Genomic DNA, 220,692 nt, shown 5'->3' with positions numbered 1-220,692 from the left:
TTAGAAGTTGAGTTTCAGTCTGTATGATAAATGAACAGTTGTACATAAAGTGGTAACATGCTATGACATGTTATTTAGACTAAAGGGGAGACACCAACCTTAATAATTTGAATAGCTAATTTCCGTCTTTTGTCCCTGGGCATATACAGTGCACTAAAATAATATAAAAATGATAATTCCACATAATACTAATAGGGTCACCTAGGACATGCCAGTGCATAGGCCTACTTCTTTTTTTAATTAAAACTGACTTAAACTAATACACTAATAATAGTAGGGATCGCGTTCCACTCTTTTGAATAAGGAGTGTTTGAGCTAAACCATAAACAATAAAATTAAAGCTCAATAAGTTTTATTTTTCAATATAATTAGAAGAATAGTTGTAACATTGTGAGGTTTTCTTGTAAAAATACAAAGTGGTTATATTGTTGTGGTTTTTATTTCTAGCTGTTATTTTGGAGCCCTGCAGGTAGCCTCTGTGCTGGGGGTGTTGCACAAAACCAGCAAGAACGCATCGTCTCAAGCTGTTAACAGCGTTTTCTGTGCTTGTGAACGTTCATTCTTCCAAGAACAACCAGCAAGAACGTTCTCCCCAAGAACACAAGTCCGTTCTTTGCATTCTTGAGATTAAGAAACAGCCACTGACTGACAGACTGGCATTGCATTCTTCAGATCCATGCAGCTTGCGTAGCTAAAACAGCGTACCATCTATGGTGATAACTCACATGGCACTTAATGCAATAAAGCAGCAAAAGGTCACTGTAGCTCTAGTAAGCTTCAACCTGTATTAAAGCACAAATCACAAATTACTGTGCTAATGTGCATATGCACAGTACTTATCAGATTCTTTTGTTTTATGAACATTGTTGTGCAGGTGCCTTAAGCAAAGAAAGCCATCTGTTATTAATTGCAAATTTATAAGGAACCCCCATAAATTTAGCACTTACATTGTAGTAGTTGATTTTTGAGAGTAACACACACCATTTAATCATTAACCCATTTAAAACTCTAACTTCAGCAGCAACAGTTTAGTAACTATGCATATATGCTAAACCCAACAGAATCAAAACTGAGAGCCATTATCTTAAATAAAAGACTTATATGTCTTTTGTCTGGGCGTTCAGTTGGATGAGAGGATTACTAATGCCATTGAAAATACAAGCCTCTCAATGTGAAGGGACAAGTCATCTCCGTCCAAGTGTCATTACTTAATTATTTCTCTTTGAAATACGTTCACATGGCTCCACCATCACTTTTATAACAAACCACTTTGGGCAAAAGAGCTCACTAACATGGCCATGTGATGCACACATATTTCTATACCCATTTGGGGTTTGGAAAGCCATTCTGGAATATTTGTCTCTTAGTTTCCCATGGCCAACTTCAGGCCTCAGTTACACCTCTTCTTACATGAAAACGATGAAGGAACTGACCACACCTACTTCCCACACCGCCCACTCAATCTCACTGGGAGGTAAACTCAAAACAAGGGCCAGATTCTGTAATTTCGTAATTAGGAACGAATCCCTTTAAATTATCTAGTTGACTACTTATCTTCTGAAGACCTACTGTAGTTTGCATTTCGGGAAAATGCAACTGATGGTCTTGATAACTCAAAGGCATACCTACTTTTTTATACAAGCTTACTGCAAATGTCTATTCTGCAAAAAAGTAGTTGCAGTTTCTTTGGCTCCCGCTCATCCCCACAAAGATGCAGGGACTGAATGTCTTTCCAACACTTAACTGTTACTGTGTCTTGCTTCTGGTGTATCACATCTCCCTCTTGTCCTGCCAAGTGCGGCCACACAGCCCGCACCCCCCCCCCCCCCCCCCCCCCCGCCACCGGTGCTTCTCTGACTCACCAATCCAAACTGAACAATGCTCACCATTGAAATCTCAATGGGTGTCTTTAATTGACAGCTGGAATCTATTAATTCCGTAGCCAGTAGCCATGGCTACTCCACAATAAATTACATACGTACATGTTCATGAATGAGAATACATTTTCAGAAGGATTTAAGATGGAAACATGGTTGGACTCTGTCTCATAGTCCTTAGTTGTCCTGAAAAAGGCCCTTCAGAGTTGCAGATGTTTAGGGGCTGACTCACTACACAGTTGCCTTTTCCACCCTGGTCCATGAGTCGTATTTACCTTGAGAAGTTATAATTTCCATGATTTGGATAAATGAGTTGGCTTGCTTGACATCTGGGAATAATTTATGCTCATCAGGCTAACAGTTTTGTTCTCCCTCCTCTCTTAATGTCAATTACTCTGCTTTCACACTATGGAGGGGGGATTAGACAACCAGATTGTGTTTGCGGACATGTGTAAAATGTAGAGTTATGAAATCCGAAGCATTTCACACTTTAAACCTCCATTTGATTTTGTTCATGTGCAAAATCTGCAGTGTTTTCGACTGTTGGTTTAAATCAAACTAAAGTAAAGCAACATGGATACTGAACCAGCTGTTTGCAACTGGACAAAGTTTTCAGCCAAACATGACTCTAGTTAAGTCAGTCGAGTTGGATATTTTAAAAATAGAAAAATAAAAAAACATCCAACTTACTGTCATGACACAAAAGGTATCTTACAGTCTGTACCATGGGTAATCATGAAAAGCTTTAACTATGTTAACTATGTTTAACTATGCGGGGTGCACAGTGTGGTAGATGCAGCCAAGTGTCTGACAGAGCGGAAAAATGTTTAAGACTTTGAATGTACTGCTTTACAAGTTCTCTTGGGGGGAGCAGATGTTACGTAATCACAGAGGCACGACAAACGCTTCAACATGGGAGTAAAGCAAACACCACTTAGAAAAGATGTATTACAATATTCCAGACCTAGTTGCCTTTAAACCCTGTGCTGTATTTGACAAAGAACAGGCACTTCAGTTTGGTGGTTTGCTTGTTCGCTTCAGGTCAAAGGGTTACTATCCAATTTGGATAACTGTAGTTCAGTAAAAAAACCTTGGCTACTCTATGTCATGTAAATGATTTACCCTAATTGTGGCAGTTCCGTGTGTCACTGCACAACAATTAGACAGTCAATCTTTGAGTGCATTCTGTTTGTCTTCTCTACTTCATGCGTCCTCTCCTCCCTTATTCCAGATGTGTTCTGTGACTATTAAACTGTGTCTTTATTTAATTTTTGTCATCCTCCTCTGACTGTACTGCCATTTTTCCAGCTGGCCCAAGGTCTCCTTAAAGGTCCAATGTGTAGGAATTATTTCTCCCATCTAGCGTTGAGATCGTATATCACAATCAACTCTCTCGCACCACGCAGTTCAAAGTACGTATTACAGCTACAGTAGCCTTCACGCTCCAAAAAGCCGCTCTCTTGATCTTTTTAATCTCCTTTTTCTTTTTCTGGGCGAAGAAGAAGAAGACTCCTGCTCCTGAAATTTGGATTTTGAATACGTGTGGTCCTCCATGTTTCCTTCTTCAAACTTGCCGGTGCCGGGAAGCTACGATACCCATTAGCAGCATTAGCAGCTCCTGGGAGTTTATCATGTGACAGCGAAAACGCGAAAGGCGGAGCAGTATGTCCTGTATGTCCCTTACCGGCTAACGTATTTCAAGATGGCGCATGAACATGAAGCGTCTACCCCAGTTCATGCAAATGCAAATGTAAAATTTCAATCCAAAAGGAATACTTGGAATTGATGGTGGTGGTTTGTGAACCGGCAACACAGATTTTGATAATGAACAACTAAACACATTACACACTGGACCTTTAAGAAAACTGTGCATTTTCTAATACCTAACCCATTAACACTTAAACACATGAAAGCCACTTCCCCCATAATTTAAAGCTGCATTAGGCAGTACAACAAATGGCCTTTGGTTGAGCACTGGGTCTGATAATCCTGACTACCCCAGTGAGAATCAACATCCTACTTAACAGCTTCCGTTGGTTCCAGCAACTTTCAGCTCGTCCTTTTTTAGCTATCTGAGTGAGGAGACAGAGATATTTTACTGAAGAGATGGCAGACCATTAATATTGGACTTCAAAGGGATACTCATGTTTCTGTGTCTGCACAAGTATCTGGCTGTTTGCTGACTCGCTAGCAAACTCATAACTGATTAATAAAGAGCAGGGGCAGAGCCAGATGTTTGGGGCTCAGCCAAAACCTAGAGGGGTCCAGGTAGCATGTTCTCTTGGGGAGATTTTGTTTTCCCATTTACAGCAGCTACAGTATATTAACAATTTTTTCAGGCAATTTGATAATATAATGCCTAAAAATCTGTACATCCTTTTGGAAAATCATGATAGTTGCCAAGGGTGAAACAATCATTCTGTAGCGCCTACATCTTATTCTACATCTAATTGTTCATCATTGTAAAAGCAGAACACAACAATTGGTCAGTCCCTCCAGAAAAACGCATTTATGCGATTGCATAATTCAATGCATAATCAGCCAAAGTCCGCATATTTATGCGGGGGCCGCATTTTTTCAAATACACCGCACTTTCGTCGCATAAATTGCTGATGTCTGCGCAAAATATGTGGGGCTTGCATGATTTCATAATCCCCGCATTTTCGTTGCAAAAAAGTCACATATATTTTAGTAGAAAGTTGAAAAATGTTGCGTTTACGTCACACAAGAGCAGCTATTTTCCCCTGCGGCCATGGGAACGTTATGAAGTGACGTAATTACGCGACGTGAACATCATCAAAAAGCAGGGGTTGGGGGAATCATTTGTTTTTCTCTTTTTCATCAAACTGCAGTTTTTGCAAGTTCCCGCAATTTTTGCAAGTTCCCGCAATTTTATCGCATTAAATTGCATAAATATCCCACATATTCCATTGCATTTTTTAAGAAAACGTGCTGCATAATGAAGGATTTTTGCCCGCAACAATCATAAAAAAATTCCGCATTTTCTGGAAGGATTGATTGGTAAGGAGAGCAGAAGAAGGTGACAAATGCAGATGAGGGCAGGCAGAATGGGGCAGTTCAATGATTTAAAATGTGAGAGGGAAGGAAACAGGAAAGACTCAGACAAGGGGCAGAGTGTATAAAAGCGGGTGGAGAGCTTAGCTGGGCCTTTCTTCCTGCACCGAGACACACCTGAGAGAGCAGCTGAGGCCAGCCTTTGTTTGGTGTTTAATTTGGTAGGCCCTTTTCCCAAACTAAAATGTGCCTAAACTGTTTTATTAGGAAGTTGTTGTTTTTTTTAAACTGCATTAAATGTTTCTTATTAAATGGTAAAACATGTTCTTTGTTATATTTCCCATATCATGTTTGGTGAAGGACAAACAATTGTAGTGATTTCTTAAGCACATCAGCCAATAATTAAGGTATGCTCATGCTGAATGTAACTTTTTAATTGTTTTTTTTTAGTATATTTTATGATATCAACATTGTTTTTTTTTATAAACGTAGATTCCAGTCACCTGCATGTCTCTGGATAGGAAAAATTGACTGTTCTAGGCTCGAAAGGTATATTTATTTTATTGCATATCCCTTACAAATGTATTTTTTTTTTGGGGGGTGTTTCTGCTGTGTTAGAGTGGGGCGGCGACTAGTAGGAGCCATTCTGCATGCGTGTTTCATGTGTGGCTCAGGCTAACCTAGCATGCTGTGAATAAGCAATATAATACAGCCTCTCTCTGATACTAATAAACTCTATACTTTTAGCGTAGCAGTCTCTGGGCCCCGTTAACTCTGGGACTGTGCGTTTGATATCTCTTGGTTACACATAAAAAGGATTACAGGGAGTCCAAAGGCAGGTATGTAGCAGGCACCAAAACTCCAAAGAGCAATGCAACAACGCTGCATGGAGTGGCTGATGAGGGAATATGAGATGCAGGTGATGTGGTGGGTGGGGAAGGCCAGGCAGAGCTGATTAGTGAAGTGGGAACAGGTGTGTATGGATGGGTGTGGCAGTCAGGTGACGTGGAAGTCCAGGGCATGTAGTTGATGTAGTTTAAGGAATGGGCCATGTGGTTGGAGATGAGGGACAGAGAGCCAGGCTGTGACTGACTCATTGCTGAGAGGTTGGTTTTGAGTCTTCCTGCCCATTAGAGGACAGGAAAAAGCTTAATGTGGCTTTTAAGGTAAATATCCACACGAATCAGCAACAACCGCAGATGTAATTCACTTTTTACTATTTACTTGCTTTAATTCAAAGCTCACTAATTGCACAACTTAATTGCAGTATTTTCTTAATAATTTAGCCTGCTAGTCCTACAACTAGCACTATTATTTACCTGAACCCTCAAAAGCCCTTTTTAAAGGATAATTCCAGTCTATGACTGCTTAGATCTCATTTAAAGGACAATTCCAGCGCAAAACGGACCTAGGGGTTATTAACAGATGTGTACCCATTCGATCGCTCTCTGGGATATGTTTTCATGCTAATCAAATGTTTGGAGCTTGAAAGAAGCTAGCACGGAACGCTGATTAGCTTACAACACTAGTATTCGGGGGACAGTGAAGGGAAAAACAAATCACTATTTATACCACTAAAAAGGCTCTAAATATCACCAAACTTGAACTGTAGCATAATGGGGGTCCCTAAATGTTAACAGAGGCATTGAGAACATTGTAAGTGTACAGACAGTTTATTGAACGAAGAGCTGCGGGAGCTCCGTGAAAGGACTACGAGAGAGAGCGAGAGCTACCGGTAGTCAGTGTGGCAACACAGCCTCATACTTGGGGAAACTGGTGGTGTACCTGCGGACATTGTGAAGCTATGGCCCCCCAACAGGAGAGTCTGTGTTGCACGGAGTGGGACCTGTTGTGTCACGACACCCAAGAGACGCTGTGTTTTGTACAGTCTGAAGATTTCCCCTATCTGATAAACAGGGCTGTACTTGAAACTTGTTTTCCATGTCCCGAAAATAAATTGGAGCTGCAGAGACTCAGACCGGAGGGACCAGACGGACCGTTATCGACTGAGTAAGTAACTACACAATTGCTTTTGATTTTAATTTGCTGTGTGGTGGTCTTTCTGTATAGTTTTAACCTGTACTAATGTCTTGCTGTTTCTTGTTGCTCTGGTCTAAAATGATCTGGCCAAAGGACTACAGTTGAAAATTAGCCGGCTGGCTAACACTGGCACATTTACAGAAATGTCTACTTACGCCACCCTTCAATGGTTGCTTGCTAAGTTTGGAAATAAGTTTAACAATACACGCAGCCTGATCACTGCAAGAGATCTCATGGCTTGACCCTTTTGCCAGACAACTTGGAAGGAACGCAATGATGCACACAGCTGTTGCCCCCGGTAACCTTTTGGAGAAAGCATTGTGGGAACAGATGACTCTCAATGATACAGAGTTTGGAAGGGATTTTTTTTTCTTTTAGTATTTTTCCAATTAAAATGCATTCCCAGAATCTCTCTATCCCACACAATGTCAGTTTTAACACAAATCCAGTATAATGCAGTGTTATATCTGACTATTTTGATATGTACAGAAGCTTGTGTGGTTAGCGTCTTGTTCAAGCTGAAGGTGGATCTTTGGACATCATGATGCATTGGTGCAGCATTTCCAATTTGCAGATGTTTTTCATATCTGCAGATGGCTAGGGATGTAATCAACTGAATGGGATGGGTTTCACAAAGTCTAAGCAGTTATGTCTGGTAGGAATCCCCTATTACTCTTTATTTCAGTACGAACTGCCTTTTACTGCCATTTGCCTTTTTCAGTCTTCAAGCTAAGCTAACCAACTTCTAGCCTCATATAGTGCACTGACACTCCCACAGGTCAGTGAAAAAGCTATGATTACTTGACAGTGTTAAAGAGCGTCACTTATAAGCTTTCACATTGTTTGAGTCAGTGCGGTCAACTGTAGAAGTCTAAGCAGGATACTTATAACCTAGCTGTACTTTTTTAGTACTTATGCAACAAGTTGTCTAAACTAAACGTCAAACGGGCCCCCAGAATGTGCCGGGCTTTGAAGCAAATTAAACAAAGTGGCCAAACAGTGGAACTCCTGGCCCATCACGTGATACCCTGTGACCCAAAAAGACTTTTTCATATAGACTTACTTAAGGAAAGAGACATCTGTAAATCAGTGGATATGTTTTTTTTTTGTTTTTTTTTGTTTTTTTTTAGCATCACAACCCCCGCAAAAGGACTCGTTTCAGTATTAGAACTTGATCAATTCTGTCAGATAACATTTGGAAACTTTAGAAGATCTGTAAGATAACAACCACCAATAATTGTATATGCAGTTTTGGCTCCATGATGGCTTGATGTTCCACTCAGCAACTCTTATTGCTTACTCTCCAGCTCAAACACTGTATCCTTTTCTTAGAAAGCACCCATGATCTCAAAGGCCCGCGTTTTTGCTCCAGACAGACGCAGATTCATAATTCCTGCAGCCACCAGAGGGCTTTGTATATATGCTCTTATTTTTCTTGTCTCTTCATTTGCTGTAATGACTGATGCCGTTGTTGGACTGATGCCTCAGACCAATTTGAGGCTGAAGAGAATTCCCACTTCCTCTGTCTGTTTTTTTTTCTTTCACACTCAGAATGTTGTACAAGAAAGAGGAAAAAGTCTGACAGTTTTCCCTCTATTGTAGGGAACGTGTGACACCGTAAAATAAGCTGTCTTTACAATGAGCCTTTGTCATTTGGTGCTCACAGCTTTCACTTAGAAAAAATGCATTGATGGCAGCAGTGCCCAGCTGAATGTGTGAATGGAAACTTAACCAGCATAAAGCCTCTTACTTTTTTTTAAATGGGGGATTCCCATGAAACTGGCTCTATAATCTCCATTAGAGGACACACAAAAAATCTTTGACTATAACATTGATATCCCCGTTCCTTTCTGCAGACTTACTTCACTTTTAAGTATGATGAACGATTCAAAAAAGTCAGTGACCACAACCACCAATTAATAATGAAACCAGTCTCCACCTACCATGTAGTGCATAATGCACCTTGGAAATGACCAGTTTTTTTTTTTTTTTTTTTTTTTTTCAAAACTTAAACTACAACAATTTCAGGCACTCAATAATTAAAATAAATAAAAATAAAAAGTATAACTGCTTAAAGAATAAACGTGTATCATGGTTTGGCTCTTTTGTTCCTGTTTTTGGAGTTGGGGAGGGTGTTTTCCTGCTGTTATGGCTCCATTTACAGCCATTGTAAATGGGCCTTCTTCCTGCTTTGCAATGATTACAGGGGAGGAGGGCCAAAACTCAAATGATAAACTAGGAGGAAATAATCAGCAAGTTCATTTCAAAGTAAACTCTTGTATTAAAAGGGCCTAATCTCACAAAAAGGGGGAGGGAGGGCGTCAGGCTCCAAAACTACATAATAAAAAGAGAAGCACATTTTTATTTTATTTTTTTTTAAACATGTTTTTTTTTGGAGAAAATGAGAATTGGTCACAGATATTCAACATACATAATTTTTCTTATTTTCTTTCCCCCTACCCATCCCCAAAAGAGAAGCAGTTTTGATAGAATTTGTGCTTGAGTTAAATTCTGTCCTCTGTTCTTGCCAATTGTTTGGTTTCACATTTGTATTAGAGATCTCATAGTTTAAACCAGGAAAATATTGTATTCCTGAGCTCCTGGGACGTAACCCATCCGTTATATCTGACAGAAGCACCACAGGTTCAAATCCTGTGTGGCTTACTAATGCTTTCTTGGCTAATGTTAATAGGAGCAGTACATTTACAGTTCTGCTACCATAATCATAGCATCAGCGATTCAACCCCAACTGCAGCCCTAGTCTGAGCATTAAAAATTCTTATCCACAGCTTCAACCAGCACAGCCAGGCAGAGCATCTGCAGCCGTGCTGTATACTGTCAGGGTTCTGCCTTTTTAAAAGGAGAAATGAGCAATAAATGCATAGTGTAAAGTGTCACATGATGTCTCCTTTCTGTAGTATATGCAACAATTGCAAGGGAACGCAAAACTTGCTGTGAGGTAATGCAAAAGTTATTGTTGGTGTTGCTTTTCTTGTGTATCCATGCAAGCGCCATGGCTCTATGTATGGCAATGTCTGTCGTACAGTGGGTCACCACAACCACATGACATTTTGTCGTGGTCCCCAGACAATGTATGCTGAAGACTTTGGTGAACTGATGTATCCTCTAGCACCACTATTAGGTTGACTTTTGTGATTTTTGAGTAAAATGTCTCTGGAATTATTTAATGGACTGCCATGATCCCTTAACTTTTCATCTAGTGCCATCATCAGGAAAATGATACAACAAACCGGTTTCTTAATACTTTGCTTAAATGACTGAATACCTGGAAACTAATGACAAATCCAATGTTACGCAATGTTGCTTTAACTCCAATTCTGACTTTGTTGCAAAATGAAACCTCCATGATTGAGACATGTCACCTGTAGTCTTTCAAAATAACTACTGCTTTTTATTTTCTAAAATAACTTTGTAAAATTGTTATTTATTTTACATTGACAGTACACTCTGATATATTGCATGTGGCACATCCCGTCAGTCTCAAATTGCCTTAAATAGCCTTGCTGGGCATTCTGCAGGCCAGCACAGGGAGAGTGAAAATCCTACATACAAACCTGTTGATCATGTGCTGTTTGGGCTTTTTAGACACCCTAGCTTGTTTGCATTGGGTGCTGTCCAAGATAAAATGAGAGGAAGTTAATTCTAGCACACACTGGACGATAACTGCAGGAGCTGACTGTGCTGAAGCCAAACCTTTTGTTGCAGTTTTTTTCTCATGGAATTCAAAGACTGTTTGAAGTTCTTGTTGTTAAAGGGGGATGTCCACTCATCTGGCAATTTACATCATGACCTGCAGTCTTAAAATGTCATATGTAAATCTGTACAATTGCTGTCATACAACCAGTTTGGTTTTCCATGTTTGATAGCCTATAGTGGCTGGTTTATGCAAGATCATGTGCGGGCATTTGTTGATTCAACACATATTTTAAAACTTAATAATTCAATAAAATGATTAGGTGTTATTAAGAGTATTAAGTTATTGCGCATTTATTCTGAACAGTTCAGCATGTATGACACATTCATGTACCTTATAAATTGCATGAGTTACACATAATTGCCCTCAAAAATTGAGTGGATTGTTTTCATAGGTTTATAATTTATTGCAAATATTACACATATAATAAATTAATGTAAATGCACCTCCGTAACACTGAACTGAAAAAACGTTTTGTTTACTCGCTTCTTTGTGCTTCACTACCTTTTTTTAAAGCATTGCCTTGTGAAAGCATTGCTCTATAACACTACTAGTAGTCAAAATCTCTACAGGGCACCAAGTTAGGTGTAATGTGCCGTACCGAACAGACAAAACTGGGTTTATTTTTTATTTTTTCCTCGCACTGCCTATTAAAAATGCCAACTGTTACTTCTGTAAACAGGATAGTGCCCTGAATACCAGCGCAGCCTTATTGTGGCTGAATTTAAAAATAACTACTGTACAGATTCACTCACCAGAATGTAATTAACTTACAAAAAATGTAAAGTGTAAAAAAGAACTCTGTGTGACCAAGCACTTCCAAAGACTGTGTTCATGTTTATATACTCACCAGAAAGATGGTAGGGCCTGGTGATTGAGCAAACAAGAAAATTGGACTGCTGGAAGGGTCACATGGCTCAAATCAACATTTTGTAGGGTGGTAGGAAATGGGAGCAAATCCTTTTAATATAAATTAACAGAGACATGCTTTCTAAATTCAGCCCATTTTGATTTCCACATTCAATTGGATTCTTTCAAATGTGCCCTAATCAGATTCCGGGAGAGCATTTCTGTCACAATCCTTTCTTGTTCCAACTTTTTCACATCACATTAGAGTAATTGTAATGACATAAAAATAATTGCAACTTTGTCTTCCAAGTCATAATGCCATGTGTAAATGTTTGACTTCATCTATGGAACCTGATTCCTCCGTGAGAAAGAACTTTGACCCACCCACTGTGCAAATAACAGTCTCATAACTATATTAAACCAACCTTGCTTCGATTATTAACGGAGATAAAAATGCATTCCTATGCTGTGGCTGTAACATTACACGTTAGAGGACCTCCCACTGTTTTTTGCTACAGGACATGAATGTCAGTATTATTAAAGAGGTGTCACTTGATAGTTAATTGCACTGATGTCATGCCTCCCTGTAACATAGGATCCATGACATGTGACTGGGGATTTAAGCCCAACTCGCCTCTGCATAACCTCATGATCAGTGCACACTTGAATACTGTCAAAGCTATCACATGCCCAAATTAATTGGGTAATTGCTTCCAAAACCAATTGATTGATAAGCCCTTTCCCAACATCAATGCAAACCAATAGCAGTCATGTATTTCACACCACTATCAATGAAGCCAAGGGGGGCAAAGCACATAGCCAAACCCTTTGAAGTAAAGTCAAGGAAGGCGGAGAGGAGGCTTGTCTCCCTGCCTTTCTTCATCCTGGTTAACTAGACATGTGATTAGCATTGCTGTCTGCTACTTAGTTTGCCCTGCAGTCAGCCTGGTCTGCCTTCAGAGGATATACTGTCTGCATACTACTCTGTCACCCCCTAAGGTACGTTATATTTACATACATCTCCTTTGTGATGTTAAGAGAAAGGAAAAATGATGTCAATGCCTACGCGTGTTGGTATGTTAGAGGTTAATTTTAATCCTGTTGTTGCTTCTTTCTTGAGATTTGTGCTACTTAAACTGTCGGTGTGTGACAGTGGGCTCATTACATATTGGGCCAGAACCATGTTCGAAAGTATTCCAACTTATTAGAAACCTAATTCATGTATTTAGTCAAACACCAACAGTGACAACTTTCTTAAATCTACTAAAATGGTAGCCAAGGTTGCTGCATTTAAAACTCCATATAAGAGCATGCGGTGGTTTGGATGGGAAACATTTTTTTTTTGTTTTTTTTAAAAAGCTTTATCTTTACTGTTTTAGTTGGTTAAAATTATTCCAGGTTTGTGTCTCCTCACACCTGTTATCAAGCAGAACCTTCCTTTTGCAAACAAGGAGTTCTTCAGTGTGCACCTGTTGAGTTGTGTGCATCAACAGGTCCTTTTAATACAAGAAATCCTTTGTAGAGAATGCTATACAATTAAGATTGCATTAGCTAAGGTGTAAATCCTTAATACTCCATAAGGAATATTCATTAAAATGAAATAATACAATTGTAAAGTGCATGTTTTTGTAATGTCCCCATAATAGAGTAAGATACCAAGCTACTCACACCCTCTAAGCAAATGCAAATAAAGCTATTGTATACTGCTTGGGTTTTCAAAGGTAAATATTTGAATGTGGGAAAGTTGTAAGCACTATTTTATATAGTTGTAGGAGTACAATGTTTTACTCAGATTGTTCCATTTAGAAGTGACCTGTTTCTCATGTTTGCATGCTTGTTTTTACAATTACTGCCCAATCGCATGAGCATAAATGAGATTAGGCTACCCAGACGTTTGAGACTTTTTTTACATGGCCTCTGGTAAACAAGACAATTATGGGATGTTCCTGAGCATTCCTTTACTGATTATGTGAGAGGGCTTAAGTGCAATTTGGTGGTATTAGTTGTGTGTGAGGAGACACTGTATGTGTGTACATGTGTGCACCGCTCTTTCAGCTTGAGTGGCGTCCCATCATCCTCTAAAACCGAGGCATTATGAAGCTGGACCATGTGAAATAATTTGTCCAGGCTCTATTTAACAGAGACTTGATTAAAATCTCTCAGCAATGTGATGGTTGAACTGTGCCAAACCTTCCCAGATCACAGGACGGATGCATGTGCCACAGAGGTTTTAAGCAACCTAATCTAAACCAGTGCTTCAAATAACTGACCTATGATCAATTTTTATTATTCTGGGCCGATTTGTTTGGAGAAAACAGCAGCCTAAAAGACAGACCGCAGTTTTCTCAAAAATGTAAGGTTTAGGCATTGGCTCATGACTAGTCTCACAATGCCAGACCTTCCTCCACAGCGCTGCGTAGGAGGGTCTGGCTAGTCCACACGGCATTCCGGGATGGGAGTAAAATGTGCTCTGGTTCATTGGCATTTCTTTAAACCAATCACAATTTGTCTTGGGCAGCGCTAAGCCTTGGATGCAATGATGGTGCCTCTGCAAAATAGCCCCAGGAAGGAACTTGTTTTGGTGGAACATGTGTACATTCAAAAGTTGTCTGTCATTCAACTGAAAACTCCAATTGGACAGATAGTCTAGCTAGCTGTCTGGATTTACCCTGCAGAGATCTGAGGAGCAGTTAACCATAATTCTCAAAAATCCACCGGAGTTTAGAATTACAACGCAAAGAAAGCGTAAGGAAACTGACATCAGGCTGACTGACCAGCCTGATCTCAGACAAATTACATGAAATGACCTCGACCGCGACCTCCCTACGCGACCTCCGCGTAGGGAGGAGGTTAATATACATACTTATTTACGCAAACATGATCTTTTCCTAAACCTACTCAAGTTGGTTTGTTTCCAAAACCTGAATTGTTATCATGGCGCTTAAGCTTAAGAATGACTTGCATTTCATACAGACAGTAATGAAAGGTACACTGTATACGTAAATACACTGTCCCCACCAAATAACGACCACATGGGCCCTTTATTTAAATGCTATATATTACTTATATTTCAGTTATTTTGCTGACGAGCAACTACCTGCAATTTACTTTTTTGACCAAGACCATGGATTATGTCCCCCATCTCTCACAGTGGATTCGCATTAGGAAAAGGTCTCTTTCAACTGACATACTATTATGATAGAAAAAAATCTGAACCTATCCTAATTTGACAGTGTTATTTTTGCAACAAAATGGGTTAAGCAAAGGGTGTAAATGGGGCCTTCCTTTTGACTGTTAGCATTTGACTAGGTGTTGGCAAATTGTCTTTCTGCAATGTTGAAGAGTTCAAAGGGCAGTGAAACATATTGGCTCAGAAAGCTGTGTATGAAATTCAAGACCCCACTGACGAGTTCAGGGACATTCACATGCAAACGTACAGAAAATCTATTTCCAACCTTTGGTCACACAGCCTTGTACCGTGAACATGACATGACTTTTCCTGACCAACTGATTAACACTCATGGCAAGTTGTGAATTTCAGCACCTAATGCTGCGTAGAATGGTTGGCAGTGCAACACTGATCGATTTATTTTTTTTGGGGGGTAATGCAAGTGACCTCATTTTAAGTTTGTAGTGTTTTCACAGCAGTTCATTTCAAATATAAGCATTCATGTAAACTCTATTAATGCTGACTAATGGCTTGCAAACAACTTACTGTATTTTTATTATTATCCAAATGTAGCACAGCAAGAGACAGCCTGCCAGCTCACGGGCATCAAACAATAAAATCATGCCTGGCACCACAACAGGCAAGAAGCTGGATCTCTCCAAGCTCACAGACGAGGAGGCCAAGCATGTCTGGGAAGTCGTCCAGCGAGATTTCGACCTGAGGAAAAAGGAGGAGGACCGACTTGGGTATGTTAAAAAGATCCCATGACTCTCAGCGATCCCACAGAAGCCAACTTTTTGATGCTTGTGGCTTCAGGATTAGCCTCACTATGGATTCCCTTAAGTGTATAGGGTTTGGAATTTATAAAACGCTAGTAATGAATCATATATTTCTTAAAATTGTCTATAGCCTATGTTTTTTAAATCCAGATTTTGTTCCATTACTGAGTTTTAACAAACCATTAATCCTACTATATTACACTTCATGTTAAATGTAAAATCATAAATCTTTTACATCCTATATTTCAGCTGTAACTCGTGTGTAGTGCAGTATTTCCCTCTGTAATTAGTTTTAATATTTTGTAACCATTGGGGCTTTGTCAGCTTAGATATGTCTAAATGCTGCTCCTTTAATCACTCTTTCTGTGAATTCAGGATTATAAATAAAAGATTAGTATGCTCTTTTTCAGAAGTCAAAATATGTATACAGTGTCCTCCAAATTAGCATGTTGACATGCAAAACTAAGTTGGTGACCCTGTTAAACATGACCTGCTACACAGCATGGAAACATGCCAAATAAATGCATGATTGCATTCTAGCGTTAGCATTTAGTTTAAAGCTGTGCCTATATGAACAGCCTCACAGAGTGGCTACCATGGCTGTAGCTCACCTTGCTGCAGCAATGTACAAATGTACTCCAGGACCTTATGATATTTACTGTTGGGTGTGGTTACAGACAACAAAGCACACCTCAGCTTAAAACCTTCAACCAGAGAGGACAGTGTGCACTTTTACTTTAGCTGAGCAAGTATGGGAGGTAGGCATAAAAAGGTTGGGGCCGATCCCTCCCACCCCAGGCATGAAATTGCGAATCCTAGGATGGTGACAATAGACGGTTAAAGAAGTGGACATGTGATGCCGTTGTTTTCTATGGAGACCAGTGAAGTCTATTAGAAGTCCCTTTTCCGCTGATGGCTGAGCGTTACTGAGCAGCCTCCAACTGAGCTTGACGATGTAGATGTGACGTGAGCAACGTGTCTGAAAGTTGGAAGTCTTCTGGCTGTGCCAAGAGAAATCTCAATCATTCCCAATCTTGCAGAGATGGAGAGTGTAGGTATATGTAAGGAGATAACAACATAGGCACAGGCTAATTATTGCTAACTAACATGCTAGTTAACATTAGTAATTCAACTTAAACAGCTAATGTAAGTCCAAACTGTGAGCTTCTCCTGTACTGTATGGTAATTCCTCTACTATGCAACAGTAAGTTGCGTGGTTATGACACAATCGTTAGCCTTATTTTACAGAAAAGTCTGCTACGGAGCCATAAGATGAGATACAAGGTAATGGAGCCTTTTATACATTGTTGTGTTTCTTTAGAAATAAACAACGGACAAATAGTCTTTAAACGCTTCAGATGTAAAGTTATTCACTGTCAAAGTGGCGCCAAAATGAATGTCAGTCAATGGGATGCTAACAGCGGGTGATGGCTTGATGGCATCAAAATGGCTCCATTTGATGGCGACAGAAGTTTTTGCCCGAACCAAGAGCAACTAATTTCATTGGTTGTACTTCTTCTTTCTATCTTTTATCTTCTTTCGCGAAGATGAAGATCCTGCTAAAACTCCTTTCGCGAGGCAAATAAATCCATCGCCATCATAGGATTCGCAAATTCTCTTCCTATCACTTTGACTGCTGGATGTGTAGGCACAAAGTCATCTTGAATCAAAAAGTAAAACTTAACAACTTACTTCAATATCCTCACGAAAGGAGCTTTAGTAGGATCTTCTTCCTTGCGAAAGAAGTTTCAGCGGGATCTTGGATTAGGATGTCACAGTAGGCTGCCATTAAAGAAGCAGTTGGGACGACCAATAAAAATAGTTGGGGGTGCTGTAAAGCCAAAACATTCTGTCGCCATCCTAGGTTTGCAAATTTGCACCCCGGACACACACCGGCAGGAGGCTGCGGTCCATCAGGACCAAAACCTCACGCTACAACAACAGTTTCTTCCCGACTGCAGAAGGCCTCATCAACAAGGCCTCAGACCCCCACTGACTCTTGACCCCCCACCCACAGTCACTACATGTCACATTATCACACACCCTTGACTATTATCCCTGGCCATTGTACATATATTATATGCTGGGAACTTTTGCACATCCCCTGATCAATGTTTTTGCACACTCTGCACATCCTTCTTTTCCTTCCTAAAACTGTTATATTGCAAATATTTGTTATAGCGTCTTTTTACATGCTTTTTATTGTAATATATCTGTTTTGTATTTACGTTCTTGACTGTAGCATTACTTTGCTTTATTGTTTATTCCCTTTTCAGCATGTTTATTGTTCACTGTAGGGACCTTATACATCAAGGCAAAGTCCTTGCAAGTGCAAACTTACTTGCCAATAAATCTGATTCAGGTATGGAATTATGGCTACCATTAGCCACTGGTCAAAATAGCCAAAAGCTGTAGAAGAAAACCCCCTGAGTGCACTGAATTGATCAGTGGTGTGTTGTATTGCTTATGAAGTCAGCATTTCTAAAAAGAATTAGTGATTTCTTCATGTCAATTCTTCAAGTCAAAAAGCTGACTTGAATGGAAACCCTGTCCCGTATTTGTTCCATATGATGGTTCACTGCACTGTATGTGATCATATTATCATGTCGGCCTAAAAAAAGACGGGGCACTCACATTTCACGGTGAGCCAGTAATCACATGTCACATGTCTTCAAAGCCTGTAATGCTAGATAATTGGTTTTCTCCTGGATTTTTTAGAGAGGAAAAGGCTGACCTTATTTGATTTCAATTGTATAACTGAGTGGAAATACTCTACTCCTGGAGGCTGAACTAACTCTGTTGAGCTGTACTTCTCCAACAGACGATTCAGTCATTTGCTCCTGACTCACTGAGCTACTGCTCACATGTCTCCTTGGCAATAGTGACTGATGGAGGGTTAAGATATCAGGCTGTTGGAGGAAGACGTTGAGAGGGGATTTCCTCCCATGCTTGGATGTGGGATGACCTCTCCGCAGCAGCAGTCCTCTAGTGTAGTAAGGGTAGTCCACAAAATGTAGAAGATGTTCAGTGGTTACACCTGCTATGTATCTCTAATTTGTCCTTCTTTGTATGCTAACTTTATACACAGATTTTATTTATTTTTTACAATTAACTGAAACTTGCAATCAGGACATAATTGACCAATTACAAGACCCTGAGGTACAAATGAGCTGTGTGGCTATTAATAGACTTGTTCGAAATGAGCCAGGCATGTGTAGAATCGATCGCCGCCCAATTCATGCCGGTTAGATTCATGTGCGACTTGCTCTGACGTCATGCACACGTGGGCCACCATAACCTCACGGGATCCAGGCGGCCGCAGTTTTTAGAGCCAGGCGACGCAGTTGCTTTCCACCGACTGCAAGACCCAGGGCATGATGGGAAAGGCCTGGCTCTCACCTGATCTAACACTATGATGTTTATTTAAACTTTTAATTTTTGTTGAATTGGAGAGATTTTGAGCTGATGGTGATGTTTAGTCGTCGGAGAGACTAACTGCTCCATTTTAACAATCTAAGCACACGCCGTGAAGAGCCTGGCGCAGGTGCGTTTAGGGCGTGTCCAAATCCACTTTTGCTAGTTTGATGGCGGAAAAAAGAGTCCGTGCCCCGGGCACATGGTTCAAAAGGGCTGTTCTTAGTGTCTTCATTAATTCATAGGTGTGTTTTGGGCGTAACATGCAATAAACCATCGGAGATCATCTCCCATTCCCTTTAAAAGCCAGGCGTGTTTGGACCTTGGCGCATTGCTGTTATGATGGCGCATTTGTACCGTAATATTTTTATTTGTAATCTTGTGTGTGTTTGTGTAACAAGCAGAGTGTGTGCGCGCTGTGCACGAGCCTAGGAGCATTGTACTAATTTGCTGTTAAAAGAACAATGAAATGCTGCGTTATTGACTTTAGACCAGGTTTTTGTTGGTCAATGGCGCGATCACTTCCAGCTGCCTCAAGATGGCAATACGCCCTGAATGCACCTGAACACACCTCCCTGTAAGACCAGCACGCCCATAGGTACAAAGATGGGTGCAGGTGCATTTTCTATTTAAACGACGTGGGCGCTGGACGGGAAATTGACAACTGAAATTAGCAAAGACACTTGCATCGGGCTTTGCGCTGCACTGGGTGCAAGATAGGACCCATTATCCGTTCAGATTACAGATCATCCACAGTCTGTTGTATATTAACATCAGCAACATATTGCCTGCAGAACATTTTTACAGGCTACACTGTCTGTCATAAGCAAATGGGTCTGATAACATTTTATTAAATTGTACCTAACAGGATGTGAGTGTTTCTGTGACTTCCGGTTCAGACCGAAGGCTGCTGGAAACGGCCGCAAACTGTCCGACTTGAGCGCAGCTTTTTGTCACCGCCCCGCTGCTGCTGCTGCCTGCACCCGCCCATTTTACGAGACTATTGACTCCACTCGCATAAAACTTCCCCCCCCCCAGGGGATACACATTGCAGCTGCATTGCCTGGAAAACCTGAAATACCTGCCCACGTTTGCTGACTTGTTCAGAAATAGGCACCACATAAGTATTGTATAAACTGGAATAATTAAGGTATTAACCCAGGGCTCCTATACAAGACATGTCAAATTTCCATAATAACGCAGGAACCATTTTAAAAAAAAAAAAAAAAAAGAAACCCTTCTCCTTTCAGTATAGGTTGCCTGAACCCATAGTGTACACACACACACACACACACACACACACACACACACACACACACAGGTGTTGTGACTGTGTGGGTGTGTGTCTGTTCTGGATTGAAATCTCCTTAGTGGTACAGTACATATAAATTGGTTACATCCCACAATTTCCAAATAGCCCCACCCTGCTTCCACCTGGCTGGAAGTGTAATCCACCAGAGTGATTGAAAACACCTGTTGGTGTGCAGGGCCTTCAATAAATCAGGTACAAATTAAATGATCTTGATATAACAAATCTTTTATTGTGACTCAAACATAATTATTATTATAATTTGTATTGCTCATAAGACATGTTTCTAAGTTAGCTATCTAAGGCAAATAGATTTCCTGCTTATTCATTGAGTAGCCTGATCTCCAGAAATAAAATGCTTGATGTCACACTTCTTAGTGCTGTTTCTGGGCCGCATATTTCAGATGTTCCAGACAGTGAGCCACTTTTTGATTTCTGAAGATTTCCTGTAGTAGTTCAAATTTTGTTTCCATACTCTTCTAAAATGGACCTTCCAAGAACCTTCTTGTGTCCATCCTGCATTTCCTAAAGTAGAAAGGATGGACAGAGTCGGTCTTTGCTTGTAAAGACGAGCTTTTCTTTTTTCCAATGTGAATTTTCATGCACTCCAGAGGCTAGCAAAGGAGTTGGCATTTTTCTGTATAAGTCCATGCAGGTTTGTCCCTGTTTGTGAGTTTCAGGATAACACTGTCCCTCTTCAATTTCAAAAACTTTAACCTGCCAAGGTTTTTCTTTTAGCTATTTGTTTTCCATTCGAAGGAGCCACTGTTTGCTGCTTGGGTAACTGTTGTTTTCATCCAGGGCCTCTGCAGTCTATAAATAGGTACAGATCTTCATGTGGTTTACATATAAAACTGTCATGCCTAAATCTTGTAAAAACCACATGGGATTATAGAATGAAATAGTTTATTTTGGCAATAATTATGACTTTGTTTTTGCTTAACCAAGTACACCTAAATTACAGACGGTGCATAACAGAAGTGTTATATTTTTATTGTTAAGTGTGTTTTCTCAACATTTACATTAACCAATACTTTGATTTATTATAATTCTTAGTTTGTGTCAAACTAAGAATTGTTTTTTTCTGCAAGGTTTTACAAATCCTCACATGATTTCAAGTAAAGCAAATTTATTGCAGTAGGCATTGCAGAAGTGTCAACCTGAAGTCTATGGTGCATTAATAGCAAAATACTTTTAAAAAATACTTCCTATTGTGGGTGAAGCTGCAATTCAATACACATCAATATTTTAATATTAACCAGAGACCATCTTTGACCTCAACTACACACCTAAGGTTTAGTGACTGCATATTTTACAGTTGTGATGCTATTGCGGTGACAACATATGTCCACAGACAGAAATATAAACATCTAGCAAAATGATGTACCTTTTTTAAAACCTACCTTGTTGAGAGATCTAAGAGTGCCTAGACATAAGGGAAGCAACGTCACAGCACCCCGTTTTACTATCATTTTTTAGGGGTCTCACCTGTTACAGGCGGATGCATGTTACTAAGCCCTTGTTTACGTTGCAAGTGTGACTGTTGGTTACGTGTGGCCTCAGTTTTGTGTTCATGTATTATGAAATAGTAGCCGTACAACTGGGCTTTTTGTCAACACATTAAAGGAATACGCCACCGTTTGTTGAAATCGGGCTTATCACTGTCTCCCCTAGCTGTAGATAGGTGGGCCAATGCATTTTTTGCGCATGCATTGTTTTAGTCTGGTGCAACACGGGCAGCGCTCCCCCTAGTTAGCTTAGCGTAGTGAATGGAATCCTATGTTGCCGGTTAGCATGTTGTGAGTAAAAGTGAGCCGACAAAAAAACAACCTAATTACTTGCACTGAGACAAAAAATGAGTTGGCCCACCTCTCTACAGCCAGGGTAGACCGTGATAAGTCCTATTTCAACAAACGGTGGCGTATTCCTTTAACTATGTCAACTTAAAAAGTGATATGTCAGTGTTTTTACAGCATGTTGACCCCAAATGACTCTCTCTTCCTGCACTGTGTGTGGGTGTGTGTGTGTCAGCTCTCCCGGGGGGGTTCTGTTCATTCACCAGACAGGAAGCTATTAAAGCAGTCCAAAAAAATCATGCCAATCAAAATGAGTGACATCACAGTGAGAGGTGAGGCATTGCATTACACCACACAGTATGTCACAAACAAACCGAAAGGTAGCCAGGTTGTGACTGCTGCCAGACCTTTCTGCAGTGTGTAACAAAGTTAATTTGCACTAGAGAGGATTTGGTTTGTGTAGACGGGCATAGCGAGAAGATCACCATGTATGGGAACACTCCGTTCCTTTGGTCTTTGGTCTTCATAGCTGTCTGTGTCTAAGTGAACGTCTGGCTGCCGCACCCGGATTCCTCAGCTTTGCCAGTTAAGCACAAACTCTGCAGTAGCTGCTTTTAATCAAATACTGAGCAAAAAGGAGGATTCTGAAGACAAACTGAAGTGTGTTAATTGGTAAAACTGCTTAGAAAATGTACATATTCATGTCTCACTTTTTAATAATGTAAAGCTTTTTCATGACTTTACAGCATGAAAGACAAGGAGAAAGAAAAAGCAATCAAATTTATGAAAAATTGTTATATTGCAGTTACTTCTGAGTGCTGTTGTGCAGTTTCTAACTACCCATAACCTTTATATGTAAATAAGTGTAGGTTCTTACCTTAAAGTTTTCTTATAAACAAACAAAGGTTGTGTTTACATATAATGTTGCACACCAAAACACATTGCATGTAGCCTTGAGGTCTAATAACCCTGTTGAATCAATTTCCTTCAGACACACACACATACACACACACACACACCTCTTTAGTCCAGGCACTGCGTCCTAAATTCCTCTGTACCTGATAGAGCCTGCCTTTGACAGTGTTGCATGTCCTTGTGAAACAGGACGTGCAACCAGAATGTGTTATTGTGAATCCATTTCATTCCTCAAAAACATTTTTTACTTCTTAAAAGGGGACCTATTATGCTTTTCCTTATTTTCTGTCATATATATTGTTACAATGCTGGTGTTTATATTGAGTTCTTTATATGGTCATCTGCTCCAGGCATGCCACTGCAGTCTTTCCATACACTGCTACATGTAGCTACATGCTAACATAAGGAAACCTGTGATCTTTGTGATGTTGTTCATTTCCCCCAGTTTCGGATCAAATTCCTGCTGGAATATGTCATGTTATGTAGTTTGGGGTTTAGAAGCCTACAGAGACAGCGAGAATTATTAGCACTTACTGGAAGTAATACAAAACTTTCAGTCACATCTTGATCAACATCTTGATCCCCCTTCCCCCCCAAAAAAGATAATCTTGCCGCTCATTCCATCAATTATAAAGTGCTGACAAACCCTGCAGAGGGCCTCACTATCACTGACGGACTCCCATTGCACTTGTCTTTGATATTTGACCATGCCAGCCATGTATCTGTGCTTGGAAGGGTTGGACGTTGCCTGCAGCATATCTATTGAGTCATTCTATACCCGACCTGTGGGATTTGATGTTTCAGAGGAGGGCAGATTTTACAGATATTACTTTTAAATCACGTCGCTAATGGCCAGCAGCTCTCCGCAAAAGTTTATGGGATTCTTACAAAGTAGCCAATAAATCCCGATGATTTGGACTATAATTTAAAAAGCATGGCCTAAAAAGAGCTTTAATAAACAATAAGCATCCTCTCATCCTCGGTGGCTGTTTTGCCAGATTCCACAAACGCTGTGTGACATTTGGGATTTGTTATCAGAGTTTTTCCTCTCCACTGCCGTCAGCATCTCTCGGCACTGAGTCAGTCCATAACTTTTTATCGGAATTTTTCCTCTCCACTATTATAAGTATTAGCTGAAATTATCTAGCGCAACGTAAGACATTGCTAAAAAAAAATGAGAGTGAGAACATTTCAAGTTAGTTTATTATATGATCCAGGGTGTTAAGCACAGCTACTGTACTGGGGTCCAAGAGAAAGAACATGACTTTTCTGCTATTTCTCCTCCACTCAACTCATTGTGGCTACAAGAACAAAGTCTTGATTTTATATGGACGAAAACAAATTGATAGATGATTTTATGTAATTGTAATATAATTACTTAACAATGAACATGTTCCTGAAATACTTAAAAGGCGGCTGTAAAGTGTGTTAATAAATATCTCATTGCAACTCATTATTTAGAACTCGAGCAAACTCATCTACCACCAAACGGCCATTGCGATCAGGGCGTTTTTTTTCGTATATAATATGATGCGTAAAAAATACATTACCCTTTTTGAAGTTTGAATTATGCAACTTACCCTGACGCACCGGAACAAACGGAGGTATAGTCACTCAACCGGTAGGGTGAAACCAAATGACAGAAATAGTTCTATACTGTAGATGGATACATAAACAGGCGACATTAATGTACACATATAGATACATACTCTAGGTTTAGTATATTGGGTATATAAATAAACATTCGAACACATCCATGTCCCTCGGAAGGACAACATTTTTTAGTCAAACGTTTTGCGTATTTACAGTATTATGAATGTTTCAGCAGTTAATATCTAATCTATCCTGATGAAACTTTTCTTATTTCTACTATAACTAAATGTTCCTGGAGAAGCGCTGCAGTTTTTTCTCCCTCTACCGACATTTCCCGTGTAACAAGGCTGACATGAGGTTTACATAAACATGCCAAAGTGAAGCCACCCGTGTGCTGACAACCATCCCTTCACTCATAATTGCCAGCCAGCATTCTGACGTCCTAAAATCTCTGTATAATGAAATGGTATACGGTCAGTTTTTTTTAGCTGTAAAAACAAAGTACTAAGTTTGAAATGTACCTTCAAATGTATTCAGCTCAACAGTTACTAGTTAAACATTTTGGGGAAATGTGCCTGTTGGCTTTGTTTCTGAGAGTGAGATGAGCAGTGTAGGATATGGGTAGCTTAGCATAAATACTTGAGTCAGGGGGAAACAGCTAGCCTGGCTCCAGCCAAAGTTGAAAAATACACATACTGAATCCGTCTTATTAATGTGCACAAACCTAAACATAAATGTCAAAATTTCCGTTTTAGGAGGAGGTGCGTGGTACTATTTCTTGGCAAACGGCAGTTTACCCATCTGCTCAGTATTTCTGTGTGGCCTCTTCAGTTATAGTGCTGGTTGCCAGATAAAGTAACCTCAAGTTTTGGTTTTGGTCTTCGTGCAGGCATGACGATACCAAATGTGGCTGAGTTTAACCATGAACAGTGTGCAAACCTCGTTTCAAGCCAGTCCCAACTTGAAATACAATTTTGCAAAACAATTTCTTTTCCCAAAATGTCCATTCAAAAAATGTAGTGCTTATTTCTGCAGCCAAATTGGAGGTACAATTCACTGTACAACTATACAGTATACCAGATATTAGTTAGCAGTATAACTGCAGTAATTAACCCTGCTTTAATGTCAAATACAGACCTTGTTCAAAGGCCATTTGCAAACGGTTATCAGTGTTTGTTTTAACCTGCCGAGCATACCAGAAGTCATGTAATTGCAACAAGGTACAGTACAGAGCTCAACAGTGTGGTTCTGGAAGTAAAAATCCCATTCATTTTCCAAGGGTTTTGATTATCAGCCATAATGTCTAAACCATCCGAGTTTAGACATTATGGCTGATAATCGAGTCAATAAACACAGGTTTAAAGTTCCAAACTTGGATTTATTTTCGCAAAACAAAGCTTCAACAAAACAAATGAAGGCTTAAGAGTTATAGGGCCATTAAAAGAGGTCAACGAAACATAACTCTCCTCGAAAATAAGGCCAACAAAACCAAAATGTTTCCGAGGTCAAAGTCGGAAACGCCCCCTGACGACCTCAGAATACCCCCAGCTCAAAATCCAACATGAATGCCCCGTGCATCAATAGTTTAGACAATTAACAACAACAATTAGCTCTTCTGTCATATTTGTGTCTCACTAAATCAGTCGTACACCCAGTGCTGTCCAATTTCTATCTGTGGACAGACTACGGTGTTTGTATGCACAAAAAACAGCATAATGCATTGTTTGCTACTGGTATTGCTAACAATGGCTAATGTCATTCCCGGCTTCCGAGTTCCGAGGTAAATGGAATTATGCCGCATTCTATTTACCTCGGAACTCGGATTTTCCGAGGTCAAAGTCTGAAACGCGCTCCCTGACCTCAGATTTCCGAGCTCGGAACTCGGACAACCTCGCAGTAGCCAGAGTTCAAAATCCAACATGGCTGCTTCCTGTATCAACAGTTGTGAAAGCTGCAGTAACATAAAGTTATAAGCACTTCTGTCTTATTTGTGTCACTAAATCGGTCGGTCACACAGGCATGTTCAACTTCTATCTGTGGACATGTTGTTACGCTGTTTGTATGCACAAAAAACGGTGTAATGCGTTATAAACTGGTATTGCTAACAATAGCTAATCGGGCCCCCCTGCTGTCAGATGTCTTGGTATGGTCCAAGGCTGGGGCCTCTGCATTACGCCAGGCTTGTTGTTGTTGTGGTGTTCTCATCCATGGGCTCCACCCTCTGCCCCATGTTTAGTTCAACCAGTTAGAGAACTTCGCAGCCAGGTAACTCAATGAGAAAGAGAAATGAAAATAAAATAAAAATTAAAGAATAAAATTAAACTTACTAGCAGCATGACAAACAATGTAAAGTGTGTGCCAGAACAGTGCATTGTGTTAGTGCTAATTAAGCAATTCTAAACCAAACAAATTATTGTGTTTTTGCACTATAATGTGACTGCAAATTAAAATAACCAAATGTGGTAATGATGTGGGTGAGCATGTGCAACCTTAAGCATTCAAATGTGTGGCTGTGGCCATTACAACCCTTAATTTAAATGTTGTTTTCTCATGCTTCTTCATATTGATTAACCTGTAACTCAGGTCATTTTTCTTCAAGAAATACACTCCTCAAGCTGGTCTCAGACTAGTTGTAATGATAGCCAGACAGATTATTTTAAGAGAATGGAAGAATGAAGGGGTGCCGTCAATCCAGGAGTGGGCCTGTGAGATGGCTAGGGTGGCGACGTTTGAAATAAATGTCATGTCAACGGTTTACCAGGTTGGATGTCTAGAAACTAGAAAATGGAGAAAGTACCTGAACTTTCTGGAGGGCTCCTAAGAAGCTTTGTGCTGGAGAGAGACATGTATGATGGGTTTATGGTGTTATACATAGGTTTATTTGGTTTATGGTTTATTGCCTAATTGTTACTATTTTGTTGAATGGTCCAGAATATTGCATTTACTGTCATCTTTTCTTGATTTTTGTCGGGGTGGGGGTGTTCATGTTGCAAATTGTATGTTTGTATGTTGTTTAAAAAAAATTACAACTGTTAATCACAAAGAAAAGAAACACACTCATCTCTTTCACTGTATGGAGTGAACAGCTGGTTCTGTCTTTTGTTAGGGAGCTAAAGACCAAGATTGAGAAAGAAGACACCAAGAGAGAGTTGTTGGGTAACCAGACCAGCCTGACTGAGTCGTACTGTATTCGATGTCTCCAGCCGTTTAAGTTCCTGGTCAACAGCAAGCGTCAGTGTCTGGACTGCGAGCTCTATATCTGCAAGTCCTGCAGTCTCTACAACAAGAAGGAGCATGGCTGGGTGTGTAATCCCTGTCATATGGCCAGGTAGGAAATGAGAAAAATGAAACCTGTAGTAATTTAAAAGCGAGGCCAGCACCCTGTTACCTTCTACGGCAGCTGGATTCTCACGGATATCGTGAGAACATGTGAAAACTCATCTTGTCAGGCTTCGACCAGAGACAGTTTAGAAACGAGACGGCAGAACTTAGTCACTTTCCGTATATCTGTGTAAAGTGGGGTTCACCATCGCCCCACACCTTAGAAGACTAATGTAAGGTCCTGAGTGTTTTGATTTCAATAGGAGAAGTGAATGTGAACACATAATATGACCGATTCTTTTGCCCCACAGTCACCAAAGTAAATACTGGACCCATTTTTTTCTCTGAGCATTTTCTCTAAAATGGCATTTTTCAGATGGCCAAATCGGGAGAAAATTAACTTTGTTTTCCAGACCTGTTTCTGTCCCAGGAAAAAAACTCTCACAAGATCTGGCAAAACAGATATGCAGCCCTTCCTCACCCAGACGAACCGCATGGGTCGATTATGCAAGCAGCGCATTACGACCGGCAGTTACGTTTCTTATTAGGCGGCGACCTCTCGTGGCCGTAGTAATTATCGTGAGAGCAAACGAGGAAGTGAGGTGACAAAGTATAGGAGCGTCAACTTCCACTTAAATGGAAGGGTGGTGGATCGGTCAAACAGACCCAGGACTTTAACTCAGGAGACCAGGGTTTGTGTTTTAACTGAGTTTTACCAACCGTTTTCCATATTATACTAATGGAATTTAAGGGGTTTACTGGCTTAGCACTTCTGTATTAAAGAGATGCACAGCTACAGTTTGGCCTTGTTCCCCTGTATTTTCTAAAACAAAAGTTCCTATTTTACTGTATTAAAACATTTTAGTTATTTTAAACCTCTCCAAAAACCTCTTCCAATTCCATATGTAACCATTGTACTATAGTGGCTGACCACTGAAAAATCATTTGACTGAACTCAGCCAATGTCAGGAGAATATCATGCTAACTTATGCATCTCATGCCTAAATCTGCACTCACCGTAGCACTCAATAATGTCCTGCTCCTGCTTTGTGTGACAAGAGCCATTTTCAGCCCCTGGTGTTGGAATGTTTGTATTCCATTAAGGGTTTTCTGTAACTACTGGTGATTTGAGTATAAAGTCATCAGTACCTATTTAGTCTCCTCCATTTCCTTGAACAGGGTCCTCAAGATCGGGACTTTGGAGTGGTACCACGAAAACGTCCGGGCTCGCTTCAAGCGCTTCGGCAGTGCCAAGGTGATGCGATCGCTCTTCAAGAGGTTGAGCGGGGAACGCAGTTGCTCTCAGAATGATCTTGAAGGTGAGTTTTTACATAAGATGCCTTCGTGGGTGGTTTTCTGTACAGAAAATAAATGTGAGGATTTGTAATGGGTTTCCCAGCATAATGCCTGCTGTGAAAAGTTAATACCAGTAATTGTGCCTGGAATCTTTTAATCCTTGATCCATGAAAATTGGTACGTGGTAAGTCAATGATTAACTCCACGATACTGTCACCTTTCAGCAGAGAGATTAACCCTGGCTGACTGAAGCTGCTCAGCTGTCAAAAACTGTAGATTATTCTGGGCAGCTGGCAAGTAGGAATGTCTGTATGAATGTGAAGCAATGTGAATCAATGGTTACAAATGTGGTGGAATGTCAGGTCTCAGGTCGAGGTTACTTTGAAGGGGCAACTTAAAGTGCTTGTATTATGCTCATTTTCAGGTTCATAATTGTATTTAGAAGTTATATCAGAATAGGTTTACATGGTTTAATTTTCAAAAAACTCCATATATTTGTTGTACTGCACATTGCTGCAGCTCCTCTTTTCACCCTGTGTGTTGAGCTCTCGGTTTTAGCTACAGAGTGAGGCATCACACTTCTGTTCCTTCTTTGATGGGAATTGCACATGCACATTACCTAGGTAAGGACTACTAGCCAGTCAGAAGCAGAGTATGAAGGCGTTACCTGACAGTACCTAGGTAAGGACTACTAGCCAGTCAGAAGCAGAGTATGCGGGTGTGCTACGCTAGCAGCTAGGTGAGCATTATAACGTGTGTTACAAAGTGACCACGTTTGTCTCTGAAGTAAAGGCTGGACTGAGCTAGAGCTGTTTGGAGCAGTTTGTGAACAGTGTTTTCTGTTGGAGATGGTAAGTCCCTTTGGGGTGGACTTTGGGCTTTTTCACTTTGTAAACCTATTACATGCACAAAAAGATAAATAACACAATAAAGGAATGGGGGGAAAAGCCAAAAAGCATAATATGAGCACTTTTTCCATCTGTTGCACTCATTTCTTTACAAGCCCTGTGGAGGTGCTGCAGGTCAGGAGTTGGGTCACACAGCATTGCTGGAAGTCAGCTTGAGCTTATCATGAGAAATCCCCAATAAATGAAAGGCTTCAAGGGTCTTCAACAGCTGCATGCTGAACTGTAACTGCATTGAGAATGTGTATTAGCCTGGTGAATCGCACTCCGGCATCTGAAAATTGGTAAAACATCACCATGACTACTGCATCACATGTGTGGCTTGGGTCAAGTTCAAGAATTCTTTAAGTGAAGCTCATAAGAGCTCCAGTGAACAACGCAATGCAGGTTATTCAAGGTAATGCAAGAAGCACATTGTAGATTATCACTGAAGGCATCAAAACTATGAATGAACACATATGGAATTATGTACTTAAAATAAAAAATATATATATATATACATATACACACAGTAATAATTTTTATTTTAGTTTTGACTTTTGGATTTGAGTTTTTAGAGTGTTTGCTAGTTTCAGTTGTTCAGAAAGGTTTAGTTTTTTCATATTTAGTTTTGCAGTATGTTTTGTTCTTGTTAGGGCCAAGTATAAAGTCTCAGAAGTACAGGTATGTAGCTACATATTAGGAGTGTAAAGATTCACCGATATGAATCGGTATCCGGTTGTATTATCACAGATACAACTACATCGATACGCTGACCCCTGGATCGATCTAAATGGACCAAGATTTGGCTTTACGAATCTGTTGACTTGCAATTCCATTGATAAGAGGCGGCTCTGTGTTTTTGTGTGACAGAGACCAAATTCTCGCCATTTGTGTGATGAAGCACTTTGGTCGGGGGTGGCAAGGATTAGCCAATCAGTGCCTTCGTTTGGGTTTGCAGAAAAAACGTGCTGACCGCAAGGTTTGGTGTACTCGCGTAATGTATAGGATTAGGTCACAATGGCTGTGTAACGTGGACCCATGTTTGAGTTACTGTCTCTAAGATTACAGCAGCAAGGAGGCTGTTTCATTTGGTTATAAGGGGCCAGCTAATTAAGTTGAAGTTATACTATTAGCATGTCCTAGCTTTACTATTCCATGGTCCCTTATATATATATATATATATATATATATATATATATATATATATATATATATATATATATATATATATATATATATATTTTTTTTTTTTTTTTTTTTTTTTTACATTAAACGAATATTAAACTATATCTATCGGATTGAATCGTATCTGATTGAATCGCACCGAATCGTTTCAACATTGAATAAAACTGATCGTTCCATATTAAAATGTAGCGTCCCTAACCTGTATCGTAGCCCATGTATCTAGATATTGCTTCACACACTTGGAGAATCTATATTGAGCGGCCTTGAAGCTGTTCTGGCAGCTCCTAGTGGCCCCTAAGACTTAATGTTGCTGTATTTCTGTCAGCCACCTGTCTGAGACCCTTCATTTTTGGGACACTGAGTCACAAGAATTAAGTTTCCTCTCTCTTTTTCAGATAGTAAGCCATCATTAACAGGCTGCCAAGTCTGTCACAGGGATTTAATCTCTTCCATCTTTCCTGTTTTTTCCGGTTCTGACTCCTCACAGCTGTGCCGAGTGCTGTCACAGACTCTGTCTCAGCTCAGGCCAGGCCCTCCGATGTCAGCTTTTTGTCCTAAACTGACCAGTGCGCTTAGAAGCACAGCCTTGTGGGAAATTTACACTCTCTGCTGGGACATTATTTCCAGACATACTAATGTGGTTAAGTGTCCTGTTTATGTTTGCTGCTCATGTTTAAAGTCTGATGCTGTGACGGTATGAGGCTTCATCAAAACCTTTCCGCTACTTTTTTGAAGTTGCTCACACAGCATTTCCAATATCCTCTTGCCAAACCCAGAGCATATAAAGCAAGTGCCCTTGAAGCACTGTGTATATCAGCTTTAAGCATTATTGTACGCGGCAGGTCTCCAAGTGAGATCATAGCATCAGGAGATCAATGAATTATGAGGAGACAGCCGGGACTCCTGGTACTGCTTATGCCGAGTCACCCTTGGGGCGGCATACAGAACGAGTTGGTTTGCTGTTTAGCCCAGCGGGCTTTGTGATCCTCCAGTCACATGTCTCCCATTCTGTGCCTGCAATGGAAGGATTCAGTCCTGCAGAGCTCCACCGAACCAGAAGCAGAGAGGGGCAGAGAGAGACAGAAAGAGGGAGGGAGGACAAAACTCTTGTTTGTCGTGTATTCACGTGGAGTCCAGCTTGCTGCGTGTGCACGGATGCATGCTGTAGTTATGATACACAGCCGTAATATGCATGTCAACAGATGTGTTATGTTCAACATGCTCTGCGACTCATCACATGTAGACATTCATGGATTAAATTCAACATGCATGACTGTACGCTCAAACACACACACACACACACACACATACATTCTTTTGCTGTCTTTTTACTGTATGCTTTGTGCTGTGGTCCGCTGGGCCCCCAAAGCTCGGAGGGTGTCATCCTGTGTACAGTATCTTTGTGCACATGGGGATGTAACTCTGATGCTTACAACAGAGTCTTTGTTCACATACGCACATCGGCTGAATTTGGCTTCTCTGTTTTAATGGTGCTACTGCTGCTTCTGATTATAACTTTATGTGGAAAGTAAGAACTACCTGAATTATCCCAGTTTGCTAAGCTATTTATCATAGTTACTGAATGGCAAAATTGCAAACCTAACCACATTCATTTTCATTTCAAATGTAACTGAACACAACTAAGTCTTGTCTTCTTTCAACTTTTCTGTTTTCCAGAGCCTCGTGAGTACGACACACAGAGCGTACCTGAGATCCACAGTGAGTAGACTAAACTAAATCATAAGAAAAGGTCCGAAATTGTTGACAGATACATTTTTGATTTTCTCTTTTCATCATTCTCTTCCTTGATTTAACAGCAATTGTTACCCCAAGTACCCTTAAACAAGACTATGGGCCCTATTTTAACGATCTAAGCGCAAGTGAAGTGAAGTGAAGAGAAGTGAAGAGCCAGGCACAGGTGCGTTTAGGGCGTGTCCAGATCCACGTTTTCATTCAACGGTCTGCTGCCAATAGCCTACTACTAGCAAAGCCAGCGACTACCTTACTGAAGGCCCTAAATCATGTGTTAGTTGTTTTGTTGCAATTTGGTTTATTACAGATTTGTTTGGAAATATGCATTCAACTTGAAGGTGGGTCATTGATTCTTATCTGACTCGCTGTCGGGATACATTTGCCTTTCATCAACTTACCACAAACGGGTCAATTTGAGCCCTCACATTTTTTTCCACGGGGCCCCTTCAAGCCTTAATCCAGCCATGTGTGTGTGTGGTCTTCCTTTTAGATCCATTCTGGAATCACATGAATGTTTAATAACTAGTTTGCTGCCTAATTCACTAAAGAAATACCTAATAAACAGAACAGAATGGAAAAACTGAAGGATACTGTAAAATAGGGTCATTTGAAATGTAGTCTCACTATTGAATATTTTCATTAGACTATTAAAGTGATCCATTTAAACCTTGCAGTTTTGAATGTCTCATACAGCAGGTACAGAGAACAGACCAAAAGGTTCTGGTTAGGCTGGCGCTAGTCTATATCCACAGCGTTCCACTTTCGGGATTGCTCTGTTGCCGCCGGGACTTCCACCGATCACTCTTTTCGGCCAGATGTCCGTTACTTTCCTCTTCCTTTGTGTTGTAATTCTAACCTCCGGTGGATTTGTGAGGACTATGGTTAACTGATCCTCAGATCTCTGCAGGGTAAATCCAGACAGCTAGCTAGACTATCTATCCAATCTGAGTTTTCTGTTGCACAACAAACTACTTTTGAACGTACACATGTTCCACCAAAAGTTCCTATTTTGCAGCAGCACCGGGGCTCTGTCCGGCGCTTAGCGCCGCCCAAGACAATTGTGATTGGTTTAAAGAAATGCCAATAAACCAGAGCACGTTTTTCTCCCATCCCAGAATGCTGTGTGGACTAGCCAGACCCTCTTCCGCAGCGCTGTGAAGGAAGGTCTGGCAATGCGAGAGTAGGCTGGCGCGGTCTGGGCTCGCCTGGCTTTTATTCACATTGGCATATCAAGAGTAGAAGAGCAGAGCCAGGGAAGCTTTAGTCAGGGAGAGGCAACATGGTTTAAAACGATAGTTGTTCATGGAAAGTATTCCTATTATTTTATCATTAGAGGCCTCTGGTAGTATTAATGGTTGTAATAATGGTGCTTTTAGTGTGTTTTGTTTCCATTTGTGCATTTTTTCTGCCGATTATTTCTGAGTGATGTAAGTCTGATTCATGTTAGAAATGAAAAACTGTTCACAGGTCTCTAATGTAATGTGCACGAGCCTAATCTGTAATGTTGTTTTTCTGCATAATCTTTCCACTTTATCTGCTTTCCACTTTAAATTGCTTTTGCCATCTTGTGCTGTATTTGCTCTGATCTGCCAGATGGACATTAAAAGTGTTTGATTTGCTGCACGACGCACAGTTTGCATCTTGCTATGAAGACAAAAGTCATCTGTTAGAGTTGCATACCTCGTTTGAAAATGTGTAATTCTTTACTCAGGATGGACGACTTAGTCTGCATGATGCGACTCTTAGGTTGGCTCACAAATCCACGTGCATAGAGAAATGTAAGGCTGTCCTCCTATTAAAGAAATCCTTAGTCGACTAACACTCGTGAGTTTGTCGACTTATTGATTAGTTGCTTTAATCCACAGATCTGTGAAACTGAGTTCCTCTACACAGAATCATGCAAAAGCACTACTTTAATCTTGTTTGCCAGAGATGTGTTCATAAGTTCCTACAAAAATAAGTCATTCAGCTTGAAAAGCATGAAAAAATGACTCGCCAACTAAGAAGAGGGAGCCCTAGACAAATACCAGATGATTTTATATGTGCACTGCATTCCTTTTTAGAAATCATACATACGTTATTGTACATTGTCATTCAGTTGTTCTAAAAAGCTTTTCATGTCTGCCTTCTTTATCAGCAAATGGATACAAGGAGCACAGTATGGACGCGACAGATTCACAACACTACAAGGGGGTACGACAACTCACTTTTTAATTATTCACTACACTAGTACATGGGTTTCATTTCCATGTGCTTCCGTTTGGACGGTCTAATCTTTTTTTGCTTGTTGAGAACATTAAATAAATGGGCATCTTGCAGCTGTTTTGTACGTACTTAAGTTTTAGTGAGTTTGTGGCCAGCAGAAAGCATTCCAGTGATATGCATCGTGAAACAAGAAGCAGATATCAATTTGTACTCAGAGAGCAGAATATTAGTAGTTCTGGTGTTTTGTCTACGCCTCGACGCGTGGACACCCACAAAACAATACCTGATTCCCTTCAGCTCCGTCAATTTGTTTCCTGTTTCTTAATTGAAATATGTTTTAGTGAGGGGAACCATATCTCATCTGCAAAACGAACAACTGAATTCAAGTTGAAATCAGCATTTTGCATGCACATGTTTTTTGAAACAAGTCAGTTTGCGAATGTCTGCTGATGCTTCCTCTGTTAAAAAGCAGAGGTGTGTGTGATCTAGGCCAGCCGTCATGAACAACTGGAACGTCTCGACAGCTTGAGTCCACTAAGGTTAGGCACGGTAGACTTTTAGTAGTGGAGTGCATTGGCAGCGGTGTATTGTGGGTAAATACCAGGCTGTCACACATAATCGCACACATTAAAGAGTCGGCCTAGGGTTGAAAGAGTCTCTGGTTTAAGTCCTGAGATTGTTAAAAAAAAAAAGGGGCACGGAGTCCACTGGAATTCCTCATAAACCCAAGACTGTAATGTTTATACCACCGTCTCTGTGTAATGAAGGAGCTAAGCATTGTTTATTTTCAATCACTGCAGCGGCCGCTGAGAAGAAAACAATGTTGCTGGGTCTCCGGACGCGTTGTCTTTGTTTCCAATGTGGCTACCGATTTAAGGTTTTGTTTTTTATATATATATATGTATATCTGAAATGATTGGACTTTTGATGGATGTTACAAAAAGACTAAGTAGTAGAAGGCCAGGGGATTCCTTCATCCCTTGTTTGATTTTCACTTAGACAGAGTGCCCTCTACGGTCCCAAATAGGGTACTGCCTTTTGAAACACCTCTTGAGCTCTGTATGGAAATGTTCCTGACATTTTTCACCCACTCAGGGAGGTTACAATGCAACTACAGGGTTTTTTTTTTGGAGCCTGTAGGGATTCAGTGTCTTGGTCAATGAATATTGGGCAGAATAGATCCTCTGTCAACAACACCTGGGTCTTAAAAGAAGTCCATGTCTTTCTCGGCCACATGGCCAGATTGCAAAGCAGATGGTTCTATGCCTAGTTTGTGCCGGTTTAATGTTATACCATTGCATTTAAGTGACAGTGCTAAGCATCTGTTCTCCCCCCCCTCCAAAAAAAAAAGATCTATATATTCCCAGCAACCCAGGTTATTTAACAACACTTTACACTGGTCTGAAAGACTCTTTTAATCATCTGGATAAAAAAATATTTTGTGTGCAACATATGTTTTAAAAAAAAAGATTTTAAACAAGCTGTGACACTTTTCCCTAATCCAAAACAGAGAAGGGAGCCGCCGACAAGGACTTATGTTCATGCTTAATTTGTACAGTGTGACTCAAAATGAATGCAGTTAGGTATGTGTGTGGATGGATGGATAGATAGATAGATAGATAGATAGATGGATGGATAGATAGATAGATAGATAGATAGATAGATAGATAGATAGATATTGATTGATTTAATCGACAATCCTGTAAATCTGAGTCTCCGCAAAGAGTTGTTGAGAGAGATGTGCTCATACGTTTCATGGAAATAAGTCATTCAGCATGAAAAATGTATTATTGCTATGTATGTATTTTGAGAGAAACAAACTGGGGCTAATGTTTTCCATAATATATGATTAGTAAGTTGGTTACATTGTGCCTTATTTTCCCAATGTGATAAGTGTTTTGCAGTGGTGAGGATTTCTGAATCCTTCCTCTCCTCTGGTCTAAACTTTTACCTTTTCACTTCACTCATCTTTCTTACCTCTCTCCTCTGTTGGTGGTGGTGTTTCCCTTTCTGCTCTCCAAAGATGAAAAAGGCCAAAAGGCGGTTAACTGTTGATCCCTTTGATTTCGAACTGGGCTGTGACTACTCCATCGAATCAAGAGGACAGCCAAACCAGGTAGAAGCAGGACAACCCCAAAAACGGCTTTTACCCAAGCCAAACTAATCTGCATGTCTTCATACAAGGGGCCCATTGTCTGTTTCCTCTTTAGCCTGTTTGTTTTCTTTCTTTGCCAAACTTGGTCTGGTTTGTCAAGAATATTTATTTAGTGTTGAGCACTGTCATTTTTCATTCTCACATCTGGCCACAATGTGTATCCAAATGTGCATGCTTGTGTTTGCACAGACAATGAGACATTATGTCAGCTCATTAACACAATGCTCTGACAATACACCATTTTACCAAATGTCAAGAGACTCAAGTGGCATGAAACAAATCACAATGTCTGTGTTTTAGAGAGCGCAATGGCAATAGACTTTCCAATCATCAGGGTTAATATCCTAAAAATAAATGTGATGAACTGCGAAAGGAAAGTTATTGCATTATTGGCCTTGATTAACGTGACAAAACACAGACACACCAAATTAAGGCCAGTAAAACAATAAATGAAGGGGTCGGTCACCACAGTTGTAACTTTATAAATATAGATGCATTTGGTCATAACATTTATCAAAATTGTAGGAGTGCTGTGCCACCGATTGAACCAGCTCTACTTATTATTTAATTGTAGCACATTGTGCTTTATCTTTGTTTAACTAAATTATGTCTATTATTAATTGAATTTAATTAATTTAATTTTTTTGCTTGCAGAGTATGAATAAGAATGTGTGCCATTAATGATTTCACTGTAGCTGGTAACTAAATCTACCTAATGCAATTACAAATTTTAGGGGTTCTCTTAAAATCTGAAACGAGTTTATGATGCCACAGTACTTTGTGGAATTTCCCTTGTTATTGGTAATATTTCTAACTCTCCCTGTGACAACCCCAATGTCTTCACCCACCTTCTTTTTCTGATGCTAAGTGTCTAGCATCATTAGCTCCTCAGTAATGAATGAATGAAACAGTTTGTCAGAATAGCACTCACCACTCTCCGTCCTCATTCCTAGGCCTCAGTCTCCTGTGACATCATGGACATGGATGTAGGTGAGAGGGAGTCGATGCTTGCTGAGGCTGACATGGCCTCTGTTTTTCACCAGATTTTGGAGGAGCAATGCAAAGTTCTGGACCTGGGAATGGTTCCACAGCAAGGTAAAAAAAGGAGAAAGTAGCTCAGGGCACATAAATGGTTTCAACAAACATTTACTAAAGTACATGAAAACAAATGGATGAAAACAGCAAATGCATATGTACAGCATGTACTGTACACCACATGCATACAAGAGCCAAAACAGGAAGATGTTAAGGATACTGTAGTGTTAGTAACAATATTAACTTACTTGCCAATGAGGGAAAATACAAAGAGCTAAAAGGGCCAACTAGCTATAGAACCATAACTCTGGAAAAAATGGTCAAACAGCGCCTCAAATCTCTAAACATGACATATGGCCATGTTTTTTTTTTTTCATTGTAGGCCTATGTATTTTATGTTTCTATTTTACGTTTCTATTTATTTAGCTGACATTACTCCCATTTTTGTCAAGTGGATAAAATGGGAGTAATGTGTTTTGTAAGCGACTTGGTTTACAAAATTAGCTAGTTAGATAGCTAGCTAATATCAAACATCTGTTGATTAAGGTTAACAGACTCCGCTATTCTAAGCTTCAAGACAATTTCCTGTGCTACATAAACATTAGTATGGTAACACTCAATATTACCATCACACCACATACTCTCACAATATTGTCTCTTTGTTAACGCTGTACAGCCAGTTAATGGTGCCATGGTATGTGTGCACTCATGAGCTACATGGCTAATGTGCAGGTATACTGTATTTCCTCCATCCGTATCTGGGACATTTTGGCTTCACTTTTGTACAGTGGAAGGAAGTGGAGACACGTCGTCCATCATTTTACACAGTCCATGGTCAATATAGCATGCACGGAGGAATTTACCATCAACACTGATTGGACATCCACATAAAAAGTGCCAAATTTCTCTTAAAGGAAAAATCTGGCACAAAATGAACCTAGGGGTTAATAATAGAGATGGTCTGATACCAGTATTGGTATCGGCTCCGATACTGCCTAAAATGCTGGTATCGGGACGATCTGGAGTTTATGCACTGATCCGATACCACGTAATAAAGCCCTAAAGAAAATCTACGTTAAAGTAGATATTTGTTCTTTTTCCATTATAACTGACTGTCAAACTGGATAATAAAAGAAAGTTCTGTGGCATTCATTGTTTGTGTTTGTTCATGTTTCACAAAGAGTTTAACCTGAGCCAGACAGACAACAAAGATAGAAATCATATCACATCCATACAGGGATAGTAGTATACAGTTGTTAAAACATAATAAAGAGTCGACCGTTCTCTGGATATGTTTTCATGCTAATCTAATGTGACCAGTTTTAGCGCAAACCGCTAATTAGCTTATAACGCCAGTCGTCGGGGCACGGATAAAGTAAAAAGAAATCGCTATTTCTATACCACTAACAAGGCTAGAAATAGCACCACACTTCCACGGTAGCATAATGAGGGTCCCTACATGTAAACACAAGCATTGAGAACTTTGTAAGTGTACAGACAGTTTATTAAAAAGATATATTATAAAGACAGTACCGTTCTCGTATACAGGCGGGCGCCAACTTGGGAAAACAGTCATGACCAGTCAAACGACGAACACTGTGCTTGAGTTCAGCCTTTAACTGCTGAAGAGAATGGTGGACTCAGTATTGTTTCCTGTATTTATTTCCTGATTTACCCTTGTATTCTTTTTAGATGACCTTGCGTACCCAGACAACCAAACTATTCCATCTCGCTCCATGTCCCGGCTCAGCTACTCGTCATGTGGCAGTGGCAGTGCTTGGGGCCCCCCGAGCAGCAGCAGCTATCTGCCTGGCCCCGATGACTCCGAGGAGGAGGACCACCACCAGCTCTTCCCTCTCTACCAATCTCATCTGGGCCTCTGCAGCCACACCTCCCAGGAGAGCCTGAACTCAGCCAACCCTCCACCACAGGTCTTTAATAGGATTCACAATATCTTTTAATCATCACATGAAATCCTATTTACATTACACTGATTTGGCAGATGGCTTCAAGACACACAAATCCAGTGTTGTTTTTCCTGAAGTTACCTGAAGTAGACTAATAAAGGAACACGCAGACTTAATGAGATTTTAGCTTATTCACCGTATCCCCCAGAGTTAGATAAGTCCATACATACTTTTCTCATCTCCGTGCGTGTGGTAACTCTGTCTGATGCACCCACCGTTAGCCTAGCTTAGCACAGATTCTGGAGGTAACTGGCTCCAACTAGCCTACTGCTCCCAATAAGTGAGAAGTGCTAAGCTAGGTTAGCGGTGGGTGCGTCAGTTACGACACGCACAGAGATGAGAAGGGTATGTATGGACTTATCTAACTCTGGGGGATACGGGGAATAAGCTAAGGTCTCAATAAGTCGGCGTGTTCCTTTAAAGGGTTGGTAATGTTGAAAAGCTAGCAAGATTTGAAAGTAGCATCTCCTCCATCTAACACCTCTCCCTGCCACACACAGGCGTGCACGAGCACTGCTGCATCGCTGCCATAAAAAGTATCAACAGCAGTGATTCTGGCCCCTAGTATTACACAGTATTACTTACTATTACTACCTGGCATTACACTTAAAACACGTTTTGTGGTATCACCCACAACTATTCCGCACCTGATAACACATGCACACATAGGAGTAAGAAATGTGACATTGATAGTTCACAATGTTCCTTACACAGTCAATTCCCATCTCTGCACAGATATTCTGTCTGATATCATTTAACTTTACTGATGTGTATACAACCCATATGGCTTTTATTTGATGGGTTGTAAAAGTTTTCTTCCTTGTCACAGTGTGAGTCTGTAAAAAAGCATTTGTTAGAGACTCACACTGTGTATAATAGTCTTGAGGCATTTTTAAATACCCCAGCATTGGAGTCAAATAAACAAAAAAGCTTCACTTGGCTATCTATGTGATTTTTTTTTTTTCTTTTTTACTAGACTTTTGCTTTTACAGATAGTATATTCAGCATTGGAAGGTTTTTGTTTCACTAAAATGGACTATAAAGGGCAAGGTAAGATACATAAACAAAATGTTAAACTTAATTTTGCTCTGTTTAGGCTATAAGAAAGGGAAAACTTGATCTTCACAATAATTAATTGTGGTTTAGAGTCACATTTCTGACAGCTAACCAACTATCTTTTTGATATTTCAGGTCTTTATAGCAGCACATGTTGGAACTCTCACACACACACACACACACACACACACACACACACACACACACACACACACGTTCATCAGACTGACACGTTGAGTGATGAGGGGGAGACAGCTGCTAGATCAGAGAGAAGTTACATACATTACATCAGTGTCTATTTATGTGATAGCATACTCAGTCCCTGGAAAGGATCACGACAACTGTTGCTGTTCTGTTTATGGGGAGCAGATAAATAACAGACTTTGTTTGCCATTAGTTTGGCAGACTTTGAGTGGGCTGCTTTTCTTACTGCTGTCAGAAACCAGTGAGTCTACATGGGTCCTCGTGTGCTCAACAGTCGGGTGCACTGAGTTGATTCCCGACCCGCTGTGGAACTTCATGTTTAATAATTGAGGTAAAGCTCGGACTATCCGAGTCAAATGGTGATGTTCTTTGTAGTTATTTAAGATAAGGAATATGAAAAAAAAAGCTCTGTGGTGGAATGCAGCCATGAAAATAAAAGGGCAGGTGTTATCAGTCCCACCTGGCCCTGTGCTTATTTCCACCTTTGATATCTGGTGTCATGGCAAATCCATCTCACAGCTGGGCAACACGCTGGGAGACACAATCAGGATGCTGCAGAAAACAAGCAGCCCAAACATGTGCCTGTCAGACATCAAATACAGCCGTGATATTTGTCTTTGGCGGCGAGGTCCAAGCTCATCAGACACCAGTTACTCATCCTGCATGGGAGTGTCACCTACCACCCGTTTGATTGTGATTTGGAAAGCATTCAAGCCGCCGAGCGAGGCTGAAAGTCAAGTGACTCATTCAATTTGATTACCCTTGTGGAACAAGACATGGGGATGAGTCAAGAAGTGCAGGCTCTGTAAAGGCACGGGGCACATGTGGGGCATGTTTATATGTTTAATATACAGACAAATTAAAGGTCCCATGACATGGTGCTCTTTGGATGCTTTTATATAGACCTTAGTGGTCCCCTAATACTGTATCTGAAGTCTCTTTTATATAGGCCTTAGTGGTCCCCTATTACTGTATCTGAAGTCTCTTTTATATAGGCCTTAGTGGTCCCCTAATACTGTATCTGAAGTCTCTTTTATATAGATCTTAGTGGCCCCCTAATACTGTATCTGAAGTCTCTTTTATATAGACCTTAGTGGTCCCCTAATACTGTATCTGAAGTCTCTTTTATATAGACCTTAGTGGTCCCCTAATACTGTATCTGAAGTCTCTTTTATATAGGCCTTAGTGGTCCCCTAATACTGTATCTGAAGTCTCTTTTATATAGGCCTTAGTGGTCCCCTAATACTGTATCTGAAGTCGCTTTCCCAAAATTCAGCCTTGGTGCAGAATTCCAGCCACTAGAGCCAGTCCCACAATGAGCTTTACTTAGGATGTGCCATTTCTGTGTCTGTAGCTATTAAGGAGGAGAGAGGGTGGGGGCAAGGTGGAGGGTGGGGGTGTGGTCTTGACCAACTGCCACTTTGCTCGTTTGAAAGCCATGATGTCTCTCTCTCTCTCTCTCTCATGGGTGGGCCAAATTCTCTGGGTGGGCAAAGCAGAGAAAGGGGAGGTAACCTTCCTCCTTATGACCTCATAAGGAGAAGATTCCAGATCGGCCCATCTGAGCTTTCATTTTCTCAAAGGCAGGGCAGGATACCCAGGTCTCTGTTTACACCTATCACCATTTCTAACCACTGGGGGACCATAGGCAGGCTGGGGGAACTCATATTAATGTTAAAAAAAACTCATGAAGGGAAATTTTCATGCCATGGAACCTTTTAAAGGATACGCATACCAGAAACGTAACAAATGTGGAGGCTTCCCTACAAGGCACGAGGGCTCACTGAATGGTTTGATGTCCAGATCTCAATCCAACTGAAGACTTACAGGAGTAGACTGACGTACAATGCCACGTCAACACAGGAGGCCTTTTTTTTGGAACAGCTATGCCTCTACAATAGAGCTGTCCACACAGGGTGCCCCCAGTACGGTCTACCAAATGAATCATTGTGATTAGGTTATAGGTGGATGTATAATAAAACCTGCCTTCTGTCTGATGACTGTTTGCTTGACTTCCTGATTCAAAAAGGACTCTTCCTGTACCCAGAGACCCCATGGGAAAAGTATTGTTGCATTTTCAATTGACCCATTATCGAAGGCAACCTTTATTTTATTTCACTAGTATAGCTTTTAGTCGATTTTTGTCCAGATTTACTCTCTCTTCATCTGGACTGTTGTGGCTCTCAATTACAGTGGAATCCCATTTGGGGATGAGGTGATTTGGCTCATCCATCAGACTCTGATGATGTGGTTTGATTTGTTCAGCCTGAGTGAAATTGATACCATATGACATTCTGTTACTTAAGAGTGTGATTTCAACAGCATCATTTAAACGGTACTGCACATCTTGTTAAGAAACTAATAATACATTTGTGGTAACTTGTTCCTTAAAGGTCCAGTAGGTAACTTTTTATGAAATTAACTTTTTGTCATATTTGCTCAAACTGTCACTATATCCTGACAGTAGCACATGAGACAGATACTCTGTGAAAAAAATCACTTTTCTCTGCCTGCTCCTGGTGCTCCTAATGGCATTTTCAAGTTTCCACCACGCCCGAATAGCGATCAAGCTATCAAACTAGGCAGCGCTGATCAAATATGAATCAAGATTCTGTTATTGCATTGCCTATTTCTCTCCTCAAATGTTTTCAGACATGTGTTTTAGTGTACTGTTTGGCTGTAAAAGGAAAATGCTTTTGACGAAGTTGAGCCAAAAGCAAGCAACGCTCACCATCTGGAGCAATTTTTCTCATTTTACAGCCAAACGGTACACTAAAATATGTTGCTGAAAACATTTGAGGAGAGAAATAGGCAATGCAATGACAGAATCTTGATTCATATTTGACAGTTTGATTGCAGTTCACAAGCTCTTATTGACACTGCGTCAAGGGACTCCTCGGACTGTTTATGCCTTAGGAGTACTAGGAGAAGGCAGAGGTTTTTTATATGAAAAACCTTTTTTTAAAGTTACCAACAGTTGCCAGTAGCCAAGGAGGACACGGAGGATTAAAAAATCATGTACTCTTCAGAAGAGGTCATTATCCGGACGCCAAAATCTTCTGAACACCGCCATACTGAGAAATAGAGAGAAATGCGTGGAGCTGAAAGTCTTAATTAGCTTTGTAGCAACTCATTTGAGGAATGGCTTGAATTTAACAGACGTTCATTAATATCAAAAAGTTACGCACTAAAGCTTTAATCGGCCTACCATAAATGTTCTTTATGGCTCTGAAATCCTACCATCTTCTCTTTGCTAACATCTCTTTCTTCATTCTATCCTGTCTTCATGATGTGACTATAGCCTCCCTGACTCTTCCTGTCTTCCCCCAGATCACTGACCTGAACAGACGCATGTCAGCCATTGAGAGCCTCCTCAACCACTTGGAGCATAAGGTCACCTCGACATACGACGAGGTAAATCCATTAAATATCACACTGGAGTTGCCAAATAATGATCACAATCATCATTTATCAAACCTCAGGCCAGCTGTTGCAGAAAGAGGCTTTGGGAATTACATGAGGATAATGAAAGTTTAAACCAAAAACATAAAAAAAAGTTGGCAAGAACATGTTTACATAACCATGGCAACAGGGACTGTGGTTAGTCCCTTGTTTCCAGCCGGTCTCATTACATATGACATAAAGTAGAAAGACTCATACTAACAATAGAGTGATCAAACATTCAGTTTTCTTAAATTACACATGAAATATGAACCTTGCATTTTACTGGCCACGGACATGCATGTTCCTGAGCAACATATGATGTCACAAAGTCCTGTCCCATTCCTCAGACAGCACCCTTATGCATTCACACGGTTTTGTTGCGCACACAGCTGATGTTAATTAAAGTCTGTGAGGATTGACATGGATATATTGGGATTTAGCCTCCTCTTATCTGACTATACTGGGATGACCCCTGAGTGGCTGCCACGTTTCCATACGTGTGCAGAGGCTTTGGCCGGAGCTTTACCTGCTGTAGAGACGTGCGAGGGAAGCATGTGATGTGGGACGGTCTGCTCAGTACTTTGTATTTCTTTGCACTTGTTCCTGCTGGTTCCACGTTTTGGAAGAGTGAACAGTGAGATTTCTTTGTATAGTTGTAAGCAAGATTAGATCGTTATTGGTTCTGGTCTTTTTAAAGTAATAATAAAAGTTTCATTGAAATAAATGCCCGTTACTATCTATTGCTGAATGATAAAAGCCCTTGGCTGGTCCAGTGGTTGGTTCAGAGACGGTCAGCGGAGTTAACGCAATAGTCTAACTCTTCAACTCCCTTGTGTGTGTGAAAAAATATTGAATCAACTTAGCTGAGCAAATTCATCAAACATGTATTGCATTTCACGCATCGCTCGTGACGCTTGCGCCTACTTGCGTCCGCTGTTTAGACTATGAAAGGGAGCACGTTGCTCGCGTTGCTTGTTTGCGTTGCTCGCGTTGACTCTGTAACGGCCCTTATGCAGCTCATTGTTCAAGCATTCTGATGATGAAGAGGACACCCAGTTGCTCCTAGTCATCCTCCACTCATCAACAGCCACGTCTCATTTGGGTTTGGTGTCTGTTTCTAATTGGGTCGAAATTGAAATCCACACCAGTTATCATCAGAGAATGAGTCAACCCATAAAAACAGCAAACCATAAACCAACCCCGAATTTAAGCCCGTCTGGTAATTAGTGGCTATCCTGCTTCAAGTGAGAACAATAATAGATAGACTCTGTTGTGGCAAAGCACAGCTTAAATCAATCTGCATATAGCACATGTTCCACTGGTTTTGTCAGAGCAGAGTCTGCACGCAACACATCTGTGTTAATGTCCATAGTAACCGGAAAGTTCTCACACACACACACACACACACACACACACACACACACACACACACACACACACACACACACAACATGCATCCATCTACTGATCCAAATATTTGTCTTCTAGACCTGCTAGTTCCTGTTTCAGATCCCAGGTGTGCCAGTGGCAAGGTGGGGGTGATATGGCGTTGTGCAGAATGCAGCTGGACAAGTCAACAGTTTATCACGTTCGGTCACATAAAGGATATTGACAGTTCGCTAAGGACCGCCCCACTCAGTGGCTGTTTCTACGTCTGTTCTCAAACTGCACACGTGCAGTTTACAGCGATGACCGTGGCACATTTACCAATTCCAAAACCGTAGCAATTGTTGGAACAATGAGCCTTTGAATTCACACAGAAGTAAACAAAAGCAGACTTTTTTTGTTTTAGCCAATGACCATCGATTTCATTGGCTGAAGTGAACTGTTGCTAACATATTCTATCAGCTGTAGCTACCTAGCTACAGTAATTAACGATAACTCTGTGGTTTGTCTTTGTGTGTTTTCCTAAAAATGGTAAAACTCTCTACAGATGACATTTAATGTTTTCTGCTGACTTGTTTTAAACAAGAAATAAAAGTGATAAGTGTCATAAATATGCACATGACGGCTACATACATGATATCATGCTCATAGACTGAGGCTAAAACTATACACCCCAGTCAAAAAGTCAGCATCCTCTCCAGCTGATGATCCTTAAAAAAGACCCGTAGCTTAAATATAGCAGCTTTATTGTTCTTGTATTGCAGGGTGAAGCCAGTAAGCATAGTATTATAGTACAGTATAATAAATAACAATGTAATTACAATGTTTTTGTAGTGCTAAACCACTGAGGTGCTGTGCCACTGCTTTCACCCAAGCAATGCATTTTAAACCAAGCTAAGACACGAAATATAAAGTTTGAATAAAGGATATTCTCTGCTGTGTTCCCACAGAGCAGCCAGGCTCCTCCGACCCCAAACAGCACGTCTCCTCTTCCTCAGCGTGAGGAAGTGGACTTAGAGGAGCAGCAACTGAGACAGAAGCTGCACGAGATGACGGACAACATCAGTGACCACGGCCTAACCTCTGATGAGGACGAGATCCCAGCATGGAGGAGCCCAGAGGGGGATGCCAAGCCCAGCAGGATACCCACCACCAGACCCACATCCAGAACAAGCATCCTTCTCTGCAGACTGGAGGAGGAGCAGCCTCAGCTGACTGACGCTCAGAAGGTACACACATCTGTGGCAGAATTCAGTGTTTCCCCTATAGGTTGACTTCTTTACCCTGGCAGGTTGGGTCGGCTGGGAGGGTTACAGTTAGTCCCGTTATAGACTCGCATTGCCAGACCTTCTGGCTAGTCCACACAGCATTCTGGGATGGGAGAAAAACGTGCTCTGGTTTATTGGCATTTCTTTAAACCAATCACAATCGACTTGGGCGAAGCTAAGCACCGGACAGAGCAACGGTGCCTCTGCAAAATAGCCTCGGGAAGGAACTTGTTTTGGTGGAACATGTGTACATCCAAAAGTTAATTTTATTTCAGACCCAGAGGGGGATGCATATCACAATAAAAAAAAACACACAATGTAAAACATAAGAATACAAAGCTACAAGGCCTTCCACAATGTTCACTGTCTAACATAGACGTGTTGGCCAGTGGTTCCACAGTCTGGAAGAAAATCTGACAGTACTGCATACAGGCTTAGCCAAAACAGCGATGAAGTCATTTTCTGACTCAGACACCCTACACGTACATCTATACATCAGGTTAGGTAAAACAGCAGAGCAGGTAGGTAGCCTGACACTGGCAAACATATGGCGCGCACTGGAGATCCATGGAGCTCTCAGCAGCAGCCTCATGCTGTCATTAGAAGCCACTAGGAGTTCTCTAATGCTGCCTTGCTTGTAACGACACCACAGGTAGGCAGTATAGTAAGGTGTACAATACACTCTAAAGAGTGAGATCTTCACAGGTACAGAGCACATGCTGAACTTAGGATAGTGCGTCGCTGCAGTTCATGGCGCTGCGCCATTGTAGAAAGGAAACACAATGTATATCTGGCGTTATTTTTGGCATTAAAGAAACTTCTGGGGGGTTCCCAGGCCTGTACAATTATAAGAGAAACACCATTGATCAAATGAGCAGAAAATCAGCAGAGGAAAAACAAATGATTCACACTGTTACGACCCCTCCCTTTTCTGCCTGCGGTTGGCTTCTCTGGCTTTCCTGGCTGAGCTGGCAGTATGGGAGGGGTTGTTAGTTAATTGGTGGACACCTGGGTAGGCCTCAACCAAGACTATTTGTACAAGTCCTGTGTCATTGTTCTGTCTCTGCCTTCTCCCTCTCCTAGGCTCACACATCTTTTTGGTTTGGGTTGGTTTGATTTCTTTCGTTACAGATGTCATTTATCCACACATCTTTCACTCACACACACACACCGCACACACTACTGATAACAATCACTACGTTTACATGCAGCCAATAACCCGTTCAAAACCGGAATATTAGCAATAACCCGGTCGCGCACGGCCATGTAAACACCGGCAAAAACCAGAATATGCTCATATTCCGGTTTTTAAAAACTCGAATATGCTACCTGGGTTACCCCCTTTTCTAACCCAAAATTTTGGTCATGTAAACGCGTATCGGCATATCCCCATCAAAAGGAACATTGATTTGTGTTCTGCGCATGTTCTATTCGCAAGGAATCTTGGTCTTTTGAGTAGAGGAACTTCTTGTATGCGCCAGAATAGTTATAATAATAATTATATACTATAATAATATAGGTATGTATGTATGTATGTATGTATGTATGTATGTATGTATGTATGTATGTATGTATGTATGTATGTATGTATGTATGTATGTATGTATGTATGTATGTATGTATGTATGTATGTATGTATGTATGTATGTATGTATGACCTGCGCGCAGTATACCGGAAGTAAACAAGTAGAGGTAAACATGGCGAGACACAGCACCACAATTTTGGAGCGAGGAGGAAACCAGTTTCTTTATTAGTGTGGTGAAAACCATGAAGATAATGTCTTTTGTTGACGGCAGAAAGTACCGAGATAGTGAGATTTATGAGAAGGTGACCGAAAAGTTATTGCGTCTTAATGTTGTCCGTAAGTTCAGACGCTAACCGTGCATCGCTGTTTACATCGGGATATTGCCAATTGATTACAAATTCCACGTATACAGGAGTAACTCTCTCTGCTCACTCATGTAAACGGGTTATTTCGAATGTTTCAGAAACCCGAATAGTGACCTTAACCCGACCATAACCCGAAAATTGACAGCTTGTAAACGTAGTCATTGATTCCACACCTGTTTTGATTCTTTTGTTAATAGTAGTTTGTTTACTTTACAATAAACATTTTATTGGCATTTTAACCTGTTTGGTCTCCCCTCTTTGTGTGTTGAGCCGGTTTGTGACAAGAATTTGATGCCAGAAAGTTCATCAGAAACATGACATTCTGTACTGCACATCTGGTTGTTGCACACTCCGTACTTTAAGCAGCCACTAACAGCCTGGCTCATGAAATTCCATACCACCTCTGCAGCAACCCACTTGGAGCACATACTGTAGTCATAAATCAAGTCACTCAGCCTTAGCATTTATTGTTCCTTTGCAACCATCGCTCCCAGATTTTCTGAAACACCGAATTGACTAGAAAAATAACTCCTTCTTGTAGTTGCTTTACGGCCTGAACTGTTTTCACTGGCACTTCGTTCCCTATACAGGTAACAAAGCTGTTGATGTTTTTTACATCGCTTTACTATAGGCCTGTCCAAACTGCTCTTTCTTAAGGATTTAAAGTATCACATAACACTAGCTTTTACAAGCAGCAACACACTCCTCTGAAGTTATAACCTGATTAGGCCCAAACTTTTGAAGTTGGGTTTTCTTTCCCTGTCTTATTTCCAGAATGACTGAAGGGGTCAAAGGTCAACAGCCCATCTGTTCTGCTTATTGTCAAACCAAATAGCTTCTTCTGCTTATTAAGTATAGTAAAATGTGAATGACAACTACACACTTTATGGAAGAGTGACTCTTGCTATTCAGAAACAAAATACTAAAACTTCCATTGTGTTAATTCCAGTTGTGCTGCTGCTGGGTTGATATAGTTTATATTATGATACAGCTGATTTGGACTATTCATCCTTTCGGTTAAGGTTGCTTTGCACTTTTCATCCAACAAGTCCTCCAACCTAATTAACAAAATAGGTTATATGTCACCTCTTTCCAAAACAAGTCAGGAGTGCATTTTCTGATCTGACACTTCCAAAGAACCAATGCTAAATAAACATTTTCCCAAAACACATTTTAAAAAATGTGTTTTTGCATATATATATATATATATATATATATATATATATATATATATATATATATATATATATATATATATATATATATATATATATATATATATATATATATATATATATATATATATAGGGCAATACATCATTATCTCCCAATATTCTTTTTTTGCGTGAACAAATCATTTCAAAATTCAATAACTTGAAGTAAATTAGATCATGTATTGAGCGGGACCTTTCACACTTGAATAACACACTTGTCGGCACTCAAAATGACTTCAGACACACCTTTGGTTGTTTTGTTTTCTTGCTGATGTTTCGTGTTACTCTTCAACTAAAATGTACCCTGATACCAATCAATTTAATTATCTAACATTGGTTGATATACTGGCCGTGAATAGTTTTAACATAGGACACAAGCAAATTGTTACAATTTTGCCTGCTAATGAAGGTTACAAAAATCCAGAGTTGCTTAAAAAGTTTATCATGTCAGTGTTCCACTGTTGTAAAGTTTTCAAGGTGTTGTAGGGACTTTTCAGTCATTTACACTTGTTAAAACATGTTAGAGTTGTTAACTTGTTAAAGTGCTCATATTATGCTCATTTTCAGGTTTATAATTGTATTTAGAGGTTATATCAGAATAGGTTTATGTGGTTTAATTTTCAGAAAACATTTTTGTTGTACTCCACATTGCTGCAGCTCCTCTTTTCACCCTGTGTTGAGCTCTCTGTTTTAGCTACAGAGTGAGGCATCTCACTTCTGTACCATCTTTGTTGGGCGTCACACATGTGCAGTAAGCACTGCTAGCCAGTCAGAAGCAGAGTATGAGGGCGTGCCCTGACAGTAACTAGGTAAGGACTACTAGCCAGTCAGAAGCAGAGGATGACGGCGTGCCCTGACAGTAACTAGGTAAGGACTACTAACCAGTCAGAAGCAGAGTATGAGGGCGTGCCATGCTAGCAGCTAGGTGAGCATTATAACGTGTGTTCCAAAGTGACCACGTTGGTCTCTGAAGTAAAGGCTGGACTACAATAGAGCTGTTTGGAGCAGTTGGTGAACAGTGTTTTCTGTTGGAGATGGTAAGTCCCTTTGGGGGGGACTTTGGGCTTTTTCACTTTGTAAATCTATAATGTGCACAAAAAGATATAACACAATAAAGGAAGGGGTGAAAGGGTTAGGGTTATAATATAATATGAGCACTTTAAAAATGACTGTATGTTTTATGTTCAAACAGGAGTTTTCTCAGTGTTCCCTGGTGACCGAGGCGTTAAAGCACAGACCCTGGACATCCCCAGCTGTGGAGTCCATCGGGAATCTTTTGTCGTCATTCCTCATCTTTTTCTCCTCTGATTTCCTGTCATCTCTCAACTGTTGATTCTTTAATAAAGGCATACAATAGAGTCATTTCCTTTTTTAAGTGAAAAACTAAGTCACATTTTTGTTATTTCCATCACTTCTCTTGTAGACAAGCCAGTCAACAGAGAGCCTGGAGAGAAAGTGGCCCCCGCTAGAGGAGGGGTCAAAGGCCAGCTTCAAAGGCTCCACAGCCTTACTGGTTGAGCTGGAGGGCCAGGTAGCTCAGGCAGCTGCCAATGTCCAGAACGCCCAGAGTGAGGTAAGGAGAAACCTGAAGCTGAGTTAAGGCGTATTAGATTTTTTTTGAAGAGACAGAAAAGTGTGCAGTCTCCTTTTCTTTTTTTTTTTTTTTTTTTTTTTATCCCAAGGTCTCTTACATAGAGAACAGGATTGCTGCCCTGAATGCTGCCGGCATGCCAGTGGATAAAAGAAGAAGGGTAAAGACATTGATTTTATTTGAAACCAGTGTCCGAGTCAGAGCTGTTTAAAATAATTATTAAAAATGTTTCCGTGTATAAAATACTTTTCATATTGTATAAAATGCAATGTAGTTACTGGAGTTGTTTTTGAAAGCAGAGCAGCTTTAATACTATACTGGTCTTAAAAGTTATGTGGCTCCGCCCCTCTTAAATTCAAATCAACCAATAAGTAATAACCATTTCTATCTCCTCAGCACGTCTGTCTCTGATAAATGTTTCTACCTTCCAAGGTGCCAAAATAACTGATGGGCCATATATTTCTCACATTCTTACTTTGGTTTTCTGTTTGTTTCCCCGCTTTGTTGTCTTCTAGTCTGCGATCCCGATCCAAGCAAGGAGACTGTCCCACAACTTTCCCACAAGTAAGAACTGACATTGCTGCCCTTGAGCATGATCCCCAGGGCCTTCCGCCTGACTCAAAACATCTTAACCTTGTTAAACTCCGAGAACATGATGATCTATTTTGTGAGCTGGTAAACACTGTGTCCTATTGTACTACAGCTGTAATTTTCCCAGCTGTACGTTGGATACTTAAACTCTGCAGGATTCACAAAGGTGTGTTGTTGTGTGTTGTGAGGCAGAATAGTGGGTATTCAAAACATCGGTTTTGTTTGCCACTGAGGTGGGGCAATCCCTATTCAGACAAAAACAAAGTGATCAGGCGATTTTCTGCAGAGTGGTGCAGTGGGGGGGAGGTGGGAGTGTCAATGAAACGGCCCATTCGGGTGATGTCCTTTTGTGTTCTTATACACCCCTGTTCACCCCTGTCCACCCCCCTCCCCCAACAAAGTACAAGTAGACTTTCTTTTTTCCGTCAGATCGTTTATAGATTTTGACGTGTCCGACTGCACTTGAAGGCAGTTTATTTCACAAAATGAATGGAACGAGCTGCGTTTTTGCCAGACCGTCGGACTGCTGATGCAGGCAGTCTGAACGCGGCCTTAGTAGTGGTTGCAACAAGTTGTCCAAACCACATGAGGATATATGGTACCAGTCAAAAGTTTGGACACACTTTCTCATTTTTGTGAATGGGAAAGTGTGTCCAAACTTTTGACTGGTAGTGTACGTTGTTTATTCCAACCTTATAACAGGACCCACAGGAGTGTTTTCTATCCTCATATCCAATAGAATGAAGGTTGAGTTTTGAAGGTAAAGATTGCAGGTTTTAAACACGTCGTTAAAGGACAATTCCAGCGCAAAATGAACCTAGGGGTTAATAAAATGTGTACAGAGTCGACCGTTCTTTGGGATAGGTTTTCATGCTAATCGAATGTGACCAGTTTTATCGCAAACCACTAATTAGCTTATAGCGCTAGTCGTCGGGGCACAGGTAAAGTAAAAAGAAATCACTATTTCTACATCACTGACAAGGCTCAAAATAGCACCACACTTCCACGGTAGCATAATGAGGGTCCCTAAATGTAAACACAAGCATTGAGAACTTTGTAAGTGGACAGACTGTTTATTAAAAAGTTTAGAAAGGCCGTACCGTTCACGTATACAGGCAGGCGCCATCTTGGTAAAACAGTCACGATCAGTCGAACAACGAACGCCGTGCAACCAGTAACATAGCTCAAGCACAGCGTTCGTCGTTCGACTGGTACACGTGTTATTAACTCCTAGGTTCATTTTGCGACGGATTTGTCCTTTAACGTTGTAAGATGGTCGCAGTTCGGTTAGGTTTAGGCACCAAAACTATTTTAGTTGAGTTTGTAAAACCATCATGATTTTGGTGCAAATCGGACGTTATTTCACTTCCGGTTACACATGTGACACTGAACATAGTTGTTAGAGAGGACCGAATGCTTCTAATTCACTTTCCCAGCAATGCTTTTCCAATAAAGTTATTAGTAGTCTTCCTCATCTGTCATTTTACAATTTTAGGTTAGTAACAAATTTACAAAGCAAATCACAGTCAGACTTTATAACTGTACCTAGTTTGAAAAAAAAAAAGAGCCAGTAGAACATGGATGTACAATGTAGTTGCTGTATGTTTCCAGGCCAGGTGGCCAGGTTTGAGAGGAACTCCTTCTACAGGGGCTCCCTGACCCAGAGGAACCCAGTGGCTAAGCCTGAGACCAGGGCTACCTGTGCGGTATGACCCCGCTATACGCTGCTGCGTGCACTCAAGAGTTCAGTTCCAATAGTAGCTACCATTTGGGGAACAAAACTCATCTACACTGACACTGTAAAAAAAAAAAAAAAAATAGGATAGTCTGTCTTAAAGTTATTGAATGTTGAATTTAATGCAATAGTCTTACATTTTGAGAAATACGCTTACTTACGTTCTCAGAGGTAGATTAGAAAATTGATAGCACTGTCATGTCTGCACATTAACTTACACTGACATTGTACCATGCACAAAAAAATTGAAAAGATCGATTGAGTAGAGAGCTAGAGAAAGGACGTTTAGCTTAGCATAAAGACTGAAGACACCGGGAAACAGCTTGGTGTCAGCTCTTGGTGTCAGGCCACACACACACACACACACACACACACACACACACACACACACACACACGGACATTGCATTACTATTTTTAAAATACTTTGGTCACTACGTGTTAACTAGTGAGCTTTAGAGGTGCTGGTAAGCAGATTTTGTTACATTTGGAACAAGCCAGGCTAGCTGTTTCCAGTCTTGATGCTAAGCTAAGCTAACTAGCTGTTAGCTGTAGCCTTATATTTAACAGACGGAGTGGTATTGATCTTCTCTTCACTTGGCTAGAAAGCAAATAAGTGTATTTCCGAAAATGTCCCACCATTCTTTAAGAATTTAGTTGTTGTTGTTTTCCCAAATGGTTCTATTGCTGGAAACAAACTCTTCATTTACTTGTTGCACTGGGCTTGACTTCTACGGGTGGATGGTGGTTGGTTTCCAATCAGGCTTTGTGGTGATTTTAAATAACTGTATTTTCTTTTCTTTTTGCTTCTACTGTTTCAATCAAATAAACTATTGACTGTTAATATTAATGGACAACGCATCCGGTTCGGCAAAGTGCCTTAAACCTGCATTCTATCTGAATTCCAGCTGGAGGAGACTCCTTAAACCTGCATTCTATCTGAATTCCAGCAGGGGGCGACACATGCGGTTGCAAAAGGAGGTCGGTTTTTGTAGAGGACTATGAGAAAGTGACCCACTTCTCACTTGATTTATTACCTCAGTAAACATTTTCATAATTAGTTTATGGTCTCAATCGCTAGTTTTAAGTCTTCTGCAATACAGAATGATGTGATTATATTATTTGAATTATGGCTCGTTGATTTTAAAATCTGCAATAAAGCAGGGGGTGTTTTAAGGCGTGGCTATGATGTGATTGCCAGTGAAAGTGTGTAACATAACGTAGAGTGTAAGGGCTTCTCCCTCTCGTCTAAAATCGTCACATCCACAACCAGGATGGCTGCACCCATAACGGCAAACTCAATGACTCATAGCAGATCTCCACAAACCAATGGGTGACGTCACACATGCTCTGTCCATTAATATTAACGGTCTATGAAATAAACAAATTCTTGCATTATTGAGAATGTATGATCAATGTCTTTCAGTTAAGATGTTTCATTTTGTATAATTCTTTACACTAGATGATGGACAAATCTGTTTCTGAGTACTTGTATAAATTATTCTTTTCTACTTTTACTCACACCTTTTTGTTTTGCCTAAATTAAAATAAGCAGTGCATGGATCCTGCCAAAAGAACTGAGAACTATTACAGGTTGAATTAGAGAGAAACTGAGTGAAAAGTACATGGCTGTTTACTGTGATGTGTTTTCTAGTTATGTGAATTTAAAACACACTTTGTATCAGATCTGTCTAGGGGTGTCCCTGTTTGGACTGGCAAGGTTTATTAAAAGTACTCAGAGTTAATGATAAAGATTTGAAAGACAGCTATGCAATATACTTCCCAGGTAAAAAAAAATTCACAATACTTTTATTGGCCAAATGCAACAAGAGTTTTTTTGTCTTGGAGCCATGCTGTGGTCCAGTCTCCAGCGGTCCAGGATAAAGCCACAGCTTTAGTTCACTGTTAATGAGAGCTTTCATTTTCCTTTTATTATCACTATTTCAGTCAGACAACTTGCGTTAAAATTGTTGACAATAACAGCATAACATTGTGTTTGGCTCCCAGACTCTGACCTCAGATACGTTTGCATGCGATTTTGGGGAGTGATGACTAACTAGCTTGGAATATGTTGTCCATTTCCTGTTAGTTTGTTTTCTTCAGTAATCATTCGCAAACCTCACAGGTCAAACCATGATTCATAAGTCCTCATCGTGTTTCTAAAGGTTAACACCGACATTATAGAACTGTAGTTTCTGCTAGATTTAAGTTTGTTTCTCAGTTCCTATGAATGATTTCATGGCTAACGGTGAATCCATTAACCCAATCAAAGCATGACATGATTGATTATTTAACTGTTGAACAGCCAATGATCATGTGTTTCTGTCTGTCTCTCTGTTTGCAGAAACCAGTAATGACGCAGGGCTCATGAGGAGGAGGCTGAGCATTATGTGACCGCATTACAGTTTGTAATCAACTGAAATTCCGCTGGAATGAAAGAGATTCCTATTTAAATTTCAGACTGTCAACTGGGATGGGGGTGTTTACATTTATATTTAAAACCGTTTCCTTGTGATATTGTTGTATTATTTTACTGGTATAGATCCAAACCAAGTATATGTTGGAGTTGAACATTATGTGCACTAACTGCTAGACTGGCATCTTAAGGCCCTGACACACCAACCCAATAATCGGCCGTCGGACAGTCTGGCGAGGTCAGTGACGTCCGTCGAGTCTGTTCAATGGTGATTGTTCGGAAATGCGCCGGGACGTCCGTCTTTTAAACTGACCTTTGTCGATCTGAAATGGGCAGTCGGACTCAATGGCCAATCTGATTGGTGGAGTGAGACTATAGCCCGAAATGGCGAAGCGGGACAAACGCTTTCGCTGTGTTCCGAGGCACTTTTTTGACAAAATCTGAGATTGAAAAATCTTTTTAAACTGACCTTTGTCGATCTGAAATGTAGCCTTTATTCAGCAACTGTATGCTATTTTATTAAAACCTACAGTGGTGTGAAAAATGTATTCAGAAACACAATTTAAACAATAGTGAACTATTTTAAATGAAGGTGTTTATCATTAAAGGAGAAAAAAAAATATGAGACTATATTTCTGAACAACTGCAACCAAGCGCGTTTGCCACGTGCAATGAGGCTTTTATGGCCGGCTTTGGAGAAGTCCTAATTCAGACCCATGACGGCCTTTTTGACCATCTCAATAGGATTCAGGTCATTTCTGGTTTTCATTTTTTTCGCCATTCGGTGGTGGACCTGCTGTTATGGAGATGTATTCAGGATCTCTTGGTAGACAGCAGAATTCATAGTTCCTTTTATCACGGCAAGTCTGCAGAATGTATGTTCTTTTTTTATGAAATCAAGTTGGACACACACCTTCCAAAGAGTTCCACTTTTGTCTCATCGGTCCACAGAATGTTGTCCCAAAAAGTCTTGGGGATCATGTTGTTCGAGGCACTTTTTTGACCAACTGCAGGCCATTTTTGCCCAGTCTTTTCCTGATGGTGGAGGGAGATTGATCAGTCCGACTGGCTTTTCTGCCAATGGTTCCTGGGAAGGTTCACCACTGTTCCGCCATTTGTGGATAATGGTTGGTGTGTCAAAGATGGCCTTTCCAGGGTGTATTGGCCTCCTTGCAAGTTAATGTATTCACTATTTTATTGTGTGAAAAAAAAGCATTCTAATTTGCTATTTTAATCTAAAAACCTAGTTATTTATTCAAATATTCACACAGTTGTCCTTGACTTTTGTTTAAATTGGTTTGATGTTCCGAAACACTTAAGTGTGACACACATGCAAAGGAACAGGAAATGAGGAAGGGGGCAAACACTTTTTCACACCACTTGTAGTTATTTATTCAAATATTCACACAGTGCAAATGGAAACATGAAACGCAATGTAAAATATTTCCAGAGCAAAGCAGCATTTTAAATGAGGCTATTTATAGCCAGTTGAAAAACTGTGGAAGAACAAACCAAACAACATTTTTACATTTTCCCTTTTTTTTATTTTGGTTAAGTTTAGTTTATTTCTGCAAAATCTTCACATTCCTTTGGTGTATTATGACACAATTTCTAAAAGGCATTCATAGTAAACTTGTGAATTTTTCAAATGTTTTCCTTTTTGTTTATGCTAATAAGAGTTTTAAAGGTTCTAAGTGTAATTTAAGAAAACCCTTGTAATTAAGGAAACCAGTGTGAACCAATCTCAGCCTCCTGTTCGCATTCCGTAGGCTCGAGCGACCATCGGCCAAAACAGTTATGTGATATACACCAGGCCGAGACAGACTGGCAATATGTTTAGAATGCTGGAAAATAAATTGCAATCGTATTTAGAATAACTCTAGCTTGCCCTTTCCGAATCACTCCTTCAGCCAACGCCACACAGCAACAAACATCAGATCCGTGCCGCACAGCCAAGCCACAGTCAGCTGGCTAATCTTATCTTAAGATATGGTTAGCTAGTGAACCTTGCATCGCTCTTGGCTAGTAGAAAGCAATCAGTTAAACAGCTTTGCTTTGTATCGTTTCATCATTTATTCTTGGCTTAAACACCTTTTGTCATAATACATACAAGTTAGTGTCATGGATCACGTTAGGGAAGTAATTTTGCAAGTATTTAGCTTGCAATAATGTTAGTGACCAAGCACGCTAAGGTTAGCCAGCTAGCTGGAATTTAGCTACGCTGCATAGATCTGGTGTTTGTGTCGTAATATTAGCTGATAAAGTAATTTGCATACAGCAAACTAGCCAATTTACCAGCCAGATCAGCCCTGGGAGTCTGGATGAATTAGCTGACATTATTCACTCAAGACTGTATTTTGCTATGTTAGCTAGCTAGCATTTTGTCAAGCAAATGCAACGCTAATGTTGCTGCCATTACACAGGTAAGGACCAGCGCCAGCGGCTGCAGTAACTCGAATACTGGGTCTAACGGCAGCAACAGAAAGTTTGCTAATCCGGGAAGGCGGTCCAGGGCTCAGGACCCGCAGCACTGGGTCCTGTGTTTCCTGAACCCAAGCTGCCACAGCCACCAACCAAAGGTCCATCTCAGAGCCGAGCTGAGGAGAGGCAATGGACTCTGGACAGCGCATTATGTCATAACCTTCGGATTTTTCCAATCCATCACATTGAAATCAGCCAACAGGCTGGTTATAGGCAAGGTCTCATATTTTGAGTTACGTTACAATCGGTTCGCCCATTGAAAAAAAAAAAAAAAAATTACATATGTAGAAATTACACATAGAACCTTTTTTAAGGATTTTTTTTTTTACTATTTTTACATAATCATTAGTTTTATATTAACTTGCATCCTGTTTATGAGGCGGTACAGCTGTACACTCAAATTGCATTTGAAAAGGCCCCTAAAAATCTCTTTGCACAATGCAAAGAGAAACAATTTATTTTCCTATTTTCTAACAGGAACTTTTTGAGAGTAAGTTATGCACAATTCTAAATGTTTCATCAATTCTGTTCTAGTAGATGATAAAGGAATAGCAATATTTTTAAATTGAAGATGGTTTCATGATAATAATTCTATTAACTGTTTGCACATACAGACGGGTGACACACCAAAGGACAAACCTACTCTGAAAATGCAGATGTTTCCATGCAGGTTACAAAGGTTCACTGAATGGCGATGATATGAATCCTATGGCCTTTGCAGTCACAGATTGTCCTTGAATTAGTCACCCATCTGTAGATTTTCAAAATCCTGTTCTGCTTTATTTTAAGTTGAAGCCCTTACTTAAATTATCTGTAATTCTAATTATGCTGTAACAATGTTTGTCTCATTAGTCGTATTAAATTATTTACAAACTAAACATTGTCATTTCATCTTTTCTTTTTAACCCCGAAGTAGTTTGTGACCTTTGGGACCATAAATGTGACATCAAACAGCATTTTATACAGCAGTATCCTGCTACTTCTGTTTTGTCTTTGCTGGCTCTTGCTGTAACAGAACTGCATTATCTCTCTCAAATCATGCTTTTATTGTTGACACAGCATTGGCAGCTTCCCATAGCATTCAATCTGCCTGTTCACACATTCCTCTTCTTATATGGCCTAAATATTTAAATATCTTTGAAAAATGACATTCCAGAGAGGCTATTTTACAATACACAAAAAGTTGTGTAAAAAAAAAAAAACTGAACTGACCCACCGTTTATCATTTAGTTCAGTGGTTCCCAACCTGGGGTCCGGGCACCCCCAGGGGGGGCGGCAAAGATCACAGGGGGGGCGCGAGTCTTTATCTGGTTTGAGGTTGAGGTAAAAAAAATGTTAAACAAATTATGATAATACACTAGAATATCTAATGTATACAAAAGTCAGTATGAAAACTATATATTTTGTTGTATCCTCATTTTTCCTGCCGCCACTGCATCACTATTTTATGAATGAAACATGGCGGAGAAACAGTGCTGATAACTGCTCTGTATCAAAAAAGAAAGTAAGGCTCTCGAGAGTTACCTCAACTTCGGTTTCGGGCGGGGGGGGGGGCTCAGCTTTTCTTAGACATGAGTAGGGGGGGCCAAGGAAAAAGGTTGGGAACCACTGATTTAGTTTATAACTTTAGGTTTATGAAAACCTTTGCTTCTCTGAAAATCCTTTCTGCTGGTTGGAACGGAATGGAAATTGATTTATTTGAAACGGGGACAATGCACAAATAAACATTAAACTTATTATAGAATATGTCTTGGGCCAGGTTATAGCAACAATTGCTAATTTCCACCTGTAGTCCCTGGGCAGGTATGACAAATTAAAAAAAATAAATAAATAATTAATTTTAAATAGAAATATCACAGGACTATAAATGACATGGTGTCCATAGTAATTCAAAACAAACCGTTTAGTAAAAACAGGGGGCGCCATCAGCCCACTCACTCTCTCTCTCTCCCCCCTCCCAGCACACACACTTAAACAGTTCAGCAGCAGCAAGTTGACATTCTCAGGCAGACACTAATTAAAGTATTTGAAATTTGCAGCAACAACTGATGGTGTGGAATAAACAGAAGAAAGAACTAAGTAGTTATAGCATAATCAACGATGGTTGCCATTACTGAACGAAGAAAAGCGCACCACCGCTTACAGAAATGTAAAATGCCTCAACATGCAACTCACTGGAAAAGATCTTCTTACCACAGATCGTCTTTGAAAAGCTTAACGATGTTGCCATAGTTATGAAAATATCACAATGTAACACTTTAAAGTTTGACTTTGTGATGCAACAGCACCCCAAATCCAAAAATACTTTCCCAGTTCATTGGGGAACTTCTTGGATTTGGTGGTGTCATTGGTGCACAATTGCTCCTTTCCAGTGAAAGCCAGGTCTCTCACACACACACACACATTGGGCAGCTCCATAAGGATATATTATATTGTGTATCGTTCTTGAGAGTAGGGTAACATCAGCATATTAACATATGCCTGCCCCACCTGCTGGAATATAAAGAGATGATGGAAGAACTGATAAACGGAGATACCATCCGCCTCAGAGCAGGTCACTCCGAGACAACACATTCCTTTGTCGTTCACTCTCACTACAGTAATTGCTTGTGTCCAGTGATTGAGATTTACATTAATGTGACCATTCACACCTAGACTGAGAGAAGGATTTGCTCCGGTTCAGTTATCATTCCTGCACCTGTTCAGCTCCTGTGGTCCGACGGTAAGTCTTCATTTTTGTCCAATATTCCTGTAAATTCTGTACAATATTGTTTGGATCAGACCTGATGCCAGATATGAGCCAGAATGTCGATTCAAATGTTTTTTTGAATTTAAGGGGGGAAAAAACTCCTTGAGATATTGGTGCTAATGCATCAAAAGTGATTTTTTTATTATTTTTTTTAAGTGATCCAGAGTGCAGACTACATGCATGTGATGGGCAACATTATCAGTGGAGAGCCCGGATCAATCCAGTCATTGTATTTCCTACATGTTCCACCTCTGATGGTCGTCCTTATCAGCTACAAACTGATATTTGACACTATGTTCTGTGTTCAGATGTGACTGATTTTGTGTTTGGGGTTCGGCTCCAGGTCGAGCTGCGATGAGGGTGTGTGCAGTGTTCTGTGCTGTCCTGCTGCTGCTGAGTCAAGCTCTGAGTGGATCTCATCGAGACCGCTCCATGATTATCAGAAGTAAGTGATCCCTTAACTAATGACCCAAATATATGGAGACCCAAAGTGTTCAAAATCAACATGAATACGACATTTTAAAAAACAATACTAAAATGAATAAATACAGACAAACTATACAATATAACCATTCAATTTTAACATAATTGATTATTTTTTTCTAAACTCTGCTTCTTTTCTAATGTACTTTTTCCAAAGTCTTTTTGTATTGCTGTTTTAATTTATAATACCAATACCAATACAGTCTTTGATTGGCTGTCGGATAACCAATCGCATAACTTTGCCCATTTTACAATTACAGATTAATTTATGAAGTAAAACAACAAAATGGCATTTCTTAAGAAGAAACGCTGGATTTACATACAAATGGCCTAGAGTGAATACATTATTGTGAAATGAAATATCACTGCCTTATAATATGCCAGGTTTCTTTCAGAATTTTGTCTATATTATACATTTTGTTTGTATTTGTTTAAATTTAAATTTTATAATGTACTTTTTATTGTTTAACGTTAAACACTTTAGGTTTCCATACATTTAATGCTTTAAAGACCAGGGATAGCTCTACCTATGTGTTTTCAATGGTGTGAGCGCCACAAACACATTTGCATAGATACCACAAGGGTGAAGCATGACAATATATTTGATTTTTCTTTTGTTTCATTCTTTTTTTTTTCTTTTGTAACTTAAGTGAACTGAACCCTTAAACTAATTTCTCTGTAAATGTACAGTAACTAATCCTCTTCCTATAGTCTTAATATCCTTCTTGCATACTAGAAGTGGGCCAACTTGTATGGCAATTTTTTTATTACTTATAGCACATAATGAAGGATACAGTATTGTTATATGATGTTTTAGGGGATATGTTGTTATTTTGGTCCTAGCCGGGACTACCATGGTTGGCTGCTATAACACAGCCATTTAATGAGACTTATACGTGATGAAATCTGGGATTTGTCTCTTCTTTACATGTCCCTTCATCGTCTGTGTTGTCCAGATCCAGACATCGATGCTTCCTGGTATACAGGCAGAGGGATCAGACCCGTGGGGAGGTTCGGCCGAAAAGTTGCAAGGAGAAATAAGCATCTGGCTTTCATCACAGCGAACGTTTATAGACCAACAACTCACGGTGACGGCAATGTTTGGATTACACACTAAAAGGATGATTAAGTAGTGTGTTCTTATTTTTTTATGGTCACATTGGTTTTGTTTATTTACTTTTCAAACATATTGCACAAGTAATTTTCTGTAAACATAATGTAAAGGAATTACTTTTTTCTAAATATAATATCATGATCAGTTTTAAGATTGCAAGTATTTTCAAGAAGGTAAAAATGAAGCAAAATTTTCTTTTTAAAATGTGTTTCTAAAAATCCATGAAAACGTGTTGTAATTTAGTAAGTCCTGGAGAGGGCTTTATATGCTAATTAAAATGAACTAAATGGAATCCCTGAGTTTTATCCCTGATGTAGCAGCGTTGCATCACTATGTGAAGCAGAAAGAGAAATGTATTTGGTTTCAAGATGGCATTTCTTTATTGTCAAGTTAAGAACTTGATGCATACTGTACGTCATAACCGTTCTTCAGGCTTTTGTAATTTTGGACCCGTAGCTGCCCCTTTCACACCGCCTGTTCAGTAGTATATATGTATAGCTGAATGTCTGTATAAGAGTAGTCTTCGCTTTGCCAGACCTTCCTCCACAGCGCTGCGGAGGATGGTCTGGCTAGTCCACACAGCATTCCTGGATGGGAGAAAAACGTGCTCTGGTTTATTGGCATTTCTTTAAACCAATCACAATCGTCTTGGGTGACGCTGAGCGGCGGACAGAGCCACGGTGCCTCTGCAAAATAGCCTCTGGAAGGAACTTGTTTTGGTGGAACGTTTACGTTCAAAAGTAGTTTTAGTCGTGCAACAGAAAACTCAGATTGGACAGATAGTGTAGCTAGCTGTCTGGATTTACCCTGCAGAGATCTGAGGAGCAGTTAACCATAGTCCACAGAAATCCACCGGAGGTTAGAACGCCAACACAAAGGAAGTGACGGACATCCGGCTGGAGAGAGGGACATCCGGCGGAATTTCCACTGGCAACTGAGCAATCCCGGAAGTGGAAGGTCGTGGATATAGACTATAAAAGAGTCCATCTCTGGCTGAACTGGCTGACTCCTCTTAACACATTAATAGCACAAAATATATAGAATATATGAATATAGGCCTACTGATTTGAGTTATTATTGAACATAATAGCCCAAACTGTGATAGTACAGAAAGTCATCTCTGAATGTGTATGACACAAATTGATTTGCAGCTGAATGGTCGTGTATGGGAAAAAAATCTCTGTGGTGCATCATGTAACCTACAGTTCCAACCATGGCCTCTATACACAATATGGAGACACCAGACACATGCTTTGTTAGCCCTTCTAGCTTGGCTACTTCTATTGAAAAACTTGTACTGTAAAAGACCCATGTAGTCAGAGGAAAAGTGCAAAACAGAATTGTCATTCAAAGTTGGAAATGTTATCATATTTATGTATACATAACTATTAAATTAGATTTTCCAAACCACATAAGGAAGCCTTCAATTCTCAATTAAGCTACTTATTGTGTCACCTCAATGCAGCATATCGTAACTTTAAGTTAAAAAAAAACAACTTTAAATTGAATCAAGAATGAAGCATTAGTTTACTTCTGTACTTCATTCTCCAGATCTTTATCACTGATTTAACCTCACTTTGGTTGTATTTACAGTTTGAGAGTTTTAAATGAATTAAAGCTGGTCTGAGATCACTGAAGGAGTTTGCACAACATCTGCAAAATCTGAAACAGCAGTGCTGAATGTTTTTATTCACAAGATTTATACACTTATGCACCAAATAATTTCACTGCATTTCATCCAGTCAGGGTGAGGTGTTGCTTTTTTTTTTTTTCTGTGAGGCATCCAAACCAAACAAGGACCAGTGGCCCTTCGGGCTTTACAGGAGCTTGGTTTCAATCAGCACGATAAAGCCCTGTTTCAGTGAAGATTATCATCAAAGATCTCAGCAATGTCTTAAATCACTAAGCAGTAAAAAGTCCACATTTGGAGCCATTCTGCAGAGAAAAACTTGTGTGTGCGTGTGTGGTAATGAGAGAAATGTGTTCATAGAGCAGGACTGCAGGGAAGAGAAGTCACTCTGTATGGAAGCTTCCGCTGGCCAAATGCAAACAGAAATACCATTTTACCTATTGTCAGCAGAGTCTTTAAAATCCTGGTGTTATTAAAGCAAAGGGACAATATTTGTGTTATGTATGACTGTGATTGTCATGTATAGCGATTTTAATCCAAAGAAGATTATTTTGCATTACACATTTATAAAGCATTATGCCAGAAAAAAAACGTGCAACACTAAACACTTCCTGGTCTATGGAACACATACAGATATACGGTAGAGGTCGACCGATAGTGGATTTTACCGATACCGATAGCTAGGTTGGGCCATATTTGCCGATAACCGATTAATCGACCAATAGTATTTAGAATTGATACTGGATAAAACAGTTGACAAAATACATAAATTTTTTCAAAAAAAGTCCAGACACTTTTGCCAATAATCAAAATAATAATGTCATATTTATTGATATCACTCAATAAATGTATTGATATTACTAAAACAGTTCTCCTACATATTTGGAGTCATCCAGTGCAAATGTATGCCAAATCTCAAAACAGTGACGCCATTCTTCTCTGTAGAACGGTTTAGAATGTTTAGAACTAGCCTGACGTGGTCCTACTCAGATTCTAGTCAGAATGTGAGTCTGAAACCGGGCTGTGATTATGGGGCGTGTTCAAATCGAACCAGGAAAAAAAAATGCCTCTGCATTCATTGGATAGACCCTTATATACTGTCTATGGATAGACCTACAACCGATCAGAGCAATGGAACTCAACACTGTGTATCGTCTCCATAGCAACCACTCTTTGCACAATGCATTGGTTCTAACTTCCGACTTTTAGACTTTTTTGAAGCGGGATATATCATTTGTTGCGCGTAAATATAAACGTGGATAACGTTAGTGATGGTGACATGCTCGCTACAGTCGCATTTCTAGAGATGAATCGGTGAAAACACGTTTTATTTCAATGAGTCACGGCTTTGTTCTGACAGCGCTGGGCGCTCCCTCTCTTCACTCTCTCTCTATCTCGCTCCACCATATAACGCTACCGTGCTTTCGGGCAGTTGTTGATGCTCCTCCGCTGAGGATTTTAAAATGAATGCGCTGTCGATTCTACACATCTCAATTCTCCAGCGGCAGCCACTAGACGGATCGTGGACGATTTGGGTCGGACTTGCGTTCATTTTTGTCAGTGTTTAACCGCTTGAGGTTAGTTAGCCTACTGCTAATGTTTAGCGTCATCTCAGCCTCGAAAGCAAACAAACATACCGTTGTGCTGTTCTTTCTCTACTAATGCAGCATCTATTCAACAAATTAATGACTTTATAATGATATGACAAAATGTACTGTACATACCTTTTTGCTGTCGATGCTTTAAACGTGCATCTGATGTCACCCTTCTCCGCACAGCATGTGTTCTCCGTGCAACGCGCAGTAACACGTGTCGAAAATAAACAACACAAGGCATCAGTGATAGTTTTTGTTTTGCCTCTAGAGGAGCTATTGTAATGCATGATGCCAGCAGAGCCTTCTCAGCTCTGTGTACTGTGTAATGAATGACAGCATGCGCTTCTCAGCCGCTCCAGCAACGGCATGGATTTTTGCCGATAACGATAGTTCTACCAATCAACTATCGGTGCCAATTAATCGGCAAAACCAATGAATCGGTCGACGTCTAATATACAGTATATCAATCTAATGTTGGTGTGTCAAGTATGGAGCTGGAATTGTAATGTTTAGCCTGGTTTAGCATAAATCAGAACAGATATCTTTCTTTCTTTTTTAACATTTCGCACAAGCAATTTTTGAATGGGACACCAATAGTACAGCCAAAATTGTACCGGAATAGGATATGTGTACACAGAGGAAAGTTTTTTTACAATTTTTTTCCTAATCTTAACTAATCATATTGGTGTCTAAACTTAAAGGAGAATTCCGGCCAATTTTTACGTTAATCTTGATCGCTATAGCTACGTGAGTACCCCGACCCAAATCAGTGCAGGTAACACGGAGAAGCTGCAGCTACATACTACAAGCGTCCCCTGAGCTAAAACGGCAGTGCTCGGGGCAAGTTTTAGAGTGCCTTTGTGCCTCTTAACAGACACAAAATGCAATTAATATGTCTGTGCCACATGAACAGGGCCCTTACGTGTCAACAAGATGCGTTTTCAACTCAGACATTGTTTAAATTCACCTACCCTGGTCCCTGTCTCGATCCTGCCAGTAGCTAGCTTGCCCTGCTAGCTGATAGCCGTTAGCTGCTAGCTGCCGTTTGGTGAGTGTATTCAGACAGGTTTCTGTGATAATCATCCCAAAAAAAAAGGCTTGCACAGTAATAGCGTTACTGAAGCCTAGCTGTTGCATCGCGCAGTCTCCTGGGAATTCAGTTGTAGCAGAAAAAGGTAAACAGTAATTTGCAGATTGGAGCGTAGTGTGTGTGAAGAGTGAAAAGCGGAGTTGTTTATAAGGGAAGAAGCTTGGAGTATGAAGAATATAGCAGATATGCAACACACGGAAGAGCCTTTTGAGTTTGATGGTCATCCTTATTTATTCGAACCCGAGTATACAGACGAAGAATTAGCCTCAAGAGTTGGAAAGAACGAGACTGACAGACAGAGGGGAAACAGGCAGATGAACTCGCTGCTCCAAGCACAAGCTAAAGGTAGCCTTCAGTAACTGGGGGACATAGCCACACCACCGGAAGCTCCGTGGATTTTTATTGGGATGATTAGCACAGATGCCTGGCTGAATACACTCACCGGACGGCAGCTAGCAGCTAACGGCTAACAGCTATCTGGCTGTACACACTCACCGGAGGGCAGCTAGCAGCTAACAGCTACTACCGCACTACTGTTTTTTTTTAGGGGGGAATACACTTCAAGACGTGACATGACCTGTCCTCTGGAGGACATAGCCACACCACCACCGCTCCGTGGATTGTTATTGGGATGATTATCACAGAAGCCTGTCTGAATACACTCACCAAACGGCAGCTAGCAGCTAACAGCTATCAGCTAGCAGGCCAAGCTAGCTACCGGCAGGATCGAGACAGGGACCAGGGTAGGTGAATTTAAACAATGTCTGAGTTGAAAACGCATCTTGTTGACACGTAAGGGCCCTGTTCATGTGGCACAGACATATTAATGGCATTTTGTGTCTGTTGAGAGGCACAAAGGCACTCTAAAACTTGCCCCGAGCAATGCCGTTTCAGCTCAGGGGACGCTTGTAGTACGTAGCTGCAGCTTCTCAGTGTTACCTGCACTGATTTGGGTCGGGGTTTTTTCTATCGAAAGTACTCGCGTAGCTATAGCGATTAAGATTAACGTAAAAATTGGCCGGAATTCTCCTTTAACTGTCGTCACCACATCATGGTCACCTTTTGGACCAAACCACTGTGAGATGAAAATGTTTCCAAACTTAAAATGCATTTTCCATTTCCAAGATTGTATATATCCATTTAATATTTACAACAGCGTGGTTTTTAATAACCGTTTTAGGGGGGACAGCCCACCCTCCGCATGATTTCCACCTATTCTTACAATCGAACTAAATTGCTATTCCGTTTTACTAACTTCATTTGGTTGAATAGTTACCAAATCAGAGATGAGGGCAGTGACTCATGTAGAACCAGGCTCGCTAAACGTATCCTGACTCCAGCTGCATATTCAATTGTTTACTTTATTGTTTCATTACTTGTAGTAATAAAACTTATATTACATATAAGTCTCACTCTCGGACAGAAACCATCAAATAAGCCTATTTTGCAAAATGTTAAAACTATTTATTTATAATCTGGTTCAGTTAACCATAAGGTGGCAGAACTAAAGAGACAACACTAAAACAAAGAGTGACACCCAGTAAAAATGGTCAATATTTTTTGACATTTTGGAGTTCTTTATTTACCATTAAAGTTATACAAATTAGGCAAATGTATCTATCACTTACCACTGTCTCCCCCACCAGGGTACAAATTAAATCATTTCCATTTCCAGACCAGCAAATTATGGAAATACTTTCAAAGTTTGGACTGTTCGAATAAAGTTTTAAAAAAATATATATTATTAGGTTATGCTGGACAGGGTGTATATTGTAAAGAAGGGAATTTAGAGAACCACACTCAACGGAACTGTGCTCAGGGGATCTCCGCTCAGATGAATCACAGGCAGGAGACACTGAATGAAGGTAATTGGTATCAGTTCAACATCTGGCATATAGACACACACTGAGGGCATTGACCCTAGTCCTAAACCCACCGAGGAAAATCAGTAAAACAGATTAAACTCTTGTGGATAGATCGCTAGTACAACTGTAACACAAAAGCCAAGGACTTATACTGCATTAAAAATATTGAGAAGCTTTTAGCCTCAAGTAAAACAACATGGAAATGCATTCCTTGTTTACATTTCCACCACAATGCAAATTGCAGGATAAATGCAGTGTTTTGTCAGTGCACTGGTTAGTAGAATTAAACAGGCAGAGAACCACAGATTCAGAATCTAACAGCATTTGTTTTTTTCCTTCGGAGATGTTTTTTTTTTTTTTTTTTGTATATTGGCTGTGTTACCCAGTGCAGCTTTTAAATGATGAAGACAGAGAAACAAACACAAGAAGCAATTCATTTGACAGTGCCAGAGGTTAGGGTCCAACTTTGCAGCAGGATCCAAAAGGATTGAATGTGTCTCCACGATGCAGATCCACATGTGCCGTCTCCTTCCACTCTGACAGCCCTCCCTGCTGCGCTCCAATACACTCGTACACTCTGTGGGCTGAAATCAGACCTCGGTTACTGAAGGCATCATCACGCTCATCATCTTAGAGGCCAACTGGCACCTCAGACCTACACTTAGACAATGTCTCTAATACTACAAAGAAACAATTGCAGAAAACAGCAACAGAAAAAGAACAAGAAAGTTAACAGATGAGTTCTGTTGTGTATGTGCCTTTTTGACTATGATGTTTTACAAATATCAAATACTTTGCACATTAATTCTTTTTACTAACAATGGAAACAGGATAAAAAAAAAAACATGTATGCAACATCTAATACAGTCAGCAAGAAAGAGTGAAGAGCAAAAAGAGAAGGTGTATGAGTAGAGATGAGGAGGCTATTAATCTAGGGGTGTTCAACGTTTTTTAAGCCAAGGACCCCTTAATTGAAAGAGAGACGGATCAGGGACCCCCTACTACATATATTGTATCAAATGAAGTTGCATATTAATCTGGTCCTACAATAACTTTTAGGGCAGCCTAAAGAATTTATAGATACCTGTTCTTGCATACAATATTAAGCTATTCAAATAGCCTTAAAATTGTTGGCATGACTTTATAAATCATGTTTTAATGTTAAACACACATGTGGAACAGTCAATCCTTTGGGATGAACTGTATCTGCGGATGGCTACCTTAGTGACTACATTATTGGCCAGTAAGCCTATCATCAGTGGGGATTTATATTTGCTAATTATATGTTGGAATCATGTTAAGATGTTTACATTTTGAAAAAACTTTCAAAAATTAACAATAATTTGGAGGCCCCCCTGCAGTGACTCTGAGGACCCCGTAGGGGTCCCGGACCCCCTGTTGAAGATCCCTGATCTAGGGTGTTTGCATCCAATTTGTTTGCATAATAGTCTAGGAAAGGGTACCAAGATTTTTTATCTTTTTAATGAGCACTGAACTGTGCATCTGATTTTGTTTCTTTCTATTCTGACAACTGACATTACCTGACTAACCAAGCGTGAGTGTGACAATATATCGTACTTTTCATACTGCCAATAATTGTGTGGAAATTATAGATGAAGTGTGTTTGTATCTACTGCTCTCTAGTGGAAGATATGTGATCTTGTATCTTGGTTCCCAGAGATTAGTCTGTCAGGTAGACACTCCGTGACTGTATATGAATCCAGTTTCCTCTATTAAGATTAGGACACTCTAACAGCAACCTTAACCCTCATAGTCTTCTAGGATATTTCCAAGCATCTGATTGGCAGGATTTTATTGGGCAAAGCCAACCTAGGAGCCAACCTGGGAGGCTGCGTTCAGGCAGTAAAAGTCTCAAATAACTTCTTTATTGCAGTTCCTTTAACACCCTTTACTTACCTACAGCTAGCAGCAGCTGGCAGATTTGATCCCCTGACAGGGCTGATGTCTCTGTAAAAAATAAGCCCCTGTCATTGGCCAGACTCTGTCCTTCCTGCATGATGACGTAAACAAACCATATATTGCATGTCACAGATTGAAACAAACAGTAGATTTGACTCTGCATGTTGAATAGGGATTGATTGAGATTAAGGAAGGTGATCCTCTGTGTGTGTACTGTACCTGCACTGAGACTTGTCGATCCTGTGCCAGATCTCCCTTGTTGCCCACCAGCCATATGACCGTAGATCCGGGGATGTACTGTTTCTCAAGCTCTTTGAGCCACACTTGAGCTCTGATGAAGGTTTCCTATAGTGGCACAAACATACACAGGGATACATGACGGCATAAGCACCAAGATATGAGTCAAGATAAGACGAGATAAGTCATTTCCACGGTCAGGCGTCTGTTCCGTTTACCCTTTTGCTAATATCGTAGACCAGCAGTGCAGCATGGGCTCCTCTGTAGTAAAGTGGGGTGACGCTGTGGTATTTTTCCTGCCCTGCCGTGTCCCATATCTCAAAGCGAAGAGTGACGTCGCTCAGATGCACCACTCGGGTCAGGTAGGCACCTGAAGGGGCAGACAGCACAATGATACCTGGGCGCATTCATGGCTTGGTTCTTTAGAGATTGGTCCTGGCTGGACAACCCTGTCTCCTATGTTCACATGACCCGAAACTGCATTCTCAATTACGTTTCAAGGGAAACCCATCCTCCTACCAGTGACAGGCGCACATTTGAAACAGTAGCTGTTTAAAACACGTGGTTTACGTTGTAAATTGAAACAAAACTACTCTGTTAGGTTAAGGAAAAGATCGTGGTTGGGGTTCAAATAAATAGCCTTTGTTTATGTAGGCTACGTGACTTAAGTTAGGTATGTTACTTAAGTCAAATAAGCACAGCGGGCTTCCTGGGCAAACGCTGTCTTCCAACGCGGATTTTGAACACAGACTTTGATTAGAAACGTATTTGTGATAGGTCAAAAACGAACGTAATCAGGGACAAAATACGTGATTTAGACCTATGGAGCTATACAGCCATGAGACGTTAGCCTAGCTTAGCATAAAGACTGGAAACTATAGGGAACAGCTAGCCTGGCGCGTTCCAAAGTTAAAAAATATGCCTGCAAGCACCAATAATGCTTAACACGTTATATCTCGTTTGTTGAATCTGTACAAAAACTGAGCTTTAAAAACACAGTTTTGGTTTCTCCAGGAATTCACTGCTCCCCGCCAAGAAATAGACCACAACTTCTGTTTTTTACATTGTACATAGATTTAGTTAATGAGTAAAAATGTAAAAATTCTTCCGACAGAGCCATGCTATCTGTTTCCACTTTCTAGTCTTTCTGCTATGCTAAGCTAACCATCTCCTGACTGTAGCTTCATATTGACCTTACAGACATGAGAGTGGTATAGATCTTCTGATGTAACTCTCAGCGAGACAGCAAATAAGCGATTTTCACACCATTTAAAAACTATTTATTTGACTACTTTTCAGTATTAACCCATTTCAGTCTATGTGTAACAACTGCTATCTCAAGCTCCGATCATGAACTCACAGCCTACAGTAGGTGATGTAGTCCTGAACTCATCTTTGCCAAATCGCAGTGCCAGGCTGGACTTCCCCACGCCAGAGCTTCCCAGAAGGACCATCTTAACCCTGAGCGTCTGCACAGGTCTACTCAAAGTCTCCCTGCGGTGCTGAGCTCCTCCTGGCACCCTGGGGAGCTTTTCCCCCATCAAAAAGTTCACTTTACTCCAAAAGACTGATAAAATACAAATGGACAAGACAGGAAAAAGTCCAAGGATGTCCTCCAGCCCTGATTCCGTAGTCAGCCTTTATTCCAGTTAAAAAGCAACAGCTATACTCCGAAATGTATATGTCGTCTCTGTTGTGAGAGTCTGACACTGTGCCAGCTGACCTTTTTTTTTCTCCACAGGAAATAAAAGTAAAACCAAAGTCCAGTCCTAACTTGTAAAAGGCCAACAACATAATTTCACTTCCTTGTTTACACCCTCTAGTCAGCCATAAAACTTTCCAGGCCAGTCTTAGTTAGACATCACATGCATTCTCCACTATTTGTGGTCATTAGACCTCACACAGCATGACTATAGGTGTTAAATCAATGGTCAGGTTTACTGTGAATTACACTTGGGGATTCTTTTAAGGTATGCAAACAGAATAGGAAATGTTGGTCTTTTTCAAAAGTTTGGTGTTATTTCCCTTCTACTCAGCTATGTTCATTCAACTGCTACATGTCAGATACAAACAGAAGCTGTGTTCGGTTTATTCATAATGCACTTATGTATTCATACAGTTTGATAGATTTGATTTTTTTTTTTTTTTTTATTTCTGTCGAACAATCAACATACTGGTGAAGAAAGGCAAAACAAACTCAGATAAAAACATTAAGATATCACCCAAACATAGACAAATCAATATTTCCTCCTGCCCCTGCTTTACAATATCACATTAGTGTAGAGGAAACAAAAACAATATATACTGCATACAAAAAATGCAGGTCATGCAACATACACCGATAACATGATACAACAATACACTTTGACTACATTCCCTCCTTTATGTATTGGTCAAATATTGTTTCCGAACTGTATAATATTATGACTTTGTTTGATTTCATTGTTTAGTCCATTCCACAAGGTTACCCCACACAATGAAATACACATGAGTTTAACAAGCACATATCATTGATACTTAGCATGCTTTTTTTAATATGAATTCCTCATCACAACGTGTATTGCAAAGTATGTTGTATGGTAAAAATAGCTGGTGTATGTAATTAGAAATCCGACACAGAAATGTCCCTTTCTTTGTGCTCGTTTATTAAAGGTTCCACGGGCTTCTGCACAGACTGCAGCAAGCCTGTTGTCTCCTGTGTGTCTCCTTGCATGACACTGTATCAACACAGGAGGGCGGCCTTGCACCATTACCTACTTTAGTTGTTTCAGGATCGCAGTCTATGAGCATGTATCATATATATATATATATATATGTATCATATATATATATATATGTCATATGTTTTGATATTTTGTGAACTATTGCCACATTTTATTTAGAGTTTTAAACAAAAATTATTCAGAAAGGTTCTTTGCTGAAAATTACAACTGTCCCAATTAGCACCACAAATACAAACTGCGATTATCGTTGACTAATACAAACTACCAGCATGTGATTGTATACCCATACTCATGATATAGCCCAAGTCTGTCTCTGTCAATCATAATCAATAACATATTAAAATGAATCAAATAAGTTGGTTGATGAAATACTTTCAAGGCACACGAAGGCTACTGTTTATCCTACCTCTCAGTTTCTCCAGTAAGAGAAATAGGACAATGTGGGTGGAACAGCTCTGCATCAGGACTCTTTCACTGCTCACTAAGTTGTGAATCTGGACAAACTCTATTGCCCATTAGGCAATGTAATGATGGACAGGATTGTTTTAAGAACCATGTGTTCGGCCTTATATGAATTAAAAGTAAAAAGTGCTTTAGTAGTCAAAAAAAAATGAAAGTGTTCATATAAGATTGCAAAACAAAGTACTTTATATATGAATTATGAATAAATAACACATCAAAATGTGACAGGAAGTGTAAAAACTATCACAAAGGTTTCTCTATATAAAAAGAAGATCCAAATGATACAACAGTGATGCCACAAGTATTTCAACTCACCACTGTCTATTCCAAACCAACTATACTGCGCCATTACACATACAGGAGTAGGCCTATGGGATCTACTACAGTGTGCCCATTCGAGCTGATGTACTTTCTATCTCTTTAAGAAACTCTAGACTGTTTTTAGAGTTCGCTGGTCATCATTAAAAATAGCACTGGGGGTGTGAGAGAGTGCGATAGCCCATGCAGGAGCTGTAGTTTCTGGCTGTAATTTAACCCCTGGACATGTAGTCCCCGTCCAGAGGTTAATGCTGCATTCAGGTGCGCAGCGTAAATTCCGGACACTGAAAACTCACTCATTAAGTGCTTTGATTTGGGCCTGGTGTCATAGCATTTCTTTTTGTGGTTGTGATTTTAGTCAAGAAATTAACATAATTAAAGATGTATTCTTTAAGTCACTGTAATTCACTGTTCTTTTTTCCCACTGTAAAGTGTACACAACAAGTAGCCTAGAGAAGCTTGTAGGCCTATTATTTTGAAGCTTAGGCTTGGAATAATAGGCTGACTATCTTGGGTTTCAATTATGTAGGCTACATTCTAGATTCCCTTCTGTACAAATCACCCAAACAAACAAACAGTCCTCTGTATCAACTCATTTCATGATAATTCATAATTTAAAGATAAGGATATCCGAGTTATCCAAGAAAAGTGTTGAAATCTATAGAAAGTGTAATCAAGTGTGCAATTGCCTAATTGTTTTAGTAGTGTTGATTAAGGTTATTGGGGTACCATATGAACGTTGAATTGCCGCTTTACCAGTGTTCATAATTGCGAAAATAACCATCATTTCTATTATAACCCATATATCCGACGTCACGTGAAGGCAGCTTGATTGAGCACAGGCTTTGAAGTTGGTTGGTGTCAGATTCGAGTCTCTTGCTGCTGTGAATCCGTCAGGTGGTGGAGTCGTACCGCTGCTAGCTAGATAAACACGAGACTATTTAAACAAAAACAGCAACATTGTAATAATGGTGGTTTAGCGGCAATTAGTGTTTCTTTTTTAAAATGTCAGTGTTTGTTTGTGTATCCACAGAATGACAGACAGGTAACGGGCATTGTGTAAATTGACAGCGAGAAAGCTATACAGTGAACGGTTCTCGTTGATTTTGCTAATAAGCGCACGTGGGGGCCGATGGTGCCAGTCGCTGACACGGTTTGAACCCGAGTTGCTGCGCCGTTCACACAAAACACAGGAAGGAGTGTTAAAAACGGATGTATGACAATGACCCATGCTGTGAACGCGACCAGCCACGGGTTGTTTCATCTCCTCGCCTTTCATTTGACATTTTAGCGACACATGAGACCCGCTAGCTAAGCTACCGTTTGGATTATTCGGTGCGCCTTTTTGGACCACAAAGTGCGACTGTTGTCTACACAGTGAGTGGATAACGTATATTTGAGAAAGCATGGGGACTCAGGGCACAGGACGGAAGAGATCTACCAAGAAGGAGAGGTCGACGGCAGAGGACGATGCCCTTAATCTCATAGCGAGAGAGGTGAGTGGAGACACCGTTAAATCCATAAATCCTTCCCGTCATGTCTGAAAACGAGTGACAAAACAGTTGAAAGTCCACGGACTGGTCTTCCTCCTCAGCCCCCCCCCCATAGAGCCGAATCTTACGTCCCTATTTAAGATGGGTTACCCCAACACCTAACGTTACATACTGGCATAATTGTTCAATTAGGCTACTGTTTGTCTTGATATATTTGTCGTTAGAGAGACTGACAGTCGATACCAGGTTTCTTTCACTTCCATGTCCAAATTAATAATGTATCCACTAAAAACACCCAGTCTCCACTACCACATGTACGCATTTCAACTCTTAAATTTCACCACTGCTTTTAATTGTCCATACAGTTGAAGACTTTATAAGGCAAAATATTACATTTACAATAATTTCTGTCTGTATGTCCTAAGCTTTTACATTTGATATCTACTTTCCTTTTCCTTTTACACTATGGAAATGCACTTGTAAAGACTTTGAAACATGCTTGATTACAGTAGGTAAAACCAGCTATTGTTGCCTGGTAACAAAGTTGTAAGTAGGGTGTGTTTTTAAAACCCTTCTTTGGTTGGTCCGTTCAGTCCAAGATCTGAGAGTTGTAGAAGAGAGATGTAGAAAAGCATTTCATTCACAAGCTGAGGAAGAAAGTTTCCCCTGTGCATCCATGCACTTCCACGGGACAGTGACACAACTTACATCAATGAAAAAGATAACTGTCGGGCAAGCAAGTAGGCTATGCATATGCTAAAATGTGCAAAATCAACTATATGGACATTTTAAATAAAGGGGTATCCAATATACATAAACCATTAAATTGATGAGTCATAAATGGTGCAAAGAAAATGACATTTAACTGCAGGTTTTATAGTTGCAAGGATGATCACCCTCAGTGTGATTGACTCAGCTGGACTCTGCACTGTGTCAAGACAGGGCTGTTATTGGATAATGTAATCAAAAATGGATTTATTGTTCAACCAAACGATATAGTAAAGTTGTCAAAACATTGAATTCTGGTTATAGTAATCATTACAGAAAGATGTTATCTGTGCTCTAGACTGCATGGGATACAGCGCTGTGGCAGCTCTCTTTGTTTTGACCCACAGCAGATTCAAATTGGGTTTACTGTATTGTACAAAATAAGCCTTTCATGTGCCTGCAGGAATTGTTAGGCTACCCCTTAATAATGCAAGGCGGTAGTTGGCGGCAGGTGCTGAAGTCATGTTGTGACAGGTTTACAGCCTTTCGAGGTTTCTAATCTCTTTATTTTGATGAGTCTAGTGTAGGATAAATGGGTGTTTTGTGGTAGGAATAATGCCTAGTGTGTCTTCAGGGCTTAACGTCCGCCCATTTGAAGTGTGATACCTACCAACTTGTGCCCTTGAGGTGTGAAACAATCAATATTTGGGTTTAATATCTAAGCTAAATGCCAACCAGCTACAGAAAACAAAGAACAGCCTGACAGTTCACTGTTCTAAAGCTACATTGGGCATATATCTTTGAGGAAAAATCAACATAGGGTGTCCCATTTCCTTCCCTCATTCACAAATAAATCAACAGGGATGCTGCTGCCTCTTACCCAGCAACATTTGAGTTTTTTTATAGTTAGGTGGTGAGCATGCTTGAACTCCGCAATTATAGCCATCACCCTGATTCAGGGCAGCGTTGACAAGCTTTTTTCAGTTGGGAGGAAGTTGGGTCTGTGCTAACCCAACCCGGATGTTTCAGCAAATTTGCGTGTCACTCTTAACTGACATGTATTGTCATCTCTTCATAGCTGTGACTGTCTGTGGTAACGGGGCCGAGGCCTTACCAAGGTTTGGCTGTTTGAATGTTATCTTCTCTTAGCTGCTTAGCTGACTGTTTACACTGCAGTAGTGTATCTGAGGTTGCACATTCCCGTAGCTGGCGATCACTTCTCGTTGCAGTGTATTCGCAGGGGCAGGAGTGTTACCCGGCTGAGGTGTGTGGAGATGAGTTTGCGCACAGTTATTCAGCGGCAGCAGATGCACAATATCCACACAGGAGACTCCCTTTGAACGTACATCTTCGTCCTCATCAACTCCCAACAACGAAAGGGTAATTGTGGCACAGCATTCTCTCACATCTGTGCCGCTAAGAGAGTCTGTGCCTTTAAGAAGCAGACGGGTCAAGTCCCTCACTGGCAGTCCTCTTGACAGGCTGGTATGTTAGCCCTGATGAGTTGGCCCATTCTGCAAAAGAGTTCTAAAAAAAGACACTCCTGAGAGATCAGCTGTTGCTGCACCCCCGTTTTTAGATTAGGTCTGTGGGTGGGTGGGTGGGTGGGGGATGGGGATGGAGGAGGAGGAGGAGGAGGAGGAGGGATGTGGCTCACCACCTGGCCATCCCACCAGCATGGAAACAGCAGTGGCTGTGTGGAATTGTGAGGCACTTTTGCAGAGAGTTGGTAGTTAAGCTGCTGTTTTAGGTTGTGGCAGTATTATGTTGCTATACATTTTCCTACTCCCCCTGTGACGGGGTTCCGAGAAACTGGTAAACCTGACTTGGCGTTAAAGACTGTCAGCACAGAATACCAGAGCGCTAGTACTGCTGTACTTTAGGGAGTTGGTTCCCTCCCTACCCTTGTCAAAACAGTTGTAAACATTAATTAGTAGCGTCATGTTCTTAAACTGTACCTGACGGTTTGTAATGTGAAAATGTTGGGTAGGGCTTTGACTGTATTTTGCCTGCAATGACATTACTCTGAATCATCATAGAATACCCATGAATATTTGTCTCAGAAGTCATTTAAACAAAAGAAAAGTCAAGCCTATTCACAACCACTGAAACATTTTTATCAAGGCTGCCACCATGAGGTTGACATTTGTGATTTTTCAGGAAATGTCTCAACTACTACAGCTTGAATTTTTCTAATATAAGAAATACAAGAAGCAATAGGCTCCTCTACATACGTGCATACTCAGCATGCTTTTCTAACAGGCAATCACTTCCTTTGCTTGTTTGCTTGTCTTTTGGTATGAGGAAAACCGTCTCCTCATGCTGTACCCAGTCAGCTGTGGATTTTCCCTCATGAGCAGGCCAACAACTACAGCTTTTGGGTTTGTTGATTTACCAACCAGTTCATCACAGAGCTCTGAGGACAAGAGGACAATTTCATCGAAAGGATTAATCAAATCCGAGCCACATGTATTTCCAATGTTCTACACATAACAACCAAAACATCCATACTAGTTAGATAATAACGATCTTGAAAGCCGTTTCATACGTATTGCAGATTTTTGTCCGAAAACATTGCATGAAAATGTACAAAATCTGATTTTGTGGGTTCTTATGAATGCTTGCACACCTCTAACATTAGTGTTGTGGAAAAACTGTGTCTCCTCGTCAGCATGATGTTCAATTTAAATCGACAGCACCCTGGATGAATATTCACTAGTAAGCTATTTTAGGAGTTATGTTCCTAAATTATTTGTTTTGCCATTTATCTCTCTGTTGATAATGTTCTGAAAAATGGTAGATTACAGTCAAGGTTATTAACTCCTCGCACACACTCCCTTTTTACATAGAAATACCTCCCATTCTTGCTTTGAATACTGCCAATAGCACTGCAATATAAGGCATACATACAGCGTATGTTAGACATCTACAGTTAGGTTATGTTACTAATGAAGCAGCTTTAGATTATAAACAGTGAAGTCACCATCTTAAACCCGACCTGGCCCACATGTGGGTCATTACTGCACAGCCATGTTGCATGGCCAAGCGTGGTTGAGACACAGGCAACTTTTATTTAAAATAACAAAACCTAAAAGAGAAAACAGCAGCCAGCAATTTCAATTAGGGCTGGGCGATATAAGAGAAAATCAAATATCACGATATTTTTGACCAAATACCTCTATCGATACCACAACGATATTGTAATGTTGACTATTGGTGCTTTCACAAAATACACAATGAGATTTTTGATAAATAATCATCAGTAATGTGGATATAATAACTAAGTGGGTAAAGGCAAATAACAGAACAGCTAGAACATTCGGATAAGTTCAGAGAATGACATCACTTTACTCTAATGCAGCCCGTAAAAGACAACACTTATGTCATATTACGATATCTAAAATCTAAGACGATATCTAGTCTCATATCACGATATTGATATATTATCGATATATTGCCCAGCTCTAGTTTCAATTAAATGTCCGTGGGGGTCAGTAAAACTTGGGGTCCTATTGGATGTGCGCGACCACCAGTGCAAAGCGGTAGGTCTTGGGTACACGGACTATGTCGGCTTCTACCGGTGCACCTTGCTGGCTGTCTTGGTTCATGTATGTACAACAGTGCAAAGTGGAATGAATGCCAGGGAACTTTCTTTTATTATCTAATTTGACAGTCAGTCATAACTAGGGTTGGGCATCGCTTTGATTTGAACAATTCTGATTCCAATCCCGATTCTGCCTTTTCGATTTTGGTTCTTATCGATTCCGATTCTTTGAGGGGTGGAGTTGAAACGGGTTACATGCTTATTTCACAGATAAGAGGAACATTTTATTTTTGATTCAGTGGTGGTTTACAATTTAGCCAGGTTTTTTTTCCAACATAAAATAAAGCCACACTTCAGGGCTCCTCTTACCGTGCTCCATGGCTGCAACACAACAGGGCATACTGGAAGTACGGTGGTGGTCGCCACAGAAACCAAAACTTGCGCATGTATGTTAAATTTGGAACCGATTCCAATAAAAAAACAATTCCAAGTTGGAATTGGTTCTCGATGCCCAATCCTAGTCATAACGGTAAGTATTAACTACTTTTAGAGTAGTTTTTTTTTTTTTTTTTTTTTTTTTTCTTTTCAGGGCTAAATTACATGGTATCAGATGAGTACATAGACCAAACTCATTAATACCATCCGCTGTATTCGGAAGTGTCCCATGTGTTTCCCACAGGTTTTCGTGAGACTATGGGGGCTGGACCTCCAACCCTCTGGGGGCATGCTACATTTAAAGTTAAATGCATCAATCTGGTGCACTTTGAGAGCAACATTAAGAAGTTAGAATCTGTACTCTTGTAAACAATGTTGTTGTGAGAAATTTAATTACAAACACATTGTTTACAAGGATATGAATGGTGACGACGTTGGAAAAACAGGCCCACCCACAAAGCATGGTAAACGAGACAGGGTTTAGTTCACAAATGGTCAAAACGCAAAATCGACTAGAGCATACATTTGACCGGTGTCAATGGATGATAATCTCCTCCTGAAGGGAAAGCCTTCTATTCTCACTTAGACAGCAAAGGATAGGTGATTTGCAGCTTTAAGTCAAACGCATCATTTAAACACAAACGTCCATTAGATATAATTTAGCCACGAAATCAGCGGAATTATTGGATTACGGTCAATCGTAGCAAACCCATAATTCTCCGTTATGCTCCGTCTAGCAACAACTCTCCAGGTTTCTGTTGATAAGTCTTGTTTTTGTCTGCGTGAGTTTGAGGAGTCGGTCTAAACGGGGGATTAAGTCGCCAGGTTGGCGCTGGGTGGTTTTTAGAAGCTCAGTGACGCGTTGAAGAGAATTGAGTTTTCAAGGGTGGATTAGCCTGGGGCGTCCTGGGGAAGGGGAAGCCCACCACACAATCCCCAATTCATGCTTACGGTCATCTGCCAGAACGCCACAGTCCCTCGTGCAGCCGAGTTGTTTAATGGTGGAGACAAGCAACACATATTTACACAATGACAGCCAACAGTCAAAATCCACACTGAATAGTGACGTTTTGTAACCGTGTCCTTGTCTAATGTAAGCACACAATTCCATTAAGATGTTTAAATGTGCGTCACTTCTTAACACGGCACTCAAACCGCTGTGCCCCCCAGAATATAAGGTGGAGCAGATTGACACCCATTATGCCATGGTCTACTTAAACGGACATTATTGGTCCAAACAATCACTTGTGTATTTCCTGATATATACAAAAAAAAACTGCCTTCAGTTCAGCTTGGCTTGCCTGACTCATGTCTCCTTAAAAGGAAGTGGAGGCTCTGCATGTGTTGGCTTCCTCTTGATGACATCATCACATGCACAGTCCCTGCAGATTGTTATCACAAACTCCTTCCTGTTTATTCACCATGGCTGAGTTTCTTTCCAAAAGCTTAGGGAACAGTGACGGGTGGGGCTTGGTGGGGGTTGAGTGCAGGTATTACAGTTGAGCAAATCAGGTACACTGAGGGTGGGGGATGCACTTATATACAATTTGACCAATAGGACCAAGTAGGACAAATGGTCAACACACAGTTTCTGACCGTAAGGTGTTTACTATGTGACCAAAGCAGCAGTGGAAAACACTAATACCAGCCAGTGCCACACAGTCGTCATTCACCAAGTTAATCTTTTATCAGCGTTTTTTAACAGCAACAGCAAAAGTTTTGAGGATTGGACACCCTCAAATGTTGAATTTATTAATGCCGGCGTAAACATGCTTTCTGAAGTTTTGAATTTAAGTGTAATCTCTTTCAACTTGGCCACATTAACCTTGCTGCTATGTTGTTTAAACCAACACTTATTAGCCGGATGGGTTTAACTGGATTGTGTAATGTTTGTTTTTCTGTAATATCAGTTACTCTTCATTTCACTTCCCCTGACTCTTAGGTCTCATGACCTCTCAGCTTGGGGATAGTAACAATGCATGATAGATGGATGGATGGATGGATAGATCTGATAAGCCTCTTAAATGTTTGTCTATAATTACATGCCATAAGACATACATCACACACAAACAGAATGGTACCAATCCTCCCTTTAATAACAAGGTCCTTTACATTACATAACATTCATTTGGTTGCTTTTGTCCAAGCATCTTCAAAGACTACATTCAAACACAATAGGAAGGAGAGCTAGATCATCTCAAAGCTAGATTGTCTCAAAGAAATGCCTCTAAACCACTTAAATATGCAACTCAACTGTATAGCACTAACTTACAGTGTACTTCTACTTCAGGGGAAAGCATTCTACTACTACATTTACCCGGCAGAGAGGTTACTGGTTACATTGCAGAGACGGATTTTACTCATGAAATGCAACAATTAAAATATGTTGCATCATCATTAATAAACTATCCAGCATTACATTAAAGTTGAAAGCTCCATCTTGAACAGACGTTTAGTAAATGTAAGGACATGTTGACAATGCCTCTCTTTCACGCTTCACTTAAGTAAACATTTGAATGCAGGACTCGTGGGGGGAAAGGCATGCCTGGGACTCAAGTTGAGCAGTCATATTTTTTGGTTTTTGTTTCAGTCCGAGTGACTTGATGTGTTGAGAGTTGCTTTTATGGTAAAAGGTTAGCGTTATGCACTGCCATTTTCAATATGGGAGTTAATAAAAGGGTGTTGGCAGCCTTGGTTTGCGCTGGTTCAGAATACCGAATCTCCATGTTTTATATTGTTGACCTTGGTTACACCAGTTAGCACACATTAGCTTAGAGTGCTCACTTGGCTTGTTTAAGTGCGCATCTTTGACATCCTTTAATGTCCCACCTAACCCCTTCAATAATCTGTCTGTCTGTTTTGATACTGATATGAAAAAAAAAAAAACTTAACTCCCATATTGACAAAGACAGCGCATAACTCTAACCTTTTTCCATAAAAGCAACTCTCAACATGTCAAGTCACTCGGACTAAAACAAAAGTGTGTGTGTGTGTGTGTGTGTGTGTGTGTGTGTGTGTGTGTGTGTGTGTGTGTGTGTGTGTGTGTGTGTGTGTGTGTGTGTGTGTGTGTGTGTGTGTGTGTGTGTGTGTGTGTGTGTGTGTGTGTGTGTGTGTGTGTGTGTGTGTGTGTTTTAAGTTAAATATTTGGTATATCCAGCAGCAAAACTGAACTGCTGTTTATTTACACAAAGGCATGTTAAACGCTGTGCTGCGTGTTATGTCTTCATTTCCTTTGTGCATGCAGGTCCAACAGACAGCCGGACTGCTGCGTGTGATGTATTTCATGCAGGTGAACACATTAACGAGACAGACAGCCACAGAAAGAGATTCCTGCCTTTTATTAATTAGATGTTCAGAGAGTTACAGGACAGGTTGCTTGAGGCGTTTACTTATAAAAAATGAGATGGAAGTGCTAGCATGGGGTGAAGTCTGATAAGTTGAGTTGTCACCCTGCACTGAGAGTTGGCCAGTGACTCTGCTGTCCAGACTTCAGCGGGGAGTTCATTCCATGACTTCCGGGCTGGAACAGAAAAGAGCCGCGGCTGTGATGAGCACCCACAAAGTCGTCGTTCCTTTCACTGCTCTGTGGGCCAGCTCCAGAGTCTTGGACTGGATGCATGTGCCAGTGTCGGGAACAGAGAAGAGGAGTGGTGTGGGAGATAAGATCTTTTTCCATTACGATTTAGTAATCTCTGGAGTACTCCCCGTGATGAGTAAAATAAACCTAGTGTCTGAAATCGGTGCATCCCTGAAGTCGCAGCCTGTCCCAGGCTCCCTTACCTAAATCTCATCAGTGTGCCCGTGAGTTAGGCATGTAACTTCTCCTACCTGCGTGTCACTGCCCAGAGGCAAGGGGTTAACGCTATTTGTTTGAAAGTAGGGCTGGGCAATATATATATATATATATATATATATATATATATATATATATATATATATCAATATTATATCAATATCGTGATATGAGACTAGATATCGTCTTAGATTTTGGATATCGTAATATGGCATCAGTGTCTTTTCCTGGTTGAAAAGGCTGCATTAAAGTAAAGTGATTGTTGTAACTGTTCTATTATTTACCTTTACCCACTTAGACATTATATCCACATTACTGATGATTATTTATCTAAAATCTCATTGTGTAAATATTTAGTGAAAGCACCAATAGTCAACACTACAATATCGTTGTGGTATCGATATCGAGGTATTTGGTCAAAAATGTCGTGATATTTGATTTTCTCCATATCGCCCAGTCCTATTTGAAAGCGTGTGACCCTGTGAATGTAGCATGAAGAAATAAATCATCATTTGGAAATAAACATGTCACAGAAATTCCTTTCTGCAACTGATCTCCAGTAATTCACTGCGCTCACAGTGCTGCGTTGTGTAACTTCCTGCGAGGTATTGCTTACTCCCATCATGCTTTAGTAGCAGTGAGTGTTGCAACATAAACTATTGCTGCCTGAAGCATCTGTTTCAAGCTACAAGAAGCTTCCTATTGCTCCCACAAGGAAAACCTAGGAGGGCCCCACAGTGTGTAACCAATTGGAAACATGTGGGTAACATCAACTAAAAGGTCTCAAAGGATGGTCAGGTTCACCATGTTGTTGTAGAAAGACCCATCGCTTCTTGAGATGGAATGTTAGAGGATTTTCTAGTTTCCATAATCCACTGTCTTGATTGGGAATGGTATTAATGTGCTGGGCATGAACCACTTTGTTTCCATGTTTGAATCTCAGGAAATTCTCAAACTATGGGGGGAAACTGTTTCCTTGTCCCTGTAATGTAGTTTTGATGGTTTCATCGCATTCTCTCACGGTTTAAACCAGCTGCCTCCCTCCATATCTATTTTTAGAAATCTCTAAAGCATACTATTTGTTTTATTCTTGACATGATGTAGCCCGCACAGCTAACCACTGTGTTTGCAGTGCTCAGGGTGCCAGAGCATGTGTTTGTGGTGCAGCCGGAGGTCTTGGTCATGGCTGTGTGAGTGGAGGCAGACAGAAGTTTTTCCTTGAGTAACTAGCAGTTAAAGGTGTTTTATGAACGTGCAGGCGGATAAGCCTGTATTCTAGAAACTTCGCTGCCTATATGCAGTACAGTGCATCTTATAATTTATACAAAATGTGAGGAAAGGGCTGGGTTCTCAAATATTAGGTGCAATTAAACCCATTTGTTGTGAAAGGCACATTGCCATACGCAACGCATACAAAATAATCCAATAACTTCCCCTGAATGAACTAATGCAAAAAACATTTTAAGGATGGGCAAGGGCTAGTGCTTGACGCACAGGGGTCAGCGCTAACTTTTTTAAGTGGTTGCCGACTTGGCAACCAGGCATCCGCTTTTGGTTGACGAAATTGACAATTAAGTTGCCATGTCCTCACCTGCCTATATTTGGAGCAATTCATTTCTTATGTAACTATACTACACATTTTAATAATGAAACAATGAGATAATGGCTTGCAATATAATTTCCCATCCCTCTCAAAGAGGGGTACAAAGGATCACAAAACTAACAGTTCGGATCACGGTTTTGAGTCACTGATCGGATCAATTTTCGGATCAGCACAAAAAGGGGGTAATTTAAATGATTATTAAAAAAGCAATAACTTAACAATAATTACTTCTTTCACCAGTAAATTGCTGTCAAAAGACAAAAACAGATGAGAAAAGGGTATTTTACAATAACTTTGAATGCACAAGGTTTACCAGTTTCAAGTTAAAGTGATGGCTCAGAGTAATTTCATCCTAGGGTCCTTTGCACCATGACCTCGAGCCAAACCCCCCACCCAGAAGCTTTTTTCAGCTGGGTCGAACATTGGGAGAGTTAGCGTAGAGTAGCGTTATCAGCTGAATAGCTTAGCGCAGGGGCTAATGGACCCACGTTTGTATCTCGTAAGTTACTCAACTAATAATGTCCGAAATGATACCAAACGTCTACAGTAGTACAAATAGGTTATGCACTCATAAAAAATGGATTGGAAATTTTGTAAGTACACCAGAAGTTTATGAACACTTGCTTGCTCTCTTCTGCTAGCTGCTGCTGCTACCTGCAGTAAGACAAGTGCTTAGGGCTGTCTACAAATTACTACACCGAAAAGATACAACAAAAATATTTATTAATTTAATGATTAAATAAGGTAATGTCTCCAAACTTACCTCAATTATTACTTTTCTCCTGCTAGTTATACTACAGCACTTACTTAAAAAAAAAAAGTTAAATTAAAAAATATTTTTGTTGCATTTCTTTTCGGTGTGGTAATTTGTAGACGGCCCTAAGCACTCGTCTTACTGCAGCAACAACAGCAGAGAGAAGAAGCCAGCAGGCAAGTGTTATTTACTGTACATACAGTTCTGGTGTACTTACAAACTTTCCAATCCATTTTATGAGTGCATAATCTATTTGTACTAGTGTAGACGTTTGGTATCCTTTTTTTTTCCTTTTGGTATCAGGGCACTGCAGGGCGTAGCAGGACGTAGCAGGGCATAGCAGGACGTAGCGGGGCATAGCAGGACGTAGCGTGGCGTAGCAGGGCACTGCAGGACGTAGCGGGGCATAGCAGGACGTAGCGGGGCATAGCAGGACGTAGCGGGGCATAGCAGGACGTAGCAGGACACTGCAGAGCGTAGCAGAGCGTAGCAGGGCATAGCAGGGCGCGGAGCAGGACCACGGTGACAGCTGCAACCATGATTTAGGTTCCACCCTAATCCAAGGAAAACTGCTGGGCGAAAAAACATAAGGACTCCGGGGAATAAGCTCCTCAGAGCTAAGTTAGTAACCAGCATTTCTGGGACATGGATGCACACAGATGGAAAGAGAGAGAAGAGAAGAGCTCAGTGTGTCAAAGGAAGTCCCCCGGCAGTCTAAAACGTTCCGCATAATTAAGAGCTGGTCCAAGGCAAACCTGAGCCAGATCTATAAGGGTTGGTAGATGAATCTGATGACTATGAAGAGAAGCAGAGAAGAAGACTAGAAAACCTAACCACGCTGAAAGTAGACTGTAAACCCTTAAACTTTGTGTAGATATTAGGGATGCACGATTAATCTAATTGCAATTGCGATGGCACTCTGTGCGAGTACATAACTGCAAAATTGTGCGATTTGAGTTAACAAAAAATGTGTGCTGTGTGCGTGACCGTCTGTTTGCACTCCGCGTCTCCACGTTGTAACACCCTTCACTTTACCGACGGTATTAACAACAAATGAAGCTACCGTGAAGCTTGGTGTTTACCGTTAGCTCACTTTACACTTTTATGCTTTTTTAGTAAAAGTATGTAAGTATCATTGTTGCAAAAGAATCCTCACATTATAGAAACGATCCAAACTGTTCTGTCAGTCAACTAAGTGTTGAATGGTCTAATCATTTCTTCTGGACTTGTAGTCCGTTTTATTGTTGGGTAGTTTAATTTATATTAAAACTAGTTTATAAACTACATGTGTTTTGTGTGCAAACAAATCTTAATTTGTAAAGTAACTTGTAACTAAAGCTGTCTAAAAAGTACAATATATAGCTCTGAAATGTAGTGGAGTACAAGTAGAAAGTGAAAAAACAGGCTCAAGTAACCTCAAATTTGTACTTAAGTACAGTACTTGATTAAATGTTCCTAGTTACATTCCCCCACTGCTCGCAGATGGATGCGGTGGAGACAATTGAAAAAATGAAAAAATGTTTAATAACTTCCCTCGAATCATTTCTGGCAAGAGTTTGTAAGGGTTTGAACACAGAGGCTTAATTTATCCATTTCTGCTTTTTGTGAGAAAAAGATGTCCGTTCAGCTGACTCATGTCTGTGGCTATATTGTGAGCGGAGCGTTTTTAGCAGCCACTCCCTTTTAGGCAACATCTTGGGAGGTTTTTAAGGTTTTACAAAGAGGAAACAAGTGGGGTTTTTTTCTTCCAGTTAGTCATTATAACCTTCAACTAGATAACAGGCAAACTGTGTGAATCCACTTAATGGCCCAACCTCATTTTAAACGCAGTCAAACCTCTAGCTGGTCAGAAATCAGTTATTTCTGTGTGCTCTCTTTGTCCAGCCTGTCAGCGCTCATGATCATTAAAATACCCCTCCATTTTGGTTGCTGAAGGCTTGCATTCAGGGCGTGGGAATTCAGCGCGCTGCAGACAGAGTCCCAGCACCAGGCTGGCATTTAGCTCTGGTGGCACTTGAAGACAGGATGCCATTTAGATTATCAGTAGACACAAGGGATCAGGTTGACCGAAGCCAGGCCAATAGGTCTGTCCTTTGCAGTAAGCTCAGATAAGCCATTTTCTCATATGAACTCAAACACAAATCACGTCTGGACATTGTACCTAGTTGTCAGACATTACAGCAGGGTAAAGTCATACAATGTATAAAAATATGGACATGATCTCCATGACGTCACCAATAGGTTTCTGAAAGCCAAAATGACATCGGTCAACTCCCGGCTAATCCAAAAATGGGCAATGAGGTGGAGCGTGGATGGAGCTGAGGCAGGCCGACTGAAGCCTACAGTCAATGTTCGCCTCCTGGGACGGCAGCCACCTGTCACTCTTAGCAACACCCCGTAATCATATAGAACTTGAAGCCTTAATGTGATTTTAAACGGGTTAGTTTTAACTAAAGTCACCCCCCTGTACAGTTGTCATGAAGGTGGAAATTAGTTATAGAGAGCAAAATAATTTTTTGTACCAGGCTGCTGCTGGAAAGTTAAGCATTTTAACATGGGGTCGGGGCACAGGGCAGCTCACCTGGTAGAGCATGCACTCTATATACTGAAGGCTGAGCCCCCCTGCAGAAAATTGTAATATTTCACATTCTTCACTTAGTAACTTTAAGCAAGAATGACACTATATATTATATCATATGTTTTAAAATCGCATCAATGAATTGTTAGCCATATTCATTTGTGGTTCATATTTTATTGACAGGCCAGCTGATGACATGAAAGGGGAGAGAGAGGGGGGAATGACATGCAGCAAAGGGCCGCAGGTCGGAGTCGAACCTGCGGCCCGCTGCGTCGAGGCGTAAACCTCTATATATGGGCGCCCGCTCTACCAACTGACCTATCCGGGCGCCCCAAATTGACCATCTTAAAGTAAAACGCTACTTAAACAATTTTTAAATTAAAAAAATAATATGTGACCTGTCATTTTGGCTTCATAGCATAGCTCTTGTTTGATAAAACTGAAAGTCAGGAATAGGAGGAAGGAGAACATGCACTGTGTTACACTATCATCACACAATATGTTTGAAATTAGCCTTCCCATGAACTGTTATCTTTTGTCTGCATTTAAACCACTGCAAAGGATACATCCAGTCTTGTTAGAGCCTCCCATTTTGCTATGAACTAGCTCATTTGCTCTCAGGAGGACAGTCACCCTGTTGAAATTGTGCTGAATAAGAACAGTTTTTTGATAGAACCAGAGACCATGTAGGTCAATATAAATAGCTTTAAAGGAGGCGTAAAAGATGCAGGATTCTGTCTTTTGACCTATTTAGATGCATCGTTCTGACTAGAGGCAGCTACCACGTACACTCGTAGGTACAACATGCGTGGACACTCGGCTGATCCAGGATTTCACTCACTTCCATTTTCTGACATCATGGCGTATTTTGACTTCAACTGACAAACTGCAAGAAGGTACTTTATTGAAAGAATGAATTGTATTATAAAAAGTAAATGAGTAGTTTTTGAAGTAACATAATGTTAGGACAGTATTTGTCTCAGCGTTTGTTTGAAGTTGTCTAGTAAACCAGGTAGCTGGAGTTTGACGCGTCAAAGGCAACTCGCCGGCGACAGCGACGGGGGTTTTCCATACGTCCGTCCGTAGGTACGTCGGTGCATCCGCTCGTCCCGTTCTTGAAAACATGGTATCTCAGGACCCCCTAGAGGGAATTTCTTCAGAAATTGGCACAAACGTTCACTTTGACTCAAGGATAACTGATTAAGGTCACAGTGACCTTAATCAGTTATCCTTGAGTCGAAGTGAACGTTTGCCTCACAAAATGTTTTTGATCATAACTCAAGAATTCCAACGCTTATTTTGACATTTCACACACATATCTAATAGGATAAAATTATGAAGTGATGACATTTTATATTCAAAAGGTCATCTTCACTCTGACATCATTATGTTTTGCAAAAAAGCTTATCTGGCCGTTATTCAACACCATAACTCAGGAACAGAAGGGGAGACGTTGGTCGGTTACTGAATTGGTGACACTAATCTTGGATCAGTAATGATTGTATAGATCCTCCGTGTGAAATACACCTAATACCTTTTTTAATAAATCCCTTCAAAGTCTTCACTACATATATCATGTGAGTCTGGGCAGACATGGATGTAAACTGAGGCGGTCATTCTAGTTGGCTTCTCAAATAATATACAACACAAACTGCTCAAAATGACTGTTAAAGCTAATTTTGCACATGATTAATAATAGCATTGCTCCTCAGCTGTACATAATACTATTGTCTACTTGAAATGGCCTATACAGAATAGCCTATACAGTTTCCTTGAAAAAGAAGTCCCTGATTGTACAAGTCTTGTTGTTTTGATAGATTTCTAGTAAGCCTGTTTTTTTAAATGGTCAGAACTATGGCAGGCACAGAGTGTGTGTTGACACATACACAGCACTCCCACCACAGTAATGTTTAAACATCATTCACACCTTTGTTTAAACTTTGGCAAGGCTGCTACACTCATTTACACTACATTCAGTACTGAAATGAGCAATATTATATTATAACAAAAAAAGTTTTAATTTGGTATTAAAAAAATAATATACTTTGTAGGCTACATGATGTATAGGAGGCAGGAAAGTAGGCCTATTAGGTTAAAGTAATTCACTGGCTTAACATGTTATTTTGCACCAGTCATGCTGGACTTCTTGATTCCGGTTTCTGGTCATTGGCCAACAAGGTCAAGTATTATATACTGTATAATGTGTTGTCCATCCTGAAACATAATGTGTGTGTTGGGACATATTTAAAAGTAAGATAAATCACTCAGTCTCATTAAATCTTTTTCCTCCCCAACCTGACTCGACCTTCTCTCAATTAGACAATACAATAGAGCTGCAAAGATAAGTCGATTAGTTGTCAACTATTAAAATGATCGACCAACTATATTGAAAATTGATTAATAGCTTTGAGTACATTTTAAGATAGAAACCAAAAATTCTCAGCTTCCAAAATGCGAATATTGTTCTAGTATTTTCACTCCTCTGACAGTAGACTGAATATCTTCAGACATTCGAGGACGTCATATTTGGCATTTAATATTGATTAATCGAGAAAATAATCAACAAATTAATCGACAATAAAAATAATCGTTAATTGCAGCCATACAATACTGTCTGTTGTGTAGTCTGTGCCAGTGTCTGTAACAGTCAAGAGTATAAGAAGACATATTTGATATAACTTAACCTGGTCTAAAAAAGTTGACTGCATTTAAGAACCTTACACAAGCTATTGTGCTGTATTAGTGCAGCCTACATGTCTACACAAAGTTGCTTTAAAGTAATGCACTGTGGGTTTGGACAAACTGTTTGCTTTGTCTTCTGAATATTTTCTTAGCCATATTGTAAGTCATGTTGCAGTTTTAAAGGTCCTGTATTGTACAAGTTGAGATTTCCGTGTGCGTTTTTATTTATTTTTTTATTCAAGCAGGTCAGGGTGCGATTTAAATACTGTAAAAGTGTCCAAACGCTCAAACCACAGAGAAATGTACACTGCCGATATTCAGAAACTGCGCCTTTTGAAACAAGCCCTCAGAACTTCTGTGCGGTTATAGATATAGATAATAATAATATCTTAAACAATAAGAAATAAAAATGTATAAGACAGAAACTAAACCTACACTATCATTTGATAACACACTATAAAATAACAAAATATACACAAGTCAAGGGCAGACACAGAGACAGGACAGCTCCATCAGTGCAGTCATAGGGCATTCCTTACATTCATGTTGAACACATTTTTAAGCCCGGTACATCAACATGCTATCGTCACATAACCTCTCTTTCATCTTCTATGGACACATCTAGAGTCCATACAAGAATATTCCATAAAAAGACACATAATGAGTAGAGTAATCTATTTCTTACAGATAACCAACCTAAACATTAGTGCAGTGGTTCTCAACCTTTTTTGTGCCAGCGCCCCCCTATCCATTATCCAGGTCCCTAATGCCCCCCATCAAATATTATGTAGGCTAATTGCCCCGAATATTAATGATTACGCCCTGATATAGGCCTATTATTGTTGTTACTATTGTTATCAAAAATAATAAAAAAATCAAATAATTGAATGACAAACGCATGTATTAGTTTCCCAGGTATCAAAAAAGCCATGTAAATAGAAATTTTATATATTTACAGTTTTTTTTTTTTTTTTTTTTTTAAATGCAACCATTTGACATTCAAATTAAAAACCAGCAGCCAATCAGAACGACTAGATATGTAACATTCAAACTATAATTAGGTATTATCAAAAGACCTGCTGCATGTCCCTGGTGTGAACCTCAGCACCTTTAGAAGATGACTAGAATTTGAATGTCCTTTTTTGTTTGTGAAGTGACCTTGGGTGTCATGAAAGGCACTTTAATTTAAATATATTATTATTATTATTATTATTATTATTATTATTATTATTACAAACACTAACATTAGCCAATCCGAAACAGCTTAGCAATTTAACATTCAAATCTATTTTTCATTCAAATCTAAATGTTCCAACGGAAAACAAGCTGGCAGTTATCAAGGGGTAAAAGCAGAAGAATAACACACACACACACACACACACACACACACACACACACACACACACACACACACACACACACACACACACACACAGGGGGGGGGTGTAAAGAATAGAACAGGACGTCGCGGCGATTGCTTTTTATTTTTTTTATCTGAACGCAGCTTCACGTGGTACAGAGCTCATTTAAGATGATGCTCTGATGTCCCGTTTCCATGAAGGCAGCACGGAGCTGCGCCAAACAAAGCTTGTGGTTGTATTTTCATACGCTTCGTGGATCTGATTGGTTGATTTGGCCCGTCTATCACCAACATAGGTGATAGACAGATGGTTCATCCAATCAGCTAACCAGTATTTCCGCCCCTTCCCAAAAGTTCTCCAACGGAAAGTTCCCAGATGGATATGCCGAGCAAATGCGAAGCAATCCATCTGGCGGAGTCAGGTTACCTCAACGCCCCCCTTTCCAAAATATTGCTCCAACGCCCCCGATCATCTTCTGAACGCCCCCTGGGGGGCGGTACCGCCCCCGTTGAGAAACACTGCATTAGTGCATTGTAACAACATTTGTTCTATATCCACACCTGAGTGCTATACATGTGGCTCTATTTTGCTCTCCATAGCACAACAATACTGCCCTACAAAGGCGAAACGCCGTAACATCATGTTTGGGCAAAAATGAGTTTTGGGGTATTTGAGACCTCCTTTATCATGTGAATAAATATCGTGAGTCAAATTAATTGTTTTAACGAGGAAAATAGCCGTAACATCCAAAACCATACGAGAAACCACAGCAGAACGCCGTAACAGCTGTTACGGCTCTTTGCCTTTGTTCCGGCACGCTGAAGTTGAGTTAAGGTTTCCTGACTTTGTTTAGCCAGGCATCAAGAGAGATGTTAGTGTGCCACCATGATGTTACTGTACTCTGGCTTTGTCATACTTTGTCAAAGTTTGCCGCTTTTAATTGTCACCAAACCACGTAACATACACACGACACATCTTTGAAATAAAGTGGCGATGGTTCAGATCTGTCAGTGACAGCCCGGAGCTAGCTAAATGGAATCTTTCATGTAGCGCTAACGTTGATGCTCACACACCTCCTCATTTGGCGGAGCCTCACATCAGACGCCGAAAACCAATTATTAAATACACGGGCATCCTACCTTTCCATGCAATCCGATATAATCCATAGCAATGCACGTCATCTGCTGTATCCACAACAATCCATACGTGTTTGAGCCATATTTCCTTCTTGCCTGTGTTCATGTCAAATCTTACACAAATCCATAATGGCACTAAGCTAGTTATTGCTAACGTCCGTACAAAGTAGGCTAAGCTAATTGTTATCTCAGAATTAAAAAGTATTAATCAAAGTCGAGTTCGTTGACTGTGCATCTTGAGCAGTTTGGTGGCCCTTAACCAGGGGCGATTCTAGGCTCAGACCTTTAGGGGGGCTCAGCCCCTAATGAGAATATGACACGGATACAGTGCCTTGCAAAAGTGTTAAACATAATATATTTATTGTTAAACAATATACCTTTTGTATTCAATTATAATTAAATTCTTTTTTGAGAAAATATTTCTTGTATTTACTCATACTATATACTGTACTGCAAAGTTACTTATCTGTCATAGTGTTCAACTGTTAGTGTTGCCACACTATCCTGATCATTATAGCACTAAATAGGAACATCCAAAGGCCTTCTATATAATTTAAAACAAATACCACGATGACTAGACCTTGGTTGATCATATAATGGATATAAATATGGTGAACAGCAAGCAAATATTGATTATATGTCCGTTACTGCCTGGCCAATCGGAGCAGACTGGGCTTTCTCGGGAGAGGGGCTTAAAGACAGGCGCTAAAACGGAGCATTGCAGACAGAGGGTGAATACAGGTGTATTTAGACAGACAATATATGTTTTTTTGAACATTAAAGTATATAAAATGTTCTAGTAAACCTAAAATACAAGTATGAACCTGAAAATTAGCATAATGTGGGACCTCTAACAGAGGATGGCATACTGTAGTTTGACAAACCACCAAGTGTGCTACATTAGTAATAGATTTGCAGTTGTTGGGTGGGGTTTACTGCATCCGGACAATTCAGAGTGTCAAGTAAGTTGTCATTCACAGGAAAGTCTAACTCAATATGATATGATTGTCTGCATGTCCTGGCACTTATTGTGTTGTGTTGCATTGTATGTAGTACTGGAGTTCCCACCCATGTGACATCTAAATTAAATTTTTTTTTTGAAAAATATGTGCTTTACACCCCAAACTGATTGATATTGACTGAAATGTCTGAGATGTCTATTTTTTTCTTTTGGGGTTTCATTTGAATGAATTCAACAGAAAGTATTGTATGAATAAATCTGATCTAGTGACATAAGAAAAAAAAAAAAAAAAAAAGAGTAAAAGCTCATGAACCCCTGAGCTTGTTTGATGGAGTAAGTGAGAATCGGTGCTCCGGGCTCCTCAGAGCAAACTGGCCTTGTTAGTGGAGGTTTTCAAGAGCTGTGTTTCTGCTGCTGCAGGTCAAAAGTCTGATGTCATGTTACTCATCTGACACTGCAACTTTATTACCTCAAGGGTGTTTAAAGAGAGAGACCCTGTACACCTACACTTCGGTGTAGATGCGTCGGTACAGGTTTTGGGTGTGTCTAGGCACAAATGTTAAAGGTCCCATGACGTGTAGTGGTCCCCTAATACTGTATCTGAAGTCTCTTTTATATAGACCTTAGTGGTCCCCTAATACTGTATCTGAAGTCTCTTTTTATATAGACCTTAGTGGTCCCCTAATACTGTATCTGAAGTCTCTTTTATATAGACCTTAGTGGTCCCCTAATACTGTATCTGAAGTCTCTTTTATATATACCTTAGTGGTCCCCTAATACTGTATCTGAAGTCTCTTTTATATAGACCTTAGTGGTCCCCTAATACTGTATCTGAAGTCTCTTTTATATAGACCTTAGTGGTCCCCTAATACTGTATCTGAAGTCTCTTTTTATATAGACCTTAGTGGTCCCCTAATACTGTATCTGAAGTCTCTTTTATATAGACCTTAGTGGTCCCCTAATACTGTATCTGAAGTCTCTTTTTTATATAGACCTTAGTGGTCCCCTAATACTGTATCTGAAGTCTCTTTTTATATAGACCTTAGTGGTCCCCTAATACTGTATCTGAAGTCTCTTTTATATAGACCTTAGTGGTCCCCTAATACTGTATCTGAAGTCTCTTTTATATAGACCTTAGTGGTCCCCTAATACTGTATCTGAAGTCTCTTTTTTATAGACCTTAGTGGTCCCCCTGTATCTGAAGTCTCTTTTATATAGGCCTTAGTGGTCCCCTAATACTGTATCTGAAGTCTCTTTTATATAGGCCTTAGTGGTCCCCTAATACTGTATCTGAAGTCTCTTTTTATATAGACCTTAGTGGTCCCCTAATACTGTATCTGAAGTCTCTTTTATATAGACCTTAGTGGTCCCCTAATACTGTATCTGAAGTCTCTTTTATATAGGCCTTAGTGGTCCCCTAGGACCATTAAGGTCCTAGGTCATTACTGAGTTTAAACTACATTATCGGTTATGTTTGCACTGAATAACGCGTTCAATAAACAGAAACACAACTCTTGCAGCGCACATGAACAGATGCGCAATATTAGCTAACACATAAAATAGCACCCTCGTAAATCAGCCTACTGTTGCTAACGTAGCTACATTCATAAATCCTGCATAACATCGTCCCGTACCTACAGGACCTCAGACTTAATTTATTGATGCACGCACAGAGTAGTGTCGACAAACAAAAATCCAATGAGGGGAGAAAGGAAAGTGTGATAGCGTTCCACGTTAACGCTTTTTTCTCTCTCACTCGAGACCGCTGTGTCCAACGTTACTAGAAGGTAGAGCGAGCTACAACCGACGGAGAGAGAGAAAATGTATCACTATAGCCAATCCAGTCTGCTCAAAGCATGGTCTTTTTCACAAATGGGTTGCGTAAAGGGGGAAAAAGTAGCTTCCACTTAAGGAGCCCTATGTCCTGTCTTTGTGTCTTTGCCATTGACATATTTGCTAGTTTAAGACCGACGCACTTGTCAATTTCCCGTCCAGCGCCCGCTACTAGAATTAGTGTGTTTGACGGGGGGGTGGGCATCACGATGGTCGATGATATCGTCCATTGGCACAACCCTAGATGTGGCCTTGACCAACTGCCACTTTGCTTGTTTGCAAGCCATGATGTCTCTCTCTCTTTCATGGGTGGGCCAAATTCTCTGGGTGGGCAAAGCAGAGAAAGGGGAGGTAACCTTGCTCCTTATGACCTCATAAGGGGAAGATTCCAGATCGGCCCATCTGAGCTTTAATTTTCTCAAAGGCAGAGCAGGATACCCAGGGCTCCGTTTACACCTATTGCCATTTCTAGCCACTGGGGGACCGTAGGCAGGCTGGGGGAACTCACATTAATGTTAAAAAAACCTCATAAAGTGAAATTTTCATGCCATGGGACCTTTTTAAGAAACCCAAGGACAATTAGAAATCTTAGAGGAAATGCCATTTTAAGGAGTCAGGGAGTGAGCCACGGGGAGAACAGCAATCAGTAAAGGCTATTTCTGGAATATCTCCTTCATCGCTCAGATGACTGTTTTTGAAGAGCAATTACTTGCACTGGCTTTTGTGAATGTACTGGTACACATTCACACACATCCACGAGCAGGTGGTGCTTAGTACGCACACAGCTTGCTGCAGGGTAAAAAGCATCTCTACTGATGCAGCATCAGGCCTGCTGTTCTAAGGACCCATTCCTCCAGACAAGATGGACATTACGCAAGTCTTGCTGCAGACTTCAGCGCTTTGTAATTTAAATCCTGCATCTATAACTTAAAGAGCATCTACTCACTCAATTAGTAGAGAAAAAGCATTGCTCCACTGGCCTCTATACGGTAGGTTGAAAGGCTCACGTCTGGGGTGGGAACCACCAGAGGCCTCGCGATACGACATTATCACGATACTTATGTCACGAAACAATATTATTGCGATTTTAATGATATTGCAATTACCTTTTTTCTGACTCCAAATTTTTTCCAACTTCAAATTATGTCCCCAAAGAAAAACATCTGTTTTATCTAAAAAGATACATTTCTGTTTGTTCATCTCACTTCTATTTTATTGCTGCAAAATGGGATTGTCAAGCAGACACACTGACCAACCCATATGACAAAATATCAGGATACTATGCTGTAACGATTTTTATTTTTATTTTTTTTCCACCCCTATTGCTCACCACAACCATCATCACAATTGAGTGTGGTCAGGTGTGGTGTTGCATTGTGAAGTGCTGAACCGCACAGGGTGTGGACCGGAACAAGCAGCACCGTGCAGTGCAGCTGCTATGTGATAAAACCTGGCCTAGGTCACAGCATGATATTAACACTATTGGTGTTTTTTGTGTGACGATTACCTACAGCAGCAGCACATAGTTGAAAGTGAATATAACACTGAGGAGCCTTTAGCAGAGACACGACATTGCACAGGCCACATAACACCGTCATCAACTAACTACAGTGATCATCAGACAAGATACACCTGGAGCTGCCTGATTGGGCTAAGGTGACAATGATTGGTCAGTGACGGTGTCAGTACGTATGCTCTGTGGTCATGAATCAGGGCAGTATGTCACACTGTAACTACACAAGCAGAGGAGAGCAGACCCTTAATCAAAAATCACACACAACCGACTCACAACATCCCGCTTCGATTTACCTTTTTGATTCAATAACAATTAGTTAGATACATTTTAGTTACAATACCAACTTAATGTTTACATTAAGAATTGATGCCCAAAATGTTTTTGTTTTTTTTAAAGTACTTTTTACTAAACCAGATTAACATGACATTCATTGACAAACTACAGCACCTGTACCTTATACATCCATGGTATTAAAAAGGCACATATTAAAGGTCCAATATGTAATATTTATACTGTAATAAATCCAAAAATGACACCAATGCCTCATCAGATATTAAGGAAACATGTTAAACTGAAATACTATCTTTTCTGACAACAATGCTAATGTCAGTATTTTTTCTTTTTGAAATTTACATTCCGTGATGGAATTTATGTTTATGTTTTGATCTGTGTGTTGTTATCAACGGCCCAGTTTGACAGGCAGGCCAGGTTGCCAGATATACCTGTAAAAACATAAACCCAGCGCGCTACAGCTGTAACGGTAGTACAGCCATGAAAGCAGCAAACAAACAAACAGGATCAACGGAGATAGATTCTACATGACATAAAAAAAAGAAAACAGCATGTTTCTAACAGTTGCGTGACCAGAGACGTAACAACCCCTGGTAAATATTGGAGATGTATTTGAAAGATGGAGACAGCTTAGAGCCCAAAAGGACGCAGAGTTGGCTTATTTTCTCCTGAACAGGTAAACATTAGCTTCAGGCTAATTTATCACAGCTACTAGGGATGGGCATTTTTTGTCATTTCAACATTTGTGTACTCACATTGAATTATATAGCTAGAGTACCCGAGTTGGTTACCTTAAAAACAATTGAGACATAGCCAGTAAAGTGATCCCGACTGGTCCTGGCTAACGCCGCCATGCTAACCCTGCTAACTGTTGTCATGGCTGTTTACAGCGTGTAGCCTCTTCAGCGGCTGGAGCCGACAACGGTGAGTTATTTTAAACCACGAGAGGGGGGCTGTAAATCGGAAAGAGAGGACTGTGAGTTTGCAGTGGGTTTAGCGATTGTTGCCGTAATTCTAAGCCAATGAAGTGTGTCTGCAAGGTAGTGGTATTTTTAGGGGGCGGGGGAAACGACTCTCCAGTATTTTGAATTGGTAGTGCAGTAACTATTTTAACCGCTAGCTGCCAGTATTACACACAATATTACATATTGCACCTTTAAGTCATATTATAAATCAATTTCAGGATTTTATTATCATTATCAGATCATTTGAACAAAGATCAACATTAATTGGAGAATTATTTTAAATCACCCCTTATACAGACTTATAATAAAATGTTAAACGTAACACTTATAATACCATAATTTAATATATTTTGTGATTATAACATTGCCACTGTACTTATGCTGAATTTATTAAATGCATTTCAAGTGTTCCATGGATCAATGTCTGGTAACAATTTTAACCTGGGTGTAGTTACCGTTTAAGTGTAAGATGAAAACGTGGACTAACTGACAAGCAGATCTATAATTTGGTGTGTACTGTACTCGAATAGAGGACATGCAGCCAAATTGCTACTGCAGACGGCACACATTTGAAGTTTGAAGTACAAATTGCAGAAAAAGAGTTGAATGTTTATTCTTCTGGTTTGTGTCCTGGAGATAGAGAAGATACCTTTAGTCACTAGACATTGTTTTAGTTTTTGTCTTGCCTGGCGAGGCTATCTAGTGAGAAATAACTTAAATGTGTAGGAAAAGGACTAACTGAGTCATGACTAAAAGGTGTGTGTGTGTGTGTGTGTGTGTGTGTGTGTGTGTGTGTGTGTGTGTGTGTGTGTGTGTGTGTGTGTGTGTGTGTGTGTGTGTGTGTGTGTGTGTGTGTGTGTGTGTGTGTGTGTGTGTGTGTGTGTGTGTGTGTGTGTGTGTGTGTGTGTGTGTGTGTGTGCCTCTGAAACTAACGGTTTTCTTTGTGTGTGTCTTCCTGTTACTTCATGTCATGGTGACATTAGGGAAATGCATTAGTGCGATGGTAGGAGGGATTACAGTGACCCCGCCTAGAGGCGAACAGACTGCAACCACATAGCGTCTACCACAAAGCTAGAGGAAGGAAATGCCTACACACACACAGTCTGTAGCACACACTCATACAGTACGTGCTCTGAGAGAGGTCCTTTTAAGGGAAAGGCCGTGCTCTTGCCCGAGTTCTGAGTGGAGCAAAGGGAATGTCTGCAAATACAGAAATCTAAATGCATACACACATTTAGCCTACACATTTTTGCAACAGCATGTCTACACGGGGCTTAAGATTTTTTTTACAAGATTGCATTCTTCTAAATACTGTCCATGACATCTATTCAGAGTTTAAAGGACACTTGATATTCTGTGTTTATAACACTGGTAATCCAGTCCACTGTGTTTTTTTTCTGCTTGTTTTACTGATTTAACATGCTATAGTTTTAGAAGCACCACTTCAGTGCAACTGTAAAACCCTGCACCTTTGGTTTATGGGTCACTTTTTTTTTTCAGGATTTGAAAGTTGCTGACATGTATTGTGCACTTGCTTCCCAGCCATTAACCGCAGAGTTCACACGTCTATTAAGAACTTTGTCAAGGAACTGGACCTCTGGTCACACACACATACGTATTCAGCATTTCTAAATGTGTGCCACGTTATCCCGGCTTAATTGGCAGCTGTCTCACTTCTCTTTTTTTCTATTTTCTCTCTCTCTTCCAATTTCTTTCTTTATCTGCCCCCCCAGGCTGAGGCCAGGCTGGCAGCGAAGAGGGCAGCCAGGGCAGAGGCCAGAGAGATCCGCATGAAGGAACTGGAGAGACAGCAGAAAGAGGTATAAGTCCAGATACACTCTCACATTTAAAACTGTGATACAAGACACACCTTATGACTAACTGCCCACCGTATGACCTAGTGGCATAGGTTGGTTTGAGTTTCATCCATATATCACTTCATGTCTGAAAGAGTTTCCTATCTGTTGGGTACTTAATATCACCCCTAAACACAAACAGCTTAACATTGCGGTAGGTCAGCATATTTATATAGCGTTATTACATTCACTTTGTCACACTAGTTGCTGTTGTATGTATGCCGCATAGCTTGATAACGCATTACCCTAAATAACGGGAGGATTCCAGCAGTCTTGTTGGGACTTTGTTGTACCTAAAGCATTTCCTCTCTTAAGCTGGGACTCTTAAATCCCAGGGTCAGAGGTCACAGGTGTTAGCAGGCTGCTGTAACTGCAGCACCAAGGAGAACTGCTCGGGATTTTTCTAGCAGTCTTTTGTTGTTCACAGAAAGTGCAGAAAATATTTAAAATAGATAAAAGTCCTCAAAGAGGCTCATTTAATACTCTTTCAAGAAGGGTTTGAACCTTTTCCAGTTTCTTTGGCCAAATGAGAGAAATATTTCAAGACTTTTAATGGAAAGTGGATCTGTTCTTGAAATGACGAGGTTTTTTGCTACTCTATGCTGTTTAACTCTGTATATTTTACCCAGTTGTTCTTAACCAAACTACAACAGCTATTTACATTCTGGTATCTGTAATATTAGCTTTTGGAAGGACCGTTTTGAGTTTGGACAAATCTCCCCTATACAGTTGTTTTTATGGGCATGTATCGATATTATCGATTTCATGATATGAGACTAGATATCGTCTTATATTTTGGACATCATAATATCGTTATATTGTAAGTGTTGTGTTTTTTTGGTTTTAAATGCTGCATTACAGTAAAGTGATGTCATTTTCTGAACTTACCAGACTGTTCTAGCTGTTCTGTTATCTGCCTTTAATCCCCACATTACTTTACATTACATTACTGATGATTATTTATCTCAAGTCTAATAGTGAAAATATTTTGTCAAAGCCCAAATTGTCAAACCTACAATATCGTCGCAATATCAACATTGAGGTATTTGGTCAAGAATATCGTGATATCTGATTTTCTTCATATCACCCAGCCCTACGTAGTTAAAACTGTAGTTGAGACCTGGAGGCCTCGTGAGTGGGTGATTCCCTTCAGAAATTACTAGGCTTTCATCAGAAGGGCATGCTGTGGAAAATTAAATGTATGGTACTTTTTTTTATTTCAAATAACTAAAAGATTCAGTCGTTCCTTACCAATATTTAGTGCAAAAGTTACACATCGTAGATTATACAAAGACCAAAGAGGCCCTAAAGCTCTGGTTTGCACCCTATGCGACCAGCACCTTCAGTGCCAGTGTTGGCACCGGCAGTACATTCTGATTGTGTTGAAACAGGTGCCGAGCAGAAAAGTGTGGTTGGACTGCAGGTCACTGGTGTGTTGCTAGAGTTCTGATTTAGCACGTCTGATCTGTACCACAGGGAGCTGTGCTTTTCCTAGCTCACTTTTCTTAGTCTGGAGTAATCCCATGCACATAAACCGACTTCTGCCTCTCACCTGTCCAAATGGAACTCTAAAAGGTTGCTTATTGCTGTGTGAAACTGGAATTACATGTAACCCTGGTGGCCTTGGACTTAAATACCCCTCAACTCAGCCCTTCTTTGTAACCTAAAGGTGTTTCTTGTTGGAGAAAAGATCATAACTCTGCTAGGGGTTGGCAATATGGATAATCATAGAATGTAAAGTTTGAATATATTGAATGAAAGTCTGAATAAATTGACTGAATGTCTGAATATATTGAACGAATGGCTGAATATAGTGAATGAACCTTGTATGTGTGTGTGTGTATATATATATATATATATATATATATATATATATATATATATATATATATATATATATATATATATATATTATATCAAAATATATAGTTATGAGTCCCAACAAGGTATATGTGCGATAATCCATAAACCAGCAGCACTGGATTAAGGGTCATTGTTATTCAGCTGGTCAGGGTGTGTGTGTGTTGTGTGTGTGTGTGTGTCTACATGTGTGTGTGTGTGTGTGTGTGTGTGTGTGTGTGTGTGGATGTGTGTGTGTGGTGTGTGTGTGTGTGTGTGTCTGTGTGTGTGTGTGTGTGTGTGTGTGTGTGTGTGTGTGTGTGTGTGTGTGTGTGTGTGCATGTTTGTGCATGTTTGTGCATGTTTGCGTCCCTTAAACCCTTTAGCCGAGTTCTAAAGTAGCTTAGTGGGTTGCGTTCCTTGGTCCAGCCTACAGTTGGAGCAGTGGTTTGTTGTTACCGTGTTGACATGAGCAATGGGTCGCTGCACTCTCAACCGCCGCCAAAACTTTTGGATGTTTTCTCACACACTGAAGACAGGACTTAAGGGTGGATTATCGTCTGTATAGCAGCAAACAGGAACCGTGTGGTTGCCTTCGTTGTTCTGATCTCAAATCCCAGTGCTCCATCGCGCCGTAATCCTGCCTACATGACCAGCCGTAGTCTTACCTACTGACTGCTGAAGGATGCAACCTGTCCTGGTCCCCTGAGGGCAGCAGGACGGCTGGGCGTCGGGTGGCAGGGAGGGGGCTAAGGGCTGCCCTCACCGGGCGCCCAAGAACCCCTCCGATCAAGAAGGGGAACTCGGTGAGTTGAATAGAAAGCATGTGAGCTGATTGTGTAACTTTTTGCCTTGCTCACCTGCTAATTGGGTGTCCAGACTTGTAATTGGAGATAAGTAAGCAGACCCAGATCCCTCCAGTCGGTTGGTGATCTGATCTGCACTATACTTTGATCTTTTTTTGCATCATTATGGTCTTGCACGTCTCAATTCTCACATATTATGATTGTCAGTAAAAGTGGAAAACGACATGTCTATATTTTGTTTTTTAAATTGGTGGCATCTTTTGTGACTAGATGTCGAAGGTCAAGACTGAGGGAAAAGTCCAAGCTCATGTAGCTCAGAAAGTTGCTATGGATTCATTTTGGATAGCTATTGTACTAATAATGCAGGAATAATGTGAAATTGGTACATTACATTGTTCTTGTACTTTTGACACCGTAATGCATCACCCCACCATTCATGGTAAGATTTTACAAATAAGTCAGACCTCTACATCTCAATGTCACCTGCTTGGACGTGTGGATGACTTTGTTTTCATGACTAGACAAGGTGCAGCAAATGGCAGAGCTATGCAGAGCTAGCCAGTGTGGGGACATGAACTTTCATCTCGACTGAACCTGAAAATAGAGAGGGCAAGTGGCCATACTCCCATTGATTATCTGACAGTGCTGTTGTTCCTGAAGTGATGCACTGGACAAAAAGGTCAGCTATGAGTCGTCATCATCTGAAAGCCAGAATTACAAAGCAGCCAATCCACGTATTGGGCAAGCATACAGGGGAGACAGTGGTTGAGTGGTAGGAAATCTGGATTAAAGTGCTGAACCGTTGGGATGGAAAGTGCAGCAGTAAGGGGCAGTCAGTTCAACTAGTTGTGACATTACAGTTAAAGGGCAGATGTCGTCACTGTATGAAGCTGATTGTGGTCGTGGCCGTTGTTCTTGTAAACAATGTGTCCGTGTCTGTCACCAGTCACATTGGTAAAAAGAACAAAGCACGAGACGGCTACAGAATTACTGAAACACAGTAGTCTCATTTCGACCCCACGTTCTAGGGTCTTCTTAATCAACTAAAAGCCTATTGTTGTCTTTGTTTACACCGCGGTCTAAAAAAACGTGAAAATTAGGTAAATTAGTGCGCTTATGTACAGTAACGTGTAACATGACGGGATGAGGGCTGCTGGTAGTCGCAGGAGTAAACAACCCTGTAGTTTACTGTGCCCGCCCGTTTCAGTGTTTTAGACCGTTAGCTCTGAGAAACCATAAAAAATGGTTTTATTTCTCTCATTTACAGCATCTCTCTCTCTCTCTCTCTCTCTCTCTCTCTCTCTCTCTCTTTCTTTCTTTCTTTCTTTCTTTCTTTCTTTCTTTCTTTCTCTCTCTCTCTCTCTCTCTCTCTCTCTCTCTCTCTCTCTCTCTCTCTCTCTCTCTCATGGTGATGAATTAATACTAGAGTAGCCTACTTCCTTGTTTACTGCTGCACAGGTATGAATGAAATCCAAAGGAGAAGAATCAAACTAAAAAGCATCTCCACAGAATCATCTGAGCATTTGATGGTTATTTATTTGTGCTTTAAAATGCAACCGCTGTGAAAACACTCCATCAGTCGAGTAGGAAAGCCTACAGCAAAGCCCAAATTCACTTTTAATGTTATCAAACAAAGAGAAATGTTCTCCCCTTATCCTAAAATGGTCACAAAGCGATAGGAGTATTTCCTTATTTTATAAATGAAACAGCTGTGCTGTGTTTGTTTGATCAGTCAGCGACGGTAATCCCTGCATATCCCCACCCCAAGGTTCCTGTACTTTTTTAGGACTTTTGGGGGGTTAAAAAGTAGAGTTGTTCCGATAGCAGTGTGGGTATCGGCGAGTCTAGCACCTATCCGATACCAAATTGTCTTATGATTTATCAGCTCATTTACGCTTTACAGGAACAACAACACGTGTCACTTGGTCACAGAGATGACAAAGAATTGAGATGGCTCACTCGTTATCTTATTTCATCATCGGCTCTGGGATAAAAGGAACCCAGTGTCCTAATTCCATGATGAAAGTAGCCAACGAAGCAATATTTTACACTGTAATATCCCACCAGTAAAAATGTAAGACCAGGCATAGCAAAGGGGAATACAAAGGAGGATGAACTGCAGCGGCAAACTTTGGAATCCGCATTCCATCAATGGGATAAATTCTACAAAGACAACCCAAAAGCGCCAAAGATAACTGACAAACAAAGTCAAATTCATTATTCAGGAAGACCAACCACTGTCGTTTGTTGAAAACGTGGGATTTTGCCACCTAATGGAGCATTTGGAGCCATGGTACAGTTTGCCAGATCGCAAATATATCTCCGAAACTGCCCTCTCCAAAGTATACGATTTAATGTAAGCTACAAGGTATGCAGGCTTCTGTTTCACACGGTCATTGTAATTATTTTTGAAGGTTTAGTTTTTGAGTTGCTGTTGCACTACACTTTTATACGGTTACTGTTCTATTTAAAACGTCTTATTTATTTACTGTATTGTGGCTGTACTGCATTTTCTTTAAATAATTTTTTAAAGGAATCGTTTATTCCTAGATTATTTATCTAAAGTTCTTTTTTCAGTTATGACGGACTCTCAAGAAATAGTTTGGCACATAACCCCCCGTAAAACCACCACATGCAATTTTTACACTTAGGTTTTTGTAGCGATTAAATAAACAAAATACAACATGTTAGTAGGGCTGCCACCTCTTAGTCGATTAGTCGACTAATCGGTCGTTTTGGTCTTAGTCGACTAAGATTTCTTTAGTCAATTAGTCATTTTTTATGCTTATTCATGCTTAATTACTTATTTCCAAGAAACTTCTGAGCACATTTATGGTAAACACAAGATTTAAAATGGTGCTTTTGCAGGATTAATTGTGGAGAAATTCAGTTTTACAGATGGTTAATTAACTACATTTATATTGTGCTTTTCTAGTCTTAACCACCTCTCAAAGCGCATAGCTCTGTCAATTAAATCAACTAATCGATTAGTCGACTAAATCGTATAAGTGTTAGTCGACTAAGAATTTCTTTAGTCGAGGACAGCCCTACATGTTAGAGGATAGTTTCACAATTATTCTAGTCAGTCTTAAAACAACAGTGAAGTGGCCATATCAACATTTTTACGTGTTTAGTTTTTTGCCTACTGTAATTATTCCTTCTGCCTATACTGGAGGACCTTGGATTTTGTCCCCCATCAGGGATCTTTTATTTGGTAATGGTAATTAAAAGATATTGTTCATATGGGCACCTGTAGTAAGACTTAAAAATGTAAACCTTTTCTTGACCCAGTGAGCTTTAGAGGTGCTGGTAGGCTGATTTACGTTTGGACTATGTTTATGCTAAGCTAACTGGCTGCTGGCTGTAGCTTCATAATTCACAGACATAAGAGTGTTATCAATTTTCCCATTTGAACTTTCTGTAAAAAAAAAAAAAAGAGAACGAGTATTTCCCAAAATGTCAAGCTGTTACTTTAATGGACAACATAATAAGAGTATTTAGGTTCTGGTGGTTAATAATCACGTTCTTTGAATGTGATCACAGCTTAGCAGGCTCCTTTGTTGGATATTTTCTGGCACAGCTTTCTGCCACTGATACCAACCTAAAGGAACCATGGGAAAATGCCTGGTAACCCAGTCTCATAGGACCTCCGCCAATCTCCAGTGAACTCTGTGTGTTCTTGAGTCAGTTACTATCGGTCCTGATGTGCAGCAGAGTACTTCACATTCCTGAGCACCCCTCATTAGCAGAAACCTGCCTCGTGTCTTTATCTGTTTATTTTTTCTCCCTCTTTCATGTTTGATATCCTCCAATCTGTCTCCCCTACCTCTCATCGGTGTTGGTGTGTAGATCTTTCAGGTGCAGAAGGTAGGCCTCCTCTTGCTCATTTCCACCTCGGACATCATTTGATATAAGCATGCTTTTGCAATTATTCAAGGCGTATGCTTCAAATTGTAACCAAAAAAAAAAGAATGGGCGTCTGTTACCTATGTTCTGTTTTCTGAACTGTTTTTTTTCTTGCCCTGATTTCCTGTCTCTTCTTAGAAATATTATGGCTTGAACACCAAAATAGATGACCGAGCGGACAGCAAATGGGGAGATATTGAACAATGGATGGTACAGTTTCTGTGCTGTGATGACTACCACTAAAAATATACATCCCTTTTATACTAAATACTACGCATGCGTCTCTCTGCCCCCTGTACATACTTTGAAGCTTTTTTTCCTGTTGTTTAGTCTGTTGGAAGCTTTTGCAGAGTGCCGAGTCTGCCTTTGAATTCCAGATTATTTCTGTTAAGCCTTTTTTTACAAAATAACGGATTACAAAGAATCAAAGCTTGGCCATTAATGATAATCCACTTATTCAAAGGAGCAGGGTGCCCGTTTGGCTTTGAGTCAGCCTGACCATCTGCCCCATTGGTGTGAGACTGCATGGGATTTACTGTGTTGATTTGACCACTTTAGTCACTTGGTTTGAATTGTCCCAGACCATCAGGAGTTTGTAACACAGCATGAGGATACTTATAGTGTATGTGTGACTTGTAACTTGACTAACTGTGGTGTTTTTTGTTTTTGTTTACTAAAGTAATTAATTTTAAGTAAATCACATAACTGTATGTTGCAATTTGAGGTGACAGTGTTTGTGCAACATGGGTGTCTCAGTTCAGTAGTTAGTTGGTTGGATTACTGGCTCAGAGTGATGGTTTGAAGAACATGCATGCTTGATTCTGTAAACAAGTGTGCACTTCTCTATCAAGTAAAACCTGATCTGGATTTGTTTAATTCAGGCATTGTACAAATGTGTTGAAATGAACCAAAAACCAGCCAATGTATCCTCTTTGTTTGCTTACATTGTGGTGTCCAATTTTGTCTGCATGTCTTCATTGCTACCAAATATTATCATATCACCCGATTGAATGTATGACTATCCTGGCCCAAATGACCACAGTATACCACAAATATCATGATCCTAAAATTAAAACCTGTTTTGAGTGAGTTTCAAACAATCGTTTTGGCTGGAATGAAAACATGCAGTTTGTTCTTGGAGTGGACACCACAGTGAAGACTGAAGTCATTTTGTAGCTCCCTCATCCATCTGTCTCGTTGATCTTTGACATCTCTCTCCGTCTTCTTCACCCTTCACCTCCTCTCTTCTCCATCTGCACCCCTCCCCTCGCCCTGCCTCATCCAGGAGGACAGTGAGAGATACTCACGTTCTTCACGGATACAAACGGTTTGTAGCTCTCGCGCTGTTTCCATCTCCTCATGCCTTTCCTCTGCAATCGTGTCCTCCACCACTCATAAAATATTACATGAAATACATGAAAATGTCTTGGGAGACCACAGGGAGCAGGCTATTATGTGGGGTTAGCCTCAGGTCCATAGATCCATGGCAAAACTTTGTCCATCGTTATCTCTAGTCTTGATAAATTCAGAGTTATGTACATTTCCACAACACTAATTCCATAAGTGCAAAGTTTTTAATGTTGCAAACAAAACCCTGCACACTGTCTGACTTGCATAGAAACATTTATTAGCAATGTTTCAGTAATAGACCTTCATGAGGCAAATGAGAATGCACTAATAGCATTCTCCACATGCAGTAAAGCATTCATAGGCCTGTCCAAACATCAATTTACTATACATGGAGATGGAAAACATACAACACTATATAGTAGCAATCATAAAAGTGCCCCAAAAAGCATAGATGGATTTCTATATTATGAATGCTTAAAACCTAAAGGCTAAACTGCAGTCATCAATAGATATATTCCCAAATACTGCAGGTTACGTTTGCATCAATACATAAATGGAAAACTCCGTAATACACACAACAAGAAAGCCTCACAAAAATCCAAAAGGCAAACACTTAATCGCTGTATATGTTAAAGAGCAATAATTATATTAACCATTAGCCATAGATTACTCGTCCCTCTCCTACGCACCTGTCTCATAAAATGGATGTTTGACGTTTTTCTGTTCAAAGGTTTTAATGTTAAAGTTTAGCTGCAAGTGATGAGTTTCATTTGACATTGATTTAAAAAAAAAAAAAAAAAAAAAAAAAGGGCAAGTAGAAGTGACTGGAGTTAGTGTTGTTAACAACAGTATTTGAGTTAAAAAGAGAACCTATGCTGAGTAAAAGAAAAAAGAGATCACTATTCTGGATTTACTATGTACAGGACAGGCACATTATTCTATATGGTACAGGCAATTCCACCCTTAACCTTAAATAATGAATTGATTTTTTATTTTTTATTTTACCTGTCCTTTAGTAGCTACTAGCCTTAGCTAGCTACGCTAACAGACTCTGTGTGTACCATATCTGCTGTAATATAAAGCCCTGAAGTAAATCAGTAATTTTGAGATGTGATGTTTCATGATTTCTTTGCCATTGCTTTTTTTTTCTTCTTTTTTTCCTTTGGTTTTCCACAAGAGAATTTCTGTAAATGGCTTTTATTTTTTCTCATCTCAATAAAAACAAAGCCCACCTTAAACACCTGTCAGATCTTTATCGTTGTCAGGAGGAAATGCTGTTCATTGAACCACGTTGCAGCAGGACACGTCCTGTCACGGTCCACTGACTGTTCACTCTCATTGTTGACGTTTAAATCTCACACACACACACACACACACACACACACACACTGACCATTTTCCAAACCCTAACCATCCATTTCCATCTGTCCACTCTCTCACACAGCTCTCAGACGATGATGAGCGGATGTCAGTGGGAAGCCGGGGCAGCGTCCGGGTCAGTATCACTCAAACAGCACATGCATTCACTATCCAAAGGCTTTCTTTAAATCTGTGTTTTCCCTTTTTAAATATTATCAAATACCTTGTTGCGTTTTGATTCACCAAGATGTACCTGTCCTCTTGAACCTTTTGGTTACGTGGAGGCAGTGTGTCTGTCTACTGTAACCTAACAAGGTGCTGTTGGTGTGGTGGCACATGTTGATGATGATGATGATGTGTCTTTTGCACAGTCGGATCTTGATGCAGTTGGGGCTTATGGTGGAGGGGTAAGGGTTGTATTCTTGGAAGATGCCCTGTGCATGAGTCTTTAACCCCGCTACCTGAACATGTGTTGTGTGAATGAGTTGTCGTTTGACTAACAGCTGGTTCAGAGAGCTCAAAGCATGGAGTAAATCTAGGAAGTCTTATCCTTGTGATGAAATTACTGTAGACATGGGGTTTCCATAGAAGGAATCCGAGATCCGAATCCTCTGCATATCTCTTTTTTTATAATTTAATTTTTCTTAATTGAGTTTTATATTCTGTTCATTGAATGCACGTGTGAAAGTGTGTCAAAGTCTTATAATTGTATAGGTTGTAACTATAGAGGGACATTTATGATACATGTACTGTGGCACTATGTAGGAATCAATACACGAAAGTGGACTAACTTGAGTTGTTTCATGTGATCCTATCAAGTTGTCATGTTCGGCCATGTACTTGTTTTTGCCGTTGTGAAGGAACATTGACTGCCTTGGAGTCGGTTAGGTTTAAATTTTCACAAAAAGAACACTGTGTTATAGAGCTTTCATGCTCCAACCAAAACACAGCCCGCACTATTTTAGGCTCTGTTATGTTTCCAAATGTTAAGTGCCATTTCTTCTGTGCTCTGTAATGTGGAAAAAATTCTTGATACTAGTCATTCTCATGGCCGTACGAGATCCAGGATAGGTTTATTAGCGGAATCGGTTGGTTTTGTCAAATAACTTCATGTTAACACACTTTTTGTATGCTCTTTACCAGTCTGGTCAGTGTGTTGCTCGTTATTTTTTTTCTATTAACAGTAACAGTAATGATAATGTTGTTACTGTAGAGAAGTGAGAAGAGAATTGTCCAGATAGAGTGCTTTCACTGTTCTGCCTCTCTTTCTCTCACTCTAAGGACTCCTCGCCACATAAGAAGTCAAAGAAAAAGAAGAAACATAAGCACAAAGATGTATGTAAAAGCTCAACCTGTAAATGCACGAGTGGCCCACACAGAAATGGCCTCCCGTGTTTCTCACAGTTTGTGTTCTTTATTCGCAGAGGAACGGCTGTGATGATGAGTACAGTGTAATATCCAGCAGGGTTAGTAGCTGTGTGCTGTGAACTGATTGTACAGACGTTTGCACTTGGTCTGTTGTGGAATGTACGCTGGCAAATGTCTAGACGACCTGTCACTCATGAGCCCACTCTTTTTTCTCATGCTGTCAGAGCTCCCGACTCAGTGATGAAAGCAGAGTGTCTCGCTCCTCCAGGCTTGACCTAATGGTGCGTGTTGTTGCCCCCTCTCAACCTTGTACTGTAGCTGTCCAAAGCATTATATAGCTTAACTTTCACTTTGCTGAACCAGATACAACTGCATTGTGTTGAGGGCAAACCGTTCTTTTGACACTATAGTGCAGAGTGTAACTTTGCTTTGATGTTGGAGGCAGAAATCTCGTTTATTTAGAGGCAAACTGCAGTAGGTGAAGCCAAAAAAAAAACATCCGTATATCACAGTATATTCTTGTGCACTGGTTTGTGCACAAGAATTCAATCTCCAGGGGCAAATGAACAGGACTTGCCTATGGAAGGCAGCAATATGCCATAGATAGAAGCCTGCTTGAATTAAAACAAGATGAGCAACTGGCAGCATTAAATGACGGAGGGGGGGCTGCTTATAAGTCCATATAAATAAAGCTCCCTTGCCTTGCTTAAACATAGAGTATAAAATAATAAATGGCTGAGACATTTTCATTACATTTCAATTTCATTTCATTTGTGTAGAAGGAAGAACCGAAACTGCTCAACACAAATGATGTAACGTTTTATTTAAAAAGCCTCTGGAGGCTTGTGCTAATCTTACATGGCTCGATAACCTGGTTCTTCTATTTGACCTAATTATTTCTTATATATATATATAGGACATGGCAAACCATGTCCTATATATATAGCAAGGTGTGTGTGTGTGTGTGTGTACACACACACACACACACACACACACACACACACATACATACAACACACACACACACACACACACACACACACACACACACACACACACAGTATAATATAGTGTACCAGCATGTGATGTGTCAATAAGTTGAAGCTGGGTGATGCTGAACCAGAGCTGTGTGCTGTCAGATGGATGTGTTGAGACATTGAGTGTTTGAGGGCTTGGTGTTTGATGGTGTCCCCTGTGCTCCCCATCCCTCAGAGCTCCAGACTAAGTGATGACACCCGGGTGTCCCGGGCCTCCAGATTAGACCTGCAGCCGGTGGGTGGCACTGCACCGAAGACTGTGTTTTTTTTTTTCTTCTCATGCCACTAACGGCCTTTGGTGGACACGTCCCTTACTGTCTAAAGTTGTGTTCATTAACAAAATGTGTTGTAATGTCCGCTTGCTTACGCCCTGTAAAAGTTTTGTTTATTTTTATTGAAATATCATTTTTCTTAAGGCGTGTAGTGTGCTGCTAAACATTTTTTAATCAAGATTCCTGTGTTATACTAAAGAATATATGGAGGTGCATGTTTTGTGTCTTTTCTACAAGACTTCCTCATTGTTGTCGAGTCTTTGTGCTGTATATTCCCAGAGATGTCTAGTCACAGTGGAGACAGTACTGTGGCTTGTTTTAGAAAATCATTTTGCATTGAGGTGTGGGTCGCAACAATCTTCGCTATGTCAGTTCAGCCATTTGGCAAGCATGCTGATTGCCTATGTGTTCTGTGTATTAAAAACAAGCTACAGTCATGACTTCCAGAGATGAAGGACAGGTGTAGGGCTGTACCCAATAGTTCAAAGCTTTATTTATAACGTTGACATTCAAATTCTAAATCAAGATTTGAATGCTGTCATGCCATTCTGTTTAAACCCGGTATTTCACCACAGTTTCAGATAAAGATTAGGCTACATTAATATTGATATGGTAGAAATAAAATCCACTGGTTGCTTAGGATAGTTTCTGACTTGTGATCCAAACATTTCCAATAATTCCAGAGCATTAAGTCTAAAAAGACATTTTATTAAAAAAAGATGGATGTAATCACTTCCAAAATTCACAACGTTACCCCATGCACCTGTATTAACAGAGGTGTCTAGCAGCAATCTAGCAGCACTGCAAATTCTCTTTATATCCATTCACGAATTGAGTTTTTCTTATTTTATTTTTATTTATTTTTTGGGGTGATGTTGTATGAAGTATGACGACAGACATTAAACGCTTCATTCGAAAACCTCCATAGAAGCTCAGAATGTACAAAAATGCCATTCGGTACAGCCCTGGTCAGGTGCAAGTTACACTTTGGGTCAAGAGTTGGGCGACTATTTCAAAAATGTTCTGAACTTTCTATCCTTTTTCCTCAATCCCATCTCCCTCCTCCTCTTGGCTTGTTTTCTCTCGCTTTTTTCTTCCTCTTATCTCATTCCAGGCGTCTTATGCTTCCTCTGACTTGTACGGCTTCAATGGTCTGTCCACTTCCAGAAAACCAGGTTCAGCTTTCAATGGTTACCAGGTCTGTACACAGACAAATGCCCGACAGACACATATGTGTGTGATGTAAACGCTTGCAGGGAAAAGAAACCTGCATACAATGTTGTTGCTGCTCTGTAGCTGCTAGACCTCCCACCTCTCTGTGGAGAGGCACAAGACAAAAGAGAATGTCTCCACGAGAACAATTCAAGTTCAATTATCGTTCATTCTCGTGTTCTCACAACCTGCTCCAAGCTGCTGCCTTCTAAACCTCATCCGTACTCCCGACTTCATCCTCTGTTACAGTTCAGCAGGCCACTCAGTCAGATCACCCAGCAGTTCTATCGTAGGGTCTGTTCCATTGATTTCCAGCTTACCTTTTACCCACCATAACTTCCACGCAGTGTTAAATAACACCGCTATTTATCCTTCACTTACAGCAGCGTTCTTAAAAACATCTGAAGCTGAGCTTGTCTGTCTTTAGAGGAAATCATTTGACCATTAAGTTCGAGGGCTTTCAGTGAAATGCCTCATCACTTTTTAAATTCACTTTGCATTGATGTCAGTCACTGTGCACTTCAATTCTGAATGGAGCCACATATCAGGCACTAAAGGCAGGGTGTGTTTTTTGTCATTGAGTAGTAAAGCATGTCATTGTGTGTTAACAAGGCTGAAGCATGAGCATACGGCTTACCCTGTATGTGTTTGTGTGACGCGTCACATGTGCAGAGCGCCTTGTATGAAGACTGCAGTGGGTCCCCGCGAGTCTCCAGCTCTCATGTAAGACTTCCTTTGAGTCGTGGCCTTGTTGGTTGGTTTGACGCACCAGAGAGTGACCTGGTCCGTGTGGAAAGTGGTTTCTGTTCCTGTCTTGATCATATTGACCGTTATAGCAAGAGTGCATATAAGTTCAGTGTGAACTTGAGTCTAGTGTGAGAAAATGGAATGTGCCGTGTGTGAAGTTTGCTTTAGTTTTGCTCTCGCATGAGCAACGCCTTCACCGAACTTCACCTTGAGTGTTTTTTTTTTTTGCTGCTGCTGCATGGGAGTTGTTTTGGAATTAAATGTAATTTGATTTTAATTTCTGTGAGCTGTTAAAAATGGGATTCAGATGTACATTTTACATTAAGTAGATTTTGATTAAGGCATCAGTCCCGTTGAGCATGCAGCTGCTACTAGTACTATGAGCGTGAGTATGTGCATGCTTAGGTTTGTGTTGGTCCCCAGGTGCAGACAGAAACATAACGCTGTGTTTTCTCTACAGCCTCTAGAGTACACTAGTTATCGCAGCTCCGGCTCCAGAGTTTCCTCCAGGGCCGGTTCGGCCCGCGCCAGCCCAGTGGTGAGCCATTGCCCCCCCCAACCGCCAGACACCCTGCTAATAACCCCGGGTTTAAATCCTACATGATGATCTGTGATAGGGCTGCACTATATGAGGAAAATATGCGATAACGTTGTTGAATATTGCGATAACATCACATTTTAAATAAATAAAACCGATATTAAAGTTTACTCAGTTCTGCCTTTCTGCTGCTTTCAGTATTCTGCTTAAATACATCAAACTACTTGTTAAACAATAAACAAAAAAATTTAAAATAATAAAAATGTATTGTGCAGCCCTACTTTGTAACCACAAGTCTATGACTGCACTTACTGAACTAACTTATGAAAGACATAACAGCCATCATGCACTTACACTACAGCATTTGGTTTATGATTTACGGTTTGATTTCGAGACATCATTAGACTGTGTTCATTCTGGATGTTATGGTGACTCAGACTTGGCATGGTTTGAAGAATTTGGAAACGTTTGAAACATTGTGCACTGTGTGCGCAGTACAAGCAGGTATTTCCTGGTGGACCTGTATGGTGCAGTCGTTACAGGATGTTAATGTTTTGTTGATGTTAATATTAATGTTTTAGTCAGTGAGCCATGAATTGAAGCTCAGAAAAGCATTGAACTCCCTGCAAGTTACTCATGTTAAGACACTCCCATTAATGCCTGAAAAATTACCATGGAATGCAAGTCTGCGGAGTGTGTATTCATCAATCCAGCTTCCAGTTTTAGACAGAAGTTTTAAAATGTTTGTTTGTTTTTGGGATTTAGATATCCAACTTCTTCATATGCTTTTCTTAACATGAATTCCTCAAAGTGTTGACCTGCTCTGTTTGGCTTCTTTGTTGTTGTGTTCTGCCCTCTGGTGGCCGATGCAGGACAACTGCAGCTCTGTTGCCAGTTTTTTGAGGAGTGCGGCCAATAGCAGTGGCCTCCACCGAGACCTGGACGATGTTACTATTCCTGACTTTTCTGATGTGAGTCGCCTTGCACCCGCACGAGGCCGAGCCTGTGATGTGAGCAGAGTTCTGCTTGGTTGCTCTTTTTTTTTTGCCACCAGTCCTTCTTTTTTGTGCACTTCACCCCACAAGGAGGGCTGATTGTGCGCTGTGTTTGTATCAGAGATCAATGTGTGTGTTGACTGTGTGTGTGTGGAAACCGAAGATGGCCTCTAGTTTGAAGTGTATTTTTTAACACATGATCTGTTATGGGTTACAATGTCAGACTGGTGTTATGTTTTGGTCATTGTAACTTCTGCTGGAGTTTTGACGCCTCCCCTACTAACTGTTTGCACGGTGTTGTATATCAAAACAAACTTGTGCCTTTTCTCAATATGTTCATTCAGCGGCTGTAGTGAGGTTTTTGGAACTTCCTTCCTTTCCTCCTCAGTTGATCTTCTCGGCCCTGTGGCCTCCACATCACCCTCGGTTTGACCTGACTCTTTATTTCATTTGTCTCAACAGGTGGAGGACAGAGATTATCTGGAGAAGGTGAGTGGCTCACGTCACCAGATGCTGTGTATTTTGTAACTCAAGATGCATCAGTTAATAAAGAAAAAGAAGTGGAAGTGTTGGTATGTATTTAGTTTGTGTGCTAAAGAATACTAAAAATGGATGTTCTTCTTCCTCAGGGATCTCGAGCAGCTTCTGCTTTAACAGCAGCAACCCTCACCTCCTTAGGCGGGACGTCCTCGCGGAGAGGAAGCGGCGAGACGGCTATAACTCTAGATGCAGAGACGTCTATACAAGAAATCAAGGTAAAGCTCAAGACGTCTAGCGTCCTACAAACAGAAGGGACATTTCCTTGTGGATTGTGGTTTTCGTTGGGTATCATACAGGGTTATGGGATCATAAAATCATCACAAAAACAAGACTTTATTTGCACAATAATGCAGACAATAAAGAACGTGAGCCAGGTTATGCTTACAAATGTACATCTCAGACATATGATGTGTGTATTATATGGACAATTAACTTACACATGTAACATTGTAACCAATTGTCAGTCATATAGTTAACATCACATTTTCAGCTTCAACTAGAAGTATTCAGTGTAGAAAAAAGTAATAGTCATTTTTCTACCCAGACCTGCTTCATTAAGCCACAAGACATGATGGAGCACGAGTCTCCCATTGTAGAAAAACTAGATCTTACTCTTGTACTCTAAGACGTTACACTAAACATGGAAGTGAGTACATGCCACAGACAGACTAAGGGGACTTTTCTTTGATCTAAGGAATGTTCTCCTATGAAGTTCCTTGCCATCCGTGCCATTTTCCTTCTTTCCACAAACACTTGTTGTTGTTCTCCTTGGCCGGTTACCAAACTTTGTCCGTCCCGTACTCTGACGCTGTCCCTCTGCGCTTCTCTGCTCACTGCTGCTACACTCTTCACCAGGAGATTCATGAACTGAAGGATCAGATTCTAGATGTGGAAACCAAGTACACGCAGAACCTAAAAGAAGTCAAGGTATAAGCCCGAGACCCTCCCAACTCCAGGCTCACTATTAACTAATAAGTTTGGTGTCTAACTTTCTCTGGTTATTTTGGAGTTGTTACTCCTACAGTGGGTTAAATATGCAGTAATATATGCAACCAACTCACTGTTATATTACCCAAAGGGCACAGTGCATACAGTAGTTGTGGATTCTGTGTTCTAAGACTCTAGATCCTCTAAAGATCAACAAACCAACTGACAATGTGATAACTGAAGGCTTTTAAATGGAGACTGAAACAGAGAAACACCCATTCAAATTGACAGAATAATGTGATGCCCAAATGCCGTGCCAGCATTATTTCTCATTGCTCTTCCACTGGGCAGATGTTTTCTTACTTTAACTGTTGATCTAACTGGCATAGTTGCACCTGCATGCTGTGTGTGTGTGTGCGCGCGCCTTTTCATTCAGGTGTGTGTGTGTTGTATTTATTGACTTACATTTCCACTTACAATGTTTTACAGTTGTGAGATACATAATAGTATACTGACTTCTATATACCTCCTTCCTCCTTGCATTGCCTGATTCTTTGCCAGCTGCATCCATCTCTTACTCCAGTCATATAGACCGAATCACTGTGATGTTGCGCTAACACAAAAATCCCTTCATCCCGTCATTTTCTTTAGTCTGTGGCCCAAAAGGTACATTATCTCTCCAAGCTAACGTTAGTCAGTGTTTAGATATGAAAGCATCAAACATTCATTTTAGATGAATGAGATGTGAGTATATCCAGCTGTTCCTTTTCCCCGTTTGCTCAGCGCCGGGGTTTTCTACCCGGAAATTATTGTAAACAAAGTACGGAAGGAGGAGGAAAGCATGACTCTGCAGTACTGTTTAAGAACATGCTATATCTGAGCCAGCACCTGTTGTATTCTTCTATTCCCTATATGTCATGACATTAGGATGTATTGGTAGAAGTGGAGGAGAAGTATCGTAAGGCCATGGTGTCCAACGCCCAGTTGGACAACGAGAAGAACAACCTGATGTACCAGGTGGACACGCTCAAAGACTCGCTCATGGAGCTGGAGGAACTGCTGTCTGAGTCGCGCCGTGGATATGAGGAGAAAGTCAAGGTACAGCAGGCTAACACGCAGTCAAGAGACTTTCAAACGGAGAGTGTTATAGAACTAAGGCATATATGGTTTGTTTTACAGTAGAAAGTAAATCTAGAAATTGTAGGATACCTCTCCTTCTTCAATGCCAGTACAGTTTAAAACAATGCTGGCACCCTGGAAGTAACACACCTCACAGGAGCTCCTTGCTAGTGTGAAGTTTTGCAGTTATTAATTTACGTAAGCTGGTTTTCACAACATCTCAGCTGTCTTTATGGAGCACCCCTCCATTCTGCAGAGGCCTCTAACATTCAAAGTATATGGAATTTGGTTTAAAGGGTGTATTGTGGAAGGAGGAAAGAAGAGAGACTTTTCTTTGATAATCTGCCGTCCACAAAGCCATTACAAAAAAAAAAAAAAAAAAATGCAGAGACTTTAAACTTGTATGCAGAGAACTTGTAGTTTATAAAGCTTTAACGTCCTAAATTCAAAGGATAATTTGAATGTGGTCACACAGGCACTACAACAGTTTCTATTTGGCAGTTAGATTTGAAGTCCTTCATGTTAAGAGTTTCCTACAACCCTTAAATGCATCAAGTGTTTTGACAAGGTCTCAAAACACTTTTCTTATAGAAGACATGAGAGGATAAATGATCAACTGTAAGGTGAAGCTGGACAAAATAGAGCTCACATTACACCAAAGTAGAGCTCACGTTACACCAAAGTAGAGCTCACGTTACACCAAAGTAGAGCTCGCATTTTAGTTAAATCAGTTAATATTGTTAATCCAACACACAGTTAATGCTCAGTTTGACTCTACAACTTCACAAATGCAATAAAACATTATATTGATAAATAAGGACATGCAATAGATGTGCAATATATCTGCCAAATGGTGACTTCAACGCACAAAACTCAGTTCTCAGACTGACAGCTGTTCTGTTCTGACAGGATCAGGTTAAGACATTGCACTTGACAGCGATGGACTAAGCTTTCCTGTAATATTTTTTATGTGTATGAGATAGATGTTCATAATGAAAACAAAGGGGTTATTGGTTGTCAAGCTGTCTCTTGTTCCTCACAGGAATACGAGCGAGAGAAACATGCCCACTCTGTGCTTCAGTTCCAGTTCAATGAAATGAAAGAGACGCTAAAACAAAGTGAAGAGCTGCTCAACGTGAGTATTTGTCCTCCAGTGTGAATGTGTGTCACTAAGACTGGGAGGTGCGGAAATGGAGCCTCCCATTGGTTTAAAAGACAGAAATTAAGAAGAGAGACTGGCAGCCTTTTACGCAATTTGTCCCTTAGTAAGGCAGCATATCCCCCACATGCATTTCACAGCTTTCTTTTTTTCACAAACTGTATATATGCATGCACTGTTTTTGCTTTCTCTCTCTACATCTCAGACTTGATTTCCTTTTCCTGCTGTTTAGGACATCCGTCAGCTGCGTATGAAACAGGAAGGTTTTGTTAGAGAAATATCTGACCTGCAGGAAACGGTGGAGTGGAAGGATAAAAAGATTGGGGTACGGCCTGGGAGCCCTGGTCCAGCAGTTTTGTGTTTCATTAACTTTATCACATTCAGCATTTGCTTTTGCTTAATTCAGTATCTCTTTTGCATGAAACTGAATGCCAGCTTTTTACTTTCACTTCTTTTCACCTCTTGTACACTTTCCCCTTTCTTTCTTACTCTGCCACTTGGGGGCTCTGCTCAGGCCTTAGAGCGACAGAAAGAATACACAGATGCAATCCGAATTGAGCGAGATGAGCTCAGAGAAGAGGTGGTGCAGCTGAGAGACATTTTGAAGGTACTCAGTCTAGGGCTGCACGATTATGGCCAAAATAATAATCATGATTATTTTGATCAATATTGAGATCACGATTATTTGTTGATTTTAACCAGAACAAATTTTATTGTCACATAGGCTAATTATAACTGCTTTCACATCCATATTGTGCTACATTCCTGCTAATACATCCATATTGTGCTATATTCCTGCTATTACATCCATATTGTGCTATATTCCTGCTATTACATCCATATTGTGCTATATTCCTGCTATTACATCCATATTGTGCTACATTCCTCCTTTTGTTGAAGAATACTATGAAGGAGTATGCCATTTCAGCTGTTGTGCGACCGCTTTCCACACATGCGCGTTTGCCGTGAAAGGATACAGGCGATGCAATTTTCTGTTCACGTTAACGACGTATGTTAAAATCCCGGTATCTACCGGACAAAATAGCAACTCTGTTTTTGGTGCCTCATTACGGTGCCACTTAAATGTCTGTGTTGCACTCTGATGCTCCAAAACAGACGTTGGAGGCAACAGAAACATCGCTGCATGTCACGCTAGTAAACCCTAATAACAAGTTACACAGCAGCCTCTAACCTAGCCTACCGTTAGCTACAGCAGTAACTGGATTAAACACGGTTTGATTAATTATGCAGCCCTAACTCAGTCAGTGTAAGAATGCTTATTTCAGCCTGATGTGTCAAGTTGTGAGTAGCAAATGTAAAACTCTAAAGTGTGAAAATAAAGTTTTGAATATTGTTGTCGCAGTAATTAAAGCTTAAAAAGTAATCGGATCCTGGTTTATTGAAGGTAGAGAGTAATAACCAGTGTTTTTGGATTTAAAAATGACCGTTATAGATGGATAGATGGATAGATGGGTAGATAGATAGATAGATAGATAGATAGATAGATAGATAGATATCTATCTATCTATCTATCTATCTATATCTCATTTTCATTGGAACTTATTTTCAAGGTGTGTAATCTATGGAGCTAATGTTTGACTTTTTATTCTTCTAGAAACATGGAATAGTATTGGGACCTGATCTAAACGTCAATGGAGAGGTTGGTGAGGCAGAAGTGGACGGGTCCCCCAGTGCAGACGCTGCTTCCCAATCGGCTCAGGATTCACACGCTTCCCCAGCGGAGGGGAACAGCATGCTGGGTAAAATAAAAAGTTCTCTCTGTATGGCTTGGCATAAAACTGTCTGAAGACCTTCATTCCAAAATGTTTTGAGTAGTAATAGAACAGAAAGAGCATCTACAAAAACTGAGTAACGAGATTACATATATAAAAGTAATTATTTTTTTTCACAATTGATATCTGAATTTTGGAATGCTTAATGCTAATTTTGGAATGAATTCTTCCGCTCCCAGTTTTTGTGCTCCTGGAATGTCAAGTGGTACTAAACTCTGATTTGCAAATGCCTGAAAGGATAAGTCTGGTTATATTCTATATTTTTCTTGAGACTGAGAGTGGATTCTTGAGCGTGGAAGCAGATAATGACAAAATCTCACCGCAAGTTCAAAACTTGTTAGCTGTGCTGGAGCTTTCAATCTTAACTTTTAAGCAAACATTTACGAAAAGTCCTTTTTCAAAGTGCTCAAAACTATGAAGATTTGAACATCTACAATACCAACCTGTGGACAAACTCTATGTGCTGAGGAATATTGTGTTACTACTAAATGGACCTTGTTGTTTTGTCAACTATTTATTTTTATTGTTAACAAATTCCTATGACTTAATCCTGCCAACAAGTATTGTGTATCAGCCTGATCCATCGTATTCCTCTCTGCTTTAAAAGTCTATTGTTGTCCAAAAACTATTTAAAGCTATTAGAAATCAGTGAGCCACTGATATACTCCATAGAGCACCAAATGCTTTTTTTAATTAATCTGCAGCTGAAAATAGTCCCCAAGAAATGCACAACTTGGTACTGTTTGAGTAACATTTGTAAAAAAAAAAACTTGGCTTCAGTGATCAGCTGTTTTAGGAAATTGCTGAGCTTTTAAAAAAAAAAAAAGTATTTGTGACCAATTTTTAAACATGTATGCCCGTAGAAGTAACCGATGGGCTTGCGCTACACATAGGTTAGGAAAGTAGTGAGCAACGGACTGAAGCTTTATTTAGTTATTTTTAATCTTTTTATGGAATTTTTTGAAAACAAGAAAAATATAGAGAAATGCCTGCCTTATCCTTTAAGCAACATGTATCCGCCATCTTGCTTTCCTATAAGAACTAAGGTTCCACTTACAATCTCAGCAACACCTCGCTTTGTCTTCATTACAAAGTTTTTGGCTTTTAATTTGTTTCTATTGCACCTTTTTCCATCATTTCATGCAGCTAATGCATAGACATTCTGAATCACTAACTTTGTTAATGCAGGTTGTGTAGGTGTGTGAATGCTACCAGGTCTCTACAGGGTAGATGGTACGAGGCATTTGAGAGTTCTTTGTGCATGCACTCGTTGCACTGTAATGTGTACCTTATGAGCAAGCCCGGTTCCAGAACAAAATTACTTGCTTTAGTGTGCATCTGAAATTAGTTGGGGTGCACCAGTAGCTACACCGCCTGCCGGCAATAGCAATGAAAAACAGTGTAGGTGTTATGGGTCCTGAGTGTGGTCCCATATGAACAGATCATGCTGAAACAGTAGGAGAAAGTTGGAAACAATAGTAACAGAATACAGCGTGTTTTTTCTTGTTCTTCCTTTTCAGTAACCGTTTATTTGCAATGGTTCCTTAACAACATATTTCATATTTCTTACAATTACATTCCAGCATATATCCAGTGTCCTTTCTCTCACAAAAAATGGTTAAAATCTGCTCCGAGTCAATTCAGCTTGAACGATATCACACATGAAGAATGCCAGATACATAACACATTTTGCAATGTCCATCTCAGATCACATTTTCACTCACTATGACTACTTCTTTATTAAACCACATTATAGCCTACAAGCATTCCTTCTGGCTTTAATAGCGTTATTTATAGGCTATTAGTTTGCTTTTGTTGACAGACATTTTAGCATACATGTGAACGTGCATAAGCAACCACCAGTCTGACACATGAGAAGACATGAGCAGGTGAGTCCATATTCTAAACATTCAACACACTTTGAAACTTAGAAACAAACATAACAAGCTAGTGGTATCAAGTTAACTCAGTCTTTGCTTTTTCTTGGCCAAAGTTAGGTTAGGATAACCATAAACCTTAGCTTTACAAGCCTAACCTGGAACAAGGTGAACTGTATCACTCCATGTATTATTAACAAAGAAAATCTGGCTAGGTCGATTCACACTTACTGAACATTGTGCCGTAATATGAACAGTAGTGTTGCAGTCAGTGAGCTTATTTGTTAACTATTTTATTTGTATAATTATTTGTTATTATATGATATATATGATGCAAAATATTACACTGAAGGTGCAATGCATGCTTTGGCACCCTCGTAGAACCGGGCCTGCCTTTAAGCTGCCGGCTTTAGACTTCTTTTGTTGTCGCATTGTTGTGCTGGGGATCAATAATTTAATTTCGGTGTTCCTCGTGCCTTCCTTCCTCTTGATCTTCTGTGCTTCTCTTGGTCATCTTGGCTCTGTGCTTTTCTTCCTGGCCACTGAATCAATCAGGTGTTTTGCCTTACCTTGACTTCTGCTGATGCACTTCCTCATGAAGATTACATTTTGAAAATCATGTCTTAAGTCAACATTTTCTGTCCCTCTATCACGTATATTCTCCATGATCTCTCAGGCAACACAGAGGAGAGTCAGTTGAGAAGTAGCAGAGAGGAGGAGGTGGATCCAGAGCGGCATCAAGAAATGTTTGAAGAAACCAAAGAGAATCTGAATACTGATAATCTCTGTAATGTTGCTGGTGTTTCCACCCTGGAAACATCTAGCGAAGAACAGCCAACAGAAGAACAGACATGCTTAGAAGAAGACAAGAAAACTGCCACAGAAGAAGACACTGTTGAAGAACGTGGCCTCAGCAAGAACTCAGATGTTGACATTAATGACCAATCAATCACAGAGGCCAAAGATATAATCATTTGCAGCCCTGGGTTTCAAGGGATTGTAACAAGTTCTGAGAAAAATGTTCTAGAGAAAGAAAGGCCTGCAGGGGGAGATTTAGGGGAGACAGAAACCAAAAGCAGTAGTGTTGACACCAAGAGTGATGACATTAGAGAGTCATCTAACAATCTTTTTGAAGAGGGAGAAAATAAACAGGAAGATGTTGAGGAAAGTCATTTGAGAAATACAGAACCATGTCCTCAGCAAAGAATTGTTATGACGGAAAGTTTACCGGATGAGTGCGTCCAAGCTGTGGAAAACACCGAACCTCAACCAAAGCCTGATAATGCAGAAGATGCAGAGAACGACGAGGCAGGGGAAATATCAAGTAAAACTCAGCCTCAGTGCGCTGCTGCTTCAGGGAAAAAGAAGAAAAGGAAGAGGAAAAGCAAAAAGAAAGGAGGAACTCACGAGGATACGAACCAACAAAAAGATGTAACCGATAAAGAAAATGACAAAACCGAAATAGACATTGAATCGGCTACAAGAGAGAAAGGGCCAACAGCAGAACTTAAAGTTGATGGTTCTGTTACTGAAACCCTTAGGGGATCAAGGGTGGATCAAGTGAAGAATGAGCAGCACATGCAAGAAACTGAGGTGGTAGATAGAGTAAAAGCAGTGAAACCCACTGAAACCTTTTCTTCCAATGAAACTCTCAAAGAATCAAGAATGGATGATTTTACAGATGAGCACGACAAGGAACAAACTTTGGGAACTGAGAACGTAGGAGAAGCTGAAGCTGTGGCGACTACTGAAACCTTTTCGCCCAATGAAACTCTCAAAGAATCAAGAATGGATGATGTTACAGATGGGCAGAACAAGGAACCAGGTCTGGAAACTGAAACAGTGGAGGCAGTGGCACCCATTGAAACCTTTTCTCACGTTGAAACTCTCAAGGAAACCACAGCAGATCTCAGAAAGGATAAGCAAGACAAGAAACAAACTTTAGAATTAGAGAAAGTAGAAGTGGGGTCTATAACAGAGATGGACCTTAGTACTTCTGATCTTATTGACAACTCCAAGCGTGCAGAGAGCTCTGATGATCATGACAAAGAGTGCGCTTTCAGTAAAGATAACTCTAAAAGTGAAACCAACATCTCAACTAATGACGATGTCATCCATACTGAATTAGAAAATATTAATAGTGCAGAGGATAAAGTTGGACCTATTGACGAGATGAAATCTGAATGCTCAACTAATAACCCCAAAAACGCCTTTGAAACAAGCGGTAATGTTTCAAGCAATGGTGACTTTGCTACGGAGAAATCTGAATCCACCAGCATTGCTGAGAGTAAGGAGAACATGTCTGTGTCCCTGTCTTCTACTGATGGCTTCACCGACGCTCTCATAAGCTTGTCTGGCTCAGACCAGTCTGCAGCCGTGAACTCAGGCAGCGATGGCACTCCCATCAAGGTTTCTGAGGGAGGTCCCAAGGAGACAACTGAGACAGCCAAAGACGACGATGAGTCAGGAACAGAGAACGAACAAGAATCCTTTTCGCCCAGTGTCATTTCTTCAGCGCTAAAAGCAGAACAAACTGAAAAGGAGGAGCCAAATGAAGGCTTGACGGGAGCTGAAGGTTTAATCGAGCCAGACCGCTCACATGACGTAAAAAGTGACCGTTGTGACAGTGCATCTTTAACAAAAAAAACTGAAGCATTTGACACTGTCAAGAGTCCGTTGCAGACTGTAGCGCAGGCCGAACTATTGGATGATGTAGAAAGCCAGACATTACAGTGTGAGGGTCAGGTTGATGAATCAAATGTTGAAGTGGCATCTGAGTCAGAAGAGATCAATACCATTGACATGTTAAATACACCATCCTCTCCAAAAGAATCTACTGAAATTGGATCCTCTCCCGAGCAGAACCACAGTACTGAAGAATCAGCTGTTGCGGAATATCCTGAACATGAAAACAGTCAAAATGATGAGCAGAGTGAGACACAGCGACTGCCTGAACCCAGCAAAGACAACTCTGAGGATAATGATTCATCTCAACCCACTCTGCAGGGGAGCGATGAAGACAACTGTGAAGATGACGAAGGCCTGTCTTTTGATTTTGATGACATGGATGTTGAGGCGGCTGTAGCGACAAGTCTCTCTAAAAATCCGGAACAGGAAGAAGTCGAGGAGGGAGTTGAAGTCATGTCGGATGAAAGCAGCAATGGAATTTCAGTCCAAAGTAAAACTGAGTCAAATGAAAAATCACAAGAAGAGCCAGTTGAAAGAAATAACGAGACGTGTACAGTTGATGGCGGCAACGAGGTAGATAAACCAGATACTATGCATCGAGACAACCAAAACTCTTTGGCTCATGAGGGCAACACGTCTGAAAAGGGGGAACATGTGGAAAATGTGTGTGAAAAGCAGAAACCCATGCCTGGGGAAGAAGCAGGTGTAGCAGATGAGCCCAGGCACATTATAGAGGAAGGAAAGGTTTTGGATGTTGGAGAGTTGGGTGTGGTTGCAGAGGACATTAACCAGGCGATGTCTCTACCCATAGAGGAAGGGTTAGATGCCATTAAGCATGAGTTGCAGGGTGAAAATTTGGAATTACCAAAGCATGTAGAACAAGTGGCCAGCAACAAAGAGCCACAGCAGACAGGGAAAGATGTGAAGAAAAACAGCAAGAAAGGTAAAGGCAAGGGCAAGGAGGAGTGCAAGATGTCTTAGCTTATCGATGGTATATAGTATAGATATATATTATTAGATCTGCTCTCTACTAGTCTTTACTTAGCTTAGTTTTCAAAGTGGTCAAATAAATATGTGCAGAACCTCACAGCACTTTGATTCTTTCCCAAATTAATATTGGTGTAAGTTTGTATATTATTTTAATTAAATCCATCCAACAGTCTTAGGTCCAAACATTAATTTTCATTGAGGTCATATGTGTAAAAAATAGTTTGTGGAGAGATGAGGATGTAAACTGCTTAGTAGATTTTTTTTCTTTTCTTTTCTATTGGAAAATACTGCACTTGCTATATCAGGTAACATTATTTTGTTATTGATGCACATTGATCATGCTGCTTGTTATGTCTCATGGGTAATATTGCTCTGCACCTGTATCACACATTTTTTATCATGCTACAATTCCAGGATCTCATTGATTAATTGCATAGGTTCAAAATAAAAAAACGATGTTAATTTGTAATTCTCATTAAGGCCCAGTCCACACGAATACAGGTATCCCGTCCACACTAGCACTTTAAAAGAAGAAAAAAAAAAGATTTCTGTCCAAATGAAAATGCAAAAACAGTTGAAGTGCTGTCAAGAGCATGCCAACCAACAGGCGGCAATATGACCCTAACCCTAAAGCCATGTCAACCAATCAGAGGCTTCAAAAAAGCTATTACTGTAAGGCTGCACCAACACCTCTGTTTCTAGTGGAATAGTAACAGGACTTTTTACATGCTTACACATAAATGTACAGTTAGCAAGGTAAGAACAGGATTATTTTGGCCATGTCTGCCATTGCGCGAAATGTTGCCTCATTTGTGACACCACAGAAAGAAGCTTATGATGCACACTGATGTTTGAGTTTTTCAAAAGCTCTGTTTTCAGTGACCTAAAATGCAGAAAGCGTGTGGACGAAAGGCCAAAACGAATAGAAAAGGCTATGCTTAAAAGAAAATACCTGTGTACATGTGGACAAGGCCTAAGACCAGCGAACTGTTGTTACATGTTCTAGCTGTAATGTTGATGGTTAAAATGAAAAATGTTTGGAGACCCTGTTCTATTGTCTGGGATTAATACAGCTGTCGTTTGACTTAAACAAATCCATTTCCATCTACAAGAATGAAATAAATGTATGTTTGCATTTTGTTGCACCTAATGGAAAAGATGAATGTGGTGTGGTGTCCACACTGAAATGCCAATAAATACCCTGCTGTGACCAATTTAAAATGTTGATCGAAATGCGTTTTTTAGGGAATATCCTTAAATGACATAATGAAAATCGATGTGTCAGCGCTTGGCAGGAAGTTTTACTACCATAATTTTCACTCAGAAAATTTACAGATATCTTATTATACCTTATTGTGTGGATGTAGCCCAGCCGGCTGTGTGCTCTTGCATTGACCCTCTTCTCCACAGCACTGTGTGCATGCTAACATTTCCCCTCACACTCGCTCCATCACTCCCCTATGGATGCCTGCTCTGTTGCATGCATCAACCTCCCACCCTGACCCAGCCCCTCTCCCACCATCTCCTTGGCTCCTCCTACTTCTGGTATGTTAACTTGTTGTTATTTTGAAGATGGACAGTAGCACTTATGATTGTTTCCTGTAATGGCGTTGTATTATGGCTTTGTGATGCATGCCGTTCCATTTGAATGAATGAATATGTGACCAAGACCCAAGTCAAATGTCTTCTCAAACGTGTGTTTTTATCTTGTAGAGATTCGCCTGAGGAAACTGGTGGATGAGCGTGAAAAAATGATCGAGCAGGTGGGTCCGTGATCTGACACAGTGATGTGACGGTTGGTAATGGTAACTCCTGAATAAACTGTAGTCTCTCAGGGAACATTTAAATTGGAAGCAAAATAGCAAGTCAAAGGAGAGCTCACATACAAAAAGAATTGTTACTTACTAGCAACAGACTACAGTATATTACAGTCATAACAGGCTGTTGTGATGATGGGTTTGTCCCATTACTAGTACAAAATGGAGGTGCCTACAGGTGTTAAGTCTGAAAGTTGCAAATTTCTTTTAAAGGAGTTTAAGAGAAACAGCAGTACATGTTCTTATAACAAATCTCATGAAAAGACCCAACACCAACAATGAATTGATCCTACTAACTATTTTCTGTGCATCTCTTCTTCCTCTGTGCTATAGAGCTCCATTGTTGTCCCATAAACAACTTAAACACATTAGTGAGTCACACTGTAGTACTGGCTGACATGTTCCTTCATCACCATGAAAACACACACTGTAGTTTATTTAGACTCAATCCCACACACACCGTCCTGCTGCTGGAAATACTCACTACAACACCAAATGTGTATTAATCCACAGCTGAAGATAGTCCCCAACAAATGCGCTATTTATTCCAGTTTGAGCAACGTTTGCTAAAAACTACAGTGACCAACTGCTTTAGGAAAAGACTGAGACTTTTTTAAAGAAACTATATATTTGTGCGCTGTTTTATAAATATGAATGTCTTCAGTAGGAACCAAGGTGCTTGGGGTTGTTCACAGGCAGGTACATACACAGAAAGTATCAAGAGATGGTATTTTCATTGGATTAGTTAACAATAAGAAAAATGTAGAATAATGCCTTTTCCCTTTTTTAAAAGACCATTGCAATATATTCTATCATGACATCATGTTATATACGTTCAGTGACCTACAGAAATGGGGGGAAATGACCAACATTACAGTTTAACATGCACACAAAAAAATCTGTAACACTTGAAGGTATCTTATGTATTACTCTTATGTATACATACGTATTACATATGTATGTATTACTCTTATGTATTACCAAAAATTCTTAACCGAGAACTTGTGAATGTGAGCTGTCATATGTTCCTCATGGAGACTAAGATGTGCGTTGAAAGTTGTAGCTGAGCATGCCGTTCCTCAGCTGATGTCTTATGTGTTATGGCTCCAATTCCAGGTAAAGAAGCTAAAGTCCCAGCTGGATCAGAAGACACAGAAGAACGGCACAGAGAACAGTTCAGGCCCAGATGGTGAAATACTTGAAAACGGCAATGATCCAAACATTCTAGAACTGCAGAGTATGTAAACGTGTGCATGAAAACCGACCAGTAGTTGCAGTTTGCTATTTCCGTGTGTCCGACAACTCAAGAATGTTTGCTTTTGCTAAATCTTTCCAGGAGATGCAAACAGGCAAATAAGTGACTTTAAGTTCAAACTTGTGAAGGCCGAGCAAGAGGTCACCGCTTTGGAACAAAATGTAAGTGGAGAAGAATTCTGAATTCATAGCATACCTTTTTTAAAAACATGAATATTCTCACCTAAGAAGTTTTATATGTTTTTGGTTTCCAGGTGACCAGACTTGAGGGTCAGGTGACACGCTACAAGTCTGCAGCAGAGAACGCAGAGAAAGTGGAGGACGAGCTGAAGGCAGAGAAACGCAAACTACAGAGAGAGGTAGAAGTGCCGTTCTCCTCACACCACGCTGCTTACTAGCTAGCCCATGGAACCGCCTCTGTTTTAATTGCAATATATTCTCTCTCTTTCCATTTGACTCCATAGTTGCGCTCAGCACTGGACAAGGTCGATGAACTCGAGTCAAACAACAGCCACCTATCGAAAAGACTGGATAAGATGAAGACTAGTCGTGGCATGGTGCAGACTCCATAGGAACGGTCCCCACACATCAACTCCACCTTCTCTGTGTCCAAAACTGGCTCATCTCTTGGAAGAAAAAAAAAAAGATTTTGGGTTTCTCTTTTATCTGCCTGATAGCAACCTTTTAAGAAAAAAAAGAACACCAAAAAAAACGACAAACAAGAATCTTAGTTATCATATCCACAGAGTAGAGAACACCAACAAGCAATGTGCCATTTCTTTGTTTTGTTTTCTGTCTGATGAGAATTCTTCGTAGCGTTACGCACACACCCAGAAAGTACGTCAAGTGGGGAGCGGGATGTTTGTGCACCTCGTGACGTTGGTTGAACCTCTGCACTGCTCTGCTAAAGGGGGGAACGGGCCACGCGGAGAGTCCCGGGACGGAACGTCACTCTCCGTTGTCCTGTGTAGCGAGACTTCTTCTGCCGCCTCTCGCCAAGATTCAAGATATTTCCTTGTCTTGCTCACACGGAGTCCAGAGAACTTCAAGAAAAGGCCGATCCAAGTGCAGGGAACAGTACCAAGACCATCAACCTGCGGAGAAGACAGGAGTGCTTTCTGTGTGTGGGTGTGTGTGGGTGTGTATGTGTGTATCGTGAATGAACGAGCAAAATGAAGTGGATTTTCCTCCTTTGCATCCAAAGCCAAACTATTTTTAAAAATGTAAATGTTTGAGTGTTTGTCACTTGTGGTAAAATATAACTGAACAAGACCGGTGTGCAGAGAAAAAGGGTTGCTCTGGGTTATTTTTTACGGAGCAGCCACAAACACAATATAATCATCACAGTCAAAATGTCACCAGCTTTCAATAGTAGGCCCTTTATGTAGCCAGCAGCCTGATGCAGGTTATTGACTGTCAAACAGCTCGACTCACAGCGTGTAACCGCCCTTCCGCTACCATCCAGTCACATCTCTGAGCTTCTTTCTGCTTCATATAGTCGGTCACTGGTTGGCTCTTGTGCACACACACTTAATTGCTGAGACTTGTTGGTGAAATGGGACAGCGGGCACTCAAAGCGGTGTTAGCAGGAGATACTGAACACACTGGGGAGACGCTGCTTCACTGTTTACAAAGCTTTCAAATGTTTGTAAGGAAACATAAAGAACTGTAATCTTTGTGCAATAAAAGTTCAAGCCATATTGGTAACTGCACATGTGCATTAAGTCCTGGCATTGTGAATCTTTTTTTATACATTGTCTTCTCCAAATGTTTTGGCTGTTTCCTCCATCAGGGCCATGTTGGAGGCTAAGCATGACCGTTCCTTCTTCACCTTTTGAGACAGCAGTTTGGAAAGCTCTGGAAGAAGCGGGTAAGTGAGGAGACCTCGAGCTGAGATTGTGTCAATATCTGCGGCCGTTTCCCATTTCCTTACACAGTCAGTCCATCTGGTAGTTAAGTACAGCAGCATATTGCTGCCACTGTGACCAACAGAGGATTGCTCAGTCTGAAATATTGTGAAAAAAAAAAAGTTTAAATGAGAGCATTTTTATCTTATAGCAAGATATTTTAAAGGTCCCATGACATGTATGCTTTTATATAGACCTTAGTGGTCCCCTAATACTGTATCTGAAGTCTCTTTCCCGAAATTCAGCCTTGGTGCAGAATTACAACCACTAGAGCCAGTCCCACAATGAGAATGAGAATTTGAAAGCCGTGAGGTCTCTCTCTCATGGGCAGGCCAAATTCTCTGGGTGGGGAAAGCAGAGAAAGGGGAGTCACTCAAAGTGACATTTTCATGCCATGGGACCTTTAAATCTGACAGGATTCTTATTACTAGATACCAGAGATGGGAGTAAGTCACACATGGGCAAGTCTCAAGTCTTAACCTTCAAGTCTCAAGCAAGTCCAAGTCATTATTTGTGACCATTAAGCAAGTCAAGTCATAGCTTTGGTCAAGCAAGTCAAGTCATACAAAAGTTTCCACTTTTAAACAAGCTAGCGACCGTGGTTATGAACTGATGGAGTTTTATTTGCATTTTTTCCTACTCTATATTAAAAAGGCATTGCGTTTAAATTTATACTGATGAAAAAAAAACTGATATTAGGCTAACAATAAATCAACATACATATTTGTTCAATATGCCTCAAACATATCAATTAATTGAAACAAAGTGTAATGGTTTCCAAGTCAAATAATATTCTTCAAACATTCCTCACTTTTATTTATTTTTTTAAGATCAACTTTTTATTATTTTTTTTAACATACAGAACAGACCAATACAACTGAACAAGAACAACAACCCTCTCCCAACCCCCACCCTCTGCAGTCTCGAGAAAATAAAAACCGAGATCCCACCTTGCCTAGTCACTCTCCTCTACTTCCTGTGATGCTGAGGTCATTAGGACTGATACTTGTGCTGCTGCACCTTTCCACAGGTCTATAGTCGATGACTTGGCTTTGTTAATCTTTGCTGTAGAGAGCTCAAGCATAACTATGTCCAGAAAATACGCCAACCACTGTTTTATACAAAGCGGGGGAGCCAGCGCTGAGCTATCATTCTCTTGGTCGCGGTTGATCCGGTTGCCAAATTTTCTTCAGTCTCCCAAGCAGGTGTAATTTAGAGTAGTCATTAAAGGAGAATTCCGGCCATTTTTACGTTAATCGCTATAACTACGCGAATACTTTCGATAGGAAAAAACCCCGACCCGAATCAGTGCAGGTAACACGGAGAAGCTGCAGCTACGTACTACAAGCGTCCCCTGAGCTAAAACGGCAGTGGTCGGGGCAAGTTTTAGAGTGCCTTTGTGCCTCTTAACAGACACAAAATGCCATTAATACTGTATGTCTGTGCCACATGAACAGGGCCCTTACGTGTCAACAAGGTGCGTTTTCAACTCTGACATTGGGCGTTTCTCAATACCAAGAATGCAAAGTACGGACTTGTGTTCTTGGGGAGATCGTTCTTGCTGGTTGTTCTTTGGAAGAATGAACTCGCAAGTTCACAAGCACAGAAAACGCTGTTAACAGTTTGAGACGATGCCTTCTTCCTGTTATTGCTCAACACCCCCCAGCACAGAGGCTACCTGCAGGGCTCCAAAATACCAGCTAGATATAAAAACCACAACAATATAACCACTTTGTATTAAAACAATCTCCGGACAAGAAAACCTCATTATGCTACAACTATTGCAAAAATATTGAAAAATAAAACTAATTGAGCTTTAATTTTATTGTTTATGGTTTAGCTCAAACACCCTTTAATTATTCAAAAAAGTGGAACGCGCGATCCCTACTATTATTAGTGTATAAGTTTAAGTCAGTTTAAATAAAAATAAATAGACATATGCACTGGTGTGTCCTATGTGTTCCTATTAGTGTTATGTGGAATTACCATTTCTATATTATTGTAGTGCACTGTATATGCCCAGGGAGATGGAAATTAGAAGGTTGGTGTCTCCCCTTTAGTCTACATAACATGTCATCGCATGTTACCACTTTATGTACAACTGTTCATTTATCATACAGACTGAAACTCAATTTCTAATAAATCAGAAAACAAATACACCAAAAATATGAACTAAATACAAAATATAATGTAGGCTATAGCCTATGGCATAATTTAAACAAGTCTCCCGAAAAGAAATGGGTATATCTCATATAATATACAGTCTATGGTATATCTCTCCTCTGCCTGCTGCGGTGTGTGTGTGTGTGTGTGTGTGTGTGTGTGTGTGTGTGTGTGTGTGTGTGTGTGTGTGTGTGTGTGTGTGTGTGTGTGTGTGTGTGTGTGTGTGTGTGTGTGTGTGTGTGTGTGTTTGTTGAGTTTAACTCCAAAAAGACAGTTAACCACAGGTTCCCGTTAATCTTATGATGCACATGTGTTGTGATATTTAAAAAAACGATCCGTCAACGGCGAAATAAAAGCCTCTTATTTACGGAACCGGTCTAAAAGAACTCCGGGGTCCTACAGCGGGGTCTCCGAGTGAGATTGTCCGAGTTCTGAGCTAGTGGCCCCGGCAGGCGCAAGCTGGCGGCCGCGTCAATTTATGGAGCTCCGAAAACTCCGAAAACTTTGGAGCAAATTATCAATTTGGCAAAGATTTTCGCAAGAAATCTAAACCTTTCATTTCTCGCATAAAATGTTCTCAGAATTGAATTTAGTGATGAATAAGATGGCGAAAATTGTTAAAATTGTCCCGTTTTTGTACTGTCTATGTACTGGAAATCCAACCAATGAATCCAACCATTATTGAATGCCGAAATGAATGTTGGGATACAGGTGCTGCGAAGTTCATACAAGTTACCAACCGATGTATCCTCGGTAAATGGGCGTGTCAAGAATACATCCGGGAATTTTAACTGTTCTTGGCGAAATGGGAACTTGTGTATTGGGACAGTACTTTGGCAACACGAGATGACGTTTCACAGGGACACAAGAACACAAGTCAATAGAAGAACACAGATTGGGAAACGCCCATTGTTTAAATTCACCTACCCTGGTCCCTGTCTCGATCCTGCCGGTAGCTAGCTTGCCCTGCTAGCTGATAGCTGTTAGCTGCTAGCTGCCGTCCGGTGAGTGTATTCAGACAGGCTTCTGTGATAATCATCCCAAAAACAATCCAAGGAGCGGTGGTGGTGTGGCTATGTCCTCCAGAGGACAGGTCATGTCACGTCTTGAAGTGTATTCCCCCCTAAAAAAAAACAGTAGTGCGGTAGTAGCTGTTAGCTGCTAGCTGCCCTCCGGTGAGTGTGTACAGCCAGATAGCTGTTAGCCGTTAGCTGCTAGCTGCCATCCGGTGAGTGTATTCAGCCAGGCATCTGTGATAATCATCCCAATAAAAATCCACGGAGCGCCCGGTGGTGTGGCTATGTCCCCAAGTTACTGAAGGCTACCTTTAGCTTGTGCTTGGAGCAGCAAGTTCATCTGCCTGTTTCCCCTCTGTCTGTCAGTCTCGTTCTTTCCAACTCTTGAGGCTAGTTCTTCGTCTGTATACTCGGGTTCGAATAAATAAGGACGACCATCAAACTCAAAAGGCTCTTCCGTGTGTTGCATATCTGCTATATTCTTCATACTCCAAGCTTCTTCCCTTATAAACAACTCCGCTTTTCACTGGGCGATATATCGATATCGTGATATGAGACTAGATATCGTCTTAGATTTTGGATATCGTAATATCGTGATATGACATAAGTGTTTTTTCCTGGTTTTAAAGGCTGCATTACAGTGAAGTGATGTACTTTTCTGAACTTACCAGACTGTTCTAGCTGTTCTATTATTAATTATTTATCTAAAATCTAAGTGTGAAGATTTTGCGAGAGCACCAACTGTCAACTCTAGAATATATCGCCGCAATATTGATATCGAGGTATTTGGTCAAGAATATCATGATATCTGATTTTCTCTATATCGCCCAGCCCTATATTAGAAAATATGGGACGTAGAAATAAGCGCTGAAAATGTGTAGAAGAAAAATGTAACAATTTAAAACGTTGGAAAAAACTAAAACAAACCTTATGAAGCTTTGATTTCATAAAAGGTACTCCTGTTGTTATACTGTATTTATGTTTACATTTTATTGTTATTTGAACAGCTGAGCATTGAACCAGGTGAAGAAACCTGTTATTTATTCATTTGATTTTGCAACTGTTCACTATAATAGCCGGTTTCTATGAAACTACTTGTGACAAGTCATTATTTGACTTTGACTGAACATTTGCTCTCACTTTGCGGAAAAAATATCGGGATATATATCGTATATCGATATTCAGCCAAAATATATCGGGATATGACTTTTGGTCCATATTGCCCAGCCCTACTCTTCACACACTACGCTCCAATCTGCAAATTACTGTTTACCTTTTTCTGCTACAACTGAATTCCCAGGAGACTGCGCGATGCAACAGCTAGGCTTCAGCAACGCTATTACTGTGCAAGCCACAGACATCGTTTATCCCGTTTCCATGTAGTTACATAGTCACTGATATGGTCATAACCACTACAGTGCTCAATTACCTATTTTGAGGGGGAAATAATCTAAACCTTTCGCTGCAAAGGCATGATCTGTCCTATGCAGGATATCCACCAACCCACTGGGCGCTCCGTGGATTTTTATTGGGATGATTATCACAGATGCCTGGCTGAATACACTCTCCGGACGGCAGCTAGCAGCTAACGGCTAACAGCTATCTGGCTGTACACACTCACCGGAGGGCAGCTAGCAGCTAACAGCTACTACAGCACTATTGGTTTTTTTAGGGGGGAATACACTTCAAGACGTGACATGACCTGTCCTCTGGAGGACATAGCCACACCACCACCGCTCCGTGGATTGTTTTTGGGATGATTATCACAGAAGCCTGTCTGAATACACTCACCAAACGGCAGCTAGCAGCTAACGGCTATCAGCTAGCAGGGCAAGCTAGCTACCGGCAGGATCGAGACAGGGACCAGGGTAGGTGAATTTAAACAATGTCTGAGTTGAAAATGCATCTTGTTGACACGTAAGGGCCCTGTTCTTGTGGCACAGACATATTAATTGCATTTTGTGTCTGTTAAGAGGCACAAAGGCACTCTAAAACTTGCCCCGAGCACTGCCGTTTTAGCTCAGGGGACGCTTGTAGTATGTAGCTGCAGCTTCTCAGTGTTACCTGCACTGATTCGGGTCGGGGTTTTTTCTATCGAAAGTACTCACGTAGCTATAGCGATCAAGATTAATGTAAAAATTGGCCGGAATTCTCCTTTAAGTAACAGAACAAGGAAGTCGACATCCTATCACATCAGATATTATTGATGTTGTTTTATTCTAAAACTCCTGCACCTGTTCACACTCCCAGTGTGCAGTGTGCAAGAAAGTTCATGCCTCACTTTTATGGGACAGAACCACATCCTTTAACCTTTCCTTCTCTTAACGAAAAAACAAACAACCATATCCTTTAAGAGTAGCTGAATCCCACCACCTTTGCGTAATTTGGAGAGATTGACTGAGTGTGTTTATTACATGGAATGGATTATGTTAATATTTGTAAGTGAATGTGTGTGTGAGAGAGTGAGTGAAAAGTTAATATTAGTGAGTGAATGTGTGCACGAACGTGTTTCAGAGGGAAGGAGGGAAAGAGAGAGAGGTGGCCGAACTCCAGAAGTTTGGAAGTTTGTCCCATCCCAGCCTTGAACTCAGCACCACAGCTCCTCTGCTTCGAGACTGGGAGGGTGTCTGTCTCTTTCTGTCTCAACTATTTCCTCCCTTCACTCAGGACCCCTCTCTCTGAACATCTCTTATCAGTGACCTTCTCACAGCTTTGCTCAGCCGCCTTCCTCTGGGAGCAAGAGGAATTTACCAGGATAATGACCAAAAGTTCAGCTCACAGTCATTTTACATAACTGATATTATTTCTTTTCTTCTTCAAACACAAACACAGTGGAGTACAAGCTACATCAGCTCAGGGTAAGTTTTAAATCTGCTATGTTGAATGTGACTCATCTCGCAGAAAGAGCTTTTCGGTTTGTTTTTTTTTGCTTTATTTCTCACTTCTTAATTCTTTACGATGGACCGTGATTGCACTGTATGCTGATTATAAATAGTGCACTGACCATAGCATAGTTTCTAGTTGTAACATGTAAGCGTATGATGGGTGCCATAATCATAGGTTTGATAGAGTTTTTGGCTCATAGGTCATAAATATCAGACAGCATGCGTTGAGCAGCATGACTGGAAGCTATACTTTAGTGGTGAGAGTGCTGCGAGGGCAAGAGGTGAGCTGCAGTTAGAGACCTCAGCAATGTTATGTACCGTGCATGTGAACGTAGAGGGGCGTGTGGGTTCGTTTTTTCCTCTTCAGAAATCTCAAAATGCTACTCTTCTGTTTGACGTTCTTGGTTTGTGCAAAGTTTAATTTACTGCAACGCTGTGAAATAACTGTGGGGAGAGAATAAAGTAAAAGTCTGAAGCTGTGATCCCAGATCCCTGTTAGAGCTGTGAACCTGTAAGGAGTTGCTTTGCACTGAGTAATGTCAATTTATCTTGTAATGTACTATGGTATAATGCAGATTTAGTGTAATAAGCAATGCAACAAATTATTTAAGTCCCTGTTCTTAACCTGCTAAATATGCTTTATGTTATGTCAAGACATAAGGAATGTCATCAATCATCTTTCAATAGCTTATTTCGGTGCACTCTATTAGTGTTCTGGAACGATGTTTTGGTCATTCAATTATATCTAAATCTGAATCTTTTAGCAATGGTAGAGTCAAATCAAATGTTTAAAATCTCCACACCAACATGTGAGCCCTAAAGAAGAGTAGTTGGATGGGTAAATGTTTCCACGGCAGCAGTAGCTCAAAAACCACACCCTCTCTGAAACGGCTACAGAACTGGAAAAGTGTGAAGAAAGTGTTTTCCACACTACAGGCCAGAAGAACCAGGAGAACCAAGAGGGCTTTTTCTTCCATTGGACAGAAGAGGTGGGGTGGTGGGTGGTGTTAGTGGGCTGTACTGTTTAGTGAACCAGTTGTGAGTCATTAACACACAGTCGGACAAAATTTGCAATTAGCCATCGATTTTCGTAAAACGGCCCATATTTGACCTCTACAAAGTTGATTTCTCGCATAAAAAAGTCTCAGAAGTGAATTTAGTGATGAAATGGCAGATGAACAATGTATAACCTTTGAGATCTGCGTGACCTAGCTTCAGAAGACTAAGCTGACCTCGGGTCAGTGGTGTAGCCTATGTAAATGTTGGAGTGTGACAAAGGTAGAGACAAGAGCCAGATGAGGAGGAGTCACCGAGTTGACGTCAACTCGGTGGTTAGTTGAGATTTGTTTTCAGAGGCAGTTTCAAATCGTGAGATTTGCAGAGGAAAGAGGTGTCAATGGGATTTTGAGCTTCTATGTATGTCCTATTCAAACTGTCGTTATTCAACTATGACAAGGTTAAATCAGTTTTGCATTCTATCACCCCTTTTAAGTTATTTTACTCTTCCAAGTCACAACATAATGGAAGTACATTGGAAACAATGTTCATGAGCTACTACTTTTTTATTTTGGCATGCAACCCGTTTGCTATGATACAGAAAAGAAGAACTTGGTCATCGCCTAAAAGCGAGAGGAAACTTGGTGTGCTCTCCAGATTTGATTTCCTGTTTTTTAAATATTTTCACATAATTTACTGCCAGTCCTACGACAACGCAACAGCTCTTACTGGAAGATAGATGATCTAAATGGTTATTGGCAGAGCTGCATCAGAAGAGTTCTTAACAAAGAATTTGGATAAACAGTATGACTCTGGATTAGTCTGTTTTATGACTACTGTTCTCTCTCCAGCTTTTTGTCTTTTTTTCCATGAAGCAGCACAGATGTCTGGAAGGGCTTGCAGGATCACATAACCTTAACTTGTTATGTTTAGACCATCGTAGTGTTGCACAACAGGCCCGGGCATGCAGGACCATGGACATCTTTAGCTTCTCAAAGTGTGTATGATTTAAAAATGTCACTTGGTGACTCCTAGTGGTAGAAACTAAAAAAGACACTAGTATACTTCACTACATGCTGATATCCCCCAACTTCACATGGATCTTAACTTAATATGGAATGGGCTGACAGAAACACAAAGATTGGTGCAAATTTTTACTGTCATTGTCTCATTCTACTCCAAACAGAAACTTATCATGTTAAGTTATGTTATGAGTCATAACGTCGGGGCTTTAAGTTTGGAGGGATGGCAGTTTTTAAACTGTGAGTGAGTTAGTGGGTGTATAATTGACACAGGTTTTTCCGAAAGAAGAGGAGCTTAACAATGGACTTACTGAGTTCCCTTGGACTGCCAGAAGCATGTTTGTAGCAGATGATTTGGGCTAAGACACAATAATCTTTATGGGTCGCTGACAGGGATTCAGATGTATACCACAGAGTATAAGTAATAATCAAATTCATCGGTGAGGAAATCAAGAGCAAGTTTTTGTTCTGTCTTTTTTTTTTCCTAGGCTTTGTGTGTTCCTTTTTTCTCTGCCATTGTACTTTCCCTGACCCTGGTCTGCAGTCAGACTACATCTTAAAGTGCTCATATTATGCTTTTTGGCTTTTTTCTTTTCCTTTATAGTGTTATATATCTTTTTTTGTGCATGTAATAGGTTATCAAAGTGAAAAAGCCCAAAGCCCCCCCCAAAGGGACTTACCATCTCCAACAGAAAACACTGTTCACCAACTGCTCCAAACAGCTCTATTGTAGTCCAGCCTTTACTTCAGAGACAAACGTGGTCACTTTGGAACACACGTTATAATGCTCACCTAGCTGCTAGCGTAGCACGCCCTCATACTCTGCTTCTGACTGGCTAGTAGTCCTTACTGTCAGGGCACGCCCTCATACTCTGCTTCTGACTGGCTAGTAGTCCTTACCTAAGTACTGCTCATGTGCGACTCCCAACAAAGATGGAACAGAAGTGAGATGTCTCACTCTGTAGCTAAAACAGAGAGCTCAACACACAGGGTGAAAAGAGGAGCTGCAGCAATGTGCAGTACAACAAAAACATGGTGTTTTTTGGAAAATTAAACCATGTAAACTTATTCTGGTACAACTTTTAAATATAATTATGAACCTGAAAATGAGCATAATATGAGCACTTTCAAATATAACTATTTTTTATAACACTGCACTTATCAATGATTGTTATTAACAATGGATTAAATGACAATGTGTAATGTCACAGTCACACGTAGTGACAAACCCACAACGGAATGATCAACCAGCTCTGCAGTAGACAATTCTCAATGTTTTTGCATCTTTTAGCTTTTTTATTTCAGTCTTTCTGCTCTCATCAGCCTCAATTCCAGCAGCAGCAGCAGCAGCCAGCTGTTTTCAGAGAAAAAAACACTCAGTACAACACCTGTCCAACACCAAACAGCTGTTATAGACATAGTAAACATAGTTAACGGTCCCATGACATGAAAATTTCGCTTGATGATGTTTTTTAACATTAATATGAGTTCCCCCAGCCTGCCTATGGTCCCCCAGTGGCTAGAAATGGTGATAGGTGTAAACCGAGCCCTGGGTATCCTGCTCTGCCTTTGAGAAAATGAAAGCTCAGATGGGCCAATCAGGAATCTTCTCCTTATGAGGTCATAAGGAGCAAGGTTACCTCCCCTTTCTCTGCTTTGCCCACCCAGAGAATTTGGCCCACCCATGAGAGAGAGAGAGACATCATGGCTTTCAAACGAGCAAAGTGGCAGTCGGTCAAGGCCACACCCCCACCCTCCAACTGCCCCCCCCCCTCTGTCCTCAATAGCTACAGACACAGAAATGGCACATCCTAAGGAAAGCTCATTGTGGGACTGGCTCTAGTGGCTGTAATTCTGCACCAAGGCTGAATATTGGGAAAGAGACTTCAGATACAGTATTAGGGGACCACTAAGGTCTATATAAAAGAGACTTCAGATACAGTATTAGGGGACCACTAAGGTCTATATAAAAGAGACTTCAGATACAGTATTAGGGGACCACTAAGGTCTATATAAAAGAGACTTCAGATACAGTAAGGGGACCACTAAGGTCTATATAAAAGAGACTTCAGATACAGTATTAGGGGACCACTAAGGTCTATATAAAAGAGACTTCAGATACAGTGTTAGGGGACCACTAAGGCCTATATAAAAGAGACTTCAGATACAGTATTAGGGGACCACTAAGGTCTATATAAAAGAGACTTCAGATACAGTATTAGGGGACCACTAAGGTCTATATAAAAGAGACTTCAGATACAGTATTAGGGGACCACTAAGGTCTATATAAAAGAGACTTCAGATACAGTGTTAGGGGACCACTAAGGTCTATATAAAAGAGACTTCAGATACAGTATTAGGGGACCACTAAGGTCTATATAAAAGAGACTTCAGATACAGTATTAGGGGACCACTAAGGTCTATATAAAAGCATCCAAAGAGCACCATGTCATAGGACCTTTAACGACTAGCTGGTGAACATAGTTGAGAATTTAGCAGCTAAAGAGCCGGATGTTTCCCCATGTCTGCTGAATATGTAAATAAACAACTGTCTGCTAACATGTTTGAGTTCTGCCACTTAATGGCAAAAAAGAGTGATGCTTTAAATTAGGGAAGTAATTTAGAGACAGCATCTTATTTTTTTTACTTTCTTTCCTAATTTTCTCACTAATGCTATTCCCCATGCTGCCATTGTTTTGGCTGCTCGTATCAGGGAAAACAGGACTCCACTGTGCTGTGTTTTCCTCTGTGGCGGCGAGGGGAAGCCATAGTGTTGACACATTGGTCAGGCCTGGCAAACTCTGCAGTGGCTTTGGAGTGACCTGAAATCACATGAGCAGTGGAGAACACAAACATTTGTTGCAGATTTCCTTGAAATAAAGGGTGGAGCACTGGTGGACTGAAGAGATACATATCTCCTACTGCAACAGTGTTCAAAGGATATGTTTCTTTTAACTCTCTTTTAATATATTCTCCAAGTGCTTTACTTGTTTTATAAAGTAAATTGTATAACAGAAAGTTTCCATGTGTTAAATGATCATCTTTCCACAGTGGGCAAACACCGACATTTTGTGTAACACAACTCTGCAGCTGCCTTCTAATATTTTTATTCAGAAACTTTCCTCAGTCTTCAACTGACTGGCCAACAGTTTGTAAGTTGTTTGTTACATTTTGTTTGGTCAGTGCATTTTGATCATTACACTGATTGGCCTGTCTAAAAAGTGAGTACAAATGTTACGCTTACTGTTTTGTCCCCCACCAGTTCAGAGTTTCCTTCTCATCTGCAAAGTGTGGTCTGCATAAACAGCAGACACAGCAAAGTATAAACACTGGGACTACTACAAACCCTATGCCTACGACAGCCATGTGTGTTATAATTCATTTTTGCTGTGTATTGTGGATGGCTTTGATTCAAGCCTAGCTGACCCAGGTTTTCCTATCCTCATGAAAGGGTCTCTTTGACTAAAAATTAATTTCATTTAAAAAGGTTTGAAGTGCACACTTGGTAAGATCAGAGGGAAACTTGGTCCAGAATCCACTTTGGACAGGGCCATTTCCCACAACTGAGGGTTAATATTATGTTGTTAGCCAAGATTTCGAATCAGACGCAATGCTAGGTAAGCAAAAATCACTTTAGCATGATCTAAATTGCTGCAATGATAAGCCCAATTAGCATTTCAATGGGGCCGACCTTTTTGCCAAAATTGGTTTTGTTGTATTTATATTAATGACCAAATCTTTTCCTGGCTTTCCCTGTGGCCTTGGTGTAGGTAGCCCAAAGTTTAGGGAAGCAGTTCAATGACTGGAGGGTTGCCAGTTGGATCCCTCGATCCACAGGATAAATCCGGGGAGGTTCCCTTGAGCAAGACTTTGAACCCCCAACTGCTCAGTGGTCAAACCTATCGGCCTGTGGTTGTACTGGGCGGCTCATTGTTGTGTGTATCTAAAATGTGTTGGAGTGTCGTCTTTAAAGTCAGTTTAAACGGAAAAATATAGCCACCCCCACAGCTCGGCATAAGTGGTTAAAAACACACACATTCTCATAGGTGACCCATAGGTGGGTAAAAACCCTAACATTGCTGGGGTTAGTCAGACTAAGCACAAAATAGGATGGGATTACAAAAAAAGCATAAGCCTCGTGACTTAGTCATATTCCATTAAGATCATGATAAAAGACAGATGAACTGTAAAGATGTCTTATGTGCTACTTCATTCTAGAGAAGTGTCTATTATAATTTGTTATACTTGCATTTTGTACTAAAGGGCATTTGTTATTTTCAGTGTGCCCTTTTTCATTATCATAAATGCACTCTTTTATTTTCAATAAAATAGACATACGGTAAATATCTAATTATCTAAATACCACCTCCACTTTTTACAGTACACTCATTAGTGCTGGCCTTTATTGTGTGGCTGCCAGCAGGCACAAAGGCTGTTAAAGGGGTGATAGAATGCAAAACTGATTTTACCTTGTCATAGTTGAAAAATAACAGTTTGGTGGGTAAATAGGACCTACATACATTAAAACTCTCCTCTTTGATAAAGCTTATAGTTAGGGAGTGAGGAGTTGCAGCATCCGCCTAACCAGGCCCAACTGCTTCTCTTCATAGTCGTCAGATTAATAATATAACAAAGTAGAGGGAGGCGGGCCAGTACAGCCCGATCCGGCAGGGGAGAGTTCTAGCCCGACAAGGCTCCTCTCCTTAAACTGCCTGTTTCTTAGTTTCGCTGTTATAGTTCTAGACTGCCGGGGGACTTCCTTCCTTCCTTTGACACACTGAGCTGCTCTCTCCTCTCCCTTTCCATCTGTGTGCATCCCGTCCCAGAAATGCTTGTTACTAACCTAGCACTGAGGAGTTTCCTGCCCGGAATCCTTATGTTTTTTCCACCCAGCATATTTCCTTGGAGTACGTTGGCACCAAGATCTTGGTTGCAGCTGTCGCCGTGGTCCTGCTGCACTCCCTGCTAAGCTCTGCGGTGCCCTGCAGTGTCCTGCTGCGTCCTGCTGCTTCCTGTTACGTCCATCCATGCTCTGCTGGGCCACACTACATCCTGTAACGCCCTGCAGTGCCCTGATATGACATGAACTACTACGACTACCATTTGAAGTCACTATTCCATTATTAATGTGACTATTACTGCCACTGTTCATCACATTCCCAACCGGCCCGTCAGACACCGCCTACCAAGAGCTTGGGTCTGTCTGAGGTTTCTTCTTTCTAGGGAGTTTTTCCTCCACTTCTTGCTCTGGGGAGAATTATTAGAATTTTTTATTTTTTTTATTTAATGTTTATTTGGCAGGGACAAATGCATAGAACATCGCTTTATAAAGAATACAAAGTAGATGCCACGCATCCAGGTTTATAGCCATGACTAATTTGCAACCCCTGTCCCTGTTTAGGCTTTTAAAATTAAAACAGAAAGTACAGAGTATTAATATAAAATTTGTAACTATTAAAATACATACAATAAATACATCCCATACATGAAATAAAATGAACTTAAATGAATGTAAAAATCATTATAAAACAGAGTTTAGACACATTTAACTATACAAGAACACAAAAGTATGCTATGCATGCTAACATATGCAACATTATGTTTGTATAAATTGTCTTATATCTTGTATAGTCAGTGTTCACAGAGTTGTTTCAGTTTCAGCCACTGCTTTAAATGTGTATTTAAAAACCTTGAGTTCTGTCAATGTTTTAATTTCTAATGGTACAGCTTTCCACAATTTTATGCCTCTTACTGAAAATGATGTCTGACCAAATGTTCTACGTTTTGCCGCTATACAGTTACCACTTATTGTGCCTCTAGTTCTTATTCCGCTCTTTTGTTTCACTACTAGTTGACAAAATATTTCTGGTGCAAGGTTATTCACACACTTGGAAATTAATTTTAGAAATGAATAATTTACAAAACTGTCAAAACTCAATATATTATGCTTCCTTAAAATGAGGCAGTGATGCCATCTTACAGGTTTCTGGTCCATTACTTTGAATGCCTGTTTATATAATGACCTAATGGGTGTAATAGTTGTTTGATTGGCCTGACCCCAAACAGTAATGCAGTACGATAAATGAGAAAATATCATAGAATGCATAAACTGCTGTGCTGCCTTAATGGGTATATATTGTCTTATTAATCGGAAGCAATTAAAATTTGTCTTGACAGTTCTGCACAGTCTCTTTACATGACTATCAAACTTAAGATGAGAATCTAAAGTAACCCCTAAAAACTTAAATTCACATACCTCATCTATCTCCTTCTCATCAATCTTTATTCTAAAATTTTCATTGAACTTTCTTTTAATTGAAAAGCACATAGAGACTGTCTTATCAAAGTTCAGGGTCAAATGATTATTTCGAAGCCACTGTGATACACCATCCAGTTCTTTTGAAAGCATCTCAGCTGCAATCTGAGGGTTTTTGCTGAGACATATATAATTGTGTCATCTGCATACATTTGGCATTTAACCTTTTTGCAACTGTCTGGAAGATCATTTATATATAAACTAAAAAGCAAAGGGCCTAAAATTGAACCTTGTGGAATTCCGATTCGACAAGTTTGGATAGATGACTGAGTGGAATTAATTTTAACACACTGCTGCCTGTGTTCGAGATATGATCTAAACCAAGTTATTGCATCATGTGACAAGTTACAATTTTCTAACTTATTTAAAAAGAATTTTGTGGTTCACAGTATCAAATGCTTTTTTCAAGTCCAGAAATACTGCTCCCACTACATTACCTTCATCTAATGACTGTTTTATCATTTCAGTGAGGTAACAGTTTGCCAACTCTGTTGAGTACCGTGGTCTAAACCCAAATTGTTTGGCGTGTAGAACATGATTACTTTCAAGATGATCAACAAGTTGTTTGGCAACTGTTTTTTCAAGAACCTTTGAGAGTGCAGGTAAAATTGAAATTGGTCTATAATTCGAGACCAGGTCAGATGCTCCAGACTTAAAGACTGGAGTTATAATAGCCTTTTTCCATTGCTGAGGAAATTCATTCGCTCTAATGGATAAGTTTACTACATGTGTAACTGGCATTAAGAGGAGAGAACTGTGTTTTTTTTATAAAAGCGGTATCCAAGCCAAAGCTATCCTTGGCCTTAGATTGCCGTAACTGTTTAAAAACTTCAGCAATTTCACTCTGGTCTACCTCTTTTATACAAGAAGATGTTGTTTGGTCTCTCAGTATGTGTTTTAATTGTATTGGTTGAAAATTGTCAGCCAATTCCTCAGCTGATTGGATAAAGAATCGATTAAATTGGTTTGCAATTTCAGTCCTTTCATTACTGACGATTCCATTTATATTTAATTCCGCTATTAATTTTTGTTGCTTAAGCACTCGATTAGTTAAAATATTAAGGTGTTTCCAAAGTTCTGAACTTTTCCCTCCTGATTCAGCCATCAATTTCATGAAGTAGTTTGTTTTTGCTTTGCGTAGCTCCCTAACTACTTTATTTCTTAATCCTTTAAAAACAAATATATCTGTGTTAGTTTTTGTTAGTAATGAATGTTTGAGCGCAAAGTCTCTTTTTTTCATCAGCTGGAGAATATCCTTATTCAACCATGGTAAAGCCCTTCTACGTTGTGGATACTTCAGTAACTGAGTATATTTCTGAGTCACATCTGTTAGTGTTTTCATCATTGTAGTACAGCAGGTATCTAAATCATACGTTTGCTTAACATTATTCCAATTTATATTCTGCAGTTCATCTTCAAGCTGAGTTATTTTATTCTTGGGAATACCTGTAAATTCTAGTTTATGCCGAATATTACAGAAAGATTGTAAACGGTTTTTGGAGAGCTTTCTAACAATTAAAATCATATTGTGATCAGAATATGATTGTTGGGAATTGTTGGGGCTTTGTGAATTATAGAGTGTGGTCTAGACCTACTCTATCTGTAAAGTGTAGTTGACGTCAACTCGGCGGCTCCTCCTTATTTGGCTCTATTCTCTCTCTTTGTCACGCCCCAACATTTACATAGGCTACACAACTGACCTGATATCAGGTAGTCTTCTGAATCTAGGTCGCACAGATCTCTGCTATTCCATTACAAAAATCACTTCTGAAACTTTTTTTATGCGAGAAATCAACTATGTAAAGCTCAAATATGGGCCGTTTTTACGAAAATGGATGTCCAATTGCAAATTTTTTCCGACTGTGTGTCGGAGTTCAGCAGCTGGTGCTGCCTGGGTTGCTGCATCACTGCCCTGCCTGTCCTCCTTCACAGTCCCCGGCCTGCTGTGAGCTGGATAGAGGAATGCTGGGATAACCGAGAAGGCCAGGATTGATAGTGACTAAAAGGGCTGGAAAAATGGTAGGAGAGTTAAATACAGTGGATCAAGTATATGATGACCGTCTGGCAAAAATGACACAGAAAATAACGAGGGACCCGGATCACCCTCTTCATGATAATTTGACTGCCAGAGTTATGGAACGTAGTGGTAGGCTAAGGCCTCCCGTGACACAAACTAAGCGGTATGCTCTCTCTTTTATACCTCAGACTATCAGACAGCACAACAAGCACTTTAAACATACATTTTTATAAATTTTATATTGTATTTATGTATTGTATTATATTGTATTTATTGTATTGTATTAGATAGGTATGAGCACTGTAATTTCCATTTTTTTGACTTGACTTGATTGAGCTCCGTCACGGCCAGCAGCCTGTGGTGCTCAATTCCCACGCAAACTCACCCTTTCTGGGTGACTGGACTACCAAACGCCGCTACCCTGACAGAGATCCAGGGCCTGCAGCTCGCTGTTCTCCCTCCCCTCTTCCTGCTAAATGGCCGGTGTGTGACTGAGAGTGCAGTCAGCGAGCTTGTTACGCCCGCAAATTCTTACCGCAGGTTCCAGTTAATCTTATAATGGATATGTGTGTTGAGTTATTTAAACAAACGATCGGGGAAATAAATGCCTCTTGTCCACGAGTCTCATTGAAAGAGCCCACGGTGAGCTGGACTCCATCAATGAGAGCTAGCTAGCCTCCTCCTAACGAGACCTCTGAAATTCACAAAAATGCATTAAATTGAAATCCGAAATCGGACAAGTGTTAGCTAAGCTTTGTAAGACCTTGGGGAACGTGTAACATACATGCTGTGACGAAATTCAAACTGTAAATATACTATAGTTATGCCGAAAGTGTAGCTAGCTAGCCGCGATATTTTCCCATTGTATTGAATGGGACATATAGCTAGTTAGCTGCTCCTCCTACCAAGACCCCTCATGTTCATAAAAATGCCTTAAATTTAAATTGCACACAACGGTTAGCTTTGTAAGACCTTGGTAGCTGTGATATAAGTGCTGTGACGAAATTCAAACTGTAAATATATTCTAGTTATGCCAGCAGCCGCCCAGCTCCGCAGAGCCCCGGTAGTGCAGTAATCCACAAAGGGTGACTTTGCCCTGGGTATGGAGCCCAGCAGGCTGCTGCTTTCTCGTCAGACTGTGTGGAGCTCCTAAAGTCTGACATGTCTTACCAAATTTGCAATTAGCCATCAATTTTCGTAAAACAGCCAGATATTTGAGCATTATATAGTTGATTTCTCGCATAAAAAAGTCTCAGAAGTGAATTTGGTAACGAAACATTGAAGTGTCTGGAATATGAGATTCTGTCGCGTCTGTAATATGTGTGTATGGGAATTTGCTCAACCAATCAGCACGCAGCTCATCTAAATATTCATGAGTATACCATATTTGGAAGAAAAGCTCTTGTTACAAAAAGGGCCAAAACACAGATCAACCAGGCCATTTTCAGACCAACCAATGTTACATACCCCATTAGGAGACCTTAAGGAACAGTGTGAAATACCCTACATAATCATTCTATCACCCCTTTAAAGAGACTCCTCTGGGACGCCCCCATCATTAGTCTAATGGTGAAGACTTTGGCAATGTGCACCATCTAAGGCAATTACATTTTTTCAAGACCCTCTTTTTTGTTATATTTGAGTCTGCTGCTTGTGTAAAAAGCCTTCCTAATTGCAGAGTGGAGTGGTGAGTCTGCCACATCACAGTTGGAAGTTTGGGTTAATTTGGGCATTAGTTTTTTTCAGATCAGAGTTTTGCAGTTTTAAGTTTGCTTTAGTGCAATAAAAATGTAATTGCTCTGGCTGCTCTTTTGGAATCCATATTATCACCTCATGGTGGTCTGAAATTGAAATAGGTTATGTGTGTGTATGTGTTTCTGTGCTCTTTGCTGACCATTGTAAGTTTTAGACCTAGAGAGTTAGGAAAGTAAAGGAAATCCTCACTTCTCAACGGGATACAGGCAAGTAATAAAGTACAAATATGTCATGGGTACAATGTTGGACTCAAAAGCTCGACTCAACTCTGGGTAGAAGGTGAGTTTGTTTATTAATTAATAAACAATCCAGGCAATTGTACAAATCCAACAGGCAGAAGACGTAGTCGAAAATACAGGCAATAGATCAGGGCCCTATTTCAGGTAGAAGGTTTAACAAACTCTGAGTCTAACCCTGATGTCTGAGTTGATTTTACCCGGAGATGCGAAACTCTGAGTTTTTGGTTTCAGAGCAGCTGATATAAGTTGGTTCAATCAACTCAGAGTAGGTTCACGCGCGTGTACCACCACAATAAAAAGGCAGCATGAATGGAGCCATGATACACCATGGTAACAACCACAAACAAACGGGTTGGCGGAAATACTCATGCGCACATACAGCGAGTTAAAAAAACAAAACACAGTGGCTGCTGCAAAAGAAAGAGAATTTGCGTGGGAGAGAATTGCTGCTAGACTAAATGCGTATATTCCAATTTAGTGTATATCATATTTAATCATAAGTATAGCCTAATATTACTGGTAAAATGGTATTGAACCTATAATCTATTTCATTTAGGTGTAACACTGCGGACGAAAAAGTAGCCTACTACGCCTACTAATCCCATTTTGAGGCTGCAGCACCATCATTAACAGAATTATAATTCATAATCTTTTATTTCAAAGGGTTTAGCTCATTCACCTGCAATACTGCGGAACTCCTTTTAGAAACGTTTAAAACGTTTCAGAGCAAGTCACACTCTTCTGACGGCGCTATGCTACAGTGGCTTTACTAAAATGCTCCCCATCATCATTGTTGTAAAGACAAATGCCATTTGCAAAAAAAACGTAATGCGATAATCTGCTGGGATGTAAGAGCATAGATGGGTGACGTTAGTGATATGAGGACGGATAAGGTTATGTAGCCTACATAACTGATCGACTGGGAAGAAAAACGATACTGCTCAAATAGGAAGCTATCTAAAAATGATAATGTCGGGGTTTCAATATCATCTCCCGACATATAACACCCTGCTAAGTAAAGCAGCTTATTCATCAACAGGATCGTTGACAAAACGAAATGCCATGTTTTGAGAAAAAAAACGTTTTATAGTCTGCCTAACATGGTTAATAAACCAACATAATTTTTTTTTATTCATGCACAAACTGTGCTAAAATGCACCGGATCCAGACTGAATGAATGAATGAGGAAAGGAAAGGGCGCTGTTTCAGAGGGAGGAGACTGAGAGAAACTCGAGGTTTATTGACGAAAACGTGCTCCCGACCAGGTTAGGTTCACAGGCTCAGTTACCATAGTAACTGACTCTGAGGTGAAGTTACCTCCCTTTCTGAAACCGAAAACCCAGAGTTTCCCTCATCTCATGGTAAACCAACTCAGAGTTTTCACTAAACCGGCTTTCTGAAATAGGGCCCAGGAAACACTGGAAACAAACACTAGAAAACGAACCAAAAATCAACCCCCGAAGAGACAAAAGGGAAAACAAAAAATCAAATGGGGCTAGGGAACTGAGGATGGTGGGACTAGGGAACTGGGAACAGCGGGGCTTGGGGACCGAAGTGCTGCGGTCAGCTAAGCCCCGGGTCCAGGACTGCAAACTGCACCCCTCTGGCGGCCGAATAGGACGACAAGGATTCTCAGGCGGCCGGTGGTGAAGGTGAAATCCCTCTGTGGCTGAACAGGTCTGCGAAAGCGGATCCCCTCTGGAGACCAAGCATGTCGGCAAAGACAAACACCCTCTGGAGATAGTCGGCGATGAAGGCGGTACCCCTCAGGCAGCCAAGCACGAAGGCAGAATCCCTCTGGCGGCCGGTGGCGAAGGCGAAACCCCTCTGGAGGCCGGCGGTGGCGAAGGCGGGATCCCTCTTGAGGCGGGGCAGGTGAAGTAACCGCTGGGCTGGAAGCAGGCGACAGGTCAGCTGGGCTGAAAACAGGCGACGGGTCAGCTGGGTGGAAGGCAGGCGACTGATCAGCTGGGCCAGGGTCCGCCAACAAGGCAACTGGAACAGGAGTCGGCGGGTCCGCCAACAAGGTAACGGGAACAGGAAACAAGGCAACAAGATCAGAAGTCGATCTTGCATGCATTGGTCATCAGCTGAGGCTCTCGAAGACGTGTCCGCTGAGATTCTGAATGGGGGGTCCGCTGAGGATTTGGAAAGCTGCACATCAGCCTGACAAAGTGCAATGTAAACCCAAACCGAACCAAATGAAAAATGCAACAATGTTGCAACTTCACCCACGAATCGCACCGAGTCTACTGAACTATAGATGTGAAAGTGCCCTTACTGTACATGCATTCTCAGTAGTGAGCCATGCATAACCTTCCTTTCATTTCCTGTGACATTACTTAACATAACAATTGGGGAAAATCTGACTGAATAGAAAATACACCCACCCTTGCTGTAAAACTGGACTTTCCAGTCCAACACCCCTCTTAAGAACACTTTGTTTTGTGAGTTGGAAAATTCTGTCTTTGCCAAGCAGTTAATTACTAAAGCACATTGGCTGGTATTTTAACAGGTGGTTTTGATCATTACCACTCTGTGCTTCAGGTCTGCTACTGAAACTTCAACACATGATTCAGCTCCCTCACTCACACAAACCAAAATGTTAGACACATCTGTGTTAATGTTAGACCAGAAGAGCTGGGGATTCAACTGTCATTTTTTTTATTGAAACATAGCAGCCTTTAATGGCAGATACCATGTCTATTTAAAATCTTGGCCAGGATGTACATGCTTGCCGCTGCCTTATTAATGTGAAAAATGCTAATCCCACCATTAAGCAACTGGGACCTGGTGATGCTTTAGCAGCAGTACCATTAGGAAATCAATTATTTTTACACAACAAAGGCTGACAGGAGATGTGTGGTGTGTCGAAGATTAGATGTTGCATTCTTAAAACAAGCTTATGTGATGTTGTGTGTTATATTTAGGGAAGCAAATAGGGAGTGCAACATTTCAAATACCCCATACCCTATCCCAAACTCTCAGAGACTGCTACCACAAATATAAAATTATAAACATAGATTTACCATCTATTTATTTATAATCATAACCTTTAACATCTGTAAATGTATGCATGTAAAATGCATGTCTTTTTATTTATCTATTTTCAAAGCTGTACTTTCCTTTTATTTATTTCCAAGTTGTACTTGCACACGCGTCACTTTTCACTACGCTGCTGTTTTTGCTGTTTTGCTGCTACTGTACTACTGCTGTTGCTGGTACTGGTTTTATCTTTTTTTCTGTGTTCTGTCTACATCAAGAGAAGTAATACGGAATTTCATTATATCTGATTATAATTACAATATCGGATCATTATGATAGTCATGGCCAAATGAAGCTTCCTGATACTTCGTGAACCATTTTCTTTATTTTCTGAGCCCACTAGATGGACCTTTTGGTTTAAAGAAAAAGGCTCAAAGAATGGCAATTCAGTGTGCTTTCAACCTTTAGTTGAACAGAGAGCGCCATCTAGTTGGCTCAGAAAATAAAGGCGTATTTTGTACGGGAGCATGTTTATTTAAAATGTATATTTTATAGACATGCAGAAGAATCATTCTTCATTATCATTATAATAACCATATTGCAAAAGTAGACTCATTTGAAGTGTGAAGTGTTGGTCAGGCCTTGTGGTATTAGGATAGAACAACTGGTTTAAATTCATATGATATTTGCTTCTGGTTTTACAGGTGTCCCTTTGCTGTATTGGTGATAGAAGATGAAGAGGCATCGGTTATTACCGCTATGTGCCCTCCTAGGCGTCCTGTTTGCAGGACTCCTCCCTAACCTTGAGGCTCAGGAAGGTAAGTCGAACTAAGTTCATCCCAGCTGCAGTCAGCAGGCTGTGCTCATTTTGAAGATGATTTGTCAACTTTTTCCAATTTTCAGCAATGCTCAGAGGAATACATTTATTTCTTCTTCCCGTTTTTGCTCCCCTAAAAATGTATATTGTAGTTTGCACCTGTTCATATATTGCAAAGAAAAGCAGGAGTTTTTAAAAGTGCTTATGAAATCCTAAGAAAAACTAAACACATTAAAGTAATTAAGTAAAATATTACATGATTTTTCACTTTTAATGAGCATTGTTAGTTAACTGGCTATTTTTCAATTATTGTTATTTTGTTTTAATCTGAATTCAAGCGGTGTATCTTAACATTGGAGGAAAATAATAGAATAGCAAGTGCAGTCAGATGCTTTTGCTAAACAAAGCAGCAACATTTCAGTTGTATTGTGCAACCGTATGGGTGTTAAGCACCAAAACAATATTCTGGTACCAAACACACCAGGCATCTTTTCACTGGTCTTCACTTTTGTCCTCCAAACACTCTTTTGAAGATTGTGCACAGGGGTTGGGAGCTGATATATACTTTCTAGTGGATTCATCCTGGAGTATGGGAGTGGAGAACTTTAAGCATATCAGACAATTTCTGTACAACTTGATACAATCACTGCACCAGGTTGGTAGCATCGTGAGACCGTCCTGATCTTGCAAGCTCCAGTTTTCCACTCGCAGATCAGTCTGGCATCTTGAGATAGAGAAAATTTGGAGCCGTTCGCCAAACGACCAATCAGCCTTGGTTTTGAGGCGGGTTTAGGTGTGACGCAACGAGAAGCGACTGTTAGTCTAAACAACATGGCAGCTTCCACGGATGAGATGAGCGTAGCTATCGCGCAAGTTTCATCCGAATTAGAAAGAATTCCTTCATTGAAAGAAGAGCATAAAATGGCACTGGAGGCTTTTCTCGGAGGAAAAAATGTTTTTGCTCCTCTCCCGACTGGTTTTGGCAAGAGTTTGATCTGATTGGTTGATTTGGCCCATCTATCACCAACATAGGTGGTGATTGCCCTTTCCCAAAAGTTCTCCAACGGAAAGTTCCCAGATGGATATGCCGAGCAAATGCGAAGCAATCCATCTGGTGGAGTCAGGTTACCAGGTTGAAGGGGAGAGGTTTAAATTTGCCCTTGTGCAGTACAATACTAGGCACAAACTGAGTTCTTGCTCAACAGCTACCCAACAACACAGGGAGTCCTGGCACACATCATGGCTATGCCTTATCGTGGTGGGGGAACCCAGACTGGCCTGGGCCTGGATTTCCTGACTCGTACACATTTGACCACTGCTTCGGGCAGCCGCGCTGTTGATGGTGTGGCGCAAGTGGTGGTTGTGCTAACAGATGGGCGCTCCCAGGATGACGTGGCCGAGCCAGCTCAGGTGCTGTGCCTGGCAGGCGTGGAGGTGTTTGCAGTTGGAGTTCAGGATGCAGTTGATTCAGAGCTCAGATTAGGGTGTAACAGTGGCACAGAAAAATGCCCGTGCAAAGCCAGAACAAAAACAATGAGAATGGATTGAGAGAAAGCTATTTAAGTGATGTGACCATTCTGTGCTCATAAATTAGGTAGTGATTTAATTTCTGTGTTGGCATACAGCCATAACCTCAGGCATAATTTAAGACACCATTTCAAGATGATGCTTGTTTGAAGTAGACACAGCTGTGGTGAGAGGACACAATACAGACAGCAACAGAATAACATTGTAAAATCCATATATTGACACCTCAGATTTCTTCAGAAAACCTTTGGAAAAGAGAATGGACTCAAGGATGCCTCACCCTTTAAAACATCACATCTCAAATTCAATCAATGCGCTTTTAACCATAGCTAACCATGCACCACTGCTTATGTATGTGTCCTGTTTTTGTATTCTTTTCTTTGGTGTCTTTAGCAGTCACAGTGTCTATCTGTGTAAAATATTGTCAATATTCTGTATTTGAAACAGTGATGAACCTGCATCCTTGACCTGCAAAAGTACTTTGAGAATATTTTTATATGTAGATGCCCTGAAATGGTACTATATGTAATATTATATGTTACAATTAATTACCAGAAGTTACTTGAATGAAAAAATACATTCCATAAAAATTTGTTCATAAAAGCAAATTTCTTTTGCCAGCATATATGATTAAAATTAAAATGAATTGGAAACATCAATAATAAACACATTTGTAAAGATTTTACATGAAATCACATGTAATATATTCTCAAGTATTGCAGGCCTCCAGGATATGCCACAGGGTCATGGCTGGTCACTTTATCTGAGGTCCATAACAAGAGTCTGCATGGGATGGCTGAACTCAATGGAGTTTCTACAAGGGACACATCACACTAATTTAACAAAGAACTTTGTAAAAGGTTTAATGATAAAACAGCTCAATTTTTTTTTCATGCATTGTTTTTCTTTTGACTTGTAGTTGTCACCATAGTATGGCCTCATGATGGAATACCCTTTCTTTATAGTGAATAATAAGAATAGAACAATGTAGTTAAATGTATTCATTATATTAATTATAAACAATTATTATAATTTCATAATACTTTTTTTTAAGGCTCAACAATTTGTTTTTATAAAAAAAAATCTAGCTTTTCAGTTCACGGTCACTAAGTCACATTCAACAATTATGACTATCAAATTTTTTCTTTTTGTAAAAATCAAAATGATGTCATGATTAGCTTTAAATGTTGATGGAGTTCTATTCTGCCCCTGATGTGGGAAAACATTAGTTTTTCTGGAATTTAAATAAAATGTTTTAGACCTAATTAAGCTGTTATGATTGACCATCCTAGATGAGGAGAATTAGCTCATCAGTGGTTAGTATTCCTACTGACAACAACAGTACTGTACAAATGGCATCACTTTAGGAAATCTCCTTGGTTCAGCCTACATGCAGTATGATGTGTTTTGCAATGTTTGATTGATTTGTTCACTTTCAATGTTCCTTGACACACACAATGATATGCTAGCACGAGTTCTTTGATTGGATTCTTTGTCTCTGCCTCACCATGTTAACGCTTTCACAAGTTCCATTTTGTTTTGTTTTCTCTCTCTTCCCTTAAAGCACAAGATTCAGCTGACCTAGTACTCTTAATTGATGGATCAGAGAACGTTGGAGCAGCAAACTTCACCTTTGTGCGCGATTTGGTTTTGAGAATCATTGAGCCCCTTGATGTGGGCAGGGACACTGTTCGGGTGGCCTTGGCCCTGTACAACGGCAACCCACAGATAAAGTTCTATCTAAATAGCTTTGACAGCAAATCATCAGTCCTGGAAGCGGTGAAGGGCCTTTCCTACTCAGGGGGTGATGAATCTAACCTGGGGTTCGCCTTGGAGGAAGTAGCCAAAAGCCTTTTAAGCCAAACAGCTGGGGGCAGGGTCGACGAGGGTGTGCCCCAGATGTTGGTGGTTATCAGTGCTGGGCCGTCAACTGATGATACTGGTGCCGGTGACCGGGCCCTTAAGAGGGCCGGCGTCATCACATTAGGTGTTACGATTGGTGAAACGGCCAGTACAGATCTGGAAGCAGTTGCTACAGATAAAAGTTTTGTCCTGTCAGCCCCTGATTTCAGAACAGTGGCGAGCATGGGTGACCGGCTGCTCCCATTAATTAACGGGGTGGTCCAGCGCAACATTATAGTTCAGACCGAGTTCACACAAGGTATGTAACTTCTCTGTAAATGTTAGTGAGGCATTGTGGTTGTGGATGGGGACTTAAAAAAGGAAAAGCCCTAAAGGCATCAAAATGAATGTAATATAGTGCACAAGGTAAGATATGCTTGTGCTAAACTTGAAATTCATATATTCTCAATCGTAGTAAGGGTGTTTAACAGAGGTGGTAATAACACAATAAAACATTAGAAAAGTATTGTTCTCTACTTGAAATTTGACTAGCCTGCTGCAAATGTATAGATCCACACAGTTCAATTGATCCATTGTAAAGACACCCAAGTCACGATCTTAAAAGCTGCATAAAATTGCAGAATGGGTTGTCCCCATATCATATCACTCACATACTGTAACCCAAATATATTCCTTGATAGAGCTGAAAGTGTTTTGTAGTTATAAGTTCCTACATTGAGTTGAATAATTTTGTTGTTCTGCAAATGCAAAATGCATGCAGTTTATGTCTGGATACCTTTTTTGTTGTCAAACTTTGAGAAAGAGAAAGTTCTTTTAATACAAAGTTCCAACAATCATTGCAATGCGCAGAACAAACACACTTTAAGTACATGGCACCTCCTGTCAAATTCAATTCAATTATTTTATGAACTATATGAATGACCAAGACATAAAAAACAGGTATCATCAATGGAAATGGCATGTCATTAAAACACCAAAGCACTTTTCCTCTTCAGTCCCCCTACAGGTTGGAAGCAGAATTGTCCCTTACTGTTACCATTACCATTATTCTTATACTTCTTATTCTTATTCAAACTACAGATCCGCTCCCCAATCTGGCAAACTTGCATAGTGCGGTTATAGCTGATAGAGGGTCGCAAAGTGAATGCAGAAGTGCCGTTTACCCTGTTACGAGTTGATGAACTACTGAAATGATTTTGGAAACATTTATTTAAGGTACAAAAGAATCTTTGGTGTTGCTTTGCGGGCCGAAGTCCAGTGTCAATTCCAGGCTATGTATTTTAATTTCACATTTTGTTGATTAATCATTAATGTTATTCAGCATTTCTATTCATGTTCTAATCTTAAATTAAACTTTCTTTGGTACAATATATCTTGTCCATATGCAGCAAAAAAATAATCTTTGATTTTGATTGCAAATCCCAATTCATACCTCATGAGAACACATGTAAAATTTAACATTTAGAAGGCGCCTATATTTTTCCTCTTATGTCAATATTAGTCCACACCAAATAATTCAATCTAAATATAAATGATGAATCTAACTATTAAAATATATCCTTGGTGGGCTTTGGTAGCCCTTAGTACCTATAGATTTATTCTTCTAAAATCTTTTAAAAACAGCTTTTATTCTCATATTAATGTATTTTCTTTTCTTTTCAGTCTTGGCAGTTGGACCACGAGACATCATTTTCCTCATCGACAGTACAATGGGTGCAACGCTTATCAACTCTGTGCGAGAATTCATCAAGCGGTTCGTCAACATCATTCCAATTGGTCCAGATGGAGTTCAAGTGGGTGTGGCCCAGTTCAGCAATATCCCTCGACTTGAGATGGATCTCAACTCCTATGGATCCAGGGAGGAATTAACTGCTGCTTTGGGCTCTATCAAACCAAGACCGGGACAGACAGTCAACATTGGAGCAGCCTTGGACTTTGTGCGGACGAATATGCTGCGGCCTGAGAAAGGCAGTCGTATTCAACAGGGGGTACCCCAGCTTTTACTGTTGATGACCAGTAAAAAGTCAAGTGACAGTGTGGAAGCACCCGCTAAAGCCCTGCAGCAAATGGGCGTATTGACTCTAGCTGCGGGTTCCAAGACTGCGACGGAGAACGAGCTGCAGCAGATTGCCTTTGCTGACACTGTTGCGTTCTATTTGAAAGACTTCCGCTCACTGCTTCGCAACCCAAAGGCAATTGTCGATGCACTCTCCACTCTAGCTGGGGTGGTGGTGACTGAAGGACCCACTGAGTCAGGTACTGCTTTGTCTTTCACGAACATCTACTACATTTTTAAAATATTTGTTGTCATCATTCAATCAATGGAATTGATGAAAGTGAAATATACAGATAAGTGACAACTTAAAGGAAAACCTTGAATAAATAAGTGGTAACAACAAATGCAGATGCTTTGGAACAACTGTGCTGCGTGATAAAATTAAGCAATTGAAATCCTCCTTTGTTGTATGAAAAATTCCACTGAACAAGTGGGACCGACCCCCTTTCCGCCACTATCATCGAACCACCAAATAGGGAAATGTCTTTTGGATGAATGAATGGTGTCCCATAAAACATAAGACATGGACTACAATAAATAAAAAAAAATCCAGTTTTAGCACCAGACCTGTGACTTTGAAAACATCACAGTCGCAGAGATTACAATACTCAGGGACAGGATTGTGAAACTGTTGAAAGTTATGATGGTGGCAATTATTTTGGCCTTCAAAACAATGAACATGAGGTAAACCGTAGAAATATGTTTTAGTAATCGGATGGCTGATGGCTATAGGCAGCCAATTTGTAAGTTAGAGTGTTTGCTGGCTATGGCAGCTAGTGTCAGCTTAGCTGTGTCATCAGCTGAGTCTAATTACAATGGCCACTTGAACATTAACACATACAGTTTAAGGGGCATTTGCTGAAACAACTGATGCTGTCGTATTTCTTGAATGTGCAGTGTCCAGTTTAGGTGGATTTTTTAATGTTCAAAAACAGGTCTGCGTCTGGAGAACTTTATTACATGACTCTTTTGGAGCTAAATAATGCTAATTTAGCTGTGAGCTTACCTAGTTGTATGTATTATCAATATAACTAAGTTTTTAATTGAGTAAACAATTATTTAAATACTTAATTAGGGCCTGAGCACCGACAGCGGCGAAGGCCCTATTGAAACTGAAGGAATTCTTCTTTCTTCCGGCAAATGAATCGCCTTTTTGAGGGGCTTAACATACTCAAAAACAAACCAAAATTGGCGTTCACATCAACTCTGGTCAAAAGTTACGTATTTTTAGGGTTTCGGGAATAGGCACAAAAAAATGGCTTGCTAGCACCCCTTACAAAATTAAAGAAATTGAGCCCCTACAGTACGTTTAATGTAGACTCACGAAACTTGGTACACATATGTAGCATGTCAAGACGTACAAAAAACGTCATTGGAGCCATACCCTAAATCCAACAGGAAGTCCGCCATTTTTATTTGAAAGTTCAAAATTAGTGCGATTCTGGCCATTTCAACATGTTGTACGAACTCCTCCTAGAGATTTAATCTGATCAACTTCAAATTTGGTCTGTTTGTCCGAAATTTCTCACGATTGACAAGGGTCCAGGCCTGAGGACATCTAAAGGCAAAAACGGACTTTTGGTTATAGCACCCCCTGCTGGCAACAGGAAATCAGCCTTACATGACAAACATCATCCGATTTACATGAAACTTAGAATGTGTGGTCCACATGTGATACTGAGTCGCCTCCTATACTTTAACCACACCCATGTACTCAGGCCACGCCCTTTTTATGACCAATGACCCGTTTGATGTAGACCATTGTGTGAGGTATCATTGAACTCAGTAGAGAGTTTCCTTTTCATTGGAGATGGTTTGGCCCGCCCCCTGTGCTTAAGCAACACCCCTTTCATAACTAATGACCCGTTCTTTGTAGACTATTGTGTGAGGTATCACTGAACTCAGCAGAGAGTTCCTTTTTCATTGATGACAGTTTGCCCTGCCCCCTACACTTGGTACAACTTTTGCACCATCTCAAACGGTGCACACTCCACCGTGCGCGCTGTTTCCGACGGTTGCGCAAATGCAGGGTCACGTGGATTGGCGTACGCCAGTAACCCCGACGCGCGAAGAGGAGCGAGGGCCCGTCCAATGCTGGTCGCAGCTTTAATATTAGTGGTGCTTTTACACCTGAGCAGTTTGGTCCATTTAACCAAAACCTGGAGCACTTCATTGGATAGTTGGGTTTGTTTGTGGTGGTGTGAAAGCTCATTAGAACTCTGGTCCGCTTGAAAACAGGGTTCTCGGTACGCTTCCAAGTACGCTAAAGTTGGTTCACTTAAGGTGAATGTAATCCAACCAAAATAAAAGAAATGAACCAAAAAAATTTAACTAGCCTGCAATTTCAACCTTGCAGGCTTATATATGATTTAAGAGATGATAACTTTCAAATCCATAACGTATCATAACCACACATCACTCCTCATCTGTGGAACAAAACATCATAATCTCTCTCTCATCAGGGGCGGCCCTCTCCTTCACCCACTGTCTGTCAGCTGCTCATATTTGTCACCTTCTTCTAAAATCTTAGAAGTTCTAAAGTAAAACCAGATACCCAAGACAATAAATCTGGTGTTGCTCAATTATTTCTGAAGTACAGGGGAGTTTCACATATTCTTTTGAATAGACCAGCGAACGTTTCAACCGTGTGACATTTGTTTACAATGTTTGGTGCGTTTGAAAAAGTGCAATAGGAACACAAACTGACCAAATGAAAACTTCTCAAACTCAAACTTGCACCTTCACCCCCAAATCAAACCAAGTCTACTGAACTATAGTTGTAAAAGTGCACTTTGTTTAAATTAGTGATGACCAGCAACATACATTGCCAGGAAACACATTAAGTTACAAATTCACTGCCTTTAGTCTTCAGCATCTCAGAGTTAATTTCTGTTTTTTCCATTGCTGAGAGACAACAAAATAATCTTTTTGGGGGGTGGGCTTTAATAAATGTGTAGCCTCTTACCTGACTATTAGCTTACAGTGATGATACAAGTGCCCAAAGCAAAGACTCAACTTCATAGCATATACAGATAACTGTTTCAATGGGTATTTGAGCTATTATTGTGTCACTAACAGTGTTACATGGTCCAGAGCCTGAAATTATATGTACATAGTATTACAAAGAGGACAATTTGTTTTGTTTTTTGTGCTTTTCCCTAGTGGTGGAGATAACTACAGTGCAGACTCAAAAAGTGGTTCGAGACATTGTCTTCCTTGTGGATGGATCAAACTACGTTGGCAGCAGTAACTTTTCCTATGTGAGAGATTTCATCATCAACGTGGTCAACCAGCTGGATGTACGTCCTGACAGAGTCAGGATTGGTCTCCTGCAGTTTGCTGAGAGCCAAAAGATTGAATTTCATCTGAACACCTACAGCAGCAGGCAAGATGTTGTGAATCAAATCTCTCAACTCAGGCTGACTGGAGGCTCAGTTTTGAATACAGGAGCTGCCATGAATTATGCCCTTAGCAAAATGTTCCAGCCATCAACTGGGTCACGTAGGAAGCAGGGAGTCCAGCAGGTGTTGGTTCTGATCACAGGTGGTCCAGTCCAGGATCAGGCTAAAAACGCAGCTGATAAATTGGCTCTTGCTGGTGTTTTGACCTTCACAGTCAGTTCTGGGCAAGCAGATGAAGCCCTAATGAAAACAGTTGCCTTTGTTGAAGATTTGGCTTACCATGAAACAAGCTTCTCAAATTTGCCAGCTCTGGCTGAACAAATAATGCCAAAGTTGATAACAGTGGTTGGTGATACAGATGTGACAGAAACAACGTTCCCTGAGGAACCTGGTAAGTTTTTTTCATATCTCCGTTTCAATTAATGAAACAAATGTTATTTTATGAACTATATGAATGGCCAAGATATAAAAAACCGGTATCATCAATGGAAATGGCATTTCATTAAAGCAACACCAAAGCACTTTTCCTCTTCGGTCCCCCTTCAGGTTGGAAGCAGAATTGTCCGTTACCATTACCATTATTCTTATGTCTCATTCTAACTACAGATCGCTACCCGATCTGGCAAACTTGCATAGTGCGGTTATAGCCGGTAGAGGGTCGCAAAGTGAATGCAGAAGTCCAGTGTCAATTCCAGGCTATGTATTTTAATTTCACATTTTGTTGATTAGTCATTGTTATTCAGCATTTCTATTCATGTTCTAATCTTAAATTAAACTTTCTTTGGTACAATATATCTTGTCCATAAGCAGCAAAAAAATTATCTTTGATTTTGCAAATCCTAATTCATGCCTTATGAGAACACATGTAAAATTTAACATTTAGAAGGCGTCCATATTTTTCCTCCTATGTCAATATTAGTTCACACATATGCCAGCTAATTCAATATAAATGATGAATCTAACTATTAAAATATATCCTTGGTGGGCTTTGGAAGCCCTTAGTACTTATAGATTTATTTTCATAAAATCTCTTAAAAACAGCTTTTATTCGCATATTAATGTATTTTCTTTTCTTTTCAGTCTTGGCAGTTGGACCACGAGACATCATTTTCCTCATCGACAGTACAATGGGTGCAACGCTTATCAACTCTGTGCGAGAATTCATCAAGCGGTTCGTCAACATCATTCCAATTGGTCCAGATGGAGTTCAAGTGGGTGTGGCCCAGTTCAGCAATATCCCTCGACTTGAGATGGATCTCAACTCCTATGGATCCAGGGAGGAATTAACTGCTGCTTTGGGCTCTATCAAACCAAGACCGGGACAGACAGTCAACATTGGAGCAGCCTTGGACTTTGTGCGGACGAATATGCTGCGGCCTGAGAAAGGCAGTCGTATTCAACAGGGGGTACCCCAGCTTTTACTGTTGATGACCAGTAAAAAGTCAAGTGACAGTGTGGAAGCACCCGCTAAAGCCCTGCAGCAAATGGGCGTATTGACTCTAGCTGCTGGTTCCAAGACTGCGACGGAGAACGAGCTGCAGCAGATTGCCTTTGCTGACACTGTTGCGTTCTATTTGAAAGACTTCCGCTCACTGCTTCGCAACCCAAAGGCAATTGTCGATGCACTCTCCACTCTAGCTGGGGTGGTGGTGACTGAAGGACCCACTGAGCCAGGTACTCTTTGTCTTTCACGAACATCTACTACATTTTTAAAATATTTGTTGTCATCATTCAATCAATGGAATTGATGAAAGTGAAATATACAGATAAGTGACAACTTAAAGGAAAACCTTGAATAAATAAGTGGTAACAACAAATGCAGATGCTTTGGAACAACTGTGCTGCGTGATAAAATTAAGCAATTGAAATCCTCCTTTGTTGTATGAAAAATGCCACTGAACAAGTGGGACCGACCCCCTTTCCGCCACTATCATCGAACCACCAAATAGGGAAATGTCTTTTGGATGAATGAATGGTGTCCCATAAAACATAAGACATGGACTACAATAAATAAAAAAAAATCCAGTTTTAGCACCAGACCTGTGACTTTGAAAACATCACAGTCGCAGAGATTACAATACTCAGGGACAGGATTGTGAAACTGTTGAAAGTTATGATGGTGGCAATTATTTTGGCCTTCAAAACAATGAACATGAGGTAAACCGTAGAAATATGTTTTAGTAATCGGATGGCTGATGGCTATAGGCAGCCAATTTGTAAGTTAGTGTTTGCTGGCTATGGCAGCTAGTGTCAGCTTAGCTGTGTCATCAGCTGAGTCTAATTACAATGGCCACTTGAACATTAACACATACAGTTTAAGGGGCATTTGCTGAAACAACTGATGCTGTCGTATTTCTTGAATGTGCAGTGTCCAGTTTAGGTGGATTTTTTAATGTTCAAAAACAGGTCTGCGTCTGGAGAACTTTATTACATGACTCTTTTGGAGCTAAATAATGCTAATTTAGCTGTGAGCTTACCTAGTTGTATGTATTATCAATATAACTAAGTTTTTAATTGAGTAAACAATTATTTAAATACTTAATTAGGGCCTGAGCACCGACAGCGGCGAAGGCCCTATTGAAACTGAAGGAATTCTTCTTTCTTCCGGCAAATGAATCGCCTTTTTGAGGGGCTTAACATACTCAAAAACAAACCAAAATTGGCGTTCACATCAACTCTGGTCAAAAGTTACGTATTTTTAGGGTTTCGGGAATAGGCACAAAAAAATGGCTTGCTAGCACCCCTTACAAAATTAAAGAAATTGAGCCCCTACAGTACGTTTAATGTAGACTCACGAAACTTGGTACACATATGTAGCATGTCAAGACGTACAAAAAACGTCATTGGAGCCATACCCTAAATCCAACAGGAAGTCCGCCATTTTTATTTGAAAGTTCAAAATTAGTGCGATTCTGGCCATTTCAACATGTCGTACGAACTCCTCCTAGAGATTTAATCTGATCAACTTCAAATTTGGTCTGTTTGTCCGAAATTTCTCACGATTGACAAGGGTCCAGGCCTGAGGACATCTAAAAGCAAAAACGGACTTTTGGTTATAGCACCCCCTGCTGGCAACAGGAAATCAGCCTTACATGACAAACATCATCCGATTTACATGAAACTTAGAATGTGTGGTCCACATGTGATACTGAGTCGCCTCCTATACTTTAACCACACCCATGTACTCAGGCCACGCCCTTTTTATGACCAATGACCCGTTTGATGTAGACCATTGTGTGAGGTATCATTGAACTCAGTAGAGAGTTTCCTTTTCATTGGAGATGGTTTGGCCCGCCCCCTGTGCTTAAGCAACACCCCTTTCATAACTAATGACCCGTTCTTTGTAGACTATTGTGTGAGGTATCACTGAACTCAGCAGAGAGTTCCTTTTTCATTGATGACAGTTTGCCCTGCCCACTACACTTGGTACAACTTTTGCACCATCTCAAACGGTGCACACTCCACCGTGCGCGCTGTTTCCGATGGTTGCGCAAATGCAGGGTCACGTGGATTGGCGTACGCCAGTAACCCCGACGCGCGAAGAGGAGCGAGGGCCCGTCCAATGCTGGTCGCAGCTTTAATATTAGTGGTGCTTTTACACCTGAGCAGTTTGGTCCATTTAACCAAAACCTGGAGCACTTCATTGGATAGTTGGGTTTGTTTGTGGTGGTGTGAAAGCTCATTAGAACTCTGGTCCGCTTGAAAACAGGGTTCTCGGTACGCTTCCAAGTGCGCTAAAGTTGGTTCACTTAAGGTGAATGTAATCCAACCAAAAAAAAGAAATGAACCAAAAAATTTAACTAGCCTGCAATTTCAACCTTGCAGGCTTATATATGATTTAAGAGATGATAACTTTCAAATCCATAACGTATCATAACCACACATCACTCCTCATCTGTGGAACAAAACATCATAATCTCTCTCTCATCAGGGGCGGCCCTCTCCTTCACCCACTGTCTGTCAGCTGCTCATATTTGTCACCTTCTTCTAAAATCTTAGAAGTTCTAAAGTAAAACCAGATACCCAAGACAATAAATCTGGTGTTGCTCAATTATTTCTGAAGTACAGGGGAGTTTCACATATTCTTTTGAATAGACCAGCGAACGTTTCAACCGTGTGACATTTGTTTACAATGTTTGGTGCGTTTGAAAAAGTGCAATAGGAACACAAACTGACCAAATGAAAAAATGCAACAATCTTGCAACTTCACCCCCAAATCACACCGAGTCTACTGAACTATAGTTGTAAAAGTGCACTTTGTTTAAATTAGTGATGACCAGCAACATACATTGCCAGGAAACACATTAAGTTACAAATTCACTGCCTTTAGTCTTCAGCATCTCAGAGTTAATTTCTGTTTTTTCCATTGCTGAGAGACAACAAAATAATCTTTTTGGGGGGTGGGCTTTAATAAATGTGTAGCCTCTTACCTGACTATTAGCTTACAGTGATGATACAAGTGCCCAAAGCAAAGACTCAACTTCATAGCATATACAGATAACTGTTTCAATGGGCATCATTTGAGCTATTATTGTGTCACTAACAGTGTTACATGGTCCAGAGCCTGAAATTATATGTACATAGTATTACAAAGAGGACAATTTGTTTTGTTTTTTGTGCTTTTCCCTAGAGGTGGAGATAACTACAGTGCAGACTCAAAAAGTGGTTCGAGACATTGTCTTCCTTGTGGATGGATCAAACTACGTTGGCAGCAGTAACTTTTCCTATGTGAGAGATTTCATCATCAACGTGGTCAACCAGCTGGATGTACGTCCTGACAGAGTCAGGATTGGTCTCCTGCAGTTTGCTGAGAGCCAAAAGATTGAATTTCATCTGAACACCTACAGCAGCAGGCAAGATGTTGTGAATAAAATCTCTCAACTCAGGCTGACTGGAGGCTCAGTTTTGAATACAGGAGCTGCCATGAATTATGCCCTTAGCAAAATGTTCCAGCCATCAACTGGGTCACGTAGGAAGCGGGGAGTCCAGCAGGTGTTGGTTCTGATCACAGGTGGTCCAGTCCAGGATCAGGTTAAAAACGCAGCTGATAAATTGGCCCTTGCTGGTGTTTTGACCTTCACAGTCAGTTCTGGGCAAGCAGATGAAGCCCTAATGAAAACAGTTGCCTTTGTTGAAGATTTGGCTTACCATGAAACAAGCTTCTCAAATTTGCCAGCTCTGGCTGAACAAATAATGCCAAAGTTGAGAACAGTGGTTGGTGATACAGATATGACAGGGTTTTTTACGGAGCAGCCACAAACACAATATAATCATCACAGTCAAAATGTCACCAGCTTTCAATAGTAGGCCCTTTATGTAGCCAGCAGCCTGATGCAGGTTATTGACTGTCAAACAGCTCGACTCACAGCGTGTAACCGCCCTTCCGCTACCATCCAGTCACATCTCTGAGCTTCTTTCTGCTTCATATAGTCGGTCACTGGTTGGCTCTTGTGCACACACACTTAATTGCTGAGACGTCTTGAGGAAATGGGACAGCGGGCACTCAAAGCGGTGTTAGCAGGAGATACTGAACACACTGGGGAGACGCTGCTTCACTGTTTACAAAGCTTTCAAATGTTTGTAAGGAAACATAAAGAACTGTAATCTTTGTGCAATAAAAGTTCAAGCCATATTGGTAACTGCACATGTGCATTAAGTCCTGGCATTGTGAATCTTTTCTTTTATACATTGCCTGTTTCCCATTTCCTTACACAGTCAGTCCATCTGGTAGTTAAGTACAGCAGCATATTGCTGCAACTGTGACCAACAGAGGATTGCTCAGTCTGAAATATTATCGTGAAAAAAATAGTTTAAATGAGAACATTTTTATGTTACAGTATAGCCAGATATTTTAAATCTGATGGGATTCTTATTACTAGATACCAAATTATTACACTTTACAGGAAAGTTGTAACAAGAATGTACCTTAAGTTTGCTTTATTTAATTATTTTAATGTATGCCCGTTCAAATGTTCAAATTATTGCAAAAAATGAAATCTAATGACAGAATGTAAAATTAAAAATGTCTTGTTATCCCATGAAAAAGATGTCCTTAAAAGTGGGCACTTTTCATGTTCTAACCAAAAGTAGCAAATATATTTCTGTCTTGGTGGCAGTAATATGCTACTGTATTTATGCAATTATACAAGACAAATCTAAATCCAAGGTATACAAAACAACACAACATCACTATCACCTTTTCAAAAGGTTTACAGAATACAATATTTTATATTGAAAAGAGAATTGTAATGTCTTTTATAGTTGACTTATGTCTCTTGGAAACAAGTAACACAACTGCTTGGCTAGAGAAAGTTGACAACCCTTTCACATCACCCTGATGAAGGTATAACAGACATTTGGACCAAGTTGAGCATCTAGTTGAGCTAGTGACGTAAATTGTGTGAGACGAGAGATGTAGTTCACTGAGCGGTTTCACACAAAACTAAGTGGTAATACAACAAACCTACGGCTAACGGAGACTTTCTTCAGTTGAAAAAATATCTTATTAAAGGTCTGATCCTAGAATTGCCCCTGCATCATGATATAGTGTTATTTTCATCTTTATGCAATGCATCAGCCAAAATATTAATTACTTTGCAATAAGAAAAGTGCACCCCTGGAAATTTCTCAGAAGGAAACCTTCCATATATTGGCCAGTTTCTGAGACGTGAAAGTTAATCCCTCTGTTGGACATTACATTGAGTTTTGTTTTTGTAAATTCAAAGTTATTCCAAACTTCCACATGCTATTTTATAATCATATTCAACTTCCAAGCCTAAAATCCAACAAAGTAAAGCAAATCATACCATGAGTGCAACAGGTTGTTTTATTGGTTTATTTCTCTGGACACTCATCCAGGTTTGATAAATTGACTGCTGGGTAGTCTATCGGCGACGTTCCACTTCCGGGATGGCTCAGGTGCTGCCGCAAATTCGGCCGGATGTCCCTCTTTTTAGGCCAATTGTCCCTCGCCTTCCTCTTCCTTTGTGTTGGCGTTCTAGACTACGGTGGATTTATGAGGACTATGGTTAACTGCTCCTCAAATCTCTGCAGGGTAAATCCAGACAGCTAGCTTGACTGTAGATCAGTCAAATCTGAGTTTTCTGTTGCACAACTAAAACAACTTTTGAATGTACACGTGATCCACCAAAACAAGTTCCTTCCGGAGACTATTTTGCAGCGGCTCCGGGGCTCCACTCGGCGCTTACAGAGAATTTCTAATAAGGGGAGAAGTTCCACTCTCTCGATACTTCCGGCTTCTGAACTGGTTGCAGTTCCACTCTGGTTCCATATGAGGGTGCTCACAGGTAAGTGCAGAATGAATGGAGGTCTATGGAGCTACACCCCTCAAAATCCCCTTTACTCAGGATATCATTTTTTTGTCTAGAAATTTGAATGTTGCATTCGAAAGGGGAGGCAAAGAAAATACACACTGCTGGGTGTTAGATTTTTTTAAAGTGGCTTTTCTGTTCTAAAAAGCCTTTTAAGATGTCAGTGACATACACATGGTACAGCCAGATATACTGCTTTACGGCAAGCTCTGAGTCACTTCCTTTGTTCTGTCGAGGCATCGACAACACAGCTGATAGGTTAGACTCTCCCTGTCAATACAACACAGCTGATAGGTTAGGCTCTCCCTGTCAATACAACACAGCTGATAGGTTAGGCTCTCCCTGTTAATACAACACAGCTGACAGGTTAGACTCTCCCTGTCAATACAACACAGCTGACAGGTTAGACTCTCCCTGTCAATACAACACAGCTGACAGGTTAGGCTCTCCCTGTTAATACAACACAGCTGACAGGTTAGACTCTCCCTGTCAATACAACACAGCTGACAGGTTAGGCTCTCCCTGTTAATACAACACAGCTGACAGGTTAGACTCTCCCTGTCAATACAACACAGCTGACAGGTTAGGCTCTCCCTGTTAATACAACACAGCTGACAGGTTAGGCTCTCCCTGTCAATACAACACAGCTGACAGGTTAGGCTCTCCCTGTCAATACAACACAGCTGACAGGTTAGACTCTCCCTGTCAATACAACACAGCTGACAGGTTAGGCTCTCCCTGTCAATACAACACAGCTGACAGGTTAGATTCTCCCTGTCAGTACAACACAGCTGACAGGTTAGGCTCTCCCTGTCAATACAACACAGCTGACAGGTTAGATTCTCCCTGTCAGTACAACACAGCTGACAGGTTAGGCTCTCCCTGTCAGTACAACACAGCTGACAGGTTAGGCTCTCCCTGTCAGTACAACACAGCTGACAGGTTAGACTCTCCCTGTTAATACAACACAGCTGACAGGTTAGGCTCTCCCTGTCAATACACGTGCTAGAAAGAGGTTTGCTAATGTTTTAAAGACCACGCCGAAATATTCACTCTGACATTCTGGTTCCGCTTTGGATGCCGTCAAGCGGGATCTCTGGTCGTAATCAGTCCTTCACTGACCAATCAGCATTCATTAGCAGAATGCTAGCGTGTTAAGGGCAACAACGACTCAACCTGTAAGAAATCGAAACGACGTAAGTACTCGTTCATTCAACTTTCGACCTATAATCCATGTTGAATTTGCAAAAACTAAAATCAAATCTGAGATTGACAATCCGGCGAAAGAGACACATTTAGTCTAGCTCCATAGAGACCTAACCTGACTCCGCCAGATGGATTGCTTCGCATTTGCTCGGCATATCCATCTGGGAACTTTCCGTTGGAGAACTTTTGGGAGGGGGCGGAAATACTGGTTAGCAGATTGGATAAACCATCTGTCTATCACCTATGTTGGTGATAGACGGGCCAAATCAACCAATCAGATCCACGAAGTGTATGAAAATACAACCACAAGCCCGCCCCTGCTGCGGCAGGCAAAGCATAGCTCGTTAGCTCAGCATGCAAGCAACATGTCGGTAAAGGAGATTTGCCGTTTGTGTAACGAGAATTTAGGAATAAAAGACACCATTTCAGGTTCCCGGACCATATTCCAAAAGAAGGATCCAAGAGAAAAAAAGCATTAGCGAGCGGCTAACAGAATTAGGGCTACCGCTGTCTGAAAATACTGGTTAGCGGATTGGATAAACCATCTGTCTATCACCACCTAACCCACCTCAAAACCAACGCTGATTGGCCCGGTCATTTGGCTAACGGCTCTAAATTTTCTCTATCTCAAGATGCCAGACTGATCTGCGAGTGGAAAACTGGAGCTCGCCAGATCAGGACGGTCTCACGAGGCTAATACAGTCCCATTCATTTTGCAGCTGCCCGTGATCACCCCCAGTGGAACTCTGGTGGAACTGCAACCAAATTTGGTACAATGGGGCTGAATAGGGAGTGAACAGGCTCTCCGTAGACGGGCTCTGGCGCTTAGCACCGCCCAAGACGATTGTAATTGGTTTAAAGAAATGCCAATAAACCAGAGCACGTGTTTCTCCCATCCAGGAACGTTGAGTGGACTAGCCAGACCCTCCTCCACAGCGCTGTGGAAGAAGGTCTGGCAATGCGAGGCTAACTGCTGGGTAATGTGGCGTCCTGTGTAGTTGTGCTCGACACATTGTCACAATACGTCCGCTTTTGAATGCGCTGTATCATTCGGCGCCCATAAAAGTCCCGATAATCTGCCGGGAGCTCATCCAGAGTGTGCAGTGCTCTCTCCAGGGCCTGCAGGGCTCGAGTGGCAGCCGCAGGGTCTTTATTACCGTACGGGTCCTTCCTGTCGTAGCTGGCAGCCGGCAGATGGCGCCAGAATACATTTACACCCACACCAAACTGCAGTGCCAGGGTGTTATGGAACCACAGGGCTGAGGAAAACAGAGAAACTTGATTATATAAAATCCTTAATATAGAGAGCCAAAGTCACGCCCTTCTACTTCCAGTCCATGGGACCTAGCTTTCAAAAAAATATGAACGGGAGTCAATGGAGAGATGATAATTATTTTTTGGTCCAATTTGAATTGCGCCATGAATTACACATATTATGTTCATCAGTTTAATAGATAATTTCGCAAGTCAAGAAAGTCTCATTTTATTGTTTAAACTCTTGAAGTATAAAACTGTGAAAATACGTAATTAGACTACACAATTCAAAGTGGCATGGATGACGTCTCGCTGAAGCTACGATGTCTGTGTGTATCGTACAGGGATGTAACGTTACTCTAATGAGCAGAGGATCTCGCTTGTTCTTTTGCTTATCTGCTGAAAACACTTCACTAGATAAAACCCAGCAGGTAAAATAACGTTACATGTGTTGTGGAACAGAGCTAAGCTAGCTAGCGAGCAAGCCAAGCATCAAGCTAGGTGAGGTAGATTGTGTGAGACGGGAGATGTAGTCCACTGAGCTGTTTCACATAAACTAAGTGGTACTACGACAAACCTATGGCTAACTGAGACTTTCTTCGGTTGAAAAATGATCTTTTAAATTGACGAACATCATATTTGTAATCCATGGCTCAATTCAAACGGGATCAAAAACTAATTTGCCTCTCCCCGTTCACTACCGTTCATATTTTTTCCAAATTAAGTTCCCATGAGGTCCACCGGAAAGGGAAGGACTTTGCATCTCTATTTAAAGAAAATGTTGCTAAAATTCATTGTAATCGTTAATATGTATTTATAGCAGGTAACTGCTTGGTGTGTTTCTAATATTAACCCTTGTGTTGTCCTCCTGGGTCAAAACTGAAAATTATACCATCCATAAGCATAATGTACACCACTTACATCAACTTTGTACCACTAGTTTTACACTTATTTATGTTTCCAAATTCATGGCCAATAAACCACATGTATATGAAATGATATCTATGTTTTGTGTAATGAATCATTTTGACTAATAGTTAAGATCAGAAAGTTTAGTTTGACAAAAAACCATCCACCCATAATTCAATAAAAGTCCTTCATTTTACTTGCGAGGAGCGTTGTATGGAACCATCCATGTATTATTTTTGGGCAATTTGGAAAAACTATTTGGAAACTTTGAAAACATGTCAAATTTGACCCGAGGACAACAGGAGGGTTAAAGGAGAATTCCGGTCGATTTCAACACGTAGCTCTGTTTGTTGTCTCGTAGTGCTGTAGTACAACTAGCAGGAGACAAGTTATAATTGAGGTAAGTTTGGAGACACTACCTTATTTAATCATTAAATTAATACATATTTTTGATGTGTCTCTTTTCGGTGTTGTAGACGGTCCCTAAGTCTTGCCGTCTCAACACTGGACCTAAACAGAGCTGAATTAGCACAGCTTTTATGCATTTCTTTCACATCTACTGCAGCCAGATTCACTGTGTTCACTCAGAAGGAATCACTTCACATGGGTAGGCACTTAGAATGACATTTAGAACATGCTAACAGGCTAAAAGCACTTTTAAAACTTGCCCCGTTTCAGCCGCCTGGGTGCGGAAACTAGCAGTAGCATAACTCTGTGTAGGCAACTCCGATTATTTTCGTTTTTCTCGCTACTGACAGCACTATGTGACAACAAACAACAGAGCTACGTGCTGAAATCGACCGGAATTCTCCTTTATGCTTCCACCGGTGTTTGTAAGTTAGAATTCCTACTGAGTTTGGTTTACGAGATAGAGCCTTTATTGTCATTGTAAAAAAAAAAATACAATGAAATTCAGGTGCACTCAGGTACTGGACTCAAATAAATGGTTATAAAAGGTTCCTATTCATCATCCATCCATCCATACTCACTATTAGAGTGAGAGTTACATACAGAAGAACTAGCATGACCTTATGATGGAAGATTTGCTCATTGTTGACAGTTTGCATTACCGGGGATAAAAAGTAGATCTCCAGGCTCCAGCACACACTCGTATCTCTTTGCCTTCACAAACTCAGGAAACCGATTCAGGTCTGGGGAGTCGATGTCCAGGACCTCTGATTTATCACCTGATAGGTTGAATTCAAATTAAAAGAGGCATTATAATATGATCCCAAGCTATTAAAAGAACACTTGCAGAAAAACGCATTCAATCAATCAATTAACATCGATAACAGAGTTTAATATGAAAGTGGACGAGGCTGATACAGTAGCTATATTTTGAGCATTCACAACAACCATCTGGCATCTTTCCATAACCACTTGCCTGACAGGTAGAGGTGCAATGCATCCTGGGGGCTGTAGAGAGCCACTCTCTTCATCCCGGTCACCTGAGCCAGCAGGTTGTCCATCACCTGAAGGAATGACCCCTCCCCAAAGAACAGAAGAGGGAGAGCTTACTGAGGCTACATCTTAGAAATTCAACTCTATTTCCCGTGAGAGGTAAATTAAAGCATTTATTAAGTATGCACCGATCCAACTTTTTCAGTTCCGATACCGATGCCAGGGCTTTGTGTATCTGTCGATACCCGGTACCGATCCGATACCGTTGCTGAATTAATAATACACTGTATACCTTCCACCTTATAGCTTCCTTCCACCATGTGGAAGATACTAAAGGTACCAGACTTTCCTAACTAAACATTACTTTCCTAACTAAGACAAAATAACATAGATGTAATGTATTGAATTCTTATTTATTTGTACACTCAACTCTTCCAACATGCGACACACGTGCGACAGAGGGAAAAAAACTGGATCGGCCCATGGATCTGTTCATTTTCCTGATCCCTGATGCAGCTATTTTGGCAATATCGGGACCAATATCCGATCTTAATATCAGATCGGTGCACACCTAGCATTTGATTGTCAGTTCTAAAATATATACATGTAGACCATGTACGCCTGTGCTAAGTACAGCACCTACGAGGTCAGTGTCCCATCAGTGAGGCGACCGATAAAAAAAGAGAACTTGAAATAATAAGTCGGTAAACTAAATGCAGAAGGCTCACGTCGTAGTGTGTCCACAGCTGCAGACCACAGGAGCTGATGCGGAAGACGCTGGAGAAAAACTGAACGGGTTCAAAGAACTGTGGGATGTGGAAATCCTCTGCCAAGTCTGGGAACTGTTTGCTCAGATCAGCAGGTTCCTGTGAGAGAGACATTTATGTACCAGGTTTAAGAGCTTCCACACTCAAAGTCGGATTGAAAACATGTTTGCTGTATAAATACAAAGAAATCTCTAAACTCTGCTTTTTAGAGGCAGCAGAATCTGTAAGGTCCAAAACCTAATGTTTTGTCTTCCAGATTTCATAACATTGAGTCTGCTTAATACCTTTCGTACGTCCTCTCCCAGTGATCGAAGATAATAGCTCTCATCCTAAAATAAGACCAAGGAAGGTGTGTCATTAAGAGGTATAACAAATGTATTACAAGTAGGGCTGCACAATATATTGTTTTTTTTTATCATTATCGCCATATCAACTGGCGCAGTATACACTTTGTGAAAGGCTGCGACATATCACGAAAGACAATCAGAGATTTTTTGTGTTAGTTGAAAGAAAATATAAGTAGAAAATTACAGTTTAAAAAGAAACTGTCATTCTTTTTTAGTGGTGCATTTATATATATATATTTTTTATAATGTTAAATGTGTTCAATAAAAATAAAATTTCCTTTCGTTTGTTTTAAATTCAACAAGCAATTTGTTGTATTCTAACAGAATACTGAAAGCTGCAGAACTGAATACACTTTAATATCTGTCTATTTATCGCAAGAAATATCATTATCGCAATATTCAACAACCTTGTCGCTTATAGCATATTTTGCTGATATCGTGCAGCCCTAATTACAAGTGTATACCATAATCCTTTAATCTTACCTCACACAGGAAGAAATCAGTGTGTTTTTTTTCAGATGCCCTTTTCACAAATTCCTTGAATGGCAGAGTCCTGTGAATACAGAAGTGTAGCTGAGAAGTGTGTGTGTGTGTGTGTGTGTGTGTGTGTGTGTGTGTGTGTGTGTGTGTGTGTGTGTGTGTGTGTGTGTGTGTGTGTGTGTGTGTGTGTGTGAGAGAGAGAGAGCTCACTTGTAAACAAAGTTTTTGTGAAGGAAGTCCATCTGTGGCACAGTGGATACGTGAATCTTCACTTCCCTGTCTCCCCCTTTCCGTCCAAGATATTCAACGGTCCACTTCTCCAGGCATGCTCCGAGACACACGCCTCTCAGCACGGCTGGTCTGCGCTGCAAAACCAATCGGTGTCATTTAGCTGTAGGTGCACCTCTGCACACCCTGTCTGATGGCAAATAAATGGACCCAGGATCCAATATCATACATAATTATTATACATTATCCATCATTTAAAGGGCCACCAATTATACACGTGCAGATCGTGCTACTGGTCATGGGGAGTAGGGGGTGCATGATATATCGACTGGATATCGTTATTGCGATATCATGTTGTGCAATATTATATTGAAAGTGTCGCGATAAGTATGCAATATCTTTTTATATTTACTTTTATTGTTTCTAATATGTCCTGTGCTCTTTATTTGTAGTTTTTATACTGTCCAACCAGTAAAACATGTCCTGTTCTGTAGACATGGTCCTTATTTATTTATTTATTTTATACTGTCCAACTGGTAAAACATGTCCTGTTCTCTTTATTTATTTATTTTATACTGTCCAACCAGTAAAACATGTGCTGTTCTCTTTATTTATATATTTTATACTGTCCAACCAGTAAAACATGTGCTGTTCTGTAGACATGGTCCTTATTTATATATTCATGTTGGACCAGTCCAATATGACTGTCAGTTGAAATAAACCTTGTGTTGTAAGAAAACTTGTTTAATTTGTTATGAATCTATTTTGATGCGTTTTTTTTCCCCGTAACATTTGTAATTTTACATATGTTAAAGAAATATCGAAATTAATATCGATATCTCAGTATTCATAATGAATATCGCAATATCACATTTTGTCAATATCTGCAACCCTAATGGGGAGTAGTACTCAGGTTGTTATAACAGTGGTATAATGTCTTCTGTGGCTCTGGAGGAGCTTGAAGTCGTCATCAGACATTGCGGTCATGTAGATAGAAATATATTCCGTTTAAAGGTGATCTAAAACAGATCTATGCAGTGTTTTGCTTGTGGCTGTTGATTGGAGGTGACTGGTGTCTGTCATCAACTAATCTGTCATTAACTAGTTAACACCAGTAGACCTAACCTGAGACCGAGACATTGCCTTTTTATGTATTACCAGGATAAGCGATACGGCACAGTTTGTCGTGCAACATTGCAAATGCCATCTGCTAAAAAGAGTCAAAGAAGCAGCAGCAGCAGCATGTTAACGTTATCCTTTGATACTGTAACGTTAGTCACATTTAACTGCAGCCATGAAGACTAACTAACGACAGTTACCTCTGGATAAATCTCTCGCAGAAACACGTCCTTATCTACTTCTGTAAATATCGGCACAGGTACTTTTTCCTGGAGCTCCATTTCACATGATTTTCGCTTTAGAAAGTTAACAGCTCCTAAACAGCAGGAGTCACATTGTTAGTATTCCCCATAGAAACGAAAAATGACTAAGTGAAAGTCGACCGTTTAAAAAAAAACATTATGTCACATTAATTACAAAACTATGTGCTTGTTTGAAAAAAACAACCCAAAAAAACATGATATTTTCCAAAAATGTTGCATTACTGTCTGTATTTTTAACTTTTTTTTTTTAGACGGTGTTGCTCACCGGAAGATAGAAATACACGGACAAGAAGGCGGCGTCGTCCGAGGGGAAACAAAGATGGCGCTGCCCATGTTAAGAGGTTGCCACAGGTTTCCGTCAACATTTAGCTGTATTCGTTTATTTTTAAATGAAAGTCTCATCCTGAACCGGTCCGGGAGAACGCGGCTCCCTTCCTCACCCCCTGCCGCTGTGACAGCAGCGGTCCGCCCTTACAGCTCCGAGCGCGACGGACAGAACCGGAAGGTGGTGGTGGTCGGCATCCCGAACCCTTTTATCTGGCTTCGCACCCGAATCTACTACTTTCTGATCCGGGCTTACTTTGACAAAGAGTTCAACATTCAAGAGTTCACGGAGGGAGCGAAGCAGGTCTGTAGAAACCTGAAAACACAGTGGGATAATAACGTGTTGGAAGAACGTTATTTATTCGCGTTATTACGACCTAACCGCCCCCTGCCCCCACCAATGAATTGAGTTGTGTTGTTGCAGGCCTTCTCCCATGTATCCAGACTGTTGTCACAGTGTCAGTTTGAAGCTTTGGAAGGGCTCGTGGCTAAAGACGTGAGTATGGGAACCCAGCATGTCCAAACTTGTACTAACGTTATCCATTCTGTACCTAACTGTACCTAACGTTATCCATCCTGTACCTAATGTTATCCATTCTCTACCTAACTATACCTTATATATCTATGACTATACCTAACGTTATCCATCCTGTACCTAATGTTATCCATTCTCTATACCTCCATCCTACCTAATGTTATCCATTCTCTACCTAACTATATATATATCTATGACTATACCTAACGTTATCCATCCTGTACCTAATGTTATCCATTCTCTACCTAACTATACCTTATATATATCTATGACTATACCTAACGTTATCCATCCTGTACCTAATGTTATCCATTCTCTACCTAACTATACCTTATATATCTATGACTATACCTAACGTTATCCATTCTCTACCTAACTATACCTTATATTTCTATGACTATACCTAACGTTATCCATCCTGTACCTAATGTTATCCATTCTCTACCTAACTATACCTTATATATCTATGACTATACCTAACGTTATCCATCCGTTATCCATCCATTCTCTACCTAACTATACCTTATATTTCTATGACTATACCTAACGTTATCCATCCTGTACCTAAATGTTATCCAACGTTATCCACCTACCTAATGTTATCCATTCTCTACCTAACTATACCTTATATATCTATGACTATACCTAACGTTATCCATTCTGTAGCTACCTAACGTTATCCATCCTGTACCTAACGTTATCCATCCTGTACCTAACGTTATCCATCCAGTACCTAACGTTATCCATTCTGTACCTAACTATACCTTATATATCTATGACTATACCTAACGTTATCCATTCTGTACCTAACGTTATCCATTCTCTACCTAACTATACCTTATATATCTATGACTATACCTAACGTTATCCATTCTGTAGCTACCTAACGTTATCCATTCTATACCTAACGTTATCCATTCTGTACCAACGTTATCCATTCGGGGTCAGCCCTATGTTCCCACAGCCCTATGTTCCCACATTTCTAAGATTTTCTAGGGTTAGGGTTACATTCCATCTGTAGCCTATTGCTACTGGATACTAGCTTGGGTGTAATTGGCTACCAAATTGGGAAAAAGGGGGATAAAATCTGATGGAAATTTATGAAAAAGGAAATGTGGGAACATAGGGCCTAATTTTGAAAAGAATCTTAGAAATTTGGGAACATAGGGATATGGGGACATAGGCACGCTCCCATCCATTCTGTACCTAACGTTATCCATTCTGTACCTAATGTTATCCATTCACTGGTATCTTAAGCTGATCCCCCACTTCCATACTACATATTAATTGTATAATAATACGAGATGCATCATCTTTCTGTTTGTACTGTTTTTGCAGTAATACGAGTGAACCTACACACAACATGCAGCAGCTAATTAAATGACATAGAATACAAAGTGGTCGGCCAAAATGCAAAATCCAAAATAAATAATATATTTCAATTTCTTGTTTTCTGAGATCTTTTCAGAGCCACCCATAGCGGTTTCTTATGTTCTGCAGCTCCGAGTCCTGCACCCATTTCCTTTGTGCTTTGGATTGTGGGACAATGGTGTGCATCATTCGATACATTGTTAAGCAGATCGTGTATTGGCCACGACATGACCGATCTACACTAAATTTATTAATGTTTATTTATTTGTCATTGTCATTATAAAAAATAGCGTTTCCACTATCAGTTACATTTATTGAGTAATGGTGGGCCACTGCTATCCCTGGCCTCACGTTTCCTTGCATTTAAATTCCAATTAGTGCCAGACATGCACAATCATGGGGCCAGAGCAGCAAAGGCTTCACCCGCTTTTGTGTCTCATTGTGGATTAGAGACCAGCTTCAGTTCAGAAAACCTCAGAGCAAGTGAGGAGATTTGAGGATTTCGTAGGTCTGAGATGTAAGACAGGACAATCAGATTTTACAACCAGTTTGACACCACACTGAAAGTCAACAAAGAGAGGCATGGACCCCCTCAATGGGATACATTGTAGTTCTGAGAGATCGCCAGATAAATAACAATTAAGGAAGTAAGAAAGTAATTCTGTTTTCAGACTCTACTCTTCAGTTCTTGTGAAATATTTGAGTTTTTACCTCCTTTTAAGTGCTCATATTATGCTTTTTGGCTTCGTCCCTTTCCTTTATTGTGTTATATATCTTTTTTGTGTATGTCATAGGTTTACAAAGTGAAGAAGCCCAAAGTCCCCCCCCAAAGGGACTTACCATCTCCAACAGAAAACACTGTTCACCAACTGCTCCAAACAGCTCTATTGTAGTCCAGCCTTTACTTCAGAGACCAAACGTGGTCACTTTGTAACACACGTTATAATGCTCACCTAGCTGCTAGCATGGCACGCCCTCATTCTCTGCTTCACATTACCACCAATCAATATAATCAAGACATTTTTTCTTGGCTCAAAGGATAGACATGCAGCATTTTAAAATCCTTGTATATGACCGGTGTAATCTCTCTGCTCAAGTTAAGCTTTATCTCATTTTTGATTTCTTTGCAGTTGATTGGAAAGCTTGAGGAGAAGTGCAACCTGCTGCCATCGAGCCACAAGAAAGCTCTTTCTGCAGATCCTGATGAGATCATGTACACCACACCTGGAGACGTGGGGATCTTCTATGATGATAATGGTCAGCATGAAGTGTCAAACAGTATTTCCTGTTCCTTTTTTATTGTCAACAAATCCCATGAAAAGACCAAAACCAACAATGAACAGATCCTTGTAAAAGCCTGATATATCTTCTTCCTCTCTGCCATACACCTCCACTGTTGTCCAAAAACTATTAAAAAAAATATACATCAATGAGCCACACTGTTGCGCTAGGTGACATGTTCCTTCAATACCATAAACACACTCTGTAGTTTATTCAGGCTCAATCTCCCACACACCGCCCTAACTAGAGCACCCTGCGGATTCATTCACAGCTGAAAATAGTCCCAGACAAATCCACAAAGTACTCTTGTCTTATTAACCTTTGTTAAAAATGACAGTGCCCACCTGTTTTGGAAAATGACTGGGGCTTTGTTTCAGTTCCGTTCCAGTGGACCTGCGGCTCAGTGCCATAGAAGTCTGTATGAAATCAACCTTGTTCTGAGAAAAACATGTTTTATCTGCTATCTTATGGGGGAAAAAAACTACACTACCCACAATCCTAAGCGTAACAGCAACGTGTCTGATTGGTCCAACTCGCTGTTACCATAGAAACGTTTACCGAAACCGCGAACGGCTAGAGCGAGCTTCTACCACTGAAGTCTGTGAGGTGTCGGAGGTGACTTCAGGCAGGTAGCAGAGAGACTTGGTCCAGCAGTATCTATCGGGCTCTGCCTTTGTAAAAAGCTAACCGGAAGAGCCGTATCCCCACTCAGAGACGCTCTTCCGGTCTTCAATTGTTGCGTGACATTGGCCTATTCATTGCATCATTGTGTTACTTTATTTTATTTTATTAGAGAGCACTTTTTCTTTAAGTCAATTGTATTTATGTAGGCCAAAATTAAAAAAAATTCTGAATGCTCTTTACGCAACGGAGGAGGGATCTCTCTTCCAGGACGGACAGACATGCAGTCGATGTTATGTGGACAGAATAGGCAGAAAATGTGATTTATTTGTGCAGTGTAAATCCTTTTCTACTATTGTGTGACAATGTATTAATGGTGCACTACTTTTCCAGGGAGAAAATTTGTCAGTATTCTGATGCGTTTCTGGTATCTGACAAGTGCACGTCTTCCAAACGAAGCCATGGAGGGAACCCGTATATTCCAGGTGGCCATTGGTGGAGAGGGCAATCCAGAAACTAAGAGACTCCTAACTGCAAACTATGAGTGGGTCTTTCTTCTCAGGAGTGTAATGACTTGTGCGTGTAAAATAATATGAATAATGATGTGGCTTGGAATATTTTGTTCTGATCTCTCTTTTTGGCTCTCTGACAGATTCCAAAGGGAGTTCACTAAGGGAGTGCCTCCAGACTGGACAATTACGAGGATAGAGCACTCCAAGCTTCTGGATTAAGGTGGTTTTGATTTGAGGCAGTCGTGCCACTGGAAACTAATCAAAGACATGAAGTTCCCCTCAGTATTTGCTTTCAAACATGACGCATCTCCTCACTGGGGAAGTTGGAGGAAAACACCAGGACAGACTTGTTCACTGTAGAGAAGACACATGAGCCAACCCATCTATTCTCATAGATACAGCCCAGAACCGCTGCGGTATAACAGGGGTTCTTATGGGTTTTAAGAACTTGACTACAGTAGGTTTGTGAACTCTTCACAAGGTTTGTACATTTAGGAATGTGGCCAGATGAATCTGATATTGTTTTCAATTTATTTTAATTATTATGTAATATCATATGGATGGGGTCTGCTGCACGTGGGTGTGCCTTGCGTCTGTTCTTGGAAACATCTTGTTTTGTATTTTTGAAAATTCTGACTATTCTCTTAAACAGTATTTCCAAGTAGAGAACTAATGTTTCTCTATGGAGGATTGTGGTATATAAATATGTTACAATTCAATGTGCCAGATTTGTTTCCACACAAAAAGAAATAGTTGCAGTCCCCTATCTTTCAAGTACATGCTATATAAATGCACTGTATGTGTATACATGTTTGCAATGATTAAGGCAGCTTGGTGCAGCTGCAGCAGACCCGTGATTGTTTTATTAAAGATTTGAAAAATGAAAAATGTGCCATTCATTTCCTGTAGTATTTTCTACACTCAACATGTTTTGTGTTTAGTTATTTTTTTTAGACGTGATGATTGCAAAGACCCTTGGCTACCAGACAACTGTCTGCACAATGATTTCAAAATTGGTGTTTGAATTATTCAAATTAAAATGTATTTCTTAATTAATAATTGGATAAAGGCAAAGGTGTACTAAAACCCTAATGCAGATTGCGTTAAAACAATTAAATAATACAATACAATCCTAAAAATGCAATGAAAATGAAAAACAAAACAATCAGCTTGATTTAGCTATTCCTGACATAATATATAACTGTCACACGCTGTCTGCTCTCCCATTGGTCTATTTCCTCAAGTTCTCTCCTCCCATTGGCCGAATAACCTGCCAATCACTTTCACTCTGTATAGTATGTGGTTCCTGTTGTGACTGAGGTTCAGCCGGTGTGTTTGACAGCCTGTGCGGTGTCTTAACACGGCGAGGAGTTTACAGAATGAGAATTAAAACATGGAGATTAAACACCTGTAATATCTGAAATCCCGAGTCAGAACTGAGCCATGAAACTCGCCACTGTGGCCTTTTACGGGTTTGCTCTGGGGCTTCTGGCGGTTGGCCTGCGAGAGTTGCTGACTGGCTTCGAGGAGAACCGATGCAGTATGACCTATATGTTTGAATACCCAGAGTACCGGGTGAGTAGCCAGGCTAATTATTTCATTTAACACCTCATACAGTACGTCCTCCAGAAATTGGCTAGAAGCGCCCCCCGCCCCCCCACATTTATTGCGTGGCTTCTGGCACAGGCTAATATACAGTACCTTCGTTCATGTTAACAACGTGAACCGAATGGTGTTTCCACATGAACAGGAAACAAATTATCCTTTTCGGGAATCATTTTAGGCTATTTCCTGAATCCTGCTAACGTTATCCGGCAAGAGCAAGCAACGTAACGTCAAGTGTTGGGGCTTTGTTACCTCTCAACTGAGCTCATGTATTTCCCCAGTGGTTTCAAGAAAACACACACCTGTCGGGTTAGAGATGTGTGTGCTTGTTAATGATTCGGATTAGCCATGTTATAAAACCATAAATCAACTGCTGAACAAGCCGTGGATCCTCTCCACGGACCAGCGTTGTAACATGGACACGCAGGATCGACAGTTGAAGGCAGCTAATGTTAGTATAATTCAGTGTAGTACGGGGGTCGCCTTCCTAAATGCTCACTAATGTGTTCATCTGTCCAGAAGTGGAGCACAGCTGGTGCCAATGCTCTGTATTGGGCATCCACCAATAACTTTACACAGGAGGGTATGCTTCGTTTTGTTATAAGGAAGGAAGAATAAAAAGAGCACCATGTATCTAAATAATCTTTTGCTTGGTTTATGTGGTTAATGGACATGGACTATTGAATCAGGGCTATCTTAACTAGCACCTGGGATGGATACATACAGGGCAAAATATGAGAAAGGAAATAAGTACTCAGTAAATATTTCATAACAAGTAAGTCTGAGGTGAAAACCAAAGATTTGATAGTGCTGACACATTTGTGTGACAAATCATGATCAGAGTTATTTTGGTTGTTGAAATACTGTGAGTGCATGCTTTAATATGTCCATCCAATGGTGTAGTCTACGTGATACGAAGGTATATGCAGTATACCCACTAAGAAAGCTCCAGGATTTCCATATACCCACTTAAAAATGCCCAATGACACGCAACCACATACTTTGAATTGTTATTTTGATGTATTTTGAATTGTCATCTGTGTTTTTCTTCTTCACATAGGCTAAATAAAGGGATTTCCATCGCAAATTGGGGCATAAAAGTGTGTCAGAATGCAGGAAATTAAGTCGTTGATGCTCAAAACTTCCCCGGGGGAGGACACCCTGACCCCCCCACTATGAAATAGTGGGCCCATACATTATAGGCCCATACATATACAGTACACAATACCCACTAAAATACATTAGACTACACCACTGTGTCCATCATACCTTTACTACCCTAAACTGATGTCTTCAAACTGCTTGTTTAGTTCAACCAACAGTCCAAAACCTCAAAATACTCAATTTACTTAACAGATAAAAGCAGTAAGTACTCACATTTGAGAAGCTTGAAATAGCATTTAGCTTGGGCAGTTTTGCTTTAAAAAAAAAAAACTCGACTACTTAACCAATATTGCCCAGCCCCAGATGTACTCTAACACTTGTACAGTACATGTATCAAAGTGCCACTGTAACAAGGGTCTGGACCTCTCTTTTACACATTTAGGGTCAACTATACAAGAAATCCACAGTAACATCTCTCGTAACTTCTCACATGAAACCAGATTAAGTGCAGGTATTGGGAATAATGCAAGGGTAACCAGCAAGGCAGGCAGGTGTTGTCTGCCAGCTGTAGAGTAGATGTACACTGCTGTAGTCTCTTTTAAAGTGAGACTGTTCTGTGATGTGTTTACAAGTGTGACAAAAAAGGTCAATGAACTGTCTGAGATTGATGTGACTGTGGGTCTTCACCTCCTAATCCGTGTCTGTGTGTGTGTGCATGTTGTGTTTCCAGCGCGTGGCTCTTCCTCGGCGTGTGGCCAGACTGTACCCAGCCTACGGCCTCTACCTGTATGGAGAGGGTCTGTACGCCCAGGAGACCCGGTCGCTCAAACTAACCGGGGCCCCCGTGCTCTTCCTGCCCGGAAATGCAGGCAGCTACAAACAAGGTAAGTGCATAACATGGATGGAGGGTTGAGCAAAGGGAGAAAACAGGGCAGAGGGAAAGTTTTTGGCTTTGGACAGCCAAGGCATTCAGAGTCTTTATTAAGTGATTGTACTGAGGTTGTTTGAGGACATGAGCGTGGCTTAATGCTTTTTCTCTCTTCCCAACTGGCAAGCAGACTGGATTGTCCATCACAATTTTGCACACAAGCTTTCAGTTTACTAAGACCGTGGATGTTAGAGCTTTACAATAGAAGAAATCAAGGTTCTACAGTTAGTTTTTGTGTATGTGGTGCTGGAATTCACATGTAAACATTAGAAAATGTATTAATATTGAAAAACTTTCTTTTGCAACCATTTTCCAAAAGTTTGTTGGGTGTTTGTTCTGTATTTTTTGTTGTTGTGATTAGGGTATGTACCCAGAGCCATACACTTTTAATTGTACTTGTAGATCTATATTTAAGGTTGGGGCTGCTGATATTACTATTAAAGCCACAGCCACTCTGTTGCACTGGGTAACATCGGTATTGTAGCCTGACATATCTTATTCCTCTGTGCCACAGAGCTCCATAAATGACCAACAACTATTAAAAACACATCAATGAGTCACACGGTTGCTCTGGGTGACCTATTCCTCCATGGCGATGGACACACACCCTGTACTTTATTTAGACTTAATCCCCCATATATCGTCTTGCTGCTGTAAATACTCATTAACGCACCACATTTGTGTAAATCCACAGCTGAAAATAGTCCCCAAGAAGCGCACTGTTAACTCCTGTTAAGGTAACGTTTGTTTCTAAAAACTGCAGGGCCCAGCTGTTTCAGAAAAAAACATAGTCTTTAAAAAAATAGAAAGTATATATTTGTGATCCATTTTTAAAGATAGATAGTCCTCAGTAGGAACACATGTGCTTGGGTCTGAGTGCCACAGGGTAGGAAAGTTGGACTCTAAGACGGACTAACGCATCGTTGGTTTTGGTCTTTTCATGAGTTTTGTTGACAATAAGATAGGGCTGGGCATCGTTCAAAATCTTTCGTTCCAGTGACAATTTTGATACCTCAGTTTCGATGCTGGTTCCTTAACGATACTTTGTTTGATACCATATGTTTTAAAATCATTTTCAACTAAAATACATTAAACACAAAACTTTTGTTTTCCACCTTAATTGTGGATCAAAATTATCATAATTAAAATGTGTGTCTGTGCATGTGCGCGTGTGCTCCGCTCTCAATATGCAGAGAGGGCTGATAAGGTTGCACTTACGCGCTTAGACGCTTTTGGCACTGAAAGATAAATCATTTTTCGATACTCATAGGATCGGATTTTTTTTCGACGTTCGGTGCCCAGCCCTACAATAAGAAAATGATATACTAATACTAAGGATGGGGGGGAAAGTCGACACAGCATAGTATTGGTACTAGAATAATAATAAAAAAAAATATGAAGTGAGATGAACAAACATAAAAAAGGTAATAAATTGCAATGTATATTGCAGAATATTGCAATGTTTAAAAAATGCAATAATGTGTCATGACATAGGTATCGTGATGATATGGTATCGTGGGGCCTCTGGGGATTCCCACCCCTAGCCAATACATTGTATCATATATGTAGTGGCAGTCTGACCACAAAAAAATGCCATTAGAGGGAATCTGACACCATTTCCAACGCTTGCTGGTGCAAATAATGGGGTCCGCCATTGTCTAAAGGTTATTCCTTTACTTTATAAATGCATTCATAAACACCTACAAAAAAACTGACTGTGCAAGATTAACAACAAGCAGACGAGCTCTAGAAACATCACTCACACACAGCTGAGGTTGAAAAACTGTGTGGCTTCCCAGATCCTAATTCCTCCATCCCCTTCTCACCTGTGATTCCTTTTCTAACCTCTGATTAGCACACATACACACACAGGTGCGCAGGTGATGTAACACACGCACACTATACACCTAACAAATGCACACAGCACATGTCTAAATTGGCTACAACAATATATTATTTTTCCATTTATATTGGAGTTTGAAATATTCTTGTCTTTGGGAATCAAACCTGGAACCTTCTGGGGACATGATCTTTGACCTAACTCGGTTACACTCTCAATGACACACACATCCTTTGGGAGATTCTGTTCCTGCTATCAGTGCGGAGGAGGAGAACACCCTCACTTTTACTCATGTGAATACAAAGCCATTTTGCTGTTCCACTCCGGTGTTTGTGAAGATGGTCCGTGCTCTCTGGTGTCTTACATTTAGCCTCTTCAAGCCCATGTATTTTTACAGTAACCGCAGCTGTTATTTGAATAGCTTCCTAACTTCACAAGTTACAACAGCTTGATGTGGGGCCTGCCTTGCTGTTCACCACCTCCCCTGCATTATTCCCAATACATGCACTTAATCTGGTGCTGCTGGGTATGTTCCACAGCTCTTCTGTACAGAAAAATGCTTCAGACTGTACATTTAACGAGCCCTTTTTAGCCGTAAGAGAGAGTTTTCTTTTTTTAGGTCACGCATATCTGCCCCGAAGATATGAAGAAGCTTGAGACGTGATGACTCTAATCAATAATTCAAAATATATATATATATATATATATATATATATATATATATATATATATATATATATATATATATATATATATATAAATTATTTGCACATAAGAGCTGTGCATAAATAGCTATTGCAGCACGTCAGCTGAGCACATGGTGGCGATCACTGTAGGATGAAGCATTGACCCCACGTCTGTACGATTCTTACCTAACGTGACGTGCTTTATGCTGTCTGTAGAAAACACCCGGACTAATCCCGCTGCTTAACACCGTCCAATGTCTTCTTCTCTTGATGAAGCTCGCTCCCTGGGCTCTGTGGCCCTGAGGAAGGCTGAGAACATGGAGGGAGGTCTCCACTTCAACGTGTTCACCGTGGACTTCAACGAGGAGCTGGTGGCCCTTTACGGCGGCAGTTTGCTCAGGCAGACGCACTTCCTCCATGAGAGTATTAAGGCTATCCTGAGGCTGTACAAGGTCAGGCCTCAGATATCATCTACTGTCAGACAGGGTTACTAACTCTAGATGAAGGATATTGCTGGTTGAATAATATTTCAGTGTGGGGGGGGTGACATATGAAACACATATCACATTTAATCACCCTGTACATTTCCACTTTAAGGCATGCAATTAATCCCTCGCACATGTCACGTTAGTAAATTCAACAGTAGAATTGACAAAAAATCCAAAAGAAGCCAATGTTATGAAAAAGCACAGGTAACAGTAAATACAGTGTCCATAACCCCCCTGCCTTTTATTTTTTCTAACACAACCTTCTGGTAAATGTATAACCCTAACACTAGCCCAAGAAGTGGGTTTGAGTTTTCAACAGGCAGTTTTTTCCTTTTCTCCGGCCGCCAGCACCTGAAGACCCCCCCTCAGAGTGTGGTGCTCGTTGGTCACTCCATGGGAGGAGTGGTGGCCCGGGCGCTGTTCACTTTGCCCCGCTTCAACGCCAATCTGGTCAGCCTGATCATTACGCAGGCCTCCCCCCACCTGGCTCCAGTGCTGGCCCTGGACCCGTACCTGCTGGGTAAGGACCAACTCCCATGCTGCTCCCGGTTGCTACAGCGAGACTTTGTGCTCTGAGATGGGTCTACATCATACAAGTGTCCTCATTCTAAGCTAACCCAGACACGACAACTGATGATTTTGTATCATCTACTGTATTGTTCAGCTGGTGTGATAACCTGCATACATATAACATCTGATCTAATACTTTTCACCTGCCATCAAAAAACAGTCATTCCATCACAGGTTTTCAGACAGTACCCCCTTAGGAAACCTAAATTCAAGACTCCCGTGCAGGCTGTCTTATTCCTAAATGTGACAGTGACTTATTTGTATTTCCAACTATAGCGAGAACTTTTCAGGGTGGTTGCTATAATGTCATATATTGTCTTTGTCCCTGCTCTATGTAGATTTTTACTCCGCCGTGAGACAGAAGTGGGTGAACCATGCCAAAAAGCTCAGGAATGTCACAGTTCTGTCTGTTGGGGGTGGTTACCGTGACTACCAGGTCCGCTCGGGCCTGACATCCCTACCTTGTCCCCCAGCAGACCCCAATAAGTTGTCATTGGTGGTAAGTATTGTTTGTGAGCTCGTAAATTGGCACTTGACCTGGTCGTCGTAGGCCTCTTCCACTGCCGGAAGTTTTCCAGGAATCCTGGAAACGTTTTTAAGAACTGAGGAACTTTACCTAAATTGCCTTTGAAGGGAATAGGTCGAACTATTGTTTCTTCTCCAGAGCAACATTTGTTTTTGGGATTTTTTTTCTTGGAACTACTTAATGCATAAGGGCTCTGTGGATTGGGTTTGATCCTGCACTGCTCTTCATTCATTTTCTTTCAATGTCTTCTTGTTTTGCCAAGGCAACTGCCGTTCCCAGGACCTGGGTGTCCACTGACCATCTGTCCATCGTTTGGTAAAATACTTGGCATTATGTTTTGGCAGAATTCTATTTAAATGGTATGCAGAGTGTTAGTATTCAGTGTTTGTCTTTGTGTTCCAGGTGCAAAGAGCTTGTTCTTGCTACTGTCAGGGCATTCTTCGACCTCATCGACCCTGAAACCAGACAGGTCAGAACAACAAATGTTCATACACATGCGTTAAAATAAATGAAAAATGTTATGTGAAGAAATATGGAGGGATGTTGTCATAGCAGAAACACGTTGTACCACTAGAGACTTGTGGGACTTGCGTAACCCCCCCCCCCTCAAATAATAAATATAAAATCAAAGCCCATGAAGTATTACATAACTGATATGCTTTGCAAACACATGCCATCTGTTTCCAAGCTAACCAATGTGTTGTTATTAGTTCACAGTAAACCCAGAGAAGAAAATGACTGTACTAAACCATCACTTCATCAGACACCCTGTCAGGATGCTGGGAGAAAGTCAAGACACCTCCATCTCCATCTCAGGTGAGAGAGGAACTTTGTTAGTCTCCTATTTTGAGCACATTCCTGGCAATGTGCTTTTTATTTAGAGCCATATCTCTACATGTTTCCTTTATTTTTTTTTTTTTTTTTTAATTACATTTTTCTTTTTATTATTTGGACTTTTCATTAACTGCATAAAGCAAAGTGAACGACTAGTTTTAAGTTTTGATTGAATGACACTATTAAAGAATCCCTCGTGTCTATGTCACGTTGTTTCCCTTTTCCAGATTTTCCTGAAGCATGGATCGAAGTTAACACACTGCGTCTGGCTTACAGCACACCAAAGGTGTGTGTGTGTGTATGTATATGTGTGTATGTATATGTGTGTATGTATATATGTGTATGTGTGTATATATATATATATATATATATATATATATATATATATATATATATATATATATATATATATATATATATATATATATATATATATATATATATATATATATATATATATATATATATATATAAACCAAGTCCCTGATATAGACAGAAAAAAGTATATACCAATTGTCTTCAATGTTGCTGTCTGTCTACAGGAAGGACAGGTCAAATACTTTCTCTTTGCATTGTCGAGTCGCAGGAAAGCCTACAGCCATTTCTACTGCCGGAGCAACAACATGGTGAGCTTTCAGCACTGTTTTCAGTCCAGCTGATGTTGTCATCCCTTTTAAAGATAGACAACGCGTCTCCACTTCCTCTCACTGTACAAAATGGAAGCCAAACTGCCCCACATTCGGCCGCTGCCATCTTGTAATTTTGGAGCCAGAGTCTGCACAGTAGTGATCGGGCCCATACAACCGCCCGACCAACCGTCAGTCACAGCTGTCAAGACGTTTCACCCTGTTTTTAAAGCATCGAATAACCAAACTTGTCCGCTAACATGGAGGGGCCAGGTTTTATGACCTACACCACAGCCAGCCACCAGGGGGCTATCCAGATGTTTTGGCTTCACTTATGCATCAACCCCGGGTTTGAGCTACATCCTTTGCAATGCTCCATGTCGTCAGCACGTTGTTAGACTTCTGAATCGCCACCCACATACTTGATTTGTTCAGTGATCCATAGAGATGCATATATGTGAATGAGTGAAGTAAAATGAACCGGCAGTTCAGTCTGATTAACAGGCTACCATTTTGCTGTTTAGGATTTAAGTGCAAAACATCAAGCATAAACCAGATATGTACTATTCTCAAAGTTCAGTTCTGATTCACATGTATGGTTGTCCAACAGGAGATGACTAGCTGGGTGTACGGCTGCATGCACAAGAACGCTCCTTCATGGTAAGAATATAATAGTATATATCTCATTTCCCTGCCACCCATTTCCTCAATCAACATCTTAGTTGTTCTGCTATTTATCACAGATAAATCGTGATGTCTTTTGTGGTTATAAAAACAGTAGATGAATATAATTTGTTGTTATTTTACTCTTCATTTGTGCTCTTTGGATTTTCCAGTGTGCGTGCAGTGGATCTGTCCATGGGAACTGAGCTCCTGCAACCATACAAGGTAGTTCTCCTCTGAAGAGACACCGTCCAGTCCAGAGTGTTGGTTGCTCATCACTGTCTGTTGTCCTCCTTAGGTCCTGATTCTGAGTCTCAGTGACTTGTCTTCAGTTACTCATCTGGTTGTTTCAGCCTCCAACCTCAATGGCAAACAGGTACGTTGAAAATGAGAACTCGCTACTCCCTGACGATAAGATTCTTCTCTCTCTGTTCTGTCTTGGTTTACCTTGGGAAGACACAGTAACAAGACACAAAAGTCCATGCTATGGCTCTGTGAGGCTGTACCTTGGCACAGCTGTGCTTTGAGCTAAATGCTAATAACTGCATGCTAACATTCACACAATGATAATGTTAACATGCTTCTTTAACTATCGTATTGAAGCCCTTTCAATAGACCTTTTTCACGGCAGACATGTTGACATGTCATAGTAGGAAAAACACAGGTGTATTCAAAACCATTAATGATGGCTGCATTCCACTTAGGAGAGGTCCTGGTATTGTGCATGCTGACTCACTGAAATAGCTTACTGGGACACTTGATGGAATTGAGCCATTGTTAAGGTTATTAATTTCAGCTGTGCTTTTCCTACTATGACAAGTCAAAATGTCTGCTGTGAAAAAGGTCCATTAGAAAAGTACATCTGAGGAGGATGATGGGAATGCCATTAGTTGTTGGTGTGTTTGGTCATAAACTAATGTTATGACCTGTTTTGACCTGATGATGAGGCTAAAAGAAAAGTCAGGGGATCACCAAAGTCCATAGCATACATCATCTGGAAACCATGAATGTCTGTGTTTGTGGAATATAAAAGCCTGAGACCGATATATTAAAGTCGAAATGATACTTTCTGCATCCCTGAATACGCCAGGGTCCGCGTGATGTACATTTTGTCATGTACATGGGTATGACATACAGTAGTTGCGTCCCGTAGTAATGCTAGAGTATACGTGTCCTTTGATAACCGCTAGCTATTTGGGACAAAGGCTATTGCCAGGAACAAAAGCATTCCTTACGAAAGTTCCATCGCTGATGCTTGAAATGCTTGACTTTGCTACAATGTCACATCTCAGGTGTCTCTGTCTTCATCTGTTCTTAAATGTGCTGTAGCGAGCGGCGGAGAGCGAGCTGTACCCAGCATGCCATTTGGTGGTGTAACCGTTAATAGGGGTCCCCTCTCAATACACTACACAGTGTGTACATGACGCAAACCAAAGAACCGACAGAAACTCCTTTTGATTTTAGTTAGATGTTGATTTAAACAAATGAAATAGCAACGTTTGTCTCGTCCACAGTTCACGGTGGAGTGCGAGTGGCAGAGACAAGAATCTCAGACCGTGTCTGTCCCGGCGCCACATGTTCTGTCCTTCGGTGAGTAGTTACTGTTTATACAGATTCTCTAAAAATTAGGAAAGAATAAAACGCATTCCTTTTTCAGTAACTGTCGGTTTTCCAGGTTTGACTGTCAGCGATGTTTCGGTCAACTCCTCTGGACTTCTTCACACCATCAAGCTGCAAGACTTTGACCAGGTAGCTTTCTTTATTTCATTAGGGCCCTGACACACCAACCCGACAGCCGACCGTCTGGAGGAAAGCCAGTCGGACTGATCCGTCTCCCAGAGTTGGTCAAAAAAGTGCCTCGGAACACACCGAAACGGCACCAACTTGAGCGTACGTTCTGCGCGTGCGCGAGACATAATACCTCTCCATAACAGCAGGCGGCGCTAATCTGGATTGTCGCCCAAAAATGAAAACCGGCAGATGATTGGACAAACGCGTCACGTGGGTCTGGCTGCTCCCGGATTTTACAACCGAGCATAACGGCAGCTCGTTGTACTAAAATAGTTCACCAAAACGTGTTTCTGAAAACATTTTAAGCGAGAAATAGTCCGTGCAGTTGCTGAATCGGTCTTCATTTCAGATCGACAAAGGTCAGTTTGAAAGATTTTCATCCGATTTTGAGAGGCTGTTAACTGTAACATAAGTGCACTGATTCGCTAGTCAAGGGCTAGCATTCCACCAATCAGATTGGTCATTGAGTCCGACTGACCGCCTTCCAACACAGCAAGTCAGGTCGGCCAAAATGAAGGCCGACGGACGACGGCACGGAACACACCGAACGGAGTCGAGTCACCGACCTTGCCAGACTGTCTGACAGACGATTATCAGCTTGGTTTGTCAGGGCCCTTAGGGGCCTGCTGGACTCAGTATCTCTGTCCCTACTGTGTCACTACATGTTGAACACCTCTGTGTCTCTAGGTATACCAGGCTTTCCGAATTAACGTCGCAAGCCAGTGCAAAGTACATAAAGGTAAGTTTGTCTTGTGATACAAAGGCAAGCACATGTTAAACATGTAATAATCTTGTGCTGTATGTCTGTCTGCAGATAGACTGCCCAACGTGTACAGAATAAATGTACCGTGGTTTCGAGAGGACTCTTTAACCACAGCCAGGTCAGTTATGGCCGTGTCTGTCTCTGATTACTTCATTGATCCCACAAGGGGAAATTACGTTTCTGTTGTTATTTATTATAAACATTACACACAGACCTGAAAAACACACACAAGCCCAGGCCCTCTCCATGAGTGCATGGAGAACATGTTTGTTCTTGTTCTGGCAGATGTTACATATCATGTTCACTGTTTCTGTCATGACTTGTGTGATGTGTCTGCCAGTGTGCCATCAGTGACCGAGATCTCAGGGATGCTCCACACAAGTCGTCCAGACAACACCTCAGGTGTCCTCCTTCAGCTCCACACTGCCCCCAACTGCCAATATAAGGTACTACTCCTCAGCCTTACCCCTATTTTCCACCGGGCGCGTCTGCGCTGCGCTCCGGAGGCGCTGCGGACCCCACGAGTGATCGCAGCCGTTCAAGTCGATGCTTGATGTTCCACCAGCCGCGGCACGGTGCGTCCCAGAAGCGTGTGTGAAGCGGCTCTGCGCTCCGCTAAAGATACGCACCAGGTCTATTTTCACGCGAGCCATGGGCCGTTCGGACGGTCAGCGAGACTATCCAGTCAATTTACCATAAGACCCCCCCAAATATCATATACTGTATATCTCCTCTACATAACCATGCACGGCGAGAGATTCATCTTGGAGGTGGAAAAACATCACAGATCTTTTTTTTTTATATTTAACGACAACACCAGAAAAGAGAAGGCATGTAGGAGTGCATGGAGTGGAAGGTAGATACTAGCTTAATAAACACTTGATTGTTCTATAAAGTATTTGTAATCTGTGAGTCGGGCGAGCAAGACGCTCTGCTTCCAGGACCCTCCCGGTGTGGTATGGCGCGTTGCAGAGGAAGGTACAAAACCGGAACGCAGCACAGACGTGCCCAGTGGCCAATCGGGGTTAGCCATTCTGCACGACAAACATGGTTGTTATCATCAATAACATGACGTGGAAATACATAGTGTTTACCTTGTGATTTTAATCTCAGGTGTCAGTAAGGACTTCATTACCCAGGGTGCTGGGACAGGTACAGCTTTCTTGTCTTTTTCTTTTCTCTTTGTTTTTTGTTTAAATGAAAACAGTCTTATATGTATTATGTATGCTCTTTATGAACAAACGGTGATCCAAGCGGGAGAAAGTCCCCAGGTCTGATCTGGTCTCTCCTATCTGACAGATACTGAGGTTCTGTGGGCCCCTGGTGCCGGTGTACACCGCTGTAACCCTCCTCCTGGCCTGTGGGGGGCAGCTGTCCTCCATCCTGGAGTCGAGGCGAGCGGCAGACATGAGCCAGGTGGTGGGCAAAGGCCTGCAGCCTCATAAAGTCAATCTGCCCGTTTATATTCTGCACATATTACTTAGGTAGGCTGTTGCATTTAAGCATGAACTTTCATTCTTGACTTTGGAAAGAGTAGTTTGACAAAATAATAATCATCGTTTATTAACTTTTCTTTGGATGTTGTTTTGGAGTTTGGAGATTTTATGAAAATCCCTGAATATTCTCAAACCCCACATTATTTATTTTCTCTTCCCGTTCCGCCCTCCCCTCAGCTGTAGCTGGTTTCAAGAGATCTGGTCAATTCTTTACCTCCCCCCTATGGATGCCCTCCCCCCGACCACCCCCGATGCAACATTTCATGAGGGTGTGGTACCAGTGGAAGAATGGCCCCTCCTCCTGTCCCCTCTGCTTTACATCTTGGGGGCAGCCGTGGCATACTGGGGCAGCGCACTGCTCCGTCTCATTATGCGACTGATCTCCCTAATATTAGCTCCCCTACACAGGTATGGTTGGACATTTAAACAACCAGGTATGTGATTTCTGAAATTGTAACTGGATGGTCTTTAGGCACTCTGAACCCCCACATCCATTTTTAACTGTCTCATCAAATATTTAACTGTAGTAACCTCCTTTTCTATGCAGACCGTCTGTCTCCAGAGACTGTGGCACTGTGTCACAGCGGGGCCAGCTCCTCATCACTCTCTGTCTGATTGTGGTGGGTGGGCTGTCCTGTGGGCCGTTGGCAATCGTTGCTGCCTTTCTGCTCCACCTTTACAGGGTGAGTCTTGGGGCCATGGTGATACAGATGAAGCCCTTTCCCAGTCATTTTACAGAGTAAACCAGCTTAGATACAGTATTGGCTCTGTTTATCCCTAACTCCGCACACATGTGTCTTTGTTTGCAATTTGCATGTTCAGGTACTGAGGCTACAGATGACCGAACGTTCCTTGAGTCACATGTTGAATCTGGTAAGATTTCCCAGGTTGAACTGCGTTGCTCCAATCCCACCGCCAGCACCAACTTGCCAGTTTGATGGTATTATGTAGGGCTGTAACATGAATCACATTTTTATTGTGATTATGATTTTGGCTCCTAGCGATCACAAAAACAGTAACAAAGTAATGTGTAATATGTGTTCTGAATGAAAAAGATAAGTTCAAACGGGAAAAGTATAAGGGGAATTTCACAGTTCAAGGTGTTATTTTAACTTATCAAAAGTCAATGAGTAATCCTGTTGAATAATCGGGATTTCAATATTGACCAAAATAATTGTGACTGTTTTTTTACTCCATAATCGAGAAGCACTAGTATAGTGGTTCCTAGTGATGTAAATGCAGAGCCAGGGTTTAGAATTGATTCCAATTTGATTCTTGTCAAATTCCACCTGGAAATAAAGTTTTCCACCATCTCCCCAGGCACCCCGGAAGCGCAAAGAAGTTGAGAACGGCACAGTGGATGCTGAATCCCTGTGCAAGTCTAAAGAATGTAATGGCGCCCCCCTGCTGTCCGAGTGTGCTCTGCAGGAGGTGAGGGACGACCTACAGCTCCACCTCTGCCTATCGGCGCTCTTCACACTACCCGTCATGCTCCTCACACCTTCGCTCATCCACTGGATCCGCAACCTGAGGTACAGTATTGAAATGTAGTATGAGTATGTGCGAGACGGAGCACTTGCACAGCTGAGGTGTCTTTGAGCAAGACCCCCCCCAAGGCTGTGTTTATTAGAAAGTGTGCCCCATATTTAAGAGTGGTAATTAGTGCTATGCATCTGTTTAGAAAAATGCAAATTTCTGCATGTACAAAAACAGAACGGCCACAGCAATCTCCAGTTAAGTACCTGATTTGTCACGACCAATTACACGAGTCCATTGCAATTGTCCGGTTAGACCAGACCACCTGAGGTCCTTCCATTCCTCCAGGCTGCAGCTCTAGTCTCAAACAGGTGAGAGAGCTGGGATTCACTGATTCCACACACTGAAGAGGCCAAGAGAGCTTGCTAATGTTTGGTTCTTGTGCTACAAGTATTAGTTTGAGGTCTTAATGTTTTTTTTAGTTTTTTTTTTTACTTCATCAAGCAGTGATACAATAACTATAAATTAGTTTTGTGTTATCTTTGACAAAAGGATAAGGACAGTTTACATTTTGTTAAACTAGCTGTGCCGTTGGATAAATAGCACAGCAGCCTTTTGCATCTACAGGTGACAATTCTCCGTAAATTCATGTTCAATAACATCTTCCACACTTCTGTGACTTGTCCAGCTACGTATTAGTAGAGCTGGGCGATATGGAGAAAATCAAATATCCCGATATTTTTTACCAAATACCTCGATAATGTGGCGATATTGTAGGGTTGACAATTGGTGCTCTCACAAAATATGCACACAATGAGATTTTTGATGAATAATCATAAGTTATGTTGATATAATAACTATGTGGGTAAAGGCAAATAATGGAACAGCTAGAACAGTCTGGTGTGTTCATAAAATTACACCACTCTACTGTAATGCAGCCTTTAAAAGTTTATCGGTGTTTTAAGCCCCCAACGTCTCCTTCCAGGCAGCGCTGCCTGGACGGCACTAGGATTAGGCAATGGTTATAGTGAGGGTCTTGAGCTGCCTTGAAGGAGACGTTGGGGGCTTAAAACACCATTGAGCCCTTTAAAAACAGGAAAAGACAACACTTGTGTCATATCAGGATATTACGATATCCAAAATTTAAGACGATATCTAGCCTCATGTATCAATACCGATATATTGACCAGCCCTACATATTAGTTATGTCAAACAAAACATATTATAGCCTTCTGACATTTCCCCACTTTTCCAGATACAAATTAGCACATGTTATGCAAGCGGCTCCATTAATACATCCCTAAACTTTTTATGAACACTACCAGCTCAAGGTGTGCTGTCTAACTTTCCTAGCAAGTGGCATAGCCCTCTTCTCAATTATAGCAATCATTTTGAAGTTTACTTATGGTCATTTGCACAAAATAGCAGGATGATATGGCTGAAATCAGTATCATCATATTAGTATGATTATTTTTTTTCAGTATCGTTTTATTACAATATGGCAAATGTATGCTAAAATACGCAAAGTAATAGCTGATGTGTGATCCGATGGTGAGGAGGTGTACATGGTGAATGGGACGAGAAACGGGTGTACGTTGTGATCCTCTGCAGGTATTCCACCCAGTTGGATCCTGACCCCTGTTGGCCACACGCTGTGCCTCTAATCATTGTGTACATGCTGCTTATTAACTGCAACACTTTAAAACTCAGCAACAGGTAAGAGTGCATGGTTACCAGCCCACAGACACATGCCCTACCAGATTGATGGTCCTGTCAGAGTTGAGGGGAATTCTGCTGCAGTATCCACCTTTTTCTTCATCTCTTTCAGTAAACTCCTGCCTCTGACATCCTGCCTCCCTCTCCCCTTGTCCATCGCCATGGTGACCTTCTCACCACTCCACCTCTACAGAGTCACCTACTTCCTGTTGGCGGCACTCGTCCCTCTGGCCTTGTGTTGCGTGCTCTGACGGTATCTGTCTGGTTTCAGTCCACGTCTCTACCATAACAAGCCTTTCTCTAAATTACAGCCGGACTCACTGAAGCTGCCTGAGACTGTTCCAGGAAGACCTAGTCTATCTAGCTGCCATGGAGCAGAGCCATAGACATACATAGCTTGGGGAACTGTTTGCTCAATGTTAGCGCTAAGAGCTCCATGGCAATTACACTATGTTTTAAGATGAGGGGATGTAATGGCCTTGGAACATTTGGTGCAAATATGGCTCCAATGGACTGACCTGAAACCAAGTTTGCCTTACTCTGTATATCTATAGCTCTGCCTTCAAGGAGCAACAACTCCACAACCAGTGAAGCTACTGATACTAGAGATTTTCAACAGGGTGTTACTCTTACAATGTGTGTTCTTTTACTTCTTTTGTTGTTTCTAGTGTCTACAGTGGCATTGTTCACTGCGGTCACTACTCTGTAAACTCCTTCACTGCCTGCTGCTTAGCGATGACTTCTAGCTGTGTTATATTTACCTATTGACTGTCGTAGCACTGCCACAAAACCAGTGTCACACATTCGTTCCAGAAGAAAAATCCAAAGTAATGTTGTTTACATTCTCTCATTATCACCTTTTGCTACACAAAGGTTTGCACTGTTAAAGGCTGTAGTGCATGAACAGGTTCTAATCCCTCTCGTATTTTTTTCGAAGAAGAGAATTATGATCTACTCCATGCTCTCTAAAATACAGTGGTGTAGCCAAACAATGTTTTGAAGGTGTGGCCAGGCTGCGAGCTGCATTCATTTTAGGGTGGCACATAAATCTGTATCTTGATAAGTCTTTTTTTTTTTTTTTTTTTGTGCCGGGCGCTTGGCCTTCGGGTCACTCCCTCTATCATTCACTCACTTACTGTAGGCAACAGTGACTGTTACATTTGCAGCAGGCCAGGGGCTAATCTAAAATAAGCACATAATAGTCTTTTGGACAGAAATAACAGTGATTTATTTTCCTACTTGAAAGAAATCCGCCAAGAACTCAAAGGGAAAAGTGACTAGGAATATCAGAAGGATCTTAAATGCATTGTTGGCATTGTGCATGTGCAAAAGACTTTTCTCCACTAAACTAATCTAAACTAGTCCAAATCAACACTCCATGTTTACTTGTTCTCCTGATAAATTCAGGATAATGTGCATTTTCACAGCACTGCTTCCATCAGTACAATTCCAGTTTCTCTTAAACAGAAATACTTTTCTCACTTATGAATTTGGATTGTTCCTACTTGTATGTTCTGTGTGAAACTCCTGGCAATGAAACCTAAAACTTCCTGCACAGATGTTTCAAATTAAAAGCTTCCCAGTGGGTCAGTGGGAGATCATCATGGATGTATTAGAAGACCTGGATGCAGCGTTTGAGGCGGAGTCCCGTTCATTCCTATGAGAGTTGTGTGACAAGAGTTGTGTGACAAAAAAAATTCTAAACCTCCGGGTTTACTACTGTGATATGAGACTCTAGACCGTTAATATGATAATATCTTTTTTACAGTCTGACCCAGTGAATATGCCCAGAAGTGTTTGTCCGGCGGGCCCCACCCGCCCGCGAGTTCCTGCTCGGCCCATAGACTTTTCATTATGGTGACATCACATGTTTGAAATCGCTTTTCTCGGCTAGAGAAAATGTTTTTCAAATATTAAAAAGTCCATGGATTTAAAAATTCAGAATAGAAAGGGTCATAACCGAGCTTGTTTGCAGTTGGAGGAGTCCTGGCAGCAGTTTTACGGGCATCTCTTTTACAATGGTGACCTATGTGGAAAACGCTTTCTGGGTCGCAGAGGGATTTGTCTGTGCAATACCACCAATGGCTGCTGGACCAAATCGGCAGAAAGGCTGAGTGTTTGTGGTGGGGGGGCTGGAGATAATTCTCCCCTCTTTTCCTAGTAGGCTTTAAATGTGAAATATCAGTGCAGGAAGTGTTTAGTTTCACAGAGTGTAGGTGGCTCTTAAAGGTCCTATGAGATGCTGCTTTTTGGATGTTTTTATATAGACCTTAGTGGTCCCCTAATACTGTAACTGAAGTTTCTTTTATATAGACCTTAGTGGTCCCCTAATACTGTATCTGAAGTCTCTTTTTTAGACCTTAGTTTAATACTGTATCTGAACCTTTTATATAGACCTTACTGGTCCCCTAATACTGTATCTGAAGTCTCTTTTATATAGACCTTAGTGGTCCCCTGATACTGTATCTGAATCTTTTATATAGACCTGTACTGTATCTGAAGTCTCTTTTATATAGGCCTTAGTGGTCCCCTGATACTGTATCTGAAGTCTCTTTTATATAGGCCTTAGTGGTCCCCTAATACTGTATCTGAAGTCTCTTTCCCAACATTCAGCCTTGGTGCAGAATTACAGCCACTAGAGCCAGTCCCACAATGAGCTTTCCTTAGGATGTGCCATTTCTGTGTCTGTAGCTTCAAATGCTATTCAGGAGGAGAGAGGGGGGGCAAGTTGGAGGGTGGGGGTGTGGCCTTGACCAACTGCCACTTTGCTCGTTTGAAAGCCATGATGTCTCTCTCTCATGGATGGGCCAAATTCTCTGGGTGGGCAAAGCAGAGAAAGGGGAGGTAACCTTTCCCCTTATGACGTCATAAGGAGGAGATTCCAGATTAGCCCATCCGAGCTTTCATTTTCTCAGGCAGAGCAGGATGCAAAATTACGAATCCCACTATGGCCACACCAAGACCCGCCCTACAAAGCAGCTTGATTGGTTGGGGTTAGGCATTTGACCTCGAGTGGTTAAGGTTAGGGTTAGGGGATTGGTCAGGGGATAGGACCTGTACATGTAAGCATGGACGCCTGGCCAATAGTAGTGTGTGAATACTATTGAAGGGCGGGTCTTGGCGTGGCCATAGTAGGGGAAAAAAATATCGCGAGTAAGATACCCAGGGCTCGGTTTACACCTATCACCATTTCTAGCCACTGGGGGACCATAGGCAGGCTGGGGGAACGCGTATTAATGTTAAAAAACCTCAAAGTGAAATGTTCATACCATGGGACCTTTTTTAAATTGAGAAAACAGCATAGCAGAAGCAAATTGTATTAGTGAATGGAAACCGTATTACTGTACAGTATTTTCTTTCAAAGAAACCTGGTAGTACTGATGGAATGAATGCTGTTGAAATGTACATTATGCTGAACCGTCCGTGTGAGTGCAGCCACAAAGTGTCCCCGGTGGTGCTGTGGCGCTACAGCAATGGTTCAGCCACAAGCAGTGCTTAGCTCTCCTGTAAATCTGATCTCCCTGCCAGCTGTCAGACAGCTGTCAAATAAACATGAGCACCCCTGCAAAGGGCCGAGCTAACAGAAACATTTTAAGCCACGCTGACTCTCAAAGACAAAGTAACTACAATAGTAGTAGTAGTAGTACTAACAGCAGCTCCCTACTCATTCAGTCTACTGCCACTAAGAGTAGTGACCGGTCACCAGTGGTGGAATGTAACTAAGTACATTTACTCATTGTCTATTTCTACTCCTCTATATTTCAGATAGAAATATGTTTTACTCCACTACCTTCATATGTTACAGCTTTAGTTACTTTACAAATTCAGATTGTTGCACACCGAATACATGTAGTTTATAAAATATGTTTTATTATAAATGAAACTACCCAACAATATAAACAAGTCCAGCTGAAATAGTTAGCTGATGAAACAGTTGGTCGACAGAACAGTTTGGATCGTTTCCAGTTTCTAAAATGTGAGGCTGTTTCTGCATTGAGTACTTTTACTTTTAATACTTAGTACATTTTCCCTTTGATACTTCCATACTTTTACTTAAGTAACATTTGCAATGCAGGAATACAGTGTGGTATTAGTGCTTTGACTTAAGTAAAGGGTCTGAATCCTTCTTCCAGCCCTGCCCTGTCACACAGCAACCAGCAGCCGGTATCAGCTGTAGCTTATAGCCTGCGAGCTAATTCTCCCTGGGGTTGGCTGGAGTCGTGTCTGAACCGGCTCTGTCGTGTCCTTTCAGGCACCCTGGGGTGAGGTCTGAGAGGCAAACTAAGCTCCACTATTACAGCAGGGACGCTTTCTGTTGAGGCGTTGTGGAGGTTTTTCTTTACGCTGCTGCGTCACGGCTTAAAAGCTGTTAGCAGCTGGCAACCCCCCTGGTGGCTGGGGGGAGTCTTTTATTAGATGTGTAGGCGTCCTGGTGAGGCATGTGTGCATTACATGAACAGATCTATATTGTGTTTTGCGATTTATTGTTTACAGCATTGAATTACAGTGGATGCAATGAAGGCGATCGACAGGAAAATATTATTCAATGCCAAATTTAAAAACTCACATCTGCACTTAATTCTGCAATCAATTCTGAATTGATCACAAAAATAAAACCATACATTTAACGTCATGGTAGTGTGTGGTAAAGTGCCTGTGGCAGCAGTTGCAGAGTCTATGAGTGGGTTTACATGCACACTAGGTCAGGTTTTTTGAGCTTTGAGGGTTACAAAATCTGAGTAAACGTTTAGAAAGTTGGATTTGTGGGGCAGCCTCTGGCTCACCCAGTGGGAGCGTTTGCCCCGTGTTGGCTGGGTCCTGCAGCGGCGCAGGTTTGGGTCCGACCTGTGGCCCTTTGCTGCGTGTCGTCCCCCATCTCTCTCCTCCTTTCATGTCTATCCACTGTCGCTACTTAATGAAGGGAAAAGCCCCCAAAAAATAATCTTTTAAAAAAACAAAATTGGATTTGTTTTTACATGAACATCATAGTATTTTCCTGTTGATCAATATGAAAAATAAATCACAGTTACCTCCGCTGTGCATCAGCATTTTAAAACGATGACACGTGAAAAAGTTCAAAGGGAGGTGAATTCTCCATTGGCACGGCCGTCAAAAGCCAACTTCAGTTCTGTGCCAAATTGGCAGGAATGCACAGGTTGACTGGTTAAATGGGATTACGCCAAAAGTTAATGAGGTGTTTGTGAGATAAATATGCTAAACGGACAAATTAGCATCTGGGGATGGGGGACAAGTCATAAATATTCATTGAGTTTTTTATTTATTTTTTTATGTTATGGACACAGTCACATGCTAAAACTACAGACCGAGAGAGTCCCTGAGGTTCCTAATGACTGTAATCCTAACGAGCTCGTTGGGATTTTGATACAGTGCAGCAGAAGGTGTACAGTATGTGGTTCTTGGGAAGCTTCGGGCTAGCTAAGTTTAAAAAGCCGATGACTTGCCTTTCGTAATGCTTTGGATTCTTGTTCAGTGGAGGATAATGGGATCAGTATTGCAGCTGATCCAGTTTGGAGCTTCAAACGACGACAAGCTTTTAACCCGAAACCACTGAGATTGTCTACGCTTTGCACTGCTGCGGTATCGGGGGTTAATAAGAGAAGTGTCTCGTATTCTTTGGTTACTGTTTATTAAGGCAGCGATAACTATCCCTATGGCAGGCGTACAGGTGACTACTTACGACCAAGGATACCATCAGCTTTTTTTCTTTTTTCTTTTTAAATAACTTTTCATCTAAAACAGATCCAGAACTACTGTGTGTCCTTTTACAAGTCTTGAAGTTACAACAAAAATCTTTTTTGAGTGTTCTTTTTACTTAATATGTAACAACTATTCCAGATTATAACCTTTTAAGAGCAATTTAGAGGCTGGAGTTGTTCTCGATTTTTCGTATGTCAACAACATGTGTTATTTTGTTTCAATACTAGGTTCCCAAGCCTGTTGCTTCCTTCTGATGATGTACATAAATGTTTTAAAAACTACTCCCTTCAATTTTTTTTTTTTTTAAGAGGCTCAGTAATTTCCTAACAGTTGTAGTTTTTATCAAACGTAACCGATGGAAATAGTGCATTTGTTGGGGACTATTTTCAGCTGTGGATTAATACACATTTGGTGTGTGTGTGTGTGTCTCTGTGTGTGTGTGTGGATGTATGTGTGTGTGTGTGTGTGTGTGTGTGTGTGTGTGTGTGTGTGTGTGTGTGTGTGTGTGTGTGGATGTATGTGTGTGTGTGTGTGGATGTGGGTGGGTGGGGTGATGAAGGAACATATATGCCAGTACTACAGTGTGGCTCATTAATGGTTTAGTAATGTGTTTGTAACAGTTGTTGGGACAATAATGGAGCCCTATGGCACAGAGAAAGAAGATCTATATCAGGCATTGGACGGACACACACACACACACACACACACACACACACACACACACACACACACACACACACACACACACACACACACACACACACACACACACACACACAGTTCTTGTTAGTAGGACCCCTTCGTTGTTGGTTTGGGTCTTCTCATGTGATTTGTTGACAGAAAGACAACTCTAGATTATCACCAGACTTCTCTTTTAACAAAAAGTGTTCTAAGAAGAGGATGTGATATTTGATATTTTGAAGCTCCACGCCATCATTCTGATTGCTGGGATCATCTGGTCCCTGCGTGGTGTTGTGTATTTGAACGTGGCGTGTTGTTATGGCATCTAGGCCTAACATTTGGTTGCTTTTTGACTTTTTGAGTTTTGTTAGCCAATCATTTTTTTTAAAGGTACAATATGTAACATTTCTGCTTCAGAAGGTCTAAAAATGACCATACCTATGTTATATATTTGTATGAGTTGTGTTCTTACACTATCCCAAATGTTTCCACCAAATGTCAAACCCAGAGAAATCTGTTATTTTATTTTCAGACAAGGCACGTTTCCTTTAGTCGCCCGTCAGTGGCATTATATAACCTTTCACCCTCCAGTTACTCTAACTTCCGTCAGAACACTGGCACCAAGATGATACGTTCAGGAGTAATTGTAAATCATACAATGTCACAGAAAAAAAATACTTGTAACCGTAATACTGCTTTTTTTTGCCATACAGCATCATTTTGTGATTAATTACATCCCACTTTTTATCACAGTAATACAACAGAGACCTTATCTATTTTGAAAGTTCAATATCGATACCGGCTTGACGTTACTACAATGTGCTAACGTTGATGCTAAAGCTTTGTGGGTAACATTATGAGGTTACAACATCGTTCAACGCGCTAATAAAGTTATTTTTATATGACTGTTCGACCACAGCTAACAGGACTGAGCTAACCCACGAATAACTTCACTAGTAACGTTAACGTTAGCTGTATAGATAGACGATTAATCTAATGCTAATTTAGCCAGCTATCACACCCCGGTCTGTATGCCTCACTCCCCCGGCGCAGAGAGACTCAGTCGGGATGACAGCTGACAACAGCCCCGGGACATAAAGCTAGCTAGTAACCGTTAGCCCCAAGTCAGCTATCAGCCAGCTACTTTCATCACAGCATCCCCCGGCCAGAACTTATCTCCAGTGCCTGGTGCTTACGACGCTAACGTCAGTTTAATTAAACGTCGGGAAACAGACCATATCAGACCGAATTTCTCCCCCCTTTGCGTTTAGCTGTCTTTACGGTTAGCTAAATTAACCCGACAAAAGGTGGGTTAAGCACCAAAACGAAAAGTTAAGATTACTGAAGAGTGAAGGGGAGATAATTCTGGGCGGCTGGGAGATGTTTTGCTGCTGCACAGCATCGAACGTCCTGGCTCGCTATTGCGGAGATTTCCCCGACAATCCCCCACCCACACCGTCTCTCAGCCTCGTTTAGTAGCTAGCTAGTGTTACAACAAACCCCGTCCGCCCCGGTGTTGAAACCATCCAAAAGGTGACATTGATATGTGAAATATTTTGTGTTTTAGCTGCTGGCTACTGTTAGCTTGCTGACTCACTAGCTAACTGGTCATCTACAAATAAAAATCCAATCAAGAAAAACGTAATTATGTTGGGGAAACTGCAGCTATTTTATTACAATAACATGAATAAACGTTACTAAACGTAACGTGAATAAACTTGAATGGGTAAACTCGTCCGTGAACTGATGCATTCTAACCGGCAGCAAAGGTGTTTAACACTAAAAACTCCCATAATTCCACACAACTTCCCAACGTCATCAAAAGTCCAGTTTTACCGTCCATTGTTTTGGTTGAGAGACCCCTAGCGGCAGAAAGTTACATATTGTACGTTTAAGACGATTCACTGTTGCGCTTACTCTGACACCCCTTAGCTGTGACGACGTTTTCTGAATCGGTGTGATTCAGAAAACCTTCCAACTTAGAATTACTTCAAAAATATATGAAACACAACTAATAATGGTCATATAAGGGTCACATGCCGGCTGATGGGAGACCGGTCTCCCACAGCTGGACCAGAGTTTGATATTAACACCTTTTCGTACTTAATGCCTCTTTGTGTTGAACATGGTGTCTTATTGCTTTGCCTTGACTTCCTGCCGCTGTTGCTCCCACCCCCTCATGTCAGTGAAGCAGCTGCTGGGCCTTTCTGCCGCCTCGCGTATGCAGCAGAGCATCTGTTTCACACCTGCCTGTCAGTTAAAAACCCTTCCGTCGTCCGCAGCATTGTCGTGGCTTAACAATTTAAAAAAACAAAAAAGGCCTACAGTGATTGTAAGTGTACTTCACTGGTTCTGTGTGGATGGGTTTACTCACAAAAACATGTCTCCAACACTGAGATTACTATGATCTTTTAGACTAGCGTGACTTTGTAATAACTGATACTAAAGATAATGTCATTAGGGACCAATCACTCTTGCCCCTCAAGCAAGCATACAATCAAACGTCGGCATGCTCTGCACAGACACCGCCGTGTGTTCCCAATGTGAATGTACCAGCACCGAATGTCTTTGACGTGGGTTTGAATTTATACACGTACTAGTGATGTAAGTGATTCGCTTTTTCTTTGCACTTGTCCGTTTGGTGCAGTTTTAGCGCTTTTGAGATGCACATCGTCTGCCTCGTTGTGAATTGGTGGCATACACTACTTTGTAGAAGAACTTGGTAGAGATGAGAGCTGTGTTTTCTATTAATATTAATGTCATTTGTATTATATCGGTGTTCACTGTGATCATGTTGTAGTTCCAGATTTACACATGAGGGAAAATCATCACTTGGGAAGGGGAAAAAGTGACATTTACCTCAGACAAAATGATGTTTTGGAAGATTAGGCGTTTTTAAATGAGGGAATGTTTTGTGTGTTTTGCCTCTGGTCTAAATTCGGAATAGGTCACATTTTAGAGTAGGACAGAAACTCGGCTCCTTGAATACGTCCACAATTAGGTTGAAAACTTTTAAAGATGGACTGAAATAATACAGCGAATCAAATTCTACATTTTTTTGCAAAGACCGGCAAAACAAACTGTGGTGTTGCTGTGGTGTCTATATGTCAATCAATCGCCTATGACCCATTTGGCAACATAGTTTGAATTCAGACAAAGAGATCTTTTAGGAAAAAAGTGAAAACAGTTCTGTTTATGTATATTTATATGATATATTATTTCTATTAAAATGCTTCTGGGTGTACGAAAAGATACGATTTGATTTGTGGAAATGGTAGAGTAGCTGATCCCTCAGACCATTTATTGGTATCTTGTTATTTTATTATCTTGTCAGTCAAATGCACATTACGCGGCATATAGTATCATCAAAAAACATCAAATATCCTACAGACTGACGTCAGACAAATAGAGATTTCTCCTTTCTTTGTGTGAGCTTACTTTCCTTGTTCCTCAAGCTTTTTTTAGCATTTGAACCAAAGCCCACTAAGAAAGCTCTATCATCTGCTCCACTCACTTGGATTGACTTTAAACATCCACTGGGCAAATGCTATATGCAGCTGTTAAGGTGAAAACAAAGAATAGGCTCTCAGCTCAACTTTCTAAAAAAATGAGTTGCCCATTCAAACCAAATTCCCCTTTTAGACGCCAGATAGCGTCTGCACTTTTAGGAAGTGTGCTCCAATGATGAATCGGCAGGTCCTGAACGGGCTCCGATGTTCCAAGCACGTACGTCTGGCGTTCAGGTAGACTGTAGTACGATACCACAGTAGGACATGACGGTTACACTTTACTTGAAGGTATCTACATAAGAGTGACATGACACTGTCATGAACGTGTCATAAACCTTATAAACAAGTCATAAACGTTTATGACATAACGCTTCTTTTTAGTAAGTGCCATTCGGTTTTTGTTATGGTTAGGGTTACGCCGCCTTCACACTGGCTTCACAGCTCCGTAATACGCCCCCAGCGGACTACACCGTTGAAAAGCTTCGGAAGCGACTCCCAAAAATGGCGGAGAGACTAGAAGGACTGATAAGTGTCTGAATGTACGATTCTCTCTGACCTCTCTTATACATATAGAAATAGAAAGGCTGCTGCGTGGAGAAAAGTTGCCCAGGACATTGACATGTCACGTCGGTTAAATGTGATATAGCGGTATAATGTCAATAGTTCTGTTTCTAGCTAACCAATTAGCATTAGCAGGTTTGTTTATCCGTACCATAGCAACGCTAACTACCGCTGGAATTGTCGGATAGGAACCGTCCGTAGCATTTCGCGAGTTAAATTTTTTTTTAAATTTTCCACAGGAAATGAATGACTTCCGGTCGTTTCGAAGCCGTATCGGAGCCGATTTCAACTGCCAGTGTGAAGGCGGCTTTAGAGTTAAGGTTCATGTGACATGACTGTGTCGTGTTCATGACCGTGTCATGTCACTCTTATGTAGATCCCTTCAAGTAAAGTGTTACCGACGTGACTTGTAATGACAACCACCGTGAACTCTATGAAACTTTGGTCAAATTTGGTAACAAAGCTGGCCAAGCTGGAGTGTTAGCAGAGTTAAAATGTCTCATTGAGCGATGGCTGGAAAATATTCTGGTTTATCCGTTAATACGGAAGTAAAAATCCTATTAAATGTCACTACTGTTTCTAAGTGCTTTAAAGTCTGGTAACCCTATCAGTTTCCTTTATTCTGCTTCTGCCTAGAGTGACTTTAAAACCTGTAACCTCCTGCTAGCTGGTCCTTGTTGTGTCTTCTGACCTTTGCCCATGTACTGGACATGTTGACCTCCTTCACCTGACTGCCTGAGTCAGGTGAAGGAGGGGAACATGTACCACATGTGAGGGATCGTTTCTTTTACTTCTATGTTCTGGTGAGGCTCTGGTGTGGAAGAGTATTTCTCCTCAGGTTTAAGCATTACTTTGTCCAAATCGATTGCTTTGATGTTTTTTTTTATATTTCTCACATTTTTATCTGATGTCATTGTAAATGGGCAAGCTGTGCAATTTTTTTGGCACTATTGTTGCAATAAAACAAAGAAAAATAATTGTAATTGTTTTTTTTTTTATTAAAATAAAAATGTTAGGTAGCAACCTCTAGCTCACCCAGTAAAAGCGTACGCCCAATGTAGGCTGAGTCCTTTGCAGCGGCCCGGGTTCGAATCCGACCTGTGGCCCCTTGCTGCGTGTCATCACCTCTCTTTCTCTCCCCCTTTCCTGTCTATCCACTGTCACTGTCAATTAAAGGGAACCCCCCCAAAGAAAAAATTATCTAAAAATAAAAATGTTATAGTATGAAAATGTTTTAAGTAGAATAAGGGTGCTGCTACAGTAACATGACTCTGCATTGCTCTATGAGAGCCACATATCTAATGATAACATTAGCTAATGAAGACTATCACATGGTGTCTATATCAACATACATTGTGACCGAATAATGACTGATAACTTGTATTGATATAAACGGGTAAAAACTATGCTTCTCCGTGAACCATCACCTTATCGTGGTGGAGAGGTTTGTGTGTCTCTGTGAACCTGAGGGCTGTGTTGTCTGGAGCTTTGTGCTCCTGGTAGGGTCTCCCAAGGCAAAGTGGTCTCAGGTGAGGGGCCAGACAAAGAATGGTTCAAAAACCCCAATGAAGAAGCAAGGTAGAGATGGAGTGACCCTGCCCGGAGGAAGCCCGGGGCCCCCGTCTGGAGCCAGGCCCAGACGGCGGGCTCGTCGGCGAGCGCCTGGTGGCCGGGTTTGCCACGGAGCCCGGCCGGGCACAGCCCGAACAAGCTACGTGGCTCCCATCTCTCCAGCCCATGGGCACACCACCTGTGGGAGGAACCGTTGGGGTCGGGTGCGATGCCACATGGGTGGCAGTGAAGGTCAGGGGCCTCGACGGACCAGACCCGGGCGGCAGACGCTGGCTCTGGGGACGTGGAACGTCACCTCTCTGTGGGGGAAGGAGCCGGAACTGGTGCGGGAGGTGGAGCGCTACGGTTAGATCTGGTGGGGCTTACCTCACGCACAGTCTCGGTTCTGGAACCATACTCCTGGATAGGGGTTGGACTCTTTTCTTCTCCGGAGTTGCCCAGGGTGTGAGGCGCCGGGCGGGTGTGGGGATACTCACAAGCCCCGGCTGGCGCCGCTGTGTTGGAGTTTACCCCGGTGGGACGAGAGGGTCGCCTCCCCACGCCTGCGGGTTGTGGGGGGAAAACTCTGACTGTTGTTTGTGCATATGCACCAAACAGGAGTTCGGAGTATTCGGCCGTCTTGGAGACCTTGACTGGAGTCCTGCATGGGGCTCCAGTGGGGACTCCATTGTTCTGCTGGGGACTTCAACGCACACGTGGGCAATGATGGAGACACCTGGAGGCGTGATTGGGAGGAACGGCCTCCTGATCTAAACCAGAGTGGTTGTTTGTTGTTGGACTTCTGTGCTAGTCATGGATTGTCTATAACGAACACCATGTTCGAACATAGGGATGCTCATAAGTGTACCTGGTACCAGAGCACCCTAGGCCAAGGTCAATGATCGATTTCATAATCGTTTCATCTGATCTGAGGCCGTATGTTTTGGACACTCGGGTGAAGAGAGGGGCAGAGCTGTCAACCGATCACCATCTGGTGGTGAGTTGGGTCAGGGGGTGGGGAAGACTCTGGACAGACCTGGTAAGCCCAAACGTGTAGTGCGGGTAAATTGGGAACGTCTGGAGGAGGCCCCTGTCCGACAGACTTTCAACTCACACCTCCGGGCGGAGCTTTTCGTGCATCCCTGTGGAGGCTGGGGGCATTGAACCCGAGTGGACAATGTTCAAAGTTTCCATTGCTGAAGCTGCGGCGAGGAGCTGTGGTCTTAGGATCTTAGGTGCCTCAGGGGCGGTAACCCACGAACACCGTGGTGGACACCAGTGGTCAGGGAAGCCGTCCGACTGAAGAAGGAGTCCTTCCGGGATATGTTATCTCGGAGGACTCCGGAGGCAGTTGCAGGGTACCGAAGGGCCGAAGGGCTGCAGCCTCTGCCGTGAAAGAGGCAAAGCAGCGGGTGTGGGAGAAGTTTGGAGAAGACATGGAGAAGGACTTTCGGTCGGCACCAAAGTGTTTCTGGAAAACTGTTCGCCACCTCAGGAGGGGGAAGGGAACCATCCAAGCTGTGTACAGTAAGGATGGGACACTGTTGACCTCCACTGAGGAGGTAATAGGGCGGTGGAGGGAGCACTTTGAGGAACTCCTGAATCCGACTAATACGCCCTCTATGTTAGAGGCAGAGCTGGAGGATAACGGGGATTGTCGTCGATTTCACAGGCGGAAGTCACTGATGTAGTCAAACAACTACACAGTGGCAAAGCCCCGGGATTGATGAGATCCGTCCAGAAATGCTCAAGGCTCTGGGTGTGGAGGGGTTGTCCTGGTTGACACGCCTCTTCAACATTGCGTGGAAGTCTGGGACGGTGCCAAAGGAGTGGCAGACTGGGGTGGTGGTTCCTCTTTTAAAAAGGGGGACCAGAGGGTGTGTGCCAATTATAGGGGTATCACACTTCTCAGCCTCCCTGGTAAAGTCTACTCCAAGGTGCTGGAAAGGAGGGTTCGGCCGATAGTCGAACCTCGGGTTGAGGAGGAACAATGCGGATTCCGTCCTGGTCGTGGAACAACGGACCAGCTCTTCACTCTCGCAAGGATCCTGGAGGGAGCCTGGGAGTATGCCCAACCGGGTCTACATGTGTTTTGTGGATTTGGAGAAGGCGTATGACCGGGTCCCCGGGAGATACTGTGGGAGGTGCTGCGGGAGTATGGGGTGAGGGGTCTCTACTCAGGGCCATCCAATCTCTGTATGACCAAAGTGAGAGCTGTGTCCGGGTTCTCGGTAGTAAGTCGGACTCGTTTCAGGTGAGGGTTGGCCTCCGCCAGGGCTGCGCTTTGTCACCAATCCTGTTTGTAATATTTATGGACAGGATATCGAGGCGTAGTCGGGGTGGGGAGGGGTTGCAGTTTGGTGGGCTGGGGATCTCATCGCTGCTCTTTGCAGATGATGTGGTCCTGATGGCATCATCGGCCTGCGACCTTCAGCACTCACTGGATCGGTTCGCAACCGAGTGTGAAGCGGTTGGGATGAGGATCAGCACCTCTAAATCGGAGGCCATGGTTCTCAGCAGGAAACCGATGGAATGCCTTCTCCAGGTAGGGAATGAGTCCTTACCCCAAGTGAAGGAGTTCAAGTACCTTGGGGTTTTGTTCGCGAGTGAGGGGACAATGGGAGCGGAGATTGGTCGGAGAATCGGGCGCAGCGGGTGCGGTATTGCATTCAATCTATCGCACCGTTGGACGAAAAAGAGAGCTGAGCCAGAAGGCAAAGCTCTCGATCTACCGGGTCAGTTTTCGTTCCTACCTCACCTATGGTCATGAAGGCTGGGTCATGACCGAAAAAGAACGAGATCCAGGGTACAAGCGGCGAAATGGGTTTCCTCAGGAGGGTGGCTGGCGTCTCCCTTAGAGATAGGGTGAGAAGCTCAGTCATCCGTGAGGAGCTCGGAGTAGAGCCGCTGCTCCTTTGCGCCGAAGGAGCCAGTTGAGGTGGTTCGGGCATCTGGTAAGGATGCCCCTGGGCGCCTCCCTAGGGAGGTGTTCCAGGCACGCCCAGCTGGGAGGAGGCCTCGGGAAGACCCAGGACTAGGTGGAGGGATTATATCTCCAACCTGGCCTGGGAACGCCTCGGGATCCCCCAGTCGGAGCTGGTTAATGTTGCTCGGGAAAGGGAAGTTTGGGGTCCCCTGCTGGAGCTGCTCCCCCCGCGACCCGACACCGGATAAGCGGACGAAGATGGATGGATGGATGGATGGATGGAAAAACTATGCAACAGTCTAAAGTCAGTGCAGAGATGTCCCATTAACAAACCGTACAGAGTACCACAAACAATAGTCATTGTTTTCTTTTCTTTCTCATTAATACATTTTAGCTGACAAAATAAAATTGCCATTATTTTACCTTATTTTGTCGGGCCCCAAGTAGCGTTGGAGAAGCGAGAATCATCCCGTCACTGGCCGCCTTGTCAAAGATGGAAAAGTTTGACGCTTACTTTGTTCAACAAAGGCTTGAAAGCAGACCAACTTACCATTCCTGGAGCCTTTTTCTTTAAACCAAGAGCGCCATCTAGTGGGCTCAGAAATTAAAAACAATGGTTCATGAAGCTTAATAGTGTGTTCCATTTGTACTCGGAAGTTGGATTTTCTGAGGTCAAAGTCGGAAACACGCCCCCTGACCTCAGATTTCCGAGCTCGGGAACTCGAACAGCCTCGCAGTACCCCAAATCAAAATCCAGCACGGATGCCCCGTGCATCTGTAGTAACATACAGTTATCAGGGCGCCCGGATAGCTCAGTTGGTAGAACGGGCGCCCATGTGTAGAGATTTACTCCTCGACGGAGCGGGCCCGGGTTTGATTCCGACCTGCGGCCCTTTGCTGCGTGTCATTCGCCCTCCCTCCCATTCCATGTCTTCAGCTGTCCTGTCGAATAAAGGCCTAAAAATGTCTAAAAGATATCTTAAAAAAAAAAAAAATATATATATATATATATATATATATATATATATATATATATATATATACACACACACACACACACACACACACACACACACACACACCTAAAGGGATTATTAGGAACACCTGTTCAATTTCATGTTAATGAAATTATCTAATCAACCAATCACATTGCAACTGCTTCAATGCATGTAGGGGTGTGGTCCAGGTCTAGGCAATGTCCTGAACTCCAAACTGAATGTCAGAATGGGAACGAAAGGTGATCTAAGCCACTTTGAGCGTGGCATGGTTGTTGGTGCTAGACAGGCTGGTCTGAGTATTTCACAATCTGCTCAGTTACTGGGATTTTCACACACAACCATTTCTAGGGTTTACAAAGAATGGTCTGAAAAAGGAAAAACATCCAGTATGCTGCAGTCCGGGGGGGCAAAAATGCCTCGTTGATGCTAGAGGTCAGAGGAGAATGGGCCGACTGATTCAAGCTGATAGAAGATCAACTTTGACTCAAATAAACACTCGTTACAACCGAGTTATGCAGCAAGGCATTTGTGAAGCCACAACACGCACAACCTTGAGGCGGATGGGCTACACCCCCACCGGCTACCACTCATCTCCACTAAAAATAGGAAAATGAGTCTACAGTTTGCACGAGCACACCAAAATTGGACAGTTGAAGACTGTAAAAATGTTGCCTGGTCTGAGGAGTTTTGATTTCTGTTGAGACATTCAGATGGTAGTCAGAATTTGGCGTAAACAGAAAGAGAACATGGATCTGTCATGCCTTGTTACCACTGGGCAGGCTGGTGGTGAATGGTGTGGGGAATGTTTTCTTGGCACACTTTAGGCCCCTTAGTACCAATTGGGCATCGTTTAAATAACACAGCCTACCTGAACATTGTTTCTGACCATGTCCATCCCTTTATGACCACCATGTACCCATCCTCTGATGGCTACTTCCAGCAGGATAATGCACCATGTCACAAAGCTTGAATCATTTAAAATTGGTTTCATGAACATGAAAATGAGTTCACTGTACTAAAATGGCCCCCGCAGTCACCAGATCTCAACCCAATAGGACATCTTTGGGATGTGGTGGAACGGGGGCTTCATACCCTGGATGTGCATCCCTCAAATCTCCGTCAACTGCAAGATGCTATCCTCTCAATATGGGCCAACATTTCTAGAGAATGCTTCCAGCACCTTGTTAAATCAATGCCACGAAGAATTAAGGCAGTTCTGAAGGCAAAAGGGGGTCAAACACGGTATTAGTAGGGTGTTCCTAATAATCCTTTAGGTGAGTGTATATATCAGCACCTCTGTCTTATTTGTGTCTCACTAAATCAGTTGTACACACAGTCCTGTCCAACTTCTATCTGTGGACATGTTACACTGTTTGTATGCACAACAACAGCGTAATGTGTTATTATCAACTGGTATTGCTAACGGTGTTCAAGTAACACCTAGAAAGTATCAAGTGTCAAGTTGCAACATGGCTGAATAAATGTATACTTTCCTCATATTGTGTTTATGTAGTATCCTTTCACTATGGTGGAAAAGTGCAGAATAGGAATCCCATGGTTCCTAATTTGGCATAATTTTCATTAGGATAAAAGGCCTTAATTGAAAACTACTATAATGAATGCTGTATAGGCTGTGTGTTGTCTACAGACAGCCTATCATTCACCTGCATATGTCCACTGGGGAAAGATAGGGCACTACCAGTGGTGGAAAAGCTCTACACTGTTTTTTTAAGTAGCCTAAAAGTAACAATACCACAACGTAAAGATACTCACATAAATGTCTTGCATTCAAATTGAGGGGACTGAGTACCCAAAAAGATGATAGAATTAATAGCTGTGGATGCAGGGAGGGCCCATAGAAAATGCCTTTCTACAGGGCCCAGA

At 41.0% G+C, this 220,692-nt stretch overlaps 7 protein-coding genes across 28 annotated transcripts; 5 read left to right on the top strand and 2 right to left on the bottom strand.

Annotated features, from left to right (window-relative positions):
- Nucleotides 1-5,046: 5,046 nt before the first annotated feature.
- Nucleotides 5,047-57,308, top strand: mlphb (melanophilin b). 11 transcript variants are annotated; one of them, XM_028592185.1, is made up of 19 exons: nucleotides 5,047-5,113; nucleotides 5,385-5,441; nucleotides 5,645-6,058; nucleotides 6,810-6,902; nucleotides 15,239-15,411; nucleotides 27,578-27,799; nucleotides 28,972-29,111; nucleotides 32,838-32,879; nucleotides 35,050-35,105; nucleotides 37,141-37,233; nucleotides 38,226-38,367; nucleotides 40,000-40,238; nucleotides 44,865-44,948; nucleotides 47,315-47,593; nucleotides 52,161-52,310; nucleotides 52,420-52,488; nucleotides 52,844-52,892; nucleotides 54,531-54,625; nucleotides 56,998-57,308. In XM_028592185.1, exons 5-19 carry the CDS (start codon nucleotides 15,287-15,289, stop codon nucleotides 57,022-57,024), a joined length of 1,812 nt encoding a protein of 603 aa, XP_028447986.1. In that variant the 5' UTR covers nucleotides 5,047-5,113; nucleotides 5,385-5,441; nucleotides 5,645-6,058; nucleotides 6,810-6,902; nucleotides 15,239-15,286; the 3' UTR covers nucleotides 57,025-57,308. The 11 variants fall into 11 exon arrangements, with proteins under 11 accessions (XP_028447986.1, XP_028447991.1, XP_028447985.1 ...); XM_028592189.1 differs by lacking the exon at nucleotides 5,645-6,058 and adding an exon at nucleotides 5,253-5,299 and having other exon boundaries at nucleotides 5,059-5,113; nucleotides 6,856-6,902; XM_028592188.1 differs by lacking the exon at nucleotides 5,645-6,058 and adding an exon at nucleotides 5,253-5,299 and having other exon boundaries at nucleotides 5,059-5,113.
- Nucleotides 57,309-69,789: 12,481 nt separating this feature from the next.
- LOC114564454 (ras-related protein Rab-17) lies at nucleotides 69,790-75,856 on the bottom strand. Of its 2 annotated transcripts, none has more exons than XM_028591805.1 (5): nucleotides 75,734-75,856; nucleotides 72,452-72,603; nucleotides 72,216-72,341; nucleotides 71,994-72,087; nucleotides 69,790-70,660 (listed from the first exon to the last, which is right to left on the bottom strand). In XM_028591805.1, exons 1-5 carry the CDS (start codon nucleotides 75,765-75,767, stop codon nucleotides 70,530-70,532), a joined length of 537 nt encoding a protein of 178 aa, XP_028447606.1. In that variant the 5' UTR covers nucleotides 75,768-75,856; the 3' UTR covers nucleotides 69,790-70,529. The 2 variants fall into 2 exon arrangements, with proteins under 2 accessions (XP_028447606.1, XP_028447605.1); XM_028591804.1 differs by lacking the exon at nucleotides 75,734-75,856 and adding an exon at nucleotides 73,594-73,957.
- Nucleotides 75,857-76,579: 723 nt separating this feature from the next.
- Nucleotides 76,580-133,753, top strand: lrrfip1a (leucine rich repeat (in FLII) interacting protein 1a). 11 transcript variants are annotated; one of them, XM_028592159.1, is made up of 28 exons: nucleotides 76,580-77,232; nucleotides 103,123-103,209; nucleotides 109,740-109,757; nucleotides 109,935-110,006; nucleotides 111,082-111,123; nucleotides 112,591-112,641; nucleotides 112,877-112,912; nucleotides 113,787-113,840; nucleotides 113,930-113,971; nucleotides 114,098-114,154; nucleotides 115,086-115,145; nucleotides 116,297-116,380; nucleotides 117,067-117,117; nucleotides 117,602-117,679; nucleotides 118,552-118,650; nucleotides 119,137-119,163; nucleotides 119,304-119,429; nucleotides 120,070-120,141; nucleotides 121,069-121,239; nucleotides 122,303-122,395; nucleotides 122,652-122,744; nucleotides 122,934-123,026; nucleotides 124,035-124,179; nucleotides 131,481-131,530; nucleotides 132,701-132,773; nucleotides 132,921-133,000; nucleotides 133,093-133,197; nucleotides 133,303-133,753. In XM_028592159.1, the coding sequence occupies exons 1-28, from the start codon at nucleotides 77,143-77,145 to the stop codon at nucleotides 133,408-133,410; spliced, it is 2,157 nt and encodes a 718-aa protein (XP_028447960.1). In that variant the 5' UTR covers nucleotides 76,580-77,142; the 3' UTR covers nucleotides 133,411-133,753. The 11 variants fall into 11 exon arrangements, 2 of the variants coding, with proteins under 2 accessions (XP_028447960.1, XP_028447959.1); XM_028592158.1 differs by having other exon boundaries at nucleotides 132,701-132,821; XR_003693799.1 differs by lacking the exons at nucleotides 132,701-132,773; nucleotides 132,921-133,000; nucleotides 133,093-133,197; nucleotides 133,303-133,753 and adding an exon at nucleotides 126,766-131,312 and having other exon boundaries at nucleotides 131,481-131,532.
- A 24,442-nt stretch (nucleotides 133,754-158,195) lies between these two features.
- Nucleotides 158,196-171,459, top strand: LOC114563691 (collagen alpha-3(VI) chain). The gene is made up of 6 exons (XM_028590485.1): nucleotides 158,196-158,442; nucleotides 160,048-160,644; nucleotides 162,009-162,602; nucleotides 165,565-166,194; nucleotides 166,884-167,477; nucleotides 170,434-171,459. The coding sequence occupies exons 1-6, from the start codon at nucleotides 158,196-158,198 to the stop codon at nucleotides 171,105-171,107; spliced, it is 3,336 nt and encodes a 1,111-aa protein (XP_028446286.1). The 3' UTR covers nucleotides 171,108-171,459.
- A 3,772-nt stretch (nucleotides 171,460-175,231) lies between these two features.
- tyw5 (tRNA-yW synthesizing protein 5) lies at nucleotides 175,232-181,169 on the bottom strand. The gene is made up of 8 exons (XM_028591892.1): nucleotides 181,046-181,169; nucleotides 179,709-179,863; nucleotides 179,502-179,571; nucleotides 178,956-179,000; nucleotides 178,633-178,770; nucleotides 177,888-177,975; nucleotides 177,574-177,690; nucleotides 175,232-175,599 (listed from the first exon to the last, which is right to left on the bottom strand). Exons 1-8 carry the CDS (start codon nucleotides 181,124-181,126, stop codon nucleotides 175,307-175,309), a joined length of 987 nt encoding a protein of 328 aa, XP_028447693.1. The 5' UTR covers nucleotides 181,127-181,169; the 3' UTR covers nucleotides 175,232-175,306.
- A 206-nt stretch (nucleotides 181,170-181,375) lies between these two features.
- maip1 (matrix AAA peptidase interacting protein 1) lies at nucleotides 181,376-186,413 on the top strand. The gene is made up of 5 exons (XM_028591755.1): nucleotides 181,376-181,736; nucleotides 181,857-181,928; nucleotides 184,469-184,595; nucleotides 185,634-185,784; nucleotides 185,893-186,413. The coding sequence occupies exons 1-5, from the start codon at nucleotides 181,428-181,430 to the stop codon at nucleotides 185,969-185,971; spliced, it is 738 nt and encodes a 245-aa protein (XP_028447556.1). The 5' UTR covers nucleotides 181,376-181,427; the 3' UTR covers nucleotides 185,972-186,413.
- Nucleotides 186,414-187,068: 655 nt separating this feature from the next.
- pgap1 (post-GPI attachment to proteins inositol deacylase 1) lies at nucleotides 187,069-205,109 on the top strand. The gene is made up of 26 exons (XM_028591174.1): nucleotides 187,069-187,327; nucleotides 189,192-189,345; nucleotides 192,192-192,367; nucleotides 192,752-192,923; nucleotides 193,312-193,472; nucleotides 193,762-193,814; nucleotides 193,902-193,968; nucleotides 194,210-194,315; nucleotides 194,561-194,619; nucleotides 194,876-194,959; nucleotides 195,570-195,619; nucleotides 195,796-195,847; nucleotides 195,921-195,998; nucleotides 197,137-197,212; nucleotides 197,298-197,371; nucleotides 198,101-198,152; nucleotides 198,228-198,294; nucleotides 198,517-198,622; nucleotides 199,290-199,328; nucleotides 199,476-199,660; nucleotides 199,850-200,080; nucleotides 200,220-200,355; nucleotides 200,495-200,545; nucleotides 200,993-201,204; nucleotides 202,760-202,864; nucleotides 202,977-205,109. The coding sequence occupies exons 1-26, from the start codon at nucleotides 187,196-187,198 to the stop codon at nucleotides 203,113-203,115; spliced, it is 2,817 nt and encodes a 938-aa protein (XP_028446975.1). The 5' UTR covers nucleotides 187,069-187,195; the 3' UTR covers nucleotides 203,116-205,109.
- Nucleotides 205,110-220,692: the final 15,583 nt, after the last annotated feature.

The sequence above is a fragment of the Perca flavescens genome, chromosome 11 (assembly GCF_004354835.1).
Source record: "Perca flavescens isolate YP-PL-M2 chromosome 11, PFLA_1.0, whole genome shotgun sequence".
Classification (NCBI taxonomy): Eukaryota; Metazoa; Chordata; class Actinopteri; order Perciformes; family Percidae; genus Perca; species Perca flavescens.
Note: the sequence above shows the minus strand (reverse complement) of the source record. Positions and strands in the feature narration are given on the sequence as shown.

Coding starts and splice junctions, on each gene's coding strand:
- mlphb (XM_028592192.1), top strand. CDS start 15,287: ATGCCTGGCACCACAACAGGCAAGAAGCTGGATCTCTCCAAGCTCACA. Junction 40,239..44,864: donor CAGCCAACCCTCCACCACAG/GTCTTTAATAGG, acceptor GTCTTCCCCCAG/ATCACTGACCTGAACAGACG. Junction 44,949..47,314: donor TCACCTCGACATACGACGAG/GTAAATCCATTA, acceptor GTGTTCCCACAG/AGCAGCCAGGCTCCTCCGAC.
- LOC114564454 (XM_028591804.1), bottom strand. CDS start 73,774: ATGGGGGAAAAGCTCCCCAGGGTGCCAGGAGGAGCTCAGCACCGCAGG. Junction 72,342..72,451: donor TCTACGATATTAGCAAAAGG/GTAAACGGAACA, acceptor GTGCCACTATAG/GAAACCTTCATCAGAGCTCA. Junction 70,661..71,993: donor CCAGCTGCTGCTAGCTGTAG/GTAAGTAAAGGG, acceptor GTCTGATTTCAG/CCCACAGAGTGTACGAGTGT.
- lrrfip1a (XM_028592158.1), top strand. CDS start 77,143: ATGGGGACTCAGGGCACAGGACGGAAGAGATCTACCAAGAAGGAGAGG. Junction 113,841..113,929: donor AGAAACATAAGCACAAAGAT/GTATGTAAAAGC, acceptor CTTTATTCGCAG/AGGAACGGCTGTGATGATGA. Junction 116,381..117,066: donor CAGCTTTCAATGGTTACCAG/GTCTGTACACAG, acceptor TCACATGTGCAG/AGCGCCTTGTATGAAGACTG.
- LOC114563691 (XM_028590485.1), top strand. CDS start 158,196: ATGGCTATGCCTTATCGTGGTGGGGGAACCCAGACTGGCCTGGGCCTG. Junction 162,603..165,564: donor TGAAGGACCCACTGAGTCAG/GTACTGCTTTGT, acceptor GCTTTTCCCTAG/TGGTGGAGATAACTACAGTG. Junction 166,195..166,883: donor AACGTTCCCTGAGGAACCTG/GTAAGTTTTTTT, acceptor TTTTCTTTTCAG/TCTTGGCAGTTGGACCACGA.
- tyw5 (XM_028591892.1), bottom strand. CDS start 181,126: ATGGAGCTCCAGGAAAAAGTACCTGTGCCGATATTTACAGAAGTAGAT. Junction 178,771..178,955: donor TGGGAGAGGACGTACGAAAG/GTATTAAGCAGA, acceptor TCTCTCTCACAG/GAACCTGCTGATCTGAGCAA. Junction 175,600..177,573: donor AGATCTACTTTTTATCCCCG/GTAATGCAAACT, acceptor TGTTTTCCTCAG/CCCTGTGGTTCCATAACACC.
- maip1 (XM_028591755.1), top strand. CDS start 181,428: ATGGCGCTGCCCATGTTAAGAGGTTGCCACAGGTTTCCGTCAACATTT. Junction 181,929..184,468: donor AAGGGCTCGTGGCTAAAGAC/GTGAGTATGGGA, acceptor ATTTCTTTGCAG/TTGATTGGAAAGCTTGAGGA. Junction 185,785..185,892: donor CTCCTAACTGCAAACTATGA/GTGGGTCTTTCT, acceptor GCTCTCTGACAG/ATTCCAAAGGGAGTTCACTA.
- pgap1 (XM_028591174.1), top strand. CDS start 187,196: ATGAAACTCGCCACTGTGGCCTTTTACGGGTTTGCTCTGGGGCTTCTG. Junction 192,924..193,311: donor CCTGGACCCGTACCTGCTGG/GTAAGGACCAAC, acceptor TGCTCTATGTAG/ATTTTTACTCCGCCGTGAGA. Junction 200,356..200,494: donor TTCTGCTCCACCTTTACAGG/GTGAGTCTTGGG, acceptor TTGCATGTTCAG/GTACTGAGGCTACAGATGAC.